General features: G+C 46.4%; 3 protein-coding genes across 7 annotated transcripts in view; 2 read left to right on the top strand and 1 right to left on the bottom strand.

The window, feature by feature from the left end:
* schip1 (schwannomin interacting protein 1) overlaps positions 1-1,904 on the top strand; it is a 258,448-nt gene extending 256,544 nt beyond the window's left edge. For all 4 annotated transcript variants that reach the window (XM_085990426.1, XM_085990425.1, XM_085990427.1 and 1 more), the window contains one exon: positions 1,217-1,904. In XM_085990426.1, the coding sequence (XP_085846552.1) occupies positions 1,217-1,268 (52 nt within the window). In that variant the 3' untranslated portion in view covers positions 1,269-1,904. The remainder of the gene's footprint in view (positions 1-1,216) is intronic.
* Positions 1,905-103,667: 101,763 nt separating this feature from the next.
* Positions 103,668-111,624, top strand: il12a (interleukin 12a). Its single transcript, XM_085989450.1, has 6 exons — positions 103,668-103,692; positions 103,875-104,041; positions 104,324-104,425; positions 104,532-104,585; positions 104,678-104,782; positions 111,397-111,624. Exons 1-6 carry the CDS (start codon positions 103,668-103,670, stop codon positions 111,583-111,585), a joined length of 642 nt encoding a protein of 213 aa, XP_085845576.1. The 3' UTR covers positions 111,586-111,624.
* Positions 111,625-151,162: 39,538 nt separating this feature from the next.
* On the bottom strand, positions 151,163-275,553 carry LOC147115828 (uncharacterized). Of its 2 annotated transcripts, none has more exons than XM_085990423.1 (16): positions 275,377-275,553; positions 241,943-241,974; positions 230,126-230,161; positions 229,225-229,269; positions 228,768-228,803; positions 228,507-228,554; positions 195,099-195,142; positions 194,877-194,929; positions 194,559-194,776; positions 193,751-194,004; positions 193,440-193,565; positions 184,166-184,304; positions 180,544-180,597; positions 168,383-168,460; positions 154,675-154,956; positions 151,163-151,677 (listed from the first exon to the last, which is right to left on the bottom strand). In XM_085990423.1, the coding sequence occupies exons 1-16, from the start codon at positions 275,412-275,414 to the stop codon at positions 151,613-151,615; spliced, it is 1,548 nt and encodes a 515-aa protein (XP_085846549.1). In that variant the 5' UTR covers positions 275,415-275,553; the 3' UTR covers positions 151,163-151,612. The 2 variants fall into 2 exon arrangements, with proteins under 2 accessions (XP_085846549.1, XP_085846548.1); XM_085990422.1 differs by having other exon boundaries at positions 154,675-154,959; positions 275,377-275,549.
* Between the last annotated feature and the right edge of the window lie 12,805 nt (positions 275,554-288,358).

Genomic DNA, 288,358 nt, shown 5'->3' with positions numbered 1-288,358 from the left:
ATGCATTTCTCTGCCAGTTCAAGAGCAGGACAACAGTTTTTCTGCTTCTCCTTGGCCTCATCCTGGTGCACTCTCTCCTCCTTACAACCTTTCATATTAGTGCTGTTTGTCATTCTTGGATTTATGTTGTGTCTGCTCTTTTTCTTATCTGCATTGGTTCAACTGTAGTACAAACTCAAGTTTGGACTTTTATGATTTGGAGATTTTGAATTTTCAGTGTTGCTGTGCAGTTCATTTTTAAAGTTTTAATTCCACTTCATCACCAGTATATATCTGTACCCCATGTAGCAGCCACTAATTGTTACTAACTTCAGGTCTACTCCAGATATTCTCTTCGGTTCATTGTCACTGACTTCGCCCATAAGAGGATCTCTCATCCATGACTGTCAGGAATTTACCTTTACTGTGAAATATCTAATCATATGATAGTGTGACAATAAGACTTCCTTGTTATGTGAGTTAGATATGGTACATGGTTCCACATGCTTTCTCCAATCTTCCGAAAGACGAACTGATTCGGCCAGATTTTGCTGTTAAAATAACAGTGAGACTAATGACGTTCGCTGTTATTTATGTGTAAATGGTATAGAAACTTGAGGCAAAGGGCAGATACGTGGTTAAATGCTAATATCCAAAAGTTGCTGTCTGAGTTGCACCATTAGCTTTGCGAAAATGGCATTACGCTGTCTGCCTCACCAACACGCTTTGAATGTCATGAAGTAAACACCTCCACTGACTCAGACCAAGGCTTACTCTGAAGCTGATTGGATTTGACTGGCCCAGATCTTACCAACCGTTCTCAAACGTGTGCTTCCACATTCTTTTGTCATGTTTCAGACCAGGAAGTTGGTAGTTTGACCGCTGAGCTTCTCCTTGTCCAAGGATTGGCAAGTGGAACTGTCAATTAAACCAGCTACTGCCCCCGCTGGATGGAGCCTGCTAGAAACTAACTCTCTTTTTTGAATTGAATATAATGAGCCTGAACGTCTTTCTTTTGTCTGATCTGAAGACTGGCAGCACGCGACAGGCTGGCCTGTCGGGCTTTGTTGAATACACAACTCCCTCAGCCCCAAACCCCTAAACTCTAGATATAAATTTTAAACCTCTGTGAGCTCAATTAATTTTTTTTTTTTAAGTGACACTTCAAAATGGTCAAGCTTCCCAAAATGTGACATTACCTCGGGGAGACTTTTGACTTCTCTTCTCCTTTCTCCAGACATGCTGAAAGTCAGCAGAAGCACATGGCAGAGAAAACAACAGCCAAGTGAAACTGAAATGCCTCCAACAAGCCACGAGACTGGAGAGAAAAAAAAAGCTAGATTTTACTTTGCTTCTGTGGTTGTAAAATGCTGATGCTCAAGATGGTGCACTTCAAGAAAATCAGTGTTAGTCATTGGTACTGTTTGAAGCTTTATGTCCAGTGATTGGCCTATGCTTCTTTTATAATTTATTTTAATATGATTACAGTTGTCACTGAGTTGTATCGGGCATTTCAGTAAAATGTTGGTAACTGATATGCAATTCTAGTAAAACTGAGAAATGTGCAGGATTGGAAGATATATAAAGTAGTTAAGAGAAGCTAACTTCTGACTGCTTGGATTTTAGTTAAACAGTATTTTACCATGGGCCTCTTTTTATTCTTCAGAGATGGTAGTTTTAAACAAATAAACTTTATTTAAAGGTGCTATTAAAGTCAAAGAATACATGCCTGCCTTGTAGTGAAGTTGTAGCTATTGGTGATTAGGTCACTTGAATAAGTTTTCAACATTTTGTAAATGTTGATTACCTGACTCAACCATTTTAAAGTGTGTTAATATAATTTCAGTCAATTGGATTCAGAAATGTTATCTGGAAATGTTATGTACAAATATGTAAAATAAAAAAATAAAATTTGTTTCCTATGATATACTTATATTAATCTTGCTCCACCATGTGTTAGGATCTAATGCTAATTTGTGAAAATAATTTAGGGTGAAGGACATGGAGGAGAAGAGGATCAAAAGGGGAGAGAGAAAATCGGAAGGGGTAGGTGGTCAGGAACTGGGGGTGGGGGGTGGGAAGAGAAGGTCAGGAACTGGGGGGCAGAGAAAGTCAAGAACTGGGGGGTGGGGGGTGGTGGAGAATGTCCAGAACTCAGGTGGGGGGGGAGGTCTGGATGTGGGGGGGGGAGAGAAGGGTCAGGAACTGGGGGAGAGAGGTCTGGAACTGGGGAGGCAGAGAAGGTCAGGAACTTGGGAGAAAGGTCAGGAAGTGGGGGAGAGAGGTCAGGAACTGGGGGAGAGAGGTCAGGAACTGGGGGGGGCAGAGAAGGTCAGGAACTGGGGGGAGAGGTCAGGAACTGGGGGGGCAGAGAAGGTCAGGAACTGGGGGAGAGAGGTCAGGAACTGGGGGGGGCAGAGAAGGTCAGGAACTGGGGGAGGGAGGTCAGGAACTGGGGGGAGCAGAGAAGGTCAGGAACTGGGGGAGAGAGGTCAGGAACTGGGGGGAGCAGAGAAGGTCAGGAACTGGGGGAGAGAGGTCAGGAACTGGGGGAGAGAGGTCAGGAACTGGGGGAAAGCGATGATCAGGAACTGGGGAGGGTGAGGGGGTTCGGTTGTAAGGAGCATGGAGAGCACGGTGGGGATAGGGGAAGAACGTGATCTACGTCTAAAGTGGGGGGGGAAGGTAATGAGAGCGAGATATTAATCCAGATGGTAAGACGGATCACGTTCTTCCAACCCCACCCCTTTATACCCACACCATGTTCTCTCCCTCTTCCCCCTAGACCTGGTTGATTTCTCGGAAAGCTTGGTGCATGTGTGGCAAGTGACATCATTGGACTGGACAAAATCTGGAAGTCATAATACTGTCAACTATTCACTTTATACCCAAGAAGCCTGTTAACAATCAGTGCCCCATCTATGGAAGGTGGGGGGGGAAGCTGAGGTCAGGAACCCAGGGGGTGGGATGAGGAACTTGGGCAGGGGGAAAAGATCAGGAACCTTGGGGGGGAGGGGGCGGGGAGGGGAGAGGAGGTCAGAAACCTGGCGGGGGGCGGTGAAGAGATGTCACGAACATGGGCGAGGTTGGGGGAGGGCCGAGGTCAGGAACTCGGTTATGGGTGGGGGAGGTCAGGAACTCGGTTATGGGGGGAAGAGGTCAGGAACTTGGGCGGGGGGTGGCAGAAGGTCTTAACCCGTGAGGGTGAGCTCTGTTGTGTCTGGAGCCTGGCAGTCAGAATGGCTCAAATTACACTTTGCCAAGTAACTGATTACGTAGGCAGGCAAGACCTAATTACACGTTCCAGAGAAACTGCTGGGTGTGTCTTGTTCTCCAAGGGGACCAATCAGAAATCAGATCTTGTCATTCAAGGTGGCCAAGCAGAACTTTGGTGTTGCGAATAGACATGTCTCTATCCGCTCCACTCTGACCTCGGCCTCCTACACTGTTCCGGGCTCAACATTGCATTCAACAATTTCAAATCATAACCACTGCCCCCATTTTTTCAGATGGCAGCTGTTGCTGATGATTCTGATACTCCTATTTACACCTCCTATAGACCCATCTTTTGTTTCTTGTCCCATTTCCATCTCCTTTTGCCTTGCACCAGCAGCCCTTTTGTCATTTAATTTCTCCTACCTTCCACCCTAACACAGACCTTCCCTTTTGTTTGTTTTTTAACCTCACCCCCCCTTTCCCTACCTCTGTACTTGCTTAGAACCTGTTACATCTTTAACTTTTTCCAGTTCTGACAAAAGGTCATCGACCTGAAACGTTAACTGATTTCTCTCTCCATAGATGCTGTCTGACCTGTTGAGTATTTCTAGCACCCGCAGTACTTTTCTTTTGCAACACTGGAGACTTCACTGCTGACAGGTTGACAGGATTGCTTTTTGAGTGCATTTTTGCTTTTTTCAAATTGTTACATTAACAATTGTATGACCGATACTTAAGGTTTAGTACAATGATAAATATAATTATTTCCACTTCCATCCTAAAGATCTGTGGATTTATAAACCCTGAATTAAGAGATCTCCTTTCTCCAATTAGAATTTAAGTGAAAATAACAAGGGGTCTTCCAGATGCAATAAAGGGAAACGGTGATCTGCTTTTAAACTGAAGTCTCTTAAAAGGACAAACTCCTCTCAATTTTACCTTGCCTGACCCATTGCATGCAAAGTCCACATAATTTTTTTAGAGCCAGAATTATATTTGACATGGAATTTGTTTATACTGTATCTCAAAATACACCAAATATGCAAACTGACTTGAGGACAAATGTTCTGTAAAACAAATCAATCAAATCATCACAGAATACTGTCTTGAATATTGCACCATTCTCTCCACATAACAATCCAACTTTAGTAAACCAGAGCAACTGGAAATATTTGTGATAATCATAATTCTGAGGAGTTGTGTATGGTAAATTAACGGAATAAATGGAATTAAACTAATGTACAAAAATATATGCCATAGACGTAAAGGACTAATGGCTGAGGTTCACCACATGCAACTTCCTGACTTCATCTATAGGTATCTAGGTGAGGCCTGGTCTAGGACTTTGCATTCGCAAGGCAAAGCGGGAATACAAGCAATTGAGCATCATTGCTTATGAACACTTACTGGTTATTTACATGGAAAAATGTGAAATTTGGTGACCAGCTAACCTTTGGTTGTTGGTGGCTATATGATGGAAGCAAGAGAAGAACCAAATCAGGCTTTTGATAGAAACAGCACCACTGGAAGAGAGCCTATAGACCTGTTTGGTTTTGCCGTGATCAAGATTAGGTCCCTATCACTTGCTGATAATGGGATCTTACAGCTAACATTTTGGTGAGTTTTGTCAATTTTCAACCAGCCTGTAAGATGAAATTACTTGTAGAAATGAATCATGTGGATGAAAACTTACGATCCATTTCAATCTTATGGCAAGTGAGTTAACTCTACATATCATTAATGAGTCTTGCACAGCTGCAAACTGACAATATTACACATCTTGTGACAAAGATGAAGGCCGTGATTTCGCCAACTGAGGTGAACTCAGTGCGGCTGAGGTAGGTGCCAGTTGCAACCCCGCTCCCGGCTTCATCCCGCTCTGCGAGAAGAATTTTCCATTGATGGGGCTTGTTAAGCCCGCCCTGCGAGGTTCCCAGCCAATTAAAGGAAGCAGGTCTGATGACGTCATTTGATGACGCATCATCAGCCGGTTTCCTTAAAGGGGCCATGTCCAAATTGATTTTGACATTTGTGCTGTCAGTGTTCTGCAGCATTGAGGTGCTGCAGAACACTGATAATGACTACAAAATGCACAGGGCTGCACCCAGGTTCTCCCATGACTCCCTCCATATGCGTATGGAGGGAGGTTCTCTTCCCTTCCCATGGGTAGAAGAGACCTTCCCAGGAGATCAACGCAGCCTGGTTGCACATTGCACAGGAGGACACAAGCAGGGATGTCATCAGGAGGACCAGGCAGCAGTGGTGCAAACCTTTCAATGATCACAGAAGATCACGAAATATTACTGCAAAGCCACACTCAAACTCAAGTTCTGACGAAAGCTCATCGACCTGAAACGTTAACTCTGTTTCTCTCTCCACGGATGCTGCCCTGGCCTGCTGAGTTTTTCCAGTGTTTTCTGTTGTTATTTCACACTCAAACTCATCCTGTGTCACTCATCACATCCCCATCACTCTGCCTTCCCTACCCTACTCCTGCACATCCTTACTCACACCAACTTACCTTGCACCTCCACCCATCCCTCTATATCTACATTATCACTTCCCCATCTCACTAACCACCCCTCACTCGCAACCTCATCCTACTGCAAGCATACCAACTAACAATACACAGAGTAGGCACTTGGGTGCTTTAGCCAATGCTGGTGTAAACTTTCTGTTAATGTGTTGCTAAGCATTGAAATCCTTATTGTCACCACTTTGCCTTCTTGGACAGATTTGTGTGCACCTTTGAAAGTGTCTTACTGAATTCCAGTGAATGGTGAGGCATAACGTCCCGTCCCCCCGCCGCCAATGGTGATGAGTGTGAAAGGAATGGCTTGGACATTGTAGGGATGCTTTATGGTGCTGGTGTGGGGTGGTGCCAACCTGGTGCATCATGTGGCAGACAGGGCATACAGCATCAAGTGAAGCAAATCTGGACATGGTGAGGCCATCGCAGGCAGCAATGTGCAGGGGTGATGATGCGCAGTGTCCTGTGCCCGGTGATGCTGGCGTTGGGGCTGATCATGTTGGGATTCTGAGGACCAAGGTGAGATTTTTTTTTAAAGGGCACCGATGCTGATGGAATAGATGGCAGGTGAGGTTGAGATGACAGAAGTAATCTGTCAATGTTGAGCTAGGTTGTTCCAAGGAGGTGACAGTGGATAGAGAGATTAGCCCAAACACTTCAAAAGTACATAAAGCTCAAAAGTGGTTTCCAAATTATTAATGCTCCAGCTTCTAATATTGGGAAGTGAACAGCTGCAAAATGGTAGGTTTTAGACCACTTTTGCAGCTTTCACCTATTCACAACAATCCACAGTCATTGAGAACTCGACACACCTGACGTGATAGCCGCTCTCTGGGAACCTCGTTGAAAACCTGGTACAAAGGTAAGTACATGGGAAAATGGTTCTTAACTACCTTTTAATAAACTTTTAACTATCTAAATTGGCTGACCCGCCGCTTGGTGTCGGGTCTGTTCAGGGATGACAGACCCGACACTTGTGAAACTGACAAGGAGGCAGGTTTACAGAGGGATACCGACCTACTGTCAATTTTTGTGATTTTGACAGCGAACTCACCTCCAAACCCGCACTCTGAGCGCCGGCAAACTTCAGCCCAAAGTTTCTGCTTACAGTTGTAGCGATCATTCATGAAATCGGACAGCTGAAACGGGAAGTAAAACTATCTAAAGCGGAACAAGAATAGGACTAGATTATACCACAAATGCATCGAGACTAAGCTAACTCCGAACTAAAGTATTTCTAAAACCAAAGATAAAAATATTGAGCAAATCTTTTATTAAGAAATTTTCATCAGCTCTATATACTTTTCTATTTGTATTACATTCACGCCAGTAGTTTAAGGACAATCATCTTTGCAGACACAAGACAAACTTCTTTTGCTTCTTTATTATGCTCAACTTACCATGAAATAAACAGATAGCTCAACATAGAAACTCATTAATGAAAAGAGATTTTTATACTGCACCATCTGACTTCCCTGAGACACTGGGGCAGAACTTCGGGTCTCCACGGGTGAGTACGCACGGGGTACTCACCCTTAGGCCCAATGGAAGTGCCGGTTTCCTGCATGCACTGCGCATGCGCGGGAAACCAGCACTTCCGTTCCCCTGAAAGCAGGGGTTCAGAGTTCGAACGCGTGCGCAGGAGAGGCTGCGCGAGCGCATCAGATTTACGTTCTTTTTACAGGTTTTCCCGGGAGGGTAAGTCTCCAGAAGTTACACATTTAAAAAGCAGGCTTAAGGCCTGCTTTTTACAAGGTAAGTGGTGAATTAATTAAAATTAAAACATTTTTTCCACAGGTTTATTATTTTTAAATACTTTAAAGAAAGGCAAGTTTATTTTTAGCCCCGTTAGAAAATAAAATTATTTTTTTCAAAAATTTAAATTATTGTTTAAAATAGTTATTTCATGTAATTTATAGTTTATTTTAAAAATGTGATTTAAAAAAAAATGTATTTGAAGATTTAGTGATGTTTTGGGGCCGTTGTATTTCTAAGTTTTGACAGCACTTCCTGTCAAACTTATGAATGAAGCATTCCCTGCTACCATTGGCTCTCCATGGCCCACATGATCCCAGGGGACGCATCGAACTAACTGCGCCCCTGGGATACGCAAGCACTGCGCACCGGCAGCTGGAGCAGGCCCAGGATCGCAATTCCACGTGGGCCCACAGCTCAAAGGCCGGCACGCAAGGTAAGTGTAGATTGGGGGCTTACACCCGCGGGAAGCCCCCGACCCAAATTTCTGGGCCTATATCTTGTGTCCTTATGTGGTCCAATTCATTCTTTTTCCTCACATAAGTGTCAGTTCCATTTGCATTGTCTCTATGAATCCGAAAGCAAATTCTAATAGCTCAATTTCCAATTTTTAACTGGTCAGATTAAGGTTGATTTTAATCCCATTTTCAGTGGGCAGGTTTATATGCATTTATATAGCACATTAAAGGTATATAATTGCAAGTCCTTCCTGGGCATGTCAGAAGAGATCCCTGGTACTAGAGTATAGAGCAATCTCAAACATATTATTGTGATTCAATGGAGGGAATTTTAACCCCCAAAAATGGGTGCGTTTCAATCAGGTGGGAAGTAAAAATGTAAAAAAAATCTTAAACCCAACAAAACCTGCCTTGAACCCGCACACTTCCTGTTTTAATGGTGGCGGGACTGGGGGGCAGGCAACCAACCCGCTTCCAGGAGGTGGGTCGCTCATTTAAATATTTTAATGAGGCTACGTGCTTCGGACTTTTTTCTCTATTCCAGCTGGTGGGCTGGGTTTCCCGGGCCTTGGGAAATCCGGCAGCTAAAGGGAGGTGAGGACTGCTGCATGGAACAGGTAAGTGCTTTTCCAGCACTGCTTGTGGGCCAGGAGGAGCAGGTGTGCTCCCCCCAAGCAAACCTGTTAACCTCCCCAGCAATCGGACCCCACCCCCACCCCGCGATCCGATGCCCTACCGATGTTTTCTTGGGGCCGCAAATTCCTCCCAACCACCCCCCATATCCTCCATGGCCCAACCCCAATCTTCTCTCCTCCCTGATCTTTCCGGCCCCTTCCTGAATCTTCTTTCCCCCAAAGCCCAATCTCTCCAGGCCCTCATTGAAGTCACCCCCAATCTCTCCGCGCCCCCCCCCCACCAATCGATGCCACCCTGATCCCAAATCTTTCTGCACCGCCCCCCCCTCCACCATCGATGTCTCACCATCACCCACCCACCCCCCCCCCCCCGATCTTTCTATCCCTCCTCTCCACTCCCTGGCTATGGCCTGGTGCCGAAGGCCTACCCGCCTGACATCCAGCCAGCCTCTCAATCTGGTTGGTTGCAGCCGGGAAACAGAAAGAAAAATGGTAATGGACCTGCCATTTATTTCGGCAAAACCTGCGGGAAACCCGTACTTCCTGACCACAAAACTGCCCCCACCCCCCGCTCCCTCCCCGCTAATATCAGGGCCAATATATCTATTTACTTAAAAATCTTGAATGCTTGAACATCCCTCTGTTGGTTTCAGTGAGCCTTCTACGAATACTCCCGATTCATATCCTGGGAAGAAACATAAATAAGGGAAAAGTAAAAAGAAAGACTTGCATTATATAGCGCCTTTCATTACCACTGGACATCCTAACGTGCTTTACAGCCAATGAAGTACTTTTTAAAGTGTAGTCACTGTTGTAATGTGAGAAACACGGCAGCCAATTTGTGCACAGCAAGCTCCCACAAACAGCAATTTGATAATGACCAGAGAATCTGTTTTTGTGATGTTGATTGAGGGATAAACATTGGCCAGGATACCGGGGATAACTCACCTGCCCTTCTTCAAAATAGAGCTAAGGGATCTTTTAGATCTACCTGGGCAGGCAGACGGGGCCTCGGTTTAAAGTCTCAGCCGAAAGATGACACCTGCAACAGTGCAGCTCTCCCTCAGCACTGGAGTGTCAGCCTAGATTTTTGTGTTCAAGTTTCTGGAGTGGGACTTGAACCCACATCCTTCTGACGTGAAGGCAAGGGTGCTACCCACTGAGCCACTGGCTGATACTGGAAATAAGAAACAAAAATGATCAAATTTAAAAATGATATTTAGTGCAAATTAAAATAGTCAAAAAATTAAAATGATATTAACATTGCAAACACTGCTTCAAATACAGCATTAGGCAATACTGATGTGTGTGGTTGCTGAGTACAATGCCTAGTTTTCAGTCATTGCCAATAAAGTCTGCAGGGGGATCTCATAGGATCGTTTTCTGGCTCAGGCTGTTTCATTACAAACACAGGCAAACCCATTATTCTAATGCCAAACAGAACTGTTACTACCATCAAGGCAGCTGATGTATGGTTTTCATAGGGAAAAGGATGGTGTCACTGAAAACAATCCCCAAAACGCCAGTAACAATCCTAGAAAATCCTGTAATCCTGCTTAAAAAAACCAGAATTTGACTTAATCAGTCACCATAAACCATTAGTCCTAATTATAAAAAAATCAATTGTGGATCCAATCCTCAAAACACCAGTAAAAATCTCAGTATTCCAGGCCATGAAAATTACATTTCATTTATTCAGTCACCATAAATCGGTACCCTGACCATAATGTCTCCAGCCTATTCACATTCATCAATTTGCATCTGCAGGCCATCGCAGTTTTGAAACCTCTTAATTCACTATTTGTCCTGTACTTGATTCCATCTACATAGTTAGAATATGGAAACAGGCCATTTGGCCCAACCAGTCTTTGTCAGTATTTACCTTCCACGCAAGCAAATAATCCTAATGACATTTCCCCTCCCTATTCCCATATTCCTTTATTCCTTTTTCCTTCATCCACTTATCCAATCTAATCTTGAATGTTGACATAGTTTCTGCCTCAACTACTGAGCCTGGAAGTGAATTCCACAGCCTCACAATTCACTTCATTAAAAATAAGTTTCACTTGCTCTCTAGTCTAAATTTCTTACACATAATCGCTACCATTATTCCTGTGCCAAAGCAAACGGCTGTGACGTGTCTGAACGACTATCGACCTGTCGCACTCACACCCATCATAATGAAGTGTTTCGAGAGACTGGTCCTGGCTCACATCAAAGCCAGTGTTCCAGCCTCTCTTGACCAACACCAGTTTGCCTATCGTGCAAACAGATCAACGGAGGATGCAATCACAACTGCTCTACACTCTGCATTGAATCACTTAGACGGTAAAGAGACCTACATCAGAATGCTGTTCATAGACTACAGCTCAGCATTCAACACTATCGTCCCCAACAAGCTGGCCACCAAACTCCACACTCTTGGCCTGAACACTTCCCTCTGCAACTGGACCCTGGACTTCCTAACAAACAGACCCCAGTCTGTCAAATTAGGTAACCACACCTCCCCCCCCCGACCCTGAACACGGGGGCCCCACAAGGATGTGTGCTGAGCCCCCTCCTCTACTCCCTCTTCACCCACGACTGTGTGGCTGTTCATGGTTCCAACACCATCATCAAGTTTGCGGACGATACCACGGTGGTAGGCCAGATCACCAACAACGATGAGTCAGCCTACAGGGAGGAGGTCCAGCATCTCGTGAAGTGGTGCGCCGATAACAACCTGGCCCTTAACATCAAGAAAACCAAAGAAATCATTGTGGACTTCAGGAAGTCTAAAGGCGGAAGTCACACCCCCATCCACATCAATGGGGCTGCGGTGGAAAGGGTGGACAGCTTTAAGTTCCTCGGAGTCCACATCACGGAAGACCTCTCCTGGTCCCTCAACACCTCCTCTCTGGTGAAGAAGGCCCAGCAGCGCCTATATTTCCTAAGGAGGCTGAAGGGATGTAACCTGTCACCCCTGATCCTCTCTAACTTTTACCGCTGCACAATAGAGAGCATCCTGACGAACTGTATCACAGTATGGTATGGCAGCTGTAGCTACTATGACCGGAAAGCCCTGCAGCGGGTAGTCAAAACTGCCCAACGCATTACCGGCACCCGGCTACCGACCATAGAGCACATATACCAGAAACGCTGTTTACGGAGGTCACGGACCATCATCAAAGACCCTACCCACCCCAGCCACAGTCTGTTCGCCATCTGGGAGATGCTACAGATGCATTCGCACCCGAACGACCAGATTTAGGAACAGCTTCTTTCCCAGGGCTGTCATCCTACTGAACTCCACAAATAAAGCCTGCACATCTGCCAATGCACTTTATTATGTTTATGTTAATATATTACAAGCCAAATGAATGTTGAATGTTTAAATGTCTTAATCTAAATGTACACTCTCGGGAGCCGCAAGCCTACATTTCGTTGTACTGCACTTGTGCACTAACAATGACAATAAAGTTGATTATTATTATTATTATTATATCTATGGCCCCTCATTATAGTATCCTCAACTATTGGAAACAGCATGCTTCTATCTACTCTGTCCCATCTCTCATAATTTTAAACACACATAATATCGCTCCATAACCTGTGTTGTCCTGATGAATCATAGAATCTTACAGCACAGGATGCCATTCGGCCCATCATGTCTGTGCCGGCTCTTTGAAAGAGCTGTCCAATTAGTCCCACTACCCTGCTCTTCCCCATAGCCCTGCAACATTTTCCTTTTCAAGTATACATCCAATTCCATTTTGAAAGTTGCTATTGAATCTGCTTCCACCACCCATTAAGGTAATGCATTCCAGATCATAACAACTCGCTGCATCAATTATTTTTAACCCCCAGATTATTTTGCCAATTATCTTAAATCTGTGTCCTCTGGTTACAGACCCTCCTGCCAGTAGAAACAGTTTTTCCCTATCTACTCTGTCAGATCCCTTCATAATTTTGAACACCTCTATTAAATCTCCCCTTATCCTTCTCTGATCCAAGAACAATCTCAGCTTCTCCAGTCTCTCCACATAACTGAAGTCCCTCATCCCTGGTGCCATTCTAGTAAATCTCTTCTGCACCATCTCCAAGGCCTTGACATCCTTTCTAAAAGGTGTGGTGCCCAGAATTGGACACAATACTCCACCTGGAGGCCTAACCAGTAATTTATAAAGGTTTAGCATAACTTCCTTGCTTTTGTACTCTATGCCTCTATTTATAAAGCCCATGATTCCTATGCTTTTTAACAGTCTTATTAACTTGTCCTACCACCTTCAAAGATTTGTGTATGTGAATCTCTGTTCCTGCACCCCCTTTAAAATTGTACCCTTTTGTTTATAATGCCTCTCCTCATTCTTCCTTCCAAAATGCATCACTTCACATTTCTCTGCATTAAATTTTATCTGCCATGTGTCTGCCCATTTCACCAGTCTATGTACTCATGAAGTCTGCTACCATTCTCCTCGCTGTTTACCACATGAAAAAAGCCTTAATTTTTCAAATCTCTCTTTGTATTTGTATTTCCTCAGGCAGCATTCTGGTGAATCTGTGCTGTCCCCCTTTCTAAAGCTTTTAAAATCCTTCCTGTGGTGTGGAGCCCAATACTGAACACAGTACTCTAACTCACTCTCACCATCATTCACATCCCGACGATGTGTTCGGCGAGTCGGGCGGAGGCAGCGCAGCGCAACGAGCAGCAGCAGCAGCCACAACGACCCGCTGCAGCACGTCGGCCAGCAGCTCCATGGCGAGAAGCTCGCAGGCCAGAGGTCAGATCGTGAGCGGGAGAAGCAGGCCACCACTTGGAGCCGGCAACAGTGAGGAGGAGGCCGCGGTGATGAGGAGGACGGAGCGGCTGAGGGTCATCGTGCTCCCACTGCCACTGGAAGCCATTGTATTGACTTTCTGAACACGGCGCTGTAAGAATAACTGACGTGCCCCTACGGGGAGTAAGCATTCCATTGTAATTGTACTTGTACTGGTTACATATGGCAAATAAAATTGAATTGAATTGAATTGAATTGAAATTTGACCCCAACATGAGATTACTGTCCTCGTCAGTGGTTTTCTGTTTCCACTCTACTTGTTTACTAGCATTAGCAGCCAGGATGCCCAATGCAGTTAAATTGTGACAATGTGTTCCCTGAGGGGTCAACAACTGTGAAATACTAACTGTAAATTTATCAAATGATGATCTGCCATTAATTACCAGACTAGCCTATATATAAGGGGTAATTTTCCTACTTTGCACTCCCAACATGGACTTCACGCTCATGACGGCACCCTATTTTCTGACCAGCTACTGTTAATGAAATGGGTGTAGGTTTCATCCATAATGAATCATTCTACCAAACTAATTCATGATAGTTATTGGCATGGCACCAAAACTTTTCATGGGTGCTTCGAGTGTTTTTTTTTAAACTGTTCTTGTTTTACAAGTTTAGACAGGGTTTTTTAAAATTTGTTTATGGGATCTGGGCGTCGCTGGTAAGGCCAGCATTTATTGCCCATCCCTAGTTGCCCTTGAGAAGGTGGTAGTGAGCCACCTTCTTGAACCGCTGCAGTCCATGTGGTGGTGGTCCTTAACCACGACTCTGTCTTCGACACGAGTGTCCTCAACTCCATCCCACAGCATGCTACCCGCCACCATCTCAGCACAACCTCAGCCCGGCATGAGGTTGAAAAGGCCATCCGACAACTGAAGAACAACAAGGCCTCAGGAGCAGATGGAATCCCCGCCGAGGCACTAAAGCATGGTGGAGAAGCACTACTGGCGCGAATCCATGAACTCATTTCTCTTATCTGGAAGGAGGAGAGCATGCCAGGGGATCTCAGAGACGCCATAATTGTGACCATCTTCAAGAAAGGTGACAAGTCCGATTGCGGTAATTACAGAGGAGTTTCCCTGCTATCTGCCACAGGGAAAGTCATCGCAAGAATCCTCCTCAATCGCCTTCTCCCAGTGGCTGAAGAGCTCCTCCCAGAGTCGCAATGCGGATTTCGCCCACTAAGAGGCACAATGGACATGATCTTCACCGCACGTCAATTACAAGAGAAATGCAGGGAACAGCACCAACCACTGTACATGGCCTTCTTTGATCTCACAAAGGCCTTCGACACTGTCAACCGTGAGGAATTATGGAGTGTCCTCATCAAGTTCGGCTGCCCTCAAAAGTTTGTCACTATCCTCCGCCTGCTTCACGACGACATGCAAGCTGTGATCCTGACCAACGGTTCCACCACAGACCCAATTCACTTATGAACCGGGGTCAAGCAAGGCTGTGTCATCGCACCAACGCTCTTCTCAATCTTCCTTGCTGCAATGCTCCATCTCACCCTCAGTAAGCTCCCCACTGGAGTGGAGCTAATTTACAGAACAAACAGGAAACTGTTCAACCTCCGTCGCCTCCAGTCCAGATCCAAGGTCATCCCATCCTCTGTCGTCGAATTACAGTGTGCAGACGATGCTTGCGTCTGCGCTCACTCGGAGGTCAAACTCCAAACCATCGTAAACACCTTCACCGAAGCATATGAGAGCATGGGCCTTACACTAAACATCCATAAGACAAAGGCCTAGAAATTCATTGTAGCCACTTTTGGGGCGTTAAAGTCGGGCGGCCGCTAAAGTTTGCACCCGCCGCCAAATTGAGGCCACTTCTCCGATATTCATTAGCTTCGCCCTAAGAGTTTGCTCGAGCGCTAAAACTGGCGCTGGACGCCTCTCTTTAGGCGCTAAGCCGGAGGTGCTGAGCGAGAGCGCCCAGGCCAGGCGCAGCGCAGGTGCGGCCATCTCGTGATTGACAGCAGACACCCTGGCGCCGGCCAGCTCTTAAGGGGGAAGGGTCGACTTTGTCTGCTGCCACGCCCTGGATAGTGGAGCCCTCCAGCTAGGCCTGAACACTGCTGCTGGACCCAAATAGTGCCTGAAGCCATGCAGAGGGTCCGTGAACGAGCGCAGCGCTTCTCAGAGCGTGATCTGAGTTTGCTGGTTGGTGGTGTGGAGAAGAGGCGCCATATTTTGTACCCGGACAATGGCAGGAAGGCGCCAGTCCATGCCTACCGGAGAGCCTGGAGGCATGTCGCCAGCAAGGTGTCAGCCAACAGCGAGGTCCCCAGGACCGGTGTCCAATGCCGCAAAAAGTTTAATGACCTCACGCGGATTGTCAGGGTGAGTACCCTTTCCAGTGACCTCCTCATCCTTGCATGTGCACCTCACATTATGGGCAAAGGGACCTGAAAGCCCTAATGGCCAGCCCTCATCCAGCAGCTATGGAACAGGCATGAACATCAATTGCACATTCTGCACTTAACACACTGGCCAAGCTATTCCACCATGGGAGGCAGTGCACACAAGATCAGGGCAACACACTGGCCAGGCTATTCCACCATGGGAGGCAGTGCACACAAGATCAGGGCGACACACTGGCCAGGCTATTCCACCATGGGAGGCAGTGCACACAAGATCAGGGCTACACACTGTACTTAGAGGCCGTCCTTTCTCTTGCAGGCCAAGCTGGCCAATAACAAGAAGAGCTGGACTGCGACCGGGGGAGGCCGACCCCAGATCCAGCTGCTCACCGAGCTGCAACATCGCGTGGAGCGCATCATGGGTGGCCAGGTGATTGGCCCCGTTGCATGTGGAGATGCCGACCCTGTTCTGGGCACCAATGGTAAGGACATCAATGTTAGGACCTCTCTCGTCCCACTTGCGCATCAGATCTACATCCTTTGCCACTGTCCGACCAATGCGCTGAATGCCACCACTCATGCATCCCTCGCTGACGCCCTCTCCTCACTCTAAAGCTACTCTTGTGCCTTCCTGCTTTCAGATGGTGAGGAGGAGGTCCCTGAACTTGCCAGTGACAGCCCCTCAGAGGAGGAGGAGGAGGAGGAGCAAGAGGAAGGCGGCCCATCAGGGGAACCCTCAGCCATGGCAACCCATGCCAATGTAGGGGACACGTCTTCCCTGGAGGGGAGCGTCGCAGAAGTGTCAGAGGGGAGGGGAGCTCATGGGACCTGCGGCCTGCAGAAACGCGGGAGGGGGGTGCCAGCTCGGCGGCCTTCTCCCCAGAGGGGGGAAGGGTCGGAGGGGAGTCCAATTGCTGGGCCCAGCGGCGTCCAGCAATGCAGGAAGGGTCGGCCAGCTCGGCGGCCTTCTCCCTAGAGGGCGAGTCCGGCCTCCAGTCTGGAGATGGTCTTCGCCGAGGAGATGGAACGCCTCGAGGACTTGTCCGCGGACTCAGAGCGCCGGCACACGGAGCTCACGGGGGTAGTGGCACGGTTGCCTGAGGCCATCGAGTCCCTCTCTCGGCGTGTCACTGATGTCGGGGCCTCACAGGCCATCAGTTTGGCGGAATTCGGGGCAGAGCAGGCAGCGAGTCGGGCGGCATTTGGGGCAGATCAGGCAGCGAGTCGGGCGGCATTCGGGGCAGCTCAGGCAGCGAGTGGGCAGCTGATCAGTGGTGCCATGCAGTCACTGGGTGCTCTGATGAGGTCACTGAACAGGTCAACACGGGCACTCACTGCTGCCACACTCGTTGTGTCAGCCAGGCATCGCCAGGGCACCCGGCGCGCTGCAGCAGCACAGCGGTCTGTCCCTCGGCAGATTGGTGCGCATGCTGCAGTGCTGGCCCGGGCGAGTGCCAGTGTCTCAGGCGACCAGCGAGCGCTTGCCATCCGCCAGCTTGCCCCCATTCCTCCAGCCGCCACTGCCACTCCCCCAGTGGAGCTGCCAGGAGCTGCTGCAGCGACTGATGCTGGCCAGCCACAGCTGCAGCATTCAACAGCCGCCCGCTCGACGGCCAGACCTCGACTAGGCCGACCCCCAAGGGCATCTGCCGTCACGACATGTGCCCCTCTGGAGCCTGCCCCCAGCCTTGCAGCAGCCAATGGCCTTATTTTGAGGAGGAGCAGCAGGGCGGGCAGGGGCCACACAAAGATGGCCAAGGCATCGCCCTAGCGGGCCAAAAAGTCGAATGTGTGGCCAGTTGTGTTTGTTTTTTGAGGCCGAGAATTGGATGTTTGTTTTTTGAGGCCGAGAATTGGATATTTGTTTTTTGAAGGCCGAGGATGTGATGTTTGTATTTTACGAAGTCCGAGGATGACGGCCATTTTAGTTGCACTGTTTTGTTAATCCTCTCCAGGTTGTGGGAGCGAGTAATGTGTTTGAGTGTTTTTTGGGGGTTTCGTCTGTTTTTGGTTTTCATGTGGGAAGGGCCCTGAGTTTGTACAATAAAGCATTTTATTTATTAACATTGTCCATGTTTGATCTTTGAAGTGTTTGTTGCCTTAACCGGCTGAGGGCTTGCGGAGCGGCTGCAATCATGTTCTTTCATTGGCACAAGCCATTCCCTGACAGGGTGCCTAGAAGTGACGTTCAATAAGCCGCCGACGGGCGGCCCTTGGACCTTGTGCCTCCCTCCTGGGCTGGTACTCCTCATCCTCCTCCTCCTCATGCTCCTCCTCCTGAGGTGGGGGCCCAACGTGAGGTGGCAGTGCCTGAGTCCTGCGGATAGCCAGGTTGTGCAGCATGCAGCAAACGACGACGAATTGGGAGACTCGCTCCTGCGAATACTGGAGGGCTCCCCCGGAGCGATCGAGACAGCGGAACCATTGCTTGAGGACGCCGATTGTTTGTTCTATGATGTTCCTAGTCGCTTGATGGCTCTTGTTGTATGCCTCTTCAGCAGGGGTCGTGGGCGCGCGGAGCGGGGTCATGAGCCAGGTACACAAAGGATAGCCTTTGTCCCCGATAAGCCATCCTCTTGGGGGAGGCTGTGCCTGGAACATGTCAGCCACAGTTGTCTGTCGCAGGATAAAGGCATCGTGGCTGCTGCCTGGAAAGCGGGCATTGACAGCTAGGATGCGCTGCCTGTGGTCACACACCAGCTGTACGTTGAGGGAATGGTAGCCCTTCTGGTTGCGGTAATCCTCGGCATGCTCCAGAGGTGCCCGCAAAGCCACATGCATGCAGTCAATGGCGCCCTGCACCATGGGGAAGCCCGCTATTCTTGCAAATCCCACTGCACGCTGCTGCTGCTTGTCCAGGGTCATGGGGAAGGAGATGAATTGATGTCTCCTTCTGAAAAGGGCTTCGGCCACCTGGCGGATGCAGCAATGCACGGTGAACTGGGAGATGTTAGCGATGTCCCCAGCAGCGGATTGGAAGGAGCCGGTGGCATAGAAGTTGAGAGCCACCGTCACCTTCACTGCCACCGACAGAGACGTCCTGCGCATCAGCTGTGGCTGCAGATCTCTCTGAAGCAGCTGGCAGATGTCTGCAACCACCTCCCTTCTGAATTGCAGCCTCCTTACACACATCGCGGCAGACATGGTCAGATAGGAGGACTGCTGGCGGTATATCCTGGGTGGGTAAGGCCTCAGTTGGCGACGCCTGTTGCCCCCTCTGCGTCTAGCCAGGGCTGCCACTCTCTCACGGCGTCTGTAAGCCCTTCTGGCATAAGGCTGAAAGTCAGCGTTGGCACCCAATGCAGCCCCCATTATATGCTGGCAAACAATGAGCTCTCAATGAAGGCAAAGATAATTGCTAAGCTCTGGCCTGAGCCAAAAATACCTGTCCTAGTGTTGGTCCAAACCAGTAAGCTCTCCTGCTTGGTCTCTCTCCAAAAAACCGTTGCACAAGAGTGAATGCTGCAAAATGGCTGCCCTTTATAGTGCAGGGTAAGTGCCCTTTAATTAGCGCTCCCCGCGGCCCGCCTCGGCTGTGTACCATTCCACTTCACAGTCGTTAGGGCTGCCCGGCGCACAATGGCCCGGCGCGAGTGAAGTTCCGGTTCGGGGCGGACAAAGGGCGTTGCACTAGTAAATGACGTCATGATCTGCGCGCGCAGCAGGGCGCGCGCTAAGACTTTGCGCCGGCGCTAAATGTGTACTGAAGTTGGGGCGAGGCGCAGACCGCGCTGCGCCCGGGCGCTAAGCGCCTAGCGCTCGAGATCTACTCCTCCTAAGGCGCTAACGGCTGGCGCGCCCAACTGAATTTCTAGGCCAAAGGTCCTTGTAATGAAATCTGCTTGTCTTGCCTGTATTCGTTTTGCACTCATGTATATTACCCTCCCCCACACGGTGTATAGTTTCACTTCCTCTTCCCTGACTTCTCTGACTCATTCCTGTGAGCCAGTCAGTGTGTTGAGATGTTAGCTCTGATCTTAGTGATTAAAAGCCAACTTGTTAAAGTCTATAACTTCTAGTTTTGTGGTTATTGAAGGCACATCAATTTTAATCACTAAAGAATACTAGGATGGATCGACTCCTAAAACCAGAGCGTCTGGACTTGGATCCACATTCTGCTGAAGCATCAAATCAACTTGGACACTGGCTCAAATGCTTCGAACTCTTCGCGAGGGCCTCATCCGCTAGCGAGGTAGATAAACTGAGTCTACTGACTACTCGCGTTAATCATCGGATTTATTCGTTCATCCGGGACGCCACCTCTTACACGGAAGCCATCACTATCCTGAAGGCCCAATACCAGAGGCCAGTAAACGAAGTGTACGCCAGACATCTGCTGGCTACACGCAGGCAGCGACCTGAGGAATCAATGGACGATTTCTTACAGGGCCTAAAGGACTTGGTCCGGGACTGTAACTGCAAGGCCGTGACGGCCAACGTGTACTCTGACGAATTGGTCCGCGATTCCTTCATCACGGGCCTCAAATCGAATTATATCCGGCAGAGACTGCTGGAGAAGGAGGTCCTGGACTTAAAAAAGGCACTCTGACTCTTATTCTTCCGGCCATGCGGCCCTCACCGCCTCATGTGCACCGAGCAGGCCGCCATCTTGGAATCAGCCATCTTCCCCATCCAGGTCTCAGACCAGCTCTACACCGCCGGAGTCCCCACACAGAAGTTCACCCAGGAGTCCTACTACAGCGGCAATGTCTCGAGGCCTGAAATGCTACTTCTGCGGCCAGGCCAAGCACCCCAGACAACGATGCCCAGCGAAGGACGCTACATGCTTCAAATGTAAGAAAAAGGGGCATTTTAGCAAAGTCTGCAGGGGGAATCCGATTTCCAACTCCATCACCGCCTCGTGCGTGCCGTGCGGGCCGCCATCTTGGGATCCGCCATCTTTTCCCGACTCAACGGCCGCCCAGGGCCCAACAGTGGCTTCGATCACGATGGATCAATCCAGGCCACACCCGTTGACAAAATCTATGATGGACATACAGGTAAACGGGAATTTAACGAAATGTTTAATTGACTGTGGGAGTACCGAGAGTTTTATCCACCCTAGCCTGGTACGGCGGCACTCATTAACGGTAACCCCTACACGGAGCAGAATTGCTATGGCTGCTAAGCCCCACACTTCGGACATTTTGGGCTATTGTGTGGTCACACTGACTGTAAAAGGCACGGACTACAAGGATTTTAAACTCCTCGTGATGCCAGAACTCTGTGTTAATGTAATCTTGGGCCTGGACTTCCAGTGCCACCACGAAAGTGTCACGCTAGCATATGGCGGGTCCCAGCCGCCACTCACAGTCTGTGGCCTATCAACCTTAAAAATCAGCCCGCCCTCTTTATTCGCTAATCTCACTCCGAACTGTAGGCCCATAGCGACCAAAAGTAGACGGTACAGTCTGGAAGACAGACACTTTATCAAGGCGGAAGTGGACAGACTCCTGCGGGAAGGCATTATTGAATGCAGTACCAGTCCGTGGCGTGCCCAAGTAGTCATAGTTAAAAATAGCGAAAAGAAACGGATGGTAATTGACTACAGCCAGACTGTTAATATTTATACCCAGCTGGACGCCTACCCTTTACCTCGCATATCAGAAATGGTCAACCAGATTGCGCAATACCGAGTCTTCTCGACTATCGACCTCAAATCCGCGTATCACCAGCTCCCCATTAGAACGGAGGACCGCCCATACACCGCCTTTGAGGCGAACGGACGCCTCTACCATTTTCTCAGAGTGCCCTTCGGGGTAACAAATGGGGTCTCGGTCTTCCAAAGTGAGATGGACCGCATGGTTGACGAGAATAAACTACAAGCTACCTACCCCTATCTGGACAATGTCACTATCTGCGGGCACAACCAGCAAGACCACGATCTAAATCTTGCGAGATTTTTAAAAACTGCCCTAAAGCTGAATCTAACCTACAACGAAGACAAATGTGTCTTCAACACAACCCGTCTCTGTATCCTCGGCTGTGTGGTGGAAGATGGGGTAATTGCACTGGACCCTGACCGATTACGCCCCCTAAAGGAACTGCCCCTGCCACACAATCCCAAAGCTTTAAAAAGGTGCCTGGGATTTTTTTCGTATTATGCCCAATGGGTGCCCAATTACTCTGATAAGGCCCGACCCCTCATTAAATCGACGTCCTTCCCACTATCAGCTGAAGCTCGGGAGGCTTTCACCAGTATCAAACAGGACATTGAAAGGGCTGCACTGTGTGCAGTGGACGAAAGCATTCCCTTTCAAGTCAAAAGCGATGCGTCAGACTTTGCCTTAGCTGCGACCCTCAATCAGGCTGGGAGACCTGTGGCCTTCTTCTCCCGAACCCTTCAGGGACCTGAAATCAGGCACTCTTCTGTCGAGAAGGAGGCACAGGCTATAGTGGAGGCAGTGCGGCACTGGAGACACTACCTAGCCGGCAAACGTTTCACCCTGCTCACCGACCAGCGGTCGGTGGCTTTCATGTTTAATAACAAACAAAGGGGGAAAATCAAGAATGACAAAATACTCAGGTGGAGGATCGAACTATCCACGTTCGACTATGATATTATGTACAGGCCGGGAGCCCTTAATGAACCCCCAGACGCCCTATCGTGGGGAATGTGTGCCAGCATTCATACGGACAAATTACAGGGTCTCCACAACGACCTCTGTCACCCAGGGGTCACCCGACTATACCATTTTATAAAGTCCCGCAATCTGCCCCACTCCATCGAGGAGGTCAGGGCAATGACCAGAGCCTGCCGCATCTGTGCGGAATGCAAGCCTCGTTTCTACAGGCCTGACCGTGCACACCTTATCAAAGCCACACGGCCATTCGAGCGCCTAAGTCTGGACTTCAAGGGACCCCTTCCCTCTGCCGACCGTAACGTATACTTCCTCAATATCATCGATGAATATTCCCGCTTCCCCTTCACCATTCTCTGCCCAGACATGACCAGTGCCACGGTCATCAAGTGTCTCTGTAATCTATTCTGCATGTTTGGCATGCCGAACTACATACACAGCGATAGGGGGACGTCATTTATGAGTGACGAACTGCGCCAGTTCTTGCTCTCAAAGGGGATAGCCACTAGCAGAACCACTAGCTACAACCCCCGGGGTAATGGGCAAGTGGAAAGGGAGAATGCTACTGTTTGGAAGGCTGTCACGTTAGCCTTAAAGTCAAAAGGCCTTCCGACCTCCCGCTGGCAGGAAGTCCTCCCAGACGTGCTCCACTCCATAAGGTCTCTGTTATGTACAGCCACTAACGCTACCCCTCACGAAAAGATGTTCGTTTTCCCCCGGAAATCCACCTCGGGCATATCTCTACCCGCGTGGCTGACGTCTCCGGGGACAGTACTATTGCGGAAGCACGTGAGAGGCCATAAAACGGACCTCCTTGTGGAAAAGGTACAGCTCCTCCATGCAAACCCTCAGTACACCTATATCGAATATTCTGACGGGCAAGAGGACACTGTTTCCATAAAAGACCTCGCTCCCTCGGGGAGCGGAGAGAACGATGAGAGACTACCCGAGGAAGACCTACACCAAAAAGAGACAGGACACCCAGAGGTATCAATACCCAACTTTAACCTGGAGGACACTGCAGATAACCTGGAAGACACTGCGGAGGCCCGGACAGCAGAGGAACCAGAACCCACTCCCCTAGAGGCTCCCCAACCGGCTTTGCGCCGATCACTGAGAACCGCAAAACCTCCTGACAGACTCACTTATACCAACTTTTAAGAAACATCACCCCGATGGACTAAATCTAAAGAAGGGGTGAATGTAATGAAATCTGTTTGTCTTGCCTGTATTCGTTTTGCACTCATGTATATTACCCTCCCCCACACGGTGTATAGTTTCACTTCCTCTTCCCTGACTTCTCTGACTCATTCCTGTGAGCCAGTCAGTGTGTTGAGATGTTAGCTCTGATCTTAGTGATTAAAAGCCAACTTGTTAAAGTCTATAACTTCTAGTTTTGTGGTTATTGAAGGCACATCAGTCCTCTACCAACCTGCCCCTGCCATACAGTGCTGCCCCCCGATTATCAAAATCCATGACAAGGCCTTGGCGAACGTGGACACTTTCCATACCTCGGGAGCCTACTGTCAACAAGGGCAGACGTCGACGACGAAGTCCAACACCGCCTTCAATGTGCCAGTGCAGCCTTCGGTCACCTGAGGAAGAGAGTGTTTGAAGACCAGGACCTCAAACCCGGCACTAAGCTCATGGTCTACAGGACGGCAGTGATACCTGCCCTGCTCTATGCCTCAGAGACATGGACCATGTACAGCAGGCACCTCAAAGCACTGGAGAGGTACCAGCAACGCTGCCTCCGCAAGATCCTGCAAATCCATTGGCAGGATAGGCGCACCAACGTCAGTGTTCTTGCTCAGGCCAACATCCCCAGCATCGAAGCTCTGACCACGCTCAATCAGCTCCGATGGACGGGTCACATTGTCCGCATGCCCGATACGAGACTCCCAAAACAGGCGCTCTACTCGGAGCTCCGGCACAGCAAGAGAGCCCCAGGTGGGCAGAGGAAATGCTTCAAGGACACCCTCAAAGCCTCCTTGAAAAAGTGTAACATCCCCACCGACACCTGGGAATCCCTGGCCCAAGACCGCACAAAGTGGAGGAGGAGAAGCATCCAGGAAGGCGCCGAACACCTTGAATCTCTTCGCAAGGAGTGCACGTCAACCCAAGCACCCCACCCACCCGCCCCTTCAACCACCGTCTGCCCCACCTGTGACAGAGACTGTAGGTCCCGCATTGGACTAATCAGTCACCTGTGAGCTCATCCTCGGTTCCGAGGGACTGCCTAAGAAGATGCTACTCCCACAGTGCTGTTAGGTAGGGAGTTCCAGGATTTTGACCCAGCGACAATGAAGGATCGGCGATATACTTCTAAGTCAGGATGGTGTGTGACTTGGAGGGGAACTTTGAGGTGGTGGTATTCCCATGCGCCTGCTGCCCTTGTCCTTCTAGGTGGAAGAGGTCGCGGGTTTGGGAGGTGCTGCCGAAGAAGCCTTGGCAAGTTGCTGCAGTGCATCTTGTAGATGGTACACTCTGCAGCCACGGTACGCTGGTGGTGGAGGGAGTGAATGTTTAAGGTGGTGAATGGGGTGCCAATCAAGTGGGCTGCTTTGTCCTGGATGGTGTCGAGCTTCTTGAGGGTAGATGCTGAGAGGCTGTTTCCCCTGGCTGGAGAGTCTAGAACTAGGGGTCATAGTCTCAGGATAAGGGGTCGACCATTTAGGACTGAGATGAGGAGAACTTTCTTCTCTCAGTGGGTTGTGAATCTTTGACATTCTCTACCCCAAAGGGCTGAGGATGCTCAGTTGAGTATGTTCAAGGCTGGGTTCGACAGATTTTTGGGCACTAAGGAAATCAAGGGATATGGTGATAGTGCAGAAAAGTGGAGTTGATGTAGAAGATCAGCCATGATCTTATTGAATGGCGGAGCAGGCTCGATGGGCCATATGGCCTACTCCTGCTCCTACTTATGTTCTTATGTTTCTGATTTTAACAATTTAAATTCAGCAAATAGCTTTGGTTTTGAATCCTCTCAATGGAATTTCCTTTGTTTGGTGTTTTTATTCTCTTATTTGCCCTAGTTAGATTTAAAATCTTTTACCACAGCTGAGCTATGCTGTTTCTATATTTGGTGCGGGAGTTTCTTTTGCTCCTATTTAAAGAATTGGAGAAGATTCCGGTAAAGTCTTAAACTGGCTGTATTTCCTCTGCTACAAGTACTTCACATTTTCTGTTTTACAATGGTGCAATAATCCACTGAGCCTGTGCTGTTTCAGCTGATTTAAAGATGAACTCACAGGCCTACGCTCACTGTACATGTACAACTGCATTGCTATAGCCCTCCGAAGTCCCATTCTGTTTCCGACACAATTTCAGTGTACAATCGGGGCAAGTTTTTTTTTTGGCAGCAAAATGGAGCAGAAGCCATTTCCAGTGGTTTTCCATGGCAAAGTCGACCCCCTCCCCCACCTCCATTCTATGAATTCCCTGGTGCTTTTTGGCCCTTCCCATGATATATCCACTGATTCCAGAGTGAGCTCATTCCCACATGTATATTGTAATGAGGCCAGTGATGCTGCAGCTCTCGAGTTTCCTTTTTTTACACTCGCAATGCACCCGGGTAGTTAGAATGAGAATTATACGACACACTTGCTGCCAGAATCAGCTGAGAGATGCAAAAGTGAGGAGTTTGTGAGGCTGAACAACGTAGAGAGTTTTAACAGTTAATTCTGTAGCTGGAAATAACATTTAGTGCCGATTTGTTTGGGTTTTTTTGCCTTTCAACCTACACAGATCTGGATTTGCTTCAAAACGTGTGAAGCCACTGGAAGATTTCCAACCCAAACACTCCCCACCCACAGTGAGTGTTTCTCAGGAGCAGGTGTGGCATTCCCACAAAGATACCCATTATCATGAATGAGGAAGAGGAGCACAGGATGAAGCGGAGGAGAGTCAGACAGCATTTCATGACGATAGAGCCCACAAGATATTAACCGCCCCCAAATAGAATATATAGACAGCACAGGTCAAATGAAGATCTTGCTAAGGATTGTACAAGAAGAGTCATAGGCCTAGAAATTGGGTTGAGGCGCCAAAGTGGCGCCAAGTTCGCCTGGGCGCTGATTTTTGCGCAGCGTTCGGAGCATTAACGAACGTCAGAAATTCAGTTTCAGCACCCCTAGAGGGAGACGGGGCGAGGCTCGAGGCGCTCCGCGTCCCTCTTAGGGCACTGAAACTGAATATCGCAGCGCAACGTGCCGCAGCGCCACACGCTGCGGTACTGCAGGCCTTCCTCCCATTGTTAAGGGGGAGGGGCCTGCAACAGCACGATCCCCGATCGCGAGTGCCAGCAAAAGAGCCCGACACCGAGGAGAAGTGCCGGGCTCTTGGGAAACAGCCGGCAATGCCGCGGGGGGGGGTGGTCAGGAGGCCGGGGACGGAGGTGCTGGCAGGCGGCCGCCTCTTTCGGCGGCCGCCCCGCACCTCCACCTTAACTTGCGCCACTGCCAGCACAGCAAGGACCGTGAACCGGGCGCGGGTAGCGAACGGCGCTACAGCGGCGTTCGCTACCAATTATCGCAATCGAGACGCTAATGGGGCGCTGCGCACACCGAAGACGTCATTGGTGGCGGCGCAGCGCAGCAGGCTAACGCCACCATTAGCGGCCCCGCTGAATATCGCGGGAGGCGCGGCCAGTGGCACTACAGCCACTGACTGCCCTCTTTATGCGCTAATAGGTGGCGCAACATACCCAATTTCTCCCCCATAGAGTTACACAGCACAGAAAGAGTCCCTTCGGCCGATCGTGTCCGCACCGGCCATCAAGCCCTGTCTATTCTAATCCCATTTTCCAGCACTTGGTCCGTAGCCTTGTATGCTATGCCGTTTCAAGTGCTCATCTAAAATGCTTCTTGAATGTTGTGAGGGTTCCTGCCTCTACCACCCTTTCAGGCAGTGAGTTCCAGATTCCAACCACCCTCTGGGTGAAAAAGTTTTTCCTCAAATCCCCTCTAAACCTCCTACCCCTTACCCTGAAACTATGCCCCCTGGTTATTGACCCCTCTACTAAGGGGAAAAGTTCCTTTCTATCTACCCTATCTAAGCCCCTCATAATTTTGTACACCTCAATCAGGTCCCCTCTCAGCCTTTTCTGCTCTAAGGAAAACAACCCCAGCCTGTCCAGTCTCTCTTCATAGCTGAAGTGCTCCAGCCCAGGTAACATTCTGGTAAATCTCCTCTGCACCCTCTCCAATGCAATCACATCCTTCCTATAGTGTGGCGACCAGAACTGCACACAGTATTCCAGCTGTGGCCTAACTAACGCTTTGTACAGCTCCATCATAACCTCCCTGCTCTTATATTCTATGCCTCGGCTAATGAAGGCAAGTATCCCATATGCCTTTTTAACCACCTTATCTACCTGTCCTGCTGCCTTCAGGGATCTATGTACATGTACACCAAGGTTCCTCTGTCCTTCTTAGGGTCCTACCATTCATTGTGTATTCCCTTGCCTTGTTAGTCCTCCCAAAATGCATCACCTCACACTTTTCAGGGTTAAATTCCATTTGCCACTGTTCTGCCCATCTAACCAACCCGTCTATATCATCCTGTAGCCTGAGGCTTCCCTCCTCGCTATTTACCACTCCATCAATTTTTGTGTCATCTGTGAACTTACTGATCATACCTCCTACATTCATATCTAAATCATTAATGTACACTACAAACAGCAAAGGACTCAGCACCGATCCCTGCGGTACACCACTGGACACAGGCTTCCAGTCACAAAAACAACCTTCGACCATCACCCTCTGCCTCCTGCCACTAAGCCAATTTTAGATCCAATGTGCCAAATTGCCCTGGATCCCATGGGCTCTTACCTTCTTGACCAGTCTCCCATGCGGGACTTGGTCAAAAGCCTTACTGAAGTCCATGTAGACTACATCAACTGCACTACCCTCATCCACACACCCAGTCACCCCCTCGAAAAATTCAATCAAATTGGTTAGACATGATCTCCCCCTGACAAAGCTGACTATCCTTGATTAATCCTTGCCTCTCCAAGTGGAGACTAATTCTGTCCCTCAGAATTTTTTCCAATAATTTCCCTACCACTGATGTTAGGCTCACTGGCCTGTAATTCCCTGGTTTATCCCCACTACCCTTCTATAATAATGGTACTACGTTAGCTGTTCTTTAGTCCTCTGGCACCTTCCCTGTGGCCAGAGAGGTTCTGAAAATGTGTGTCAGAGCCCCTGCAATCTGCTCCCTTGCCTCACACTGCAGCCTGGGATACATCTCGTCTGGGCCTGGGGATTTATCCACTTTTAAGCCCGCTAATACCTCCTCTCTCTCAATACTAATTTGTTCAAGTATATCACAATCCCCCTGCCTGATTTCTATGCCTACATCATCCTTCTCCATAGTGAACACGGATGCAAAATATTCATTTAAAACCTCACCTACATCTTCCGGCTCTACACACAGATTGCCACTTTGGTCCCTAATGGGCCCTACTCTTTCCCTGGTTATCCTTTTGCCCTTAATATACTTATAAAACACCTTGGGATTTTCCTTTATTTTACCCACCAGTGTTTTTTCATGCCCCCTCATGGCTCTCCTAATTTCTTTTTTAAGTACCCCCCTGCACTTTCTATACTCCTCTAGGGCTTCCACTGTTTTTAGTCCTTTGTATCTGCCAAAAGCCTCCCTTTTTTTCCTAATCCATTCTTGTATATCCCTTGACATCCAGGCTTGTTGGTCCCACCCTTGACCTTTATGGGAACATGTTGGCGTTGTACTCTCTCTATTTCCTTTCTGAAAGACTCCCACTGCTCTGATGTGGATTTTCCTACAAGTAGCTGATCCCAGTCCACTTTGGCCAGATCCTGCCTTATCATATTAAAATCGGCCTTCCCCCAATTTAGAACCTTTATTTCCGGTCCATCTTTGTCCTTTTCCATGACTACCTTAAATCTCACCGAATTATGGTCACTGTCACCAAAATGCTCTCCTATTGACACTTCTACCACTTGCCCGGCTACATTCCCTAGAATTAGGTCCAGTACCGCCCCCTCTCTTGTAGGACTTTCTACATGCTGGCTCAAAAAGCTCTCCTAGATGCACTTTAAGAATTCCGCATCTTCTAAGCCTTTCACACTCTGACTATCCCAGTTAATATTGGGGAAGTTGAAATCCCCTACTATTATTACCCTATTATTTCTACACTTCTCTGAGATTTGCCTACATATCTGTTCCTCTATCTCCCCCTGACTATTTGGGGGCCTATAGTACACTCCCAGCAAAGTGCTTGCCCCCTTTTTGTTTTTAAGTTCTACCCATATGGCCTCATTAGAGGAACCTGCTAAGATATCATCCCTCCTTACAGCAGTAATTGACTCCTTGATTAATATTGCGACACCCCCTCCTCTTTTACACCCCCCTCTGTCTCGCCTGAAGATTCTATACCCCGGAATATTGAGCTGCCAGTCCTGCCCCTCCCTGAACCATGTCTCTGTGATAGCAACAATATCATACTCCCATGTGTTCATCAACATCTTCAATTCATCTGCCTTACTCGCAAGACTCCTTGCATTAAAATAAATGCCATCCAGCCTTGCCATACTCCCTTGTGCCGTTACATATTTGCTCTGCCTTCCAGGCTGACTTGTTTTTTCCTCTATATTTGGCTGTGCATCACCCCCTACTATAGCTCCACTCCGAGTGCCTCATCAAAGAGGGAATAGGGTAGCACTGGCACCTAGTGCATGAGGACCTGCAGCCATGGTTATCTGTGCTCACTATTCTCTCTGTGGCTATGAAGGTGATGGGCGCACGCAACTTTTATGACAAGATCATTTCAGCCAACTATGGGGAAGTATGTGTATGCAGTTATCAAGTTAGTGATAGACTTTACAGGAGAGCCCAGGAATGAGCTAGAGACATGGTATGTCATCACATGACAGCAAGGCAGTGCAAGATAGGGCTACCCAGTTTCATGGGGTTGCTAGCTTCCCCAAGGTCCAGGGTGCAATAGATGGCACCCACATTGCTTTGTCAGCTTCATCCGGATGCCCCACACCTTCAACTACCTTAGGAAGGGCTTCCACTCCCTGAATTAATAGATTGTGAGTAGTAACATGTAATGGATCCTACACGACAATGTGAGAGAGGCTGGAAGGCTTCACAATGCATTCATCCCTGCAACAGTATTCATCCAGTGAGCCATTGATGTCTTAAAGGAGGAGTTCACTGCCTAGACAGGCCAGGAGAGGCAGTGCAGTATGCCACAGCTTGTGTGTCCTGCATAGTTGTAGCCCGCCGTGCCCTGCACAACTTAGGCATAGCTGGGGATGTGACCACAGCAGGTTCGGAGGCAGTACATGGAGGAGAGCTTTAGGATAACCTCCTCAGTGGCTGCTGCAAGCGGCATCAGAACACATCTCATCACTGAAGTCTTTTTTATTTAAAGTCTGCCTTTGACACCTGTAACTTCCCTTCTTCCCCCACCTTCAAATAATGGATCAATCAATTCAGTACCCATCCTAGAACATGAAGGCTTTCGATAAGGTCCCGCATAAGAGATTAGCGTGCAAAATTAAGGCACATGGGATTGGGGGCAAGGTATTGACTTGGATAGAGAACTGGTTGGCAGATAGAAAGCAAAGAGTTGGAATAAACGGGTCATTTTCCGAGTGGCAGGCAGTGACTAGTGGGGTACCGCAGGGATCGGTCCTAGGACCCCAGCTGTTCACGATATATATTAATGATCTGGACAAGGGAATTGGATGTAATATCTCCAAATTTGCAGACAACACAAAGCTGGGTGGGAGGGTGTGCTGTGAGGAGGATGTCGTGAAACTCCAGTATGATTTGGACAGGTTGGGTGATTGGGCAGAAACATGGCAAATGCACTATAATGTGGATAAATGTGAGGTTATCCACTTTGGTGGCAAAAACAGGAAGGCAGATTATTATTTGAATGGCAATAGATTGGGAAAAGGGGAAGTGCAAAGAGACCTGGGTGTTCTTGTGCACCAGTCGCTGAAGGTAAGCATGCAGGTGCAGCAGGCGGTTAAGAAGGCAAATGGTATGCTGGCCTTCGTAGTGAGAGGGTTCGAGTACAGGAACAAGGATGTCTTGCTGCAGTTGTACAGGGCCTTGGTGAGACCGCACCTTGAGTATTGTGTGCAGTTTTGATCACCTTATCTGAGGAAGGATGTTCTTGCCATGGAAGGAGTGCAGCGAAGATTCACCAAGCTGATACCTGGGATGGCAGGAATGACGTATGAGGAGAGACTGTGTCGATTGGGCTTATACTCACTGGAGTTTAGAAGATTGAGAGGGGATCTCATCAAAACCTATAAAATTCTGTCAGGCCTGGACAGACTAGATGCAGGAAGGATGTTCCCGATGGCCGGGGAGTCCAGAACCAGGGGTCATAATCTAAGGATAAGGGGTAAGCCATTTAGGACTGAGATGAGGAGGAATTTCTTCACCCAGAGAGTGGTGAACCTGTGGAATTCTCTGTCACAGAGGGCAGTGCAGGCCAGTTCATTAAATATATTCAAGAAGGAGTTGGATATATTTCTTAAGGCTAAAGGGATCAAGGGATATGGGGAGAAGGCAGGGACAGGGTACTGAATTTGGATGATCAGTCATGATCTCATTGAATGGCGGAGCAGGCTCGAGGGGCCGAATGGCCTACTCCTGCTCCTATCTTCTATGTTTCTATGACAGTCCCTCTTGCCCCTACATTACTATGCTAATACAGGTGGTAACCTGACTAAGTTAGTACCAAATAACTACATCTTTTCCTATAGGTCTCTAATCTCTAACAAAGCGTCATGTCAGCGCACAGTCTTTTTTAATACAATAATTGCAAGTGCGCACCATCACCCTACTCTTTCATATCACAATGCTGCCCCGGGTGCCTACATGTGACTTTTCTATCACCTATATAGTGCTCCTTCCATGTGCCACCTGAGGTTGGTTCCTCATGCTGTACAGAAGACTCTGGGATGGAGATAACCCTCATCTCACATCAGCTTGCTCCTGGGCAGTTAGGTGTTGCACCGAGAAGTATGGCCAGAGGCCTGGCATATACTGCTGTCCTGAGAAATGGCAGTATCATGCAGCTGTGACTCCTGGGTAGTTTGTTCCTCAATCATCTTCACCATCATCTTCCCCCTTCTGTGCCACCCATTACCATGGTGGATCCACAGGAGAGAAGGTTTGAAGCTAAGAATTAGTGAGCATCACCTCCTTGGGATTAAAAAGACTTGCATTTATATCATGCCTTTCATGAACACCGGACGTCCCAAAGTGCTTTACAGCCAATTAAGACAGAGGGGGAAGATTGTGGCTACGTGGTGCTTCACAGGGATGCCAGGGCAACAATGTAGGAGCTCAGTTGGTAACCTGGCACTAGCGAGATGTCGCCAAACTTCCCATCTTCCACGGCACGAGCCACATGCCTCCCTATGAAGATCATGATCTTCTCCTCAATGGGGTTATGTGTCTAATTTTGAGTAATCCCCAGCAGTGCCCTGCCTTCAGCCGGCATTGTGTGCCAGTTTGTCCTACAAGAAGAGGGTAAAGCTAGCATTTGAGGATGTATGCCAAGTGGCATGGGAGCAACTGAATAAGAGATGTAGGGGTATGAAGCAGTCAAAGAGGAGGAAGGGGTTTTAGGGTTGTGCATGTGAGAACATAAGAACATAATAAATAGGAGCAGGAGTAGGCCACTTGGCCCCTCGAGCCTGCTCCGCCATTTAATGAGATCATGGCTGATCTGATCTTGGGCTCAGCTCCATTTCCCTGCCCGCTCCCCATAACCCATCACTCCCTTATTGTTCAAAAATCTGTCTATCTCCACCTTAAATATATTCAATGGCCCAGCCTCCACAGCTCTCTGGGGGCAGAGAATTCCACAGATTTATGACCCTCTGAGAGAAGAAATTCCTCCTCATCTCAGTTTTAAATGGGCAACCCCTTATTCTGAAACTAAGCCCCCTAGTTCAAGATTCCCCCACGAAGGGAAACATCTTCTCTGCATCTGTCCTGTCAAGCCCCCTCAGTATCTTACATGTTTCAATAAGATCACCTCTCATTCTTCTAAACTCCAATGAGTATAGGCCCAACCTGCTCAGCCTTTCTTCATAAGGCAACCCTTCTATCTCAGGAATCAGCCTCGTGAACCTTCTCTGAACTGCCTCCAATGCAAGTATATCCCTCCTTAAATAAGGAGACCAAAACTGTACGCAGTACTCCAGGTGTGGTCTCACACACCTGGAGTATTGGGGAGCTGGGTAGCCACATTGCAAAATCCCAGGTTAGAAACCCCCTTAACCAGAGAGCATTGTGAAGGATTAGTTGTGCAGGTGTTGCTTTAAGAAGGTGAAGAGTGTGCTGTTGCCCAAGGGAGAAAGGTGTGCAGTGCGTTACCTTGCCTGTCCCACTGAGGATGTGGAACTATTGGTAGCACTGTTCTGCAGTCCTGGGTGTGAGGGAGTTAGCAGTCAGTGCCAGTGCAACCTCCCTCCAGGCAGCAAGAGTGATATTTCTGGGTGGCTTGGTGGCACCCAGACCCGGGAGTGTGTAATTCCTGCCTTCAATCCTCTCCTGGAGAGCTTGGAAGTCTAACAGAGTGAAGTTCTGCACTCTTCAGTGGAGTTCTGTGTTCTTCTTCGCTGGCTTGGTGCCATGCCCTACTGCCTTCTTGGTGCTAATGTCATACTTCTTGAAAAGTATGATAAACATGCAGTGAAGTTCTGTGAGAGCAAAGCGGTTGTCCTCCAGTCAGCTGCTAAAGTGTGCAGGCTGAAGTATTTTTAAAAGGCTGCATGTGAGTTTCCATCCGGTTCAGCTACACTAGACAAATTTTATGCCAATGCCTATTCCAATGCATATGCAAATAAGCAGACCCAGGACACTTCTGGACACAACACTTTAAAAAAATGTGCAACAGTGTTGTAACTCACTTTGAGGAAATTCTCCTAACTTTACTGCAGGTCAAGCCCCAGTAGATGGCATTAATCTGTCAAGCAGAGATGGCCAAAGCAGATTGCCTTAGATATCACCAAGTTGGTGTGCCAGGTACTGAAAACATGCATAAGCAACAACAATTTGACAAGTAAAAAGAACAGCAACAAAAAAACAAACATCAGAAACCAGTTAATTCCAACTCTAAGAATGCAAATAGCATGGCAGGTGCCCAGGGCCAGCACACATTGTGCACAGATTAGATGATGCTTTGTAATGCAAAGGTGGAGTGAATTGCAAGAACCTAAGAGAGATGAAGTGCTGCAACATACTTCTGCCTTAACTACATAAACCTCCCTGGTTACCCACTTAGACTAAGTGCACTAATTTGACATTCTGCTTGAGGTTATTTTTTTTTAAATCACAAAGTCACTTTTTTTACTTTTCAAAAATTGCTTGCTTAATTCCTCATCACTGCTGAAACCCTTATCCATGCCACTATCACCTTCAGGATTTACTTCTGAAAAGTGATCTCTTTGCCTGCCTCCACCCGTCACATACTTCAGCTAATCCAGAATCTTCTGCCCAGATCCTCGCCTGCACAAATTTCCAAACACCCATCACTCTTGTGCTTGCCAAGCCCGATTAACTTTCTGTGGCCTAGCGAATTGACTTCAAAATAATGTACTTAGAAGAACGTAAGAAATAGGAGCAGGAGTAGGCCACATGGCCCCTCGAGCCTGCTCCGCCATTCAATAAGATCATGGCTGAACTTATGCATCAGCTCCACTTTCCCGCCCTATCCCCATATCCCTTGATTCCCTTAGTGCCCAAGAATCTATCGATATCTGTCTTGAATATACTCAACAACTGAGCATTCACAGCCCTCTGAGGTAGAGAATTCCAAAGATTCACAACCCTCTGAGTGAAGAAATTTCTCATCTCAGTCCTAAATGGCTGACCTCTTATCCTGAGACTATGACCCTGAGTTCTAGACTCTCTAGCCAGGGGAAGCAGCCTCTCAGGATCTACCCTGTCAAACCCTCTAAGAATTTTATACATTTCAATGAGATCACCTGTCATTCTTCCAAACTCCAGAGAATATAGGCCTATTCTACTCAGTCTCTCCTCATAGGACAGCCCTCTCATCCCAGGGATCAATCTAATGAACCTTCATTGCAAACCCTCCAAGGCAAGTAGATCCTCCCTTAGGTAAAGAGACCAAAACTGTACACGGTACTCCAGGTATGGTCTCACCAAAGCCCTAGAAAATTGCAGCAAGACTTCCTTACTCTTATAATCCAACCCCCTTGCAATAAAGGCTAACATACCATTTGCTTTCCTAATTGCTTGCTGTACCTGCATGTTACCTTTCAGTGATTCGTGTAAAAGGACACCCCAAATTCCTTTGAATACCACCATTTACTAGTCTCTCACCTTTTAAAACCTATTCTGCTTTCCATTCTTACTACCAAAGTGGATGATTTCACACTTCTCCATATTATACTCCATCTGCCACATTTTTGCCCAATCTCTGGTCTGTATCCCCTTGCAGCCTCTTTGCGTCCTCCTCACAGCTTACTTTCACACCTAGATTTGTATTGTCCGCAAACTTGGATATATTACACTCAGTCTCTTCATCTAAATCATTGATATAGATTGTAAATAGCTGAGGCCCAAGCACTAATCATTGTAGCACTCCAGTAGTTATACGCTGCCACCCGAAAATGACTCGTTTTTTCCCACTCTCTGTTTTTTGTCCATTAACCAATCCTCAATCCATGCCAATATATTACCCCAATTCCATGAGTCTTAATCTTGTGTAACAACCTTTTGTGTGGCACCTTATCAAATTCCTTCCTAAAATCCAAATATACTACATCCACTGGTTCCCCCTTATCTACCTTGCTAGTTACACCCTCAAAAAACTCCATAGATTTGTCTAAATCAAATTTCCTTTCATAAAACCATGTTGACTCTACCCAATCATAGTGATTTTTTAAGTGCCCTGTTACCACATCGCTAATAATAGATTCTAGCATTTTCCCTACTGATGTCATTCCACATTGTCAGGCTAACTGGCCTATAGTTCCCTGTTTTCTCTCTCCCTCCTTTCCTGAATGGTGGGGTTACATTTGCTACCTTCCAGTCTTCAAATCTCTCCATAGAATCACTCCAGTGATCTTCTTCTGCCCTTCTTCCACAACACCATCAGAGACCAATCTTTCAGTCACTGCACCTTCTGCCCTTGGGAGTTCTCTTCCAAAACCACTTCAGTCTGCTACCTCTCTCTTGGCCTCCAAAAGCTTCTTGAAAACCCTCCTGTCTGATCTTCGCCAATAAAATTCACACCATTTCAAGCACTTTGAGACTGGTGGTAATTTTCATTTTTGGCAGGGCAGGAAACTGTCAGTAGCAGATTGGCCACTTGTTATACATCCTTTACAATGGAAAGGAAATCGGGCAGGGTGTATAACAGATCCACTAGTGCCAATTTTTCGTCCCCACCAAAAGTGAAAATTACTCTGCATTTCCTTCATGTGAGGATTACTTTATAAATGCACACTGTAGTAATTGTTATTTTATCAGTCTCACCACAGCTCAGCTAATTAGTAAGGAATGGAGAAGCAGTTTTTCTGTATTTATTTTCCTACCTCATACTGAATGCTCCGAGCATATACACTACAGCCCTGCTTTAATTTAGCAAAAGCACTAATATCATCATTGTAAGATCCTGCACAAGCCACATATCATTTTTATCAGAGATATCACACACTAGTAATGCACGGACATGTTTTAAAGCAGGTTACATCATCACTGTGTGTTTTCCAAATACTGAAATCAACACCACACTCCTTTAATATTGAGGTTAAAACAAGTCTCTATGAACTCCCTGATCATACAGGTGCCAAATACACTGGTATTAAAACATACAGATCAGGAAATTCCCAAGCTGAATTTTTGCTGTGTTGAGCCTGTTGAACTCAGACAGGACGGTGGTGGGTGTTACAATTGGCTTCAGTGGGACTAGGCTAGAAATGGAGAAGGGAGGGGAGTATCACTCAGGAAAGGTATAAAGGGCTGCTACTGGCACACCTCAGCATTAATGAATCATGCACACAAAAGAAGGGAAAAAACAAAGTTTGTAATCTCGAGATTACTACCTGAGCCACATGTTAATTAGCATAGGGATAGACAGATCACGAGGGTGAATGCATGGCTGAAAGACTGGTGTGGAAAGGAGGGATTCAATTTCACAGAAATCACAGAAATCACAGAAACCCCACAGTGCAGATAGAGGCCATTTCGGCCCATCAAGCCTGCACCGACACATATCCCACCCGATCCCCGTAACCCCTACACCAACACATATCCCACCCTATCCCCGTAACCCCACGTATTTAATCCCCCTAACACTAAGGGTCAATTTATCATAGCCAATCAACCTAACCCGCACATCTTTGGACTGTGGGAGGAAACCGGAGCACCAGGAGGAAACCCACGCAAACACGGGGAGAATGTACAAACTCCACACAGTCACCCGAGGCCGGATTCGAACCCGGGTCCCTGGCGCTGTGAGGCAACAGTGCTAACCACTGGCACTAGTACTGGGACGGGAAGGAGCTATACCACTGGGACGGGCGCCACCTGAACCAGAATGGGACCAGTGTCCAACAGAAAGGATAAATAGGGCTGTGGATAGGACTTTAAACTAGTAAGATGGGAATCTGGTGAAAATAACGTAAGCCTGAAGATGAGAGAAATAGGAGATGAGAGTAAAGGTCAAATCAAGGGAAAGAATAAGGGTAACCTAAACGGTCAGAGAACAGATACAGTTATATTAAGTATAAAATGACTTAAAAATGAGCAGAACAATTAATAAAAACAAATTAAATTGCCTATACAGCAAAATGCACAACATCCAAACCAAAATGGGGAAATTGGAAGCAATAATTCATAGCAGGGAGCCAGGTGTAGTAGGGATAGCTGAAGCATGGCTTAATAAAGAATAGGACTGCAAGTTAAATATTGTAGGATAATAATGTATTTAGAAAGGATAGGGAGGAAAGAAGGGGGGGTAGATGTACTAATTAGAGATAACTGCAGTAGAAAAAGGAACATAACTAACATTAAGATTGAAACAGAATCCATATGGATTGAGACAAAGGATAAGGATAAGGATAATCACGTTAATAGGGGTATTCTACAGACCACCAAATATTGAAAGGGAAGCAGAGGAAGAAAGAAGTTAGGGAAGACATAGCAGAGTCACTATTACATATATATAAAAATTGATTGGCAAAGGGAATAGTGCCCGAGGACTGGCGGGCAGCTAATGTTATTCCTATATTTAAAGAAGGAGATAGGACAAGTCCAGGGAACTATAGACCAGTTAGCTTAACTGGTGGCAGGTGATAGAAAAGATAATAGAATCTTTACTCAAAGATGTAATAAAAAAACACCTAGATACCGAAAATATAATAAAGAATAGTCAACACAGATTTGAAAAGGGAAAATCATGCTTGACCAATCTTATTGAACTCTTTGTAGAAGTAATTAAAAGAATAATCAAGGGTAATGCAGTAGATGTAATATATTTGGATTTTCAAAAGGCCTTTGATAAGGTATCATAGTAGACTCATGATTAAGGTCAGAGCATGTGGAGTCAGGAGACAGGTAGCAGAATGGATAGCAAGCTGGCTACAAAACAGAAAACAAAGAGTAGAAGTTAAGGGTAGCTACTCAGACTGGCAAAAGGTGGGAAGTGGTGTTCCACAGGGATCGGGTGCTGGGATCACTGTTGTTCACAATTTACATTAATGATTTGGATTTTGGAATTGGAACTACAATTTCAAAATTTGCGGACACCAAATTGGGAGGTGCAGTTATACAAAGGAAGAATATGACAAAATACAGGAAGACATTAATAAACTTGCAGAATTGGCGTGTAATTGGCAAATTAATTTCAATATAGATAAGTGTGAGGAGGTGCATTTTGATAGGAAGAATAAAGAGGCCACACCCTGCTTGGCTGATAAGGGTCTAAATGGGGTAGAGGAGCAAAGGGATCAAGGGGTACAGATACACAGATCACTAAAAGTAGCGACATAGCTTAATAAGGCCAAAAAAGGCAAACCAAGCAATGGGGTTCATTTCTAGAGGGATAGAATTGAAAAGCAGAGAAGTTATTTTAAACTTGTATAGAACCTTGGTTAGACCACACTTGGGAGTACTGTGCACAGGTCTGGTCTCCATATTATAAAAAAGGATATAGGCATTGGAGAAGGTGCAAAAAAAAAAGATTCACAAGGATAATACCAGAACTGAAAGGATATAATTATCAGGAAAGGCTGAACAGGCTGGGGCTCTTTGCTCTAAAAAAGAAAAGGCCGAGGGGTGTCTTGATAATGAAAGGGTTTGATAGGGTAGACGTAGAGGAAATGTTTCCACTTGTGGGAGTGTCCAAAACTAGAGATCATAAATATAAGATAAGAACATAAGAAGTAGGAGCAGGAGTAGGCCATTCGGCCCCTCGAGCCTGCTCCGCCATTCAATAAGATCATGGCTGATTTTCTACCTCAACTCCACTTACCTGCACTATCCCCATATCCCTTGATTCCCTTAATATCCCAAAATCTATTGATCTCTGTCTTAAATATATTCAACGACTGAGCCTGCACAGCACTCTGGGGTAGAGAATTCCAAAGATTCACCACCCTCGGTGAAGAAATTTTGCCTCATCTCAGCCCTAAATGGCTGACCATTTATTCTGAGACTTGTGATCCCTGGTTCAAGACTCCCCAGCCAGGGGAAACATCCTCCGTGCATCTACCCTGTCAAGTCCTGTAAAAATGTTGTATGTTTCGATGAGATCACCTCTCATTCTTCTAAACACTAGAGAATATAGGCCTAGTCTATGCAATCTCTCCTCATAGGACAATCCCCCATCCCAGGAATCAGTCTGACGAACCTTTGTTGCACTCTCTCTATGGCAAGTGTCTCCTTCCTTAGGTAAGGAGACCAAAACTGTATACAATACTCCAGGTGAAGTCTCACCAGGGCCCGATATAATTTGTACTCAACTCCTCTTGTAATAAAGGCCAACATACCATTTGCTTTCCTAATTGCTTGCTGTACCTACATGATAACTTTCAGTGATTCATATACAAGGACACCCAGGTCCCTCTGAACACCAACATTTCCCAATCTCTCACCATTTGAAAAATACTTTGCTTTTCTATTTTTCCTACCAAAGTGGATAACTTCACATTTCTCCACATTATATTCCATTTGCCATGTTCTTGCCCACTCACTTAGCCTGTTTATATCCCCTTGAAGCCTCCTTGCATCCTCCTCACAACTTACATTCCCACCCAGCTTTGTATCATCAAACGTGGATTCTTTACATTTGGTCCCCTCATCCAAATCATTGATCTAGATTGTGAATAGCTGAGGCCCAAGCACTGATCCTTGCGGTACCCCACTAGTTACAGCCTGCCAATCCGAAAATTACCCGTTTATTTCTACTCTCTGTTTTCTGTCCGTTAACCAATCCTCAATCCATGCTAATATATTACCCCCAATCCCATGAGCCCTAATTTTTTTTAATAACCTCTTGCGTTGCACCTTATCGAATGCCTTCTGAAAATCCAAATACACCACATCCACTGGTTCCCCCTTATCTATTCTGATAGTTACAATCTCAAAAAACTGTAACAGATTTGTCAAACACGATTTCCCTTTCATAAATCCGTGTTGACTCTGCCCAATCCTATTACTGTATTATGTTCTAAGTGCCCTGTTACCACCTCCTTAATAATAGATTCTAGCACTTTCCCTACTACTGATGTCAGGCTAACTGGTCTGTAGTTCCCTGTTTTCTCTCTCCCTCCAAATAGTGGGGTTACATTTGCTACCTTTCAGTCCGCGGGAACCGTTCTAGAATCTATGGAATTTATGGAAGAGGACAACCAATGCATCCACTATCTCTATAGCCACCTCTTTTAAAACTCTAGTATGTAGGCCATCAGGTCTCGGGTATTATTGTCTTTCAGTCCCATTAATTTCTCCAGTACTATTTTTTTTTACTAATACTAATTTCTTTCAGTTCCTCAATCTCGCAAGACCCTTGGTTCTCCACTGTTTCCGGGAAGTTTTTTGCGTCTTCTTCCATGAAGACAGACACAAGATATTTGTTTAATTTCTCTGCCATTTCCTCATTCCCATTATAATTTCTCCTGTCTCAGCCTGTAAGGGACTCACGCTTACTTTTACTAACCTTTTCCTTTTTACATACCTATAGAAGCTTTTACAGTCTGTTTTTATGTCTCTCGCTAGTTTACTTTCATATTCTATTTTCCCTTTTTTTAATCAATTTCTTGGTCCTCCTTTGCTGAATTCTAAAATCCTCCCAATCCTCAGGCTTACTACTCTTTTTGGCAACATTATAGGCCTCTTCCTGTGATCTAATACTATCTTTAACTTCTCTTGTTAGCCACGGTTGGACCACTTTTCCTGTGGGGGTTTTTGTGCCTTAAATAAATGTATTTTTGTTGCAAATTATGTATTAATTCTTTAAATGCTAGCCATTGCTTGTCTACCGTCATACCGTTTAATGTAGTTTCCCAATCTGCCTTAGCCAACTCGCCCCTCATACCTATGTAGTTTGCTTTGTTCAGATTTAAGACCCTAGTTTCAGATTTAACTAAATCACTTTCAAACTCAATATAAAATTCTATCATATTATGGTCACTCTTCCCTAAAGGTCCCTTTACTGCAAGGTTATTAATTAACCCTTTCTCATTGCACAATACTAGATCTAAAATAGCCTGTTCCCTAGTTGGTTCCTCAACATACTGATCTAGAAAACTATCTTGTATACATTCCATGAATTAGTCCTCCACACTAATACTGCAAATTTGGTTTGCCCAGTCTATATGTAGATTAAAGTCCCCCATGATTACTGTATTACCCTTGTTACATGCGCCTCTAATTTCCTGATTTATACTCTGCCCTACATTACAATTACCGTTTGGGGGCCTATAAACAACTCCCACCAATGTTTTCTGCCCCTTGCTGTTTCTTAGCTCCACCCAAACTGATTCTACTTCTTGATTTTTGAAGCTAAGATCCTTTCTCTCTACTGTCTTTATCCCATCCTTTATTATCAGGGCTACCCCTCCTCCTTTTCCATTTTGCCTATCTCTTCTAAAAGTTAAGTATCCTGAAATATTTAGTTCCCAACCTTGGCCACTTTGCAACCACGTCTCCGCAATGGCTGTTAGATCAAACCTATTAATTTCTATCTGCACTATTAATTCATCTATTTTGTTGTGAATACTTCACGCATTCAGATATAGTGGCCTAGAAATTGGGTTCTGGTCTTGCCAGGGCTGTAGCGCCAGAAAGTTTGCGCCAGCGGTAATGCGGCAGCGCCCGACGAAAATTCGGGTGCGCCGGGCCCAGACGGCGGCGGGCGCTAAAACCCTCCTTTAGCGCCTCAAAACGGGCGTGAACTTGGGTTTCCCGGCGCTAATCCCCCGCTGCGGCACCCGATGCGATGCGGCAGGCGGGGGAACTGCAGGCCTCCTCCTCCTGTTAAGGAGGAGCTGCCTGCAGCCGACAACTGTCCGGCGGATTGACCCGACATCTGAGCCCGGCACCTCGGGGAAGTGCCGGGCTCGCATGAGACACTGATCAGGGCCGCGGGGGGGGAATGCAGGAGTCCGGGAAGGGAGGTGCGGGCAGGCGGCCGCCGGGAACGCGGCCGGCCGCCGCTCCACCTTTATGCGCTGGCGCACACTGGGGGAAGACTCTGTTGCCAGAGTCTTAGTTACGCCTGCCACGGGCGAGGCGGGCGCAACTGAATTTCGGCTTGGGGCCGGGTTACCACGGCAACCGGGACGCTGCGCACACCGATGACGTCATCAGTGCCGGCGCAGCGCTACCGGTCTACCGCCGCGGAAGGGCCCCAGGCAATTTAGGAACCGGCGCCAATTGCAGCGCTAGGCCCTCTAGCACCGCAAAATCGGCGCTAAGGGCACTGAATTTCTAGGCCAGTGTCTTTAGCTTTGACTTTTTTCTATTTTTCCCTGATGTCACCTTATTCACTGATGCGCTATTTCCTTTGTTACTCTCTCTGTCCCTTCCTGACCCACTCTGCTTATTTTTACCCAAAATTCTACTCTGCTCTAGAGCCTTGACATTTCCCTTGCTGCTTTTAAATTTACTCTTTCCTGAATCCTCCCAGATAGTTATGAATAAATCCAATAGGGAATTCAGAAGAAACTTCTTTACCCAAAAAGTGGTAAGAATGTGGAACTCGCTACCACAGAGAGTAGTTGAGGCAAATAGCACAGATGCATTTAAGGAGAAGCTAGATAAGCACATGAGGGAGAAAGGAATAGAAGTATATGCTGATAGAATTAGATGAAGAGGGATAAGAGGAGGCTCGTGTGGCCTGTTTCTGTGCTGTATACTCTATGTAATACTGAAATTTCTCCCTGATGATGAGAGTGTATTTAATATCACAATCCATGTTATTCAAAGACACCTCTATTCTCTCAAGAATACTGAACTATTATGCTGGGAATTTGCATTAACCGCTGAGAGGATATTGGTTTCTTGGACCGTGGTCTACTGTTCCAAATGTTTTCTTTAAAGGCAGTTTTCAAATAGGCTCCTTTTTCATCAAAGGAAAAGATACTTTTAAAACCGACAGTCTTCAGTTCTCTACTGCATTGTGTCCCTATTTTTAATAGGTCCACGAGAAAGCGTCTCCAACATAACTTGCCAGAGACAGTTATTCAGGAGTTGCTGAAAGGAACAATAAGGGATTTCAAAATTCTATTCTTAGTTTAAAACAGTTTATATATTGTGCAAGTCTGATTATTGAACTTTATTATCTTGCTGTGTCTTGTGCTGCTATGTATTTTATCAACTGTTCATATATTTGACCGAGCAGTCTTCGCCTATATGCATTGGTCTGGTCTTTGAAAGTGATGAGAGAATATGGTGAGCATCCCAAGGATTACCCAGTGAGAAATCACAGAATCACAGAAACCCCACAGTGCAGATAGAGGCCATTTCGGCCCATCGAGCCTGCACCGACACATATCCCACCCGATCCCCATCACCAACACATATCCCACCCTATCCCCGTGTATTTAATCCCCCTAACACTAATGGTCAATTTATCATAGCCAATCAACCTAACCCGCACATCTTTGGACTGTGGGAGGAAACCGGAGCACCCGGAGGAAACCCACGCAAACACGGGGAGAATGTGCAAACTCCACGCAGACAGTCGCCCGAGGCCAGATTCGAACCCAGGTCCCTGGCGCTGTGAGGCAACAGTGCTAACCACTATGCCACTGTGCTGAAATATATCACAATTGTTAAACCAGGACTCAACTTACACATTTACTACACAAATAAGAATACAGAATTTGGTTCACAGGAAACTCAGTGGGGGAGAAATTCATTATAGCCCAGCAATGGGCAGTAACTTTAGAAAAGTTTGAGATTTAGCACCAGGCGCTAATGAATCATGCTGCATGCAAAATTGAGTCTCATTGCACAAAGAAAGGATTGGAGTGGTAATGGCCTAGTTCAGTGGCGTTACACGCAAAGCGCTAACCAATATCAGGTGCAGTCTAATCACAAGTCATCATTGCCACAGGCTGCAGAACCTCATTCTCAGCATTGCTGGCTGTGAAGCTGTGTCAGCAAGCAGGAGCAGGCCAAGCCCAAGGAGCCAGACGACTCAACCACGTGTCATGATTGCAGATCCACGTCCCAGGGAGAGAGCCCGCATATTTTCGGACCAAGCATTGGAGGCCTTGGTCTTCGCTGTGGAGAGACGGAGGGCGGTGCTGTAAGCATCAGCGCAGGCCCCAAGGATTTTTTTGTATCGGACATTTTGTATGATTGTTACTGCTGATTGACCAACAGCCTGTTTGGAGAAGATGGGAGGGGCCCAGGTGTTCGTAATGGACAGGAGATTCCAGCCAGGCCTACAAATTGATTACGGAAGAATGTCTGAGCAGACAGAGTTCTCTAGGAAACAATGGGTCTGGGTAACAGGCAGAAGATGGAGGGCCATTGTAAATTAATGGGAAACCACTTAACCCAGGATCGGATGAGAAGTGCGGCCCATCATCTGCCATTAACACCAGCACCTAGATGGGATAGTCCCGAAAGGCGGGAAACCAGACAAAGAAGGGTGATTAAAAAGACACAGACCTTAATGAACTTTTAGGATATGAGGGAAGGCAGCTTTGGCCATTCTCGCTCTCTCTCGCTTGCTCTTGCCTTCGCGTGCCCTCATCTCTGAACCAAGACAGAGAGAATAAACCACCACGACCGACAAGAGTCCCGCCTTGCCCTTCGACTGTAGAAATGAACCTCGAAGCTGGGACTTGGATACTGGATACTGCATCGGCGATATGGAACCAGGAGACACGCTCTACAGAGGGAAGCAGCGAGCAAGAAAACGGACAATCGGGGTGAGCATTGTCCAAGCCCACGCATCCTTAAGACCACCGGTACTGTGTGAGGGGGGTGTTGTGTGTCCCAATCTATCCAGAGAGGCTTAGTGGGGAGGTTCTGTGTGTATTATATAGTGTGTGTTCCGGGGTTTGTGGGACAAGTCCATGTTATACTCTGTATAGCAACACAGTGTGATTTTAGGCATCTTAATACGAGACAGGGGCCTGTTCGATGGGCCAAGTTGTATTGTTGTACTGTTTGTTTTATGCCACCAGGCATTTTACGTACTGGAGGCGGGTGTGTGTGTTAACCTTATTAAACACTGTACGGTTGAGTCCGAAAAGCTTGTCTCTGTTCCAATCCTGTTCACCGTAATTCCTGTCGTATAGAACTAAGTAGGAGAGGTGATTCAAACCACCAAGGCAAACCACCTACAGAATTGGCAACCGCTGGCAGGACGATAGGTTGTGTGAACAGGATCATGGAAAGTTTAGAGGGCAAGACATCTGCGATGGGGGACAGAATTTCCTCCTATGTGTTTGGTAAAGTTAATGGCCCAGAAATTAGGTTCGGGGGCTTGCCGCGCGTGCAAGCCCCCGATGTGCACTCACCTGGCGCGCCGACATCTGAAGCCTGGGCCTGCTTGGAATCCCTGTCACTGGCCCGGTTCAGATGTCGGCGCGCTGTGCTTGCCTGATCCAGCGGCGTAGTTAGTGCGATGTGCCGGCTGGGATCAGGTGAGCACTGTGCAGCCAATCAGGGGAGGGGAAACTTCATTCATGAGTTTGATAGTAAGAACTGTCAAACTCATGAAAAGTACGGGCGCCCAAAAGATTAGTTCAACTTTAAATAAAAATTTTTAAAAATCCCAATAATTAAATAAACTATAAATAACTTTAAAAAACTATTTTAAACAATTAATCACATTTTTGAAAAAAATAATTTTTTTTTAAATCGGGTCTAAAACTACACTTACCTTACTGTAAAGTCCTTAAAAACAATAAAGCTATGGAAAAAATGTTATAATTTTAAGTAATAGACCACTTACCTTAAAGAATGAAGTCCTTACGAAAGGAGAGGCCCTTACACACGCGCAAACCTGTGGAAAAAAAGGAATTTCAGCGCGCATGCGCAGACTCCTGTGCACACGCGTTCGTCCTCTGAACCCCTTAGTTCAGAGGACAGGAAATGCCGGTTTCCCGCGCATGCGCTGTGCATGCTGAAATCCGGCACTTCCAACGGGCCCACGCGTGAGTACCCCGTCCGTACTCACGCGTTGGGACCAGAATTACTGCCCCAATGTGTCTCAGCAGTGGGTGCTGGAGATGTTGCGTTCTGACAGTCCTCAGGATAGGGCTGCGGAATGGAGCAAGGAGCATAAAAAGTCTAAGGAAAAAACGATTTGGCTCCTGTGCCTGCAGAAACAGGTCCAACTGCTCAGGGAGCAGGTTGGAAAGCTGCAGGCCGAGCTCAGGGAATCAGAAGAAAAGTCAGATGCAAGGGGGATAGTGGGTAATAGATTAATGGAGGAGCTGCGCGAGGAAAGACAGGAGAAACGCGCACAGGAGGAAACCTCCCATAACACCGGGGCGTATATGCAGTGCCAGGTTACTGAGGCCAGGCTCAACGAGCAGGCTGTAAGGGAGGAGAACACCCGCTTAACGGGTAAAGTTGATGGGCTAGAGGGGCAGCTTAGAGACATAAAGGCAGCCTACAGGGTAGCCAGGAGCAGGGGGTACGAGGATTTAAACCACGGGCATGCAAGGAAAGGATAAAAAGTCTGACCCAAGCCCTGTCCAAAGCCAGAGGGATGGTTTGCTTAACAACCCCGGGGAAAGCTCAGGTGCACTGGAAAGAGGAAAGACAGGGGTCTGAGGATCGGGTCTAGGATAGGGAAGCCCGACCGGCATCGGAAACGCCACCAGGACCGACGTGTCCTCTGCGGCAGCAGAAGTACAGTCCGCCCGCACAAAATGGTACTCAGGGCCTGCTGCAGAGCGATTACGTGGTCCCGTCTACCACCCCACAACTGCAAGCTATGATAGCAAGCATGCCCAAATTAAGAAGGGGAGCCCTCCGTTCACTTCATGGAAGTGGAGCAAATTGGGGGGATCAATGGGTGTAGTGAGGGCGAAACTCACAGGCTATTACTATTTTCCCTGGATGGAAAATTGTACCAGGCCCTGTCCGCAGCCACCAAGCTGGGGCAGAGAACCACGGCAGATTTAAAGGAAGAAATCCTGAGAGCCATGGGTAGTCCGTTCTCCCGATAAAGGCAAGGTACATGAGATAAAGGCCAGTGAGGGTAGCAAGAAGGAATGGCGTCAGGAAGGGGTTAGTGCAGAAAAGGCAAGGACATGTTTCGGGTGTGGGAAGACGGGACACTGGAGGCAAGAGTGCCGGACCCAGAAAAAGGGGCAAGGCCGAGGGGATCCTCCGTTGCAAAAGGCACAGACTGTCGAAGCGAAGGGCGCGACCGGGGAACCGTTTGACGTTCTGGTGGCTGCCCTTCGGACGGTTTTTGTGCAGGAGAAACGGAGGGTAGACGCTGCCGCGAGCAGTGTGATCCCCACCGCTCCCATATGTCCAACATCCTGACTAGAACGCGCCCAGCCTGAGTACCTTTGTCCGCGCACGTACGATGAGTGGGGCAGACCTTGTGTGAAGATGGGGGTGGAGACGGTACACGGGAAGTACTTGGTGGACACCGGGGCCTCGAGCACGGTGATCCATTCAAGGGACCAACCAACTTACCCTGGTCTAGTAGGATCCCATTCAGTCTTGTGGGGTTCACAGGGAACGAGCAGGCGGGGGCAATGTCCAAACCTTTGGCCACAGATTTAGGATCCCTCCACACCACGTGGGAGTACATCCTAATAAAGTGGGAACAGCCAGGGTCAGGAGTCCAAGGGGCCGACTTTATGTTAGCCCATCATATAATAGTGGATTTGAGGAATCACTGCCTTTGGGGAGCAGTGAGTTCCGATAAGGAGGGAGAAGTTATAGTAATCCCTAAGGACAGGGAAGAAAGGGGTAGCGTGTGCATGATGAAGCCTAAGGGGAGTTACGACCTGGAGCAATTGGTCAATAATACACCAGCCAAGCATCAGGCCAACGTGAGAGACAATCTCGCATCGTTCGCCACGCACAAGCACGACTGTGGCCGGGTGACGGGGGTAGAAGTCCGAATACATGGGGACCCCATGTCACGGCCACAAAAGCAGTATAATTTACCCAGAGAGGCTGAAGCCGACTTGGAAATGGCACTGGGATTCCTGGTAGAATAGGTGGTGTTGAGGCAGATAGCCACCCACGTGAACTCACCACTCTGGCCAGTTAGGAAATCCAACCAGTCGTGGAGAGCCACCGTGGACTATCGGTTGCTCAATAAAAACATCCCAGCCTGCGCGCCCACATACGCGGCTGTTGCCGATCTGATAGGGAACATTCCAGCAACCGCAACCACTTTTACAGTGCTGGATATCTCCAATGGGTTTTGGTCAATTCCTCTAAAAAGGGAAGACCAATACAAGTTTGCCTTTACTTTTAAAGGGCAACAGAACACCTGGACATGCCTTCCCCAGGGTTTTCATAACAGCCCTTCCATATTCCACCAGTGTATGGTGGGCGCCTTAAAGGGTTTTAGCCGACCTCAGCAGCTAGTACAGTATGTGGACGACTTGCTTTTGTTCTCCGCCGAGGGGGAGGAGCATGGGCCACTGCTGGCCGATCTGCCCAAGCTGCTGAAGGAGGCCGGGTTTAAAGTAAACCCGAAGAAAGCCCAGATCGGCCGTGAGGAAGTCAAATTCTTCGGGTTGACAGTAAGGGCAGGGGAAAGGGCCGTAGATGAAGCGAAAAGAAAGGCAATACAGGAGTTACCAGTCCCCAAGGTTGTAACAGGGGTAAGACCCTTCCTGGGACCACCAGGGTACTGCAGGGATTTTATTGAGGGTTACGCAGCCACGGCAGCCCCTCTGCTTCGGCTCCTCCGCAAGGGAGTCGGGTGGGAGTGGAACCAGAACTGCCAGGAAGCATTCACACGTCTCAAGGAGGATTTGCAGGCAGCTCCCACACTGGGGGACCATCAACGGTGGGGAGGAATTCTTTTTAGAGGTAGCAGCCAGCGGGGATAGATTGAGCGCAGTGTTGCTCCAGGAGCAACACGGCAAACTACGGCCCATGGTCTACTTATCTAGGGTTCTCACCGAGGTAGAACGGGGATATTCCAACTGCGAGAGACATCTCCTGGCCACGCATTGGGCCGTAAAGCGCTCACAGCACTTTACGGGATCATCCCTGATAGTTCTACTCACCCACCATACCCCCACTAAGATGTTGTTGGACGGGAGAATAAAGGACAGGACAGTGAGCAGTGCTCGCTGGACTTTATTGCTCTCGCAGATGAATCTGAGAGTGCAGGGGTTGACCGAGCCCAAGTTGGCAGTGAATTTGATTTACCCAGGTATGGCCCACACGTGTGCAGTAGAAGGGGTATGCAATGTGGATGTCGGGTTCCGGGCCAGGACATTTACGTGGACGGGTCCAGTTCGGTAGCAAAGGGGGAGCGCTTCACCGGATGCGGGATTTATGACCCCCATGGCTAAGATAGCTAAGGCCCTTAAACTCCCCAGCGCCCTGAGCGCTCAGCACGCCAAACTGGCGGCGGTGGTGTATGTGGTCACCCACCCCGACGAGTTCCCCACCCCCTACACCATCTGCTCGGATTCCATGTTTATATGTAATTCGTGCACCGAGTACCTGGCCGTCTGGGCTCGGCGCAGCTTTAAATCTGCGGATGGGAAGCCCCTAGCAACAGCACCGCTGCTAGGGAGGATTTTGGAGGTCACGGGCACCCGGGGAGATCATTATATGCATAAGGTCAAGGCCCACTCTAAGACAGAGCCCAGAGGGGAAGGTAACCAAAGGGCCGATGAGTTGGCCAAGCAGGGGAACAGGGAAGGAGAGTTCTGGGATCCCTATGAAGTAGGCCCGGTGGCAGCAATCTGGGACAAGGGAGGAACACTGGGGGTAACTTTGGCCCCGGACTTAAAACAAGACCAAGCCCAGGATCCTGTCCTTAAGACTATCCTGGGGAAGAGGAAAAGGGCGAACAGGTAGAGGGTCCGTTCGGAGCAGCGGACATTACCGTTAAAGAGGGGATGCTATTTAAAGGGGATCAGTGAATAGTTCCCAAGCGGTACCAGAGGGGATTCCTCCAGTTGGCCCACGGGGGCCCAGGAGCGGGACACCCAGGGCCGGAAACTACCTGGCAGAGGGTAGAACAGGCAGGGTGGTGGCTGCAAGTCAGGGAGGATGTCCGCGACTTTTGCGCGGACTGCCTGGTGTGCACAGCAAACAACCCCGATTCTCAGCATAGGAAAGTCTCCATAGGACACACAAGGACAGTAGAGGGACCATGGCAGTCCCTCCAGGTTAATTACATCAGACCACTACCCACCACACAAGCAGGTAACAAATACTGACTAGTCCTGGTGGACGTGTTCTCCAAGTGGGTGGAAGCCTTCCATTGCCGAGCAGCCACAGCTTTGGGGATGGCAAGGATTCTGGTAAAGGAAGTGTTCTCCCGGTGGGGACTGCCACAGGTCGTGGAGTCCGACCAAGGGAGTCATTTCACGGGGCAAGTAATGCAGGCCACCTTGAAGCTTTTAGGGATTGAGGGGAAGTGGCATGTGGCTCACAACCCACAGTCATCGGGGGTTGTGGAGCGCCTTAACCGGACGATTAAAGAAAGGCTAAGGAAAGTGACAGGGTCGTCCCCGAAAAAGTGGGATGAGGTTCTGCCGTTAGTTTTAATGGGGGTCCGGGCCAGCCTCTCCAGAAGCACAGGGTATTCCCCGCATGAGCTCATGACCGGGAGGGTCATGTGCACCCCCACCCATGTTTTGGCACCAGTCCTAATGGAAGCCCAAGTCCAGGAAGTGAACCGGGACAAGTTTGCTCAGAATCTGTATGATAAATTAAAACAGATTCACTCTTCTCTTCTTAGGCAGTCCCTCGGAACCGAGGATGACTTGCTTCCACATTAAAAATGAGTTCGCAGGTGACTGATGAGTCCAATGTGGGACTCTACAGTCTCTGTCACAGGTGGGGCAGACAATGGTTGAAGAGGCGGGTGGGTGGGGTGCTTGGGTTGACGTGCGCTCCTTGCGCTGCCTGTGCTTGGCTTCTGCTTGCTCCCGGCGAAGAGACTCAAGGTGTTTGGCGCCTTCCTAGATGCTTCTCCTCCACTTTGTGCGGTCTTGGGCCAGGGATTCCCAGGTGTCAGTGCGGATGTTACACTTTTTCAAGGAGGCTTTGAGGGTGTCCTTGAAGCGTTTCCTCTGCCCACCTGGGTGACTCTTGCCGTGCCGAAGCTCCGAGTAGAGCGCTTGTTTTGGGAGTCTCGTATCGGGCATGCGGACAATGTGACCCATCTATTGGAGCTGATTGAGCGTGGTCAAAGCTTCGATGCTGGGGATGTTGGCCTGAGCAAGAACACTGACGTTGGTGCGCCTATCCTGCCAATGGATTTGCAGGATCTTGCGGAGGCAGCATTGGTGGTACCTCTCCAGTGCTTTGAGGTGCCTGCTGTACATGGTCCATGTCTCTGAGGCATACAGCAAGGCGGGTATCACTGCTGCTATGTAGACCATGAGCTTAGTGCCGGGTTTGAGGTCCTGGTCTTCAAACACTCTCTTCCTCAGGCGACCGAAGGCTGCACTGGCACACTGAAGGCGGTGTTGGACTTTGTCGTCAACGTCTGCCCTTGTTGACAGTAGGCTCCCGAGGTATGGAAAGTGGTCCACGTTATCCTGGTGCACGTTGTCCAAGGCCTTGTCGTGGATTTTGATAATCGGGGGGCAGTACTGTGTGGCAGGGGCAGGTTGTCTTACGGATGTTTAGTATAAGGCCCATGCTCTCATACGCTTCGGTGAAGGTGTTGACGATGGTTTGGAGTTCGACCTCCGAGTGAGCACAGAAGCAAGCATCGTCTGCATACTGTAATTCGACGACAGAGGATGGGACAACCTTGGATCTGGACTGGAGGTGACGGAGGTTGAACAGTTTCCCGTTTGTTCTGTAAATTAGCTCCACTCCAGTGGGGAGCTTACTGAGGGTGAGATGGAGCATTGCAGCAAGGAAGATCGAGAAGAGCGTTGGTGCAACGACACAGCCTTGCTTGACCCTGGTTTATACGTGAATTGGGTCTGTGGTGGAACCGTTGGTCAGGATCACTTCAAGGAAAGTGACAGGGTCATTCCCGAAGCACAAGGTATTCCCCGCATGAGCTCATGACTGGGAGGGTCATGCGCACCCCCACCCATGTTTTGGCACTGGTCCTGACAGAAGCCCAAGTCCGGGAAGTGAACCGGGACAAGTTTGTACAGAATCTGTATGATAAATTAAAACAGATTCACTGGCAGGCAGCCAGTAACATGGGGAACCAACACCGGAAAAATCAGCTGCTGTTCGAGCCTCAGAAAACCCACGAGTGGAAGGTGGGAGACCAGGTAATGGTACGGAACTATGCCCGGCTAGCGGCATTTGAGCCACTATACATGGGGCTGTATAGCATAGTGGACAAGGGTGGTGTACGTGGTTAAACTCCCAAAATACACAAAGTGGTTCCATATTAACCAGTGCAAGCAGTTTAACCCAGGGGAGAGCACAACAAAAGTAAAATGACACCAAGACCCAATAATGAGCATGGTGGACGTGGGTCTTCCTCCCATGATTTGGGGCGATGATGACCCGGTGGTCGGGGCAGTAAGGAGGAGCAGTAAGGTCCCACATCCGAGGACGCCGTGGACACCTCCTTACACGCCGACCGTGAACCACGAAATGCCCCAGCGAGAAGAACATGGATTTACAAAAGGTAAATCGTGCTTGACTAATCTACTGGAATTTTTTGAGGATGTAACTGGTAAAATAGATAAGGGAGAACCAGTGGATGTGGTGTATTTGGACTTTCAGAAGGCTTTTGATAAGGTCCCGCATAAGAGATTAGCATGTAAAGTTAAGGCACATGGGATTGGGGGCAAGGTATTGACTTGGATCGAGAACTGGTTGGCAGACAGAAAGCAAAGAGTTGGAATAAACGGGTCTTTTTCCGAGTGGCAGGCAGTGACTAGTGGGGTACCACAGGGATCGGTCCTTGGACCCCAGCTATTCACAATATATATTAATGATCTAGACAAGGGAACTCGATGTAATATCTCCAAATTTGCAGATGACACAAAGCTGGGTGGGCATGTGTGCTGTGAGGAGGATGCCGAGAAACTCCAGGATGATTTGGACAGGTTGGGTGATTGGGCAAAAGTATGGCAGATGCAATATAACGTGGATAAATGTGAGGTTATCCACTTTGGTGGCAAAAACAGGAAGGCAGATTATTATCTGAATGGCAATAGATTGGGAGAAGGGGAAGTGCAACGAGACCTGGGTGTTCTTGTGCACCAGTCGCTGAAGGTAAGCATGCAGGTGCAGCAGGCGGTTAAGAAGGCAAATGGTATGTTGGCCTTCGTAGCAAGAGGGTTTGAGTACAGGAACAAGGATGTCTTGCTGCAGTTGTACAGAGCCTTGGTGAGACCACATCTTGAGTATTGTATGCAGTTTTGGTCGCCTTATCTGAGGAAGGATGTTCTTGCCATGGAAGGAGTTCAGCGAAGATTCACCAGGCTGATACCTGGGATGGCAGGAATGACGTATGAGGAGAGATTGGGACGATTGGGCTTGTACTCACTGGAGTTTAGAAGAATGAGAGGGGATCTCATTGAAACTTATAAAATTCTGACAGGACTGGACAGACTAGATGCAGGAAGGATGTTCCCGATGGTCGGGGAGTCCAGAACCAGGGGTCACAGTCTAGGGATAAGGGGTAGGCCATTTAGGACAGAAATGAGGAGGAATTTCTTCACCCAGTGAGTGGTGAACCTGTGGACTTCTCTACCACAGAAGGCAGTAGAGGCCAATTCATTAAATATAATGGCCCAGTAAATCCTCTCCCAACGCGTGAGTACGGATGGGGTACTGATGCGTGTGCCCGGAGGAATTGCCGGTTTTCAGCATGCACAGCGCATGCGGGGAAAACCGGCATTTCCTCTCCTCTTACCCAAGGGGTTAAGAGGCTGAACGCGTGCGCGCAGGAGTCTGCGCGTGCGACTTGGATTTCCTTTATTTTTAGAGAGTTGCGCATGTGTAAAGGCCTCCGGTTTTTATGCATTGAAAAACCACACGTAAGTACTTAGTTTTACAGGTAAGTGGTCTATTAATACAATTTATAAAACATTTTTCCACAGGTTTATTATTTTTAAAGAATTTACAGTAAGGTAAGTTTAGTTTAAGCCCCGATTTTTTATATAATAATTTTTTTCAAATTTTAAAATTATTGTTTAAAATAGTTTTTTACAGTTATTTATGGTTCATTTAAGTAGTGCAATGTTTTTTTTAATTTTCTTTCAAGTTTAAGTAGTGTTTTGGGGCCAGGAGTTTTCATGAGTTTGACAGCTCTTACTGTCAAACTCATGAATGAACTTTTGCAACCTCCCATTGGTTGCCCTGTGCTCACGTGATCCCAGCTGGCTCATCGCACTAAGTACGCCGCTGGGTCACGCACGCACAGCGCGGCAGGACCTTAAGCGGGCCAGTGAGAGGAAATGCAATGCGGGCCATGATTCAAATGTCAGCGCGCCGGGCAAGTACACATCGGGGGCTTGCACGCGCGGCAAGCTCCCGATCCTAATTTCAGGGCCATTCAAGGAGTTGGATATATTTCTTAAGGCTAAAGGGATCAAGGGGTATGGGGAGAAAGCAGGGACCGGGTACTGAAATTGGATGATCTACTCCTGCTCCTATCTTCTATGTTTAGCGGGGACACCCGGCAACACGGGTAGTGATGTACATGGTCTTAATGTACATAGTTCTTGTATATAACAAAGCCAGACCTGTGGAGGTAAACCCTCTCACAAAAAGGCATGTTGCTTTTTGTTTCATAGGAAGCCGAGGACGGAATGGAGACAGCCCTGAGACTGAGCGTGATCTTGATGTTGGCCGGAATGGGGCACAGCAGGAGAGGGGACACCGAGTCGTCCCTCCTCTACAGCTGTACTGGGGGGTGGGGGGGGACCCACTGTGACTAAGCAGGGTAGATGGGGGGACACAGACAGGATGGCAGCCTACTTCCACAAGGGAAGATGGCCAGGGTGGCTGGGGTCCAATTCGATGAAATACTCCAGCCACACCGGGTTCACGTACAGGGAGGCTTCCCTACCATATCCCCAACTGAAGATCACAGCCACACGAGTTAGGGTGACCGAGGGCAAGCGCGTGTGCTTAAGATGTAAGGGACACATTCCCCTGGGACGGTGTTGGTGGCTTAGGAAGTTGAGTCAGGACAAGGGGAACAGGTCAGCGGACTGGGAAAGACTAGGGAACAACACGTACCGACAGATCACGGGGACGAAGGGGGGAGTGGACGTGTGCTGGAACAAGTGGCAGAAGGAGGAACAGGGGATTTATGTGTGTGTGTGGGGGTCAGAATGGATCTGCCCAGCGGGTGTGTCGATTGCTTTCATACGGCAATGGCAGGATTCCGGGGCCGGTATGGGATGGGATCAGAGTTTGGATGCTTGCGTAGTCCCAGACCCTCCCAAAACAATAAATTCCACAGAACTGGTACTGCACGATAGGAAGCCCCTGCCCACAGCCCTACTGGTACAGGAGATAGAAGTTAGGTGTCCCGCCACCACACCAGGCCCAGGGAATGGTTTAGTCCTAGTCCCGACTGGGAAGATTTTATTCCAGGATGTATATTACGCGGCCGCGTCTGTCATCTTAAATTTAACCTGGGTGCAGCTGCCTGAGTGGTGTCCGAAGGAGACTGAGTAGTTTTACGAAGCCCTTATTAAAGAAATGTTCCGCCAATTTTTTGAGCTCAGCTACGGAGATGAGAGTTGGGAGAAACTATATGGCATGGATGCGTACGATAGAGGCAATCTGGGTAGATAAAGGCAAGGGACGGTTAATGACATGGCCACGGCTTTTAGCACGGGCACGTCCCTCGTCAATAGATACATAGATACATAGATACATAGAGATAGGAACAGGAGTAGGCCATTCGGCCCTTCGAGCCTGCTCCGCCATTCAATGAGATCATGGCTGATCTTACCAGTTCAGTACCCCGTCCCCGCCTTTTCTCCGTAACCCTTAATCCCCTTAGCCTTCAGAAATATATCCAATTCTCTCTTGAAAATATTTATTGAATTAGCCTTCACAGCCCTCTGTGGCAGGGAATTCCACAGGCTCACCACTCTTTGAGTGAAGAAATTCTTCCTCATCTCTGTTTTAAATGATTTGCCCGCTATTTTTAGACTGTGGCCCCTGGTTCTGTGCTCCCCGGCCATTGGAAACATTCTCTCTGAATTCAGCCTGTCCAGGCCTGCCATAATTTTATATGTTTCGATGAGATCCCCTCTCAATCTTCTAAACTCCAGTGAGTACAAGCCCAAACTATTTAATCTCTCTTCGTAGGTCATTCCCGCCATTCCAGGTATCAGCCTGGTGAATCGCCGTTGCACTCTTTCCATGGCAAGAACATCCTTCCGCAGATGGGGCGACCAAAACTGTACACAATACTCCAGATGCGGTCTCACCAGCACCTTGTACAGCTGTAGTAAGGTATCCCTATTCCTATACTCGAACCCCCTTGATATGAAGGCCAACATACCATTTGCCTTCTTAATCGCCTGTTGCACCTGCATGCTCTCCTTCAGTGACTGGTGCACAAGAACACCCAGGTCCCTCTGCACTTCCCCATCTCCCAATCTATTGCCATTTAGATAATAATCTACCCTCCTGTTTTTACCCCCAAAGTGGATAACCTCGCATTTATCCACATTATAGTGCATCTGCCACGTATCCGCCCATTCCCCCAACCTGTCCAAATCGCACTGTAGCCTCCTGACATCCTCATCAGAGCCCACCCCTCCTCCTAGTTTAGTGTCGTCACTGGATATCATCATAGTATGGATGATATCCAGCTGCAGATGCAGATTAATAGTTTAAAGCACCAGCTGCGAAAGATACTGGGGGAAGGGAACGAGGTGGAAGGTTTGGAGCTAAAAGAAGACCAGGCGATGACTATTCATATAAAGGAGGTCATCGCTGAGCTGGAGACACACGCCAAGACCATCAACGATTTGATATGGGAGGACAGAAATGCCTTGGCACAGGAAGCCAGAAGTGATGCGTGTGTGTTGTATGGTGCATGGTTGCGAAACGAGGGACGCAGTAATCTGGAGCACTTACAACGAGGTTGCGTCCCGTCGTGGGTTAGCAGCTGGCACCTCACAGTGCTTAGCACGTATCATCATTCGATGAGCCCATGTCAGCTCCGATTAGCTTTCGAAGCCTACCCAGTCCCTGTTGATTGCGGACGGTCCAACCACACGGTTATGGGGATTGTACTGCGGATGCCGGTAATGGGCGGGTCAACGAAGCCAGTGCCGGTATACCGGGTCTATAACATTGGCGTCTTGAGGGACGGGGTGCATGTGCGGTATCATGGGCCCCACCGTTTGTTATAAAGTGGGAGCACGCCATGACCGGCACTGACCTCAAGGGGTGCCAGGGGCACACACGTGATATTGTGTCCCCAGCACCTGAACGCGTTCGATCGACCAGTGTGTGGGTTTGAATCGGAAAGTGCAGAGCCCATTAATTGCACCATGGAGGTGATGGCCCAGATCCACGTTCCACCTCAGGTAGCATACACGGGTGACGGGACATACTGCAACTTTTTGCTTTAAACCCCACACAGAAGTTCAGGTGGCGCAAGAGCGCATCCTTCCCATTTCAGAGCCATCCACAGCACACCTCGTGGTAAACAACACGGTACAGAATCTGCAGCAGTACGTTACACGGTTCGGGTACGGGGTACAGACTCTGCCCAAACACCTCACAAAATTAATAAAAGCCGTTGAGCTGTCACAAAAACATGTTTACACGCTCGATCAGCAAAACCGGGACACGGGAGGAAATTAAAGGGATGATTTCCCCGCCCTGGTGGGACACTGGGTTAAATGTCAAGATCCCTCCGTGGATCCAGATATGTTCGCACGCTCTTGTAATTATACAGAGTTTGGTGGTATTGTACTTGTTACAGCTCTCCTGTAAAAAGCGAAGCAAGGCACTCTGGAGTCGTTGGCAGGCCCTGATTAAAGGGTAACCAGGAGTTTTGTTCTCTGTAAAAAGTTGTATAAGTATGTATTTATGATTAAAGAACAGAACCTGGAGATTTTAAAGGTAATGAACAGCTTGGTTGGGGCTCACGATGCTTCTACACAGTGGAAGACAAGGATGCTTGATATTCCAGTGGGAACATTGAAATATCAAAGGGGGGTCTGTAAGCATCAGCGCAAGCCCCAAGGATTTTTTTTGTATCAGGCATTTTGTATGATTGTTACTGCTGATTGACCAGCAGCCTGTTTGGAGAAGATGGGAGGGGCCCAGGTGTTCGTGATGGACAGGAGATTCCAGCCAGGCCTACAAACTGATTACGGGAGAATGTCTGAGCAGACAGAGTTCTCTGGGAAACAATGGGTCCGGGTAACAGGCAGAAGATGGAGGGCCATTGTAAATTAATGGGAAACCACTTAACCCAGGATTGGGTGAGAAGTGTGGCCCATCATCTGCCATTAACACCAGCACCTAGATGGGATAGCCCCGAAAGGCGGGAAACCAGACAAAGAAGGGTGATTAAAAAGACACAGACCTTAATGAACTTTTAGGGTATAAGAGAAGGCAGCTTTGGCCATTCTCGTTCTCTCTCGCTTGCTCTTGCCTTCGCGTGCCCTCATCTCTGAACCAAGAACCGAGCACTCCGTCCGAGACGGAGAAAAGAAATCACCACAAGCGACAAGAACCTCACCTTGCTCTTCGACTGTATGAACAAACCTCGAAAATGGGCTTGGATACTGCATCGGCGATACGGAACCAGGAGACACGCTCTACACAGGGGAGCAGCAAGCAAGAAAACAGACAATCGGGGGTGAGCATTGTCCAAGCCCACACATCCTTAAGACCACCAGTACTGTGTGAGGGGGTGTTGTGTGTCCCAACCAATCCAGAGGGGCTTAGTGGGGAGGTTCTGTGTGTATTATATAGTGTGTGTTCCGGGGTTTGTGAGACAAGTCCATGTTATACTCTGTATAGCAACACAGTGTGATTTTAGGCATCTTAATACGAGACAGGGGCATGTTCGACGGGCCAAGTTGTATTGTTGCACTGTTTGTTTTACGCCACCAGGCATTTTACGTACTGGAGGCGGGTGTGTGTGTTAACCTTATTAAACACTGTATGGTTGAGTCCGAACAGCTTGTCTCTGTTCCAATCCTGTTCACCGTAATTCTTGTCGTATAGAACTAAGTAGGAGAGGTGATTCAAACCACCAAGGCAAACCACCTACAGTGCTGTACCTAGCAAGCGGCAGGAGACCTTCGCCGCAAGTCTTCCGCGTCATATGCAGGGAGGTAGCCCAGCACGTCTCGGGCAGCACTGTGGTCCCCAGGACCCACACACAGTGCAGGAAGAAATTTAAGGACCTCACTCGGGCGGTCAGGGTGAGTCAATGCCTCAACAAATGCTACATACCACCACCTGAACCACAGTCTGCACACACTGGCCAAAGCACCACACCCCCAGCACTCACCCACCAACAATCTCTACCTACCAACACTCACACCCACATCTCACACCTTGCACTCAATGACAGCTATTCAACTATGGCAGGCACATCACCCAAACACATTGCTCCACACTGACTCACACACTTTCCTTTCTCTTGCAGGCCAAGGTGGCACACAACAGGAGGGAGCAGGAGCACACAGGTGAGGGACAAGCCGACACCCAACCACTGTCTGTGCTGGAAAATAGATTGCTGCAGATAATTGGGCGCCAGGTGGTGGGCACCATGACCACCGGCGACGTTGACCCCCTTGGGGACAACAACGGTATGTTCATCCCTACTCCTTCTTCTCACATCCCACTTCCCCATCACCCCACAAGCGTTTTGCACTTTCCAGCTAATCATTCTGTCTCCATGCATTTCTCCCTTCCTGCTCCCCTCCCCTCACCTTAACCCGACTCTTGTGCCTTTATGCTTTCAGATAATCAGCAAGCACCTGAGCAGCCTGTTCCTGAGAGCATCGTTGTGAGCAAGGCGGGAGAAGAGGAGGAAGAAGAACACACCGTGTTACTGCATGTCTCACCCGCAGGCACCAGCTCAGATACTGGCACTATGTGTTCTTTAGAGGCTAGTATAGTAGCGAGATCTGCACAGGGTGGTGCACTGGGAACAAGCGGGCTGCAACAAGGCCAGGGGGAAAAGGTAGCTCAGGGGCCAGCTCCCCGGAGGGCAAGTTCTGCTGCACAGGACTCAGATGAGGACCTCAATGGGGAGGCCTTTAGAAGAAGGGTGATGGGCATGCACACGGAGATGTTAGGTGCAATGGCAAGGGTGCCCGAGAGCCACTTGGCAATGGTAAGGAGTGTGGAGGAGTCCACCTCCAACATTGCACAAAGCTCTGCGCATCATAGAGCCCATCATTCCCAGCCTGGAAAGGATGGTAGACTCCCAGAGAGACCGTGGCAACCCAGACCTGATGCCGCATGTGATGGGCGATCTAGCAGCTTCCATTGCAGCACAAGCAGAAGCGACGCAACGTCTTAGTGCTGTAATGCAGGCTATGGTTAGTGCCATTCAATCTCAGACTGCTCTCATGCAGTCTCAGCTTGATGCCACGCAAGCTCTGACTGCTGCCATCATGGCTGGGTCTACCACCGTCAAACGGTGTCACAGCAGGCCAGCAATCTGTGCTGCAACAGATTGCTAAGGATGCTGAGGTGCTTCCCCGAGGGAGTGGCAGTGGGTCAGTGGAGCAGGAACCTGCTGTCATCTCTCAGGATGACAGCATTCCTATTCCCACCGCTGGCACTCTGCCATTGCCCTTGTCATTGCCTGTCATCCAGCCAGCCCAGACTGTTGCCGCCCATGCTGAGGTGGTGCAATCTGCAGCCGGGCCTTCCAGGCCCAGAGCTGGTCAAGGGCATCCTGCAAGGCCATCTGAAGTCTCCCGCACGGACACTCAGCAGCTTTCCACCAGCCGTGCTGCAGCCACTGGGCCAACACTTCGTAGGAGCACTAGAGTAGGCAAAGGCACAGTAACGAGAGGCACTAAGGGATTGCACAAGGGTGAGTAGTTAATATTGTTGTAAATGTGTGTTAACTGATTATTGATAAATTTATTAAGTCAGTTTATTTTGTGGTGTGTCACATTTCAGCTTTGCACTGTGATATAGCCTGCAACAGGGATGGGATGATGGGGATGTGGTGAGCAAAGGGGATCTGGGGTTTAATTTATTGGAACCGCAGTCAGATGAGGCGGTCACAGACTGCCATTCCGGTAGGCCGATTGAGTGGCTGCCTCCTCCCTCGCTCCTGTTCCTGCTCCTCCTCCTCTCCCTCCTCCTGAGGTGGTCGGGCCCTCACGATGGCCAAATTGTGGAGCATGCAGCAGACGATGACGACGAAATGAGACACCCGCTCAGACGTGTACTGGAGGGCTCCTCCTGAGCGGTCAAGACAGCGGAACCATTGCTTGAGCACCCCGATGGTCTGCTCGATGATGTTCCTGGTGGCAGCATGGCTCTTATTATATGAGTGCTGGGCAGTAGTGTTGGGGTTGTGGAGGGGAGTCATGAACCATGTGGAGAGTGGATAGCCCTTGTCTCCGACCAGCCAGCCGCAAGCTTGACGTGGTGGCATGAAGAGTGCTGGCCCACCGGTCTGGCGCAGGATGAAGGCATCGTGGCTGCTGCTAGAATAGCAGGCATTTGCTGTCTGTGGTCGCACACCAACTGCACATTAAGTGAGTGGTAGCCTTTGTGGTTATGGAAGATCTCAGGATTGTTATGTGGTGCCCACAAAGCCATGTGGGTGCAGTCAATGGCGCCCTGCGCCATGGGGAATCCCGCTATCCTGGCATAGCCACATGCACGCTTGTCCTGCTTATCTCTGGTGATGGGGAAGGAAATGTAATCCCTTCTCCTACTGTAGAGAGCCTCTGTGACCTTCTGGATGCAGTGATGGACGGCGATCTGCGAGATGTTAGCTATGTCTCCTGTTGCAGACTGGAAGGATCCGTTGGCGAAGAAATTGAGGGCGACGATGACCTTGACTGCCACTGCAGAGAGCCGTGGTCATCCTGCTCTGAGGCTCGGGGTCTGGTTGCAGGAGGTGGCAGAGTTCTGTGACCACCTCCTTGGTGAAGCAGTGCCTTCTAATACACTGCTTCTCGCTTAATTAAAGGTAGTCGAAGTGCTGTCAGAATACCCTCGGAGGGTAAGGCCTGCTGTTGTGAGTCCTCATGGCCCTCCTCCTCCCTCTGGCCACATGTTCCAATCTTTCTCACTGCCTTCGCTCCCTCCTCAGTACATTCTGGAGGGCAAGATCGACTGTCAGTACAGCCCCCATTAATGTAACCAAGTGTAGCACTTTGATATGTTGTGAAAATAAATGTAACTAATTTTTAGTAGCCACAACACTCCGGAGACTAAACAACCTTTAAATGACTGATTTAAACTGTTGCACAATGTCAAACTGACAAGGGAGCAGTGAAACAGTACTAACCTCAGAGCTGCAACTCATTACTCATGATCCCTTTAAGTAGCGCCCCTGGAGCCGGCTACCAACTGTGTCATGCCTCCTCTCCCTGTCGCTGTCGGGGTCAGGCGCTAAGGTAGGGGGCGATAATCAATTTCGCAGATCGGGCGCCCAGTGAGTGTTGCACGCTCACTGACATCACGTTCTGCCTGGCGCTGAAGCCCCCGGCACTAACTTGTATTGGCGGCACTACAGCGGGTCTGGATTTGGCGTGTGATGCACTATCAATTGCTACAAAAGACTGGAAGTTGAGAAAGTAACAAATAGGCTTTTATTACCAAAGAACAGAGCATGCCTCTTGTGGTTGCCTGGTATCCAAAAGGGCCGGGGGCTGCCGAGCAGCCACCTTTACACCCAGCCATGAGGGTGGAGCCAGGGGCGGAGTCAGCTGAGGCATGCACAGACAAGTACAACAATATGCAAGAGTGAACAACAGTACTAACAGTGAACAACAGTACTAACAACAGTGGTGAACAACAATACTAACAACAGTGGTTTACCACATTCACCCCTTGTTTAGAATTGAGTCCGGCGGGGTGAAGTGCACTAAAAATTCGTGTACTGAAGTCTATCAGGAGGCCTTGTAAGCCGTCCTGAGCGTCGCAGCAGCGACGGTGAAGGTGCAGCATCCAACGTTGAACCCGGTGTCTCGTTCAGAGGAGGTGTAGCAGGTGGCGAACCCTGGGGCTGCTGCATGCTGTCTACAGGGGTCAGAGCATGGGTAATGGGAGGTAGCGATGGTGGTCTCTCAGAGGCACCCGAAGGTGCGAGGTCTCGTGCGGGGACTGTGTCCTGGGGGTAGGCAGGAGTAGCGGTGGGTGGCGAAGAGGGTGTTTCAGGAGCACCCGCAGGTGCAAGGTCTCGAATGGAGACTGTGTCCTCCCGCCCGTCCGGGTACACCACGTAAGCATACTGCGGGTTGGCGTGGAGGAGGCTCACCCTCTCGACCAGGGGGTCCACCTTATGGGTCCTCACGTGCTTCCGCAGTAGGACGGGTCCTGGAGAAGTTGGTAACGAAATCCCCGACATGGACTTCCTGGGGAAGGAGAACATTCTCTCGTGAGGAGTGGCATTGGTGGGTGTACAGAGCAGCGACCGAATGGAATGGAGCGCTGCAGGGAGGACCTCCTGCCAGCGGGAGGTCGGAAGGCCCTTAGATTTTAAGTTTAAAAGGACTGCCTTCCAGGCTGTCGCATTCTCCCTTTCCACCTGGCCGTTACCCCGGGGGTTGTAGCTGGTGGTCCTGCTTGTAGCAATGCCTCTCGCGAGCAGGTACTGCCGAAGTTCGTCGCTCATAAAAGATGAGCCCCTGTCGCTATGGATATAGCTAGGGAAACCGAACAATGCGAAGAGGTCATTCAGACATTTAATGACCGTGGTACTGGTCATGTCCGAGCAAGGGATGGCAAACGGGAAACGGGAGTACTCATCAATTATATTGAGGAAGTACACATTGCGGTCAGAGGAGGGGAGGGGCCCTTTAAAATCGATGCTCAGCCGCTCGAAGGGGCGCGTGGCTTTGATCAGGCTCGCTCTGTCTGGCCTATAAAAATGCGGCTTGCACTCGGCACAGATCTGGCACTTCCTGGTCATGGTCCTGACCTCCTCGATGGAGTAGGGCAGGTTACGAGATTTGATAAAATGGAAGAACCTGGTGACCCCCGGGTGGCAGAGGTCATTGTGGAGGGTCTGTAATCTATCAACCTGCGCGTTGGCGCACGTACCACGCGATAGGGCATCTGGGGGCTCATTGAGTTTCCCGGGCCGGTACAAGATATCGTAATTGTAGGTGGAGAGTTCGATTCTCCACCTTAATATCTTGTCATTCTTGATTTTGCCCCGCTGCTTATTATGAAACATAAAAGCTACTGAACGCTGGTCAGTGAGCAGGGTAAATCGTTTTCCGGCCAGGTAATGCCGCCAATGTCGCACGGCTTCCACAATGGCCTGGGCCTCCTTTTCGACAGAGGAGTGTCGAATCTCAGGGCCCTGGAGGGTCCTTGAGAAAAAGGCCACGGGTCTCCCCGCCTGGTTAAGGGTTGCAGCTAGGGCAAAGTCGGATGCGTCGCTCTCCACTTGAAAAGGGAGGGACTCATCCACAGCGTGCATTGTGGCCTTCGCAATATCGCTTTTTATGAGAGTGAAGGCTGCACAGGCCTCTGCTGTCAGGGGGAAGGAGGCGGACTTGATGAGGGGTCGGGCTTTATCCGCATAGTTGGGCACCCACTGAGCATAGTAAGAGGAAAACCCCAGGCATCTCTTCAGTGCTTTCTGGCAGTGGGGGAGGGGGAGCTCCATAAGAGGGCGCATTCTATCGGGGTCTGGGCCGATGACTCCGTTCTCCACTACGCAGCCAAGAATAGCAAGGCGCTTAGTACGAAACATACATTTGTCTTTGTTGTATGTGAGATTCAGCCGCTGGGCCGTCCGGAGGAATTTCCCTAGATTAACGTCGTGGTCCTGCTGGTCGTGGCCGCAGATGGTGACGTTGTCTAGATATGGGAAAGTGGCCTGGAGCGCGTTCTGGTCAACCATCCGGTCCATCTCCCGTTGGAAGACAGAAACTCCGTTGGTGACGCCGAAGGGAACTCTGAGAAAGTGATAGAGCCGACCGTCAGCTTCAAAAGCTGTGTACTGGCGGTCCTCAGCCCTGATGGGGAGCTGGTGGTATGCCGACTTCAGATCAATCGTCGAGAACACCTGGTATTGTGCTATCTGATTGACCATGTCAGATATGCGGGGGAGTGGGTATGCATCCAACTGGGTGTAGCGATTGATCGTCTGGCTGTAGTCAATAACTAGGCGTTGTTTTCCGCCAGTCTTCACCACCACCACTTGTGCTCGCCATGAGCTATTGCTGCTCTCGATAATCCCTTCCTTCAGGAGTCTCGCTACCTCGGATTTAATGAAACCCCTATCCCCGGCACTGTAACGCCTACTTTTGGTAGCGATGGGCTTACAGTCGCGGGTGAGGTTAGCGAACAAGGAGGGGGGGGGAGACTTTAAGGGTGGAGAGGCTGCAAATGGCGCGCGGCGGGCGATTTAAAAACTGCTGGCTGCAGACCGTGAGAGGGGGGAGGGGTCCACCGTACGCTAAAGTGACACTCTTAAGGTGGCACTGAAAATCCAACCCCAGTAGGACGGCAGCGCAGAGATCGGGCAGGACCAGAAGTTTAAAATTTTTGTATTCAGTACCCCGCACTGAAAGAGTCACCATACAGTAGCCACCGACTTCCGCTGACTGGGCTTTGGAAGCCATAGAGATGCGATGATGCGTCGGCAGGACCGGGAGAGAGTAACTGCGCACCGTGTCGGGGTGTATAAAACTCTCCGTGCTCCCGCTGTCAAAAAGGCAGGTAGTGGCGCGGCCGTTTACCGTAATGTCCATCATGGACCTGGACAGTTGATGCGGGAGAGATTGATCCAGCGTCACGGAAGCCAGCGTATGTTCAAGCGCGTCGATGCGGTCGTCCGATGAGGCGGTGGTGGAGTCCGGGTCCCCCGTAACCGAAGTCGGAGGCGTCCAAGATGGCGGACAAAATGTCGGCGCCCACGGTCCCGATCCCCACACGGCTGGGGGAGCCCAAGATGGCGGGCAAGATGGCTGCGCCCACGGTTCGCACGCGGCGCTGCTGGCGTTAGCGGTCTTCCCTTTGCAGGCGCTAACGTAGTGACCTTTCTTCCCGCAGCCGGAGCAGGTAGCATTCTTCGCGGGGCAGCGTGCTCTAGGGTGTTTAGCTTGGCCACAAAAATAGCATTTTTGTGCCTTGGACATCGCTGCAGCAGTCGGAGGTGGCGGTCCCATGGCCCAAGATTGCGGCGTCCACGGCGCGGGGCGATTAGGGGAGAAAGCGTCCATATTTCTGTGGGCCGCGTTGAGCGAGAGCGCGAGGGACACTGCCTTTGTCAGGTCTATTTCACCCTTCTCCAGCAGCCTCTGCCGGGAGTAGTCGGACCTTAGACCCGCAACGAAAGCGTCTCGTATCAGTCCCTCCGCATGTGCCGCGGCCGATACTTCCTTGCAGTCGCAGCCGCGTCCGAGTACCCGCAGTGCCCGTAGGAAGGCCTCCACCGATTCCCCGGGCTGCTGTCTGCGAGATCTTAAAAGGTGCCTGGCATAGACCGTGTTAACCGGGCGTGCATACTGCCCTTTCAGTAGGTCGATAGCCGCCGCGTAGGTCGTCGCATCTTGGATTAAAGTATAGACTTGGTGGCTCACCTTCGAGGCCAGGATTTTCAGTTTATTTTCATCAAGAGTCACGGTCGAGGCTTCCAGATACGCCTCAAAGCAACGCAGCCATTGTGCGAATTTAGTCGACGAACCCGCTTCTTGGGGGTCTAGGTCCAGGCATGTTGGTCTGAGGGTTCGCAGCAGCGCCTGCTGCCCAGCGTTTTGCGCCATCGGTTGATCAGCATTCGCAGCCAACATTTAACTTTGGTAATAAAATTGATGCACTATCAATTGCTACAAAAGACTGGAAGTTGAGAAAGTAACAAACAGGCTTTTATTACCAAAGAACAGAGCATGCCTCTTGTGGTTGCCTGGTATCCAAAAGGGCCGGGGGCTGCCGAGCAGCCACCTTTATACCCAGCCATGAGGGTGGAGCCAGGGGCGGAGTCAGCTGAGGCATGCACAGACAAGTACAACAATATGCAAGAGTGAACAACAGTACTAACAGTGAACAACAGTACTAACAACAGTGGTGAACAACAATACTAACAACAGTGGTTTACCACAGCGTGCGGCGCTGGATTCGCCTCGCCGCAGTGCTACTGCCTCAGCGCCCCATTAGCGCCCCCACCAGGAGCTAACTGGAGGCGCTAAGGTACCGGATTTCTCCCCCAGTCTGTTTATGGAAACTGCTATCTAGCAGTGAATACAACAGCAGGTATTGTGCAAAAGAGAGCTTGTATTTATATTACGCTTTTCAAACTCTCAAACCATCCCAAAGGGCTTCAGAGTCAAAGATTTTGAAGTGTACTCATTGTTGTTATGTAGGCAAAAAAGGATAAATTGTTGCACATGAATTCAAACTGTGACAATACAATGGTGGAAGTGAAAGTTACAAGAAAATGATCTGCTATTTTTAATGCCATGATTGGAAGATTTATTCTAAAACACATTCAAAATATAACAACCCTACCTTTCAGTAATTTTCCATTTTAAACTCATACATTGCGGTTTTCCTTTTTCTATTATTCTGTGCTATATCAGCTCTTGTTTGCAACATCAGTCTTGCAGGACTTAGTCATAGTCAGAGTCATAACAACACAGAAGGAGGCCATTCGGCCCATCGAGTCCATGCCAGCTCTCTGTACAGCAATCCAGTCAGTCTAATTCCCCTGCTCTATCCCCATAGCTCTACAAGTTGATTTCCCTCAAGTGCCTATCCAGTCTCCCCTTGAAAACATTGAGTGTCTCTGCTTCCACTTCCGTCGGCAGCGAATTCCAGGTCCTCACCACTCGCTGCGTAAAAATGTTTTTCCTCACATCCCCCCTGTATCTCTTGCCCAAAACCTTAAATCGGTGTCCCCTAGTCCTTGTACCATTAACTAGTGGGAACAGCCTTTCCCCGTCTAGCCTATCCAAACCTGTCATAATCTTGTACACCTCTATCAAATCACCACTCAACCTCCTTTGCTCTAATGAAAACAAATCCAGCTTCTCCAACCTGTCCTTGTAGCTAAGATCCCCATTCCCGGAACCATTCTGGTAATTCTCCTCTGCACCCTCTCAAGGGCCTTCACATCCTTCCTAAAGTGTGGTGACCAGAACTGGATACAATACTCCAGTTGTGGCCTAACCAGCACTTTATAAAGATTCAGCATAACTTCTCTACTTTTGTACTCAATACCTCTATTTATGAAGCCCAACATCCCATATGCTTTGCTAACCACTCTCTCAATATGTCCTGCCACCTTCAGGGACCTATGCACATTAACTCCCAGGTCCCTCTGTCCCTGCACACTCTTTAAAACTGTGCCATTAAGTATATATTGCCTTTCCCTGTTCCTTCTGCCAAAATGCATCACCTCACACTTCTCTGTATTAAATTCCATCTGCCACTTGTCTGCCCATTCTGCTAGCCTTTCTATGTCCTGTTGCAGTCAATTGGTATCATTCTCACTGTTTGCCACACCCCCAAGTTTGGTGTCATTGGCAAATTTAGAAATTCTACTTTGTATTCCAATATCCAGGTCATTTATATATATCAAAAAAAGCACTGGCCCCAGCACTGATCCTTGGGAAACAGCACAATCTACCATCCTCCAGTCTGAAAAGCAGCCATTTACCACAACTTGCTGTTTTCTGTCCTTAAGCCAATCCAAGCTGCCACTGACCCACCTATTCCATGAGCCTCAATTTTGTTAACCAGCCTTCTATGTGGTACTTTGTCAAATGCCTTCCAAAAATCCATGTAGACAAAATCTATTGCATTCCCTTCATTGATTCTCCCTGTTACTTCATCAAAAAATTCAATTAGATTAGTCAAACATGATCTGCCTTTTACAAATCCGTGTTGGCTCTCCAGATGTCCATTAATTTTTTCCTTGATTATTGATTCTAAAACTTTACCCACCACTGATGTTAAACTGACCGGCCTGTAGTTACTAGGATTGTCCTTACACACTTTCTTGATCAATGGTGTCACATTTGCCACTTTCCAATCCTCAGGCACCTCCCCTGCATCTAGGGAAGATTGGAAAATTATGGGAAACCCTTCCGCTATCTCCTCCCCCAATTCCCTAAGTAATCTGGGATGCAAACCATCTGGACCAGGTGACTTATTCACTCTAAGCATACCCAGCCTTTCTAGTACATCCTCTTTATCAATTTTCACCCCTTCCATTGCTTCTACCTTTTCCACTGCTACCGATATTTTGTCAGCATCCACCTCCTTAGTAAACACCGATACAAAGTACTCATTGAGTATTCTAGCCTTGCCCTGCGCCTCTAAGCATATATCACCTTTTGTCGCTAATAGGCCCCACCCCGCCTCTTACTACCCGCTTATTGTTTACATGCCGGTAGAAGATTTTTGGGTTCCCTTTTATGTTCACCACCTTTCTACTCTCATATTCTCTCTTTGTCAATCTTATTTTCATCTTCACTTCCCCTCTCAACTTATTGTATTTGTTCTGGTTCTCCCTTGAAGAATTCACCTGACATGCATCATACACCCTATTTTTTTGTTCCATCATCTTCTCTATCTCCCTCGTCATCCAAGGAACCCTTGCTTTGGTCCCCTTACCCTTCCCTCTTGTTGGAATGTACCTAGCCTGTATTTAGAACATCTCCTCCTTAAAGATCACCCATTGTTCCATTACAGTCTTTGGTTCCATTTTACCCAGGCTAGATCCTTTAGCATCCCAATTGAAGTTAGCCCTATTCCAGTTTAGAAGGTTCACTCTCGATTGTTCCTTTTCTCCTCTGTCTTGCTGCAGTTGTACAGGGCCTTGGTGAGACCACGCCTTGAGTATTGTGTGCAGTTTTGGTCACCTTATCTGAGGAAGGATGCTCTTGACATGGAGGGAGTGCAGCGAAGATTCACCAGACTGATACCTGGGATGGCAGGAATGACGTATGAAGAAAGATTGGGTCGATTAGGCTTATATTTGCTCGAGTTTAGAAGAATGAGAGGGGATCTCATTGAAACTTATAAAATTCTAACAGGACTAGACAGACTAGATGCAGGAAGGATGTTCCCGGTGGCAGGGGAGTCCAGAACCAGGGGTCACAGTCTAAGGATAAGGGGTAAGCCATTTAGGACTGAGATGAGGAGGAATTTCTTCACCCAGAGAGTGGTGAACCTGTGGAATTCTCTACCACAGAAGGCAGTTGAGGCCAACTTATTAAATATATTCAAGAAGGAGTTAGATATATTTCTTAAGGCTAAAGGGATCAAGGGATATGGGGAGAAAGCAGGGACAGGGTACTGAATTTGGATGATCAGCCATGATCTCATTAAATGGTGGAACTTGCTCCTTGCTCCTGTACTCGAATCCTCTCGCTATGAAGGCCAACATACCATTTGCCTTCTTAACCGCCTGCTGCACCTGTATGCTTACCTTCAGCTGGTGCACAAAGAGACCCAGGTCTCGTTGCACTTCCCCTTTTCCCAATCTATTGCCGTTCAGATAATAATCTGCCTTCCTGTTTTTGCCACCAAAGTGGATAACCTCGCATTTATCCACATTATACTGCATTTGCCATGCATCTGCCCATTCATCCAACCAGTCCAAAAATCATACTGAAGTTTCTCTGCATCCTCCTCACAGCACACATGCCCACCCAGCTTTGTGTCATCTGCAAACTTGAAGATATTACATCTAGTTCCCTCGTCTAGATCATTAATATGTATTGTGAATAGCTAGAGTCCTAGCACCAATCCCTGTGGTACCCCACTAGTCACTGCCTGCCACTCGGAAAAAGACCCGTTTATTCCAACTCTGCTTCCTGTCTGCCAACCAGTTCTCTATCCAAGTCAGTACCTTACCCCCAATCCCATGTGCCTTAACTTTACATGCTAATCTCTTAAGCGGGACCTTATCAAAAGCCTTCTGAAAGTCCAAATACACCACATCCACTGGTTCTCCCTTATCTATTCTACCAGTTACATCCTCAAAAAATTCCAGTAGATTAGTCAAGCATGATTTACCTTTTGTAAATCCATGTTGACTTTGTCCGATCCTGTCATTGTTTTCCAAGTGTTCTGCTATTACATCTTTTATAATGGACTCTAGCATTTTCTCCACTACCGATGTCAGGCTTACCCCATTTTCTTGCTACCACCTTTTTTAAATAGTGGGGTAAAATTAGCTACCCTCCAATCCATGGGAACTGTTCCAGAGTCTATAGAATTTTGGAAGATGACCAGCAATGCATCTACTATTTCTAGGGCCACTTCCTTAAGTACCCTAGGATGTAGATTATAAGGCCCTGGGGATTTATCGGCCTTCAATCCCGTCAATTTCCCTAACACCATCGTGCTTTGATGGTTAGGTTGGATGATACTCTTTAGTCAGTAGTGCAATTTTCAGACGACTATATAAATGTTTATATTATCAATTCAAATAATAAATGTGGGCGTTATGTGTAGACTGAGCCTAACTTAATTTATTACTGATGCAAGAACTAATATATCATTATCTCTCAATAGTGTTCACTTGATTAATAGATATTTCAGTACCTATGGCAAGAAATTCCAGAATTGTTCTCCCAGCAGTCTGGAAATAAGACATGTTTGAATTCCAAAGCCTGCTTAGTAATGATGTGCTTGTAATGCTCATGGCCAAAACCCCTAACACTTGCTGCACTACGTCTCAAAACTGAAACAGGTAGTATCACTGTGCAGTTTCAGTATCTAATTACCATTTTCAATTTTAAAAAAATCATTTATTAAACCAGGTTTCCTTGAAACTATTAATCAGCTTTCAAGATGATTGTCAAATTCAGCCACTATGAAAAAGCAAGTGTGTACAACTGAGTTCTGTTGTGTATTTTGGCAATAGTATGACATTTAATGGAGCTTGCTAAGATCATACATGATATGACTTGCTAGACTTGATGCTGTCAGTAACTTCGCCTCTGAAGGAAGCGGTCTTCTCTGATCAAGCTTGCCTTTTACCTCCTGGTGATCAACAGGCATTTTATCCTTTACTTCATTGATTCAAACCTTCAATAACAAATTCTGGTCCAATCTCCCTACTTTCTGTTTTCATAACAACTGGTGATATCTCAACAATTCAAGTACAGATTGATGGACACAAGGTGATTGAAACTCAGCATTGGGAATCCAGCCATTTTGGTAGTATCAGTTTACTATATGGAGTGATTTCATTTCTGCGCTGTGTAATGAAATCGTAAATTTGTTTCTAACACATAGAAGAAATCTTTCCTCCTGCTGTATGCTTGGTTCAGTTAGTAGCACTTTTGTCTGAGCCAGAGGTTGTGGGATTCAGTCTCACTCTAGAACTTGAGTGCATGATCTAGGCAGACACACGCTCTACCTCACCACCAGCTCTCTCGACCCCTCCACTGCCTCTAAATTGTCAGATTGCTTGTCCGACATCCAGTACTGGATGAGCAGAAATTTCCAACTAAATATTAGAAAGGCCGAGGCCATTGCCTTCGATCCCCGCCACAAACTCTGTTCCCTAGCCACCAACTCCATCCATCTCCCTGGTAACCTTGGTGTCATATTTGACCCCGAGATGAGCTGCCAACCACATATCTGCACCATCACTAAGGCCGCCTATTTCCACCTCCATAACATCATCCAACTCTGACCCTGCCTCAGCTCATCTGCTGATGAAACCCTCATCCATGCCTTTGTTACCTCTAGACTTGACTATTCCAACGCACTTCTGGCTGGTCTCCCACGTTCTACCCTCTGTAAACTTGAGGTCATCCAAAACTCTGCTGCCTGTGTCCTAACTCGCACCAACTCCCGTTCACACATCACCCCTGTGCTCAATGACCAACATTGGCTCCTTCATTTTAAAATTCTCATCCCTTTTTTTTAAAATCCCTCCATGGCTTCACCCCTCCCTATCTCTGTAATCTCCTCCAGCCCTACAACCGTCCAAGATATCTGCACACCTCCAATTCTGGCCGCTTGAGCATCCGCAATTTTAATCGCTCCACCATTGGCAGCCATGCCTTCAGATGCCAAGGCCCTAAGCTCTGGAATTCCCTCCCTAAACCTCTCCGCCTCTCTACCTCCTTTAAGATGCTCCTTAAAACCTACCTCTTTCTGCCCTAATATCTCCTGATGTGGCTCGGTATCAAATTTTGTTTGATAACGCTCCTGTGAAGCACCTTGGGATGTTTTACTAGGTTAAAGGCGCTATCTAAATACAAGTTGTTGTTGTTGTTGTTGACACCACAGTGCAGTACTGTAGGAATACTGCATTGTTGGGGGTCCCGGTTTTCAGACAAGACATTCAACTAAAGCCATTTCAACCTGTTCAAGTGGCTGTATTTTGAAAAAAATACAGGTAGTTCTCCCCATGCCCTGGTCATCATTCCTGCCTCACCCAACACAACATTTGTTGATTCACTGTTCGTGAGACCTTGATGTATGCAAATTGGTAGCTGGGTTTGTCGACACAACAATGGTTCTAAAGCCCTTTTGGGACATCTTGATGATGTAATAAGGAGCTTTATCTTATCATATGGTTCTTCCGTTACCTGCCTGTGGTGACATTCTAACTTCCACCTTCAATGTTAACTCTATGCTGCATGAGGAAAATAATGGCAATTGTTTCATGGTTGATACTATGGACAACACTGATGCAGGTAATAGGTGGAACAAGCCAGCACTCCTGTGCGACGACTTTATAAATATCATCATTTTAACTGGAGAGGCACTGAATTTGGATTAGACATTTTGAGAAATGCGTAGCCAAACATTAGCATCACCTTGAAGAAATTTATCTCAAATCTTCAGCAATTGATACACCTATATCTATAAATCTGACTTTATTTTACACATTACTACATCTTTTATTATTTACATAATCTCAGTTATACATTGAGTTTCAGCACATAATGCAGAGTAATTTTGGTTTCTTTACCCGTCACTGAGTGCTTTGGTTACAAGCCAGCATGGGAGCCATGAGATCGCACGGTTCCACGTGTGTAGAAGAAATTTGTGCCACGCTCTGGGGCGACTTCAAGGGAGAGCTCACGCAGTGCTGCATGTCTAAATCCCACGCTGATTTTTGTCAGTAAATTCTGACAAGCAGGCAGAAGCCTAGAAACTGTGTGGGGGAAATTCAATGTCAGCGAGAGCACAATACAGGCGATAGCAGATTGGACACCCGTTACACACCCCGCCCAATTTTCCATTGGGTGGGATGTATAACAGCGGCCAATCTGCTACCGACCGTTTTGCACCCCCACCAAAGTAGAAGTTCACCCCCTCTGACTTTCAGCATGAAACAGTGATGGTTAACATATACTGTATATGGCAAAGAATAACTCTGCCTCAGGAAACACGGCAGCCTCAATATTTCTCTGCAGAAGCTTAGCTTCTATTACCCAATCCTTATGACTGGGTACTTGTGACTTAGCTGGCTGTCCCCCGAGAGACAGTGTTCCGCTGCTGCAAAGCACAACATTTATGCTTCTCTGTGGGTTTGAGATAATTTCTCATATGTCTGGTAAAATGAGGTGGCAAGGCCACCCTCTGCCTGGATGCAAATTAAGGAACCGGCCCATGTGTGACTGTAAGTTTGCTATTTTGACCTCTAAATGGCCCAGTACTGTTATTGCATATCAGCTGCCCTCATAGTAGGGAGCACGTTGTCTAAGAGGAACCAAGTACAGTACAAAGAAGTATAATGTTCTTCTTCTCTAGATAATGTATCACAAGGCAGCCAGAATGTGCGACATGGATCGAGAAGTCACAGATAAAATCCCCTAAAATCTTAAATGTAAACATGACCCAGCTGAGTAATGTGAAAAGTATTACTTATTTCCTTATGAATTACATCCTTCAAGATGCCAAAGGACTATGTTCCATGACCATTAATACCAATGAAAAAAAATTAAAATGGAGATCTGATATTTTAGATGCACAATAAAATATATGCTGACACCTTCTCTGGGTAAATATTGACTGGCCTTTGAGTAACAGCATCCTGACTGCAGCCTTGAAATGCTTTTTTACTCTTTGGATTCTTTCTGTGCTGCATACTGTTCTCCGACTGAGAGGGCAAACAGGCAACCAAATCATAAGCCTTTGCCAATGCTGCTCTCTAGGAAGTGTGGAATCCTACCTCCCTGTGGAGAAGCAACCCCTACAGATGGCCAAGGAAAGATACAAAATTCACTTTTTGGGAAATCATTGCTGCTAAACTGCGTGCTGACACCTTGGTGGCAAAGTGCTTGAGTAAAAACCCACTAGACTGACCATGACAGGATTTTTTAACATTGTTTCTGTATTTTGAAGAAGTGACCGTGTAGATAAAGGAAATGCAGTAGGTGCAGTGCATGTGGATTTTTAGAAGATGTTCAACAAGGTGTTTCACAGGAGGTCTTGTTGCAAAAATTCAGGTGTGTGGTGTAAGAGCAAACATAGCAGCATGGACAGAAAGTTCACTGATGGACAGGAAACAAAGGATTAGTGTTAATGGGTGTTTTTTCAGATTGGAGAAGGGTTGGTACTCCAGTGTTCGGTGCTGGGTCCATTTGTGCTCTCAGTAGATAGATGATTTGAACTTGAGCACAGGCAGCAGAGTACAATATTGAAATTTACCTATAACATAAAAATAGGGGGTTTGTCAAACATTGAGAAGACTGTTCTAGACACGTTAATGGAATGGGTAGACAGTTGGGAAATGCAATTTAATCTGGAGAAGTGTGAGGCAATACTTTTTGGGAAGAAGAATAGGAATGGGAGTATACAGCCAATAAAAAAATGCTTCAGGGTGTATAGGAACAGAAAGACCGAGGCATACAAATACATAACTTCTTAAAAGTGCAAGTTCAGGTAGGCAAAGTGATAAAAAAAAGGCCAATAGCATTTTGATTTTATAAGTACAAATACAATGAACAAAACTATAAATAAATTTGTAAATGGCAATGGTTATGCAATATATGCAACTTTGGATACCTCATTATGGAAAGGATATTAAAGTCATGATATTTCAATAAATTTTAAGTTTAACAAGCGTGCTAAGCTTGAATAAAGGAGACTATGAAGGTATGAGAGCGGAATTGAGTAGAGTGGATCGGGAAAATAGATTAAAGGGTAAGACGATACATGATCAGTGATGTACATTTAAGGAGTTATTTTACAACTTCCAAAAAATATATATTCCACTGAGAAGAAAAGGGTGTAAAAGAAAAGACAGCCATCCGTGGCTAAGTAAAGAAATTAAGGATAGTATTCGACTAAAAACAAGGGCATATAAGGTAGCCAAATCTAGTGGGAGGATAGAGGATTGGAAAAACTTTAAAAGACAGCAAAAAATAACAAAAAGATTGATTAAGAAAGGGAAGATAGATTATGAAAGTAAATTAGCAAAAAATATAAAAACAGATAGTAAGAGGTTTTATAGTTATATAAAAAGAAAAAGGGTGGCTAAAGTAAATGTTGGTCCCTTAGAGGATGAGACCGGGAAATTAATGGTGGGAAATATGAAGATGGCAAAAACACTGAATGAATATTTTACATCAGTCTTTGCAGTAGAAGACACTAAGAATATCCCAACACTGGACAAACAGGGGGCTAAAGGGGGGGAGGAGCTAAACACGATCAAAATCACTAAGGAAGTGGTACTCGGTAAAATAATGGGACTCAAGGCGGATAAATCACCTGGACCTGATGGCTTACATCCTAGGGTCTTGAGGGAAGTGGCGGTAGGGATTGTGGATGCATTGGTAATAATTTTCCAAAACTCCCTGGACTCGGCAATGGTCCCGGCAGACTGGAAAACTGCTAATGTAACACCATTATTTAAAAAGGGCAGTAGACAGAAGGCTGGAAACTATAGACCGGTTAGCCTAACATCTGTAGTAGGTAAAATTTTGGAGTCCATTATTAAGGAGACAGTAACAGGACATTTGGATAATCATAATTTAATAGGACAAAGTCAGCATGGTTTTATGAAGGGGAAGTCATGTTTGACAAATTTGCTGGAGTTCTTTGAGGAAGTAACGTATAGGGTGGATAAAGGGGAACCAGTGGACATAGTGTATTTAGACTTCCAAAAGGCATTTGACAAGGTGCCACACAAAAGATTATTGCTTAAGATAAAAAATCACGGGATTGGGGGTAATATTCTGGCACGGATAGAGGATTGGCTATCTAACAGAAGGCAGAGAGTTGGGATAAATGGTTCATTCTCAGACTGGCAATCAGTAACTAGTGGTGTTCCGCAGGGGTCAGTGCTGGGTCCCCAACTCTTTACAATCTATATTAACGATTTGGAGGAGGGGACCGAGTGTAACATATCAAAGTTTGCAGATGATACTAAGATGGGGGGGAAAGTAGTGAGTGAGGAGGACATAAAAAACCTTCAAGGGGACATAGACAGGCTAAGTAAGTGGGCAGAGATTTGGCAGATGGAATACAATACTGGAAAGTGTGAGGTTATGCACTTTGGCAGGAAAAATCGTAGAGCAAGTTATTATCTTAATGGCAAGAAACTGGAAAGTACTGAAGTACAAAGGGATCTGGGGGTCCTGGTGCACGAAACTCAAAAGGTTAGTATGCAGGTGCAGCAAGTGATTAAGAAGGCCAATGGAATGTTGGCTTTCATTGCTAGGGGGATAGAATATAAAAATAGGGAGGTATTGCTTCTGTTGTACAAGGTATTGGTGAGACCGCACCTGGAATACTGCGTACAGTTTTGGTGTCCATACTTAAGAAAGGACATACTTGCTCTTGAGTCAGTACAAAGAAGGTTCACTCGGTTAATCCCGGGGATGAGGGGATGGACATATGAGGAGAGGTTGAGTAGATTGGGCCTCTACTCATTGGAGTTCAGAAGGATGAGAGGCGATCTTATTGAAACATATAAGATTGTGAAGGGGTTGGATCGGGTGGCTGCAGGGAAGATGTTCCCGATGATGGGTGAAACTAGAACTAGGGGCATAGTCTTAGAATAAGGGGCTGCTCTTTCAAAACTGAGATGAGGAGGAACTACTTCACTCAGAGGGTGGTAGGTCCATGGAATATGCTGCCCCAAAAAGCTTTAGAAGCTACATCATTACATAAATTTAAAACAGAATTAGACAGTTTCCTAGAAGTAAAGGGAATTAAGGGTTATGGGGAGCGGGCAGGAATTTGGACATGAGTCTAGGTTCGGATCGGTCATGGCCCTGTGGGTAGCGGAGCGGGCCCAGGGGCCGTGTAGCCTGATCCTGCTCCTATTTCGTGTGTCTAATTCTGTTAGATTCAGGAGATGGTTCTGTGATAGTGGATTGGCGGTTAGGATCAGATCAGCCATGATCTTATTGAATGGCGGAGCAGGCTCGAGGGGCCGATTGGCCTACTCCTGCTCCTATTTCTTATGTTCTTATGTTAACAAACATATGGGTCTTGAAGTTAGTCCATGTGAATATTAGTTATAAATGTTTGATGCATTCTTTGGTATTGAATTTTCTTTGGTATTTTTAAAAGGAGGTAACTCATTATTTTAAATATTGCATGGTAAACATATGTCTATTGTTTTGCACAGTGTAATTTCTATTAGGTTTTCTACGAGGAAAATTAACGGTTTGTGCCAGAGCTCCATGTTTAGAGAAACATCAGACAATCTATTTGTGTGTGGAAACATGGTGAATAGAATTTTTTAATAGCAACATTGAGCCAGATAATGTCTCTCAGAGTCAAACAACTTTCAAATCCAAAAAAATAAGAATGTTTGGAAAGGGCCAGTGAACAACTCCTTCTTCACCTCTGCCTTGTGTCAAGCATTTCGTCTGATTGAAATAAACAAATCCATAATTTGCCCTAAATGTGCAAACTGCCCGAGCCTCTAAATCTGGGCAGTCTTCCTTGGCATGATTCTTCAGTGCTAAAAAGTCAGACACACATTCTGGCCATGTACAGTGGAAGATACATCAACTTCCTCACACACAGATCAGAGGAATTTTTGGCAGTTCTGAAACACTGGGTGTACCATAAGAAAAATTATCTTTTTGAGGACCAAAGAAAGAAACAAAAAAAAACTTGCCTTTATAAAGCACCTTTCACGACCTTCGGATGTTCTAAAGCTCTTCACACCCAATGAATTATTTTTTAAGTGTAGTTACTTCTTGTTGGGAAATTAGTATCCCTTAATCAAACAAGGCAGAAGGGAGTATCCAGAAGATGTTTAGAAACTCTCCAGATCCTACAGATACCCTGGTGCCAACTTGAAAAATACTTAGGTAATAACCATAAAGAATAGAATCAGTAGAAGATGTTTAACTGGCCCGCTTACAGTTTATAGAGATAATGTATACTGCCATGTATATTTCCTTGCAGGTTTAGTGGCTGGAGTCATATTATGGGGATTTATTGTTCCATAGAAGCAGTTTGTTTTAATTTTATTGCAATTTAATAAAATCCATGGTAATTCAATAAAATGTAATTTGAATTTCAATATTTTATTCACAAAGGAAAATTATATTAGATCCTATTGTTGCTGACATACTATGCTCACAGCATACATAGAATAGAATGATAGAAGTATACAGCACAAAAGAAGCCCTTTTGGCCCATCACACCTGAGCTAGGGCTCCCTTTCCTTTCCTTCCCCTCCCTCCCTTCCCTGCCCTTTCCCATACTGTACTTTTTTCCCCCTGTTATTTATCCATTTTCATTTTTAAAGCTATTATAGATTCTGCTTCCACTGTTGCTTCTATGTCCTAACAACCCTCTACATAGAAAGATTTCTCCTAAACTCTCTCTTCATTCATTTCATGATCATCTTAAATTTATGCCCTCTACTTACTAACTCAGCAACCATTGGAAATGTATTCCTACAACCAAAGCAAAATACTGCAGATGCTGGAACGCTGAAATAAAAACAGAAAATGCTGGAAATACTCAGCAGGTCAGGCAGCATCTGTGGAGAGAGAAACAGAGTTAACGTTTCAGGTCGATGACCCTTCATCTGACAAAGGGTCATTGACCTGAAATGTTAACTCTATTTTTCTCTCCACAGATGCTGCCTGAAATGTATTCCTACTTACCTTATCAAAACCTCTCATAATGTCAGATCTTCTCTGTGCTAGTGAAAATAACCTTATTTTTTCTAGTCTCTCCTCATAATTAATACTTCCCATTTCTAGTATCCTCTTAGTAAATGTCTTCTGTACCCTCTCCATAGCCTTGACAGCTTTCTTAAATTGAGGCATCTAAAACTGGACACAATGTTCTAATTGCAACCTAACCAATGATTTGTATAGGTTGAGCAGTGTCTGTTTCCTTTTGTACTCTTTGCCCCTACTTATAAAACTTAGGATCCCATATGTGTGTGTTTTTTTTAAAATCGAGGTCCTCCCATTTTGAAAGATTTGTATATCTGACCCCGTAATTCTCTCTGCTCTTCTATTCCTTTAAAGTTTTCCCAATTAGTGTGTATTTCCTCTCCGTATTCGTCTTCCCAAACCCGAGAGCCATTTCCAGTTTCTCACTGGACTACAAAGATAGAAACAAGATTTTTATCATCTGTGGTTAGTATCAATATTTCCACACGTCCCTATCCCTGTCAGTGTGACTTGTTCCCATATTCTCCTGTTTAATACTCAAAATTGATACGGTTCTGCTGTTGATTCTAAATGTAGCCTCTAATAATACTACATTTATGGACTAATATTGGGGATGAAAATCATATAAGAACAAGAGATCTTTTCTATCTGTCAATCACCATTTATTCAGCAAATAAAAATATATTGATACTAATACATGATCTTTCTCTTCACATACAATATACTTGTATCCTATAAAATGAAACATTTTTATATTTAATATTTTTCCTACCTTTCACCATGCTGGTGACTTCTATCAGTGAGACAGAAGGGTGGACAGAGCAGGCCATTGATGTCTCCATTTTCACCAATAATGCTTTTCTCCCACAGGTGGAATGATGCTTGTAGGGGGTTTTGCACAGGCGTGTTCGGGTCAGTCAGCTTTGCCTCTGACTACCTTCCTTGAGCGGTTCGAATCGCTCGCCCCCTGGGTTCTAGATACCGGACTTAGATACAGGCAGCGATACAGAGAAGACTCGAGTAGACAGGTGGTTGGATGCAAACAAAACCAAGATTTTGTTTGAGAGGAAAATTTGATACAATCTACACTTCTACAGGCAAAAATTACAAGAGAGTCATAATAATACTATATACTTATACAGGGAATGGGGAACACACGGCACATCGAGGGAAAACAACTATCTTAACAATCCCCTTATCCTTATCCCACCCCCTATACCTAACTAGGTTAATCTATGAGGGGTCAGAATTCATGCTCACTAATAAAAAGGGTTTGCTAGACTCAAAACAGCGGTTGGGTTCGGGGTTCGCTCTTGGTGCTCTCCGGAGCCTGCCGTCATCATGTGGGCTCTGGGTGCTGCAAGGGCATTGTCCAGGTTCGAGTACCCCAAAGTTACAGTCTCTGCTTGGGTACTTTACTTTGCAGGGATGATTCTTCGCCGACAGCTTGAGTTTGCCTGAAGATACTCGCAGGTCGACTGAGGCTGAAGGCCTGATAATTCGAAGCCTACCCTCAGTTGGCCTTCCCCGGGTGGTCTTCCTCCTCCTCCCCTCGTCGCGTCCCGCTTCGCCTGGCCTGAATTGCCCGTGTTCGCCCGACCCAGTGTCGGGGCGAGTCTAGATGGAGTTGGAGAGGGCACGGGCAAAGGCCAGGGAGTAAGCGCGGGACGGGGGAAAGGGCAGCAGCCACAAGGGCGAGGGGCCGAAGGACTGGGGAGCGGTGATACCGACAGCAGTTGAGCAGCAGTCTTCTTCTTCTTCGTCCAACGACTACCCCCACTTGCTACCTGGGGGCCTTCAATTATACCTTCGTCGAAAAACCTTATCTGCCTGCCAAATCAGGTTAGTTCTTTGTTTTATTTTTGGCGGGCTAGTTAAAATAATGGTAGCAATCTATACTGATGGGTTTTTAGATGGCCGGTAATTGCTTCTACCGGCCCGATAATGGACTCGTATTGCCCTGAAAGTCCTTGATGGGCTTGTCCAACCTCGATGGATGTGTTTAATCTGTTTCCGATTATGTATGTAGACTGTTTGATGGCTTTAACTGTAGGCCTCATTGAATTCAGATCTGCCTCTGATTCGGCCTAATACATAATTCACAGTTTGTCTGGGTCCCAAATCACAAAGTGCTGTTCACAGGAAACCTGCAGCCTTCGTTTCGATTTACCTCAAACAGCCTGGGTTGCAGAATCCATTTTGGAGACCCGCAGGCTTTCTGCCACGAGGCACGGACGCCATTTTGGGCACCCTTTTTAATTTCAAAGAAATGTCCACACAGGGTCACTTTTATCGATAATAACCTTTGGGGAAATGCACAAATTTTGCGAATCTTACATGCTGCATTAACCAATGTGTTACACAGTGTAGTAACCATGGAATGGGGCTTGGCATTGAGTGAGAGGTGGGGTAAATTAGGGGCCAAAATAAAAAAGGGTGGAGTGACCATTGATGACTGTATAACACTAAAGATTATAATTATAATAATTGGGACTTATCACAGAGTAGATTGTGCCTGCATTCTTCATGTTTGCATCACTGGAACTCTCTGCTGACCATCCTCCACCACTTTTGCATTTCATTTACTAAATATTAGGACATCATTTGCTAGCTTTCAGCACCAATATAAAATTGGGCTTAGTTTGTCTACAAGTTCAAATTGGACACATTTGACCAGCAGCCTGAGTCTGGACCTGCGACAAAAGTGTCTCCAATATGATATTGACATTTTTTAAAGTGTGATGAGGACAAAGAATCAATTGGATAATCTGGCACTGTAGAAAGCACTGCCTGTTTATACATTACCTCAATTCCACTGCAGAAGAAATTCTTATCCACATTTTTGTTGCTGCTTGATTCAATTTCTCCAGTGAATTCTTTTCTGGCTTCCTATCCTACACACTTCCTAAATTCCAACTTGTCCACAACTCAGCTGTTCATTCCCAGTCTCTCACTAAGACCCATATGCCCATCACTCTTGTGCTAACTGACCTATACTGCTTCCTTCGTCCTGTCCTCCAACTTCAAAGTCTTTGTACTCATCTTCGAAACGCTCCATGGCCTAGCCCCACTCTATCTCAGCAATCTTCTCCAGTGTTGTGCCCGCTCATACCTTTCAGCCCTCTGACTCGCCTTCTGTTCCTTTCCTTCTCTTCGCCTTACCACTGGGGGCAGAGCCTTTGGCCCACCTTGGTCCTACTCTGCAAAACTCCCTCCCGAAACCTCTCTCACCTCTACTTCTCTCCTCTTCTATAAAAACATTCTTAAAACCGTTTTTCACCCAAGCTGCCTTTTCTTCTAACTCCTCCACAATGGCTCAGCATCCATTCTAGAGACAAGAGTGCTGCCACTGAGCCAAGTCACATTTTACTCTTCTCTCCCTTTCCCTGCCCATTCTCTCTTTCCATTCCCTTTCTTTTTCTCTAGTTTATTCTTTCTCACTCTTCCCTTTCCTTATCGCTCGATTTCCCCTTTGCTTTCGCTCTTTCCCCTTTTTGCTCTATCCCTCTTCCTTTCTCTCTATCCCTCTCCCTTTCTCCTTCCCCTCTCTTTCCCGTTCTCTTTTCATTTCCTTTTTCTTTCTATCCTCCTTCATTTTTCTCTTTTAAATTCTCCACCCCTTCCCTCTTTCCTTCCCGGTCTCATCCTTCCTCTCTCTTTCTTTTCCATTACATTTTTCACTCCTCTAGTCCCTTTCTCTTCCCCTTTCCTTTATCTCTTTCACATCTCTTGTTTCTATCCCCTTTCTCTTTCTCCTTCGTTTTATCTCACCCTTCCACTTCGCTTTCTCTTTCCCCTTTGCTTTCATTTTCTGAATCTTTTGCCCACCCTTTCTCTTTTCACTCTTTCATGCCCTTTCTCTTTACTGTGCCCCCTTCTTCTCTCTCAAATGGTATGATTAAACGCATTTCCTGTGCCATCTCTTACATCACACTTTGGACGTCACATTTTGGTGCCACTGTCTGATTGGAAAACATTTTCTCCAGGACTCCACCCTGCTCTGGCAGCCCGGAAACCATTAAGACTAATCGGCTGCAGCTTTTATTATTTATCTGGACTCCTGTCTGATTTTCTGCTTCCATGAAGTGTCTAGACTTATGTTTGCGTCATCTGGGTCTCGGGTGACCTGCGCATCCCTGGTATTTTACACAAACTTTAATTATTGAATTCCTTCAATTTTCTATTCAGATATTTTTGTGTTTCCTGTACTTTATTTTCCTTTAAAAGTGACCCACGATTATGTATCCGTGACACTCAACCCAAACTGGAAGTTGAGTCATAAATCCGCAATGTTTGATTTGGACTTAAAAATTTAGTTCAAATAAAGAATTTTACTTTGTTGCAAGCACGTTAGAAATCATTCCAATCAGTTGTCATTTTGCTTTTTCTTTACATTGGATGTGATCGCGCACGCATGACCTGGAAGTTGGATCGTAAATGCAAAATGATACCAGATTAGTGCCATGTCTTTTTAAATACCATGGAGGAGCAGAGCGTATCTATATATATAAAAGGATATGTCTGTCTGTCTGTCTCTCTGTCTGTCTCTCTGTCTGTCTCTCTGTCCGGCTATACAATCAAAAGTTATAGAGCGTACCTACACATATGTTATATCAATAGAAAGCTCATCATTAAAGGACTCTTGTAGGCATATTTACTTTTTGCTCAGACAAAAATTGTGCCGATGGTCGGACAAAAATTGTGCCGACGGTATCCAAAAAACATTCAAAATTCCTCTCATTATCCGCTCATTTGCATCGAGTGGGGGCGGGTTCATTGTGTGAGCGGGCGGGCCATCCTACAGTTGAGTGACGTGATGATTGACCAATCCTACAGTTCAGTGACCTGACGGCTGATCAATTGGTGCGTGTGTGGGCGGGCCTTATCATTCTGAACCGAGGTGAGTCGCCGCCATCTTGATTCCAAACTTTTCATTTCTTTTCCCGCTTTCTGCGTCTTTAAAAAAAAAGTTGCTTTTAAAACACATATTGTTTTAAAAAAAAGTTAATTACTTTCTAAATCTTTTATCTAATCTCATTAATTTTCCTACCTTTCCCCGTTTTTGCTGGTAGGCCTCGAAGCCTGGGCGTCTGTTGCCAGCCATGTTGGACCCTAGGCAATTGTTTTGTGGCAAGCTCCTCCCACCCCTCACCACCCACCGCCCCCCCTGCCCCCGCCCCGCTGGGCCCGATTCCGAACCAGCGGCCAGCCATCTTGGTAAAGGCTGGCTGGGCTCACTGCAAGCTCCTCGCGCTTCATTCACGCTCGCGCTGCACGGCGCACGTGCACCTCCACACAGAGCGCGGCCAGAGGGAAGCGAGCAGGTTAGCGGGGGGGGGGCGGGGCTCGGGAGGGGAGGGGAGGGGGAGCGGAGAAGGTTACCCCGGCAACCGGGCTCGCCAGCCGCAATCGGCCATCTCAAGCCGCTCAGGCCCAGGCCCGGTCCCGGAGATCGGGAGGCGGAGAGGGGAGGAGGGTTACCAAGGCAACCGGGCCCGGCCAGCCGCAATCGGCCGTCTCAAGCCGCCTCAGGCCTGGCCTCGGGAGGGTGGGGCTCGGGCTGACCGGGGCGCTGCGCTCGGCATGTCAGTGCGTGGGGCGGCACGGAGCTCAGCGGAGCCATTGCCGGCAGAGGGGAGAGGGTCTGCTGGCTCCCCCCCTCCCTTTCTCCCCCCCTCCTTCCACCACCTCCTCCACCCCTCCCCTCTCTCCCCCTCCCCTCCCCCTCTCTCCCCCTCCCCTCCCCCACCCCTCCCCCCTGCTCCCCCTCCCCTCCCCCTCCCCTCTCCCCCTCCCTCCCTCCCCCGTCCCCCCCCTCCCCCCTCCCCCTCCCCCCTCCCTCTCCCCCTTCTCCCCCTCCCCCCTCCCCCCCGCTCTCCCCTCCCCTTCCCTTCCCCCTCCCCCTCTCCCCCTCCCCCCTTCCTCCCCCCTCCCCCTCCCCTTCCTCCCCCCTCCCCTTCCTCCCCCTTCCTCCCCCTCCCCCCTTCCTCCCCCTCCCCCCCTTTCTCCCCTCCCCTCCCCCTCCCCCCTTCCCTCCCCTCCCCTTTCCCCTCCCCCTTCCCCCCTCCCCTCCCCTCCTCCCCTTCCCCCCTCCCCTCCCCCCTCCCCTCCCCTTTCCCCCCCTCCCCTTTCCCCCCTCCCCTCCCCCCCTCCCCATCCCTTTTCCCCGCTCCCCTCCCCTTCCCCCTCCCCTCCCCTCCCCTTCCCCCCTCCCCTTTCCCCCTTCCCTCCCCTTCCCCCCTTTCCCCCTCCCCTTTCCCCCCTCCCCTTTCGCCCCCTCCCCTTTCCCCCCCTCCCCTTTCCCCCCCTCCCCTCCCCTTTCCCCCTCCCCTCCCCTTTCTCCCCTCCCCTTTCCCCCCTCCCCTTTCCCCCCCACTCCCCTTCCACCTCCCCTTCCCCCCTCCCCTCCCCCCTTCCACCCTCCCCTTTCCCCTTCCCCCCCTCCCCTTTCCCCCCCTTTCTCCCCCACTCCCCTTTCTCCCCCCTCCCCTTCCCCCCTCCCCTCCCCTTTCCCCCCCACTCCCCTTCCCCCCCTCCCCTCCCCCCCTCCCCCTCCCCTTTCCCCCCTCCCCCCTCCCCTTTCCCCCCCTCCCCCCTCCCCCTCCCCTTTCCACCCCCTCCCCCTCCCCTTTCCCCCCTCCCCCCTCCCCTTTCCCCATCCCCTTTCCCCCCTCCCCCCTCCCCTTTCCCCATCCCCTTTCCCCCCTCCACTTCCCCCCTCCCCTTCCCCCCCTTCCCCCCAGTCGCTCTCTCTCCTCCCCACAGTCGCCCTCTCTCTTCCCCCCAGTTGCTCTCTCTCTTCCCCCCCAGTCGCTCTCTCTCCCCCCCAGTCGCTCTCTCTCTTCCCCCCAGTCGCTCTCTCTCTTCCCCCCAGTCGCTCTCTCTCTTCCCCCCAGTCGCTCTCTCTCTTCCCCCAGTCGCACTCTCTTCCCCCAGTCGCTCTCTCTTCCCCCCGTCGCTCTCTCTCTTCCCCCCGTCACTCTCTCTCTTCCCCCCAGTCGCTCTCTCTCTTCCCCCCAGTCTCTCGCTCTCTCTCTTCCCCCCAGTCACTCTCTCTCTTCCCCCCCAGTCGCTCTCTCTCTTCCCCCCAGTCGCTCTCTCTCTTCCCCCCAGTCGCTCTCTCTCTCTTCCCCCCAGTCGCTCTCTCTCCCTCTTCCAACAACAACATGCCCTCAAAAGACCCTCGGCACCGTCGGGCACTTCAGCTAGTAACATATATAATAGAGGAGGAACTCCAGCTTGGACGGAGTAGAACGAACTCGGGCTTCAGGACTCTTAGTAACACTTTTCTATCTTCCGTTAGAGCGCTTCAATTATGAAAATAACACTCCATAATTTACATCCTTTAATGCCAAATTTCATTTGGCCTCTTCTCTGCTATCCCTTTTCCCAGAATTTTGCTACTCCTCTCCTGCCCTCTTAATGTGTTGTCCTCGCCTCCATTTGCTGAAGTTCTGTCACTGTTCTCTCCCATTCCCTGATTTCATGCTCCTTTCTCACCCATTATCCAATATTAAACTGGTCCTTTCCCACCCCCATTCCCAAATGATTTTTTTGTTTCTTTTGCTACTCACACAGTTCTGCACTTCCTCTCCCACCTCTAATGCTCGACATTCTGCTCTTCTACTTTTCCTCTCCTCCATTCCTCAATGTTCTGCTACTCTTCTCCTTTCCATTTTCCGACTTCGAAGTGCCTGCCTAAATTGTAATATTTATTTGGAGGCTTGTCTGCCTTGCACACCATTTCCCACAGTTCTAATGTGCAGATGCCTGACATAAAGAACTATCATTTGAAATTGGTATCCACAGTTTCTTGGTGGTACTAGGTGTCCTGGAGATCATAGAAAGTTGACAGTAACATAAAAGTAATTGTATTTTGACCAGTTCTATTCATTTTTTTCTCCCATTGACACCTAGTGCCAATTGATGTAAATTATTTATTTATTACCCCAGTATCACTGGGGTCCCAGTGGAAATCTCTGACATATCTGGAAGAGAACCTATGGAGGGATGCCCAGTAGGGCAGGCTATAAAAAAGGTGCTCTGTGTCCATTCACCAATATCTACTGACAGAGGTGAACACTGGTAAAGGAAGCTAAGACAGAAGAATCCCAATGTCATCACCAAGATATGCCAAGTGTTTTCTTTTTAAATCTTCTGCCCATTTGGCCCCCAGGAGGATTCCAGTCCACTTTAGAAGGACAGGTAGACTCGGAATAAAAACAGGAAATGCTGGAAATACTCAGCAGCTCAGGCAGCATCTGTGGAGAGAGAAACTAAGTTAACGTTTCAGGTCAATGACCTGTCCTCAGAATTGGAAAAAGTTAAGAGATGTAACAGATTTTAAGTAAGTACAGAGGCTGGGAAAGGGGAGAGGTGAGGAAAGAACAAAAGAGAATGTCTGTGATAGGGTGGAAGGCAGCAGAGATTAAATGACAAAAGGGGGATGGCAATGGGACAACTAAAGAAACAAAGGATACGTCTAGAGGAGGTGTAAATGGCAATAGCATAATCATTACCCACAGCTGCTGTCCGAAAAAATGGGAGCAGTGGTTATGATCTGAAATTGTTGAACTCAATGTTGAGTCCGGAAGGCTGCAAAGTGCCTAATCGAGAAATGAGGTGCTGTTCCTCGAGCTTCCGTTGATTCATTAGAACAGTATAGGAGGCCAAGGGCAGAGAGGTCAGAGTGGGAGTGGGGCAGAGAGTTAAAATGACAGGTGTCTGCAAGCTCAGAGTCCTGCTTGTGCACTCAACAGAGGTGTTCCGCAAAGCAATTACCCATTTGTGCTTGGTCTCTCCAATGTAGAGGAGACTGCATCATGAGCAGCGAATACAGTATATTAAATTGCAAGAAGTACAAGTTAATTGTGTAATGATATCAGCAAATAGTGATGATATTTGTCTGTGTTTGATTACTTATGCCTTACAGCATATTTGTCTGTGTTTTTGATTACTTGTGCCTGACCAGCAGAGGTCATGTGAGAGACAAGCAGTCCAGAGGAGTTTTACTTTCAGTTTCATTCTAGATGCATCACAGCATAGTGTGTTCTGTAAAAAGCTGTAGAAAGTCTTGAACAAGACTTTAGATTAAACAACATTCTCTTTCAGAAATGAGTCTTTATTGAACCCAAAAAGAAATCAAAACATGATGTCAGAAGTGGCTGAAAGAGAAAAAATCTGAAGTTAGCAACTTGATGGGACAGTGAAAGCAGTTGTGGCAAGTAAGCGAAATCAGCTCTCCACATATTAGCAAGCCAGAAGAGAACATCGTTGCTTACCATTAGAGAATAGCTAACGAAGTGAAAAAATGGAAGGTTTACTCCCACCGGCGACGCTTCAATTGACAGGTAATGTGTCTGAAAATTGGAGAAGGTTCAAACAACGTTTCGAGTTGTATTTAGCGGCAATCGGAGCTGACGAGAAAAGTGATAAACAAAAATCATCCGTGTTCTTACATGTCGTGGGTGATGCAGCGCTGGAGGTATATAATAATTTCATATTTGCTGTTGATGGAGACAAAATGAAGCTAGATAAAATAATGGAACAGTTTGAGGCCTACTGCATACCTAAATGCAACGTGACCTTTGAGAGGCACAAATTTTTCACATGTGTACAGAAAATCGGCGAGACTATTGATCAGTATGTGACTGAACTGAGAAACTGGAGCAAATCGTGTGAATTTGGGGGACTCACAGACTCGCTGATAAAAGACAGACTGGTGTGTGGTATTCCAGATAATGGTCTAAGGGAAAGGCTGCTAGGAGAGCAAGATCTAGACCTGGGAAAAGCCATAGCATTGTGTAGGGCTACAGAGACTGTGAAGTTGCAGGCAAAGGAGCTGTTCCGTGACAGTAGCTGCAACGTGGATGCAGTGAGAAAGAACGGATACAAACCATTTAACAAAGAGAGCGCCAATGTGAAAAAAGAGACGTGGCCAGCAAACGAAAATGAAAGAGACAATCGGAAGTCATGTAGTCGATGCGGTACACAGCATCCACCAAGAAAGTGTCCAGCATATGGTAAAACATGCAATAGATGCAACAAAAACAACCATTATGCCCGTTGCTGTAAGAACCAAGCGCAACAAAGCAAGGTCCATACAGTAGATGAAAGCGAGATAGAGGAATTCAATGTAGATGTTGTGTCTGAAAACAAAAAAGAAAGAGACTGGATGTTGACACTAAAAGTGAATGACATACACATTCCATTTAAATTGGATACTGGAGCACAAGTTAATGTGATATCAGAGACCGATTTTAAGAGAATTAGACCCAGACCAAAGTTACATGGAATACAAGTGAAAGTGACCGGATACTCAGGTACTGATATACCAGTGAAAGGAAAATGCATTGTCAAAGTAACACACAAGGACAGAGAGCACACGTTAGCATTAATCGTGGTGCCAAAGGATGTGCAAGCCATACTAGGGTTAAAAGCCTGTGAGAGACTGAACCTGGTAAAGAGAGTCCTCGTTGTGGAAAACGAAGGAGAGACAGTCTATGATGAACTCATGAAAGAGTACAAAGACCTATTTAAGGGTCTAGGCTGCATTCCAGGAGAACACACGATCAGAGTAGATAAAAGTATGACACCAGTCATACATCCATGCAGAAAAGTTCCGTTTGCTCTTCAAAAGCAACTGAAGGCAGAGTTGGACAGGATGGAAAGCCTGAACGTGATTCAGAAGATAGATGAGCCAACTGAGTGGGTGAGTTCCCTCGTCATAGTGGACAAAAAGAATGGAAAGCTCAGAATTTGCCTGGATCCAAGAGATCTAAACAGAGCAATAAAGAGAGAGAGCACTTCAAGCTTCCTACACGTGAGGAAATCATGGCACAGTTTGCAAATGCAAAATATTTCAGCAAGTTAGGTGCGTCCTCAGGATTTTGGCAGATGAAGCTGGACGAAGCAAGTTCAAGACTGTGCACGTTCAACATTCCATTTGGCAGATACAGATTCCTAAGGTTACCATTTGGCATTGCCTCAGCTCCTGAAGTGTATCACAAGACTATCCATATGATCTATGAGCACCTGGAGGGAGTTGATACATCAATGGATGACATCATAGTATGGGGAACCACGAGAACTGAGCATGACGAGAGACTGAAAAAAGTGCTGGAAGCAACAAGGAAATCAAACCTGAAGCTGAATAGAGAGAAATGCCAGCTCGGGGTGACAGAACTGACATTCGTGGGAGATATCCTTAGCAGTGAGGGCATCAGACCAGATCCCAGAAAGGTGTCCGCCATTGAGAATATGCCAAGGCCACAATGCAAAAAGGACGTGCAGAGGTTTAATGGAATGATCAACTACATGGGTAAATTCATATCCAACCTCTCAGAAAAAATAGCGCCACTGAGAAGACTAACTGAAAAGAACATAGAATGGGAATGGAATCATGAGCATGAGAAGTCATGGAGCGATCTAAAGAAACTGTTCACAGAGGAACCAGTTCTGAGGTTTTATGACCCAGCGAGACCCATCAAGATATCATCAGATGCATCACAGAGTGGGCTCGGTGCCATTCTTCTGCAACAATATGACTACTGGCAACCTATTGCATATGCATCGTGCTCAATGACAGACGCGGAGACGCGATATGCTCAAATAGAAAAGGAGCTGCTCAGCATCACATACGTCTGTGAAAGATTTCACCAGTTTGTGGCAGGACAAGCAATCAGTGTAGAGACTGACCATAAGCCCTTGATTGCATTGTTCCAAAAGCCACTGAATAGCTGTCCGCTTAGAATACAAAGAATGATGATCAGGCTGCAACGCTATACACTGAATGTTGCATACACACCGGGTAAGCTGATGTATACAGCAGACACGTTGTCCAGAGCTGTTGACCCAAGTGAGCCTGCAAACACCACAATGGATGAAAAAGTGAACGCCTACGTGGACATGATCACAAGTGCACTGCCCATAGCAGATGCAAAAATGGAGATCATAAAGACTGAGACAAACAAAGATGAAACAATGAGATGACTGAGAAAAAGCATCTTGGATGGATGGCCCAACATGAAGCAAGACTGCTCACCTGATATAGCAGAGTACTGGAACTGCAGGGCGGAACTATCAGTGGTCGAAGACATCATCTACAAAGGAAGTAAAATAGTTATCCCAAAGAGTCTGAGAAGAGAGATGCTAAAAAAGATCCATGGAGGACATCTGGGAATCGAAAAGTGTAAGAAAAGAGCACGAGAGTTGATGTATTGGCCACGAATCAACCAAGATGTGACAAATGAGGTGTCAAACTGCACAATATGCCTGAAATATCGAGCAAGCAATCCGGTAGAACCACTAAAGCCACACCCAGCACCAGACAGACCTTACCAGAAGGTAGGCGCTGACCTATTCGTATGTCAAGGGAAGGACTATCTTGTCGTCACAGACTATTACTCCCTGTATCCAGAGGTTTTGTAGACTGTACACCACCACTGCAGAAGCTGTGATAAGAAGTATGAAAGCCATATTCTCCAGACATGGCGTGGCAAGCGAGGTCTTCACAGACAACGGACCCCAGTTTAACAATGCAAATTTCCGACACTTTGCCAAAGAGTGGGACTTTGTCCACACAACGTCAAGTCCTCACTATCCACAGTCCAATGGACTAGTGGAAAAATCGGTCCAGACAGTGAAAAGACTGATGTACAAGGCAAAAGACAGTGGAACTGACTTCTACCAAAGCATGCTTGTATACCGCACAACGCCGCTCGAGTGTGGTATGTCACCAGCCCAACTCCTGATGGGACGTCGGCTAAGGTCAAACCTACCCATCCCGGAGAACCTCCTGAAAACAAAAGAGGGGGAGAAAGTGAGGAAGTTCAAAGAGCAACAGAAAGAAAAGCAAAAGTACTACTATGACAGAGGAACACAAAACCTACCTGAACTCCACACTGGTGACCAAGTAAGGTTGAAAGACAAAACAAACACATGGACTCAGAAGGGAACTGTCCTGAGTGAAGTTCAACCAAGATCATACACCATTCAGACAGATGAGGGTGCTGTTCTGAGAAGAAATCGTCGAGATCTTCTCATGGGACCAGCCACAGCAGGTCAAGAGACTGATACTGGTGAACAACCTGATCACACAGCTGAGAACCAATCATCTGAGGCAACAACTCAGATTCAAGGACAATCAATCAGAAAATCCTCAAGACACGTGAAGCCTCCTGAGAGACTCATTGAGCAAATTTAAGGACTATTGTTAAAGAAGGAAGTAATGTTATCTTATTCTTTCTTCAAGTTCTAGTGTATTGACATATTTCATGTGAACACACAAAGCAAGGGTAAAAAACCTTGATCATGATAATGATAATGTAAGTTCATTAAATGTTGTTAGTTAAAAGTAAAATACTTTTGTTTTAAGAAAGGGAGATGTAATGATATCAGCAAATAGTGATGATATTTGTCTGTGTTTGATTACTTATGCCTTACAGCATATTTGTCTGTGTTTTTGATTACTTGTGCCTGACCAGCAAAGGTCATGTGAGAGACAAGCAGTCCAGAGGAGTTTTACTTTCAGTTTCATTCTAGATGCATCACAGCATAGTGTGTTCTGTAAAAAGCTGTAGAAAGTCTTGAACAAGACTTTAGATTAAACAACATTCTCTTTCAGAAATGAGTCTTTATTGAACCCAAAAAGAAATCAAAACAAATTGCTGTTTCACCTGAGGAAAGTTTGAAGCTCTGGACTATGGGAAGGGAGGAGATAAAATGGCAAGTGCTCACCGGCCTACATTGGCTCCCGGTTTAAGCAGCGCCTCGATTTCAAAATTCTCATCCTTGTTTTCAAATCTTTCCATGGCCTCAACCCTTCCTATCTCTGTGATCTCCTTCAGCCCTACAACCCCCCGAGATATCTGCGCTCCTCTAATTCTGCCCTCTTGAGCATCCTGATTATAACTGCTCAACCTTTGGTGGCCGGGCCTTCTGTGCCTAGGCCCTAAGCTCTGGAATTCCCTGCCTAAACCTCTCCGCCTCGCTACCTCTCTTTCCTCCTTTAAGACACTCCTTAAAACCTACCTCTTTGACCAAGCTTTTAGTCACCTGCCCTAATATATCCTTTTGTGGCTCGGTGTCAAATTTTTGTCTTACAATACTCCTGTGTGGCGTCTTGGGACGTTTTACTACGTTAAAGGCGCTATATAAATACAAGTTGTTGTTGTGTTGCATCTCCTGTGCCTGCACAGGAACAGGAGGGAGTGTTGGGGGTGATTGAGGAGTGAACCAGGGTGTCGCAGAGGGAACGGTCCCTTCGGAATGCTGAAGGATAGGTGAGGGAAGATGTGTTTGGTGGTGGCATCAAGCTGGAGGTGGCGGAAATGGCGGAAGAAGATCCATTGAATGTGAAGGCTGGTGGGGTGGAAGGTGAGGCTAAGGGGAACCCTGTTGTGGTTCTGGGAGGGAAGCAATGGGGTAATAGCAGAAGTGTGGGAAATGGAACAGACATGGTTGAGGTCAACATGGTGGAGAGGAATCCTCAGTTGAGGAAAAAGGAAATCATGGGCCAGGGTGGCTACTCCTGATTTACATTTACAAGCACCAGCAGCCTGCCACTGCTATGCAAATCTCCAAATCCCTAGACTTTGAGATGGGATCTCCAGCCTTGAGCAAAGAAGGGCGGGGTTCCATTCTGTTGCAATAAACCAGTAGGACGGACCCTGGAATTTCCAGGTGAGCATCTTAACATGTATCATCTGGAATTTCCACAGGAGATTTGCTATTAAACAAACACTTTTCACATCCTCAGGAGGTCCCAAAATGTTTCAAGGCCAATCGATTACTTTAAGTGTAGTCACTGTTGTTATGTAGGCAAACATGCAGCCAATTTGTGCACAGCAAGGTCCCACAAACAGCAAAGAGATAAATGATGAGTTAATCTGTTCTTACTGGTTTGGTTGATGGATGAATGTTAACCAGGAAATCGGAGAACTGGCAGCTCTTTGAATTTTTTACATTCACTTGAACAGAAAGACAGGGCCTCAGTTTAACATCTCACCTTATAGATGACACCTCCAACAATGCAGCACTCCTTAAATACTACACTGAAATATCAATGCCTGCCTGTTGAGTACTTCCAGCATTTTTGTTTTTGCTTCAGACTTCCAGCGTCTGCAGTAGAATATTATATTTTTTGTTCAGGGTAGAAATGACTGTTATCATTATTAGCAGACCAATACTTAACAGATTGGTATGACATTCCCCAGTCATGATGCAGTGGAAGCTATGGCTGCAAATTTAATGGAGGAGGTGGGATGGAGTCGGGTTGTCTGGTGGCGGGGTCCGGACCCACTGCCTGCAGCATCCGATCCCCAGGTGAGATTTTAGTTTAATTGGCCCCTTAAGTTGAGTGGTGCATGCTGGCCGGTCCAATGACTGGGATCGGGTCTGTTAGTCGCCTCTGATGATGTCATTAGTGCGGATGTTTTTAAAGGTTCCATGCAGCCTCAGCCTTTCAGTTCTTGATTCTGTTGGAGTCTGGAATTGGCAAGGCCACAGTGAGTGCATCGAACCTAAGGCAGCACCACGCTTCGCTGAAGACTCCCTCCAAGCTCTTGTGGAGGGAGTTAGAGGGCGCAGGGAGATTCTGTTCCCTCCTGATGACAAAGCGGCCAGAGGGTCTTCCAAGAAGGCCACACAGCAGATGGATTTCAGCCTCAACACTCACAAGATTAGTTGAGCTGCTAAATGTCTCCCAAGCCTCAAAGCACTAAGTTGTGGCATGTGAAAGAATGAGAGATTGCAGGACCACTTTTAAGCTGCTCGAGCAGCTGGAAACAATTCAGGTCCTAGGTCAACCTGGCTCGATTCACCAGACGTGTTTTTATGAAGGCGGGCAGCATGTTGAAAAACCTAAAAAAATCTGATCAGCCCTTTAAAATAGGATTATCCTGCCAGTTAAACTATCTGTTAACTGGCTTAGTAACCTGTCCCGCTGTTTGGTGATGGGTCAGTTCGGGAGCGGCTGACCCGACACTTCCCAAAGTTGCATGGAGGTGGGTTCACAGCCCGCCTCCAATTTCTCCAATTTTTGCAACAGATCCGCCTCCAAATCCGCCCCCTCATATGAATAAAATTGCGGCTTTAGTATCATCGAATGATTAATAATATTTTGTACCATCTTTTTCTGGCAAAAGAAAATGGTCCAGAATTTGCAGTCCGGATGACGGCGAACTGGCAACGTACGCCGTCATTCTGCCTTTGAAACTGACCGCAACTTTGGGATTTGGTGCATGCACAGGTGTATGTGGAAATCCTGGCGTTGCGGTCTCTCATTCTCTGCTCCTCCACAGGCTGCCCCCCGCCCCACCCACCCCCACTCAACCCCGCCCCCCTCCCCCCCACCGACCCCGCCCCCCTCCCCCCACCCATCCCCGCCCCCTCCCTCCACCCAACCCCCGCCCCCACACACACACACAGCCATCAATCACTCAAATCACTCAAATCAGGGAAACTGACGAAACTTTGGCTCTTCCGCAGTAATTACACTGTTAAATTCCTCACTGAAAGTTTGAAGCAAAGGAATTAGGTGTAACTGGGTTTTAAGACTGCTAAACAAACGTGATGGGCCTGAAAAACTCATTTTAATTTTGTGCAGTATTAAATTAATCCATTTTAATAAAAATTAAAAATTTTAAGAAACTTTTAAAGAAAAATAAGTTGATTATTTTTAAAGTTTGTTCATCTTTGTTTCAAGTTTGCCTTTTCCCCATGTGAGAGCCCCAATCTTTGTTTTGCTCTCTCTAACATTTTTACAAAGTTAGAATTTTAAGAGCTTACTCACTTCTTGGTTCGCTGTCTGTGAGAATTCTGCGTTTAGATTGGCTGCTTCGACAGCTTGTTGATGATACAGCAGCTTGCACGAGGGGATCCCCACTATACTCTGTTGATTTGAATTATGTGTAGGAAAACTCGAACTTCACGACACAGAGATTGCGAGGTCTCTGTGGAAGCTTATTTCGGGGCCAGCGATGAATGCCTTTGCTTTGCCGCTGACCGTAAATTACAGACCAATATATTCTACACTAGCTGGAGTGCCCGGCGGTGCTGAGGGTTTTTGAGGCATGTTGTTGTTGGAAGAGAGGGAGAGAGAGACTGGGGGAGTAGAGAGAGATGGGAGGAGGGGGGAGAGAGAGAGAGACTGGGGGGGAGAGAGAGACTGGGGGGGAGAGAGAGAGACTGGGGGGAGAGAGAGAGAGAGAGAGACTGGGGGGGAGAGAGAGAGAGAGACTGGGGGGAAGAGAGAGAGAGAGACTGGGGGAGAGAGAGAGAGAGACTGGGGGGAAGAGAGGGAGAGAGAGAGAGAGAGAGACTGGGGGAGAGAGAGAGAGAGACTGGGGGGAGAGAGAGAGAGAGAGACTGGGGGAAGAGAGAGAGAGACAGGGGGGAAGAGAGACTGGGGGGAAGAGAGAGAGAGAGACTGGGGGAAGAGAGAGAGAGAGACTGGGGGGAAGAGAGAGAGAGACTGGGGGGAAGAGAGAGAGAGAGACTGGGGGGAAGCGAGAGAGAGAGACTGGGGGGAAGAGAGAGAGAGAGACTGGGGGGGAGAGAGAGAGAGACTGGGGGGGGAGAGAGAGAGAGACTGGGGGGGAGAGAGAGAGAGACTGGGGGGGATGAGAGAGAGAGAGACACTGGGGGAGAGAGAGAGAGACTGGGGGGGAGAGAGAGAGACTGGGGGGGAGAGAGAGAGAGAGAGACTGGGGGGGAGAGAGAGAGAGACGGGGGAGTGAAAGAGAGAGAGACTGGGGGAGAGAGAGAGACTGGGGGAGAGAGAGAGAGAGACTGGGGGGAGAGAGAGAGAGAGAGAGACGGGGGGAGAAGAGAGAGACGGGGGAAGAGAGAGAGAGAGAGACTGGGGGGAGAGAGAGAGAGAGAGAGACTGGGGGGAGAAGAGAGAGACGGGGGGAAGAGAGAGAGAGAGCGAGAGACTGGGGGAGAAGAGAGAGATGGGAGGGAAGGGAGAGAGACTGCTGGATTTAGTTTGGGATTAGCCTGGAGAGAGGGGGGAAGGAGTGCCTCAGGCCTGGCCCGATGGACCCCTGCGAAGGAAGGAAGGAAGGAAGAAGGCGAGCTCTCCCTCCCTCTCCCACCCCCTCACTCTTTCCCTCCCTTTCCACTCTCTCTCTCCCTCCCCCTCTCTCTCCCTGCCCCCCTCTCTCTCCCCTATCTCTCTCCGCCCGCCGTCTCTCCCCTCTCTCTCTCCCCCTCCCTCCCCTCTCTCTCTCCCCCTCCCTCCCATCTCTCTCTCTCCCCCTCCCTCCCCTCTCCCTCTCTCTCCCTCTCCCCCTTCTCCACTCCCTCACCCCCCCTTTCTCTCTCCCTCCCCGTCTCTCCCTGCTCTCCTCTCTGTCCCTCCCTCCCCCTCTCCCTCCCTCCCCTCTCCCTCCCCAGTGCCTCAGGCCCAGACACCGAGCCGAGCCCCGGGACTGGGCCGAGGGGGGGAAAGGCCGAGTCCCCGGCCCGCGGGCGCAAACGGAGCCGAGCCCTGGGACCGGGGTCGAGGGGGGGAAAGGCCGAGTTCCCGGCCGCAACGGAGCCGAGCCCCGGGACCGGGCCGAGGGGGGGAATGGCTGAGTCCCCGGCCCGCAGGCACAAACAGAGCCGAGCCCCGGGACCGGGCCGAGGGGGGGAAAGGCCGAGTCCCCGGCCCGCAGGCGCAAATGGAGCCGAGCCCCGGACTGGGCTGAGGGGGGGAAAGCCCAGTCCTTCCCGCCCGCAGCCTTTACCAAGATGGCGGCGATGGCTATGCTGGGCTCCGTCCACCCTGCCAGCCTTTACCAAGACGGCGACGATCGCGGGCCACAGGTTTGGAATCGGCCCAGCGGGACGGGCGGTGCCTAGCTCGGGCGTGGCTGGCGAGGAGAGGCCGAGGCTTCGAGGCCTGAGGAAAAAGAGCTTACCTACAGGGTTCAGCTGTGTATCTGTTATCTTAAAATGCCTCATAAAACGTTAAACGCGAACTTAGTGTATCATGCACTCCTTTGCAAATGGATTTTTTTTTCTTTTAAAAACCAACTGTTTTGTGTCAATACTAATGAATCAACAATTTCCTCACCTCCATTACCATTTTTTGAGCTTGAGGCCCGGCAGGTGTTTAATGGCCGCCACTCACCTCAGCTCAGCTCCCGCTCAGCAGTTTGAACGATTAGGCCCCGCCACAAACGCCATGAAACGCCCCCCAATTGGTCAACCATCACATCACTCAACGCTAATGAGCGGTAGGATTGGTCAACGTTCACGTCACTCAACGCTAATGAGCGGTAGGATTGGTCAACCGCTAATGAGCGGATTTTGTCCTTTTTTTGAACGTTTTTTGTATACTGTCCAAACAATTTTTGTCTGACCAAAATGTAAATATGCCTATTAGACTCCCCTAATGATAAGCTTTCTTTTGATACAACATATGTGTAGGTACGCTCTATAACTTTTGATTGTATAGCCGGATAGACAGACAGACAAACCAACTCTTTTATTATATAATAACTAGCTGGAGTGCCCGGCAGTGCCAAGGGTTTTTTGAGGGCATGTTGTGTTGGAAGAGAGAGAGAGAGAGAGACTGGGGGGAGAAGAGAGAGACTGGGGGGGAGAGAGTGACTGGGGGGAAAAGAGGGAAAGAGAGAGAGACTATGGGGAAGAGAGAGAAAGAGAGAGAGACTGGGGGGAAGAGAGAGAGAGAGAGACTGGGGGGAAGAGAGAGAGAGAGAGAGACTGGGGGGAAGAGAGAGAGAGAGACGGGGGAGTGAGAGAGAGACTGGGGGGAGAAGAGAGAGACGGGGAGAAGAGAGAGACAGGGGGAAGAGAGAGACGGGGGTGAAGAGAGAGAGAGGGACTGCTGAATTTAGTTCAGGATTAGCCTGGAGAGAGGGGGGAAGGAGCGCCTCAGGCCTGGCCCGATGGACCCCTGCGAAGGAAGGAAGAAGGCGAGCTCTCCCTCCCTGTCCCACCCCCTCACTCTTTCCCTCCCTCACCCTCTCTCTCTCCCTCCCCCTGTCTGTCCCTGCTTACTCTCTCTCCCTCCATCCCCTCTCCTCTCTCCTCTCCCTGCCCCTCTCCTCACCCTCCCTCCCCCCTCTCCTCTCCCTCCCTCCCCTCTCCTCTCCCTCCCTCCCCTCTCCTCTCCCTCCCCCTCTCCTCTCCCTCCCTCCCCTCTCCTCTCCCTCCCCCTCTCCTCTCCCTCCCTCCCCCTCTCCTCTCCCTCCCCCTCTCCCTCCCCCCTCTCTCCCTCTCTCTCCCTCCCCGCTCTCTCTCCCTCCCCCTGCTTTACTCTCTCCCTCCCTCCCTCCCCTCTCCCTCCCTCCCTCCCTCTCCTCTCCCTCCCCCTCCTCTCCCTCCCCCTCTCCTCTCCCTCCCCCCTCCTCTCGCTCCCCCCCTCGCCTCTCGCTACCCCCCTCCTCTCCCTCCCCCTGTCCCTTCTGATTTCCTCTCTGTCCCTCCCTCCCCCTCTCTGTCTGCCTTTCCTGAGAGCCCGGCCATGGTGAGCCGAAGCCCCCATGTGTGGATCAGCACCTCAGGCTGGCCGGTGCGCGGCCTAGCGCGTGAGGCCCGCCGGACTCACCTTAGCTGAGGTCACGCTCCGGGCCACCGCCGACGTTGATGCGCGCGCTGACTCCCGCCCCGCCAGCCTTTACTAAGATGGTGGCGATGGCTATGCTCGGCTCAGTCCCGCGCCGCCAGCCTTTACCAAGATGGCGGCGATCGCGGGGCGGGCCTAGCGGGACGGGCGTTGCCTAGCTCGGGCATGGCTGGCAAGGAGAGGCCGAGGCTTCGAGGCCTGCAGGTGGGGTAACCCTCCAAGGCTGCGGCGCCCGGTGGAGGCAGCGAGTCAAGAGGGAAAAAAAGGGTGAAAGGTAGGAAAATTAATCAGCTTAGAAAAAATATTTACAAATTAATTTACTTTTTTTATAAACAATTTCCCCTCCACACACACAGAAAGTGGGAAAAATAAATCAGTCGTTAGAAATCAAGATGGCGGCCACTCACCTCAGCTCAGAAGGATTAGGCCCGCCCACACACACAATGAACCCCCCCCCCCCCCCCCGCCGTGATGCACCGATTGGTCAACCATCACGTCACTCAACGCTAATGAGCAGAATTTTGCCGTTTTTTGAACCTTTTTTGTATACTGTCGGAACAATTTTTGTTTGACAAAAAGTAAATACACCTATTAGACTCCCCTAATGATAAGCTTTCTTTTGATATAACATGCGTGTAGGTACGCTCTATAACTTTTGAGTGTATAGCGGATAGACAGACAGAGAGACAGAGAGACAAGCAGAGAGACAAACCGCTTTTATTTTATATATATAGATAGATAAATATATAGATAGATAGAGAAGATACAGCTTAGATGATAGCTTGAGCTATTATTATGGAATATAAATGACTTAAGGTCTCTGTTAAAATAGCAGGTAACCTCTTAAGGAACTTCTAGGCTTGTTTACGAATGTCAACTTTCTCATCAGAAAAAATACACACACAGCATTTACTTAAAACGGGTTTAAGATCCAAAAGGTACTTTTCCTGTTACATTTAATTAAAAGTAATACAGTCTCTAGAATGGACAAGGTTTTTATTCGAAACGTGCACATTTCTGGTAAAGAGTCGCGTTTCTTTTCCTTATCGGCCCGATGGAATTTGGAAATCTATTTTTGTTTTATTTTCTTTGAAAATCCTCAAAGGGAAACTCTACCTTTAAAAAGGACCGTTTCCCCATTGATGAGCAGTTTTAACTTGACTGTGAAACTTGCTTTTGGGGAGATTCGTTTGCGATATCAATGAAACTTACTTGATGCGTATTTAAAAGAAAACTTCGAAATAAGCATCGAGAGAGCTTTTCTGAGAAAGTGTCACGGATTCTCCTGTGCGTTGTCCTATGTGTGCTGTGGCTTGGGAAACTCTGACCCGCCTGGCACTTCAATCACACAGGCGAGCTGTCCCCTTCTGCCCCGAAACTCGGCGGGGATTTTTTTTTCTTTCTTTCTGTGAGATAGGATGAGGAAAATCAAACGAAATAAAGGACGATACAAAGGAAGAAATTGGGCACACACTAAAAAATGAAGATGAAAGCGGGAAAGTTGAAGAAATACAAATAGAAAATAAAATAAATATCGAAGCAAAATAGAAAATAAGAAAGAAAAGCCGAGGGCGAATAGAGTCAAAGCAAAGGGCGATTAAAAAGAAAGCGAAAAACCACTTACAGAAACATTTAACAACATGAAACGTAACCAAGATGGGATGTGTTTCCGCTCCACTCCCCACACACACACACTCAAGGAATTTTTGCTTCGTTGCGTGTCCCAGATTTATTCCACTTTCTGAAGTGACTGGGGGAATCCCGCCAATGCACCACCTACACTGTGTGCCGAGAGAGCAGTGCATATATTTACAGGCGGCACTCGATCTCTCGGCACACAGGCACACAGGCCCAACTAAACAACCCAACTTCATCTCGGACATCTCGCTCAGACACCATGATGCTCTCATTAGAAGCCGCTGGTAAGTTTGGACACTTTGCGAATGATTGCTATCTTTATCTGCTTTATATCAGTATTATCAAACCCCATATCATCTCAGTATATGTCAAAGGGAAGGTATAAGGAAGGCTGATTTATACCATTAAACCCATGGAGTGGACAAGTGTCACCACAGATCTTTGAAGCTTTCTTTTGTAATTGCAGGTTTGGCTCCAAGACTGTGGAACGCTGTCATCTTTTTAACGATTTCCACTCACCTCTCCTGTTTCTCTGTTGGGACCCGGATTGATAACCACCATAAAATAGATGTTGAAAACTGCCTGAATATTTCAAAGCGCCTTCTTAAAGAGGTGAAAGAGAGTCTAACGCACGTAAGTACTGTGTAATTCATTCTTGCACTGTGTGCGGTCCAAGCAGGGAAACCGGGCGAATTGTAAAGAGAATCAATATTCTTTATACATCTCTACAAATTAATGCTGACAGGGCTGGGTCATTAATTCATCTTTTATTGGTGTTCCTAGCCAGCACCCGTGCCCTGCAATAATGTTCTGTTTTATCCCTGGCTCGTTAACTTCAACTGGAAAAAATGAAATGTTTTCTACACATTTGTCTGTGCGTTTTTGAAGGTGTTACATGCTATTGTTCTTTATTAGCCCGACGTGACTGGAGGGTTTAACTGCACCGACTCTGTGATTGTACTGGAAGACATCACCGAGAATCACACCAGCACCGCTTGGACCTGTTCCCCTGCCCAGGTGAGGGCAGAGACAATTTCTGGCAATATTTGTCAGATAAGAACAATTCTTTCTCGGTTAATGCATTTCAAACTGACTGCTTATGTAAATCTCTATGAATCTGTAGGAGAGATGCAAGGAAAGTGGAGACCCCCAGGGATGCCGTCTCTCATCCAGCCAGGTATATAACTGCAAATACTCCATTCAATTCTCAGCTCAGTCACTGGAGTGAAATTGCATCTAACATTATACCGTATCCATTTTTGTCCACAGTGCTATCAAAATATTACTACCGATCTACAAATCTACCAAGCCAAGCTACAGAATTTCACCCATATCACCAGTAACGTGTGCAAGAACATCGCGCACCTCTTAAAGGTAAACTTAAAAACCAAAGTTTAATTCTATGATAAGGATAAGAAGGGGTGAATGCTGGAATTCCGAGATACACACGGAATATGTAGGGCTGGTCGATGGCATGCCAAAGAGAAATCCTGCCGTTGTATCATCACATTTCTGTCAGTATGGGGCGGTTTCCACTTCACACCGAAGCAAAAATGATGATTATCTGAGTCATCTGCATATTACAAGGTGCAACCATCCGCAAGTGGCTCCTGCCCCATTTCTATCTCCTGCTCCCTTGACCCCATTCCCACCAAACCCATCACTTAACTTCTCTTCCCCCCTGGACTCTCAATTTACCCAATGTTGTAAATAGTTCCCTTTATTCAGGCAGCTTTCCAAACTACCACCATCACCTACCCACTTCAAACAACCCATCCTCAACTCTCCAACCTCGCTAACTACGATCCCATCTCCAAATTCACAATCCTTTCCAAGGTCGTTGAATATGTTGCCGCCTTCAAAATTTGTGCCCGCCTCTCCCACAACTCCGTGTTTCAATCTCTCCAATTGGGTTTCTGCCTCTCCTACAGCAATGAAATAGCCCTGTCCAAAGTCATGAATGACATTCTCTATCATACCATCCTCCTCCAACACCTCTCTGTTCTTTGTTTGTTTTCCCTCTTACCTATTTAATGATAGCTGGAGCATCCCTACCAATGGCTTCTCTTCCCACCCCCCACACTGTCATCTCCAGAGTCCCTTAAGGAATTATCTTTTCCCCCCGACCACCCCACTTCTTTGTCATTTACATACTGCCCCTTGGCACCATCATTCAAAGACATGGAGCCAGCTTCCACATGTACAATGATGACACACAGCTCTACCTATCCACCACACCTCTCAACCCCTCCATTGACTGTGCTGTCAAACTGTTAGTCTGGCATTCAGTCTTGGAATAGATGTAACTTCCTCCAGCTAAACATTGCGAAGACCAAAGCAATTGTCTTCAGCTCCACCACAAACTCTGTACCCTCATCACTGACTCCAACCCCCCTCACTTAAACTCCCAATGTGCTATGTCAGTCTGAACCAGACTGTCTGCAACCTTGGGGTCCTTTTCAACCCTGATCTAAGCTTCTGGCCTCATAATTGTCTCCATTACGCAGACTACCAAATTACACCTCTGTAACTCGCACCAAGTCCTGTTCACCCATCATCCCTGTGCTCGCTGATCTAAATAGGCTCCCAGTTAAGCAATGCCTTGATTTTAAACTTCTCATCATGTTTGCAAATCCGTCCATGACCTCGCCCCTCCCTTTCTCTGTAATCTCCTCCAGCCCCACAACCCTCCGAGATATCTGCTCCTCTAATTCTGGCCTCTTGAGTATCCCCGATTTTAATCGCTCAACCACTGCTGGCTGTGCATTCAGCTGCCAAGACCCTAAGCTCTGAAATTCCCTCCCTAAACCTCTCTACTGCTCGATCTCTCTTCCCTCCTTTAAGACAATCTTTAAAGCCTGTCTCTTGGACCAAGCTGGGGGTCATCTGCCCTAATAGCTCCTTATGTGGCTGGGGATCAAATTTTGTTTTATAACACTCCTGTGAAGTGCCTTGGGACGTTTTACAATGTTAAAGGTGCTAGATAAATACAAGTTGTTGTTGTAACATCAGCCGCCTCTGCTCCCACCTCAGCCCATCCACCGCTGAAAGCCTCATTCATGCCTTTTTTCATCTCCAGGCACAATTACTTCAATGCTCTTCTAGCCAGCCTCCCATCCTCCATTCACCATAAACATCAACTCATCCATATCTTACTCCACACCAAATTTGGCTCACCAATCCTCACTGAGCTACATTGTCTCCCAGTCCCCCAATGATTTAAATTTAAAATTCTCATCTGTGTTTAAATCCCTCCACAGCCTCACCCCTCCCTAATTCTGTAACCTCCGCTAGCCTTACAACTCCCTCTCCATTTCTCACTGCTCCTCTGACTCCAATCTCTTGTGCATCCCTCGTCCTCCTTTCACCCCAACATTGCTGGCCATGTCTTCAGCCATCTATGCTCCACTCTCTGGAATTATTTCCCTAAACTGTATCACCTCTGCACCTCCCTCCTTAAAACCCATCTCTTTGACCAAGCTTTTGGTTACCGCTCCTAATCGCTCCCTCTTTGGTGTGATGTCCATTTTCCTTACGCCTCTGTGAAGCACCTTGGAACATTTTTCTATGTTAAACATTTTCTATGTTTCTATATATAAATGCAAGTAATTGTTGTTGGTAGCTGCAGTTCAGGTTTAAGCCAGACAGTACCCCATTTACAATACCCGACTGAGACTTAAGTTCTGCTGCCCAGACTTATTTTTTATTCATTCATGGGATGTGGGTGTCGCTGGCAAGTCCAGCATTTATTGCCCATCCATAATTGCCCTTGAGAAGGTGATGGTGACCTGCCTTCTTGAACCGCTGTAGTTCATGTGGTGAAGGTACTCCCATAGTGCTGTTAGGGAGGGAGTTTCAGGATTTTGACCCAGCGACGATGAAGGATCGGCAATATACTTCCAAGTCAGGTGTGTGACTTGGAGGGGAACTTGGAGGCGGTGGTGTTCCCATACGTCTGCTGCCCTTGTTCTTCTAGGTGGAAGAGTTTGCAGGTTTGGGAGGTGCTGTCGAAGGAGCCTTGATGAGTTGCTGCAATGCATCTTGCAGATGGCACACACCGCAGCCACGGTATGCCAGCGGTGGAGGGAATGAATGTTTAAGGTGGTGGATGGGGTGCCAATCAAGTGGGCTGCTTTGTCCTGGATGTGTCGAGCTTCTTGAGTGTTGTTGGAGCTGCACTCATCCAGGCAAGTGGAGAGTATTCCATCACACTCCTTAATTGTGCCTTGTAAATGGTGGAAAGGCTTTGGGGAGTCAGGAGGTGAGACACTCGCCGCAGAATACTTAGCCTCTGACCTGCTCTTGTTGCCACAGTGTTTATGTGGCTGGTCCAGTTAAGTTTCTGGTCAATGGTGACCCTCAGGATGTTGATGGTGGGGGTTTCGGTGATGGTAATGCCGTTGAATGTCAAGGGAAGGTGGTTAGACTCTCGCTTGTTGGAGATAGTCATTGCCTGGCACATGTCACTTGTATGCGTGCGCAGACCTCCTCTCCCAGCTGTTAAGATTTAAATGTCTAGACAGTATTGGCAGCAGTGTAGGCGGTAGTGTCTGCATTGTGCAAACATTTGAATGAATTCCAGTTAAATTAAAAAAGTTTCCAGGAGCTCCAAAGGATTCCCAGAAACTTTTTATGTCCAGTTTAAGAGTAATTACACTGCTTCTGGTGTCAAACCAGTGTTTCAAAGTCCTGACTTCAGATTTACACAACAACAACAACAACTTGTATTTATATAGTGCCTTTAACATAGTAAAATGTCCCAAGGTGCTGCACAGGAGTATTTTAAGACAAAAAAAATGGACACTGATCCACATAAGGATAAATTAGGGCAGGTGACCAAAAGCTTGGTCAAAGAGGTAGGTTTTAAGGAGCATCTTAAAGGAGGAAAGAGAGGTAGCGAGACAGACAGGTTTAGGCAGGGAATTCCAGAGCATAGGGCTGAGGCAACAGAAGGCCTGGCCACCAAAGGTTGAGCGATTGTAATCAGGGATGCTCCAGAGGACAGAATTAGAGGAGCGCAGATATCTCGGAGGGTTGTGGGGCTGAAGGAGATTACAGAGATAGGAAGGGTTGAGGCCATGGAGGGATTTGAAAACAAAGGATGAGAATTTTGAAATCGAGGCACTGCTTAACCGAGAGCCAATGTAGGTCAGCGAGCACAGGGGTGATGGACGAACGGGACTTGATGCAAGTTAGGACACGGGCAGCCGAGTTTTGAATGACCTCAAGTTTACCTAGGGTGGAATGTGGAAGGCCAGCCAGGAGTGCGTTAGAATAGTCAAGTCTAGAGGTAACAAAGGCATGAGGGTTTCAGCAGCGAATGAGCTGAGGCAAGGGCAGAGACGGGCAATGTTAAGGAGGTGGAAGTAGGTGGTCTTTGTTATGCTGCGGATTACACCACAACCTTAGTGTCACTGTGTTATAAACTTCAGATCTACTTTAAATATTCTCTCGGATTCAGTGGCACTTGTCCCTCCCTATGTCTCACGTTCATGAGTTCTCCTATACTGCTCAATAACCCAATGGTGTAACAATAGTACTCTTTGTGATCTGAACTAGATATAGTGTCTTTCTCACAATCTTTCTGTAGGAAGACTGAAAACACTTTAATGGGATAAGGCCAGATACTAATCATTTTACATTACAAACATCAATGAACATACAGAGTAACGGTTATAATCAAAACTCACATTATTTAACTGCAAATTCCCCTTCACGGATAAGAAAAATAAGCTATGCTGCTCTGTTAAGGTTAATGCTCTAAATACACTTGCTTTTATACTGTCTTAGCATGGAAACAGACACGGGCTTGTTCGGCATGAGCCTTACAATAAACTGCCTAGGCTGCTCTTGCCTTTCTCTCTGCATGTCATTATCACGGACCCACCTTCCACATGGGTTTTTCGCTTCTTTTTTAATTACTTCTGACCACAAGAAATGTGTGTGTGTGTGTGTGTGTGTGGGCGGGGGCGGGGGGGGGGTGGCGGGCTGGTGGGAGTGGGTGGGGGTGAGGGGGAAGACTGTCCCTCTTCCCCATTCCTTAATTTATCAGTAGACTTGTTAACCAAACAACCTCTTCCCCTCCCCACCCAAAGAGTGAATTCTCGGCAGGGCTGAAATTAAAGGATCATTGCAATGATAATAGGTGTGGATGTTCTTGGAAGCTTGAAATTAGAGCGAATTAACTAATGTCCTTGGTTGTTGTGCAAACACATCTTCAATGCCTGGCTTAATAACAATATAAACTCTTCTTAGTCACGGCAGTTTTAGTTTATGCTGTAAAGGAAAATTCTAAACCTGGGTGTAATTCACTTCCAAATCCTTTTTATGGAAAAATGATCAAAAATTCCCAAAATGTGGCACTCTGTGTAGTGGAATCAGTTTCACAATTGTGCTGAAGTTGTATGACAGGAATCTGCTCGGGGCAGAGGTTCACCCGATCAACTACCGTAAATTCAGTGGAAGATCATCGGAAACCCCAGATAAATCACGTAAATGGGGTTTCCACCAATCTTCTGCCGAAGTTATGCCAGCCAATCCGGAGAACTCCCAAGAATATTCCCGGCTGTAGCGTAAGAGCATCCAATGGGGAGGAGTACAATCATCTCCTGTATGTGATTTCACATCCCTTCTGCCTTCTGCTGGGGTCTGCCTGAATTTGAATACAGACCAGCACATTGCAGGACTGTGGAAAAAAAGACTTGGATTTATATAGCGCCTTTCACGACCCCCAGACTTCGTAAAGCGTTTTACAGCCAATGAAGTACTTTTGGAGTGTAGTCACTGTTGTAATGTAGGAAACGCGGCAGCCAATTTGCACACAGCAAGTTCCCACAAACACCAATGTGATAATGATCAGATAATCTGTTTTTGTTATGTTGATTGAGGGATAAATATTGGCCAGGCTACCGGGGATAACTGCCCTGCTCTTCCATGGGATCTTTTACGTCCACTTGAGAGAACAGACGGGCCTCAGTTTAACGTCTCATCTGAAAGACGGCACCTCCGACAATGTAGCACTCCCTCAGCACTGCACTGGAGTGTCAGCCTAGATTTTTGTGTTTTTAGTTCCTGGAGTGGGACTTGAACCCACTCCAGGGACTTGTGCCATGTCATGACTCCATGAATTGCATAAGCAATGCTCCTCGCAGGAGAGTTTCTTTCCCCAAAGTGTTCAGTACTTTTACTGTGAAATGTTGCTTTTATCAACTCCATTTTGCTTCACATTTCTGAAAGTTTTCTTTAATATCAATTGCTGATGTCAATCATATACATATGTCCAGGAAGGCAGCAATAAATTCACTTGAGCAGACGAACAGTGTAACAACTCTGGTCCAACTGATTAGTGTGCTCCTGAGAACATACCAGTGTAAGATTCAAAGAAAAGTTAATGATTGGGATGTAAGCCTTCATCAGGACTCGGGAAACTTTAATCTTTCACATACTGATCCACCCGCTGTATGTTTCCAGCACTGTCTGTTTAATTCATTTGTTGTTTACAGTTCATACCTTTATTGCAACCCCATCCAATCCCATTTTACTGTATGTTCCATGCACTGTTGGCTGTGCACCTTTCTATCCCTGTTTCTGTGTTTTCTTTCTATTTTTTCTGTGGTTGCTCTTCCACCTCTTTCCATTTATTTCTATTTCCTATTTCATTTTTCTGTTGTCTGTCTATTTTCTTTGAATTTGCTTCTATTTTTACAATCACTCTTTTTTATATCCTCTCTGGGGTATGTTTATACCCATTAGATAACCCGTTAAGTTCTGTTTAATTAAATATATAAATATTCATTCCTTATTATGCATATCTTGAATTTTATTGCCTACCTATTTGAATTTCTAAAAGCAAAACCTTCTAAGCTGTTACTCATTTCAGATTTAATTTCAGTTTAAATAAATAATTTGCTAATTTATTCATAAACAATTATCTGTTTATAATACAAAATCAGTTTCCTAATTATAGTTAGTTTATGTTTTTTTCATAGGCTCTTAATGCTGATTCAACCTATGAAGATGCATATTTCGAAGGTGGCTCAACAACAGACGATGAAGAGAAACCTGTCATCGACTTTCCCCAGAGGATGGTTCTGTGCAAAATCCTGCAGGCCTTCAGGTTGCGTACTATCACAATCAACAGAGTGATGAACTATCTGAACAATGACAGCAAACAGTAACTGTGTAAAATGTAAATATTCTCCACACAGCGGAGTCATTTGTGGTCCCTCAACTTTACATTTTTTGCACTATTTTTCTATTTATATCAAATTTTATCCACGATAATACAACACTCCTCTCAGAACAATTTATTTATTTAAGTATTTATTTATTATTTATCTCTCTTTTTCTGTGGGAAAGGTATTGGGGGAAAAATTGTGTATAGCCCATTTTGGGGTGTTAATATCGGCTGGGTGCAAAGTTTAGCGCCCGGCACTAATTATCGCCTCCGACTGCAAAATTCGCCTCCAGCGAATATAGGAGGTGATTTGAGTGATAAATCAGGCGCTACACACCTCTCTTAGGCGCAAACATCGGGGAGCGAGGCGCTACCTCAGAACGCTACCGAAGCTCAGGCGATGTCAGTTACCATGGATGCCAGACAGACTGGCGCCGTCCAGTTCTTAAAGGGGAGGGGCCATCTTGCTGGCCAGCCACACCCTACTCATTGCAGCCTTGAATCTCAGCCTGGAGAGACCTCTAAAGCAATTATGTTGGAAGCACTAATGGATATGCCCAGGGAAAGAGCTCGGCGCTTAGGAACCTCAAAAGTGGTGCTGAGGATCAAAATTCCTTAGGACAGTGTTAAATCTCTCCAAACGTCTCTCTCCCTCTCAACCTGCGTGTACCAAAAATGTTGCCGACAAGAAAAGGCAGGAAGCGCCCGCCTTTAAATAGCGCTCCCCCAGCCCCTTCCCGACTTGAAAACATTCCTTTCTACCTGTCGTTCCTAGCAGCAGGCACTAAGGCAGGGGGCGCGATTCAATTTCTGGTCCGGGGCATTACCAGGGCGTTGCACGCTTGACTGATGCCACGATCTGCGGGCGCAGGAGATCGTGGCGGTAGTGATTAGCGCCGCCGCAAAATGACTGGTCAATTTCACGAGTGGCGCTAAAATCACCACGCTCAGGTGCTAAGTTCCTAGCGCCCCTCGGAGGCGCTAACAGGAGGTGCTAACCAACCAAATTTTTCCCGCATTATATCTTATCAGGAAACTAGGCCAGAAAGTTCATTAACATGAAAAAGGAAAGTCAATTTTTTAAAACTATTTTTACTGAGAATATATAGCTATCTTAAATAAATTTATATTCTTCTACTAATGATTTTCCTTTAAAATTTGTGATTTTAACATTGATCCGTGCTGAATTTTTACAGAAATATTTATTAAAATATATTATCTCAAGTAAATTGTCTCAGTATTGCCCACGGTCAACTGATGAATATAAGTTTTCTTTTATATATAAGATGGAGATGAAGTTTGGAGAGACACTTCAGAATCTCTCTATAGAGCCACCTAGTGGCCAGACCGTGCAACTACATAGCAAAATTGAATGTGAAATATTAACATAGAAATTTACAATGGTAAACACTGAGACAAAAGCATGACCAAAAAGTTGTGACAACAGGGAGCAAGGTTGGTGCACAGGAAGGTGTACCCTATGCAAGATTTTAAATAGCACATCGATATGTTCATATATGCTAAAACAGTGCCTTTTTTTCATTTATTATGCATTTCTACCTTGTAGAGAAAATGTCACAATTTATATTTTTATGTAAAGAAAATGTTTGTTGTAATATTTTAGAGATAAATGGAAATATAGTTATTAAAATTTGGATCATGGGCCATTGAAAACTTAAAGTTATGCAATCATTTTGGATCCATTATGCATTTATTCAGAAATACTATATGATTTTTGTACCATACATTTGTCGAAATAACACGAGCACATAGAAATATCTATGCTGCATGAGTTTATGTATTCAATTAAGCAACCTTTCACATATCTAAGCAATTAATCTGTAATCAAGCAGTTGGAGAAAGTTGTGAGCCAGCAACACAATCAAGTGCTTTTCAGATAATGTTATAAATAGCACAACTCCAATGCTTTAGGAATATCAAGAGGCCTCAAAGAACGCCCTTCATGGCATCTGTTTCATATACAATAGCTTTGATTTTGAATTGCAAAATTAAATAGTTAACAGATACCAATAAAACTGTGGTGCCAAGGGGGGCTGCTAATTACAGCTTCAAGCAGAACATAAGTACATAATAAATAGGAGCTGGAGTAGGCCATTTGGCCCTTTGAGCCTGCTCCACCATTCAACAAGATCATGGCTGATCTTCTACCCCAACTCCACCTTCCTGCACTAGCCCCAGATCCCTTAATTCCCTTAGTTCCCAAAAATTTATCGGCCTCTGTCTTGAATATACTCAATGACTGAGCCTCCACAGTCCTCTGGGGTAGCGAATTCCAAAGATTCATAACCCTTTGAGTGAAGAAATTTCTCACCTCATCTCAAGCCTAGATGGCCGACCCCTTATTCTGAGACTGTGACCCCGTGTTCTAGATTCCCCAGCAAGGAGAACATTTTTCTCAGCATTAACCCTGTCAAGCCCCTTAAGAATTTTATATGTTTCAATGAGATCACCTCTCATTCTTCTAAACTCTAGGGAATATAGGCCTAGTCTACTCAATCTCTCCTCATAGGGCAATCCCCCCATCCCAGGAACCAGTCTGGTGAACCTTCGTTGCAAGTATGTCTTTCCTTAGAAGTCAAGTGGGAGGGCCTGAAAGCAAGATTATAAAATCACAGGAAGATGCCACGTCTTCAAAAAATATCTGCTGGCTAATTGTGTAGTTAATTACATCATTTAAAAAAAAATGTTGATGCATTTTTGTGCTCAAAGGCTGTTAGGGCTGGAATGGAACATCTTTTACCATCTTGATAGCCCAGCATCAATAGAAGACATTTCAGCACAATGCAATTCTATCTAGTTTGTCCTAAACATTGTGCTCCATACCTAACTTTGAAATATTTATTCCACTGCACTAGTGTGCATTTTTCCACTTGTGACAGTAGAAACATCTTTACAATATAAAGACAGTAGTACAGGTAGCAGTGAGAAGAGGCTTTCATTCCAACAATCTGTGATCTTTCAAGTTCAGGGGAAAAGAGACTGTATCAGAAAGTACAGCAGTTTTTTTTCCCTCTCTAATGTACCAGATTGTTTTCACTGTTTAATAGTTATCTATAAACTTATACTAGTCTTCATTGAATATAGTCACACCCAGCTTTTAAAGAAAATAATACTTTATATAGCACATTGTCATCTCAAAGTACATCACATAGTGAGTTATTTTGGCATGCAGTGACTGTTATAGAATCATAGAATGATAGAGCACAGAACGCGGCCATTTGACCCATCGTCTGTGCCGTGTGCCAGCTCTTTGAAAGAGCTATCCAATTAATCCCACTCCCCGGCTCTGTCAAGAAATTTCTTTCAAGTATTTATCCAATTCCATTTTGACAGTTACTATTGAATCTGCTTCCACCACCCTTTCAGGCAGTGCATTCCAGATCATAACAACTAACTGTGTAAAAAAAAGTCTTCATATCACCTCTAGTTCTTTTGCCTAGCACCTTAAAAATGTGTCCTCTGATTACAGACCCTTCTGCCACAGGAAACAGTTTCTCATCATTTACTCTATTAAAACCATTTATGATTTTGTTAAATAGTTAAAAGGAAATTGGATTGTGCATTGAAAAGTGTGATTATAGCTGTCTTTGCTAAGCAGACCTTTTCATCTCAACTGACCTACAGAACACTGTCTCCTTTTAACTCACTAAAAACAAGTGTCTGCTTCATGTAGAGCATTAGTTGCTCCATGTCAGTATGTGACTGAAAGTGTAAAGGCACATCAGTACTATTTGATTTGAGATACTGTAGAATTAAATTAAGCTCCATTGTACATTGGTGCTTCATTACAGATCTCAGTACAGATGAGAGACTGATTATAGGGCTGTTACAGTCAGAGCACTACTTTACATCACAAAGGAATTAAAATTTGAAAACTGCGAAAATATTTTTTCTATTATACAACACAGGAAGAAGGGTTTGGGAAGCAGTTTTGCTTGCTACACTCACACTGTCAGGCTTGTAAATAGTTAAATATGTAAACAAAATCTAACATTAAAATATGAAATAACAATCATTAATGATGCCGCCGATTATAGCGTGTACGGCAATGCAAATTTTCCCATTTAAACTGAGTCATCAGAATAGTCTATCCTTCCAGTAACATCTTGCTGAGAAACTCCCCAATGTAACAGCATTTTTAATATTTAGCAATCCACTGATTAAACAATGGACAACAAACTAGGTATACAGATAAATAAAAATTTGAAAAATATGCACAAATTCATTTGTAAGTTTGCACAACTTATGAATTTAAATATACAGTAGTTGATACATAAGAAGCTTAATGTTGTTTAATGTACAGGAAACTCTTTTTTATCCGGCACCGACGGGACTGGCGTGGTGCCGGTTTATCAAAAAGTCTGGATTACAGCGAGGTATAGTTAAAAGCTACGAGAGCTCCGTACACAGCAACAAATCCAGGCTTCCCTGTTGCTTAGCAACAGCTGCAGGAACCCCGGCCACAGACCAAGTATCCCTGTTGCTTAGCAACAAGTGCAGAAACCCCGATTACACAGCCACAGGTCCAGGAATGGCCACTAATATGAAGTAAAACTTACCTGAACCTACTCCTGAATTTTGCCGGTTAACAGAGATTTCCAGTGCCGGTAAATCAAGAGTTTCCTGTAGTTGTATTGCAGTGCTCATTACAAGTGTGTAGGAGCCAGCCAAAACCACATTAGAAAAATGGCATGTTATATCCAAGACTGATTATTAGCAATATCAACATTCTTCGATAAAATTGAAAGTTGTAATTTTTGAGATTGATTCCTGGCATTTGCTTTGCGCACAGGATAAAGTTAAAATGTGACAAAATAATGCATTGGTATTTGTACATTTGACACTGTAAAAACAATGTTTACAGCATCCACATTTAGGAAGTCAACAAATTGTCTACAACAGGGAAGGGGAAAGCTGTATGTATTTACTCTGTTAGTCCCATTCCCCTACCATTTTTCATATCCTTTTAAATGTAAAGCTTCAAAACACACCAAGGACTGTCTACTCCTCTACTTCATTTAAAATCTTATTTAAAGTGCTTTTTCTTTCCCCATTCTTGTTGATCTGCATCTGTCACATATCTGCCCATCCTATCTACAGTCTTTGAGAACCTTCATCACAATTTGTCATTATTAGAGTGGGCTGCACAGTGTGATCCTAGACAGAGTGTTAAATTGGGAATTTGGAGAGAGTGGGAAGTCGGAGCAGAGGGGGAAGGAGGAGCGAGCGAGAGGAGCAGTTGGAGATAAAGGTAGGTCCGAAAACCCGGAGTGAGAGCAAACATCAGGGAGCGAGGTAAGTGACATTAGCACAAAGGAGCTGAAGCGAAAAAAAACAAATTGGTGAGTAGCTGGTGATTGTTCTTTTTTAAGTCTTGAGTTCATTTCTGTTAAGTTAGTTAATAATCTATTAAGTAGAGGCATGGCAGTGCACCGCAATCCCATGGAATGCACATACTGTGCCATGTGGGAACTCCAGGATGCTTCCAGTGTCCTGGACAACCATGTGTGCAGGAACTGACATCAGCTGGAGGAGCTCAAGCTCCAGGTTTTGGAGCTTGAGCAGCAGCTGGCATCACTGTGGTGCATCTGTGAGGCTGAGAGCTACGTGGATAGCATGTATCAGGAGGTGGTCACCCTGCCGTGTAAGGGTGTGCAGGCAGAGAGGAAATGGGTGACCGCCAGACAGATAAGGAGGACCAGGCAGGTAGTGCAGGAGTCCCCTGCGTGCATCTCGCTCTCCAACCGGTATTCACTGGTGAGGGCAAAGGTTTCTCTGGGGAGTACAGCCAGAGCCAAGTCCATGGCACCACGAGTGGCTCAGCTGTAGAGGGGAAGAGGAGGAAGAGGGGGAAAGCAAAAGTGGTAGCGTTTTCAATAGTTAGGGGAACAGACAGGCGTTTCTGCGGCTGCAAACGTGATTCCAGGATGGTATGTTGCCTCCCTGGTGCCAGGGTCAAGGATGTCACTGAGCAGCTGCAGAACATTCTGAGGTGGGAGGGCGAACAGCCAGAAGTCGTATATTGGTACCAACGACATAGGTTGAAGGAGGGATGAGATCCTGCAGGCAAATTGTAGGGAACTAGGAAAGTGAGTATAGAAATAGGAGGATAGAGCAGATGCGTGGCTGGAGAGATGGTGCAGGAGAAAGGGCTTCAGATTCCTGGGACATTGGGACTGGTTCTGGGGGAGGTAGGACCTGTACAGGCCGGATGGGTTGCACCGCAACAGAGCCGGAACCAATGTCCTCGCGGTGGCGGGGGAGTGGGGGGTGCGGTGGCAGGGAGGGGATTGCTTGTGCTTTGGGGAGGGTTTAATCTAATTTGGCAGGAAGATGGGCAACAGGATGTAATATTAGAAAGGAGAAACAAAGTGCACAAAGGATTGGGAGAGACAGATAGCACTAGAGTAAGAAATAGTAAGGTATTAGGTGTGGTCAAACTCAGAGAAAATACAAGAAGGTCTAAGGTAGGTTTAGAGTGCACATGCATGAAGCGTGGTAAATAAGGTTGGTGCGCTGCAGGCGCAAATAGCCACATGGGAATACAGGAAACTCTTTATTATCTGGCACCGACAGGACCGGCGTGGTGCCGGTTCATCAAAAAGTCCGGATTACAGAGAGGTATAGTTAAAAGGTACGAGAGCTCCGTACAACATGTGCAGGAACTCTGGCCACAGACCAAGCATCCCTGTTGCTTAGCAACAAGTGCAGGAACCCCAGTTACACAGCCACAGATCCAGGAACTGCCACTAATATGAAGTAAAACATACCTGAACCTACTCCTGAATTTTGCCGGTTAACAGAGATTTCCGGTTATTTAGGTACTGGTAAATCGAGAGTTTCCTGTTGTGGCAATAACGGAGACCTGGCTCAAAATAGGGCAGGATTGGGTTTTAAATATTCATGAATATAAGGTGTTCAGGAAAGATAGGAATTAAAGAAAGAAGGTGGGGTGGCAGTATTGGTTAAGGAGAATGTTACAGGGCTGGAGAGAGAGGATGTCCTGGAGGGGCCAAGGATAGAATCGATTTGGTTAGAATTAAGAAATAATAAAGGTGCCATTACACTACTAGGTGTATTCTATAGGCCACTGACTAGTGGGAAAGATATAGAGGAGCAAATTTGCAGGGAAATTATAGAGAGGTGCAAGAATTATATAGTGATAATGGGGGACTTCAATTAACCTAATATAGACTGGGATAGTAATAGTGTAAAGGACAGAGAGGGGGAAGAATTTATGAAATGTGTTCAGGAGAACTTTCTTGATCAGTACGTTTCTGGCCCAACGAGGAAGGAGGCATTGCTGGATCTGGTTCCGGGGAATGAGGTGGGTCAAGTGGAGTAAGTGTCAGTAGAGGAACATTTAGGGAACAGTGATCAAGGTATCATAAGATTTAGATTAGTTATGGAAAAGGACAGGAAGCAATCTAGAGTAAAAATATTTAATTGGCAGAAGGCAAATTTCAGTGGGCTGAGAACAGGTCTGGCCCAGGTAAATTGGAATCAAAGATTGGCAGGCAAAACTGTAATCGAACAATGGGCTGCCTCTAAAAAGGAGATGGTTTGGGTACAGTCGAGGTACATTCCCATGAGGGAGAAAAGTAGAGCAATTAAAGCCAGAGCTCCCTGGATGACAAAAGAGATAGAGAGTAAGATGAAGCAGAAAAAGGGGGCATATGACAGATGTCAGGTTGCGAATACAACTGAGAATCAGGCTGACAATAGAAAGTTCAGAGGGGAAGTGAAAAAGAAAATAAGAGGGACAAAGAGAGAGTATGAGAATAGATTGGCAGCTAACGTAAAAGGGAATTCAAAAGTCTTCTATAGGCATATAAATAGTAAACGGGTAGTAAGAGGAGGTGTGGGGCCAATTAGGGACCAAAAAAGAGACTTACACATCGAGGCAGAGGGCATGGCTGAGGTACTAAATGAGTACTTTGCCTCTGTCTTCACCAAGGAAGAAGATGCTGTCAAAGTCACAGTAAAGGAGGGGGTAGTGCAGATACTGGATGAGATAAAAATTGATAAAGGGAGGTACTAGAAAAGCTGGCTGTACTTAAAGATGATAGGTCACTAGGACCGGATGGGATGCATCCTCGGATGCTGAGGGAAGTTAAGGAGGAAATTGTGGAGATACTGGCCATAATCTTCCAATCCTCGTTAGATACAGGGGTGGTGCCAGAGGACTGGAGAATTGCAAATGTTACACCCTTGTTTAGAAAAGGGTGTAAGGATAAACCCAGCAACTACAGGCCAGGCAGTTTAATCTCGGTAGTGGGGAAGCTTTTAGAAACGATAATCAGGGACAAAGTTAACAGTCACTTGGACAAGTGTGGATTAATTAAGGAAGGCCAGCACAGATTTGTTAAAGGCAAATCGTGTTTAAACAACTTAATTGAGTTTTTTGATGAGGTAACAGAGAGGGTTGATGAGGCAATGCGGTTGATGTGGTGTATTTGGATTTCCAAAAGACATTTGATAAAGTGCCACATAATAGGCTTGCCAGCAAAGTTGAAGCCCATGGAATAAAAGGGACAGTGGCAGCATGGATACAAAATTGGCTAAGTGACAGGAAACAGAGAGTAGTGGTGAACGGTTGTTTTTCAGACTGGAGGAAGGTATACAGTGGTGTTCCCCAGGGGTTGGTACTAGGACCACTGCTTTTCTTGATCTATATTAACGACTTGGATGTGGGTGTACAGGGCACAATTTCAAAATTTGCAGATGACACAAACTTGGAAGTATAGTGAACAGTGAGCAGGGTAGTGATAGACTTCAGGAACTAGGCTGGTTGAATGGGCAGACACGTGGCAGATGAAATTTATCGCAGAAAAGTATGAAGTGATACATTTTGGTAGGAAGAATTAGGAGAGGCAATATAAGCTAAAGGGTATAATCTTAAAGGGGGTGCATGAACAGAGAGTCCTGGGGGGTATATGTGCACAAATCGTTGAAGGTGGCAGGGCAGGTTGAGAAAACGGTTAAAAAATCAATACGGGATCCTGGGCTTCATAAATATAAGCATAGAGTACAAAAGCAAGGAAGTTATGATGAACATTTATAAAGCACTGGTTCGGCCTCAACTTGTGCCCAATTCTGGGCACCGAACTTTAGGAAGGATGTGAAGGCCTTAGAGAGGGTGCAGAAAAGATTTACGAGAATGATTCCAGGGATGAGGGACTTCAGTTATATGGATAGACTAGAGAAGCTGGGGTTGTTCTCCTGAGAGCAGAGAAAGTTGAGAGGAGATTTAACAGAGGTGTTCAAAATCATGAGGGGTCTAGACAGAGCAGATAGAGAGAATCTGTTCCCATTAGCAGAAGGGTTGAGAACCAGAGGACACAGATTTAAGGTGATTGGCAGAAGAACCAAAGGCGACATGAAAAAAACTTTTTTACACAGCGAGTGGTTAGGACCTGGAATGCCCTGCCTGAGAGGGTGGTGGAGGCAGACTCAATCGTGGCTTTCTAAATGATATTGGATAAGTGCCTGAAGGAAAAAAAATTGCAGGGCTACGGGGAAAGGGCGGGGCAGTGGGATTAGCTGAAGTGCTCTTGCAGAGAGCCAGCACAGGCTCGACGGGCTGAATGGCCTCCTTCTGTGCTGTAACTATTCTATGATTCTATCATTCACTTGCCAAAATTTGGTTTCATAACCAAATTTCAATATTGTTCCGTCAACCCTTAAGTATATCTCACCGAAACCTCCAGCATCAGAGTGTGCAGCAGCAAGGAAAGCTAACCAGATCCTGGGATGTATAGCAAAAGGATAGAGCACAAATCCTATGGGTAATAAAAAGTCTTGTATAAGGCATTGGTAGAGCTAGACCTGCAGCACTGTGTACAACAGCAAGGATAGCTAGGCATTGGAGGTGGTGCAGCAGCAAGAATATCCAGGCATTGGAGGCAGTGCAGTATAGAAAGTGCATAAAAGGGCAAACAAACTGCTGAAGGCTTCTGAAATATGAGTAGAGGTTGAAGAGCCTTAGGTTGTTTACTCTGAGGAAGCAACGGCTCAGGTGAGATATTGGGCCTTGGTGAGACCACGCCTAGAGTATTTTGTACAGTTTTGGTCTCCTTACCCAAGCAAGGATATACTTGCCATAGAGGGAGTGCAACAAAGGTTCACCAGACTGATTTCTGGGCTGGGGGGATTATCCTATGAGGGCAGATTGAGTAGACTAGGCCTATATTCCCCAGAATTTAGAAGAATGAGAGGTGATCTCATTGAAACATATAAAATATTTACAGGGCTTGACAGGGTAGATGCTGGGAGGATGTTTCTCCTGGCTGGGGCGTCTAGAACTAGGAGTCACAGTCTCAGAATAAAAGGTCTACCATTTAGGACAGAGCTGAGGAGGAATTTCTCAAAGGGTTGTGAAGCTTTGGAGTTCTCTACCCCAGAGGACTATGAATGCTCAGTCATAAGAGTATATTCAAGACAGAGATTGATAGATTTTTAGACTCTAGGGGGAATCAAGGGATATGGGGATCGGGTGAGAAAGTGGAGTTGAAGTTGAAGATCAGCCATGATCTTATTGAATGGCGGAGCAGGCTCGAAAGGCTGAAATACCTAATTCTTATGTTCATATCACTGAAGTCTTCAAGATCCCTAAGCAAACAGATAAATTGAACCATGACATTTGTTGGGTGAAAATAAATTCACATCTAATCTGTGGTAAAGTAAAAGGTGCAGTTTATTGAAAACAGAGCTCTGGGAGAAGCGTCTCAGACCCCGCGGTCTGTGCGAGCACCTTCTCCCCGATCAACAAAATTCACAAGCTTATATACAGTACAAGACTGGAGCACATCGATAGCCTTGATTACATTACTTATTCCTTGGCCAGTCTGGCTTCGTGGCAACAGCCGCCCCCCTCCCCAATTATATTCCTTCAAAAACAACCTAATTATAACTTTACATCGTTAGCTAAGCCCCTTCTTTTAGTTCTGTCTTTTATCTAAGTTTGTCCAGTTATCTGGACAGCAGGGTCCTTTCTTACTTCATTGTGGCTTTGGCCGATCAGTGACTCGTGATTGGACATGGCTAACCTTGTTATTGCAGCTTCTCATATCTCCACATGCTTAATCACTTTTGTCGTTCAGTCCATTGTGTTTTTAAACTAGTCTCGACTGAAACTAGGTTGTCCTGCTGTGTCGCTCGACTGCAACATTCAACTGGTTCAAATCCCAATCCTTCAACAATTCAGTGTAGTACTGAGGAGATGCTATAGCTTTGAAGATGTCGGGCTGGATTTTGCTATGGGGGCGGGTTGGAGGTGGGAAACCCACATTCGGGCTTGTTGTCCCGCCTCCATGGAGATGTGGCCAACCCACTGGATTTTCCTCTGATTGACCTTGTTGAGCCCGCCCTGTGGGCTCAGCAGGCCAATTAAGGGCCACCCGGCAACAGGTGACGTCAGAGATTGACATTTCATCTGTCAAAAGCTTTTGGCAGATGAAATATCAGTGTTTAACAGCTATTTGAAGCTGTCAAGCACTGAAAAACTGCTAATTCAGCCTCAGTCCTTTCTCAGGATAACTTTAAAATCATTTTGCTGCAGAAACCAAGAAGCTGATTTTTTTTTTAAATCGGAGCTTCTGTGGTTCTTGCAGCCGACTCCCGACACCGGAATGCAGGACTCCTGTAAAGGTAAGTAAAAGTAAGTTAAACTTATTTAAACACTTTAAACACTTGCAAAACACTTACCTTTGCACTCCTGCACCCCTCACTCACCTGAACACTGGGCATCTCGACCCCTCCAAGACCTCAGACCCACGTCCCACCTCGAAAACTTTTCGTGGTTTGGAGCTGTCGGGAAGCCCACAAACCAGCAATAAAAATCGCGAATAGGCAAAAAACTACCTGTTAACTACCTGTTAACAGGCAGTTTAATTGCCTTTAATCCCTTCCCGCCTCTGGGAGTCGGGTTCCAGCACTTGTCGGCAACCCGACTCCTATGAAATTGACATGGAGGCGGGTTGGAGGCGGGATGGGGTCGGGACCCCCGGATCTCCGATTTTTATCGCCCGCACGCCTCCAACCCGACTCCAGGGGCTTAGGAAAATCCAGCCCGTCATCTTTCTTGGGATGCTCCATTTGCCTATTCAGGTAAAAGCTACCATGGCACTATTCAAACAACAGAAAGTTCCCAGTGTCCTGGCCAACATTCCTCCCTTAACCACCAGCTCCAAAAACAGATTTTATAATCATTCATTCATTTGCTTTTGGTGGAACCCTGCTATGTGCAAATTCGTTCCATAATTATATTTAAGAAGGGGGATAGAACATGTCCAGGGATCACTAAAAGTCAGCTTAACGCGGTGGTAGAAAAAATAATGGAATCCCTACTAAAGGAGAGACTGAACATCTAGAAACGAAAAGTATAATAATGAATAGTCAGCATGGATTTCAAAAGGGAAAATCTTGCTTGATCAACCTTATTGAATATTTTGAAGAGGTAAGAGAGAAAGTAGACAATGGTAATGCAGTAGATGTAATTTATCTAGATTTTCAAAAGGCCTTCGAGAAGGTACCCCATAATAAATAAGATCAGAGAATGCAGAGTTGGGGACAAGTAACAGAATGGATTGCTAGCTGGCTTCAAGAAAGAAAGCAGCGAGTGGGAGTAAAGGGTAGCTATTCACGGTGGCAGAAGATGGGGAGTGGTGTTCCACAAGGATCAGTGCTGGGACCACTACTGTTCACAATTTATATTAACGATTTAGACTGTGGAATCAAAAACACAATTTCTAAATTTGCGGATGATACCAAATTGGGGGAGATAATCAATACTGAGGAGGACTGCAACAAATTACAGGAAGACATTAATAAACTTGAAGAATGGGCAAATAATTGGCAAATGAAGTTCAACACAGACAAATGTGAGGTATTACATTTTGGTAGGAAGAATAGGGAGGTCACTTATCACTTGGAGGGTGCGAGTCTAGGTGCGGTATAGGAACAAAGGGATCTTGGAGTACAAATACACAAATCATTAAAAGTTGTGACGACAGGTTAGCAAGGCCATTAAAAATGCAAACCAAGCACTATGGTTTATTTCTAGAGGTATAGAATTGAAAAGTAAGGAAGCTATGCTAAACCTGTATCGAACCTTGATTAGACCACACTTGGAGTACTGCGTGCAGTTCTGGTCGCCATATTATAAAAAGGATATAGAGGCACTGGAGAGGTTGCAGAGAAGATTTACAAGGATGATACCAGAAATGTGAGGGTATACATATCAGGAAAGGATGAACAGGCTGGGTCTCTTTTCTCTTGAAAAGAGAAGGCTGAGGGGTGACCTAATAGAGGTCTCTAAAATTATGAAAGGTTTTGATAGAATGGATACAGAGAGAATGTTTCCACTTGTGGGGAAGAGTATAACTAGAGGCCATCAATATAAGATAGTCACCAAGAAATCCAATAGGGAATTCAGAAGAAACTTCTTTACCCAAAGAGTGGTGAGAATGTGGAACTCGCTACCACAGGGAGTGGTTGAAGCGAATAGTATAGATGCACTTAAGGGGAGGCTGGACAAACATATGAGGGAGAAGGGAATAGAGGGTTATGCTGATAGATTCAGATGAGGAAAGACAGGAGGAGGCTCGAGTGGAGCATAAACACCAGCATGGACTGGTTGGGCCGAATGGCCTGTTTCTGTGCCGTATATCCTATGTAATCCTATTTAATAATTGCCCACATAACTTGTATTTATATAGCGCCTTTAACATAGTAAAACGTCCCAAGGCGCTTCACAGGATTATTATAAGACAAAAAATTTGACACTGAGCCACATAAGGAGAAATGAAGGCAGGTGATCAAAAGCTTGGTCAAAGAGGTAGGTTTTAAAGAGCGTCTTAAAGGAAGAAAGAGAGGTAGAGAGGCAGAGAGGTTTAGGCAGGGAATTCCAGAGCTTAGGGCTTAGGCAACAGAAGGCACGGCCACCAATGGTTGAGCGATTATAATCAGGGATGCTCAAGAGGGCAGAATTAGAGGAGTGCAGATATCTCGGGGGGTTGTGGGGCTGGAGGAGATTAAAGAGATAGGGAGGGGCAAGGCCATGGAAGGATTTGAAAATAAGGATGAGAATTTTGAAATCGAGGCATTGCTTAACCGGGAGCCAATGTAGGTCAGCGAGCACAGGGGTGATGGGTGAACAGGACTTGGTGCAAGTTAGGACATGGACAGCCGAGTTTTGGATGACTTCAAGTTTACGTAGGGTAGAATGTGGGAGACCAGCCAGGAGTGCATTGGAATAGTCAAGTTTAGAGGTAACAACGGCATGGATAACATAATAACAGTAACTGCACTTGAAAAGTAATCCATTGCTTGAAAAGCACTTTGGGATGTCCTGAGGACAAGAAAGGAGCTGTGTAAAAACAAATTATTTCTTTCTTCACCTTTATCCCTTGAGATTGCCATCAAGACTAGAACAAGGAAAATGGGCTCAAGCTTAGAAGAGGGAAGGTGGACAGACAGTTTAAATTTAACTACTTTACATAGGTGGTCATGAACATGTGGAACAGGCTGCCTGATAAATCAGTGGAAACAGATAGTTGGAAAAAATTGAGAAAGAATCAGATAGATATTTGAGAGAGTCGGCGATTGAGTTTTTGGCATTGGCCAGATGGACTGCACAGTCTTGTTATGGTCCTTTTCTACGTATTGGAGGGCACCCAGCAAGCATGGAACCATACCCCATCAAGAGTCAAATGGGGGGGGTGGAATTTAAACCCCAAAAAACAGATGGGTTGGGGTTGGGTAGGAGGTTAAAGTGTTAAAAACCTGAATTCCAACCAGAACCCGCCTCCAACCAGCCGGGATGGGGGGGGGCATCCAACCCGCTCCAAGGAGGTGGGTCGTTCATTTAAATATTATAATGAGGCTGACACACCTCAGATTTAACCACCAGGCCTCATGAAACCCGCCGAAACACTTAGCTCCTGAATCAAGTGTCCCTGCCTAACCCACACCCCACGATCGGAGACCCCTCCACCAGGCCTCCGATTCCCCCCCCCCGCGCTCCTCCGGCCTCCCCAATGTCATCTACCTCCAACTCCCCTATGAGCTCCCGATGCCCCCCACCCACCCACTCCTCCAGCCCTCCGATCTGCACCGGACCACCCCGCCACCCCTCCACTCCTCTGATGAGCTCGACCCCCCCACCCCCCTCCTCTGGCCCCCTCCCTCCCCCGTAACCACCCCCTGACCCGCACAGGATCCCTCCCTCCCTGTGGCCTAGCGCCGCATGCCTACCTGCCCGCAGCCATCCAGCCATCTGGCTGGCTGCGGCTGGGAAACAGGTTTTCAATGCAAATCAGGCCCTGCCATTAAATTCAGCAGGGTCTGCATGAAACCCATTCCCCTGGGTTTCCAGATCACTTCCGAGCCCACCCCCCTGCACCCCCTCCCCCGCCAGCTCCCTACCCACCAAAATATTAAAATTCAGGCCAATGTCTTTAGGACAGGAGGGAGGAGTTGGGACTAGGGAATGAGGGTACCTTCATTCTGGGGCAACCACAGGCTGAAACGTTTTTCTTGAATTTGCTGCATCAACAAACATCTACAAAAAATAAACTACAGAAGCAAAATAACATTTGAGTGGAAGGGAATTCCCCCTTGCTCTTGGGTTATCATACAAAGCTCTGTTGATAAGGGGGCTAGATCTTGACTTTGTGCGATAGTGTAAAGTGGGTGATAGCGAGCCGGCAGCCTGTTTTACATCTCTTGCATTTCCATTGACTTCATGCAAAATGAGTGGCCGATCCGATCCTGTCAGTTTCCCACTGGGCAGGTAAGGTTAAAATTACCCCCATTGAGTCAGAGTGGGAGACGGTGAGAAGACTTGATTTCAATACAGTGAGGATTCAGAGAGGAGGATGAGCGTGAAGGATGCCATTTTTGCAGGTGAAAAAGGCAGAAGAACTATTGGAGCATAAATAAGGAAAGTATGGGAGTAGAGTTTAGCAGTTAAAGGTGAGAGATAGATTACCTATTATGCAACAAGCTTTTGTTTTGTGTCATGTTCATTGTGAGAAGAATATGTCTGAAGAATTCCGAGTTAACTTTGGATGTCCAAAGCAATGACAAATAGAGTACTAAAAGCACAATTCAAGCAGTACAGAAAAGAAGATCACCAGTGCAATGACCTTGCAAAAACCATAATAGTGATCATGGATAAGGTCAGAACTTTCAAGTTGGGGTGTTCTGAGATCTAATGGCAGCTTCCATAACTTTATAGCACAGATTCAAGGGGAATTAGCAGTAGTTGGGGTGGTAAGAGGCATTGGGGGAAAAATTGAGTCGCGCCCCCTTTGGGGCGCTAACTTCACCAGGGTAGCGCCCCAAAAAATTAGCGCCCCCACGGCTGATTTTCCCAGGTAGCACCCCAAGAGGGAGGAGGGGCGCTAATGGAAGCGCCTGCGTCCTTCTTGGGGTGCTGCGAGGCAATATCGCGGCGCTACATGCTGCACCGCGGTACTGCAGGCCTTCCTCCCCTTATTAAAGGGGAAGGGTCTGGTGCAGTGCGTCCCAGTGACCAGCTGGGCCACCAGGGATCGGGAGTGCCGGCAAACAAGCCCGGCACTCCACTTGGGGGGGGCTTCATGAGAGCCGGGGACAGCAATGGGGGCAGGTGCTGGCAAGCGGCCAGCAACAAAAATGGCCGCCCGCCACCTCCCCTTTAACTAGCGCCGCCCCGGCCACAGGTAGACTCCCCTGACCCTGTCAGACATAGTGTCCGGCGGTAAGTCAGGGGGCGCTACCTAAGATCGTGGCCGGGGCGCGAGCAGGGCGCTGTGCATGCCGATGATGTCATCACCGGCAGCGCAACGCCACAGGGCGCTAACGGTTACCGCTGCTAACCTCCCGCTGAACTTCGGAATGCTTCAGACTGATCAAGATGTCAGGAACTTTTATAAATGATGCCAGAATGATGGGCATGACTGAATGTAGTTCTAGATTTGACAAATGGGCAAAATTGACGTACAACAGCTTCTGTACCAGCTTGTATAATATCAGTTATTTCACTTGCACAAAAGGATCAACTGGAGTAGGAAAAAGCAGCAAATAATTCTTGAAAACCCTCCATGTTTGCTCATTTCTAATGCCAAAGACAAATTTAATTTAGAGTGTAATTTACTGTAGGGTATTCTGCAAAAGTAAAATATGACAGATTTAGCAGCCTCCTTCCAACTCATGATAAGTTCTGTCTATTTAAACTTGAAACTGCAGATCGGAGGATCCCTTTAAAATAACCCATTACCAATGTGTTAAAAAGAATCATTCCAAAATTAAGGGAATCCCCTCTGAAAATTAACTAGACTGCATAATTGTTATGCATAATTTTCTAAAAATTCCAGGGGAGTATATCTCTACAATTGGTTTTGTTCTACCCCCTTTGCAGATCGTATATTTGCATTCAGTTAGCAGGCATGCAGGCACAATAGACTGGTGCTTTGGAATGTTTGGCTGAATCCTTAGCTGGGACTAATGCCTGACCACGATTACACCTAGTTTATGAACAGAATACATTAGGATGCCAGACATTAAGGTTCTAGGCATTAAATGGTTTACCACAGATACCCACTACAATATACCAGTGGCAATTTAAAAGTGTTCAAAGGATTCAATCTTACCTCAGATTGGTCTCCGTTGCAGCTTGGAACTTTAGCAGCACTGCTTTTTCCATTCCATCCCCTGGATTTTGCGGGCACCCAAGATGCTGCACGCTGCCGTGGACTTGGACTGAAGATCCTCCAGGATTGTCCTGGAGTCTCCAGGAATTAAAGGCTAATCTCCAGGACGCTGCTGCCAGCAACCCAGGAGAAAAATCACCGGGGCCGTAAAAAATTGTGTTTTTAAAATAATCCTTTGAACACTTTTGCTTATTAGTTATAAAAATATCAGACATGGGAATAAAGGCGGTTGACTGACAGTGACGAATCATCCAATCGAGTAACAGAGACTCTATTCACTTTCCAATTGGCAGGAGAAGGTGGTGCACTGTGAGGTGGACATGTCAGACTAGCAATGGCAAGAGTTGGGGACGGGCCAGTTGGAGGTCATGTGATGAAACCTCCAAGAATATGTTCGACCAGAGCTGGCAACCCTCCTGAAGACACTTTAATGAGCTGGCCTTGCCCTAACCCCAGCTAATGGAATATAATGTGGAGAAATGTGAAGTTATCCACTTTGGTAGGAAAAATAGAAAAGCAGAGTATGTTTTAAAGGTTGAAAAATTGGGAAATGTTGGTGTTCAGGGGGACCTGGGTGTCCTTGTACACGAATCACTGAAAGTTAACATGCAGGCACAGCAAGCAATTAGGAAAGCAGATGGCATGCTGGCCTTTATTACAAGAAGATTTGAGTACAAGAGTAAAGACATCTTACTGCAATTATATAGGGCCCTGTTCTTATGTACTCCCGCAGGTTCGGGGCAGAGCTTAGCGGTACCCATTCTGCCACACTTGTCCTGGATTTTGGAGCCCTGTATGTATTTTTTTGTCAGCTGGGAAACCCAATCACCATTTTTAAGAATCAAGCAGTGACCTCGTAAACTATGTATGGAAATGTACACTTAAATAGACATTGACCTCATAAAGTGAATATACGATTAATCATAAAATGGCTTCAGAAAATGTATATGAATGCATACCTATGTGTATAGTAGCTCCATAACAAGTTAGTGTCTTTCTCGTAAGGACCCATTAAAAGAGTCGTGAGAAATCTGTACGTTAAAGTTGATTTCTAAAATAATGGTGTCTGTTTTTTCTTGCCGCATTATCTCACATTTAACTTGTGGATTATTAACAAATGTAGCCCCAAAACACACAGACACTCCCTGTACACTGCAAAACACACAGACACTCCCTGTACACTGCAAAACTCACAGACACTCCCTGTACACTGCAAAACACACAGACACTCCCTGTACACTGCAAAACACACAGACACTCCCTGTACACTGCAAAACTCACAGACACTCCCTGTACACCCCAAAACACACAGACACTCCCTGTACACCCCAAAACACACAGACACTCCCTGTACACTGCAAAACACACAGACACTCCCTGTACACTGCAAAACACAGACACTCCCTGTACACTGCAAAACACACAGACACTCCCTGTACACTGCAAAACACACAGACACTCCCTGTACACTGCAAAACACACACTCCCTGTACACTGCAAAACACACAGACACTCCCTGTACACTGCAAAACACACAGACACTCCCTGTACATTGCAAAACACACAGACACTCCCTGTACACTGCAAAACACACAGACACTCCCTGTACACCGCAAAACACACAGACACTCCCTGTACACTGCAAAACACACAGACACTCCCTGTACACTGCAAAACACAGACACTCCCTGTACACTGCAAAACACACAGGCACTCCCTGTACACTGCAAAACACACAGACACTCCCTGTACACTGCAAAACACACAGACACTCCCTGTGTGATGAAATATATTCCATTCATCACTGCCTGTTTTCTGTGTCTTGTAACTGCCTGCTTTCTGTGTCTTTTCCCTTCCCCCAGTCCTCATGTATTATGTATTGGAATGTGCTGGAACTGGTTGTGTGCAGGGCTCCGCCCATACCTGGCTCCTTTGTAATCTAAGTTCAGTCGGGCATCAGCCTCCTGAAGGAAGACATCTCTCTATTTTACGTGTTGTGTTCTGAGTTAATAAAAGCCTTACTTTTGTTCTGCTAACTTCGAGTCTCGGAATAATTGAGGCACATCAATTTTATTAACTCAATTTTCAACACTATGGATCAACTCCTGAAACCCGAACGTTTGGATTTGGATCAACATGCTCCGGACGCATCAGCACGCTTCGGACACTGGTTTGACTGTATGGAATTCTTCCTGGACAATTCCGCAGCCGTCAAAGACGCTACGGACACTGCGAAGATGAGACTCGGAATGCTACGGAATTGGGTAAGCCACCGGGTTTACCCCCTCATCCAAGACGCCGATACGTACCTGGCCGCCTGCAACACCTTAAAGGCGCATTACCAGCAGCCTACGAATGAGGTGTATGCTAGGCATCTACTCGCTACTCGCGCACAGCGACCTGGGGAATCGGTGGAGGAGTTCCTAAGCATCCTGAAAAAGCTTGGCAAGGACTGTAAGTGCCGAGATGTAAAAGCCGCAGTGTACACCGACGAGCTTGTTCGCAATGCCTTTATCACAGGCCTCAGCTCCACTCACATCCGGCAAAGACTGCTGGAAAAAACGGAGTTGGACCTGAAACAGGCTGCGGACACCGCGCGGTCCCTGGAGATGGCCCAGAGAAACTCGGACGCCTACTCTTCAGCCCGCGCCGCCCACGCCGCCACGTGTGCGCCGAGGGCGCCGCCATCTTGGAAGGCATCTTCCCCGCCCGGCAGCCCGACACCGGCGGGGCCCAGCTCTCCCCCCAGAAGCCCTACGACAGCCGCAATGCGTCAAGGACCCAACTGCTACTTCTGCGGGCAGCCAAAGCACACCAAAAACCTGTGCCCGGCGAAAGGCACCACCTGCTTTAAGTGCGGTAAGAAGGGGCACTTCGGGAAGGTGTGCAGAGGGAACCCCGCCAGAAAACCAACCGCCGGAAAACCTGCCACCGCCGCGTGTGCGCCGTGGGAGTGGCCATCTTGGACGCCATCTTGCCCGACCTCGTGGGGTCCGCCATCTTATGAGCAGACAGCGTGGACGCCATCTTGTCTCGATCAGGGCCCTACAGTGGCATCGGTCACAGTGGACCAGACCAGGCCGCATCCGCTATCCAAATCAATGGTGGACATCGAGGTAAACGGGTGCCGGGTTAAATGCTTAATTGACAGTGGAAGCACGGAGAGTTTTATCCACCCTGAACTGGCACAACAACTCTCCCTAAAGGTGGTCCCTGCTCAGGGTACCATCTCTATGGCCGATAAAACCCAGACATCGACCATTCTGGGTTACTGCACGGTACAATTGTGCGTTAACGGAACTGTGTATGATAATTTTAAAGTATTAATCATGAAGAATCTATGTGCGAGCGTGATCTTGGGTTTGGATTTCCAGTGCAACCACCAAAGCGTCACGCTCAAGTACGGTGGGTCCCAGCCGCCCCTCACAGTGTGCGGTCTGGCTACCCTGAAGGTAAAGCCGCCTTCGCTATTTGCGAACCTTACCCCTAACTGCCGGCCAATAGCGACCAAAAGCAGGAGGTACAGCTGGGAGGACAGGCGGTTTATCGCGACCGAGGTAGACAGGCTCCTGAAAGAGCGCATTATTGAACACAGCAACAGCCCGTGGCGCGCCCAAGTGGTAGTGGTAAGGGGTAGCGAGAAGAAACGGATGGTGATCGACTATAGTCAAACGATCAACAGGTACACCCTACTAGACGCCTACCCGCTACCCCGCATATCAGAAATGGTGAACCAAATCGCCCAATACCGGGTGTTCTCCACCATCGACCTCAAGTCAGCGTACCACCAGCTCCCTATCAGACCAGAGGACCGCCCGTACACCGCCTTCGAGGCGAACGGACGCCTCTACCAATTCCTCAGAGTCCCCTTTGGGGTGACGAACGGGGTCTCGGTCTTTCAGAGGGAGATGGATCGCATGGTCGATGACCACCACTTGCAGGCAACCTTCCCCTACCTCGACAACGTCACCATCTGCGGTCACAACCAGCAGGATCACGACTCGAACCTCGAGAGGTTCCTGAAAACCGCACAAAAACTCAACCTCACCTATAACGAGGATAAGTGCGTTTTCAACACCACGCGCCTCTGCATACTGGGCAGCGTGGTGGAGAATGGGGAAATCGGACCAGACCCCGACCGATTGCGCCCCCTACGGGAGCTGCCCCTGCCCAACACTCCCAAAGCCCTGAAAAGGGGTTATTTTCTTACTATTCCCAATGGGTCCCCAACTACTCCGACAAAGCCCGCCCCCTCTTGAAAGCATCCTCTTTTCCGCTCTCTGCTGAGGCCCACGCCGCCTTCAAAAGCATTAAGCAGGATATTGAGCGGGCCACGCTACAGGCAGTGGACGAGAACACTCCATTTCAAGTGGAAAGTGATGCGTCCGACTTCGCCTTGGCGGCCACCCTCAACCAGGCGGGGCGGCCCGTAGCTTTCTTCTCGAGGACCCTCCAAGGCCCCGAGATCAGACACTCCTCCGTGGAAAAGGAGGCCCAAGCCATCGTGGAGGCAGTGCGCCACTGGCGCCACTACCTAGCCGGCAAACGCTTCACCCTACTTACCGACCAGCGGTCGGTAGCGTTTATGTTCAACAATAAACAGAGGGGGAAGATTAAAAATGATAAGATTCTTAGGTGGCGGATCGAGCTCTCCACTTTCGAGTACGACATAATTTACCGGCCAGGGGCCCTTAACGAATCCCCTGACGCCCTCTCACGAGGGATGTGTGCCAGCGCCACCGAGGATCGGCTACAGACCCTCCACAACGACCTCTGCCACCCAGGGGTCACGCGGCTGTTCCACTTCATAAAGTCCCGTAACTTACCCTACTCGATTGAGGAAGTTCGGTCTCTGACCAGGAACTGCCGCACTTGCGCTGAGTGCAAGCCTCGGTTCTACCGCCCAGATAGAGCCCACTTAATCAAAGCTACACGGCCCTTCGAGCGGCTCAGCTTAGATTTCAAGGGCCCCCTCCCGTCCGTCGACCGCAATGTTTACTTCCTGAACATTGTGGACGAATACTCCCGTTTCCCATTCGCCTTCCCCTGCCCAGACATGACCAGCGCCACGGTCATTAAATGCCTCAACAGCCTGTTCTGCCTGTTCGGTATGCCGAGCTATATCCACACGGATAGGGGGGCGTCCTTCATGAGTGAAGAGCTACGCCAGTACATGCTGTCCAAGGGGATCGCCACGAGCCGTACCACCAGCTACAACCCCCGGGGTAACGGCCAGGTGGAGCGAGAGAACGGGACAGTGTGGAAAGCAGTCACTCTAGCTCTAAGGACCAAGGGCCTCCCTATCTCCCGCTGGCAGGAAGTCCTCTCGGATGTGCTCCATTCGATACGGTCGCTATTGTGTACGGCCACTAATGCCACGCCTCATGAACGAATGTTTGTCTTTCCTCGGAAATCCACCTCAGGCGTATCCATGCCGTCATGGCTCTCCACCCCAGGTCCGGTACTCGTGCGAAGGCATGTGAGGGGCCACAAGACGGACCCTCTCGTGGAGCCAGTACACCTACTCCACGCCAACCCCCAATACGCATATGTCCGGCACGCCGACGGAAGGGAGGACACCGTGTCCATAAAAGACGTCGCCCCAGCCGGCATCGACAACAACCACGGCAATAGCAGCGACGACGATCACAGCAACCCTTACCCACCCACTATTCTTTCATCACCCCCGGAAGAACATCGACCAACGGCACCCCCACCAACTACCCCTTGAACAACCCCGGCGGCACCCCCGGCAGAGACCCAGGAGGCTACCGGGGACACCCAGCCGACACCCGCGGCACCACAACAGCCACGTCGGTCGCAGAGGGCTATCAAACCCCCGAACAGACTAAATCTATAGAAGGGGTGAATGTGATGAAATATATTCCATTCATCACTGCCTGTTTTCTGTGTCTTGTAACTGCCTGCTTTCTGTGTCTTTTCCCTTCCCCCAGTCCTCATGTATTATGTATTGGAATGTGCTGGAACTGGTTGTGTGCAGGGCTCCGCCCATACCTGGCTCCTTTGTAATCTAAGTTCAGTCGGGCATCAGCCTCCTGAAGGAAGACATCTCTCTATTTTACGTGTTATGTTCTGAGTTAATAAAAGCCTTACTTTTGTTCTGCTAACTCCGAGTCTCGGAATAATTGAGGCACATCACCCTGTACACTGCAAAACACACACTCCCTGTACACCGCAAAACACACAGACACTCCCTGTACACTGCAAAACACACAGACACTCCCTGTACACTGCAAAACACACAGACACTCCCTGTACACTGCAAAACACACACTCCCTGTACACCGCAAAACACACAGACACTCCCTGTACACTGCAAAACACACAGACACTCCCTGTACACTGCAAAACACACACTCCCTGTACACTGCAAAACACACAGACACTCCCTGTACACTGCAAAACACACAGACACTCCCTGTACACTGCAAAACACACAGACACTCCCTGTACACTGCAAAACACACACTCCCTGTACACTGCAAAACACACACTCCCTGTACACTGCAAAACACACAGACACTCCCTGTACACTGCAAAACACACACTCCCTGTACACCGCAAAACACACAGACACTCCCTGTACACCGCAAAACACACACTCCCTGTACACTGCAAAACACACAGACACTCCCTGTACACCGCAAAACACACACTCCCTGTACACCGCAAAACACACAGACACTCCCTGTACACTGCAAAACACACAGACACTCCCTGTACACTGCAAAACACACAGACACTCCCTGTACACTGCAAAACACACAGACACTCCCTGTACACTGCAAAACACACAGACACTCCCTGTACACTGCAAAACACACAGACACTCCCTGTACACCGCAAAACACACAGACACTCCCTGTACACTGCAAAACACACAGACACTCCCTGTACACCGCAAAACACACAGACACTCCCTGTACACTGCAAAACACACAGACACTCCCTGTACACTGCAAAACACACAGACACTCCCTGTACACTGCAAAACTCGAGAGCAATTGCAGAGAAGGAAAATTCCCTGTGTGCTATTTGTAACGAAATGGCAAATATTATTTTAAATAGTTTAGTACACAGAGAGAGCATCTTTCGGCACAGCGTCTGAAGTTTCATTGAAGCAGGGGGAGGAAGAATTCGAATGAAATTATCCGAAATCTCATGCTGGTGAAGTTCAGTTTCTGTGACAGAAAACACAACCCTGGTAAACGGGGGATTCGTAGCTTTCAGTAAAACCCGGACAGCGAAAATTACCATCTTTAAATTTCAGCTTTCAAATTCGAAACGGCACTTTCAGTCTGAGCGGCTGGAAAATCACAACTGAGGAAACGGGGGCTATTCATGGAAGCAGAATAGAGAGCGTTCCGGGAGTGCAGTGAGCCGGTACCAGTGGGTGGATTCAGCTGTTGAAGTATATTGAACAATAAAATCGCAAACGTGTGTGTTGCATTCAGATCTCAGTGCCTGCTGCACTGGAGCATTTCTCTGGAAAAAGGCAGTGTGTAAAACATTGGAACAATGTTCAGATTTTCCGCAGTATTCTGCTTTTGTTATAGTAACAATGATTGTTTAAGTGTACACACATTGATTTCACAAAAATAGTGAAATTGCAGCCTGTAATTGCTCATCCATCAACCACTCAAAAAACCCAACACATAACTAAAGTGGCCGAAAGAGGAGTTATTTGTTCCCATCTCATTTGGTAGCTGCAACTTCTAATCAGAAAGTGGAAATGGCTAATATTGTGGCAGAGCTCCTAAACATTCGCCAATTAAAATGATTAAATATTAATTAAAGGACACCGTTTCCCACAAACTGTTTAGAAAGCCTCTTTTTCATTTGTCTGCATATCAGGCAGTAATGTCAAAACCCATCATCCTGTCATTCACATATAAGGTCCGATTTTATGAATGCGTGCTTCTGTCTCTAGAATGAATGAACGTAGAATCCCGATGGTTTTCTGAAATGCATGGCCGCTGGGTGAGAGCAGCGCGCATAATTAACCCCTCACCCCTATCCCCACCCTCCCATTTTCCATCTGGCTCTGTACTTGCTTATAAACTGTTAACTCTCAAACTTCTTTCAGTTCTGATGAAAGGTCATCAACCTGAAACATTGACCCGAATTTTGCGGTGGTAATGATGGCAAAACTGTCAATGTTCGCCGTCATTACTGTAATGTATGTACCTTTAAGGGGAGAACTACTTTTTACAGCTCCTGTATACTGTAGTACCGGCAGTGACCACACCTGTATATAAACCCTGAATAGTGATCTGTACATTTAGTTCTAGAGTAACCCTCATTCAGTAAACACCTGTTGAATCGTTCCCTGCAGTCTGTTGTCTGATTATTGAAGGACACAACATTAAGATACACAGATCTAACAGTGGCGACGAGCAAGTTCGAACCTACCTGCAACTCTGCATCACCTCCCAGGGATTTGCTCCTGGAGAACTGTGGAAGAAGGTCGAGTCCAGAAGCACGGGCGTTGACCACGGGCAACCGCCCAGTCATCCAGCGGAGATTTGAGCATCGCAGGGGAGGCTGTCGAGAGCCAGGCTTGGCTTTCCAGTCACGGTGGTCCAGCGAAACGGGCTGGCAACAGGTACTGCGCAGACCCTTCCCGGACAGCGACGGGCTAGAGCCCGACCGAGCGGCACAGAAAAAGGCCGAGCAGCATCGACGGGGGAGAGAGAGAGGGCAGAGCGCACAGGGCACAGCCGGTGTTCAGGACCGATCGGCGTCAATGGGGGAGAGAGACGAGAGAGAGCAGAGCGCAGCCGGTGTTCAAGGGCCGAGCAGCGTCAACGAGGGAGAGAGACGAGAGAGAGCAGAGCGCAGCCGGTGTTCAAGGGCCGAGCAGCATCAACGGAGGAGAGAGGGCGCTGCCATTTGCCACGAGGACCGCCAAGAGCGGCGATGGCAGCAGCGCAGGAGATGCCATTTTAAGCCGCAGCGGGGAAGAAAGGAAAGCGCGGGAGACGCCATTTTAAACCGCAGCGGGGAAGAAAGGAAAGCGCGGGAGACGCCATTTTAAGCCAGTCTAACCACACCCAAAAATGCCGAAGAGTGGCAGTATCACAGCGTTCGACAATGAAGTCGAAGATTGAACGACATATGTCGAACGCATAGAAGTATACTGCAAGGCGAATGAAGTGCCAGATGACAAGAAAGCGCTGGTATTGTTGAATTCAATGGGTGCAAAAATGTATGGCTTACTATGAAACCTAGTAACCCCAGAGAAGCCAGTAGAAAAGGATTTTGAAAACATAGTGTCAATCCTACAGGACCACTTAAACCCCACACCGCTGCTGATAGCAGAAAGATTTAAGTTTCACAAAAGGAACCAGCATAAAGATGAAAGTAATGCTGAGTATTTAATGGAACTGCGCAAGCTATCGAAACACTGCCAGTTTGGAACGGGACTAGCAAATACTTTAAGGGACAAGTTTGTGTGTGGGCTTCAAAGTGAAGGAACCCAGAAATGGCTTCTATCAGAAAAGGATCTTACGCTGGACAAGGCTTTCAGCATTGCAGTATCACACGAAGCAGCAGCACGGGCGCTGCAGAGATACAATGGAGACCGCAAGAATATGGCACAAATGAAATGTCATACGGAACAGTGAAGTGCTATCGCTGCGGCAGAACAACACATGACCATAATGATTGCTGGTTCAAGGACAAAGTGTACAGACAGTGTGGAAAAGTAGGACACATAGCAAGAGTCTGCAGGTCGGGAAAGAAAACCAGCAGCAAGAAATCTCCACAGGAGAAGTACAAGAAGGTACATAAGGTGATGGAGAGTAGTTCAGACGAACAGAAGAGTGATAGAGACTCCGGAAGCAAGGAGCTGGGTTGTCTGAAACTACATAATGTGATCAAAATGGAGGATCACCAAACTATCTGGGTCACGCTCAAGATAGCAGGAGTCCAAGTGAAAATGGAATTGGACACAGGATCAGCCCTAACAGTCATAAACTGAAGGGACTACAAGTGGCTATTCTCACATATACCCTTGAGAGATACAAAGATTGTCTTGAAGACGTACACGGGGCAAAAAGTCTACCCCAAAGGAAAAATAAGGGTGAACGTTATATATAATGGCAAGGAAACACCAAAAATGGACCTATATGTATTGCCAGATGGAGGACCACCACTACTAGGACGTGAATGGATCCGGAAGATACAGCTAGATTGGCATTCCATACAGGCACTGACTGTGGCTGACAAAAAGGATGACGACGTCACACCTGGGCGACTGTCAAAGTTCCTAACTGACGCGAAAGAAGTGTTCCAGCAAGGACTCGGAACACTAAAAGGCATGACAGCGATGATTAAAATTGAAGAAAATGCAAGCCCAAAATTTTTTAAGGCCAGACCGGTACCTTATGCGATCCGCCCAGCCGTCGAAGCAGAGCTGGAGAGTCTGGAACGTTCAGATGTACTGTCCAAGGTAGACTGGAGCGAGTGGGCTACACCCATCATCCCTGTGATGAAAAAGTCGTTGAGCAGCACGCCTGGGGAACCAAGGAAGGTTCGCATCTGTGGGGACTTTAAGGTAACAGTGAACCCGGTCCTTCACACCGTACAATATCCACTTCCGCGGATTGAAGATATTTTCGCCTCGCTATCTGGAGGGAAACGCTTCACTAAGATTGATCTGGCCCAGGCGTATCTGCAAATGGAGGTAGAAGAAGCATCAAAAAAAAAACCTCACAATCAACACCCATAAAGGTCTCTACCAATACAACCGGCTGGTATTCAGGGTAGCATCAGCTCCGGCTATTTGGCAGAGGGCAATGGAACAAGTCCTGCAAGGGATCCCAGGGACCCAGTGTTATTTGGATGACATCCTGGTCACAGGCGAAAATGACAGTGATCACCTTGCCAACCTGGAGCAGGTGCTCACTAGATTACAGGAATATGGGCTCCGAGCTAACCGCCCCAAATGCGAGTTTTTTGGAAAACAGATCTCGTATTGTGGCCACGTTATCGATAAAGAGGGGTTACATAAGTCCCCAGAGAAGATTGAGGCAGTAGTCAAGGCTCCAGCACCGGAAAATGTGTCACAACTGAGGTCGTTCCTTGGGCTGGTAAACTACTACCATAAGTTCTTGCCAAATTTGTCTACAATACTACACCCACTGAACACCCTACTGCAAACTGGGGTGCCATGGAAGTGGAGTGACGAATGTAGACGAGCTTGCCAGAAGAGCAAAACACTAATCACATCGAAAGAGGTATTGGCCCATTACAACCCGCCATTACCAATTCGGTTGGCATGTGATGCGTCACCCTACGGCATTGGAGCGATGCTGTCGCACAAATTCTCGGACGGCTCAGAGAGGCCAATAGCCTTTGCGTCACGATCACTAACCTCAGCCGAGCATAACTATGCCCAGATTGACAGGGAGGCCCTCAGCCTAGTGTGGGGAGTGAAAAAGTTCAATCACTATCTGCACGGGCAGAAGTTCACCTTGCTGACTGACCACCAACCACTTGTCTCCATCTTTAATCCAAAGAAGGGCGTTCCGGTGATGACTGCGCAACGGCTACAAAGATGGTCCCTTTTTCTAGGGGCGCACCAATATGAAATCGAGTATACGGGCACGAAACAGCATGGAAACGCTGATGGGCTATCACGCCTGCCACTGTCTACTGCGGAGGAAGCACCAGCAGTGGATCCTGTCGAAATATTTCATTCGACTATAATTGAATGCTTGCCAGTAACTAACGCTGGTATAGGAGAAGGAGACCCGAAATGACCCGACACTGTCTCGGGTATATGATTTGACGGTGAAGGAATGGCCAGCGCATGGCGACTCACTGTTGCCAGCATTCTCATCCAGAAGAGAACAGCTGTCAGTATGCCAGGGGACATTGATGTGTGGATCCCGAGTGGTAATTCCACCCAAGTTAAGGGAGAGAGTGCTCAATGAGCTACATAAAGGTCATCTGGGGGGAGTGAAAATGAAAAGCCTTGCTAGGGCTTATGTGTGGTGGCCGGGGATCGATCAGCAAATCGAGGACCTGACAAAGAGCTGCTCAGGATGCCAGAAGGTCCAAAATGCACCACCACATGCCCCTCTACACCCATGGGAGTGGCCCTCATCTCCATGGCAACGGGTGCATATTGATTTTGCTGGTCCATTCATGGACTCAATGTTTTTAATAGCCGTGGATGCGCACTCGAAATGGCCTGATGTGATCAAAATGTCCTCCACCACCACGGAGAAAACTATTGCAGTCCTACGGCCCATTTTTGCCAGGAACGGCTTGCCAGAGCAGATTTGCTCTGATAACGGACTACAGTTTGTGTCCGAAGAGTTTCGAAGATTTATGAAAAGGAATGGGGTAAGGCATTACACATCCGCCCCGTATCATCCAGCCACAAATGGATTGGCTGAGAGGTTCATACAAACCTTTAAGAAAGCAATAAAGGCTATGTACAATGACAACATTCCGCTGCAGCACAAGGTGGACAATTTCCTGTTCGCCTACCGGAATGCGACACATGCAGTCACCAACCAGGCCCCAGCCATGACGTTCTTTAACCGAAGGTTAAGATCTCGCCTGGATTTGCTCAGATGTTGAGAGTAAGCAATTCCAGCACATCCATGAGAAGCCAACAAGGAGCTTCAATGTAGGGCAACCAGTCTTGGCCCGCGACTACCGAACAGAAAAATGGCAGCCAGGAACGATATGCACACGGCAGGGCCCACTAATGTACACAGTGGACGTTGGGGAGAGCATCGTGAGACGCCATGCTGACCAGATCCTAGATTCACAGGAACAAGTCAACCCCATGCCTCGCCCATACGTACCTGGTGATGAACCCGACGTACAGGTAGCATCTACCCCAGAAACAGTAGCATCGGAAGCTGATGAACCAACCGACGACAGGGGGCCAGAATCGCCTCCGCACCAAGAGCAAGACACTCGGGAAAGGCGCTATCCAGAAAGGATCAGGAAGCCTCCCCAAAGACTGAATTTATAAATAGACTATTTTCAGCTAATGTTGCATGTTAAAAGTGTTAATTGTAATTAGTTTGATATTTAATTGTTAAATGAGTGTTATGGTACTGTTAATCTAAAAGGGGAGGAATTGTAATGTATGTACCTTTAAGGGGAGAACTACTTTTTACAGCTCCTGTATACTGTAGTACCGGCAGTGACCACACCTGTATATAAACCCTGAGTAGTGGTCTGTACACTTAGTTCTAGAGTAACCCTCATTCAGTAAACACCTGTTGAATCGTTCCCTGCAGTCTGTTGTCTGATTATTGAAGGACACAACATTAAGATACACGGATCTAACAATTACCCCTTTGGAACCGACTGTAACTTCAGGATATAACGCATGCGCAGATAAACGCGGAAATCCTGAAGTTGCGGTCAGTCGTTCCCTGCTCTGCCACAGGCTGCGCTGTGGAACTCCCCATAGCCGGCAATCAGTGAAATCAATTGAAATGACCAACACTTCCCCTTTTCTGCTCTAATATCACTGTTAAACCTCCCCATAAAAAGATAAGCCTTGTTGAAAGAGGTGTAACTGGGGCTTTAACTGCTGAACAGCTGTTCTGGCACTGAAAAACTAATTTTATATTTGTGGAATGTCACATTTCTCCATTATGAATAAAAACAATTACTAGATTTTTAAAATTATTTAAAACATTTAAATGTATTTAAAGTTTGCTTCTACCTTAACCCCATGTGTGTGTCCCAATCTTCATTTCATCCTTTGTAAAAAATTTTTTAAAAGTGAATGATAAAAGGTGCTTTTTATTTCCTTGTTTGCTGTCTGTGAGAATTCTTCAATGTAATTGGCTGCTTAGACAGCTTGATGTCATCACTGCTGCTGTATGGTGGAGATCCCTTTTTGACAACACTACAATCAAATTAAGGTCGAGAAAGCTAAAGTTTTTACCACAGAGATCACAAGATCTTTGTGGCAGTTTTCTTCGTTGCTTCGCTGCTGACCACAGAAACGGGCCATTAACTATATTTCTCTCTCTTCACAGATGCTGCTGGACCTGTTGAATGTTTCCAGCATTTTCTGTTTTAATTTTGTAACATCAGCCCTATAATGTCATCAGGAATGTAATGAGACACTTGTTTCTTCTTCGGGAAACATAAAAATACTTCCAAACACCCTTTTTCATGATGACAGTGAACTTCTAAACAAAATTCAAGTAGTATAGCACTCCTGCTCCCTTGCCAAGACTGCTCATTAGAAAACTGGGCAAACAGTTGCCCACTCCCACTCACCACCCATTCCCTGTTCCCTAAGCAGTAACTGGCACAATGGCAGGTATGATAATCCTTGTTGACCTGCTCTCCCTCTCCTACCTCCCTTTGTATGAGTTAAAAATTCAGATAGCTATGGCTAAACAAAATAGTTTATTTGTGTTTGTGAAAGAGGATAGCCAATACACAAAACTGCCCAGAGATATCCACAGCTTCAGTGAGAAGCAACCAGCCTTTGTCACTAGTGCCATTGTCTGTACTCAGGAAATGATTAGGCCAATGTAAACAAACAAGAGCTGAGTTTTCCAAATGATTGCTACAGGTTGGGAAACTTATTCACTGGGAATGCATATTGGAAAATCACTAGCACTTTTCTTTCCATGGGGAGCACACCTGCAATGTCCTATTGTATGCTCCCGGCGGGTGATGCTTCTCGTCGGGTGTCATGCATCTCTAGTGGCTGACCCATTGCCCTGGGAACCAGAACATTGACGCAGATGCTCTGTCTCGTCGCCCACACTACCAGAAACCAGAGTGGAAAGATGTTGCTTCAGCAGATGTGAAAGTAATGTGTCAGATGTCCGTGGTATCTGGACCAAAGAATTCATTTCATGCCCGAGAGATTGACCACTTGGGAGCGTCAATGCATGCTGTTCCCCAGGCATTTTGCAACCTTTCCAGTTTGGATGTACAAAACTTACCCATGTTGTGTTCATCTGAAATATCCAAAGCACAACAGGAGGATCCCTGTATTCATGAGGTGTTTTCAGCTCTCCGTCTGGGTGATATTACACAGATCGACAAATCAAAACATCCTGACTGTCATCTGCTCCTAAGAGAATGGGACCACTTGGAAATTAAAGAGGGAGTGTTGTGTAGAATCACTCACCCACCCACTAAACCATGTCATTCACAGTTGGTCCTGCCTGAAAAGTACAGGGAAATAGCGATGAAGTCTTTGCATGATGACGCAGGTCATCTGGGAGTAGATAAGACCTATGGGTTGGTCAAGGACAGATTCTATTGGCCGCGTATGAAGTCTGCGGTTGAGGAGTTCTGCAAGTCCTGTGCACGCTGTGTCCAGAGAAAGACTTTACCTAAAAGAGTTGCTCCTCTGTTTCACATGCAAAGTGATGGACCTCTAGACCTTGTCTGTATGGATTTTCTGTCCATCGAACCCGATTCCAGCAATACCGCAACTGTCTTGGTCATTACAGATCATTATACTCGCTATGCCCAAGCTTTTCCCACAAAGGATCAGAAAGCATCCACCGTTGCCAAAGTGTTGTGGGAGAAATACTTCATCCACTATGGACTGCCAAAGCGAATACACAGTGATCAAGGTAGAGACTTTGAAAGTAGACTTATACATGAGTTGTTGTCCATGCTCGGGATTGAGAAGTCAAGAACAACTCCATACCATCCTCAGGGAGATCCTCAACCTGAGCGGTTTAACCGTACTTTGTTAGACATGCTTGGAACGCTGGATTCAAAGCGAAAGAACAAGTGGAGTCGGCACATTGGACATCTTGTTCATTCTTATAATTGTACCCGAAATGGCGCTACTGGTTTTTCACCGTACTACTTCATGTTTGGACGTGAAGCGAGGATGCCGGTGGATTTGTGTTTCGGAGTATCCAGTGATGGCACATTACAGAGAATTTACCTCAAGTATGTGTCTGACATGAGAAAGGAATTGCAAGCTGCTTATGAACTTGCTGAGTCTGTTTCTGCCAAACAGAATAAAGGAAATAAGCAGAGGTATGACCAGAAGATCCGTTTTTCCCAACTCATGCCTGGTGACTGAGTTCTCATACGGAACCTAGGACTTCAAGGGAAACATAAGTTAGCAGACCGCTGGGCTTCTACACCTTACATTGTTGAAAGTCAAATGTCACAACTACCTGTGTTTCGGCTAAAACCTGCAGGTGGGAATGGACCCATAAAAATACTGCACCGGAATCATATCCTGCCATTGGGACAGCAAGTGCGTCTGGATCCGCCAGCGGATAATGAGCCGACACCTTGTAGGAGAACCCTGCAGAGAAGAAGAAGGAAAAAAACGAGAAACCAGGAAAACTTTGTTCCAGAAGACAGAAAAGCCATGACACAGTGTGTGGATCATGAGGAACCTGATGAGTCGGAAGATGAAGAATGGGATCTATGGTACGACCTCCCAGAAAGACGCAAAGGACAGAATCTGGATGAATTGTCTGAACCATTTAGCTCAGACTTGGGCATGGTCTGGGAAGAACCAGATGCTTCCGAGAAGGAGATAAAAGAGACTGAAAGGCATGATAACAAAGGAACCAACGCCTCCAACGTAGTTGAAGGAACTGAAGACCGGGTATCTGAAATAAGGAGCTCACAGCGAGTTAAGAAGGTTCCTGAAAGATTGGCATACAGTACACTAGGAGTGCCAAGTGTAATGATAGCCCCTACGGTTCGATATGTTACCTCCCTTTATACATGGTTGGGAAGCATGCAACCACTTATGTGTAAAATTCATTAGTCATGGGGACATGCCTATATTTGGTTGGGGGGGAGTGTAATACCCACTGGAAATGTTATGTACGCTAAGTATGGTTATCAATCTTTAACTTAGACACTGTATTATCATTGTTATAAATCCCTGGGTTAAAGTTGCCCATGTGAAGGTACGGCAAGAGCTTTTAAGGACACAATGGCCTCGAAATTCAGTAAGGCGCCGCCAGCTTTGCGGCCAGTTACCGCCTAAAGAGGGCTTCTGCGCCAATACAGGAGTTTGCGCTGATATTCAGCGCAGCGGTAATGGCGGCGGTAGCCGTTAGCGCTGCGCCGGCACCGATGACGTCATCGGTGTGCGCAGTGCCCCGGTTCCGCCCCGATACTGGCCCGGTCCCCATATTTAGTTGCGGCCGCCTCTTCCGCAGCGGCCGCAAACAGCGTTCTGAAAACGGGGCCGTACTGTAGCCTTAGTGGGGAGCTTTAAGGTGGAGGTGCGGCCGGCCGCTTTTTCGGCGGCTGCCTGCCCGCACCTCCTTCCCCGGCCTCCTCCACCCCCCCCCCCGCGGCATTGCCGGCTGCTTTCCGTGAACCCGGCACTTCTCCTTGGTGCCGGGCTCATTTGCCGGCACTATCCAGCGGCGATCTCCCCATTGCAGGCACCTCCCCCTTAAGAGGAGGAGGCCTGCAGTACCGTAGCCTGCTGCTCCGCAGCGGGTGGAGCAGCGGCGCCTAGAGCGCGGAAATTCAGTTTCAGCGCCCCAAGCGGGGGCGGGCACACCCTGGAATAGCGCCCGGTTCCGACTTGGGGCGCAAAAAGTGAATATCTGACGGTCCCAAATGGCTCCGCGCCCAGCGCTAACTTTTGGGCGCTAGCCAGCTGGCGGGGCCATAGTGAATTTCTAGGCCAATGTGACTAAGAGCAGACTTTCCATAATTCTGCACCAGTATCAACTGTTGCAGACAGTGAGGCTGCGCAGTCTCCAGGCAGAAACCCCAGGAGGAAGGGGTGGAGTCGGGTTTTTCGAGCGGGAAAAAAGGAGCGACTGGATGAAAAGAGGGCAGGAGCTCTGAAAAGAGGGCTCAGGAGGCAAGTGGCTGCCGCATCCCGTCCCGGGCTTCCAAACTCGTCCGCCGCCCTTCGTATTAGTAGATCTGCATCCAGGACTCAAAGTGGGATTCAGTGATCGTGAAGAGAATTCAACGAAGGGGTTCGGAGTCGTAAGTCTTGAGAAGAGCATATTAATGGCCAACAGTACAATCACCGACAGTTCTTAGTGAAATTGTAGCCTGAAATTGCTCATCCATCAACTTGAGAAGCACATACAATGATCAAAAATTCACAAACCAAGAACTGGGTGGAACAGAGGCGAAGTAATATTCATCCTGGATCACCATTTACTGGCACAATATAAACTGTCTCTAAAGTGTCCAAAGTGAACCAGATTGGATACATAGAACAAAGCTGTCCATAATTTGAGCACTAATTGGCATACACACTCAGAGATGTCAAAAGAATGGTCAATGGAAAATAGAAAGGCAAACCTTATGGTTAAGGCACGTTGTTGGGGCAGAGTAGCGGAGCTCTTTCCTATATCTAGCCACACTATATATGACCTGGAAGTGTATGAGGTTGACACGGGGGCCCAAAGTCCATTCCTAACACTGATATGCTTCATTTTGATTAGCACAAAAATGAAAAGAAAAGTGCTAAAGCTTTTTAAAAAAGTGAAACAAATGCATACCACTTCTTTAACAACTACACAGCTCAATGTGATGGCGGAACTGCAGGGAGACAGAAAGAAGATCAGCTTGAAAGTTTCCCAATTTAATTTATGCTTGAAATGGCACATGATGAGAACATTTAATATGGTGACATTGCCTCATAAGCCAGTACAGTGAGGGAATGCCACCACATGCTCCAAACCTGGTTTCAGTGCCTGAAAAATCTTTATTAGCATAAAATGTACCAACAAAGAGGAATTACTGTTAAAGGCCCAGTTGAGGGGTTGGGGGGAATACAGGGATAAATCTGCTATAGAAACATCTCAGGATAGGCTAAAATATTTCCATACCAACATCAGAAGTGACAGACTTGGTGCTCAGTAATATCAAAGATAGAAATGGAAAATACAAACTCATTAGGGAATTTCTGCCAGGATTAAGTCTTCACCCAAACATTTTATTGAAACTAAACAAACAATTAGTAATAGCTAACATAATTTGTACCACAATGGTGTTCTTGCTTTATGAATCGTGGGTCTCTTTATTTAGAAACTCCTTCACAATCCTGATACCCTAAATAATAAAGACATTCTTGTACTGAGTAATGACACAAAAAGTATTTTTTGAAATATATTATTAATGTAAAATAAACTATGTCTCAACACTGCAACATTAACCAAATTAATAAAATGAAATTGTTTTTCGATGCACCAAGATGTGAAATCTGTAAACGCAGCAATGCACAACAACAGAAGGGAGGCACACTAACTGGCTGCTATGCAAGTCATTCTCTGCCGTGCGTGTGACCCCACAGGCATACATCTTACCCCACTATCTTGCATGCTGCCATGCAGATCATTATGCAAACAAACACACCACTGCCATTCATACTCATGGAGGAGTTCTACAGGCATGAGCAGAAGCAGGTTCCCTCAACAGTGCCTACTCCTCCTGGGCAGTCCCTCAGCATGTCCTGAAACCTATCTGGGACAAACCACAGAGCTGCAATGAGGTCATCGAAGCCCCACGTCAGGGTGCTGTCCAGAAAATTTCCCCATGTAGTGAATCCAGATGGAATAGACTCAACGGCAATGGAGCCCATGATCCCTATGGCATCAATTATGACATTCCTGAGAGGACCAACAGCTGTGCGTAGGATCTCTGTTAAGGGGAGAGCTCCACCGCAGATTATGCTGGAGGTGCTTCATGTTGCAGAGTGGACTATAGTTATGTGAAGCACGGCACAGATGTGAGTATTGTCAGCCTTGGCTCAGTGGTAGCACTCACCTCTCAGTCAGAGGATTGTGGATTCAAGCCCCACTCCAGAGACACAAGCACATAATATCGGCTGACATTTCATTGCAGGAATGAGGGAGTGTTGCACTGTTGGAGGTGCTGCCTTTCAGATGTGGCATTACACTGAGGCTCCATCTGCCCTCTCAGATGAACGAAAAAGATCCCATGGCACTATGAGAAGAGCAGACAAATTGTTCTGGCCAACATTTATCCCTCAACTAATGCCATCAAAAACAGATTATCTGATCATTTATCTTATTAATGGGACCTTGCTGTGTGCAAATTGACTGTTGTGTTACCTGCATTCAATCCAGTGATGCCAACCGTACTCTGTTTCACTTCTGGCAACATTACCTCCATGGACTTTGTCTGTAAAGAGAACAGTCCTCCCGCCTCCCTAGGCATCTGCACTCTTCTCTGCCATCTTTAAAACATTCACAAAAACAATATGGAAACACTATACTTTCAAAGTACAGATCGTGCAGTTGCCATTTTAAGGCACAACAGCTGCTCTTTTCCACTGCTGCACTGGATATCCCACGCATCCCAGGCCACCGTGCTCCCAATGCCTGGATCAATCTGCGCCAATAGTGCTGCATAATTATTGAAGTGAGAGAGCGTGGAAAAACCCAGGAGACTCTCCCCATTGCCTGTGGCACAAGATGCACTCGCACTTTCAGGTGCATCACAAGTAGAAAATTATCTCTTAGATTCTCACTTACTCAATCTTTAAGAGTTGAGCTTCAAGCAATTCTTCACTGTCAGTGTTGGACCCCAACAACTGTTTTCCTACAACCCTCCTGCACGCCTCATAAAATTACAGAGATTTTAATTGGCTGAGACTGGTATTGAGGTCCAGTTTTTGCCTAATCAAAAGATTATTTATTGAGTTTTCACCATCATGAAAACAACAGGTCAAACTGTGATGTAATTGTCTACCAGCAACAGACTTAGCACTCGGCCAGATTCCCTAATGGTTACCATTTACAATTTATCTTGGGATAACTCTTGGATACATTCCATGTGGCTGTGGGGGTTTGTGAAAATCACATTACTCCAGTTTCTTAAGAGCCTGAAATTCCACTCCTGATACACCACCAGTGCCGAGGCATTTTGTGCAGTACACTTTGCATAGCCAACCCACTGAGGGGAACTCTTTGGATTTTATGCTGTCTTGTTAGCTTATGAGTGCTACGCTGCCAACACAGTTTAATTGGCTGATTGGGAGCAAAGAGATAAGTGGGTGTGTAATTTCTGAAGAAGTGTTTTGAAAGTGGACCTTAAAGCACATTATGGGGTACAAAAAGGGTGGTTTAGGGAAACATCTTCTAGTTTATGAATCATAGTTAAAAAGGATCTGTTTGTTTTCTATTTATCTAACCATGCTCTTCCTTAAACAGTTCCATTTGTTCTTAATACTTTGCTTACCATGAATGTACCCAAAGAATCTCTTTTAATTTCCTTAATGTCAATTATATTTTCCATATCCAATTTTCTTCCCCCATATTAGTTTTACAAAAACAACTTGCATTTATAAAGCATTTTTAACTTGGAAAAACATCCCAAGACACTTCACAGAGGCATAATAAGAGCAAAATGGTTGCCATGCCAAAGAAGAAAATATTAAGAAGGGTGATCAAAAGTTTGGTCAAAGAGGGAGGTTTTAAGTAGTGTCTTAAAGGAGGAGAGGCCAACAATTTAAGCAATGCCACCCTTATCTAATGTCTCCTTCTAAACATAATCTTAAAGCTCCTCACGTTCTTTATGTTGGTATAAACACACAGTGTAAAAGCAGATATTTTTATTTTGAAACAGTTATATGGTATTTACTAAAAAGTCAAAATTAAATGCATTGTGCAAATGATCAGATATTATAATTTATCAATGTTGTAATGATCCAACTCTCAGATACATGAATATTGTTTCTACTTTCTGGTTTCTTAATGCTTTGTCTCTCATCATGGGTGCTTTCTTTGTGGGTATGTTTGTTTCTCATTTAACCCTTGCCATGCCAGGGATTCAATTGTATCATTTTAATAGGTGAGTAATCACTTCTAATTTGATTAGAAGAAAATAAACCGTACTGACTCATATAAAACTGGTTTTTATTTTAATTTTTCAAAAAATGTGGTGACTGCAATTAAAATTGTAAACATCCATTTCAAAGTTAGCCTTCTCGCCACTCAAAACAGGTCTCTGTACATTTGCTGCCACCTTTTGTAATCACATTTTACATCAGGGTTTTGTCTTAGTGTCTAAAAAAACTTTACATTATATACAAATGAAGTACGTAGCTCACTGCTTGTAAGAGATTAACAAAGGTGTACTTTTTTAAAGGAATATATATATACATACCAATTTATTTACTTTTTTGTAAAAGTAACATCTCTATGGTACTCCTCGGTTCAAACAATCATGTACAAAAATTAAATTCTGATTTGAATTTCCCGCTTTTTTACAAAATTGACAATATAGAAAAATGTAACCCATAAATAGGCAAACTGCGAATGAATGTGGCAGAGGTTACATAATGGATCTTCAAGACTTCTCCCCACATAGTCTACTCATGAGTTCATCATGCTGCTTCACTTGAGTACAGAAACCTATGAAAAGACAAAAAAAGATTAAAACAAAATGGAGATAAATGTAATTAATAAAGATTCAGAGAAGGCTGTGGATCTGACAATGGAAAGTCATGGGCAAACTCATCCATAAGTAGCTCCACATCAGATTTAAACCCAATCAGTGGCTCAAACTGGTGGTATGGAGCTTCCAAAGATTCTGGCATAATGTCGCTCAAAATTATAGCCACAGTTCTGTCCGGCGATGTTTTCAAAAGACAGTTAGAACACAATGGCTCTGAATTTCTGTCCAAGTTCACCCAAATTCCTACTGTAACTGGCAGGAGATAAACAGAAGCCCTGGAGAAATGGAGTAAATGGCTGAAAGCAGCCATTATCTGAGGGTCTCACCAGTCTCCTGCTGAAGTTATGCCAGGAAATTGGGACAATCCCCATGGAAGTTCAGGGCCAATACTTCTGTTCAAGAATCATTCAACTTAACTACAGAAAATTGCAGTGTATTGTTAAATCTCTTGTTAATTTGATTACTTTGAAGTCAGTAAACATAAAGTGATCTTATTAATTTTGTATTTAGACTATTTTACATTAGAATTATTTTAGATTACTGCAACTCAACAAACCAAAGTTTAATAAATGTGTTTGCATAATTCATACATAAAAGTTTTAAAAAGAAAATTTACTTTATGTGACATATTTATCATTGGGTAGAGTTTCTGCTTTGGGCGCAAGCAGCGATCCAGGCGCAAATTGCGCTAGTTTTGAGAAGTGTTTTTTTTTCTCAAGTTTCCACTCAAATCCATTTACATATCGCTGAATATAAAATCTTCCATGAACCAGCGCAAGTTGCCAGAGTTTTAGAACAGTAAAAAAAAAATTTGCATTAAAAAAATTCCTTGATTATATTTAAGAGTGGTAACTTGATGCAGTTTGATTAATACAGCTGAAAATGGGTTTATCACAAAAAATAAGCATTTTAGTCAGTGTCTTGTCCACCACCTGTGAGCAATGTTCCCTTTAAGCTATGTGGCCGCTTTGCACTTGGCAGCTCCCGCGCAGCCAGCTCACCGGCTTTTAAACAGGGAAAACCGTGCATGCACAGTATTTTGAATGGGCCGCACGGCCCCTTATTGCCTGTGAGTAACCTGATTTTACACAATTGAAAATGACTTTTAAAAAAATATACAGAACCATTTGCTACTTATATTGGGGTACAGCAGTAATTATAATCAAAAGCTTTTAAAACGTGCCCATTAGTGTTCTTGCTCCCAAAAGAACCAGCTTAAATTTTAGAGCCTCCTCGAAGGCCTGCAAACGGGAACGATTAGCAGAAACTCCCAATGGTGATTAATTCACCTGGGTGGGGCGGGGGGGGTGCTGGCCAGTTTTGTGGGTGAGGCCTGCTTCTAACATGATTTTTTTTTAAACTAGTGCAAAAGATCACGGGAACGCGAGTTGCGTTGAACACAATTTTCACTTAAAGTTCCTCGAAATTTTCGCTGATTTCGCCGATATCGGGCAAATTGTGCCAGAAAAACGCAAACGAGCAGAAACTCCAGGCCCAGATCGTTACGTCCATTACTGTTAACTCATATTCTGTCCTCCTGGACACAGTTTTACTGACTTCAATCACCATTCCAGACAATCATATGAAAGAGGTATATGTAGATTGTTGGAGAAATGCACTCTTCCAGATTTGTGTGTGGTATGTCTAATACAGTGACTGGGTGCATAGGTCATGAATCCTGCAATCTCCAACACACTATCATTCTGCCTTCATGCAACATGTCCCCAATAAAAATGCCCAATGTTATTGTCTCTTTGGGAGATGTTTTCTATTTTTAGAACAAAGGGTTTTAATTTCTCCATTCATTTTTTATTTTTAGGGTAGTGAATAGAAATTCAGATTACTTTGGTTTTCCACTGGTGAGTTAGCTCTGTAGGCATTTGTTAGTCGTATCAGCAGAATCCTGGCTAATCACAACTTGCCTGCTATAATGCTGATTTCATGTCACATCCACTTAACTGGTCAAGTAGTGATCAAGGACAGTAATAGAGCTCTGTACAGTGGGGAACTAGAAAATTATGCTGAGCAGCAAATTTGTACAGTTTGATTAATTGACTTGGCCATTTCTGGATTTTGAAAGACTGATTTAAAGATCCTTCAATCAGAACCAAAGTACTTGCTTTTAGTTATATAATCAACTTCTGAGTTTTGAAATTAGAAACAGAGTCAACGACAATTCAAGTTTTAAAAATAGTCTACATTATCTACTTGTGTACATTGTATTGTAAATGCTTGTATATCAATTTCTTGGTCAGGTCTGCCTCTCTTTGTATTTGTAATGATCAATATAAACCACTGAGATTTTTGATTTTCCATGAAGGAGAGTGAAATGTAGAAATACACAATTCCCTCTGGCTTTTCAACAGTCTAGTGCTCAGCTGTTTAACCTGCTCCTGAGTTCGTGTTGCTCGGCTGATTAGCGTGCCTGTGAGCAGCGTAGTTTAGAAGCTCCACAGTAGTTAGTAGGGACTTAGCCCACAGGGAGACCCTCCCCTGCAGACAGCCTTCTCCCACGAATGGCAACACTGAGCCCGATGATGTAACAATGGCTGCGACATCATATTGACACTCTGCCAGCGAGTTTAGCTGTTTCATTGTTGAATTAACTCCAACTGAGAGAATGAGGAAACTGCTACATGACTGCAGGGGAAAATTCAAACAAAAAATTGCCGCATGCTTGCCCGCAAACTCATTAATAAGGGCGTGACAAGCAACAGTAGATTTTTTTAATGAACCTTAATGTGCCATTTTCAGGACAGCAAATAAGGACCAGTGCAGTAAAGGATAAAACTGGCAATTGTAGCAGAGCTCCTAGTTTTTTTTGCCAGTTCTATTGCCCGCTGCTGCCATTTTTTTACCATGAGCAACAGTGGAAAGAGTCCCCCTACGTTTGTACAATTGTATTTTTTCTAGAACATTTCAAGGAATTCACTAAAATACACCTTCCTATGTACCTTTTAGGATATTCCAGGCTTCATATTCAATATTAGCATCTGTGAGTTTATTACGAAGATTGGAAGGAGTTGCATTGTCCAGTTCCTTATTTTTCCATTTTTGCAACATGTTAAATATTTGTACTGTAGTTATTTCATTTTCCTCCTTAATTTTCTCAATATCTTGGGACTGCAGATCAAGACAGCTAATGGCAAAGACTTGCCAATTACTCCCCAGTTTTTCAGCAAATTGCATTAACTGCTTCTCAGTGATAATATTATTCTTTTTGCATGTTGGTCCATCTGCTGCGAAATAAAATGTACATTAAAATGAATTAGCAACAATAGAGCCACTTGTAAAGCTTCAGTGAATTGCTAAAAATCTTTATAATTGCACGGCAAATCAAATGTTACTTGCTGGCATTTCACTTCAGGATTAATGTGTTAGAGATTTGAGTCCATTATTAAACTAAAGCCAAGCACTTCGATACCATACTGTGGAAAAAATATAAAATGTGTCCTCTCACTGAATCACCGTGGTCAAATATTGCATGTTGCTTCCAACTTTTTCTTCAAAGCAAATATACTCCAAACCTGTTTCTACTTTACAAAACATTGGGGCAAATTTCAAGTCTATGGGTGTTTACAAGGCGTTCGTTTAATTATGGAGTTCAGAAAAAAGTAATAAACCTTGAAAGAGAATCTTGACTGTATTCTGAGATTAGGTGAAAGTCTACAGTGACTCCCTTCCATCTATTATTATTTAAAATTATGCAGGGCATTTATATATATTTACTATAAAATATATACTACATATAAGTCACAGCCCTATGTCCTGGTTGCATTTTTAGTTAAAACCTTTTATGTATCACAGTACTATAATCAGAAAAGAAAGAACTTGCATTTATATAGCGCCTTTCTCAACTTCAAGACATTCCAAAGTGCTTTACAACCAATGAAGAACTTTTGAAGTGTAGTTACTGTTGTAATGTAGGAAATGCGGCAGCCAATTTGTGCACAGCAAGATTCCACAAATGACCACTCCTCTGCTCTTCAAATAGCGCCCTGCAATCTTCACAGAACCACAGAAACCCCACAGTGCAGATAGAGGCCATTTTGGCCCATCGAGCCTGCACCGACACATATCCCACCCGATCCCTGTAACCCCTACACCAACACATATCCCACCCTATCCCCGTAACCCCACGCATCCAATCCCCCTAACACTAAGGGTCAATTTATCATAGCCAATCAACCTAACCAGCACATCTTTGGACTGTGGGAGGAAACCGGAGCACCCGGAGGAAGGTAGATCTTTGACATCTACCTGAGAGGGCAGATGGGGACTCGGTTTAATGTCTCATCCGAAAGATGGTATCTCTGACAGTGCAGCACTCCCTCAATGCAGCATCGAAGTGCCAGCTAGATAATGTGCTCAGGTGTCTGGAATGGGTCTTGAACCCACTAACTTTTGATGCAGAAGTGAGGTTGCTACCAACTGAGCCACGGTGCTGAGTATAAAACATACACAGAAGGCACAACTTTACAACAAGGCTTGATTGTCACTGATTCCATTCGTTATTTCTACTGGCTTTCCCCATGACTTTGTGGCTGGAAACCTTGAGAACCAGGAAGTTGTGATTAGGGGCTGGATATTGACTCGGAGGTGGGGGTGCTGCTTTGAGGTTGGGAAACGTAGAAGAACGGGTTTCCCGCAGGACCTGCCAAATTTAACGGCAGGACCTGATTAGCATTTTATATCTCCGTTTCCCGGCCGCAGCCAGCCAGGTTGAGAGGCTGTCTGGCTGTCGGATGGGTAGGCCTTCGGCACCAGGCCACAGCTGGGGAGCGGAGAGGAGGGAGGGATTGGAAATGCTTTCGGGGTAGGGGGGTGGTGGGGGAGATCGGAAGCCAGAGGAAAGATTGGGGTCTGGAGCACAGATGATTTGGAGGTCAGAGGGAAGATCGGAGGCCGGTGTCGGGAGAGATCAGAAGGGTCGGGGGAAGAGATCAGAGGCCTCATGGGGGAGATTGTAAGAGTTGGGTGGGGGGTTGGGGGGGGATGTCGGGAAAGATCGTAAGGGTTGGGAGGAGAGATCAGAAGAGTCGGGGGGAGATCAGAGGCCTCGTGGGGGAGATCAGAAGAGTTGGTGGGGGAGATCAGAAGAGTCGGGGGGGGGGGAAGGGAGAGATCGGAAAGGTCGGGGGGTGGATTGGAAGGGTCGGGGTGGGGTATCCGATTGCGGGGGGGGGGGGGTTGGTGAAGCAGGTAAACTAGATCCAGCAGGTAAGCGGAAAGGCACTTGCCTCCTCAGTCCGGCAGTCCTCGCCTCCCTTTAGCTGTCGAGTTTCCCGAGGCCAGCCAGGGTTAAATTTAAAATGATGGTTAAATATGAGGCACGCAGCCTCATTATAATATTTAAATTGCCAACCTGCCTCCTGGGAGCAGGTTGGTTGCCCGCTCCCCGTCCCGCCCCCGTTAAAATCGGAAGTGGGCGGCTTGGAGGCGGGATTCAGATTTTTAACATTTTAACATCCCAACCGACCCCAACCCGCCCGTTTTTGGGGGTTAAAGTCCCCCCTAAGATTCAGGATGGACGCTGTCGGTTACTTTTTTTTTCATTGTGTTGCCTTCCTTGTTCTCATTTTTGAAGATACACATTTCCTCATCAGTTAAAGTGATCGAGAGATTTGCAGGGTTTTAGTTTTCCAATTTTCTCCCCTCCTTTACTGAATGTGTGGACTCATGTTAAGGAATGGTTCCGCAGGCATCAGTCACTCTCCAGCATCTGGCCCAAGTAGCCAGTCTTCATGTGGAAACTGATGCTGTAAATGTCAGCAGGCAATTCAACTATTCATCAAATCCAACCCCTCTGCTGTCCTCCACTGACATTCACACACACACACTTTTCAGCAGAGGCCACTGCATAATTATCAAGAGAGGGAAGTCTGACTGATTTGTTTTCCCTTCTCTAGCCCAACGACACTTAATCCAATTGTAGCACACCTACCCCACCCAACTAAGATCAAATGGTTCAGCACTGAGCAGGGCAACGATCCAGGGACCTTCTTGATCTGTTTGGCTCATGCTGGCAATTTATCTTTGATGATCTGCTTTTTGAGGAACTGCTTTAAGTCTATTGTGGATTTATGAGGTAAACAGGCAGCTGCAGGAAGTGCAGAAGGGCATTCACAGCAGGGTATCAACTTTCAGCATGCTACAAATAGATTTCTGCTATGTATTCAAATGGGTTTTCAGAGGATTAAAGGTCTGTGGCATTATTGCCAGAGGCTAACAGATAAATCAAATCCAATTGATTACAAAACTGGAAAAGAGTACATCCAGTGCACAACATAGTAAAACAGGTGGTTTTCTATGTTTGACCACTCCATCACAGGTTCCAGATTGTTGCTTCAGGTCCTTTGAACAAATCATATTGTTTCACTAAGAGTTCCCTTTGTTTCCCAATATCACTTTCTGCCATTTTCCTTTCCCCTGTCTCTTCACTCCTAGGCCCTGATTTTAGCCCCTATGCTGCCCTGCTTTTCGTGGGCACCCGAGGTCTGCCTGCTGCAAATTTTAAGCGGGCTTCATATTAGGTGTCCAGCGTCTCGCCTGAAACAGGCGGAAGTCTCATTATGCCACATATGTTGAGGTCCCATGATGTAGTTAGAACCCCAGTGCCATATTGGTAAGGACAGTAGAGTGACCGTGGAGTGCGGGACCTGCCCATCATACAGAGCAGAAAATGGCCAGAACCAGCATCTCTTAAAGGGCACACTGGAAGCAAGAAGAAAAAACGCTCTGTTTGGCACTTTCTGGGCTTCAGAATGAGCTAAATTGCTCTCCCTGCTCCTCACTGACAATCCTCTCCCCCTTCAATAATACTCTCCACCGGCCCAGCCCTCAGCTTTAATATGGTGTTGTTGAACTGTGCTCTGTGGCTGACCCGAAGATTCCCCGCCCTCTCAAAATTGCGGGCTGTCTATCAGTGCTCAAATCGTGCATGTAGCTCGCCAATTAAATTTAGGCAGAATTCGCCATCAACATCAGACAGGCTTTGTGACCATCAATATCGGGCAGGCTTTGTGAATGCTCTGCCCATCACCCTTCCAATATACACTGAGGTCCAAAGTTGGGGCTCTAGTCATAGACAGTGCTGTTAGATGACAGCACTTTTCCTGCATGTTACAGTTTTAATAAAGCAAATTATACTATAATGTAACTCATTCTTTATATCAGTGCTGATAATGAATTCAAAACTTCAATCGTAAACACCAGGATAACCAAGAAAGCTCAGCAAGAACACAAAAAGAAGGGGAAAAAACGACATTGCTCAACAAATAAAAAGAAAACTACAAAGACTGGAAATCTGAAACAAAAACAGAGAATGCTGGTCACTCAGCATCTGTAAAGTGAAAAGACTGGTTAAAATTTTGGGTACCATCAAAGCTCCGATGAAGGGTTAAGCCTAAAAGATTAACTTTTTCACCACACAGAGGCTGACTGGCCTGATGTGTATTTCTAGCATTTCGTATTACATTACTCAAAAGGTTTAAAGGCTAATTTTCCAACTTCACACAGGAGAGCTCCAGCTACTGGAAGCACATATTGGGCGTGTGCTTTTTAAAGTCAGTAACTCATGCATAGCATATGCCCAGATTTCCCAATATATGCCCAGATTTCCCAATATATGCCCAAATTTCCCAATATATGCCCCGATTTCCCAATATATGCTCCCAGCAGGCGAGGCTCCGGCCATAAGCATAAGGTCAAAAAGTTACCCCTTCAACCCCTTGTTGAGGAATGTCAATGTTTGCCCACATAACAATCTTGACTGCACTTCAAAAGTAATTAATTGCCCTGTAAAGTGCTTTTAGAAGTCCTGTGACTTAAAAGTTGCCATATAAATGCAAAGTTTTTTCTTTCCTAGTGTGAGTTTAGTGTTCCTTATCATAATATGTTATTTTACAACTTTTGCTGCCAAACACTTATAGGTTGGATCCGAGGATGAAGTTCCACACTGTCAAGATAAAAATACCAAACAACAAAATCCTTCTTCGGCCGACAACTGCCAATGCGAGTGTGTTCTTGTTGCACAGATTAATGACATGTTGCCCCCTACTGCATATTGCTTTAATTGCACCCTATATCATAATAGCCTAGAATTTGTTGGGAAAATAATGGTGAGTAAAAAAACCCAGCAATTTGTGGCGAGAAGGGAATATGCCATGAGTTGCGAATCACCACAAGGTGCTGGCTGTTAGCCTCACACAAATGGGAGCACGTCCTCAACCTCCTTCGTGACTTTTGAGAAATTGCTGGATTTGCGTTGTAAATACGAATTAAACTCACCGCAGAAAGTTAGGACTGGTATTTAAGGACGTAAGGTCTCTTTTAATGACAAGATTTATGTTCCTGCAATCGATGTTCCCCTTAAGCTGCATGGCTGCGTGGCGCTCCTGGGGTCCCGCGCAGCCGGCTTTTATTGCGAGGGGAACTGAATACAAAAGTAGAGAGGTTATGCTTCAGTTATACAGGGCATTGGAGTACTATGTACAGTATTGGTCTCCTTATTTAAGGAAGGATGTAAATGCGTTGGAAGCAGTTCAGAGAAGGTTTATTAGACTAATACCTGGATTGGGCAGGTTGTCTTATGAGGAAAGGTTGGACAGGCTAGGCTTGTATCCGCTGGACTTTAGAAGAGTAAGAGGTGACTTGATTGAAACATATTAGATCCTGAGGGGTCTGGACAGGGTGGATGTGGAGAGGATGTTTCCTTTTGTGGGAGAATCTAGAACTAGGGGTTACTGTTTAAAAATAAGGGGTCACCCATTTAAGACAGAAATGAGGAGACGTTTTTTCTCACAGAGGGTCGTGAGTCTTTGGAACTCTCTTCCTCAGAGGGCGGTGGAAGCAGAGTCTTTGAATATTTTTAAGGCAGAGGTAGATAGATTCTTGGTAAGCAAGGGGGTGAAAAGTTATCGGGGGTAGGCGGGAATGTGGAGTAATCGGATCAGCCATGATCTTATTGAATGGCGGAGCAGGCTCGAAGGGCCGAGTGGCCTACTCCTGCTCCTAATTTGTATGTTCGTATGCATCTATGTTCGTATGTATGGATTTTAAATTACAGGGAAAATTGCCTGTAATGCCATTCAACCTTGGAGGCCCAAAAAGGGAACAATTGAAACTGTGGAGTCTTATTCATACAGGTAGTAAATTGTTCTTAGAGCTTTTTAACAATGAACATTTAACATTTTTTTCTTAATTTTCCTTTCTATCTCTTTTTCTCTCTGTTAATTCAATCTTTCGTTCCCTCTCTTTATTTCCCCTTCTGTATCTAATTTGACTTTAATTCACCCTATTTCCTTCTCCGTCATTTGCTATGTATCTATACCCTAAAATTTTATTGGTTAAGGAGATAGACTGTTGTCCTCACCACACCGTTACCAGCTCGCACTTCCAGCAATTTGCGGTGCAAAAAATCTTCGAGCTAAAGGGTGAGGAAACAAATCCAGCTCACGGGACACACCGCGAATTTTGGGCCAATATTCTGCCTTGTCTCTTGTGCATCAGAGCTAATTAAGCAGAATTGAAGCAATAGATTTCGGTGGTAGAATTTCTGTGGCTCCCGAACTCCCGCTGTAGCTTCAGCAGCAACCCCGGAGAGCCCCGGATTACCGCCAAAGTTAGGGGAAGAGACCAGAAGAACCCCCGTGGAAATTCCAGGTGTTAATCTTTTGTGGAAAAGTAACAAAACATCAAATTTGACAACAGCAAGAGCGGCCAGACTTATTTCGAAAGGTCTTCCGTAAATAAGTTTCAGAATCTATTGACAAACAGCAAAAATTAAAAGCAAAATATTCAGAAACATCAAGAACCTGGATATAAAATGAGAACTTTAAAAAACAGAGATTGTTGGGTCAGTGTCAACGTTCTTCCAATATATTACTCATTTTAAAAAATAAATCTGAATAATTAATTAATTTACAATAATTCAAGTGCACCTGCACACAAAATTGGATCAGTTTCAAGACTCTATAGAATTAGAATACCAGTTTTCCAAGGCTACGCCAGTGGCATGGTACCTTGTTGGTAATGGGCGCAAGTTGAAAAATATCGAGCTCTTGATTTAAATGCCCGATTCATGGCGCAATTAGCTGCCCAGTGGATGTTTTCGAGGTAAGCAAAGATGCTGTGTTACAGGCATGCACCAGCCTCCTTTAATTGGTATATTTAGAGAGATGAGGTGCAAAGCTGAATTTCACAACTTCAGACAAAATACCAATGCACACCTCACCCACATAAAATGAGCACATGACAGGGAAACAGGCCTGTCCTGCTTTGCAATGTCTCTTAACGCTAGCTTGCTATTGTTACAATGAGTTTTTTGAAGTCCTTTTTTTGGCAGTGAGCATTTCTCTGCTTGTGCATGTAACAGCCTGCATAATTCTTTTCCTGGCACAATGTTGCCTTTTTGATCAAAGCTTACATTTGTCTGAGATATATTTTTCTGGAGTCTGGGTAATTACAGCTGCAGGACCAAGTTACAGATAACAAGTTGGGAAGATATAAATCCCTTTGGCTGCTCTCACAGTGCTGCATGGACTGGATGAGGAGGGCCAATTTATGAAGGTGTGGCAGAGCCACTGAGGGACTTTGAGCAACTGTACATAATTCCCTTTAACGAGCTTTTACTCCAACCTAAGCCTGTACCAGTCTGTTAGTGATTTCTGTGTTTGTACATACTGTTTGCATGCACGGGGCGCGGTCCCTTTAAGACTGCGGCAAAGCGCGGTTAAACGCGATGACGTCATGCCACTAATCACGTGACCACCCAAGCGCAGGAGAAACGTGATGACATCATGACGCCATCCACGGGACCGCCCTGGCAGTCCTCGTGGAGCCTCCGACCAGCAAAGACCTGTTTTCGTGGTTCTCCTGTACAAACTGTTTAAACTCGTTAGTTCTGCATTAAAACTCATTTGTTTGAACGCCTGAGTTGAACTCGGTTCTTAGATAGGAATTAGAGATAATTCCTACATTGGTGACCCCGTCTTTTGCAAACGTTTTCGCAAAATGAACACGACATGGAGGCCAACGCCGTTTCTTTGAAGCTGCCACAGTTCTGGGAGCAGCAGGCATCCTCGTGGCTCATCCAGGTCGAAGCACAATTCGCCCTGAGAGGCATATTGGCAGATCAAACTAGATACCTCTACGTGGTCTCGGCACTCGAAAGCTCCACCGCCTCGCGGATCATCAGCCTCCTCGAGAACCCTCCAACGGAGCGCAAGTATGACACCATCAAAGCGCGGTTGCTGCTGGTCTTCAGGCTCACTAAATCAGAGCGCGCATGTCGATTGCTCGCCATGCCCGGCCTGGGGGACTCCAAGCCTTCGGAATTGATGAGCCAAATGCTCACACTCCTGGGCTCCGAACCGGAATGCTTCCTTTTCAGGGAATTATTCCTCAGCCAGCTACCTGAACAGGTGCAAGCTGCCCTGGCCAGATCTGAGGTGGAAGACTGTGCGGCACTCGCGGCAGAGGCGGACAAAATATTTGCGGTTACGCAGCAGTACTGCACCGCCACGAGGCGCCCATCCCCCACGGAAGCCGCCACGACGCTCCCCTCCCTCACAGACGCCGCCACAGCTCGTCAGTCAACAAGGCTGTGTTTCTATCACGCACAGTTTGGCGCGAAGGCGCGACGGTGCTGCCCTCCCTGCAGCTTTCCCCAACAAAAAAAACAGCTGCGAATAATGAAGAACGGGTCTAACGGGCGTCCTGCGTCCGCCATGGTGATCGGCAACGCAGGCAAGTTGCTTTTCATTACCAACTCGCTCTCCGGCCGTCGTTTTCTGTGCGACACCGGAACGCAGTGCAGCATATTGCCAGCGTCCCCCCTCGATGTTCAGGCGGGAAGGCACGGCCTCGCCCTTGAAGCGGCTAATGGCGGCGCGATTCGGACTTTCGGCAGACGGCGGGTGGAGGTTTGTTTCAGGGGGGCAACGGTTTCACTGGGAGATTGTTACGGCCAAGGTTTCTCAACCCATTCTCGGTGCGGATTTCCTGTGCGCCAACAGCCTCCTGGTCGACGTGAAAAACCGGCGGTTGATCAACGAGGCAACCTTCCATTCCATTCCTTGTTACCGCAGTAACACTACGTCTCACACCGTGGCCTGTGCTTTCCCAACTCCTGACGAGTTCGCCTGTCTGCTCGCGGAATTTCCCGACCTGACAAGACCCACGTTCTCCTCCACAGCCACGAAACACGGTGTGGAACATCATATCACCACCAACGGCCCCCCAGTCTACGCGCGCACCCGGCGCCTGGATCCTGGCAAGCTGGCGGTTGCAAAGGCGGAGTTCGCCACCATGGAACGTCTAGGGATTATTCGCCGGTCGAATAGTCCCTGGTCTTCACCCCTTCACATTGTTCCGAAGCCTGGCGGCGGATGGCGACCATGTGGCGACTATCGACGCCTGAACGATGCCACCACTCCGGATCGGTACCCGATCCCCCACATCCAGGATTTCTCTGCCCATTTGGTAGGAAACAACTTCTTCTCCAAAGTCGACCTCGTCTGAGGCTATCACCAGGTTCCAGTGCACCCACAGGACGTCCAGAAGACCGCAGTCATCACCCACTTCGGCCTCTTCGAATTTCTGCGCATGCCTTTTGGTTTAAAGAACGCCGCCCAGGCTTTCCAACGCCTGATGGATTCCGTGCTGCGGGACCTCAAGTTCATCTTCATCTATCTGGACGACATTTTGATCGCCAGCCCCACCAAAGAGGAACATCTTTGTCATCTACGCACCCTTTTTCGATGCCTCAGCCAACATGGCCTGATTATCAACCCAGCTAAGTGCCAGTTTGGCCTGCAACAGATCGATTTCCTGGGGCATCGCATCACCGCAGAGGGAGCGGTTCCTTTGCAAGTGAAGGTAGAGGCGGTGTCGTCCTTTCCACGCCCGCAGAACATCAAGGCTCTGCAAGAGTTCCTAGGGATGGTAAACTTCTACCACCGTTTCGTGCCTAAGGCAGCACTGCTAATGCAGCCCCTGTTCGAGGCCCTCAAGGGCAGGACTGGCAAGGACCCGGTGGACTGGATGGATGGCATGGACTGAGCGTTCTCCGACACCAAAACCGCCCTCGCCAACGCGACCATGCTGGCACACCCATTACCAGGGGCCACCATCGCCCTCACCACCGACGCGTCAGACTACGCAATCGGTGCCATTCAGGAGCAGTGGGTGAACGGGACGTGGCAGCCGTTGGTGTTCTTCAGCCGACAACTTAAGACGGAGCGAAAGATCCTATAGCACTTTCGACCGGGAGTTGCTAGCTCTTTTTCTGGCCGTCCGCCATTTCTGGTTCCTGCTGGAAGGACATCCTTTCACTGCTTTTGTGGACCATAAGCCACTCACCTTTGCCATGGCCAAGACCGCCGAGCCGTGGTCAGCCCAACAGCAACGTCAGCTGACTTACATATCCGAATTTACTACGGATATCCAGCACGTGGCCGGTAAGGACAACCTGGTGGCAGACTGCCTCTCCCGCACGACTGTCAATGCAGTCCATCTGGGTATCGACTACGCCCTCATGGCAGCGGACCAAGTCTCAGACCCAGAGGTGCAGGCTTACCGAACCAACATCACTAGTCTCCAGTTGGCCGACGTCGTGTTCCATTCGGCAGGTACCACGCTGCTGTGCGACGTCTCCGTACAGGACCCTCGCCTGGTCGTGCCGGCTGCCTGGCGCCACAAGGTTTTCGACGCCATTCATGGGTTGTCGCACCCAGGAATGAAGGCATCTCAGAAGCTCATGTCAGCTAAATTCGTTTGGCACAGCATGCGTAAGGACGTCCGTGACTGGGCCAACACCTGCGTCGTCTGTCAAAGGGCCAAGGTGCAGCGCCACATCAAGGCCCCATTGGCCACCTTCACAGTTCCGGAGCGGCGTTTCGACCACGTCAATGTGGACCTGGTAGGACCACATCCACCTTCCCATGGTTTTTCTCACCTTCTGACCATGGTAGACTGCACCACCTGATGGCCTGAAGCGGTGCCCCTGTCATCCACTACTTCGGCGGATGTGGCCAGGGCGTTCATTTCTTCCTGGGTCGCCCGTTTTGGAGTGCCCACTGACATTTCTTTGGATCGAGGACCGCAGTTTTCCTCCGAACTCTGGAATGCAGCGGCTCAGGGACTCAGTGTCAAATTGCACTGCACTACAGCCTACCGCCCTCAAGCAAATGGCCTCTGTGAACGTTTTCACAGATCGCTGAAAGCCTCCCTGAGGGCCAGCCTCCAGGACGCTGGATGGGCGGACAAGCTACCGTGCATTCTGTTGGGCCTTCGCACGGCCCCCAAAGAAGACCTTCACTCTTCCTCTGCAGAGTTGGCTTACGGTCAGCTGCTGCGAGTTCCAGGAGATTTCCTACTAACGCCGACGGAGCCATGGTCCGCATCAGGTCAGCTTCACAGTCATCAGGAGGCGGCCAGATGTTTCGCGCCAGTCCCCACATCGCACCACGGGCTTCAGAAATTGCACGTGCCCACAGAGCTAAAAAGGGCTAAATACGTTTTCATCCGCCATGATGCACACCGGGATCCGCTCAAGGCCCCGTATACTGGTCCTTTCTGGGTGTTAGAGGCAGGAGACAAAACCTTCAAGGTCGATGTCGGTGGTAAGCCGGACCACATTTCAGTCGACCATTTAAAGCCAGCATACTTGGACCTCGACCGCCCCGTCGAGACAACACAGCCGCCAAGACGAGGTCGGCCACCCATCGTCGTCACACCGGATCAAGTGCAATCGCCCGCTCGACCGCCAGCCATCCAGCAGCCTCCGCTTCGGGAGTACAGGAGTCGTTCTGACAGGCTTGTTAGACCCCCTCACTGTTTGACTTTTTCCGTTAAAGAAAATTCTGGGGGGGGCGCATGTGGCAGAGCCACTGAGGGACTTTGAGCAACTGTACATAATTCCCTTTAATGAGGTTTTACTCCAACCTAAGCCTGTACCAGTCTGTTAGTGATTTCTGTGTTTGTACATACTGTTTGCATGCACGGGGCGTGGTCCCTTTAAGACTGCGGCAAAGCGCGGGTAAATGCGATGACGTCATGCCGCTAATCACGTGACCACCCAAGCGCGGGAGAAACGTGATGACGTAATGACGCCATCCATGGGACCGCCCTGGCAGTCCTCATGGAGCCTCCGACCAGCAAAGACCTGTTTTCGTGGTTCTCCTGTACAAACTGTTTAAACTCGTTAGTTCTGCATTAAAACTCGTTTGTTTGAACGCCTGAGTCAAACTCGGTTTTTAGATAGGAATTAGAGATAATTCCTACAAAGGCACATTTTCAGGCCCAGCGAGGCATCAGGGGCATATGTTCGTTACTGTCAAATCACATGATCCCATGTTTACAGACTCTAATACTTCTGTGTGGGTATGTTATTGTGACTTGTCTTTGGCACTTCTGGCTCACTGCAGAGACAGTGATCAAGCAATGCCACCTCCTGTGGGAGATTTACAGACAAAATGAAGTACTGGTATGGTTCCTCCCATAGCTGTGAAGGTTACAGTGCTATTCAGCTGCATAGGGAGAAGATTCTAATTAAGCAGAGGGACTTACCTTACAAATTTCAGTGAGACCAACCCTCTCCACTGCCAGCATGCATCTGTGCCTTGGGTGATGCAGCCCCCAATTTTACTAGTGTCGGAAAATTGGGCTTAAATATATCAGAAACAGTAAATCTCAGTTAGCTAGCCGGCCTTGAAATAACATTCCAGCTTTCAGGCACATGGTATTGAAACAAACAACACCATTCAATCCCCTTGTATGGGCAAATGGAGGCTAACAGATGTGTAATATCAGCCTCAACAGCCTGTCAATTTACACAGCAAGATATAAGAAAAAAGAAAGACTTGCATTTCTATAGCACTTTTCATGACCACCGGATGTCCCAAAGCGCTTTTACAGCCAATTAAGGACTTTTGAAGTGTAGTCACTGTTGTAATGTAGGAAATGCGGCAGCCAATTTGCACACAGCAAGCTCCCACAAACAACAATGTGATTTTGTTTTCGTTTTTCTTATGTTGATTGAGGGATAAATATTGGCCAGGACATCGGGAATAACTCCCCTGTTCTTCTTCAAAATAGCGACATGGGATCTTTTACATCCTCCTGAGAGAGTAGAATGGACCTTGGTTTAACATCTCATCTGAAAGACAACACCTCCAACTGTGCAGTACTCCCTCAGCACTGCATTGGAGTGTCAGCCTAGATTTTTGTGCTCAAGTCTCTGGAGTGGGACTTGAAACCCACAACCTTCTGACTCAGGGACTTGAACCCACAACCTTCTGACTCAGGGACTTGAACCCACAACCTTCTGACTCAGGGACTTGAACCCACAACCTTCTGACTCAGGGACTTGAACCCACAACCTTCTGCCTCAGAGTCAAGGGTACTACCAACTGTGCCACTGGCTGACAGTCAAGCACAATCACTGAAACGGTGCATGAAAGTGCATTACAGGTTTAACGTAATCTTTGGGGTTCTGATGACTTGAGAAGCAAAGCTCTTGTAGTTTAGAATGTCATCTAAATTACCCGATATCATTATGGTTGTCTATCCCACTCCAATTAGCTATTACACTACATATTATCTTCGTGCATACATTCTGTTTAACTATTTAATTCCATTGAATAATTAGAAGTACCGTACTTGTATCATTCCATCGTGGTTTTTTGGAACTGGTCTCTTCCGCATAGCTGTCATTGATTGATTTTCTTCTCCTGTTTTCTGAAGAACAAAGAATTATTCACTAACACTTGATTGACAAGTTTATTTATCACAAAACACAACAACTTGCATTTATATAGCGCCTTTAACATAGTAAAACATCCCAAGGTGCTTCACAGGAGTGTTATCAAACAAAATTTGATACAAGATAAATATGAATGAGGCCTGCCTTAGGTTATTCATCTCACAAGACCCTACAGTTCGCTCTCAAAGCATTCAACTCTTTTAAAAATAATTCCAGGGTATTTGCCTCCAATACATTACCCAGAAGTCCACTCTATGCATTGATTGTTCTTTGTGTGCACATCTGGCCCATTGTCCTGCTCCCACAGTTTAGTTTAAAGTTGTATTTCAAATTTACCTTTCCTATACCATGTACTATCTTATACACCTCAGTAAGATCTTCAATTAGTTGCCCCAAGATGTGGTCTGACCACAGTTTGAGCAGGACATCTTCTGACTGGCACCCTACTGCTTTGGCTATATAGTTCAGCATTCTATTTACTTGGTTGATTTCTGCTTCAGTAATTGGATCTGTTGTCTACTAAAACAATAGATTTCTTTCAACTTCATCCTTAACCATTTCAACGCTGTTCATAGAGTACTTAAGTCAGCCATTTTCTTCCTGTTTGGGGTACTTTACAATTTTATCTACCATTCTTCTGCCCATTTACACATTTTGTCCCACTCATTCTTTATTACTCCTCCTAGTTTGGTATCATCTATGAAACCCACTACTTTGCATTGAGCTTCTGAATTCAAGTCGCTAAATTAGAAAGAGTGGGGATCCAGCAAATGGTCTCTAGGATACTCCATGAGGCATCCCACTAAGTGTTTCTTCCACCCCAACATAATTACTCTAACAAGTATCTTAACTTCCTATGCTTCAGTCAATTTCTTATCCATTCTCAGGTTTTTAAGCTTAAATGACATCCCTTTCTAACAACAGTAAAGCATTGGGAAATAACAAACTCAGTATTAAGCATCAGCAAAGCCCACTTAAATCTGTGTGACCCCCCTCCAACTGTACTTTAGTTACTTCAGGAACATTCATTAAAATGATGAGCTAGAAAATGGATTTTGGAAAATAGTGAGTTTATTTGGAATTTAATTTTACATCAGACCCAGTGTGATCGACTTAGTGACATGGCAGAAGTAATTCTTTATTTGTATTTTGTTATTACAGAGCATAAACTTCTCCAGTTCCAAATTATTTTTTCTAGGTTCTGCTCTGCATACCACACCTGTTGCTCAGCGACTAGGAGGGCAGATAACCCTCTCCAAGTTATTCCGTAAAAGGAATTATGTTGGAGCATCCAGCCGGCTAATTTTCCTTCAATTTGGTAATCAGTACAGATTAGTTTACCATACATTTTCTGTTAGCTTCTTAACCAAAGAAACATTTTTTGACGATGCTTTAACATCTTTCCTCTTGTCTCTTCCCCTCTTTTAAAGGAAATTGTAATGATCAGTAACATGTCATTCTAGAATGGTACACTAGGTGGAGCTGTATGTTTAGTAGTGGGCTACCCACAAGGCAGTAGTCAAGACGGATGCCTGTACACTAGTCCACATGGCTGAATAAATGACTAGCTCAAGCTAGCTGTTCATAATGAAAACATCTATTTATTTATGAACATAACAAGGTACCAAAAGTGGTAATATCTGCTGAATATTGTGAAACGTGACATGGAGAATTTGAAGCCACTGGAGGGTTTGAAACTCACGGGGAATGTCGACTGCAATTGGTGGACTTTCAAACAACAATTCAAACTCTACATTGCCGGGTTCGGTACGATGCCAGGCGCAAGGAAAATAGTGTTGCTGCTCATGGTTGCAGGCCCGCAGGCGATAGAGGTATTTAATACATTTGTATTTGATCAAGAGGAGGAGAGAGAAAAAATGGACGATGTGCTAAAGAAGTTTGATACACATTGTTCTCCCAAAAAGAACGAGACCTATGAGAGGTACGTGTTCCATTCATGGACACAGCAGCAAAATGAGACTTTTGATAGCTTTGTGACCGATCTGAAACTGAAAGCACAGACATGTAATTTCTCTGAACTGAAATCATCCATGATTCGTGACCAGATTGTGTTTGGTATTCATGATAATAAAGGCAGGGAACGTTTGTTGAGAGAAACCGAATTAACATTGGAGGATGCTGTGAAAATATGCCATGCCAGTGAGCTAGCTCAACAGCACGCAAAGACTTTCAGTGAAATTAATAATAATGCGACTGTAGTGAATGACTGTGCTGCTGTCGGTGCTGTGTCCTATAAAGGGAAGAAATGTGGGAAGAACAGAAATGCAAAGCAATTGGAGGATGGAATTTTTAACTGTAAACGCTGTGGTTACCAGCACCAGTCAAGACAATGCCCAGCGTTTGGGAAAATGTGCACAAAATGTAATGGAAAGAATCACTTTGCCAAACAATGCTTTTCAAAAGTAAAAACAAAGAAAGGGCAACAAGTCAATGTGATTGAGGACACTGATTTAAGTGAGACTTTTTTGTAGGAATGGTGTCATGTGACAATATAGAAAAGGATACAGAAAATGTGCAGCCCTCAGGAATGGACAATGCTGAACATAAAGTTAATGCAGTAAAAGAGGACAAATGGATAATGCCACTGCAGGTAAATGGAGCATTAGTTACATTGAAACTAGACACTGGGGCAAAAGCAAACTTAATCAGTATGAGTGACATTAAAAATATGAAAGAAAAGCCCAAAATACAGAAAAGGTCAGTACTACTGAAGAACTATAATGGACAGAAAATAGATAGCTTAGGTGTATGCAGACTTAAAGTGACAGTCAAAGACAAAGTGCATCATCTCATGTTTTCTGTTGTGGCTGAAGGACTTGATTCACTACTAGGTGACAAAGCTTGTGAGGACTTAGAACTGGTCAAGAGAGTCTACCGTATAAACTGTGCCATAAGCAGACCAGATGAATCGGTGGATTCTGTAGTGAGTAATTTCCAGGATGTGTTCAAAGGATTTGGAGTTCTACCATTCACTTACAAGATCCAGCTAAAGGAGGATGCTCAGCCAGTGGTACATGCTCCACGGAGAGTTCCAGCACCCCTGCGTGACCGGCTCAAGAAAGAACTGGACAGAATGACCACACTAGGAGTCATCAGGAAAGTCGAAGAGCCAACAGACTGGGTTAACTCCATGGTATGTGTAAAGAAAAAGAACAATGATCTAAGAGTATGCATGGATCCAAAGGACTTAAATGCAAACATAAAACGTGAACACTACCAGATTCCCAAGCGAGAAAAAATCACCAGTGAAATGTCAGGTGCCAGATACTTCACAAAGCTCGATGCCTCACAAGGATTTTGGCAACTAAAACTGGATGAAGAGAGCACCAAATACTGTACCTTCAACACACCATTTGGCAGGTATTGTTTCCTCAGAATGCCTTTCGGGATAATATCTGCATCTGAAATCTTTCATAGCGCAATGCAACACATAATTGAAGGTCTGGAAGGAGTTCGGGTCTATGTTGATGACATCATCATCTGGGGCGCCACACTGAAAGAACACAATGAGAGACTGACTAAAGTGCTACAGAGCATATGCCAGAATGGACTGAAGCTCAACAAAGCCAAGTGTCAGTTTGGCGTCCAGGAAGTCACTTTCCTAGGAGATAATCTATCTGGTAAAGGAATAGAGCCTGTACTGGCCGCGCTAGGCGTGCTCCTATCTAGTTATCCAGCAAGTTAAACACTTATTCAAAATAATTCTTCGTGAAGCCGGTTGCTGTTTGAAGCCTTTACTTGAACAAATTTGTGAAACTGTAAACAAAGACAAAGTATGTTTTGTACATAAACTGAGTACCATACATTCGATATTACATAAGATATAAACATATTTACAACAGTAGAATAGACTAATTGTATAACTAACTAACATTTGGACTCACTTCTGTAACTATCAAATATTAACCTTTTATAAACATAGTGTTATCAAAATACTACTCTGACAATATTGCTATTATGCTAAGAAACAAAGATACTCACAGATATTGCGCTTGGCCTAACATATGAAATAAGATTACATTGGATTGTGAAACTCTTATGGAATCCTCCATTACTGCCAGGTTCTTCCTGGAATTCTACTTCCTGGGATTCTACTTCCTGGGTTACACACGAAGAAAGGTACGAAGGTCAAATGACCTCTCACAGGAAGAAAGGAACCAAGGTCAAATGACCTCACACAGGAAGAAAGGAACAAAGGTCAAATGACCTCTGTTTCACACAAACACACTGCTAACACATAACCACCACCAGAGGGTGCTATGTGCACACATAAAATAGTCCATCGGTCCAGAACACTCCCCGTCTGGGGTCGTTAACGACTCCACATAGTCCGAACTCTACTTGTCACTGGAGTCCTCTGGCGACAAAAGAAGAACCACCTCAGAGACAGTCCGTCAGTGTCGATGATAGGATGCAGCTTCATTAGACTGCTGTGAGGGGGTAGGTTGCGTTCTGCTACGCACAGTTCCAATCTGGGTATGGTGAGGTCTGGCTGGGGCGCCAACTTGCCTCTATCAAAGACGAAGCCGATTTTGCTTTGTCCTTCTTGAGTGGTGACCTTCAGATAAGCCACACTTGCAATGGCCTTAGCGGATGCGTCTGCAAAGACACAAAGCTCTTTGCATTGGGCATTTAAGAGAGAGAAAGATGAATAGCAGCGAGGTATTCGGATCTCCTGTAAGTCTTGGAGTGAGTCTCTCCATCTGTCCCACTCTGCTTCCATCTCTTCAGGGAGAGGTGAATCCCACTCTTCAGCGCGTGTGGAGAGTTCCCTGAGGAGCAGCCTGCCTTGTATGGTGACAGGGGCTAAGAAGCCGAGAGGGTCGTATAAGCTGTTGACTGTAGAGAGCACTCCTCTACGTGTGAAGGGTTTCTTGGCGTCTAAGACTTGGAACGTGAACGTGTCTGTTGCTATGTTCCATGACACACCTAGGCTACGCTGTAGGGGGAGGTCATCAGTGAAGAGGTCTAGGTCTTTGACGTCCTTAGCACGATCTTCAGGGGGGAATGCCTCCATCACTGCTGGTCTGTTAGAGGCTATCTTGTGCAGCCTGAGGTTGGATAGTGCAAGTAGTTCCTAGGTTCGTCCGAGGGTACTGATGGCCTCTGCTTCGGTCGGGAATGACTTCAGTGCGTCGTCGACATAGAACTCTCGTTCAATGAACCCTCTCACATCACTGCCAAAGTCGTCGTCTTCTTCCTTGGCAGCCCTCCTTAGTCCGTATATGGCAACAGCAGGGGATGGGCTATTCCCAAAGACATGGACACGCATTCTGTAGTCCACAATGTCTCTATTGGGGTCATTGTCCCGATACCACAGGAAGCAGAGGAAGTCTCTGTGGTCTTCTCTCACCACGAAGCAATGAAACATGTGCTGGATATCGGCAGTGATGGCGACGGGCTCTTTCCCGAATCTCATGAGTACTCCCAAGAGGCTGTTGTTAAGATCGGGCCCTGTGAGGAGTACGTCGTTGAGAGAGACTCCCTGATATGGTGCACTGGAGTCAAACACCACGCGGATCTGTTCCGGCTTTTTGGGGTGATAGACTCCGAAGGAAGGGAGGTACCAACACTCTTGGCCTTCCTGGAGTGGAGGAGCTATCTCTGCATGATCGTTGACAAGCATTTTCTTGACAAATTCTAGGAAGTGTGCTTTCATCTCTGGCTTCTTCTCTAGTGTGCGACGGAGTGAGTTAAGACGATTATAGGCATACTCCCTGTTGTTCAGCAGCCATCGTCTGGGGTTCCGGAAGGGTAAGGGTGCAACCCAGCTGTTAGAGCTGTCACGAGAGACCTCATTGTCCATAATCTGCAGGAACCTCATGTCGTCGATCGATGGAGCAAGTTTGTGGTCGTTGGCGGTGCGACAGAAGACTGACTGACCCGGGTTCTCTCCAGTGAGCATCATCTGTGTGCTGTCTGTGGAGATCAGCGCTGGGGTTTTCTGAGGCTGAGCCGTATGACTGAACTTCTCTGTCACTCGGATCTGACCACTGCATGGGGTAAGGTAGCTTGGACGACCATTCTCCAAGATGGAAGTCTTGAGTGTGCTCACCTGAGATGGCTTGTGAGCGCCCTTGAGGCACACATCTCCAACAATGACCCAGCCGAGGTCTAGCCTTTGGGCGAAAGGGGCGTCATGTGGACCGTTGATCTGCTCCCTTATCTTATGTACCCTCAGGATGTCTCTTCCCAACAACAGAAGTATGCTTGCATCTGGATCAAGAGGTGGGATCTCGTCTGCAATGCATCTCAGATGACGGTGATGACGAGCTGCATTCGGAGTGGGAATCTCAGAACGGTTGTCGGGGACTTGATTACATTCGATGAGTGTAGGAAGGGGGAGACTAATCTTCCCGTCAGCTGACTCAACAACGTAACCGCAGGCCCTCCTGCCGGCTGTTTCTGAAAGTCCAGCACACGTCTTCAGCGTGTAAGGCGACGGACTTCCTTTGACCTTGAAGGTGTTGAAGAACTCGGATCTTTCTAGAGAACGATTGCTTTGTTCATCTAGTATGGCATACATCTTTTCAGATTCCTGGTGACATCCTACAGGGTACACATTAACGAGGCATATCTTGGAGCATGCTCTTGCGCTCACTCCTTCTCCACACACCTCGGTGCACCTGGATGTAATCTCTGGACCAGCAGCTCCCTCTCTCTCCCCGCCATGCTCTGAAGTGGGAGGAGGTGTCTCTGACTTCCAAGGAGCTGGGCCTGGGTGTAGTGCTGAAACGTGCCTATCACTTTCACATTCTGTGCATTTTGCATCTACCTTGCAGTTCTTGGCGAGATGGCTCGTGGAAGAGCAGCGCTTGAAACATATAGAGCTCTCTTTAAGATATTGTTTCCGATCTTCCAGGGACATCTCCCTGAAGCCTCTGCACTTCTTTAAATGATGGGGCTTGTTGTGGATAGGGCATTGTTTGCTCATATCCTCAGGTTTCTTCTGAATCTTTGTGTGCTCAATTGAGGACACTTGCATTTTGTGGACAGATATTGGTGTCTTTCCATGTCTGTCGAACTTGTCTCTTCTGGCAAGTGCTGGGTGGGCGGAGAAGAAGTTGAAGCTGGGGTCGTTCCTGGCTTTGGCTTCTTTACGGATGAATTTAACGAACGCAGAGAATGGTGGGAATGCCACGTTGTGCTTTAGCTTGAACTTTGATCCAAACGTTATCCACTTCTCCTGCAGGTTAAATGGAAGCTTCTCAATGATGGGACTTACCCCTCTGGAAGTGTCTAAGTACGATAGACTGGGTAGGTAGCCGTCCTGCTTTGCGGCTTCGAGTTCCGACAGCAGATCTCCAAGGTCGCGGAGCTTCCGGGGTTCCTTACTCGTCAACCTCAGAAAGTTCTCCAACCTGTCAAAGAGAGCCCTTTCAACGGCTTCGGGCGAGCCGTAGCTTTCTTCCAGCCTCGCCCAAGCCTCCTTCAACCCCTCTGGCAGCTGTCCCACATTGGCCGCTTTTATCCTGCAGGCCTGTCCGGCGGACTCTGGGCCGAACCATTTGATAAGGAGGCCGAGCTCTTCTCCTGCCGACAGGTCTAAGCCCGATATGGCATCGTGGAAGCAAGACTTCCAAGCCCGATAATTCTCCGGTCTGTCATCAAACTTGATTAACCCCGAAGTCACCAGCTGGGTGTGTGCAAGGTAGTTGGCGAGGTCGTAGGTGCTGGGACCTGTGCCAGGGTTGCCTTGGCTGGGGGCTCTGTTGGGGGTCTCAAGGAACCGAGAGGGGATTTGCCTCTGACTTTCTCTATTCGGCGTCCTATTCCTCTGCACCGCTTCTTCCGTTCTGCTGGCGGAGACTCTGCGGCTTGAGGCACACCATCTGCTTTGACCTTGGTTGGCAACTTGTGGCATGTTATACGAAGTGCTTGCATCTGTAGAGATGTGCGGACCTCCATCCCTTTCTCCTGTAAACTGTATGTCGGCATGGTCGCTCACGTAATCTATGGTGCGCTGTCGTGGACTCTGCCACGAAACGGGAATTAAAGATTTGTAAGCTGTCTCGGGATCAGCTCCCTCCAAAATTGCCTCGAATACTTGTGTCTCGGCTAATGCAGCATCTATCTCTTTTTGTTGCTGCAGAGCGTCTAATGTGGCTTGGAGACGGGCCTGTTCAGCTTGTCGTTCAACCTGGTGACGGGCCAGGTCAGCTTGGTGTCGGGCCTGTTCGGCTTGGGATCGGGCCTGTTCGGCTTGTGATTCAGCTTGGAGACAGGCCTGTCTTACTTTTATTTCTATTTCACTGTCCGCATGCGCAGCTCTGGCTTGAGCTGCTACTAGCTTAGCCCGTGCTTTGGCGATGGCTATGCTTACTCTAGAACCACCCGATGACCGTGAACCAACTTGTGATCTGTAGTAACCGGAGCTTATAGACCGATTGTCACGTTCTACAGTTTTGTCTGCCTGTTTAAGGTCTTCTACTTGCTGCAAAGCATTTTCGTTATTATCTTCTGACATGTTGATGTGAGGTAGATGTGCTCTATGAGGTTAAGGCTTACTCTGGGTTCCTCCTGCTCCACTCTTCACAGCTAGCCGTATTGCTATCTTTTCACTGATATCTTTTCACTGATATCTTTTCACTGATATCTTTTCACTGCTAGCCGTATTGCTATCTTTTCACTGTACTGGCCGCGCTAGACGTGCTCCTATCTAGTTATCCAGCAAGTTAAACACTTATTCAAAATAATTCCTCGTGAAGCCGTTTGCTGTTTGAAGCCTTTACTTGAAGAAATTTGTGAAACTGTAAACAAAGACAAAGTATGTTTTGTACATAAACTGAGTACCATACATTCGATATTACATAAGATATAAACATATTTACAACAGTAGAATAGAGTAATTGTATAACTAACTAACATTTGGACTCACTTCTGTAACTATCAAATATTAACCTTTTATAAACATAGTGTTATCAAAATACTACTCTGACAATGTTGCTATTATGCTAAGAAACAAAGATACTCACAGATATTGCGCTTGGCCTAACATATGAAATAAGATTACATTGGATTGTGAAACCCTTATGGAATCCTCCATTACTGCCAGGTTCTTCCTGGAATTCTACTTCCTGGGATTCTACTTCCTGGGTTACACAGGAAGAAAGGAACAAAGGTCAAATGACCTCACACAGGAAGAAAGGAACAAAGTTCAAATGACCTCACACAGGAAGAAAGGAACAAAGGTCAAATGACCTCTGTTTCATACAAACACACTGCTAACACATAACCACCACCAGAGGGTGCTATCTGCACATATAAAATAGTCTATCGGTCCAGAACAGAGCCAGATATGGAAAAAGTAAACGCCATACTCAAAATGCCCCAACCCACTGACAAAAAAGGAGTGCTACGCATCATGGGGATGATAAACTTCATTGGAAAGTTCATTCCTAACTTGTCAGCCAAGACAGCCTGTCTGCGAGACCTGCTACATAAAACAAATGAGTTCGCATGGACAGAAAGACATGAACAAGAGTGGATGAACCTCAAAACAGTGCTGACAACCATACCTCTACTCACCTTCTTTGAGACAACAAAGAGAATCAAAGTGTCAACGGATGCATCAAAAGATGGCCTAGGCGCGGTCTTGCTACAAGCAAAGGGTGAAGATTGGAAGCCTGTTGCCTATGCCTCCAGGTCTATGACTGATTCTGAGTGTCGATACGCCCAGATTGAAAAGGAATGTCTAGGCTTGGTAGTTGGACTAGAAAAGTTCCATGGCTACATATATGGACTTCCCACCTTCACAGTTGCGACAGACCACTGCCCACTGGTTGCCATCATTAAAAAAAACCTGAATGAGATGTCTCCAAGGATTCAACGACTCATGATGAAGCTGCAAAGATATGACTTTGAACTGATCTACATACCAGGCAAACACATAGTGTTAGCAGATGCACTATCCCGAGCACCCACAATGAGTCATGTGAGTTCTACTGAGGAAGACGTGGATGTTCATGTGAGTATGGTCACTGCTGCGCTGCCTGTGTCAGACACAAAATCAAAGCAAATAGCAGAAGAAACAGTAAAAGATACAGTGTTACAAACAGTAATAGAGAACATTCATCATGGTTGGCCAAAAGGTTCCTGTCCAAAGTACTATCACATCAGGTCAGAGTTGAGTGTCGCAAGTGGACTATTACTAAAACAGAACAGAATAGTCATTCCACAGGCTCTACGTCGAGACATGCTCAAAAGGATTCATGAGGGACACCTCGGAATTGAAAAATGCAAAAGGAGAGCAAGAGACACTGTTTATTGGCCTGGCATAAATAAGGACATTGAGAACATGATAGGCAAATGTGAGGCATGTCAGAAACACCAAAACAAACAAGCTAAGGAACCAATGATAGTAGCTGACTTACCAACAGCACCATGGCAAAAGGTTGGTATGGACCTTTTTCATTTGAATGGTAAAGACTATCTAATAGTGATTGACTACTATTCTAACTGTCCTGAGATGGCGCTGCTCTCAAGCACATCAGCAAGCAGTGTCATAATGCATGTTAAATCCATCTTCGCCAGACATGGAATTCCCAGGATTGCCGTTAGCGACAATGGTCCATGCTTCAACTGTAAGGAGTGCAACAGTTTGCAGCACATTATGACTTTCAACACATCACATCCAGTCCTCTGTATGCTCAGTCGAATGGTAAGGCAGAGAAAGGTGTTCAAGTTCTCAAACAGCTACTGAAGAAAGCAACAGAAAGCAAGTCTGATCCTTATCTCGCCCTGCTGAGCTACCAAGCCTCCCCTTTAGACTGTGGTTCTTCACCTGCTGAACTCCTAATGGGTCGCAAGTTGCACACCACGCTACCCTGCTGTGCAAAAGAAAAGCAGAGTAAGGAACTGAGACAGAGACTTCAACTGTTAAAGCTGAAACAGAAATCACACTATGACAAGTCATCCAAAACTCTGAAACCGTTGACAAGGGATGATGTTGTCAGGATTGAGGATCCAAATGCATGGAACAGGAAAGCTACAGTTCTTGAGGAAGTAGGACCAAGGTCATACACTGTTAGAACTGAGGAAGGACAGATTCTCAGGAGGAACGGCCGTTCCCTCCTGAAAACACAAGAAACTATCCAAGAGCAAATCCATGACAATGCCGCAACTGAATCTTGTCACTCACCACCAGAACAATCTAACACAAACACACATACAGGCTCTCATGCAAACACATCAGACTTACCTGTGCTGAGAAGATCCACACGTGAAGTAAAAAAGCCTGATAGACTTAATCTTTGAGTACAAAGAAAACTATAATAAAAGAATGAAAAGCTTAGAGTTCATAAAGTAAAGCTTTGAAAATGTGTTGACTGTTGTGAAGATGTTTATGTCGTTATGATTGATTGATATTGATTTTGTTTAACCTCTAAGGAAGGGAGATGTAATGATCAGTAACATGTCATTCTAGAATGGTACACTAGGTGGAGCTGTATGTTTAATAGTGGGATACCCACAAGGCAGTAGTCAAGATGGATGCCTGTAAACTAGTCCACATGGCTGAATAAATGACTAGCTCAAGCTAGCTGTTCATAATGAAAATGTCTATTTATTTATGAACATAACAGAAATGACTCTTACTGAGGTACAATTCTATAGCTACCAACAGCCTTGCAGTATCTCACCCAAGTCACCATATTCTTGCATAGGCATAGACAAAGAGTGTTGGTATTATATATAAGCAGGGCCCCTCCTGTTTTTACCAAGCAGGGAATCAGGCTGATGTCGGGACCCTTTGTAGCACCCTTATCGCTGTCCCCGGCTGAGACAAATATTTCAGCATTTCAAGAATTCTTCCCTTTGAATGATTTAAAATCTTCACTTGGAGGCAAGTCTTTTAGATTCACATCTTCTCAATATCCTGATTCCATTACAACAATCTATATTCAGCCTCTTATGTAGATGTGCACCTTTTTTGTGCAGCAGAACCAAAGAACTCCATTGTGCTTATAATTATGATTTTTTTTTAAAAGGACTTAAAGAACCTTTACCAAATAAATAGCCTTTTAAAGTTAAAACTTACTGTTAATGGCTCTTTGTTTTCCTTGTTCATTCTGGTTATGGTTTGCCCAGTCACCTGTAATGTTATTTCATCATACAAAGATATTCTTCAGATTAAAAGGGAGAGGTTATATCTCAAGTAAGATGGCTGAATTAGCAAATTAAAAAAAAACACCCTAAAACTTGAAATATGAAAAATGCTAATTATACAAGAACGGCAAGAATAATTTTACATCAGAATTCAATCTGTTCACTTTATAAAATTCAATGATACACTGCTTGTGTGAACATTAGTCCTGAATCCCAGTAAATCTGTTCCAGGAACTCTACTGTAAGGTCCTCCTACACTATGTATTATGGTTAAAATCTCAGACTTGAAGGATGCCGTTCTAATGTTCTTTTTTATTGAGACATTTAGGGAAAGGGCTCAGACCCATAGTGCAGAACATCATAAAAGAGATGAGATAAATCAAGCAATAGTGATTTAGTAACACTAGGCTTGGTTTAAACAAAAACTAGATTTGCTGAGGATTGAAGGATGTAAACTTTTGCATAATGTTGAGGTTCTTGGAAAGAATGAGTTGCATTAGGAGACAGTGCAATGAGTGTTGATTTCAAACCAGTGAGGATCCAGGGTGGAAGAAGAATGTTTAGGAGGAATAGAGAAAAGAACATAAGAACATAAGAAATAGGAGCAGGAGTAGGCCAATCGGCCCCTCGAGCCTGCTCCGCCATTCAATAAGATCATGGCTGATCTGATCCTAACCGCCAATCCACTATCACAGAACCATCTCCTGAATCTAACAGAATTAGACACACGAAATAGGAGCAGGATCAGGCTACACAGCCCCTGGGCCCGCTCCGCTACCCACAGGGCCATGACCGATCCGAACCTAGACTCATGTCCAAATTCCTGCCCGCTCCCCATAACCCTTAATTCCCTTTACTTCTAGGAAACTGTCTATTTCTGTTTTAAATTTATGTAATGATGTAGCTTCTACAGCTTTTTGGGGCAGCATATTCCGTGGACCTACCACCCTCTGAGTGAAGTAGTTCCTCCTCATCTCAGTCTTGAAAGAGCAGCCCCTTATTCTAAGACTATGCCCCCTAGTTCTAGTTTCACCCATCATCGGGAACATCCTCCCCGCATCCACCCGATCCAACCCCTTCACAATCTTATATGTTTCAATAAGATCGCCTCTCATTCTTCTGAACTCCAATGAGTAGAGTCCCAATCTACTCAACCTCTCCTCATATGTCCATCCCCTCATCCCCGGGATTAACCGAGTGAACCTTCTTTGTACTGACTCGAGAGCAAGTATGTCCTTTCTTAAGTATGGACACCAAAACTGTACGCAGTATTCCAGGTGCGGTCTCACCAATACCTTGTACAACAGAAGCAATACCTCCCTATTTTTATATTCTATCCCCCTAGCAATGAAAGCCAACATTCCATTGGCCTTCTTAATCACTTGCTGCACCTGCATACTAACCTTTTGAGTTTCGTGCACCAGGACACCCAGATCCCTTTGTACTTCAGTACTTTCCAGTTTCTTGCCATTAAGATAATAACTTGCTCTACGATTTTTCCTGCCAAAGTGCATAACCTCACACTTTCCAGTATTGTATTCCAGCTGCCAAATCTCTGCCCACTTACTTAGCCTGTCTATGTCCCCTTGCAGGTTTTTTATGTCCTCCTCACTCACTACTTTCCCTCCCATCTTAGTATCATCTGCAAACTTTGATATGTTACACTCGGTCCCCTCCTCCAAATCGTTAATATAGATTGTAAAGAGTTGGGGACCCAGCACTGACCCCTGCGGAACACCACTAGTTACTGATTGCCAGTCTGAGAATGAACCATTTATCCCAACTCTCTGCCTTCTGTTAGATAGCCAATCCTCTATCCATGCCAGAATATTACCCCCAATCCCGTGATTTTTTATCTTAAGCAATAATCTTCTGTGTGGCACCTTGTCAAATGCCTTTTGGAAGTCTAAATACACTACGTCCACTGGTTCCCCTTTATCCACCCTATATGTTACTTCCTCAAAGAACTCCAGCAAATTTGTCAAACATGACTTCCCCTTCATAAAACCATGCTGACTTTGTCCTATTAAATTATGATTATCCAAATGTCCTGTTACTGTCTCCTTAATAATGGACTCCAATATTTTACCTACCACAGATGTTAGGCTAACCGGTCTATAGTTTCCAGCCTTCTGTCTACTGCCCTTTTAAAATAAGGGCATTACATTAGCAGTTTTCCAGTCTGCCGGGACCTTTGCTGAGTCCAGGGAGTTTTGGAAAATTATTACCAATGCATCCACAATCCCTACCGCCACTTCCCTCAAGACCCTAGGATGTAAGCCATCAGGTCCAGGTGATTTATCCGCCTTGAGTCCCATTAATTTACCGAGTACCACTTCCTTAGTGATTTTGATCGTGTTTAGCTCCTCCCCCCCTATAGCCCCCTGCTTGTCCAGTGTTGGGATATTCTTAGTGTCTTCTACTGTAAAGACTGATACAAAATATTCATTCAGTGTTTTTGCCATCTCCATATTTCCCACCATTAATTTCCCGGTCTCATCCTCTAAGGGACCAACATTTACTTTAGCCACCCTTTTTCTTTTTATATAACTATAAAAACTCTTACTATCTGTTTTTATATTTTTTGCTAATTTACTTTCATAATCTATCTTCCCTTTCTTAATCAATCTTTTTGTTATTTTTTGCTGCCTTTTAAAGTTTTCCCAATCCTCTATCCTCCCACTAGATTTGGCTACCTTATATGCCCTTGTTTTTAGTCGAATACTATCCTTAATTTCTTTACTTAGCCACGGATGGCTGTCTTTTCTTTTACACCCTTTTCTTCTCAGTGGAATATATATTTTTTGGAAGTTGTAAAATAACTCCTTAAATGTACACCACTGATCATGTATTGTCTTACCCTTTAATCTATTTTCCCAATCCACTCTACTCAATTCCGCTGTCAAGAGTTGAGAGGAGAATGACTATAATAGCATTGATAAAATAGGTGGAGACAAAAAAGTTTGCAAAGCAACAAAGGTTGGAAATTAGAAGGGAAACATATGTGTGGCATAGTAATCACAATCCAGATGTCAAAAGTCTTATTGGTGGATTTCATGATCCAGCATAATTGTGAGAGGTTTCCTGGCTGGGTTGATACATAGGGCACACTACAGTAGATCAGCTTTCTGCTTCAGTGAAAAGGAAAACTGACAGTGCCCGTCATGCCCAATACAAATACAGAACTCTCCAGATGATCATAGAAATTTAAGTTTGGGCAGTAGATATGGAGAAGAATGCGACATGTCCTGTTTCTGTCTGTTACATAGGGGAAAACATATCCAAACAGAACCAATGATAATTCAAAATAATTAGGAAAACTAGAATGTTAGATATCATTCACCCTTGTAAAAATGAAACATACAAGCCTGCAACATTCAGGTAGTAAAAATTGAATAACTGTGACAGACTCTCTGATACTTCAGATATCACTAACAATTACTGCACACAGAAAATTAAATCAGCCCATGAAATAGATGCAAATTAAACCCTTCTTGCAAACAAGCTCAGTTTAAAAGTATCTAACTATGTGTGTGCATTTTGGAGCTACTTACACTCCCGCAGTTTTGAGGTCCACATTGTTTCACCCGACTCTATGTCCATTAGCGTTAGTTGAAGATCTTCCGGTTGTTCCAAATATACTTCAAAGTAACTTTTACATTTAAGACATGCCATATCTATGAATGCAATTTCCTAATAAAACAAAACAAACTTTAATGTTCCACTCAATGGAAAAATAACATTGCAACATTTAATAGTTAAAGAGCACATGCACTTCTAACTGAATACACACGATTTCCATGGTACAAAGTCCGCATTTAACCAGTGGGGGAGACAAGTATTTCCCCACAAAATTGTAAACATATTCTTTATAAACAGATTAATGATTTCATTACACAGGACACAAAGGAAATCTTGCCCCAAGATTAGAAATGTTGGACCTTGGTTGGAATTCCCAAGTCTTGAACATTCCACCTATATGGGAAGAAAAGCGATTCTTGCCACGCCCGTTGATTAAGACGAGCACTAACATAGCTACATTACATGGGACTTATTTTCATTCTGCCTCCAAAAGCTAATGAAATGAAACTAAATGTTCATGTTCCTAAACACATAAACCCCTCACCCTGCTATAATTTCCATAGTCAAACTATTAAGATATTTCAGGCAAGCTCCAGGCATCAGAAACGCCTCTAATTGGAAGCTTGCCTGTTGGAGGGTGAGAAATGACATGCTGCTGCAGGATTTAAAAGCTTGAAGTTGCTTAAAGGGCTAGGCATCATCAGATTTTTATTTTGTTGCTGCAGCTAAGCAAGTTATTTTGATAGAGATGTCTTTGAGATTAGCTGCAGGGCAGAAAGCCCCCTGCATCTTTGATGTAGCTGGAGAAGTGCTGCTGAAGAAGGCCAGATGAGCAAAAGGTTTATTAGAACAGAGTGATGAAGGCCCCCAAAGAGAGCTGCTTAGTGACAGTAGAAGGAGGTGGCGAGGTGGCAACTGCAACACCCCACGCCTAGACACAGTGCCAGAAAGAGATTAATGGCCCTACCAGGTCAAACAGGGTAAGAGGAACATGTTCTAATAATGCAATATACTAATGATATCTGCCTTTTACAAAGATCTCTTTCCCTCAAGCTCTTAAAGTGTTGGAATTGCTTATAATCAATATCCAGAAGAAGCAGTGCCCTCTACACATCCAGCCTTCACCTGTAAATGTTCCATCACTCTCTTCCTTACACACTTTCATCCCAAAAATAGCCTCCTGTAGTATTAACTGCCTGTTGCATGCGTCTGTCATCATACCCATTATGGGCTGCAGTCTGAGAAACGTGTACTGTCATGGTAACCGAAGGAAATTTGGCCCGTTTTTCTTTCTTTTTTCAAGAATGAGCTAGCACATTGTTAGGGGAGCTTTGCTCTGAATCTGGTCCTGCTATACCCGACCTGGAAATGCTTGATGCTGACATTGATATGGAAAAGATTCCATTCCTCTGCACTAACTGCCTCCTCATGCCAATTCAGAAGTCGGCAGGGCCGCCACCAATTCAGAAGTCGGCAGGGCCGCCACCAATTCAGAAGTCGGCAGGGCCGCCACCAATTCAGAAGTCGGCAGGGCCGCCACCAATTCAGAAGTCGGCAGGGCCGCCACCAATTCAGAAGTCGGCAGGGCCGCCACCAATTCAGAAGTCGGCAGGGCCGCCACCAATCCAGTTTGTCTCTCTGTGGCTGTGTACAGCTGTCTTCTTTTTAAAAAACAGGCAAAAGACAGTTTTCAGCATTTGGAAGAACATAGAGGAGCACCCCCGACCCAGTCAACATTTGACATTGTGGGAATGGATGACTAAGTAGCACGCAATAGATTCAGATGTCCTTCTGACTTGGTGCCACAACATGCAAGTTATTTTAGCTTTAGAAGCATTCTTAAGTGCCTGTCACAAAGTTCATGCTGAAGCATTATAGAAATGGAAGTGCAGGTGTGAGAAGTTCTGCTTTTACTTCCCTCATTCAGGGCACAGTGCTTGTGGGGTGCAAATTATGGGCATAGGCATAATTTAAGGTGTCAAACTGTGGGCAGCCTGATGTTGGCATTCTTCCTCATCTGCTCCCATAACCTGTGGACATGGGAGATAACATTCACTCTTTTAGCCGCCTCCTGCCACGTTTGCTCCTCACTGTAATATAGAACTGAGTTCACCTTGGCCCTAAATCTGGCTATCCTCCTTTGTTTACTCATTGCAGAAGAACACCAAAACTATCATTGTCGAAGGGGGCTGTCCTGCCAACGTTCCATGGCTGCCCATCATTGGAGGCAAAACAAGCAGCTAAGTTAAAGTTAAAGTGGAGCAGCAGCCCTTTAAGAGCTGTTGCTCTCATGACTTTGCACCTTTCCATTTATGCATTACCTGTACTTGTGGAAAATGTGCAGGGAGCACATTCAAATTATGATAATGATCTGATCTTGCTCAATTCAATTCCCCTGGCCACTTGCACGATAGAATGCAGGAGCACAGCAATCCCAATTGCACAGTGATTGTCTCCTTTTTTTATTTTTAAATCTTTTTCTCATTCATTTTTCTCTATCAATTTTTCCCCTGCCTTCCTCGTAAAGTTATTGGCTCAATGCTTGATACAGTTACACATCAAGGTGACCATTAAATATACCTGGAAAATAAAGGGCAAGTCAGTGATCCTGCATTGCCATCACAGTTCATTGATAGAATGGTGTGCAGGTCAGAGATTCATTGCAGTGGCGAATCTTAAACCCACTCTCCATTAAGTGAGTGTGTGGTGTGGAAGCCATGTATAAACCAATATAACTGAGTCTGAGCCTATCATCATCCAATATCCACGTCTATCATGTGGTGCTGGATACCAATCAGGAAGTGGAACTTTGGCTAATTCTTTCCTCCATAACTCGTAATTTATGGTGTAACTACTGCCATTCAAGCTGAAATCAGTCAACAGACTGGGGATTTTTAATTTTATTTGTTGTCAGAATGTGAGTGATGCTGGCAAGATCAAAAGAAAAGAAAGACTTGCATTTATATAGCGCCTTTCATGACCACCAGACATCTCAAAGCAGTTTACAGCCAATGACGTGCTTTTTTGGAGTGTAGTCACTGTTGTAATGTGGGAAGCACAGCAGCCAATTTGCACACAGCAAGCTCCCATGTGATAATGGCCAGATAATCTGTTTTTTGTTATGTTGATTGAGGGATAAATATTGGCCAGGACACCAGGGATAACTCCCCTGCTCTTCTTCGAAATAGTGCCATGGGATCGTTTACATCGGTTTAACATCTCAGCACTCCCTCAGCAGTGTACTGGAGTGTCAGCCTAGCTTTATGTGCTTAAGTTCCTTGGAGTGGGACTATGAACCCACAACCTTCTGACTCAGAGGCAAGTGTGTTACCCACTGAGCCACAGCTGAAACAGTTATTACTCATTCTTAATTGCCCTGAGAGGGTGGTGGTGGTGAGATCGCGGTTGTTTTTACAATTGAGTGGCTTGTTAGGTCATTTCAGAAGGTGCTAAGTGTCAACCACACAGGCTGCAGTCATGGGTAGGCTAAACTGGGCAGGAGCGTCAGGTTCCCAATAGGTTTTTAAAACAATTCAGCAGTTTTTAATGGGAATTTTTTCTGATGCCAGCCCACAGATTGCCAAACAAAAAAGGTTTCAGGTTAAAAGATAAGAACAACTTGTCGATAGCAAAATACTGCAGATGCTGGAAATCCGAAATAACAACAGAAAACGCTAGAAAAACTCAGCAGGCCAGGCAACATCCATGGAGAGAGAAACAGAGTTAACGTTTCAGATCAAAGAACCTTCGTCAGAACTGAGAAAAAAGCAGGAAATGAAACAGATTAAAAAGCAAGTTTTGGGGGCTGGGAAATGGGGGAGGGGATGAAAGAACAAAAGGGAAGGTCTGTGGGGGGTGAAGAGACATTAAGAGATATTCAAGGTGAGATGAGATGGTAATAGGGCAGGTAAAGAAACAAAGGATGGCTCCAGATGAAGTGTGAAATACGTTGGCAGAATGAGAGACAGCTGCCATGTGGGAGAGAAAAAAAAGGAAAAGGCACAAACCAAAAGTGTGGATAAAAAATATATAAAAATATGATAGGGGCCGAGGTTATAATCTGAAATTGTTAAACTCGATATTGAGTCCGGAAGGCTGTAAAGTGCCCCATCGGAAGATGAGGTGCTGTTCCTCAAGCTTACGCTGAGCTTCCATGGAACAATGCAAGAGGCCGAGGATGGTGAGGTCTGAGTGGGAATGGAGCGGTGAATTAAAGTGACAGGCGACCGGAAGCTCAGAGTCACCCTTACGGACTGAACAGAGGTGTTCCGCAAAGCAGTCACCCAATCTGCGTTTGGTCTCCCCAATGTAGAGGAGACCACATCATGAGCAGCAAAAACAGTATACTAGATTGCAAGAAGTACAAGTAAATCACTGTTTCACCTGGAAGGGGTGTTTGGGGCCCTGGACAGTGGGAAAGGGGGAGGTATAAGGGCAGGTGTTCCATCTCCTGCGCTTGTACAGGAAGGTGCCGGGCGAAGGGGAAGGGGTGCTGGGGGTGATAGAGCAGTGGACTAGGGTGTCTCGGAGGGAGCGATCCCTACAGAATGCTGAAAGGAGAGGGGAGGGGAAGATGCGTTTGGTGGTGGGATCATGTTGGAGGTGGCGGAAATGGCGGAGGATGATCCGTTGAATATGGAGGCTGGTGGGGTGAAAGCTGAGGACAAGGGGAACTCTATCGTGGTTCCGGGAGGGAGGGGCAGGGGTGAGGGCAGAAGTGCGGGAGATACAACAGACACAGTCAGCCATGATCTCATTGAATGGCGGAGCAGGCTCGAGGGGCCGAATGGCCTACTTCTGCTCCTATCTTCTATGTTTCTATGGTCGAGGGCCGTGTCAACCACGATAGAGGGGAATCCTCGGCTGAGGAAAAAGGAAGACATGTCGGAAGCACTGGTATGGAAGGTGGCATCGTCAGAACAGATGCGGCGGAGATGGAGAAACTGGGAGAATGGAATAGAGTCCTTACAGGAGGTGGGGTGGGAGGTAGTGTAGTCCAGGTAGCTGTGGGAGTCAGTGGGCTTGTAGTGAATGTTGGTCAATAACCTATCCCCAGAGATGGAGACAGAGAAGTCGAGGAAGGGAAGGGAAGAGTCGGAGATGGACCATGTGAAAGTGAGGGAAGGGTGGAAATTGGAGGCAAAGTGAATGAAATTGTCTAGTTCTGGGTGAGAGCAGGAAACGGTACCGATACAGTCATCAATGTACCGGAAAAAGGGGTGAGGGAGGGGACCCGAGTAGGACTGGAACAAAGAGTGTTCCACATATCCCACGAAAAGGCAGGCATAGCTAGGACCCATGCGAGTACCCATAGCAACACCTTTAATTTGGAGGAAATGAGTGGAGTCAAAGGAGAAGTTGTTCAATGTGAGAACAAGTTCAGCCAGGCGGAGGAGGGTGGTGGTGGATGTGGACTGGTTGGGCCTCTGTTCAAGGAAGAAGCGGAGCAACCTCAGGCCATCCTGGTGGGGGATGGAGGTGTAGCGGGATTGTACGTCCATGGTGAAAAGGAGGCGGTTGGACCAGGAAACTGGAAACTATTAAAGTGGCGGAAAGCGTCAGAAGAGGCGCGGATGTAGGTGGGAAGAGACTGGACAAGAGGAGAAAAGATAGTCGAGATAGGAAGGGATAAGTTCCGTGGGGCAAGAACAGGCTGAAACGATGGGTCTACCAGGGCAGTCCTGTTTGTGGATCTTGGGAAGGAGGTAGAAGCGGGCTGTGCGGGGTTGGGGAACTATGAGGTTGGCGGCCATGGGGGGACGATCTCCAGAGGAGATGAGGTCAGTGACAGTGTTGGAAACGGTGGTTTGATGTTCGGTAGTGGGGTCATGGTCCAGGTGGAGGTAGGAGGAGGTGTCGGAGAGTTGGAAACTTGAACAACTTGTCCCTTGGGCAAAAGAAATACATAATAAGAAAACTCTCTACAGATAAAGTCAGAGATACTCTTAAGATCTTGATTATAGAGACTTTCTCCCGGGTTTCCCGAACGCTTCCGAGCCCCCACCCTGCTCCCAACCCGCCTACCGATTAAAATTCTGGCCATAGACACTTGAAACATTCAGGGCTAGAAATTTGTTATAGCCAAGAAATGGGCAGTGTTTAGACTAGAAATGGTTAAGTAGCGCCACCTGAAAATGATCTAGGCTGCATGCAAAATTCTTCCTCATTAAAATGATTGCAGTCATGATTCTAGTCTAAAAGCTCAAGCTCATTGGCGTTACACTGAAAAGATCAATATCGGGGGCAGTCTAAATGCAAGTAATGATTGCCACAGGCTTTTTTCACTACTTAAAGGGAGGTTCATTGATGCTGCAGCACCTCATTCTCAGCATTGTTAGGGGTGCAGCTGCCTCAACAACCATAAGAAGAAGGACAAGGAGAAGGAGCACTTATTTACAAATCTTGATGGCAGATCTCCAGGGAGAAAGCCCGGAGGTTTTCCAAGGAAGCTTTAGAGGCATTGGTTTTAGCGGTGGAGAGAAGGCGGGCAGTCCTGTACCCCACAACTGGCAGGAGACTCTCGCCTCAAGTCTGCCGGACTATGTGGAGGGAGGTGGCACACCACATCATGGGCAGCACTGTGCTCCCCAGGACCCACAAACAGTGCAGGAGGAAGTTTAATGAGCACACACGGGTGGGCAAAGTGAGTGAAGGCTTCAACAAATGCTACATACCACCATCTTTACACAAGCTTCACACACTGCTCAATGTACACACCCCCAGCACTCACCCACCAACAATCTCTATCTAGCAACACTAACACCCACATTTCACACCTTGCACACAATGACAGCTATTCAACTATGGCAGGCACAAGGGCGATTAGTTATTAGAATTCATGTGATATGTGTGATATGTTTATAGGTAAACTGGGCATCAGTGAGCAGGTTATTGGTGAGTAAGTGCTGCTTGATAGCACTGTTGATGACACCTTCCATCACTTTGCTGATGATTGAGAATAGACTGATGGGATGGTAATTTGCCGGGTTGGATTTGTCCTGCTTTTTGTGGACAGGACATACCTGGGCAGTTTTCCACATTGTCGGATACATGCCAGTATTAGAGCTGTGCTGGAACAGCTTGGCTAGAGGCGTGGCTAGTTCTGGAGCACAAGTCTTCAACATGACAGCCGGGATGTTGTCGGGGCCCACAGCCTTTGTTCTATCCAGTGTGCTCAGTCGTTTCTTGATATCACATGGATTGAATCGAATTGGCTGAAGACTGGCTTCTGTGGTGGTGGGGACGTCAGGAGGAGGCCGATATGGATCATCGACTCAGCACTTCTGACTGAAGATGGTTGCAATCACTTGAGGAAGTGTTGTGAGCAGAAGCCTTTAACAAATAATGAGTGACTTCTGCACTTAAACCAACACTCCCTGTCACCAAAAAAACTTGAAATAACTAAAGAAAGCTGTTTCAGTTGCAGGAGGTAGCAAACAGGCACTGAAACTGCAGAACCATGTTAGCTGGAGCTGATTGGGGATGGCGCCTTTAAATATCGCTGCAGCAGCCTGCTTCCTGCTTGTAGACACCAGCTCTCCCTGTCATTTTCTGCTCTGCAATTAAGGTAAGTGGTTATAATGAAGTTGGGAGATCAGATGTCCAGTGAGTGTTGCACACTCACTGACATCACGATCTCCATGATGGCGAGGTCCCTGACGATCGAGGTTACCGGCAGCGCTACTGGCAACTTTGATATGGTGTGCGGCACTGGAATCGGCATTAGCTGTCGTTACAGCTGTCAACGGCATTTGTGACGCTAACGTGTGGCGCAAACCACAAAAAAAATTTCCCCCTAAGATTCTGAAGGGGATTGGCAGGATAAATGCTGAGAGATTGTTTCCCCTGGCTGGAGAGTCTAGAACTAGGGGGCATAGTCTTAAGATAAGGGGTAGGCCATTTAAGACTGAGATGAGGAGGAATTTCTTCACTCAGAAGGTTGTGAATCTTTGGCATTCTCTACCCCAAAGGGCTGTGGATGCTCAGTCGTTGAGTATATTCAATGGATATGGGGATAGGGCAGGAAAGTGGAGTTGAGGTCGAAGATCAGCCATGATCTTATTGAATGGCGGAGCAGACTCGAGGGGCCATATGGCCTACTCCTGCTCCTAATTCTTATGTTCGTATGAAGGAAGGTTGAAATGGGAATAAGTAAGCAAACTAAATTAACACAAGAACAATCCAACAAGGAAGAAGAAAGATAAACACTTGAGTGAGTTTTAAATACAAGATCTGAACAAAAGCATGCATGTTAGTACTCGCAACAAGCTCCAAATAACCAGATGACTCATTCTTAAAATGTAGGCCGATTTATGAGCAGCACACATCTAATTATAGAGAAAAAAGTGGTGATTTTTATAACCTGCAAAAAATGTAGTATATCTTTGCTTGTACAGTGCCAAATAATAAAATCTCTAATGTACATAATGCTGATGGATTATCTGTAATCAGCCATGGATCAGTGGTAGCACTCTCACCTCTGAGTCAAATGTTTGTGAGTCCTGGACCTGAGCACATAATATAGGCTGACACTTCAGTTCAATACCGAGGGAGTGCTGTACTATCGGAGGTGCCGAGGTCCTGTCTACCCTCTCATGTGGACGTTAAAGATTCCGCGGCACTATTCAAAGAAGAGCAGGCCAGTTCTCTTGGTGTCCTGGCCAATATGATCCCTCAACCAACAGCACTAAAATAGTTTAATTGGTCATTTATCTCACTGCTGTTTGTGGGGCCTTGCTATTTGCAAATTAGCTACTGTGTTTCTCTACATTACAACAGTGACCACATGTCAAAAGTAATACATTTCCTGTGAAGAGCTTTGGGATGTCCTGAGGACATGAAAAGCGCTATATAAATGCAAGTTCTTTCTTTCTTCTAATCTTCTCCATCTCTCTTGCCAAAACAAGATAGTATTTTTCTAAAACTGCAGCACTAGCGATTAACAAATTAGTACGGTTACAACCACTGCAGACGCTTTATTGCAGTGTAAATTTAAATTGCTAAATGTCGCTCCAGGTCCCACCATATTAAGTAGATTCCAAGATTTTATGATAGCCCATCAGATCGAAGAGGATTTTTTAGGACAATGGAAAGTGGCTTGGATTCAGGTATCATTTTTTAGATCCTAGCTCTGGAAAACGTCATCACCTCAAAATGGTTTGTTGAGTTTATTTGTATAATAAATATATCAGAACACTTTGTATGTAAGCAGCTGGCATCATTCTATAATTGTTTACTACAACATACCCCAGGAATTATCTCAGCCATTGGGTCACTCAGGAGTCGATATGTTTTGCCAATAATCAGCTTTTTGTGGCATGGAGTAGATTTATCAATTTTTACAGATTTCTGTTTTTCAGCCTTTATGATATCCTGAAAATGAACAAGCACATTCATGCTGAAATCTGTCCTTTTAATTAACATTTTGTTTGCACTGAGCATTAACTAAACAATCCACTCAAACATGAACAAAATAATATTGTAACTTAACACAAGGTGCAACTATAACAAAAAGCCATAATTATAATCTTAATTAGTACAGCTGGAATAGTTCATACCTTAATAACAGAGTCATTGTTTGCTGCCATATACACATGAAATAATAAGGACTGGTGGTTGTTAATGACTTTGTAAATCAGCACAACACCGTGATGTTGAACATCTTCAGAAGCGGTCTGAAAGATTGGCCCAACAGGTGACAAGGAGCTCACATTCCATTGAACGTGTGTTGTTGAGTGATCAGTAGTTGGCTCTATTTCAGGTTTTGTGTCCTTTATGTGTAAAATTCCAAATTGTAAATCAGGCGAGTGTTCTGTAAAGGATGGGACACAAATTTGTAAAGGTAAAACAATTGGTTCAAACATTTTAGATATCATTTTGTGAATACAGTACTGAGATCGGCCATAATAAAGCAACTCCGTGCCAGCTCCTGGTGTTAACTGGGCCATTTAGGAGAAACACCAAGTTAAGACACTTCCCAGAAAAATGGGTTGAAAATTGGAGGGGGCGGTCAATCCATGCTAATGTACCCGGTAAGCACTCCTCATCAGTGAACAGTATAGGGAACATAAAGGAGAGGAAAAAAATGAAATTATCTTTTTTGTGGGGTGAGGAAAGAAAGAAAAAGTAAAGTTGTTTTAAAATTCTACGGTCTTTACCAGTCCAACTGACAATAACAAAAAAACCAGTGAGGACTATGATCACACTCACGGGTACGTGACTGCTGTCTGATCTGCAGAATATTGACGCTGCAAACTGAGTATGCCACCTAGTGGAGGATGGTGTGAAGGTCAGCAGCAAAGTGTGGAAGCATAAAGGCCAAGAAAACTACAAAATTTCAATTATCTGCAAAAGAAAGACCCTTACCTGCCAAGCAGAGGGAATGAGGGAAGTAAATGCTCTTTAATAAGGCTGGATCACTCTTCACATCAAACAGTGGGCCACAAAGTTTCCAGCTGCCTTGCAGAAATGTGTCATATTTATACCACGACAGCACTGAGTAAATTATGTCAACTTTTTCTGTCACTTCAAATACTAGACCAGTAGCAACACACTGATAGCTTCCTTCATGATCCAACTTCAGACTGTGTATTAAAAAAGATAAAGAAATGTGCTATTAATTAAAATTGATTTGAGACAAACACTGCACTAATTATATTTACAAAGTACTGGGAAAATACCTACCAGAAACGCTCCTTTGAGATTTGTCTAGGTGTTACTTGTTCAAAATTTTGATTCTGTTATTTATAAAAAAAGGTCTTAATGGAAATGCTTACAACATTGCAGATTTTTTGCCTGTCTATATTACATTTATACTACAATTTTCCTTGTGCATATTAGTTCTTACCTCTTAAATCACCTAAAACATTTTTATAATAGAAATTATTAAAAAATAAAGCTACTCACAATTTGACATTGACAGCTTGGACATGATGGCTTGACGTATAAGTCTATGAGAGAAAGATTTGTTTAAAAAAAAATTAAATGTGGTAGTTTCTACAGATTTGAACAAAAGGATTGTGAAACAGTGCTAACCAAAATTTAGGGTTAAACTCTACTTCTCTTTTATGTTACTATGGTAATGTCTCAGGCAGAAGAGCATTGGTCCATCTGATCTCCCCTTACAAACCTCCCACCAGGTTATTTATTGTGATTCTAGTACTAATAGCCCTCTTCCCTAATAGGAGTTCATCCAGTCCTTTATTAAGACCTGCCATGGTTTTCTGTTCCTACTAGTAATCTGTTCCACAATTCTATCATGCTCTTACTAAAGAAATGTTACCTAAATTTCTCATTTTCCTTTGATAAGCTTAACTTTAATCTGTGTTACCTAGTTTCCACTTGCCTGGATGATTGCAGCTCCAACAACACTCAAGAAGCTGGACAAAGCAGCCCACTTGATTGGCACCTTAAACATTCACTCCCTCCACCACCGGCGTACCATGGCTGCAGTGTGTACCATCTACATGATTCACTGCAGCAACTCGCCAAGGCTTCTTCGGCAGCACCTCCCAAACCCGCGACCTCTACCACCTAGAAGGACAAGGGCAGCAGGCGCATGGGAACACCATCACCTCCAAGTTCATCTCCAAGTTCCCCTCCAATGACAGTGTCAGCTGTGGCTCAGTTGGTAGCACACTTGCCTCCTGAGTCAGAAGGTTGTGGGTTCAAATCTCACTCCAGGGACTTGAACACATAAAGCTAAGCTGACACTCCAATACAGTGCTGAGTGAGTGTTGCACTGTTGGAGGTGCCGTCTTTCGGATGAGACATTAAACCTCTCAGGTGGATGTAAAAATCCCATGGCACTATTTCGAAGAAGAGTAGGGGAGTTATCCCCGGTGTCCTGGTCAATAGTTATCCCTCAACCAACATAACAAAAAACAGATTATCTGGTCACTATCACATTGCTGTTTGTGGGACCTTGCTGTGTGCAAATTGACTGCTGCATTTCCCACATTCCAACAGTGACTCTACTTCATTGGCTGTAAAGTGCTTTTAGATGTCTGGTGGTCATGAAAGGCACTATATAAATGCAAGTCTTTCTTTCTTTTTCCAAGTCACACATCCTGAAACTCCCTCCCTAACAGCACTGTGGGAGTACCTTCACCATACGGACTGCAGCAGTTGAAGAAGGCGGCTCACCACCACCTTCTCAAGGGCAATTAGGGATGGGCAATAAATGCTGGCCTTGCCAGCGACGCCCACATCCCAGGAACGAATTTAAAAAAATCCTGTACCCAACAGAAAAATGTTCCTAGATGCAAGTTCTCTATACCCGTGAAAGTCTTAAAAGACTTCTATCAAGAACCCCTTCATCCTGGTATGAGTGCTTGAAGTGGGGTTGGGTGTCAGTATGGTATATGGGAAGTTTTACAATTCAACTGACACCATGGGGTCAATAATGTAACCCACTATATGCTCCTGCACACAAATGGGCTAATCTTGTTAGATAATGCGTAGTCTTCCCAATTACATAATTTACTGGCACTGCAGATACATCTCTTATGACTTGCCACAAGCAGTACAGCCTTATTGTCAAGAGCCAGCAGCCAGTGAAGGCATCTTGAGTCCTTGGTGCATTCCTTGCTTGGCGTTGGGGGCACTAGGCAGAGGAGCATGGTGCCAAAGGTATGGGGGACACTGGTGCCAGGGGTTATGGGTGCTAAGGGTGTACAATTTTTTAAATGTTGATAATAGCCTCTCCTTTGACACTTCTTCCAAATGAGCGCTGTATGACTGGACCACTAATCAGCTTCCCTTTTCTGCATGCCACAAGTTTCTCATGCAACTACTTTTTATTTCCTCTTGAGCATTCTATTATTGCAGAACATACAAAAACAGAAGTTTTAAAACCAGAGATGTCAGGGGAGCTTGTTTGAAAAAGAAAATCAAATAACAAGTAAATGTCAAACAAAATATAACATCTGTCAGTGAGTACTGGACAAGCTTTCTAGTGAACACAGTTTGGACAGTGAGGTTGTATCATTTAGTGCAGTTTGGAATTCTTCCACCCCTTTAAAGGATGAGCCCTTTGATACATTTCTGACATAGCAGCATCTCTCTGGTCATGGTCAACAGGTTATTAGCTTCTTCACTTAAATTGCTGTAAGGTTATTATTGTCTTATTTTTGGCATGCACACAGCCATCTGCAAACCAGTGAAAGCCATTATCAAACTACAGAAAGATGCCAGTCAAACTCAAACTGTCTGCGCATTCTTATTAAGTGTACAGTGGAAATTTCAGACTAGGATCTGGGCCTGGAGTTGAGCTGCATGACACAACATACTCACAATATAAACATGTGCAGATAGTAGCAGGGAAAGAAACAGGTTTTACCAGCTTTTTGGTAGTTTTCTGCTGTAAATGTCAGTCCACTATTTCCTCTATAGACTCTTAACAGCTAGTAAAATGGAGATACCATTCATCTATGATCATTATGAAAGCAGATATTTGATTTTAATCAATGTTTAAATTGTTATGTCATACTGCCAACTACAGCATCCAGCTCGACTGTGAATGTTCCTGTAGAACAGACCGTTGACACTCAGGCTGTGATTTTGCCGGCGCTCATTGGGCGGGTTTGGAGGCGGGTCCCAAATTAAACTTAAGATGATTGACGGCGGGTTGCAAACCCGCCGCGAACCCGCCTCCATGCGACTTTCCAAGGTGTCAGGTCTGCGACTCCTGATCAGACCCGAAACCAAGCGGCAGGAGAGGCAGCTGAGGACCTGTTTAATGATATTTTGATAGGGGTTTTCAATTTTGCAACATTTTCAGCGTGTTCCACGGCATTCCAGGAACACGCCAGCTGATTGAGTCGGGTGTTCCAACAAGCTGAATACTTCACAGCTGCAAAAGCAGCATTAAAGCTAACCTGCCACTTTAGTTGAATTTCAAAAGCCTGAACTTTCTGATTGCAGGATGTTGAAGACATTGTTCAGGTGTTTTGAGGTTGTAAGTGTGTGTTGTGAGATCCATATACACTGTGACCTCCTTGGAATAACCTCTCTTCACTTTACTGAACGCTTATAACATTCCATCCTCAAGTGACATTTTCACCAGCATAATGGGAACCAATTATACTCTCTCATCCTGGTCCTCAGATTCTGAGGATGAGCAGCGGCAGCAGCAGCAGAACCAGGCACACCAGCAGCACCGACAACAAGAGCGCCAACCTTCTCCTGAGCCACTTGATGCTGCACAGAGCAGAGGCCGTCAGCGCAGGGCTGCACCGTGCCGCAGGAGATACCCCCAACACAGGGGTTACAGGCAGAGGATGAGCTTCCTCAACATGACTGAGCAGCAGTGCCAAAGGAGGCTGAGACTTTCGCGACAGATAGTCGCAGACATCTGCACAATGCTGCACCAAGACCTGGAGCCCAGAGGAGTGGGTGGACTGCCTTACCAGAGGCTGTCAAAGTCACCACCGCCCTCAACTTCTTTGCGTCAGGCTCCTTCCAGGGGTCAGCAGCATCTCCCAGTCGGCCGCACACCGATGCATCACGCAGGTAACCGATGCCCTGTTTGGCAAGTCGGCTGAAGCAAGTGTTACCGTGGGGGTGGTTGGGTTTGCCAATCTGGCTGGCTTCCCACGGGTGCAGGGCATCATCAACTGCACACATGTGGCCATCAGGGCACCCCATCACAACCCAGCAGCATTTGTAAACCACAAGGGCTTCCACTCCCTTAACATGCAGCTGGTGAGTAACCACAGGAAGAACATTATGCATGTTTGCGCCAAATTCCCTGGCAGCTGCCATGACTCGTACATCCTGTGGCAGTCCACTGTGCCTCAGCTCTTCAATCCGCCAACCCAACTTTCCAGATGGCTACTTGGAGACAAGGGCTATCCCCTGAAGACATGGCTAATATCACCGATGAGGAGGCCATCAAACGAAGCTGAGGAGAGCTACAATGACAGCCACATTTCCACCAGAAGCATCATAGAGCAAACCATCGGCTTGCTCAAAATGTGATTCAGATGCCTCGACAGATCTGGTGGAGCCCTACAGTACTCACCAGCCAGGGTGTCCAGAATCATCGTGGTCTGCTGTGCCCTGCACAACATCGCACTGCAGCGTGGTTTACCGCTGCCTGAGGAACAAGTGGCAGAGCGCACAGCCTCCTCAGAGGAGCAGGAGGAAGAGGAGGAAGAGGCGAATGATGCTGCAGATGAGGAACACCTGGCGGACGTGGCTGTCCCAATGCTACCAGCACGCGATCTCATTGCTGGCCGTCAGGTAAGGGATGGACTAATGCATGCCAGATTCGCCTAACTTTACGCTGTACATACACATGGCTGGCACATGCACATAAGGGGTGGCAAGACCTCCATTCCACACAATACAGAATCTAAACAATGAACTATGCATTCCTATCACTCTCCCCACCATCACTGCAGGTGAAAGGTGCCCTCAACCCTCAATGTGACACTTCCAATTCTGAGCACAGCGCATTGAATCACATCACATAACTTTAATACACTAGAAATAAACATGACAAACGTAAAATGCTATACTATTAAATCACCCAAGTGACTACCCTTGTGACCATTTGTGATTTAACTTTCTCTTATGCGTGCTTCTACTGTGAAGGAATAGCCATGATTTAGAGAAATACACGATACTATGAACATATTTCTAATATTATTAATAAAAGAAATACTGGGTTTAAAAGACACAAGTCTCAGCAGACAGGCTGTAAACAGAAATACAGGCTTCTGAGAAATGATCAGTTGATAACAAAGTTGTAAACAAGCTACGAAATGGGAATTAGTTACATATTCTAAAACAATGAAAGATTGAAGCAAACCATTGGTGGTTCCGAAAGGTCTACGGTTTGCAACGAACACAATGAGAGACACAGTTTAAAGTGTGAAAAACCAACACGATTGAAACAGAAATACAAACATTAAAAGAGGCATGTGCCTTTGAAAACATGACATCAAGTAAAGAAACCTGCTGGTCAAATAGTTTTGTTAAACTTGGATGACAGGAAACATGATTAAATATGCAACCAATTGAGATAGATAGAAAACAAGTAAACACACAGTTAAAGTGGTTTTGATTTACATATAGTAAAAACCATACTAACAAGACTTTGAAGATATAACTTCAATAGATGACACCAAGCAATTGCATTGTGTTTGTATTAAACTTGAAGCAGAACGGAGTCAAAATGTCTGCTAAAAAGCAGTTAAGCCAATATTAAGAATCTTCGGTAAGAATGACATCAAACAAAAACCATAGCTGTCTTTGTTTTTATGATAGTTTTTGGAACACCTAAAAGTAGAGAAATAATTATGTATGCAATAGTTGAATTGATAGTAACATAGAAAGCATTCAAACAGAGGGATCAATAAAGACAATTAGCTGACATCAGCAGAGAACATCAAAGAAGAAACCAATGCCAAAAGGGTATAAAAATAAAACCTTTTTAACAGAAAGTCAGAACACGCTGAACAGGCAAAGCGTTTCTCAACTCTTCAGAGGCATCTCTGTAAGTTTTTAACTATGAGTCTTGGGTATATCAAAGTGATTGATTTTTGGTGCATGTTCTGGATTTAGAAATAAGAAATGTTCTGGATTTAGAAATAAATAAGAAATAAGAAATATAAAGAGGTAAAGATTTGAGAATAAGGATCTCTGAGAAATAAGAAATGTAAGCTAATTGTACTTTGAATTGTTAATGTTGCGACTGATTCAACAGATGTTAACTGAATGCCAGCTCTTAAATAAAACTATATGGCCTAGAAATTCAGGTGGCTGCGCCACCCGTTAGCACCTTAAGAGGGCGCTAAGTGGGTCGCAAGCCACTGGCCACGCCTCCCGCCAAATTCAGCGGGACGCTAATGGTGGCGCTAGCCGTTAGCGCTGCGCCGCTACCGATGATGTCGTCGGTGTGCACAACGCCCCGCTGACACCCCGGCCACGATATTAGGAAGCGCCCCCTGCTTTACCACCGGACGCTATGTGCGACCGGTTCAGGGGGGCCTACCTGCGGCGGTAGAGGCGCAAATTAAAGGAGAGGTGCGGGGCGGCCATCTTTGTTGTTGGCCGTCTGCCAGTACCTCTCTGCGCTCCTGTCCCCTGCCTCCTAACCCCCCCCTCCCCCGCGGAGTGCTGGCTGCGTTGCAAGAGCCCGGCACTTCTCCTCGGTGCCGGGCTCTTTTGCCGGCACTCGCGATCCTCGGTGGCCCAGCTGGGCCCCAGATCGTGCAGAACAAGGCCCCTCCCCTTTAAGAAGAGGAGGAAGGCCTGCAGTACCGCTGCGCGATGTGCCGCAGCGTGTGGCGCTGTGGCACGTTGCGCAACGATATTCAGTTGCAGCGCCCCAAGAGGGATGCGGGGCGCCTCCAGTAGCGCCGCGCTTCCCTTTGGGGCGCTCCAACTGAATTTCCGGCGGGTGGCCGCAAATGCTTCCGGGGCGCTACTTTTAGCGCCCTGGCGAGGCTGGCGCCCCAAACGGGGCGCTACTGAATTTCTAGGCCTATATTTTTAGAATTGTCTCAAAGAGTGAATCTGTGTAGACTCACGAACCCACAAATTCTGTACACTCTTTTGTAAGGAGTTGCAGAAATCTGGGGGATATTCCGGACCCTCATAATATCCGGAAGGTTACAGTCTAGTTCAACTTATTAAAAGTACTATCCGGAGGACGGTTACATCTTTAGTCATTCCTTTCCTTTAGGGAGAGATAGCCTGAACCTTTAGACCCATTTAAGCATCTTATGGAATTCAGCTATCTCTAACTTAAGTTGAGAGTGAACGTCTGGGGAATACGCCTGATCTGGAATAGCCCAAAAGGGCTAGGACTGTAATTAACCCTTCACTACGTGGTGCTTCCCCTGTGGCTTCAGCAGATGTAGAAGCAGTGTGCTCACTTCTCTGCTGCACCTGCTTAGATGCCTTTGGCAGGCATCCTCTAGTTTTGGAAGCTTTGGAGGGCTCCGCAACACTCTGCTCCTCCTGCGGCTGTGCAGAGACGGCCATATCAGTTGGGTGAGGCATCTGGGGCTATGACCGAGGGTTCCGTAGTGGCATGGGAGTTTGACCGCTTGGAGAGGAGCCCCCACTTCCTTGTTGTCAACCACCACCATCCCTCTCATGGGTCACCCGCACTTCACTGCTAGCAAGTAGCTGGAGAGTACCTTGCTGCACATCAGTGGGGCCATGAGGACCCATTTCTGTGCTGACATTCCTCATAACAAGGGCGTCCATGAACCTCTGGTTTTGCTTCTCAAAAGATGCCCATCTATCCTCCATAGATGACCATCTATTTAGAAGTGTTATCATGTTCTCCTGAGTCTGGCGATTTATGTCCTCTATGGAGGTTGCCATCCTTTCCATGGCAGTACTTACATTTGCCATTGTGTGCACCATGGCATTGCTCATGTTTGACATGGTCTCCTCCATTTGCTGTACACTTGCAGTTACCATGGATGCAAACCCAATCAGAGCCTCCTGAACTTGTTCCTGAAGCTCCAGCACCACTCTCTTTCTGGATGGCCCCAGAGGCACAGCATCTACATGCAGCTGAGCCGAGCTAGGAGTGCCCTACTGTCTCCAACAAGGACTCCCCACTGCTGTCCATGTCTCCACCATCTGCTCATGCTCACTTGTGAGCTGTGATATACCAGGTGACAACACTACTCTATGTCGCGAATGACCCACCGAGGTGGGCGTCTCTGCGCTGGTGCTGGGCACGCTCATTTCTGCTGACGCTGCTCCCTCAGAGGCTGCAGGTTCCTCTGAGGAGTTCTCCGGCTCTTCCTCCTGGACAGTGGGGAGGGGGGCTCTCGATGGTCCTGTGGGGGAGTAAAGGCATGAGTTAGCCATGTTATATGTAGGTAGCAGACAAATCCCATTGTGCAGATGATCATAACTATATTTTTACGAGCATCAGATGCCTTATCAGTCACTCATGAAAACAAAATGATAGGTTTGCAAATCAATCCTGTCACCAGCTTGCTGTACTGTGCCCATCTTTCCGTCCCCCACTTCCAGCTCCTCTGCACCTCCCACGATCTCGATAGCAGCCTCCTCAGCGTTCGTTAGATGCGCCACGGATGGTGCGCCTCCTCCTGTCCTCCCCCTCTCCCTCTTATTGTGGGCTCTCTTTTCCTGCAATGAGGGACACAAGTGGAATTTCAGTGAGATTGATGGAGTCAGTGTTAAGAATGAATAACATAAATGTTTAGAGGGAGACAAAGATGGAGTGAGGTGCCAATACCAAGGTCGCTCCCTGTGCATTGTTAGTTGTTGTCATTGCATAAGAGATCGAGTGTGAAGGGTGCATAGTAGGATGGTGACGTGATACTGTACATCGAGAGAGAGGGATGGGTGAGGGTGTAAGGGATGTTAGGGTCAGTTGAGATGTGCAGGAGTAGGTTGCCAATGCAGAGTGATGGGGATGAGAAGAGATGGGAAGCAGATTGAAGTTAAGTGTACTGTTATACTCACTTTTGCTGATCGCATCAGGTCATTGAACCTTTTCCTGCACTGCACCCAGGTGTGCACACAGACCGAGCACTTATCTCCTCAGCAATTTGCAGCCAGGCTACCTTTGTGTGCTGAGGAGGCTTCCTCCGTCCATTGGAGGGGAAGAGGACCTCCTTTCATCCTCTTACTCCCTCCACAAGAGCATTGAGGGTGTCATCATTGAAACATGGAGCAGCCTTGGAGCGTTGTGCGGCCATTCCTGCAGCAACCAGCATTCAAATACAGAAGAAAGAAAGTGAAAAGCAAAGGGGACATGGCCCTTTTAAATATCCAGGCTGCTAGTGCGCCATCAAGCGCGGGGAGCCAACGCGCACCCACCGATTGGACCAACTAGCGCGAACGTCGGCCCTAATGAGGCCGATTTATGGAAAATCGTTAATGGAGGGCGGCTGCAACAGGGAGCGGGACCGGAACCCGCTGGAGATGGAACCTGCCACCATCCCACATCTGGCCAGAAAATCCAGCCCTCATTGTCCAAGCTCCCCCATGAAAAATGACCACATAGGATAAGGTATGAGAAGGATATGTGGAACTGTACCTAATCATGTTACACAATGCTCAAGAAGAAATAAAAATATCTCACACCTTCTAAAGAGATAAGGGGAAAAATTGGATGGAAAATGAATTATGAAATGAATCTGCCAATTTTTTTATTCATGCATGGGATGTGGGTGTCACTGGCAAGGCCAGCATTTATTGCCCATCCCTAATTGCCCTCAAAGGTGGTGGTGAGCCGCCTTTTTGAACTCCTGCAATCTGTGTGGTAACTGAGTGGCTTGCTAGGCCATTTCAGAGGGCAGTTAAAGGTAAACCACATTGCTGTGGGACTGGAGTCATATATAGGCCAGATCAGGTAAGGATGGCAGATTTCCTTCCCTAAAGGACATTAGTGAACCAGATGGAGTTTTTACAACAATTTGGTAGCTTCTTATTCCAGATTTTTTATTTAATTGAATTTAAATTCCCCAGCTGCTGTGGTGGAATTTGAACTGATGTCTCTGCAATCATTAGTCAGGGCCATCGTGGATTACTAGTCAAGTGACATAACCACTATGCTACCGTACCCAAATAATTCCAGGTCATTGATTAGAATCAGAGGTGAAAGGATGGTGTTCTAATACACTGTGCTATCCAGTCTTCCACTGCTGAATATTATAAAATAGAGCTGGAAAAAAGGCAATGGCCCGGATGTGGCCTGAGATGTGCACGCGCGAAAATCCGGAACTTGCGATCTGTCAAGTTTCTCCTTGACAGATTGTGCACATCCGCTGGAAATTGACGTTCGCTGGTGCAGGATTGGGCTATTTCTCCAACTACTGCCCAGCGAACACCCATGAAACATAGAAGATAGGAGCAGGAGTAGGCCATTCGAGCCTGCTCCGCCATTCAACGAGATCATGGCTGATCATCCAAACCCTAGCACCCGGTCCCTACACCGACAGCCATCCCACCCAAGCCCTATCCCCGTAACCCCACGTATTTAATCCCCCCTAACACTAAGGGTCAATTTTTATCATGGCCAATCAACCTAACCCGCACATCTTTGGACTGTGGGAGGAAACCGGAGCACCCGGAGAAAACCCACGCAAACACGGGGAGAATGTGCAAACTCCACACAGTCACCCGAGGCCGGATTTGAACCCGGGTCCCTGGCGCTGTGAGGCAACAGTGCTAACCACTATGCCACCGTGCTGCCCTTCTTTTACCAGCATAAGGGTTAAAATAAATGTTAATATAATTTTTTTTAAATGATTAAACATTCACTTACTTTTAAAATTAGTTTAGGTTATATTTGTCCCATTTAAAAATGTTTAAATTTATTTTTCAAAAAATTAAACTTTTATTTTAAATGTTTAATTAAAGGGTATTTTAATTAATTTTGAACCTGTGATTTTTTTTTTATTTCAGTGTTGTGAAATTGTATTTTTTAGGTGATTTCTATTATGCTTATGGGGATTCCGTACGTAAATGGAATCCCCATAAGTATAATAGGAATCCCCTTTTGTCATTGGTTGGCCTGGCCCATGTGATCCCAGGGATGCTTGCGAACCGCATGCGCCTTTGGGATGAGTGGGTCTTTACACAGGCGAACACCTGCAGGCCCAGGATCGCGAGAGTCCGAAGCCCCAGAGACACAAGGTAAGTACGTAGTTTTCTTGTAGTTCAGAGGCATACGCGGGCGGCAAGCCTCCGACCACAATTTCCAGGCTAACGTGTTTCAAATCCATTGATGAGATTACTTACTTGTGGTTACCCTCACTCATCCAATATTCTTGGTGTAAGAAACCTTAGCACAACATGTCCAAATGAGAGCACAGTAAATCCGTAGGTAACGCTCACATACCTCACCACCTGCCCACCACACACACACACACACAAAAGGGATGCCCTTCAAGAAGACAGTGAAAATGATTCAAACTGTAGTCTGCATGTAGCAAAAAGAAAACTATAAATTTGCTACTTTTTTAACCTTTTAAAATATAAGTGCACCAATGTTACAGTACTTTGCCTATTATAAGAGGCATGATTTTATTATAGGTATAAAGGGAAGTATTTTAAAATCTAAATAGCATACTTGGTTAATGGCCTGGATTTTGTGGTCAGCGGCGAAGGAACGGCACTCGCCCTTCACTACGCTGACAGCTGCCCACAGAGATTTTGCAGGCTTTTGAGTGTAGACTTGCTGTCATCGGATGTCTGATCCAGCACGGCGCCCTCTACAGGGATCTGTGGCGCAACAGCGAGGCTCTTCAACCAATCAAATTGAAGAATTCTAACTGAGACAAGAGTCTAAACCAGGAAGTATAAATTAGATTTAAATCATGTACAGAAAGCGAAATAAAGAAAGGGAACGAAAGATGGGATTAAGAGAGAGATGAAAGAGACAGTCAGAAAAAGTAAAAACAAAATTATTTTACTTTTTTTAAAAATCTCCAACACTAACTAAATTCTGATGGAATGAGACTCCACACTTGTAAAATTTAATTTTCTGTGCCAGAAAGGTTGTTTGACAGTAATTATGACTTATCACGCCGTTAAAAATTCACTTACACCTGAATGCACTCACCCTAACATTTTTCTGCCCTGTTTAGTGCGTAAATAGTGGGTAAGTACTGCAACTTCACACCCTTACATGGATTTCAATGCCGAGTCTATCGGTGAAGTACTGTTATAGCGCAGCCTGTGGAGGAGCAGGGTAACTTGGACCGCAGCTTCCAGATTTCCATGTTTAACTGCGCATGTGCGTACTCTGGAAGTTGCTGTCTGACTTATTACATAATAAGGGAGTGCACTGTTAGTCTCACCATTATTCTCAACCCAAAATCTGGGCCAATATGTTCTCTCTTTTAGTATAATAAATAAATAACTTATATTTACAATTAATCAATTTATTTTCAATACATCTAAAAGATCACATTACAATGTGGTACTTCTGATCCCCACCGCCACCAACTAGAAACAGTTTTCTGAAGAGAATTTCAAAAATGTTCTAGCCATCATTATTTGTGAATCAATCTGAAAATAAAGTGACCTGAGTCTGGTGGATTTATTGTTGTTGTATCTTCAGTGCTGCAGTCTCCTGGAAAATAGATTGTAGCTTTTAATAATATTTTGTGCTTATAAAGGGAAGAATGAGAATAAAACATTGAACAGCATAAAATTTCCACTTTGCAGCTCTTGAAATCAACAATCAGCCCCAGGCTCGGTAAGTTGCAAAGCTCAATTCTCTCCATTCTGTTCTGACATGATGATAACTGTCATGCCAGAGGGTACTTCCCTACTACAGTGGTGGTACCCAGGTACTTGTGCAAGAGATATTCATCTGAGTCCTTGTTGGTCCTTTAACAAAGCCCTTTTAACTATGTGGTCCTGAGAAAGCTGCTGCAAGTCCCTTCTGCGACACTGTCATTTAGAGTTCTTCGACTAACACCAGTGCCCATTCATTGATGTGCTGCTCCCTTCTATACAATCAGAAAGAAACTCTAGACAGTACAAGTACAGCACAGTCAATCATTAAACTACTTTGTTCCCTGTGTAAGTGATGTTAATTTTCCCCCACTGTTCTTTCCCTTAGTGCTGATGTATTGTGTGTGATTTCTAAACTCTAACCTGATTCTCCTAGGGAAGGAGTAAGTGTGCTGGCTGCTGCTGTGTTTCAGTGGGAGTCACTTGGGATTCAGTTGACCCTTTACCTCCTTGTGCTGAATCCTGAGAAGGTCCTGTTGCATATTGGAAGCTTTTATAGCAACAGTCTGAGCATTCATGAGTGATATTCCAGCTGGGCTTAGGACTAGCTGCCGATAGTGCTAGAGTTGCTATATGCTCCATGATAGAGTGCTGTGAATCATAGAATCACAGAATGATACACAGAAGGAGGCCATTCAGACCATCGTGTCTGTGCTGGCTCTTTGGTAGAGCTATCCAATTAATCCCACGCCCCTGCTCGTTCATTATAGCCCTGTAGATGTTTTCAAGTATTTATGCAATTCTCTTTTGAATGTTACTATTGGATCTGCTTCCACCACCCTTTTAGGCTGTGCATTCCAGATCACAACAACTCACTGTGTAATGTCACCTCTGGTTCTTTTGACAATCAATTTAAATCTGTGTCCTCTGTTGTGTCGGTACCTTTCTACCTAGACACAATTTAGGACTCAGAACTCAGAGATTCAAACATGAAGTGCTTTATTGGAAGGAAAGGAAGTTCTGTCAAGTTCCGAACAAAGAGAGCTAAACTTAACTGAGAGAATACCCAACCATTTATCTCCTGTGACAGCGCCACCACAGGTGGGAGGAGAACACACAATACATAACATTTCCTCCCCTCTTAAATGGAAGGTCCACATTATTCCTCAATAGGTAAGTTACTTTCAATACACTCAACTAACCTAGGGTAGAGGTAGACTGCCTCAAACCCTGACTTTACCCTGGGGTTTATTCTGCCCCAGTCTTGTGGGTAAGTCACTAAACCTACAGATCCAAGCGTCTTGGAGGCCGCCGCTCTCTGACAGGATAGCGGCGGTCATCGCTGGCTTCCACAGCAGTAGGCATTGACACAGGCCTGGATGGAGAAGGTGCCTGTGTCAGTTGAAAGTCAGGAGTTTGCACAGGTGGAACAGTCTCTTTGACTTCCTGTGTTGGAGAAGAGCACTGTGGCAAAGGATGCTGGTTTGCGGTATCATTCGGAAACAGTTCAGGCCAACCAGCCGTTGGAGCCTCTGTGGCTGTCTCTGCTCCTAGCAACATTTGATCTGTGTGTCTTCTCCAGACGACGTCCTCAGCAGTCTCAACTGTGTAAGACACAGGGCCCGTCTGTGCGATCACCGTAGCAGGAACCCATTTCGGTCCAGTGTTGTAGTTTCAAGCTAGGACGTGCTCTCCCGGATGAAACCATCTCTCCTTGGCTCTTTTCTCTCTCTTTTCAACTTGAGCTTGTTGTTGACGATGGACAACCTGCTCTGCCCTTGGAGGTTTGAGTAAGTCAAAACTTGTCCGCAACTGCCTCTTCATCATGAGCGAAGCGGGGGAAGTTTTGGTTGTGGCATGCGGCTTGTTCCTGTAGGACAACAGGAAGCTGTTCAGACGTTGGTGGATTGAGCCCTGACCTTGCGATGCCTTCAAGGCGTGCTTCAAAGTTTGCACGAACCTTTCTGCCTGGCCGTTAGTAGAGGGATGATAGGGCACAGACCTGATGTGTTGGACACCATTCACATGCAGGAAGGTTGCAAACTCCTGTGATACAAATTGTGGACCATTGTCACTTACGAGTTGTTCCGGTGAGCCATAACGGCTGAACGTCTCACCAAGTTTCTCAATTGTTTTCTCTGCCGCGGTAGACCTCATCACAGCGACCTCCGGCCACTTGCTACGAGCGTCCACAACCACCATAAACATCTTCCCTTCGAAAGGACCGGCGAAGTCCACATGTACTCGCTGCCACACTTCTGCAGGCCAATCCCAGGGGTGTAAGGTTGCCAGCTGTGGAACATTCCGGACCCTTTGACATGGGAAACATGTTTTGGCTTTCTCCTCAATATTCCCATCGAGACCTGGCCACCAAAAGTAGCTTCTTGCCATTTCCTTCATCCGAACCATCCCACTGTGGCCTGTATGAAGTTGTTGCAGTATAGGTTCCCTCAGAGGTGGCGGAATGATGACACAGCGTCCCCAAAGAAGACAACCTGCCTGGACGGAGAGCTCATTTCTTTTTGAAACGTAAGGTTTCAAACTAGGAGAATCTCCTATCGCTCTCCCTCGAATGACATCATCCATTACCTCAGACAGGACTGGATCGTTGTGGGTGTACCTTCGCACCTGAACTGCAGTGACAGGTGCTCCCTCCACTTGTCTAAAGTAGAAGATGTCTATCTGACGAGGCTCTGGGGGAGTAACAGGCAAGGGTAGCCTCAAGAGACCGTCTGCGTTGCCGTGCAAGTCTGATTTGCGATATTTGATGTCGTATGTGTGTCCTGACAACAGTAAAGCCCACCTTTGCATCCTGCTTGCAGCGAGAGATGGAATTCCAGTGTGGGGCCCGAAGATTGAAGTCAATGGACGGTGGTCTGTCAGGAGTGTGAACCTTCTCCCAAACAGGTACTGATGAAATTTTCGAATTCCAAAAACGATTCCCAAGGCCTCGCGCTCGATCTGCGCATAGTTACTCTCGGCCTTGTTCAAGGTGCGTGATGCGAAGGCGATAGGTTTCTCTTCACCCGAAGGCATGATGTGGGATATGACTGCTCCCACACCATATGGTGATGCATCACATGCTAGCTGCACGGGTAGCTTTGGGTCGAAGTGTGTCAGGACCTCCGAATTCAGCAATGCTTTCTTTGCTTGGGCGAAAGCTTCGTTGCACAGTTCAGTCCATTTCCATGTTTTGCCTTGACATAGCAACTGATGTAACGGCTTCAGCAATGTTGCTAAGTCTGGAATAAACTTCCCATAGTAGTTAAGTAGCCCCAGAAATGAATGTAACTGGCTCACATTCTGGGGTGCTGGGGCCTCCACGATCGCCTTGACCTTTGGCGGCGCCTTATGCAGGCCAGTAGCGTCAATCACATGCCCCAGGTACTCAACTGAAGACTGAAAGAATTCACATTTGTCTTTACGAACTCTGAGTCTGTACTCTTTCAGTCGTTGTAGTGTCGCATCCAAGTTCAGAAGATGATCCTCCTCATTTGTCCCAGTGACAAGGATGTCGTCCAGGTAGCACTGGACTCCTGGCAGTCCACTCAAAATCTGATCCATTGCCCTTTGGAATAGAGCAGGGGCCGACGTAATTCCAAACGGAAGGCGGCAGTACCTGTATAGCCCCTTGTGTGTCACAATTGTCAGCAGCTCCTTTGATTTGTCATCGACATGCATTTGTAGATAAGCCTGGCATAAGTCTATTTTGCTGAACTTTTGCCCTCCGGCCAGGCCTGTAAAAAGATCATCAATGAGGGGAAGAGGGTACTGTTCCACAGACAGCACCGGGTTAATAGTCACTTTAAAATCCCCGCAGATTCGAACAGATCCATCCCTTTTCAGGACAGGAACAATGGGTGTGGCCCATTTGCTCACGCTCACAGGCTCCAGGACTCCATTCTCGACTAAGGCCTCCAAGTTAGCCTCAACTTTTGGCCTAATTGCATAGGGTACAGGTCGGGCTTTGTGCATTGAGTGCTGTTGGAGTTTTGCTAAGTGGGAGAAAAATCATTTAAGTGTATTTTGTGAATTTTAGTGTGTTAAGAAGTCAATTATTTGAAGTAAGTTTAATTTTTTAAGGGTTTTTTAAACTCTTGGGCAGTTTAAACAGGAAGTAGAATCCGGGTATAAAAGGGGAGGGGCTAGTGCAGTGCACGGAGTGCTTTGTGCATTGAGTGCTGTTGGAGTTTTGCTAAGTGGGAGAAAAATCATTTAAGTGTATTTTGTGAATTTTAGTGTGTTAAGAAGTCAATTATTTGAAGTAAGTTTAATTTTTTAAGGGTTTTTTAAACTCTTGGGCAGTTTAAACAGGAAGTAGAATCCGGGTATAAAAGGGGAGGGGCTAGTGCAGTGCACAGAGTGCTTTGTGCATTGAGTGCTGTTGGAGTTTTGCTAAGTGGGAGAAAAATCATTTAAGTGTATTTTGTGAATTTTAGTGTGTCAAGAAGTCAATTATTTGAAGTAAGTTTAATTTTTTAAGGGTTTTTTAAACTCTTGGGCAGTTTAAACAGGAAGTAGAATCCGGGTATAAAAGGGGAGGGGCTAGTGCAGTGCACGGAGTGCTTTGTGCATTGAGTGCTGTTGGAGTTTTGCTAAGTGGGAGAAAAATCATTTAAGTGTATTTTGTGAATTTTAGTGTGTCAAGAAGTCAATTATTTGAAGTAAGTTTAATTTTTTAAGGGTTTTTTAAACTCTTGGGCAGTTTAAACAGGAAGTAGAATCCGGGTATAAAAGGGGAGGGGCTAGTGCAGTGCACAGAGTGCTTTGTGCATTGAGTGCTGTTGGAGTTTTGCTAAGTGGGAGAAAAATCATTTAAGTGTATTTTGTGAATTTTAGTGTGTTAAGAAGTCAATTATTTGAAGTAAGTTTAATTTTTTAAGGGTTTTTTAAACTCTTGGGCAGTTTAAACAGGAAGTAGAATCCGGGTATAAAAGGGGAGGGGCTAGTGCAGTGCACGGAGTGCTTTGTGCATTGAGTGCTGTTGGAGTTTTGCTAAGTGGGAGAAAAATAATTTAAGTGTATTTTGTGAATTTTAGTGTGTCAAGAAGTCAATTATTTGAAGTAAGTTTAATTTTTTAGGGGTTTTTTAAACTCTTGGGCAGTTCAAACAGGAAGTAGAATCCGGGTATAAAAGGGGAGGGGCTAGTGCAGTGCACGGAGTGCTTTGTGCATTGAGTGCTGTTGGAGTTTTGCTAAGTGGGAGAAAAATCATTTAAGTGTATTTTGTGAATTTTAGTGTGTCAAGAAGTCAATTATTTGAAGTAAGTTTAATTTTTTAAGGGTTTTTTAAACTCTTGGGCAGTTTAAACAGGAAGTAGAATCCGGGTATAAAAGGGGAGGGGCTAGTGCAGTGCACGGAGTGCTTTGTGCATTGAGTGCTGTTGGAGTTTTGCTAAGTGGGAGAATTCGGATAAGTGGGAGGTGAGGGTGTGTTTTTTGCTCTGTTTTATTCCCCACTCCCAGGCTTAGACAGCACTGCGGAGGCGGAGCAGCGAGACGAGTCAACCAAACAGGCTCCACAGACAGTATTCAAGGAGGAGGTTGGTGATCAGCTGGTTGGTTGGTTTTCTTCCTTCTCTTCTCTTTCATACCTTTAAGTTGGTAAGTCCTATTGAATAGTGGTGTGATATTATCATATATATCCGGGCAGGGTCTTCATAACTAATAATAAGAAATTTAATTAATTATATAGAATGGAGCAGGTGATGTGTTACTGTTGCGAGATGTGGGAGCCGGTGAACCCCATTGAGGCTAACGGTGATTACATCTGCGACAAGTGTTTGCTGCTAGAGGAACTCAAGTTCCATGTTATGGAGCTTGAGACCGAGCTTCGGACACTGCGACACATCAGGGAGGGGGAGAAGTTCCTGGACTCTATGTTTCAGGAGATGGTCACACCTATGAAGTTAATTACTGCAGATGTAGTCCGTGGTCAGGGACAGGATGGTGTGACTACGAGTGAGGAAGGTACAGGGATCCAGGATGTAGTGTTGAAGGAGACGCAGCCCTTGTTCTTGTCCAGCAGGATCGAGGTTCTTACTCCCTGTGAGGACGGGAGCGGGGACTGCAGGGAGGATGAGCAACCTGGCCACAGCACCGTGGTACAGGGGGCCATTCAAGTGGAGGGAGTAAAAAGAAATGTTGTAGTGGTAGGGGATAGTATCATTAGGGGGATAGATAGGGTTCTCTGCAGTCAAGAGCGGGAGTCCCGAAGGCTGTGTTGCCTGCCTGGTGCCAGGGTTAAGGACATCTCTTCTGGGCTGGAAAGAAACTTGCAGTGGGAGGGGGAGGATCCAGTTGTCGTGGTCCATGTTGGTACAAATGACGTAGATAGGACAAGGAAGACGGTTCTGTTAAAGGAGTATGAGCAGCTAGGGGTCAAATTAAAAAACAGAACCTCAAGGGTAATAATCTCTGGGTTATTACCTGAGCCACGAGCGAATTTGGCTAGGATAAATAAAATTAAAGAGTTAAATGCGTGGCTCAAAGACTGGTGTGGGAGAAATGGGTTTTGCTTCTTGGGACACTGGCACCAGTACTGGGACAGGAGGGAGCTGTTCTGTTGGGACGGACTCCACTTGGCCAGTGCTGGGACTAGAGTCCTGGCGAATCATATAACAAGGGCTGCAGAGAGGGCTTTAAACTAATTAGTGGGGGGGAGGTTTCTAGAGAGCAAATAATAGAAATGACAACAGAGAAGGTCATAGACGTAGGTAGCAGTGGGGGAATTAAAAAACAGAATGTGTCAGGAAGGGACAGAAGGTATGGAGTAAAAAGTAAAGTACTAAAAAGGGAAAAAACAGGAACTAAGTGTTACAAAACATATTTGAAAGTTCTTTATCTGAATGCACGTAGCATTCGTAACAAAATGAATGAGTTAACGGCACAAATAATGACATATGGGTATGATCTTGTGGCCATTACAGAAACATGGCTGCAGGGTGACCATGACTGGGAATTAAACATACCAGGTTATTTAACAATCAGGAAGGACAGGCAGGAAGGGAGAGGAGGTGGGGTGGCTATGTTAATAAAGGAAGGAATCACTATAATACAGAGAAATGATATTGGGTCAAAGGAGCAGGATAGTGAAACAGTTTGGGTGGAGGTAAGGAATAATAAGGGGAAAAAAACACTAGTGGGTGTAGTCTATAGGCCTCCGAACAGTTGCAACTCTGTTGGACGGAGTATTAATCAGGAAATAGTTGAGGCTTGTAATAAGGGAACAGCTATAATTATGGGGGATTTTAATTATCATATTAACTGGACAAATCAAATTGGGCAGAGCAGCCTTGAGGAAGAGTTCATTGAGTGTATTAGGGATGGGTTTCTTGAGCAGTATGTAACTGAACCGACCAGGGGGCAAGCAACCTTAGATTTGGTCCTGTGTAATGAGACAGGATTAATTAAAAATGTCCTAGTAAAGGATCCCCTTGGAATGAGTGACCATAACATGGTTGAGTTCCATATTCAATTAGAGGGTGAGAAGGTTGGATCTCAAACAAGCGTGCTGAGCTTGAATAAAGGAGACTATGAAGGTATGAGAGTGGAATTAATTAGAGTGGACTGGGAAAATAGATTAAAGGGTAAGACGGTACATGACCAGTGGTGTACATTTAAGGAGTTATTTTACAACTTCCAAAAAAAATATATTCCACTGAGGAAAAAAGGGTGTAAAAGAAAAGATAGCCATCCGTGGCTAAGTAAAGTAATTAAGGATAGTATCCGACTAAAAACAAGGGCATATAAGGTAGCCAAATCTAGTGGGAGGATGGAAGATTGGGAAGTCTTTAAAGGACAGCAAAAATAACAAAAAGATTGATTAAGAAAGGGAAGATAGATTATGAAAGTAAATTAGCAAAAAATATAAAAACAGACAGTAAAAGTTTCTATAGTTATATAAAAAGAAAAAGGGTGGCTAAAGTAAATGTTGGTCCCTTAGAGGATGAGACCGGGAAATTAATGGTGGGAAACATGGAGATGGCAAAAACACTGAACAATTATTTTGTATCAGTCTTTACAGTAGAGGACACTAAGAATATCCCAACACTGGACAAACAGGGGGCTCTAGGGGGGGAGGAACTAAATACAATTAAAATCACTAAGGAAGTGGTACTTGGTAAAATAATGGGACTCAAGGCGGATAAATCCCCTGGACCTGATGGCTTGCATCCTAGGGTCTTGAGGGAAGTAGCGGTAGGGATTGTGGATGCATTGGTAATAATTTTCCAAAACTCACTGGACTCAGCAAAGGTCCCGGCAGATTGGAAAACTGCTAATGTAACACCCTTATTTAAAAAGGGTAGTAGGCAGAAGGCTGGAAACTATAGACCTGTTAGCCTAACATCTGTGGTTGGTAAAATGTTAGAGTCCATTATTAAGGAGACAGTAACGGGACATTTGGATAAACATAATTTAATAGGGCAAACTCAGCATGGTTTCATGAAGGGGAAGTCATGTTTAACAAATTTGCTTGAGTTTTTTGAGGAAGTAACATACAGGGTGGATAAAGGGGAACCAGTGGACGTAGTGTATTTAGACTTCCAAAAGGCATTTGACAAGGTGCCACACAAAAGATTATTGCTCAAGATAAAAAATCACGGGATTGGGGGTAATATTCTGGCGTGGGTGGAGGATTGGCTCTCTAACAGAAAGCAGAGAGTTGGGATAAATGGTTCGTTCTCAGATTGGCAACCAGTAACTAGTGGTGTTCCGCAGGGGTCAGTGCTGGGTCCCCAACTCTTTACAATCTATATTAATGATTTGGAGGAGGGGACCGAGTGTAACATATCAAAGTTTGCAGATGATACAAAGATGGGACGGCAAGTAGTGAGTGAGGAGGACATAAAAAACCTGCAAAGGGACATAGACAGGCTAAGTAAGTGGGCAGAGATTTGGCAGATGGAATACAATACCGGAAAGTGTGAGGTTATGCACTTTGGCAGGAAAAATCATAGAGCAAGTTATTATCTTAATGGCAAGAAACTGGAAAGTACTGTAGTACAAAGGGATCTGGGGGTCCTGGTGCACGAAACTCAAAAAGTTAGTATGCAGGTGCAGCAAGTGATTAAGAAGGCCAATGGAATGTTGGCTTTTATTGCTAGGGGGTTGGAATATAAAAACAGGGAGGTATTGCTGCAGTTGTACAAGGTATTGGTGAGACCGCACCTGGAATACTGCATACAGTTTTGGTGTCCATACTTAAGAAAAGACATACTTGCTCTCGAGTCAGTACAAAGAAGGTTCACTCGGTTAATCCCGGGGATGAGGGGGTGGTCATATGAGGAGAGGTTGAGTAGATTGGGACTCTACTCATTGGAGTTCAGAAGAATGAGAGACGATCTTATTGAAACATATAAGATTGTGAAGGGGCTTGATCGGGTGGATGCGGTGAGGATGTTCCCAATGATGGGTGAAACTAGAACTAGGGGGCATAATCTTAAAATAAGGGGCTGCTCATTCAAAACTGAGATGAGGAGAAACTTCTTCACTCAGAGGGTGGTAGGTTTGTGGAATTTGCTGCCCCAGAAAGCTGTGGAAGCTACATCATTAAATAAATTTAAAACAGAAATAGATAGTTTCCTAGAAGTAAAGGGAATTAAGGGTTACGGGGAGCGGGCAGGAAATTGGACATGAGTCTAGGTTCGGAATGGTCATGGCCCTGTGGGTAGTGGAGTGGGCCCAGGGGCCGTGTAGCCTTGTTCTGCTCCTACTGTGTTCTAATTCTGTTAGATTTCAGGAGATGGTTTTATTCCTGTTCCTGGCTGGGGTGGAGATCGCCTTTACAGAAGGTAAGTACTGTAGAAAATATAGGGACAGAGTGATCTCCTGGAAGAATTTCGATCGCCTAGATGGGTCGGAGAGGAATTTCCCAGATTTTTTTCTCCCAAATTGGCCATTGGGTCTTTATCTGGTTTTTCGCCTCTCCCGGGAGATCACATGGGTTCGGGTGGATGCAGAGTGATAGAAGATTTGAGGTTAGGATCAGATCAGCCATGATCTTATTGAATGGTGGAGCAGGCTCGAGGGGCCGATTGGCCTACTCCTGCTCCTATTTCATATGTTCATATGTTCATATACTTCGGCTTGCTGTCAGGTTTAATGTCCAGTCTCACGCTGATCTTTTTCATGCTCCCAAGTTCCCCATTGAAGAGTTCTGCATGTTTGTTTAACACTGCAGTCAGACCTGACTCCCCTTTTGACATCATGCGGACTGCAGGCCAGTCCAGCATGATTTTCTCTAGCCACGCACGTCCCAATAGCGATGGGTAATTTCCCTTTACCACATATAGTGGCAGTTTTGCAGTCTGTCCGTTCAATTTAACTGTCACCTCAATGACGCCTCTCATGGCCACAGGTTCGCCGGTATACGTCTTTAGCACAATGTTTGTTGGCTGAAGGGTAAGATGCTTTAGCATTTTGTTGTAGACAGTGTCTGAAACAAGGGACACAGCCGCGCCTGTGTCCACCTCCATCCGCACTGATTGTCCCTCCACCAGTGGTAACACCCAGTAGCCATTTGAACCACCTGCAACCGTCAGTATATGCACCTCTTCCTCCTCAGAGGTGTCGCTCCCCTCTGTTTTGCTTGTTCCATCATACTGCACTGAATGAACACTCTTTTTCCTCTCTTGTCCAAATACAGACATTTTGCTTCCATGCTTCCCAGCTCTGTCTGTTCTTTTTTTTACCTCTACAGGCGCGTTCAATGTGACCCTTTTTGCCACAATCTCGGCATTCCAGCTCCGTACACCAGCAGTCATTAGTGTGATGGCCCGTTTTCCCACAACGGTAACATGTGCCATTCCGCGCACCTTTAGGCTCAGACGACACCTTGTGAACTCTCCCTGTTGAACTCAACTGGTGAGCCTCCTTTTCCGCCATCTCCATGGAGACACTAACTTCAATGGCCTTTTCAAGAGTAAGGTTGTCCTCAGTAAGAAGGCGCTTCAGTGTGGCTGCATTTTGCAGACCACACACAAGTCTGTCTCTAATGGTGTCATTCAGCACCTCCTTGAACTGGCAGTGTTCTGACAACCTTTTTAAAGCAGCAATAAACATTGTCACTGATTCCCCCTCCTCTTGATTCCGTTTGTGAAATCTAAATCTCTCAGCAATAACCAGAGGTTTTGGTGAAAAATGTGCTCCAAGAATTTCCACTAGTTGCTTATATGTTTTAGTTCCTGGCTTATCTGGCTGTACGAGGCTGCGAAGTAAATTGAAAATCTTCGGCCCGATTACACTCAAAAAGGTAGGCACGACCTTTTCATTTGCCACCGCATTCGCCAATACAAAATAGTCAATACGTTCCGTATATGCACTCCATTGCCCCACATTTTCATCAAAATCACCGATGTTTCCTAATATAGTAGCCATCTCACGTTTCAAATTAAATTTTCTGTTTACTCACTGCACCCGTAACGTACGCAGATTCATCCGCTCCTCGTTGCCACTTGTTGTGTCGGTACCTTTCTACCTAGACACAATTTAGGACTCAAAACTCAGAGATTCAAACATGAAGTGCTTTATTGGAAGGAAAGGAAGTTCTGGCAAGTTCCGAACAAAGAGAGCTAAACTTAACCGAGAGAATACCCAACCATTTATCTCCTGTGACAGCGCCACCACAGGTGGGAGGAGAACACACAATACATAACATCCTCTGGTTACTGACCCTTCTGCCACTGGAAAGTTTCTCCTTATTTACTATATCAAAACCATTCATGATTTTGAACACCTCTATCAAATCTCCCCTTAACCTTATCTGCTCTAAGGAGAACAACCCCAGCTTCTCCAGTCTCTCCACATAACTGAAGTCCCTCATCCCTGGTACCATTCTAGTAAATCTCTTCTGCACTCGCTCTAAGGCCTTTCCATCCTTCCTAAAGTGTGGTGCCCAGAATTAAACACAATAATCCAGCTGAGGCCCTAACCGGTGTTTTATAAAGGTTTAGCATAACTTCCTTGCTTTTTTACTCTATACCTCTATAAAGCCAAGGATCCCATATGCCTTTTTAAACAGCCTGCTCAACTTGTCCTGCCAACTTCAAAGATTTGTGTATGGGCACCCCCACGTCTCTCTGTTCCTGCACCCCCTTTAAAATTGTGCCATTTAGTTCATATTACTTCTCCTTATTCTTCCTACCAAAATGTATCACTTCGCATTTTGCTGCATTAAATTTCATCTGCCATGTGTTTGCCCATTTCACCAGTTTGTCTATGTCCTCCTGAAGTCTGTTACTATCCTCTTCACTGTTTACTACATTTACAAGTATCGTCTGCAGACTTTGAAATTATGCTCTATATACCCAAGTCCAGGTCATTAATACATATCAAAAAGAGCCCTGGGGAACACCACTGTATACTTCCCTCCAGTCTGAAAAACAATCATTCACCACTACTCTGCTTTCTGTCACTTAGCTAGGTTTGCATTCATGCTGCCACTGTCTTTTTAATCCCATGGGCTTTAATTTTGCTAACAAGTCTATTATGTGGTACTTTGTCAAATGCCTTTTGAAAGTCCATCTACACAACATCAACTGCACTACCCTCATCAACCCTCTCCGTTACTTCATCAACAAACTCGATCAAGTTAGTCAATCACGATTTGCCTTTAACAAATCCATGCTGACTTTCATTAATTAGCCCATACTTTTTCCAAATGCCAATAAATTTTGTCCTGGATTACTGTCTCTAAAAGTTTCCTCACCACCGACGTTAGGCTGACTGGCCTGTAGTTGCCGAGTTTATCACTTCGTTTACAGATGTTTAAAATTTGCAATCCCCTAGTCCTCTGGCACTACCCCCATATCCAAGGAGGATGGGAAGATTGTGACCAGAGCCTTTGCAATTTCCACCCTTACTTCCCATCTGGACTGGGTGACTTTTCTACTTTGAGGACTGACAACCTTTTAAATATATCAATTTTATCTATTTTTATCCTATCCAATATCACTACTGTCTCCTCCTTTTCTATTACATTGGCAGCATCCGCTTTTCTAGTGAAGACTCATTTAGTACCTCAGTCATGCCCTCTGCCTCCATGAGATCTCTTTTATTGGCCCCTAATCGGCCCCATCCTTCTTTTGACTACCTTTTTACTATTTATGTGTTTATAAAAGACTTTTGGGTTTCCTTTTATGTTAGCCACTAATCTATTCTCATACTCCCTCTTTGCCCTTTCTTATTCCCTTTTTTTAGATCTCCTCTGTATTTTCTATATTCAGCTTGGTTCTATACTGTATCATTAACCTTACAATTGTCATAAGCCTCATTTTTCTGTCTTGTTGTAAACCTCTAAATCTTTAGTGCTTTAATACAATTTAGAGACAATAATCTGGGACAAATTGGTACCGCCTGAAGTTCACTTTCCAAATGTTCTTAAGTGAGTGTAGCTATCTGGTCAAGGAAAGTAGTCTACAGATGTTAAATAACAACAGAAAGTGCTGGAAACACTCAGCAGGTCAGGCAGCATCGAGGAGAGAGAAACAGAGTTAACGTTTCGGGTCGAACCCTTCGTCAGAACTATTGTATTAGAGTTTACAGATGTTAAAAGATTAAAGAGCACATTTAGGATGTGTGCTTATTATACACCCCATCCTGTGTCAGTAAATGAACATGCATCATATAGCTAGGTTGTGCTTTAAGAATTTTCTGTACGAAGCTCCTTCTTCTTCCTCCTCTTTCATTAAATCCAATGAGAGAAGCCCTGAAATCAATCCCCTAAGCTTACAAATGTGTGGCAGTAAAAATAAATTAACAGTACAACTTTAATGGATCTGTTGCTGATATGCAAGAACTTGTCATGCCTATTTAAAAGGAACAAACCTAGCGCACTGCCTGCGCAGTGCTGAAGCCAAGAAAATCAAAAGGTTTCCCCATTATGTATTATTTAGAATCCTTCTTTGCAATCGAGAGCACCACCAGCAGAAAACCAAGTCAGGAATGTTCTGCACAAATGAACATTTATGTGTGCAGATAGCACCCTCTGGTGGTGGTTATTGTGTTAACAGTTTGTATGCTGGAAAGGTCATCTGATCTTTCTTCCTGTGTGAGGTCATTTGACCTTTGTTCCTTACTTCCTGTGAGAGGTCATTTGACCTTCCTACCTTTCTTCCTGTTGACCCCAGGAAGCAGTTTTGCTAGGAAGAACCTGACTTGAGCAATGGAGAATCTGCCATGAGAGGTTCCATTTACAATCCAATGTAATCTGATTTCATATGTTAGGCCAAGCGCAATATCTGTGAGTATCTTTGTTCCTTAGCATAATAGCAACGTTGTCAGAGTAATATTTTGATAATACTATGTTTATAAAAGGTTAATATTTGATAGTTATAGAAGTTAGTCCAAATGTTAGTTAGTTATACAATTAGTCTATTCTACTGTTGTAAATATGTTTATATCTTATGTAATATCGAATGTATAGTACTCAGTTTATGTACAAAACATACTTTGTCTTTGTTTACAGTTTCACAAATGTGTTCAAGTAAAGGCTTCAAACAGCAAACAGCTTCACGAAGAATTATTTTGAATAGCGTGTTTAACTTGCTGGATAACTAGATAGGAGCACGTCTAGCGCGGCCAGTACAGTGAAAAGATATCAGTGAAAAGATAGCAATACGGCTAGCTGTGAAGAGCGGAGCAGGAGGAACCCAGAGTAAGCCTTAACCTCGTAGAGCACACCTACCTCACATCAACATGTCAGAAGATAATAACGAAAATGCTTTGCAGCAAGTAGAAGACCTTAAACAGGCAGACGAAACTGTAGAACGTGACAATCGGTCTATAAGCACCGGTTACTACAGATCGCAAGTTGGTTCACGGTCATCGGGTGGTTCTAGAGTAAGCATAGCCATCGCCAAAGCACGGGCTAAACTAGTAGCAGCTCAAGCCAGAGCTGCGCATACGGACAGTGAAATAGAAATAAAAGTAAGACAGGCACGTCTCCAAGCTGAACACCAAGCAGAACAGGCCCGGCACCAAGCAGAACAGGCCCGGCACCAAGCAGAACAGGCCCGACACCAAGCAGAACAGGCCCGACTCCAAGCTGAATTCCAAGCGGAACAGGCCCATCACCAAGTGGAACGCCAGGCTGAACAGGCCCGTCTCCAAGCCACATTAGACGCTCTGCAGCAACAAAAAGAGATAGATGCTGCATTAGCCGAGACACAAGTATTCGAGGCAATTTTGGAGGGAGCTGATCCCGAGACAGCTTACAAACCTTTAATTCCCATTCCATGGCAGAGTCCACGACAGCGCACCATAGATTACGTGAGCGACCATGCCGACATACAGTTTACAGGAGAAAGGGATGGAGGCCCGCACATCTCTACAGATGCAAACACTTCGTATAACATGCCACAAGTTGCCAACCAAGGTCAAAGCAGACGGCGTGCCTCAAGCCGCAGAGTCTCCGCCAGCAGAACGGAAGACACGGTGCAAAGGAATAGGACGCCGAATAGAGAAAGACAGAGGCAAATCCCCTCTCAGTCCCTTGAGACCCCCAACAGAGCCCCCAGCCAAGGCAACCCTGGCACAGGTCCCAGCACCTACGACCTCGCCAAATACCTTGCACGCACCCAGCTGGTGACTTCGGGGTTAATCAAGTTTGATGACAGGCCGGAGAATTATCAGGCTTGGAAGTCCTGCTTCCACGATGCCATATCGGGCTTAGACCTGTCGGCAGGAGAAGAGCTCGGCCTCCTTATCAAATGGCTCGGCCCAGAGTCCGCCGGACAGGCCTGCAGGATAAAAGCGGCCAATGTGGGGCAGCTGCCAGAGGGGTTGAAGAAGGCTTGGGTGAGGCTGGAAGAAAGCTACGGCTCGCCCAAAGCCATTGAAAGGGCTCTCTTTGACAGGTTGGAGAACTTTCCGAGGTTGACGAGTAAGGAACCCCAGAAGCTCCGCGACCTTGGAGATCTGCTGTCGGAACTTGAAGCCGCAAAGCAGGATGGCTACCTACCCGGTCTATCGTACTTAGACACTGCCAGAGGGGTAAGTCCCATCATTGAGAAGCTTCCATTTAACCTGCAGGAGAAGTGGATAACGTTTGGATCAAAGTTCAAGTTAAAGCACAACGTGGCGTTCCCACCATTCTCTGCGTTCGTTAAATTCATCCGTAAAGAAGCCAAAGCCAGGAACGACCCCAGCTTCAACTTCTTCTCCTCCCACCCAGCACTTGCCAGAAGAGACAAGTTCGACAGACATGGAAAGACACCAATATCTGTCCACAAAATGCAAGTGTCCTCAACTGAGCACACAAAGATTCAGAAGAAACCTGAGGATATGAGCAAACAATGCCCTATCCACAACAAGCCCCATCCTTTAAAGAAGTGCAGAGGCTTCAGGGAGATGTCCCTGGAAGATTGGAAACAATATCTTAAAGAGAACTCTATATGTTTCAGGTGCTGCCTTTCCACGAGCCATCTCGCCAAGAACTGCAAGGTAGATGCAAAATGCACTGAATGTGAAAGTGATCGGCACGTTTCAGCACTACACCCAGGCCCAGCTCCTTGGGAGTCAGAGTCGCCTCCTCCCGCTTCAGAGCACGGCGGGGAGAGAGAGGGAGCTGCTGGTCCAGAGATTACATCCAGGTGCACCGAGGTGTGTGGAGAAGGAGTGAGTGCAAGAGCATGCTCCAGGATATGCCTCGTTAATGTGTACCCTGTAGGACGTCGCACACTAGAGAACAAGCCATCTCAGGTGAGCACACTCAAGACTTCCATCTTGGGGAATGGTCGTCCAAGCTACCTTACCCCATGCAGTAGACCGATCCGCATGGTGTTTGACTCCAGTGCACCATATCAGTGCGTCTGTCTCAACGACGTACTCCTCACAGGGCCCGATCTTAACAACAGCCTCTTGGGAGTGCTCATGAGATTCAGGAAAGAGCCCGTCGCCATCACTGCCGATATCCAGCACATGTTTCATTGCTTCGTGGTGAGAGAAGACCACAGAGACTTCCTCCGCTTCCTGTGGTATCGGGACAATGACCCTAATAGAGACATTGTGGACTACAGAATGCATGTCCATGTCTTTGGGAATAGCCCATCCCCTGCTATTGCCATATACGGACTAAGGAGGGCTGCCAAGGAAGAAGACGACGACTTTGGCAGTGATGTGAGAGGGTTCATCGAACGAGAGTTCTACGTCGACGACGCACTGAAGTCATTCCCGACCGAAGCAGAGGCCATCAGTACCCTCGGACGAGCCCAGGAACTACTTGCACTATCCAACCTCAGGCTGCATAAGATAGCCTCTAACAGACCAGCAGTGATGGAGGCATTCCCCCCTGGATATCGTGCTAAGGACGTCAAGGACCTAGACCTCTTCACTGATGACCTCCCCCTACAGCGTAGCCTAGGGGTGTCGTGGAACATAGCAACAGACACGTTCACGTTCCAAGTCCGAGACGCCAAGAAACCTTTCACACGTAGAGGAGTGCTCTCTACAGTCAACAGCCTATACGACCCTCTTGGCTTCTTAGCCCCTGTCACCATACAAGGCAGGCTGCTCCTCAGGGAACTCTCCACACGCGAAGAGTGGGATTCACCTCTCGCTGAAGAGATGGCAGCAGAGTGGGACAGATGGAGAGACTCACTCCAAGACTTACAGGAGATCCGAATACCTCGCTGCTATTCGTCTTTCTCTCCCTTAAATGCCCAATTCAAAGAGCTTTGTGTCTTTGCAGACGCATCCGCTAAGGCCATTGCAAGTGTGGCTTATCTGAAGGTCATCACTCAAGAAGGACAAAGCAAAATCGGCTTCGTCTTTGATAGAGGCAAGTTGGCACCCCAGCCAGACCTCACCATACCCAGATTGGAACTGTGTGTAGCAGAACGCAACCTACCCCCTCACAGCAGTCTACGGAAGCTGCATCCTATCATCGACACCGACGGCCCGCCTCTGAGGTGGTTCTTCTTTTGTCGCCAGAGGACTCCAGTGACAAGTAGAGTTCAGACTATGTGGAGTCGTTAACGACCCCAGACAGGGAGTGTTCTGGACCAATGAACATTTATGTGTGCAGATAGCACCCTCTGGTGGTGGTTATTGTGTTAACAGTTTGTATGCTGGAAAGGTCATCTGATCTTTCTTCCTGTGTGAGGTCATTTGACCTTTGTTCCTTTCTTCCTGTGAGAGGTCATTTGACCTTCCTACCTTTCTTCCTGTTGACCCCGGGAAGCAGTTTTGCTAGGAAGAACCTGACTTGAGTAATGGAGAATCTGCCATGAGAGGTTCCATTTACAAGCCAATGTAATCTGATTTCATATGTTAGGCCAAGCGCAATATCTGAGTATCTTTGTTCCTTAGCATAATAGCAACGTTGTCAGAGTAATATTTTGATAATACTATGTTTATAAAAGGTTAATATTTAATAGTTATAGAAGTTAGTCCAAATGTTAGTTAGTTATACAATTAGTCTATTCTACTGTTGTAAATATGTTTATATCTTATGTAATATCGAATGTATAGTACTCAGTTTATGTACAAAACATACTTTGTCTTTGTTTACAGTTTCACAAATTTGTTCAAGTAAAGGCTTCAAACAGCAAACAGCTTCACGAAGAATTATTTTGAATAGCGTGTTTAACTTGCTGGATAACTAGATAGGAGCACGTCTAGCGCGGCCAGTACAAGGAATTTAAATTACAGAGCAAGCAGAAAGTAAATGAGTTGAGCAGCTTGCGATTTTCCAGCCTCCACATGCACAATTCTATGCATCAAATGTACTTTCCCTATCATGAATTTCCACGTTCAAAAGAGAGGAGGTAATAAACTAAAAATGGGTGTGGTTAAGGTTATTTAGCTTATAAATAGCTTACCATTAGCCAAAGTATTTGGCTGCCAAATACTTCTGTTATAAAATGACAAGATTGTGGGTAAATGCAAAAACAAGTTCACATGCAGCCACATATTCCATAAAAGCTGTAATTTCAAGCAATTTAATGACAGGCCTTTATAGGTATGTATATTTCTCATATTTAACTTGTAGGCTTCAATGCAGGTAAATGAAATCTGCAATTACCTGGTGCTAGACTTAGCACATGGGGGCTTACTGCGGCTTGTTCTGTAGTTGAAACATTATTAGAAAGGCTGATTTCAGTAGCACATTCATTAAATTTGATAGCATAAGCTGCTACAACTCCAGTGACTAATTAATATTTCCTGGCCAACAAAATTAGCATGTGACTTGTTTAATTAATGCAAAAATTGTTTTCTAGAGAGGCAAAGTTTTATAGGCTCATTTTCTTTTTGACAATTCTCCAATATTTGTGCTTATCAATATTTAATTTACTTCTGTTCTTCAAGCTCATTGTCATGCAGCAGCCATAGAATAATCAGCTGAAGTTAGTTAAGAAAGTGAATAACAGCACTGGGGTTGAATTTCCACAGCAGTTCTCCCTTTCGTCTGCTGTAACTTTGGTGGAAGATCCATGGGCACCCCAGAGAACCAGCAAGCACAGTGATTACATGGTTTCTCCAGAGTTTCCGTGGAACGTCGACCAGAGTTACGGCGGATGATCAGGAGAACCCCTGTGGAGATTCAACCCCAGTGTATTTTGCCCTTTGGTGTAGCACTGATATCACACTGGGCACTATAGAGAGGACAAAGGTGTGCCAATACCTTACTAAGGACATTTAAACAGCCAACACAGCACAGTGCCAACATCTAACAAGACATTAAACAAAGAATTGAAAGATGTGCATTTGTATAGCGTTTTATCACATCTCTCAGTAATGTCTGAAAGTGCTTTACATAGAATGAACTTTGAAGGGCTGTGGCTGTAGACATATGTAGCAGCTGTTCCCTGCACAAAAAAGAGCAGTGGCATAAATGTCCGATTAATCTGTATTTGATGTTGTGGGTTGTGGGAAGAGTGTTAGCTAGAGTTCAGGAGAACAGAGCCGCAACCACATATAAAAATTTGCAGAGGGGAAACATCGGGGCAATCTGGGATTTGGAGTGGAGGCAAGACAAACCCATGCAAAACAAACTGGGGAGGGTGTTGGGGGGCGGGGCACAGCTCTTTCATTCTCCCAGTGCAGAGAACACCCTACTCTTCTTCACCTAGTGCCATGGGATCTTTAATGGCCCAGAACTTGGTGTCAGGGGCTTGCCGCGCGTGCAAGCCCCCGATGTGCACTCACCCTGCGCGCCGACATCTGAAACCTGGCCCGCAGTGGATTTCCTTTCAGTGGCCAGGTTCTGATGTTGGCGCGCTGTGCTAACCTGACCCAGCGGCGTAGTTAGTGCAATGTGCCGGCTGGGATCAGGTGAGCACTGTTCAGCCAATCAGGGGAGGGGAAACTTCATTCATAAGTTTGAGAGTAAGAACTGTCAAACTCATGGGAAGTACTGCACCCCAAAACACTACTTAAACTTTAAATAAAATTTAAAAAATACATCCCAATCATTAAATTAAGTATAAATGAGTTTAAAAAATAATTTAAACAATAATTTTTTTTTTTGAAAAAAATAAATTTTTAATAAAAAGGGTCTAAAACTAAACTTACCTTATTGTAGATTCTTTAAAATAATAAACCTGTGGGAAAAAAAATTCTAAATTGCACTAAAACACCACTTACCTGTAAAAATAAATACTTACGTGTGCTTTTTACAAGCGTAAAGACCGGAGGCCTTTACACATGCGCAAATCCCCCAAAACCAGAGGAAATCCAAGACGCACGCGCTGCCCCCTACAGCGCACGCGCTAGCCTCTTCAACTCTTGGGTGAGAGGAGAGGAAATGCCGGTTTTCAGCGCATGCGCTGTGCATGCTGAAAACCGGCATTTCCTCCGGCCAGACGCGTGAGTACCCCTTCCGTACTCACGCGTTTGGGGAGGAATTACTGCCCCAATGTCCGCCTTAACCAACAGAATAGGCAGGCGAGGCCTAGGCTTAGTATCTCATCTGAAGGATGGGAGCTTTACAGCCATTGAGTAAATGTTTGGTACTATACTACTGCTATCAAAGTAGTCAATATTTATGTAATATGTGTGAAATAATCATTTTACGATTAATACTCAGATGCTTTGGTGGAAATGATCCTTAATGGTGCAATTCTTCTTGCCTTACAGAAATATTGTAATAAATGAAAGATATAATTTTTATATAATTAATACCTGGATTATCATTTGGCTGGCCATCCCCAGCAGTTGTTTCAGCAACGTCTAAACAACAAAGATATTTCATGTTAATGCTTAACTTTTACGATCAATAAAAAATAACATACAACACTCACAGGATCTTACAAGGAAAGATTAGTTTAAAGAATCACACAATCACAATTAAATATAAGCAATACTTCTGGGAATTGTTATAGTTTAATTCATTGAAATAAATTATGTACAAAATTATGGAGCAATGTAAAGCAAATATATTACCTAATTCTCCCTCAGATGAGTCTGAACCTCCATGTTCTTATCCAGTGACATTTAGAATGTTATGTAGAAATGAAACAAAAAATAAAATTTCTATCATGGAACAGGATAATATTAGCCGCAAAATACATCCTCAAATTAAAAACTGTATTATTTGAAGGATTACTTAAACTGTTGGTAGTGCTAATAAAGCTAACTCAGTTAAGAAATTCCAGTAGTTTTTTGAGGAACGGTTGGTTGTTATGAGCAAGTCTGTGTCTGTTTTCTTCCAGTGTCATAAAACAAGTGTTATAAATATTAATTAGTAACCAGTCTATCTTAACATTATCTGATCAGATTTTTATGCTGCAATAAATATAACTGTTTTTATACAGAGTACCACTAAGTTCACTAACTTGAATATTGAACACTATTGATAAGGGCATGTAGTACATGAAACAAAGGAAGAATCTCAGCTTACCAGACTCACTCTTTTCTGATACTGTCGAACCTTCATCATCAGAACCTTTAACATAAAAAAAGGAAATGATAAAATATCCATAAAACTCCTCTTCCGGTCAAGAGCTCAAAACTCTGATTGGTGCAAGTACAGCAGAGTGGGCCCTAAGTCAGTCAATGTCCAAAGCCAAGACACCTTCCAAATTGTCGGGCGGGATTATTTTCATTGTCAGGGTGGGTGGGCCATGTGTGTAAGGGCACAGCAGTGACATCTGTCTTGACAGCAGCCAAGAAAATCAGTGGTGCCATGCTGCTCCAATAGTAGACGAGCTCTCTGGGAAGGGCCAAATATAATAAGGCCAAATACTTAAAGATTACTCCTAAAATTGCTCCGGGATCAATTACCTTTGGCTCCAAGAGGTCTTGGCCTTCTTTTGGGGTCTCAGCAGGACTTATACCTAAGAACACCCCCCCCCCCCCGTCGCCCCCCTGCCCCCCACCGACATGCCCCCTTGATGTAAGGGCATGGGCATATGATTCACCCTCTTCCCCACTCTCCCAGAATGTTGTCATGGTTGCTGGTCTTGGTTAACGGGGTGGAAGCCTGTCAGACATTCCACCCAATTTCCACAAATTTTGGGCACCAAGGTTTTAGAGGCCGATAAACACATGGTAAAACTTGAGGAATGTGTGGAGGGTATTACAAGATGAGCAATTCAAAGAATTAGCATTGTCAGATATCAAATAAAGAAGAGAATAAAAATTCAAGAAAAAATTGTGTCACAGCATGCAAAATGAAAACATCCGTCAATGAAGCTTACACCAGTGAATGCACACATAAGTTTATTTCTGTGTAGTATGAGTGGGAAGTGATGATGTTCAACTGATGACAGCAAGAATGTTAAAAATGGAAAATCACTGACCTGGCTCTGAGTTTTCAACATTATCTGGATTTTCTTCTGTGAAATGGGAAGAAAAAAACAAAAGTGATGGGTGACACAGCAAAACAATTAAGAGAATACACTATGACAGACTTTCATATGTAAGGTTCCCAGAGCCATAACAATAAAAGGGTCTATTAACCTATGTAAGTATCAACAAATCACACATTGGCACTCCTCTGGTATTTCTCCTTTGAGCACCTCACCTTGTTTAATCCCTCTCAACTCTCTTAAAATCCTCTTTGCCTGTCACCACCCAAGTTTCACACCGAGATATTTGCCCTCCTGCACTTCCTAAACCTCTCCCTCCATATAATCTACCTATTTTCATGGCTACCCCCTCGACCTTGCCAGCTCCTATGGCCTCTCTACTCCTGTTCTCTTTTTCACAGACAAGGCCATCTCCGACCATGTCCCTGTATCCCACGTCATTCTACCCCTTCCAGCCCCACTTCCTTCTCTGTCCAAAATGGGAACAAATTCTCCCCAAGTCACTGACTGAATCCCAACTGTCTGGTCTATGTCCCTCAATTTGCCACGATACTTCTGTAGCCATTGATCCACTCAGCCACTCCCTTACATCCACATTTGATACACTAGGCCCTGCAAAAACGCTATTCTTTTCCATCCCAGTCGATCCCCCTGGTATGGCCCCCATCTTCTTCATTATCAACCATCACCTTAAACCCCTCTCCCCAGCCCCCTCCACCCACACCTCCAACAAAAAGTGCAAGGAGCTCATGGGCTTCTTTATCGCTACGCTTGAGACCATCTGCTTAACTGCCTCTAATGCCCCACCTTCCCCTTGCCCACTAAGCCAAACCTTCCCCACGCCCTAGAGGAAGGCAGCAGCAGCCAACTTCCCGGCACCAGGGGTGCTTCTGCTGCTCAGGAAGGGAGGAAAAAGAGTGGGAGAGCAATACTGGTAGGGGATTCTATCGTAAGGGGAACAGATAGGCGTTTCTGTGGCCGTAGACGTGACTCCAGGATGGTTTGTTGCCTCCCTGGTGCCAGGTCAAGGATGTCACTGAACGGCTGCAGGGCATTCTGAAGGGGGAGGGTGAACAGTCAGAGGTCGTGGTTCACATTGGGACCAATGACATGGGTAGGAAGAGGGATGAGGTCCTGCAGCAAGAATTTAGGGAGCTAGGATAATAAAGAGCAGGACCTCAAAGGTTGTAATCTCTGGATTACTCCCGGTGCCACGTGCTAGTGAGTATAGGAATAGGAGGATAGAGCAGATGAATGCGTGGCTAAAGAGTTGGTGCAGGAGGGAGGGCTTTAGTTTCCTGGATCACTGGGCCTGCTTCTGGGGAAGGTGGGACTTGTACAAGTCGGACGGGTTGCACCTGAACCAGAGCGGGACAAATATCCTTGCGGGGAGGTTTGCTAGCACTGTTCGGGGGGGTTTAAACTAAAACGGCAGGGGGTTGGGAACCTGAGCAGGGAGACAGAGGAAAGGGAAACAGGGATAAAAGCAAAAGATAGGAAGGAGAAAAACAAAAGTGGCAGTCAGAGAAATCAACAGTTTAAATCAAACGTGGCCACAGTAAATAATAATTCTAATAGGTCTAAGAGCGTTAAAAAAACAAGCCTGAAGGCTTTGTGTCTTAATGCGAGGAGCATTTGTAATAAGGTGGACGAATTGGCTGTGCAAATAGAGGTAAACGAATATGATTTGGTTGGGATTACGGAAACGTGGCTCTAGGATGGCCAAGACTGGGAACTCAACATCCAGGGGTATTCGATATTCAGGAAAGATAGGCAAAAAGGAAAGGGAGATGGGGTAGCATTACTGGTTAAAGAAGGGATTAATACAATTGTAATGAAGGATATTAGCTCTGATGATGTGGAATCTGTATGGGTAGAATCGAGAAGTACTAAGGGGAAAAAAACATTAGTGGGAGTGGTATATAGACCTCCCAACAGTAAGACGGAGGTTGGGAATGGCATTAAAAGGAAAATTAAAGAAGCGTGCAATAAGGGCACAGCAGTCATCATGGGTGACTTTAATCTACATATAGATTGGGCCAACCAAATTAGTAACAACACTGTGGAGGAGGAATTCCTGGAGTGTGTACGGGATGGTTTCCTGGACCAATATGTCGAGGAACCAACCAGAGATCAGGCCATCTTAGACTGGGTATTATGTAACAAGAAAGGATTAATTAGCAATCTTGTTGTACGAGGCCCCTTGGGTCTGAGCGATCATAATATGATCGAATTCTTCATTAAGATGGAGAATGAAGTAGTTGACTCAGAGACTAGGGTCCTCAATTTAAATAAAGGAAACTACGATGGTCTGAGGAGCGAGTTGGGTAGGATTGATTGGGGAATGGCACTCAAAGGGTTGACGGTGGATAGGCAATGGCAAACATTCAAAGACCGAATGGATGAGCTGCAGAATTTGTTTATCCCAGTTTGGCATAAAAATAAAACAAAAAAGGTGACTCAACCGTGGCTAACAAAGGGAAATTAGGGATAGCATAAGATCCAAGGAGACGACATATAAATTGGCCAGAAAAAGCAATAATCCTGAGGATTGGGAGCAGTTTAGGATTCAACAAAGGAGGACAAAGGGATTAATTAAGAAAGGGAAAATAGAATATGAGAGTAAGCTTGCAGGGAACATAAAAGCTGACTGTAAAAGCTTTTATAGATATGTGAAGAGAAAAAGATTGGTGAAGTCAAGCGTAGGTCCCTTACAGTCAGAATCAGGGGAATTTATAATGGGAAACAAAGAAATGGCAGACCAACTAAATTCATACTTTGGTTCTGTCTTCACAAAGGAGGACACAAATAACCTCCAAGAGATGCCGGGGAACATAGGGCCTGATGAAAGGGTGGAACTCAAAGAAATCAGTATTTGTAGGGAAATGGTGTTAGGAAAATTGACGGAACTGAAGGGCGATAAATCCCCAGAGCCTGATAATCTACATCCCAGGGTACTTAAGGAAGTGGCCCTAGAAATAGTAGATGCATTGCTGGTCATCTTCCAGAACTCGATAGACTCTGGAACAGTACCCATGGATTGGAGGGTAGCTAATGTTACCCCACTATTCAAAAAAGGTGGTAGAGAAAAAGTGGGGAATTATAGACCGGTAAACCTGACATCGGTAGTGGGGAAAATGCTAGAATCTATTATAAAAGATGTAATAGCAGAGCACTTGGTAAGCAGTGACAGGATCGGACAAAGTCAACATGGATTTACTAAAGGTAAATCATGCTTGACTAATCTACTGGAATTTTTTGAGGATGTAACTGGTAAAATAGATAAGGGAGAACCAGTGGATGTGGTGTATTTGGACTTTCAGAAGGCTTTCGATAAGGTCCCACATAAGAGATTAGCGTGCAAAATTAAGGCACATGGGATTGGGGGCAAGGTATTGACTTGGATAGAGAACTGGTTGGCGGACAGAAAGCAAAGAGTTGGAATAAACGGGTCGTTTTCTGAGCGGCAGGCAGTGACTAGTGGGGTACCGCAAGGATCGGTCCTAGGACCCCAGCTGTTCACAATATATATTAATGATCTGGACAAGGGAATTGGATGTAATATCTCCAAATTTGCAGATGATACAAAGCTGGGTGGGAGGGTAAGCTGTGAGGAGGATGTCGTGAAACTCCAGTACGATTTGGGCAGATTGGGTGATTGGGCAGAAACATGGCAAATGCACTATAATGTGGATAAATGTGAGGTTATCCACTTTGGTGGCAAAAACAGGAAGGCAGATTATTATTTGAATGGCAGTAGATTGGGAGAAGGGGAAGCGCAAAGAGACCTGGGTGTTCTTGTGCACCAGTCGCTGAAGGTAAGCATGCAGGTGCAGCAGGCGGTTAAGAAGGCAAATGGTATGTTGGCCTTCGTAGCAAGAGGGTTCGAGTACAGGAACAAGGATGTCTTGCTACAGTTGTACAGGGCCTTGGTGAGACCGCACCTTGGGTATTGTGTGCAGTTGTGGTCACCTTACCTGAGGAAGGACGTTCTTGCCATGGAAGGAGTGCAGCGAAGATTCACCAGGCTGATACCTGGGATGGCAGGAATGACGTATGAGGAGAGATTGTGTCGATTGGGATTATACTCACTGGAGTTTAGAAGATTGAGAGGGAATCTCATCGAAACCTATAAAATTCTGTCAGGCCTGGACAGACTAGATGCAGGAAGGATGTTTCTGATGGCCGGGGAGTCCAGAACCAGGGGTCATAGTCTAAGGATAAGGGGTAAGCCATTTAGGACTGAAATGAGGAGGAATTTCTTCACCCAGAGAGTGGTGAACCTGTGGAATTCTCTGCCACAGAGGGCGGTGGAGGCCAGTTCATTAAATATATTCAAAAAAGAGTTGGATATATTTCTTAAGGCTAAAGGGATCAAGGGATATGGGGAGAAGGCAGGGACAGGGTACTGAATTTGGATGATCAGCCATGATTTCATTGAATGGCGGAGCAGGCTCGAAGGGCTGAATGGCCTACTCCTGCTCCTATCTTCTATGTTTCTATGTTTCTATCCCCAAACCTGTGCCTTTCTCTAGTTTCTCTCCCATCGCCCATCATGCACTCTCCAATTGGGTTTCTGTCCCTGCCAGAGCACTGAAACGATCCTAACCGATGTTACATATGACATCTTCTGTAAAAATGACTGTGACCATGGTGCATTATCCCTACTCGTCCTCCTTGACCTCTCTGCACTCTTTGACACAGTTGACCCTCTTGCTGCCTTGACTTTTGTTGTATCCGTGTGTTAATGGAGACACGGAATGCAGGAGTTGGTTTAACAGGTGTTTACTGAACAAAGTCTGGAGGTGAACTAAAAGATACAAGACGCTATACAGGCTTATATACCCGAGTGGTCACTACTGGTATTACAGTACACAGGGGCTCTTAAAGGTACATACACTACAATTCCTCCCCTTTTAGATAATTAGTACATAACATTTTAAGTAATCATTAATTAACATGTTTACAAGAACAATAATCTACACATTTGCTGCAGTTAATCAATTATAAGTCAGTCTCTCTGGAGGCTTCCTGACTCGGTCCGGATAACGCCTCGGTGGTGTAGTAGTTTTCGGTGGTGTAGTAGGTTCTTTTGGCAAGGTCGATTCGGCTTGAATGCCAGTGTTGGGTTCATCTGGTTCCAGTATCACCGGATCGGAGGTAGATACTATGGGTATCTCTGCTTCATCATTAGGCGTATAGAGTTGTGGTGTAGGTTGTCCCTTTTCGGATGACTCTATGATCTGGTCAGCATGGCGCCTTATTATGCTTTCTCCAATGTCCACAGTATACATCAGCGGTCCTAGTCGTGTGCAAATAGTTCCAGGCTGCCATTTCTCGGTACGGTAGTCCCGGGCCAAAACTTGTTGACCTATCTGGAAGGTTCTAGTTGGCCTTTCATTCATGCCTTGAAATTGCCGGTTCTCTACGTCCCTTCTGATATTTGGCTTGATCAAATCCAGCCGGCATCTTAGTCTTCTGTTGAAAAACATCATGGCGGGAGTTTGGTTTGTAACCACATGTGTTGCATTCCTGTACGCAAACAAGAAGTTATCTACCTTATGTTGTAGATTTATGTCTTCATTACCCATGGCCTTTATGGCCTTCTTGAAGGTCTGGACAAACCTTTCAGCTAATCCATTGGTGGCGGGATGGTATGGGGCGGACGTGTAGTGCTTAACCCCATTGTTTTTTAAGAACTACCTGAATTCTTCGGACACAAATTGCGGTCCATTATCAGAACAGATCTGTTCAGGCAGCCCATTCCTGGCAAATATGGTCCTTAATACTGTGATGTTTTTTTCCGTGGTGGTGGAGGACATCTTTATTACCTCTGGCCACTTGGAGTGTGCATCAACCGCGATTAAGAACATTGAGTCCATAAATGGACCAGCAAAGTCGCTATGTACCCTTTGCCATGGAGATGAGGGCCACTCCCATGGATGTAGAGGGGCTTGTGGTGGGGCGTTTTGGACCTTCTCGCATCCTAGACAGCTCTTGGTCATTTCTTCGATGTCTCCATCGATACCTGGCCACCACACAAACGCTCTGGCTAGGTTCTTCATTTTCACTCCACCCAGATGCCCCTCGTGAAGCTCCTTTAGCACTTTATCCTGGAGTTTGGGTGGAATCACCACTCTGGATCCACACATCAAGGTTCCTCGGCACACTGACAGCTGTTCTCTTCTTTGCGAGAATGCTGGCAACAGTGGTTTGCCATGTGCTGGCCATCCCTTCACCATTAAATCGTAGACTCGTGAGAGAGTCGGGTCATTTCTCGTTTCCTTTTCAATGGTAGAATTTGTTACTGGTAGACATTCCACTATGGTTGAGTGGAACATCTCCATTGGGTCCACTGTAGGTGCCTCTTCTACCCTGTCGATCTGGGCATAGTTACGCTCAGCTGAGTTCAATGAGCGTGACGCAAAAGCTATCGGCCGCTCCGAGCCATCAGGGAATCTATGCGATAATATCACTCCTACGCCGTAAGGGGGTGCATCGCACGCCAGTCTGATTGGCAGTGATGGGTTGTAATGAGCCAACACTTCCTTGGACGTGATCAAGCCTTTGCATTTATGGAAGGCACGTTTACAGTCTTCATTCCATTTCCAAATTACTCCCGTTTGTAGCAGTGCGTTAAGAGGGTGCAGAACAGTTGACAAGTTCGGTAAAAATTTATGATAGTAATTTATCAATCCCAGGAACGACCTTAATTGTGAGACATTTTCAGGTGCTGGGGCTTTTATGACTGCTTCAATTTTTTCAGGTGACTTATGCAACCCTTCTTCGTTAATTATATGGCCACAATATGATACTTGTTTCTGGAAAAATTCGCACTTGGGGCGATTTGCTCGTAGGCCCCATTCTCTCAGCCTAGTGAGCACCTGCTCCAAATTGGCAAGGTGCTCATTGTCGTTTTCTCCTGTTACGAGGATGTTGTCTAGGTAGCATTGAGTCCCCGGAATCCCTTGCAGGACTTGCTCCATAGCTCTTTGCCAGATAGCTGGAGCTGATGCTATTCCGAAAACCAGTCGATTGTACTGGTACAGGCCTTTGTGTGTGTTTATCATGAGATACTTTATAGAGGCCTCCTCAACCTCCATCTGTAGATATGCCTGTGCCAAGTCAATTTTGGTGAAACGTTTCCCTCCGGATAGTGAGGCGAAAATATCTTCTATCCTCGGAAGAGGATACTGTACCGTGTGAAGGATCGGGTTTACAGTCACCTTGAAGTCCCCACAGATGCGAATTTTTCTCTGTTCTTCAGATTTATCATTATTCAACGTTTTCTTCATGACCGGGACGATGGGCGTTGCCCACTCGCTCCAATCTACCTTGGATAACACGCCTGCCTTTTCCAAATTCCCCAGCTCTGCCTCGACTGCTGGACGAATTGCGTATGGCACTGGCCTTGCCTTAAAAAACTTGGGAATTGCCGCATCTTCCACTTTTATTGAGGCGGTGACGCCTTTCAAGGTTCCTAGTTCCTGTTGAAACACTTCTTTGGCGTTGGCCAAGATGTCTTTTAATCGTTCAGGTATGACGTCATCATCATTTTTTTTCTTACTGGTCACCGTCAGTGCCTGAATGGAGTGCCAGTCTAAACTTATCTTCCTGATCCATTCACGTCCCAACAGCGGTGGACCACCATCTTGCAGAACGTATAAATACAACTTCTGTATTTCCTTGCCGTCGTATACAACAGGCACCCTTATTTTCCCTCTGGGGTATACTTTCTGCCCCGTATATGTCTTCAAGATAATGGGTGTGTCTTTCAAAGGTATATGCGGAAATAGCCGCTCGTAATCCTGTCGACTTATGACAGTCAGAGCGGATCCTGTATCTAGCTCCATTTTACCTGGGGACCCCGCTATCGTGAGGGTAACCCAAATGGTCTGGTAATCTTCTTTGGCAATTACATTATGTAATTTGAGGCAGCTTAGTCTCTTGTTTCCGGAGTCGCTATCGCTCTTCTGGTCTTCGGAGCTACTGTCTGTCATCATTTGTACCTTTCTGTACTTTTCCTTATTGATTTTTTTTTTGTCAGTGGATTTTTTGACACGTGCAATGTGTCCCATCTTTCCGCATTGCCTGCATGCTTTGTCCTTGAACCAGCAGTCCCTCTGGTCATGGGTGGATCTGCCGCAGCGATAACATCTCTCAAAACCCCGTGTCATTTCATGGGTGCCGAAGTCCTGTGGCTTTTGCTGTATCTCTGCAGCTCCTCTTGCTGCTGCTTCGTATGATACAGCCACACTGAAAGCCTTGTCCAGTGTCAAATCTTTCTCAGAAAGTAGCCTTTTCTGTGTTCCTTCACTTAGGAGACCGCAGACAAATTTGTCTCGTAGAGAATCTGCCAGTCCTGCCGCGAATTGGCAGTGCTTTGACAGCTTTCTTAATTCGGTGAGGTAATCAGCATTACTTTCATTCTTGTGCTGATTCCTCCTGAAGAATTTGAATCGTTCCGCTATCAGCAGCGGTGTTGGGTTTAAGTGCTCCTGTAGGGTATCAACAATCTCCTTAAAATTCTTGTCCATCGGTTTGGCTGGAGTAATTAAGTTTCGTAACAGCCCATATGTCCTTGCGCCCATCAGATTTAGAAGTACCGATGCCTTTTTATCATCCTCTACTTCATTCGCTGTGCAATATACCTCCACACTTTCCACATATGTGGTCCAATCCTCTATATTACTATCGAAAGCAGTAATATTGCCAGTCTTAGGCATCCTGAAAATCAAAAATGGCGCCTCCCGCGCTTTCCTTTCTTCCCTGCCGAGAAAAAATGGCGCCTCATGCGCTTTCCCGCCGCTGCCGCTGCTGACAACGCTGTTCTCCGCGGTTTTTATTTACACAGATATTTTTAATAGTTGGAGACGCGTTCCCGCCGGACTCTCTGGGACTTTTCCCTCCCTCTGCTTGGTCCGAGCGCTGGCCTGCTTTGCAGCGCCGGCCGTCTCCCGAGTGCTCCACCCTCCGTCTCTGTTTGCCTCCGCCTTCCAACTCGCTGCTTGGCCCCGCTGCAGAGCCACCCGATTGAGCCCCAGCCCGCCGCCCAGGAAGGATTAGTGCAGTACCTGCCACCAGCCCGGCTAGCTGGTGAAACCACAGTTTTTTTTTTCGTTTTTTTTTCTTCGACCTTCGTCTGAGGAATCGATCTCCTTGAGGTGCTGCCGAATTGCAGGTAAGTCTGTTTCCAATTCGTCGCCACTGTTGTATCCATGTGTTAATGGAGACACGGAATGCAGGAGTTGGTTTAACAGGTGTTTACTGAACGGAGGTGAACTAAAAGATACAAGACGCTATACAGGCTTATATACCCGAGTGGTCACTACCGGTATTACAGTACACAGGGGCTCTTAAAGGTACATACACTACAACTTTCCTCCATTGTCCAGCTCAGTGGGATAGTCCTTGCTTGGTTCCATACTTACGTATCTGACCATAGCCAGAGCATCACCAGCAATGGCTTGTCTTCCCAGCCTTGCAGAGTCACCCATGGATCTGTTCTTGGTCCCTTCTCTTCCTCGTCTACATGCTTGTCCTTCGGCGACATGGGGCCATCTTCCACCTGTATGCAGGTGATGCAAAGCTCTACCTCTCCACTGCATCTCACAATCCCTCCACTACCTCTATGCTGTTGGACTGCTTATCCGATATCCAGTCATGGATGTGCCTCAATTTCCTCCAGTTAAATATTGGGAAGACTTAAGCCATCTTCTTGGGCCTCCATCACAAACTCCGTACTCTTGCCACAGATTCCATCCCCTTCTCCAGCCACTGTCTCAAGCTGAACTAGACTGTTCATAATTTTGGGGTACCATTCAGCCCCGAGCTGAGCTTCTGATCCCATATACTTTTCATCATAAACACCATCTACTTCCATCTCCGTAATATTGCCCATCTCCACCAGCCTGCCTCTGAAACCCTCATCCATGCCTTTGTCACCTTCAGACTTGAGTGTTCCAATGTTATCCTGTCTGGTCTCCCATCTTCTACCCTACATTGGCTCCTGGTCCCTCAATGTCTACAATTTAATATATTGGCCCAGAAATTCAGGTTGGGGGCTTCCCGCGGGTGCAAGCCCCCGACCTGCACTTAGCTTGCGCGCCGGCCGTTGAGCAGTAGGGCCCCGTGGAATTCCGATCCGGGGCCTGGTCCAGCTGCCAGCACGCAGTGCTTGCGTATCCCAGGGGCACAGTTAGTTCGAAGTGTCCCCTGGGATCACGTGGGCCATGGGCAGACAATCGGAGCAGGGAATGCTCCATTCATAATTCTTGACAGGAAGTGCTGTCAAGACTTATAAATGCTACGGCCCCAAAATAGCACTAAAACTTCAAATAATTTTTTTTTAAATCACATTTTTTAAATAAACTATAAATTACATGAAATAACTATTTGAAAAAAATAATGTTATATTCTAACGGGGCTAAAAATAAACTTACCTTGCTTTAAAGTATTTAAAAATAATAAACCTGTGGAAAAAATATTTTAATTTTAATTAATTCACCACTTACCTTGTAAAAAGCAGGCCTTACGCCTGCTTTTTATATGGGTAAATTCTGCAGACTTACCCTCACGGAAAAACCTGTAAAAAAAAACTACGTTTGATGCGCACGCGCAGCCTCTCCCGTGCACGCGTTCGACCTCTGAACCCCTGCTTTCAGAGGAACGGAAGTGCTGGTTTCCCGCGCCTGCGCAGTGCATGCAGGAAACCGGCACTTCCATCGGGCCTACGGGTGAGTACCCTGTGCGTACTCACCCATGGAGACCCGAAGTTCTGGGCCATTGTGTTTAAATACATTCATGTCCTTGCCCTTCCCTATCTCTATAATCTCCTGCAGTCCTACAACCCCCTAGAACTCTCCATTCCTCTGACTCTGGCCTCATGTGCATTTCACCTCCCACCCCGCTCCACCATTGCTGGATGTGCCTACAGCGATCTAGCAACTATGCTCTGGAAGTCCCACCCTAACCTACTCCTTCTTTAAGACAAAGCTTTAGTCACGGTTCAATATCTCCTTCTTTGGTTCAGCATCCACTTTTGTCTGATTACATCTCAGTGACATGCCTTGGGACATTTCCCTACATCACAGGCACTACATAAATGCAAGTTGTTGCTGTTGAAGTGCCTACTACTGCAGCAGTTTGATATCCTGTCAGTTAAAAACAAAAAGCTGTACATCTCACCAGCTAACAGCAACAATGTGCATTTATATAGCACCTCTAATTGATGGCAGGAGTTGTAAAAATGACATGGATTTGCCTATTTAGACCACTTTCCCACAGGAAATATTTCAGCAGTGGTACTTACAGGGACAAAACAATTTAACCACAGCTTCATCTTCATAGCTAAACATCAAACATGCTCCAGAATCTAGATGACCTGTGAGCAATGCCATGGGATGTCCAGTTCTACATTGGTCCACAGACTGGCCCAGAGTGCCCGCTCCCACTGATTTCAATAGTACCACTCTGGGATGCCTGCAGGTCACTCCGAAAACTTATGTCACCATAGAAGCTTGGGAAGGCAGACCCAAAATGATGGACTCCATATGACCACAAATGCTGTCCAAGGTGAGGATTTGTCCTAATAGGGATAAAGTACTGTGATCTCCTTTTAAGAGAATGACACAAGAGTAATTTGCACAGAAAGTACTGTCCCTGGCCTTACCTATTTTCAACATTTCCATATTAACATATTTTGCAAGGCCTTAATTTGTTGCAGTCCTTCCAGACTACACACAAAATGTACAACAGTTTCAAGTATACATAAAAAAGCCAGAAATAGCAGTAATACCATGGAGTTACCTTTTAAGTCCCTTTGTGGAGCTCTCTCTTCACTGTAAGAAAATTAAAAACCAGTTACAGATCAGTTATGGTTCTTGTGGCTAAAGTTTTGAGTCAGCATTTGACATACTTCCGTTATGTTTAACAAAACAGTGAAACAGTTGCAGATTGATGTGCCTCAATAATTCCGAGACTCGATGTTAGCGAAACAAAACAAGGCTTTTATTAACTTAGAAGGTAACACGTAGTGGAGAGAGGTATCTTCCATCCGGAGGGCTGCAGTACTGGATATGAGGCCAGACTGAGCTTGCTTACATAGGGGCCAGGTATGGGCGGAGCCCTACACACAACACATTCCAATATACAATACAATGGTGAGGAAACGGAACTGGGGGAAGGGAAATGAAACTGAAACCGACCACAGTCACAGGCAGTGATGAATGGAATATTTCATCACATTCACCCCTTCTATAGATTTAGTCTGTTCGGGGGTTTGATAGTCCTCTGCGACCGACGTGGCTGTTGTGGTGCCGCGGGTGTCGGCTGGGTGTCCCCGGTAGCCTCCTGGGTCTCTGCCGGGGGTGCCGCCAGGGTTGTTGAAGGGGTAGTTGGTGGGGGTGCCGTTGGTCGATGTTCTTCCGGGGGTGATGAAAGAGTAGTGGGTGGGTAAGAGTTGCTGCGATCGTTGTCGCTGCTATCGCCGTGGTTGTTGTCGTTACCGGCTGGGGCAACGTCTTTTATGGACACGGTGTCCTCCCTTCCGTCGGCGTGCCGGACATATGCGTATTGGGGGTTGGCGTGGAGTAGGTACACTGGCTCCACGAGAGGGTCCGTCTTGTGGCCCCTCACATGCCTTCGCACGAATACCGGACCTGGGGTGGAGAGCCATGACGGCATGGATACGCCTGAGGTGGATTTCCGGGGAAATACAAACATTCGTTCATGAGGCGTGGTATTAGTGGCAGTACACAATAGCGACCGTATCGAATGGAGCACATCCGAGAGGACTTCCTGCCAGCGGGAGATAGGGAGGCCCTTGGTCCTTAGAGCTAGAGTGACTGCTTTCCATACTGTCCCGTTCTCTCGCTCCACTTGGCCGTTACCCCGGGGGTTGTAGCTGGTGGTACGGCTCGTGGCGATCCCCTTGGACAGCATGTACTGGCGTAGCTCTTCACTCATGAAGGACGCCCCCCTATCCGTATGGATGTAGCTCGGCATACCGAACAGGCAGAACAGGCTGTTGAGGCATTTAATGACCGTGGCGCTGGTCATGTCTGGGCAGGGGAAGGCGAATGGGAACCGGGAGTATTCGTCCACAATGTTCAGGAAGTAAACATTGCGGTCGACTGACGGGAGGGGGCCCTTGAAATCTAAGCTGAGCCGCTCAAAGGGCCGTGTAGCTTTGATTAAGTGGGCTCTATCTGGGCGGTAGAACCGAGGCTTGCACTCAGCGCAAGTGCGGCAGTTCCTGGTCAGAGACCGAACTTCCTCAATCGAGTAGGGTAAGTTACGGGACTTTATGAAGTGGAACAGCCGCGTGACCCCTGGGTGGCAGAGGTCGTTGTGGAGGGTCTGTAGCCGATCCCCGGTGGCGCTGGCACACATCCCTCGTGAGAGGGCGTCATGGGATTGGTTAAGGGCCCCTGGCCGGTAAATGATGTCATACTCGAAGGTGGAGAGCTCGATCCGCCACCTAAGAATCTTATCATTTTTGATCTTCCCCCTCTGTTTATTATTGAACATAAACGCTACCGACCGCTGGTCGGTAAGTAGGGTGAAGCGTTTGCCGGCTAGGTAGTGGCGCCAGTGGCGCACTGCCTCCACGATGGCTTGGGCCTCCTTTTCCACGGAGGAGTGTCTGATCTCGGGCCCTTGGAGGGTCCTCGAGAAGAAAGCTACGGGCCGCCCCGCCTGGTTGAGGGTGGCCGCCAAGGCGAAGTCAGACGCATCACTTTCCACTTGAAATGGAGTGTTCTCGTCCACTGCCTGTAGCGTGGCCCGCTCAATATCCTGCTTAATGCTTTTGAAGGCGGCGTGGGCCTCAGCAGAGAGCGGAAGAAAGGATGCTTTCAAGAGGGGGCGGGCTTTGTCGGAGTAGTTGGGGACCCATTGGGAATAATAAGAAAATAACCCCAGGCACCTTTTCAGGGCTTTGGGAGTGTTGGGCAGGGGCAGCTCCCATAGGGGGCGCAATCGGTCGGGGTCTGGTCCGATTTCCCCATTCTCCACCACGCTGCCTAGTATGCAGAGGCGCGTGGTGTTGAAAACACACTTGTCCTCGTTGTAGGTGAGGTTGAGTTTTTGTGCGGTTTCCAGGAACCTCTCGAGGTTCGAGTCGTGATCCTGCTGGTTGTGACCGCAGATGGTGACGTTGTCGAGGTAGGGGAAGGTTGCCTGCAAGTGGTGGTCATCGACCATGCGATCCATCTCCCTCTGGAAGACCGAGACCCCATTCGTCACCCCAAAGGGGACTCTGAGGAATTGGTAGAGGCGTCCGTTCGCCTCGAAGGCGGTGTACGGGCGGTCCTCTGGTCTGATAGGGAGCTGGTGGTACGCTGACTTAAGGTCGATGGTGGAGAACACCCGGTATTGGGTGATTTGGTTCACCATTTCTGATATGCGGGGTAGCGGGTAGGCGTCTAGTTGGGTGTACCTGTTGATCGTTTGGCTATAGTCGATCACCATCCGTTTCTTCTCGCTACCCCTTACCACTACCACTTGGGCGCGCCACGGGCTGTTGCTGCGTTCAATAATGCGCTCTTTCAGGAGCCTGTCTACCTCGGTCGCGATAAACCGCCTGTCCTCCCAGCTGTACCTCCTGCTTTTGGTCGCTATTGGCCGGCAGTTAGGGGTAAGGTTCGCGAATAGCGAAGGTGGCTTTACCTTCAGGGTAGCCAGACCGCACACTGTGAGGGGCGGCTGGGACCCACCGTACTTGAGCGTGATGCTTTGGTGGTTGCACTGGAAATCCAGGCCCAAGATCACGCTCGCACATACATTCTTCATGATTAATACTTTAAAATTATCATATACAGTTCCGTTAACAGACAATTGTACCGTGCAGTAACCCAGAATGGTCGATGTCTGGGTTTTATCAGCCATAGAGATGGTACCCTGAGTAGGGACCACCTTTAGGGAGAGTTGTTGTGCCAGTTCAGGGTGGATAAAACTCTCCGTGCTTCCACTGTCAATTAAACATTTAACCCGGCACCCGTTTACCTCGATGTCCACCATTGATTTGGATAGCGGGTGCGGCCTGGTCTGGTCCACTGTGACCGATGCCACTGTAGGGCCCTGATCGAGACAAGATGGCGTCCACGCTGTCTGCTCATAAGATGGCGGACCCCACGAGGTCGGGCAAGATGGCGTCCAAGATGGCTGCTCCCACGGCGCGCACGCGGCGGTGGCGGGTTTTCCGGCGGTTGGTTTTCCGGCGGGGTTCCCTCTGCACACCTTCCCGAAGTGCCCCTTCTTACCGCACTTAAAGCAGGTGGTGCCTTTCGCCGGGCACAGGTTTCTGGTGTGCTTTGGCTGCCCGCAGAAGTAGCAGTTGGGTCCCCGACGCGTCGCGGCTGTCGTAGGGCTTCTGGGGGGAGAGCGGGGCCCCGACGGTGTCGGGCTGCCGGGCGGGGAAGATGCCTTCCAAGATGGCAGCGCCCTTGGTGCACACGTGGCGGTGTGGATGGCGCGGGCTGAAGAGTAGGCGTCCGAGTTTCTCTGGGCCACATCCAGGGATCGCGCGGTGTCCGCAGCCTGTTTCAGGTCCAATCCCGTTTTTTCCAGCAGTCTTTGCCAGATGTAAGTGGAGCTGAGGCCTGTGATAAAGGCATCGCGAACAACCTCGTCAGTGTACACTGCGGCTTTTACATCTCGGCACTTGCAGTCTTTGCCAAGCATTTTCAGGGTGCCTAGGAACTCCTCCACCGATTCCCCAGGTCGCTGTGCGCGAGTAGCGAGCAGATGCCTAGCATACACCTCATTCGTAGGCTGCTGGTAATGCGCCTTTAAGATGTCGCAGGCGGCCAGGTACGTGTCGGCGTCTTGGATGAGGGGGTAAACCCGGTGGCTTACCCAATTCCGCAGAATTCCGAGTTTCATACTCGCAGCGTCCATAGCGTCTTTGACGGCTGCAGAATTGTCCAGGAAGAATTCCATACACATAAACCAGTGTCCGAAGCGTGCTGATGCGTCCGGAGCATGCTGATCCAAATCCAAACGTTCGGGTTTCAGGAGTTGATCCATTGTGTTGCAAAATAAGTTAATAAAATTGATGTGCCTCAATAATTCCGAGACTCGATGTTAGCGAAACAAAACAAGGCTTTTATTAACTTAGAAGGTAACACGTAGTGGAGAGAGGTATCTTCCATCCGGAGGGCTGCAGTACTGGATATGAGGCCAGACTGAGCTTGCTTACATAGGGGCCAGGTATGGGCGGAGCCCTACACACAACACATTCCAATATACAATACAATGGTGAGGAAACGGAACTGGGGGAAGGGAAATGAAACTGAAACCGACCACAGTCACAGGCAGTGATGAATGGAATATTTCATCACACAGGTCAGCTTTCATAACAGAAGTAATACTAAAAAGAAACTAAAACCACCGCAAATCAGAAGACTATATATAACATTCTACATGTACGCTGATGACACCCAGCTCTATCTCACCACCACCTCTCTCGACCCTTCCACTGTTTCTAAATTGTCAGACTGCTTGTCCGACATCCAGTACTGGGTGAGCAGAAATTTCCTCCAACTAAATATTGGGAAGACCGAAGCCATTGGGCTCGATTTTCATTGAGCTGTGGAGCCGGGCTTGGAGACGTGTGGGGGGTTAAAATCGCAAAAACTGGTGGGCGGGACCACCCCCGCCTGGTTCCCGACTCCGAGCAATTTTAACTCAGGCGTGTCTGATGGTCCCGACTCCGTCCCGCATCCAAAAGGCGGGACTGGTCTTTAAGGCACTTAATAACCACTAAATGACCTCTATAATCCTATTTTAACAGGCCCTTGCAAATTTAACCCTTTTCCCACGTAAAACACGCCTGGTGGGAAACATGAATGTGAAACCTGGCAGGAGCACTATTGGATTGCTGACTGTCAACTGCAAATCAACCATTAAAGAGGAGATTTGATCAGCCATCATTTGCAGGTAGCAGTACTTAGTGGTCTCAGGTCTGGGGCAACTTTTAGAAGGCTTAACCACACCTCTGGAAGGTTGGAGCCTCACACCCATCTCCAGTGTGGCCTCCTGGGAAACCGCTCTCGCCACCTTCACTCAGCGTTTCCTCAACAGAGGCATATATCAGAAGCAGGGGAGCCATTTATTTCCTTCCCATCTGGGCATTAGAGAAGCTCGAGCTCTAGCCGCGGCAGCAGTAGAACCAGGAACAACAGCAGTACCAGCAACATCAGCAGCAGCAGGAGCGCCAGGCTGCTGCTCACCCACCTGAAGCTGCACAGGCCAGAAGGGGCCAGCGCCTGGAAGTGGCTGGAGAGCACCTTGCTGCACATCAGGGGGGCCATGGGGACCCATATCGGCAATGGCAGTCCTACTCAGAAGGACTTCCATGAAGGTCTGATTTCTCTGTTCAATAGATGCCCATCACTCCTCAAGAGACGTCATTCTATTCTGAACAATGACCATGTTTTCCATACCCTGGCGACTAAGCTCCTCCGCGGCCGTAGCCCTCCTCTCCTCTACTGTAGCCATCCTCTCCTGTACGGTAGCCAGCCTTACCATGGAGGTAGCAATCGTTTCCACGGAGGTAGCCATCCTTTCTGTGGTGATGCGTTCATGCGCTAATGACTCCACAAAGGCTCTGCTCATGTTTGCTATGGACTCCTCCATTCGCTCCACACTCGCAGTGACCCTAGAGCCAAAACCTGCCAGAGACTCCTGCATTTGTGCCTGGAGTTCCATCACCTCTGATCTTATGGATGGGCCCAGAGGCAGAGGGTCGACATGCTGCTGAGCCAAACTGGCAGAGTCCTGCGCCCTCCGACTAGGACTCTCCACTGCTGTCCCTGTCTCCACAATCTGCTGATGCTCACTTGTGAGCTGTGATACACCAGGTGACAACACTACTCTATGTCCCGAAAGCCCCACCGAGGTGTGAGTGTCTGAGCTGGTGCTGGGTGTGCTGAATTCTGCTGATGCTGCGCCCTCAGAGGTTGCAGCTTCCCCTTCTTCCTGGCTAGGGGGGACGGATGCTTGTGATGGTCCTGTGGGGGAGTAAAGGAAAGAGTCAGAGATGTGATGCAAAGGCTACATGCACACAGCTTTTTGCAGATGCTCATAAGTCCATCTGTTACAGCTTCACAATCATTATCAGCGACTCATGCAATGTCAAAGAGAGAGATGGGAAACTTTTCTGTCACCAGCTTGCTGTGTTGCACCCGTCTGTCCGTCCCCCACGCGCGAATCATCCTCAATGCCCATAATTTCCAGGACGGCCTCCTCCCAGGGGGTCAGGTGGGCTATTGAAGCTGTCCCTCCTCCTTTCCTGGCTCGCTCTCTTTTGTTGTGAGCTCTCTTTCCTGCAATGAGGGAGACAAGTGGAGGTTGAGTGAGAATGAAGGCATGAGTGTAGAGATTGCATAGCATAGATACTTAGAAGGAGACAAAGATGGAGTGAGGTTGCAAGACCAAGGGCCCTCCCTGTGTGTTGTCAGTTGTGTTCAAAGCATCAGAGTGATAGGGAGTGTGAGGGCTGCATGGTGGAATAGTTATGTGAATGTGAGCATAGAGAGAGAGGGAATGGGTAAGGGTGCATGGATGTCAGTGTCAAGTGGGATGTGGAGGAAGAGATTGCTAAAGCTGAGTGCTGGTGAGGAAAGGCAATGGGGATCAGATTGAGGGTGATGGGAAATCAATACTCACTTTTCCAGTGCGCTGAAGGTCATGAAATCTTTTCCTGCACTGTATCCAGGTTCTGCGGGTGACTCCAAGGAGTTGACCTCCTCAGCCACCTGCATCCACACTGCCTTGGTCTGAGTGGGAGGCCTCTTCCTCCCTGATGAAGGAAGAGCACCTCCCTGTTGGCCCTAGCCCCATCCACTAATGCCTGCAGTGCCACCTTGTCAAAGCGAGGAGCTGACCTGGCCCTCCTGCTTGTCATATTTGCTGCATCTCCCTCACACTGCACAGTCAAGAAGCTTGGCAGTCTGCAGAAGAAGCAAGGTTTGCTGTGGACCTTAAATGCAGCAGCAATGATGATGTCATCAGAGGGGACTTTCAGTCATGAAAAACCCATTTGTAAAGGCTTCCCACACGTTGGAAATCAATTGGCCAATTCAGTTAAAACTGCGTCAATCTCCCACATCCATTTAGATTCGTGTGGGAAACACGAAATTCGGATAACACACCATCCCGCACCTGAGTTAAAATCCCCCCCATTGTCTTCGGGCCCCGCCACCAATTCCGTTCCCTAGTTACTGACTCCATCCCTCTCCCTGACAACTGTCAAAGGCTGAACCAGACTATTCACAACCTTGGTGTCATATTTGACCCCGAAATGAGCTTCCGGCCACATATCCGTGCCATCATTAAGACCACCTATTTCCATCTCCGGAACATCGCCTGACTCCGCCCCTGCCTCAGCTCATCTGCTGCTGAAACCCTCATCCATGCCTTTGTTACCTCTAGACTTGACTATTCCAATGCACTTCTGGCCGACCTCCCACTTTCATCCCTCTGTAAACTTGAGGTCAACCAAAACTCAGATGCCCGTTCACCCATCAGCCCTGTGCTTGCTGACGTACATTGGCTCCCGGTTAAGCAACACCTCAATTTTATCATTCTCATCCTTGTTTTCAAATCCCTCCATGGCCTCGCCCCTTCCTATCTCTGTAATCTCCTCCAACCCCACAACCCACCGAGATATCTGCGCTCCTCTAATTCTGGCCTCTTGAGCATCCCTGATTATAATCGCTCAACATTTGGTGGCCGTGCCTTCAGCTGCCAAGGCCCTAAGCTCTGGAATTCCTTCCCTAAACCTTTCCGCCTCTCTACCTCTCTTTCTTCCTTTAAGATGCTCCTTAAAACCTACCTCCACCTGCCCTAATATCTCCTTATGTGGCTCGATGTCAAGTTTTGTTTGATAACGCTCCTGTGAAGCACCTTAGGACGTTTTACTATGTTGAAGGTGCTATATAAATACACTTTTATTTGTTGTTATTAGTGCTTTGTACTGTACAGAATAAAAGTATATGTGAAAATTCAAACTGACTCTATGGCCAAGATTTTAACTCCCCTACGCCCCACCCCCTCCCCCATTAAAACTTGTGTCACTGTAACATCAACAACCAATACAGATATTTGACATACTGCAGCCATTCAGCAAATTGTTGCTGTGTGAGTTATTTTTCCAAAGAATCAATATATGTAACTAAAAATATGACTGAATCTGTGACTCCAAATAGCTGGGAGCCAGAATAAAGAAAGGAATTCACTGCAGCAAATGAATGTTATTTACAACAGCATGAAATCGCAAAGTGACACACAGTGAAAATAATAGTTTCATCTTGAGGAGACATTGGAGTCTGAAAACATAGAGCAGCTCACAATTTCTCTCTACAAAGACAAAAAAAGCAAGCAGGCAATAATTATATTGACATCAAGCAATATAATGAGAAACAGAATTTGAATGAATTTCATTATACGACTCAACTCAGTCTGGAGCTGCCAAATCCATGGCCAAAAAGGAGAACATCACTCCGTGTAACAAGAAAAAGACAATTGTGATCTTGTGCACATAAGCAAAAGGTAACAAAAACTGGAGTAGATGCATTGCTCAAAATGCACGTTATTTAATAAAGACACTCTTAACAGGAGTAATTTGACATTAGCTAAGTGAAGCTAGTGACTAACTGCTTTGCTAACAAGGGCCTAGAAATTCATCCACGCAGTGCCCATTTTTCAGGCACTAACTGGCTTACTAAGCTCCCAATATGGTGGGCAGGAAGCACGCGCACACATCCAGCTGGAAGTGACACCCGCCATATTGGCTAAGGTAGATGCGCTGGTGGCAGGAGCCCACATCAGGAACATTCAAAGTGCAGAATAATTTATTTAAATTAGGGTCCTGCACCTTTTGCAGGACCCGTTTTCCATTGCCCCAGCATTTAACTCGCCAGGTACTGAACTCGCACAACACAATGTGGCTCTAACCAGCATGAATGCCCCCATACTCGTCTGAACCCTTCCCGGCTACCTCTCCTTCCCACCCTCTCCCCCCCCGTCCACCGCTCCCTCCACCACTGCCCCCACCCGTCGCCGCCCCCGTCCACCGCTACCTCCCAGCCCAATCGGCCACCTTTCCTGGCCTGCTTGCCCACCCTCCCTCACTTACCTGAGGTGTTGCAGTAGCCCAATCTTCAATTACGATTCGCTGGTTCCATGGAAATGAGGCCCGAGGCCCAATATCGGAGGAGCCTTGGGCCTCACCATTCAGATGCAGGCATGGTACCCTGCGCCTCCTGGGCATTCAAAAATCGGCACACACAAGTTTCTAGGCCAAGTTTTGTAGATTGAAATACAGAACAATTAGCAAATTGATCATTACACAACAGATTGTAGTTACAGCTCTGAAGATTTGACTTCAGACGTTCCCGGACTGTGCATCTTATACGTATCTGATATAAGGTTATGAGATATAATACCCAAAAAGCTACAGCTAAATTGCTCAAAAACAAGATGTAGTGCAGAGTGCAAGTGTGTTTGTGGGATGGGGAAGGTTAAAGTGACTGGGAGGGTTAAAGGGAAAGAGAAGCTCTCTGCTTCTCAAGACTCTCTTGAAGCACAAAAAACTCTTCACTCCCAGTTGTTTACATATGCCGAACTATACATCAGTTAAGTACCTTTCAGCAGTCTTTAAGCTAAGTCTAGCAAAAAAGGATGGTTCCCCATGGCGAGGTGATGGAATCAGGTCATAGTAATTTTGTTTGTTGTTGATAGTAGTCATGGCAACTCACACAATTGGTGCCACGTCACGCATGCCGCCAGTGAAGTTAATCAATTAGCATCCATTGTCTCTCAATCCTAGATAATGCCAATATAGAGATTAGCCTTGAACTCTAACCTCATTATGTTGCCATACTCAGCTATGTACAAGACTTCAGAGACTGGATGGCCTTTCTGGGCATGTGGACTCCCTATAGCACATCTGTGAGCATACCAGATGGTCAACAAGTGTCTGTTATCCTAAATTTACACTAAAGGAGACACAAACATTTCTCAATTACTTGAACATATTCCTGAATTGAACTGTGATAGATCAATAGTCCCTGCTAAGATCCACCAGTGTAATTTTGTTGGATTCAATTAGGGTTTGGCTCTTGATACCACACATCTGAACAGTAATAGAATTCCAACTCCAGGAAGAATGCTTGAAGCAGAACATCTGTGTGTGAATGTGTTTGTGAGTGTGAGCATGAGTGTGACTTCAGGGGAAGGGGAAATTACTTTAAAGAAAGTCTAGAAAAATAAATTGCCCAAGCTATTTCCTTCCAAGAGGAGATATTCCTATTTATTTGTGTCACCCTGTTGCAAACCCACATTGAGATTCCCCTGAATGAAAAAAAAACATTTGATGACATCTCCACTGGATCTGCCTTTGGCTGGCTTCCATTATAGTGAACAGTTTAAGTCACATAACTTCTCTCCTACAAGAAACAGGAGAGAAACGGTTTGGTGAAGGAGAGAAATGGCTCAGAGTCTTGCTCAGGTAAGCTGTCTAGAACAATGCTGACAAGTTGCTCCAGCTGGAGAACTCTATGGGACGCGTATACATGCCTCCCTGGCACCAACCACTCTTGCACATTTTGCATGTGATGGTTTCAACACAATTCAACAAGGTGCTTGTCTGGCATCATATTGCTCGAGTTTCCTTTGGTCAAACTGCCTCGCATAAGCAAGTCTGCCTGATGCAAAGGTTTGTGTGGCCTGCTCTTCCTTCCTGTACAGCCACGATGTAGCTGAAGCAACCTCTCTGTGTGACTGCACTGGTATAGATTCACAGCGTTCAGGCTGATCATCTGGTTTGGTGAGTAAGCCGCTGGTTAGTTGGTGTGGGATCTCTGCCTTCCCACCCACTTGTCAGCTCCTAAGAACTCAACCGCAAAATGATCCAATTACACAGCTATCTGACATGGGGTTTTATGTGATAAAGAAAGAATTGTCTATGGATGTAGTTTATATGGACTTCCAGATGGCATTTGACAAGGTTCCATTTAAGAGACTGTGAGCTAAATTTAAAGCTCATGGAATTGAAGGCAAATTGTTGACCTGGTTAGGAAATTGGCTGAGCAGCAGGAGACAAGAGAGTAGGGATAATAAGCAGGTACTCTAATTGGCAGGATGTGACTAGTGTGTCCCACAGGGATCTGATTTGGGGCCTCATCTATTCACTGTATTTATTAACGACTTAGATGATGGAATAGAGAGCCACATATCTAAGTCTGTCAATGGCACAAAGATAGGCGGCATTGTAAGCAGTGTAGATGGAAGCATAAAATTACAAGAGATATTAATAGATTAAGTGAATGGGCAAAACTGTGGCAAATCAATTTCAACATAGGCAAGTGTGAGGTCATCCACTTTGCACCTAAAAAGGATAGATCGTTAAAATGTCATGGAGAGGTACAGAAAATAATGAAAAAGGCGAATGGAATGCTGGCCTTTATATCTAGTGGACTAGAATACAAGGGGGTAGAAGTTATGCTACAGCTATATAAAGCCATAGTTAGACCACACCCAGAGTACTGTGTTCAGTTCTGGGCACCACACCGTAGGAAGGATATATTGGCTTTGGAGAGAGTGCAGCGTAGATGACCAGAATGATACCTGAACTCCAAGGGTTAAATTACGAGGAGAGATTACACAAACTAGGGTTGTATTCCCTGGAATATAGAAGGCTGAAGGGTGATTTGATTGAGGTTTTTAGAATTTTGAAAGGAATTGATAGGGTTGATAGAGAGAAACGTTATCTGCTGGTGGGGGAGTCAAGGACAAGGGGACATCACCTTAAAATCAGAGCCAGGCCATTCAGGAGAGAAGTTAGGAAACACTTCTTCATGCAGAGGGTGGTAGAAGTGTGGAACTGTCTCAATTAATAACTATAAATCGGAAATAGATTTTTATTAGTCAAGGGTTAGTAAGGGATATAGAGCCCAGACGGGTAAATGGAGTTAGGATACAGATCAGCCATGATCTCATTGAATGGCAGAATAGGCTTGAGGGGCTGAATGGCCTACTCCTGTTTTATGTTCCTATGAAACTGTTTGAAATATACACAAGTTAAATTTATTGGAAGAATTAAATTAACAAGAAACCAGAGGCACTTATACTTAAAAAACAACAAAGTCAGATCAGTCTAAAGAGTATTTTCCCCAGAGATATTTTTCTATACAGGCTTTATTTCCTATGCACGCAGGAATCCTTGTGGTATCTGGCAATGCCGATAATGTTTTATCTTTGAATGACCGTTAGGCCAGTTCTCCGTTGCTCTCTTTTCCACTGGGACTTAGTGCTTTAAAGATATTTAGCAAAAAGCCAGAAGTGCAATCCCACACCAGCAGCTTGTTATATTCTAAAACAGCACAAATAGAATTTTTAAAAAGCACTATAGAAGAGAACATTCATAGCTACACAGCTGACCAGGAGTTACATATCTGAAAATATTAAAATGCAGAATCAGCAACAACAAAAAAAAATTTTAATTGCAGATGTTGGAAATCTGAAAAACAGAAAATGTTCAAAGTATACAGCAGATCCGTCAACATCTGTAAAGAGAAAAGACAGATTAATGTTTCAGCTATAACCTTTTGTCAACACTGAAAACTGAAAGGAAGCATTGTAGTAGGGCACAGAAGAAAAGGGGGCAAGAAGAGATACTTTAATCATAGGGAAGAAGTTTATAGGTTGTAGGACCAGCAAATTCTTAATGTAAAAGCAGGGAATAGTTGGCTATAAAATGTCGTCTCAGTGGGCAATGAAAAGACATTAAAAAAGAACAAAAAACATGCAGAAAGCTAAGGAAGTGAAAAGCCATGGCAAAGGCCCACATGCGGAAAAATGTGCAGAGGACCGGAAGTAAAAACAGAAAATGTTGGCAGCCCCAAAAAGAGAAAAAAAGGGCATTTGATTAAAATACACCATTTTGTCCAACAAGTCAGCAAATGGACTCCTCTCCCCTGTAAAACAGAAGCCTAAAAGTGATGGAGGAAATAATGTGAAAGATCGGTGAGGATGGCACTCTTTCTGGTTCATCTGTGACTGCGCTAACAGCTCTGGTTCTGTTTCCTCCTTATTTACTTACAAGTGCCAGCAGGTGCTGGAGGGGAAAAATAGAACTCATGTACTTATATGTAACACATTTGCATGATATTTGTGACAAATCTTCCCCCATGTGTTGAGGCTGTTTATCAGGGTGTGTACATACCAGGGAGTATATTTTGCTCCTAGTGTTAATGGAATTGAAAAAGTAGATGTTACTGAACTCATGAGTAAAAGCTGAAATAGGCTTTTCTTCCGTTACTATCACTACTCTAATTTTTAGTCACATCACAGCCAAGAAAAAAGCTTGTAAGGGCTTCTTAATCACTTGAAAGACTTGTAAAAGACTATGCTGAGAAGCAGTTTTCCTTGTAAGATAATGAAAAGAAAGCTAGTACTTCTCTGGAACCTGGATTCATTTTTGATATATATATAAGTTTACCATGGTTCCGCTGCAACTTAAATGCACCCACTGCTGCAATACGGCTCACATGACTGATTCAAGATAAAAATTAGTGTTGATTTTCCTGGGTCCTGGCAGCGCTAGAGAGGGGAGCAGACCGGAAGAAAGGTGCAGCACACAAATCCCCTGACCCCACTAGCTGGCATGGTGGGGGTGTTGCTGAAGCGGTGCTGATGTAGCTGATTGGCTACCAGTTCCTGATGAGCAGGAAATACATGGGCAGGTTCAGGCCTTAAACACTGGGTCAAAGGATGGAGCATTGTTTGCGTGATTAACTGGAATAACGGTTGTGGTGAGTTCTGTACAGCTGGAAACTTCAGGAAAAGAATTTTGAAGAATGAGTGCACACTTGACCTCACGCAACCGAACCTCCTTCTTTGATGACGAGAGTATGGTGCCCCTGCTTTGAAAAAAGGAGGGAGGTCCTGTTCCCCTCCTCCAGCAAAAAAAGTCAGAGTGTGGGCGGGAAGGCTTGGCAGGAGGAAGTCGAGTCTACAAGTGTTGACAGCATGAGTATTAACCCCAAATGGTTGACAAGAACTGACTTGATGCACTTGTCATTGTGGAAGAAGACTGCACCCAATAAGAGGCAGAGGTTGGCAACTATTGGTATCACAGCAACAATTCACAAGGTTATATTTATGACGAATGGATTCCAACAATCTAGAGGTGATATCTATAGGGGGAAGCTGGAGATGAAGAAGCAGGAGGAATACCCCCAGCGGATTTGTGTACCTCAGCACCCTCAATGAATGTTCATGATCTAAAGTGGCATCAATGCAAGAGACAAAATAAAGCAATCACCGCCAGCAATCATTCTTCTAATGTCTTCTCCCTTTTATTCCTTCTCAGATGTTGTGAACCAATCAAGGTTGGACATTTCCCCCACCAGAAGATAAAGAATCTCGCTACCTACCTCATCACACCCTCCTGAACTCCCATCTCATGTCTATCCACCCCAGGGGAATTAGATAACAATGTCCAGAGAAATACAAGTGAACAGTGAAGCACAGGAGCTGAGGGACGAGGAAGAGGGCACCCCTCGTTGGAACATGTACAGAGCCCCCCACACCCCCCACCCCCCCCGTCACCAGCCCCCCACTCCCCGCCACCACCACATGAATTCTGATAGTGGAAGATATAGATCTATTATTTTATATACCTACCATTTAGCGAACTTGCTTAGATTGCAGGTAACTCTGCTCCTCCCTCCCCAAAATCCATCACTTGCAATTATTCACATTACAAAACACTTTGGCCGCAAAATTTGGCTCCTTTGCGCCAGCTGTTAGTGCTGGCGCAAAGATGGGGGGGGCGCTAATGGGGCACAAAGGGCTTATTACCTGGGTGGGGGCACCTCCCGAGAAATTCAGCGGGGTGCTACTGAGGCGCTAGCCGATAGCGCCGCGACCCCGCCAGTAGCGCCCCGGGCCGTTGCGCGTCGGCGATGACATCATCGCTGAGCGCCGTGACCCCTTAGTGCCCCACTGTGACCCCTTACCGCCCCATGGCAGAAATTCAGCTATGCCCCCAGAGGTTGTCACGGGTGGTGTCAGCGCCAGCCTCGCATGTCGCGAGCCGGGCTGACCACTGCTCACGAGGTGCTAATTAAAGGGAGGTGCGGCAGCGATGCGCGCCGCCATTTAATTTTGTTTGGACAAGCTCCAGGTCGGCCCTCCATGGCAGCCCTTGGTGTGGTCCGTGGCCGCCATCGCGCAACCCAGCACCGCATCTCGGTGCCAGGCTGTAGCCACGGCACAATGCCGCCCTGGTGGGCTAGTGTGGGTCATCGGAGGCCCTGCAGAGCTTGCAGCATCCCTCCCCTTTAACAGAAGGGAGGGGTGCTGAAACGTGTCTGTGCTACGCGTAGCGCTACCGCGCTTTGCGCCCCCGACATTGTCCCAAGAGGAAGTGGAGCGCCCGAGACAGCGTTTCGCTTCCTCGCCGGGACAGTAAGCCAAATTTAACGGCCGGGATGGTACTTCTGCACCAGGCGCTAAATCTCTGGTGATAATTCGGTTACTGCCCCCAAACGGGGAGTAACCGAATTTCGCCCCCTTTATTTTTTTGCTCTACTTCTGACAGTTTATTTATCGCGTTTGCTTATGCTTAAAGTAGGTTTTAAATATTTTACTCCTCCATGTGATTATAATGTCTGAGATTAGAATTAAATTGCCTCATATAATCCTCTGGCTCAGAACAATTAGCCACCCTCAACAACACAACAAGAAATCCTAATCCCAGCCAGTTATGAAATAGAAACTTAGAAACATAGAAGATAGGAGCAGGAGTAGGCCATTTGGCCCCTCGAGCCTGCTCCGCCATTCAATGAGATCATGGCTGATCATCCAATTTCAGTACCCTGTCCCTGCCTTCTCCCCCTATCCCTTGATCCCTTTAGCCTTAAGAAATATATCCAACTCCTTCTTGAATATATTTAACTAGCTGTAGTGCCCGGCGGTGCCGAGGGATTTTTGAGGGCATGTTGTTGTTGGAAGAGAGAGAGAGAGCGACTGGGGGGAAGAGAGAGCGCGACTGGGGGGGAAGAGAGAGAGCGACTGGGGGGAAGAGAGAGAGCGACTGGGGGGAAGAGAGAGAGCGACTGGGGGGAAGAGAGAGAGCGACTGGGGGGAAGAGAGAGAACGACTGGGGGGGAAGAGAGAGAGCGACTGGGGGGAAGAGAGAGAGCGACTGGGGGGAAGAGAGAGAGCGACTGGGGGGAAGGGGAGGAAGGGGAAGGGGAGGAAGGGGAGGAAATTGTTGTGCCGCCAGGATCAAATATGGCGCTGTTGCTTCCCCACATTGAAGTGCTGCCATGATCAAAGATGGCGGCAAGCAATCTGGTTGGTGCTGACTGGGAGTGTGTGAGAGAGAGAGAGTGAGAGAGAGTGGGCCGCTACGGACCGCCGCGGCCGGTCACCTGGTGGCTTTGGGTCGGGCTCTGGGGCGGGGTTGTTCACGCCGCGGGGAAGTTTTGCGCGCGGCGGCTCCCGGCACGGACCGCCGCAGCTGCTCACTTGGTGGCTTTGGGTCGGGCTCTCGGGCTGCGGGGGGGAAAGGAGAGAGAGAGCCGCCGCTCCTCCGGTCGATGTGTTGCGGGCCGACCCCTGATGAGCGCCCAATCAGCTGAGCCCGAGCCCCACGGTGACCGCAACTCTCCGAGCCCCGGCCGCCCCGCCCCGCTCTCCGAGCCCCAGCCGCCCCGCACTCCCGAGAGCCCCGCTCTCTGAGCCCCGCCCCCCAGCCCGAGCAGCTTCAAGACCGCCGAGCGGGGAAGAGAGAGAGACGCCGCATCTCAGCTGCTGGCTTCCCACGCTCTGTGCGTCACCTGCTGCGCGCGCACCCTGTGCATGTCCCGTGACCCTCGCGGCCGACGCCGTTGCCCCGGGAAACGTGATGGGGGGGACTGGGTGGGGAGGAGCTTACCAGAAGCCGTGGGACAATTACCTAGCTTGGGCGTGGCTGGGCAGGAGAGGCCCAGGCTTTGAGGCCTTACAAAAACGGGGAAAGGTAGGAAAAAGAATCATCAGGTTAGAGAAAATATTTACAAATGAATGAACTTTTTTTTTAAACAATTTAATAAAAGCAATTTTTTTTGCTGGAAATGTAGATTTGAAAAGAAACACGCAGAAAGCGGGAAAAAGAATGGAAGCAAGATGGCAGCCACTCACCTCAGTTCAGAACGATAAGGCCCGCCCACACACACACCGATTGGTCAATCGTCCTGTCACTCGACTCTAGGAGGGCCCGCCTGCATGCGTGACGAACCCACCCCTGCCACGCAGCGATTGGTGGACCGTCGGGTTGCTCGACCGTACGATTGGTCGACCTTAATGTCACTCTATGATAATGAGCGGGTAATGAGCGGAATTTTGAACGTTTTTTGGATACCGCGGATGCAATTTTTGTCTCGCCGAAACGTAAATACACTTATGACTGTTCTGGAATCGTAAGCTTTCTTTTCATGTAACGCACGTGTAGGTACGCTCTATAACTTTAGAGTGTATAGCCGGACAGACAGACAGACGGAAGGATAGACAGACAGATCGACCGCTTTATATATACTAGCTGGAGTGCCCGGCGGTGCCGAGGCTTTTTTGAGGGTATGTTGTTGTTGGAAGAGAGAGAGAGAGTGACTGGGGGGGAAGAGAGAGAGAGAGCGACTGGGGGGGAAGAGAGAGAGAGAGCGACTGGGGGGGAAGAGAGAGAGCGACTGGGGGGGGGAAGAGAGAGAGCGACTGGGGGGGAAGAGAGAGAGCGACTGGGGGGGAAGAGAGAGAGTGACGGGGGGGACGAGAGAGTGACTGGGGGGGAAGAGAGAGAGCAACTGGGGGGGAAGAGAGAGAGCGACTGGGGGGGAAGAGAGAGAGCGACTGGGGGGGAAGAGAGAGAGCGACTGGGGGGGAAGAGAGAGAGCGACGGGGGGGAAGAGAGAGAGCGACTGGGGGGGAAGAGAGAGAGCGACTGGGGGGGGAGCTGATATAGAGAAGGAGACCCGAAATGACCTGACACTGTCTCGGGTATATGACTTGACGGTGAAGGGATGGCCAAAACATGGCGACTCACTGTTGCCAGCATTCTCATCCAGAAGAGAACAGCTGTCAGTATGCCAGGGAACCTTGATGTGTGGATCCCGAGTGGTAATTCCACCCAAGTTAAGGGAGAGAGTGCTCAATGAGCTTCACAAAGGCCATCTGGGAGGGGTGAAAATGAAAAGCCTTGCTAGGGCTTATGTGTGGTGGCAGGGGATCGATCAGCAAATCGAGGACATGACAAAGAGCTGCTCAGGATGCCAGAAGGTCCAAAATGCACCACCACATGCCCCTCTACACCCATGGGAGTGGCCCTCATCTCCATGGCAACGGGTGCATATTGATTTTGCTGGTCCATTCATGGACTCAATGTTTCTAATAGCCGTGGATGCGCACTCGAAATGGCCTGAGGTGATCAAAATGTCGTCCACCACCACGGAGAAAACTATTGCAGTCCTACGGACCATATTTGCCAGGAACGGCTTGCCAGAGCAGATTTGCTCTGATAACGGACCACAGTTTGTGTCCGAAGAGTTTCGAAGATTCATGAAAAGGAATGGGGTAAGGCATTACACATCCGCCCCGTATCATCCAGCCACAAATGGATTGGCTGAGAGGTTCGTACAAACCTTTAAGAAAGCAGTAAGGGCCATGTGCGATGACGACATTCCACTGCAGCATAAGGTGGACAATTTCCTGTTAGCCTACAGAAATGTGACACATGCAGTCACCAACCAGACCCCGGCCATGATGTTCTTTAACTGAAGGTTGAGATCTCGTCTGGATTTGCTCAGACCAAATGTACGAAGAGATGTTGAGAATAAGCAATTCCAGCACATCAATGAGAAGCCGACAAGGAGCTTCAATGTAGGGCAACCAGTCTTGGCCCGCGACTACCGAACAGAGAAATGGCAACCAGGAACGATATGCACACGGCAGGGGCCGCTAATGTACACAGTGGATGTTGGGGAGAACATTGTGAGACGCCATGTCGACCAGATCCTAGAGTCACAGGAACGAGTCAACCCCATGCCTCGCGCACCTGATGATGAACCCGACATACAGTTAGCATCTACCCCAGAAACAGTAGCATCGGAAGCTGATGAACCAACTGACGACAGGGGGCCTCCGCACCAAGAACAAGACACTCAGGAAAGGCGCTATCCAGAAAGGATCAGGAAGCCGCCCGAAAGACTGAATTTATAAATGGACTATTTTCAGTTAATGTGCATGTTAAAAGTGTTAATTGTTAAATGAATGCTATGGTACTGTCAATCTAAAAGGGGAGGAATTGTAGTGTATGTACCTTTAAGGGGAGAACTACTTTTTACAGCTCCTGTATACTGTAGTACCGGCAGCGACCACACCTGTATATAAACCCTGAGTAGGGATCTGTACATTTAGTTTTAGAGTAACCCTCATCCAGTAAATACCTGTTGATTGTTCCCTGCAGTCTTGTGTCTAGTTATTTAAGGACACACAACATCAAAATACACGGATCTAACATCGGGAATTCTGTTGCCCCCTCCCAAGAGTCAAATTGCTGCTGCTGCTCAAAATTGCTAAAGTGACCAAGCCACTGAGCCTTTTCAGTAGCACAGAATCCATACAACTCATGAACAAAAACTATAAAAGGATACACTCATAAACAAATTCCTTGCAAATTCCTGAAATGCAAACTCACAAAAGCCAGTTTTCAGTATATAAAACCTAGGATTGTAAGTGGCACTCTAAGCATTAAAAAAAGTACTGTGCAGCTCCATTTCTGACATTTAGCGGTAGAGACCTTTCAGCTTTAATAAGACAAATATGTACAAGGCACTTAATGGTAACCAGCGCCGATATTAAATTTGTACAGTGTGTATGCTGATAGGTTTGGCAGTTTTCCAATCCAGTATTATGTCCATATGAAACCTGAATCACCCAAGTTCAAATATAATTTTTGAAGTCAAACACTTGTCTTTTACTAAACGTAGCAGAGGCTTTACATAATAGAAAGAAAGTTTGCTCATGTCTATCTTCAGTCTACTTGTTAAAGACACAAGCATTAAGTGCTGTGAGAACACAATTATTGCTTTTGATGGCAGCCATTTTTTATTCATTTGTAGCAAAACTGAAAATTTGTTAATTGAGGAATATACTTTGCTTGAAGCACTGCATATACATAAATAAAAAATCCTTCAATTTTGTGGTTTCACGCAGCAGAATTCAAAACAAAAGTTTAGAGAGGGTAAGTGCTCAGCTGCAATTTTATTTCTACAAGTTAATGGACACATTATTGGCAGAGTCTTAACTTCCTGCATGGTCATATATTCTTTTTCATTGAAAGCTGTTTGCATCCCTTCCTCTAAATGATAGACTGTGTGAAAGTTGGGTTCAGAGCCATACTGATCAGGAAGCTGAAGCAGTCAACTTGGCAGAGGTGGTCGTGGTGGGGAGCACTTCAATTTGCCTCAGCAGCGAGTGTTTATAGAGCCCTTGAACCATAGGCGTTTACAACACAGTGGAAGACCATTTGGCCCATCATTTATGTGCCGAATCTTTGTTAGAGCAATCTGGAATTAATCTCACTCTCTCCCCATACTTTTGAAACCGGCGGAAAATGGCAGCTGGCGAAAATGGAATGTCAGGTGCAGGAGGCCTCCAGGGTCCTCGGCAATTAGTTAAGTGGTTGAGAGGGGCTTCGGGTAAACCACTTGGTTGGAGGGGGAAAGCCCAAAGCAGGGCAACCGCTTCCTCATGCAAGCCTCCTGTTAAAAGTGCAGTCAGGCCATAATGACATCATTAGAGTCCGATTGGCATATTTCAAGAAGGAACCCGTTGGTTTCTGATGGATTGCCCCACTCACCTGCTCAGCAGAGCAGGTTAAAATCGTAACCCATGGGAAGACAGCGGGACCTCAGCGGTTAAGTCCCACGGGCAATTTTAACTTCCCCTCAGCCCGGTTTTTGCCATGTGGGCAGTTACAAGTCCACAATTCTTAATGCTGACAAAAGTGTCCTTTTTACAAGGCTCACCAAACCAGAAGACCAGCTTTCAGCAATGAAAAATCCTCAGATGGGAAAAATGCCAAGTGATTTATCATCATAGTTTGTGCTACCGTAAGTAAAAGCCTGCTGGTGATTGGGCATGTAACCTACAGAAACAGCAAAAAGGTACGAATGACTGATGACTCCTTTTGAGAAGTGGCTGTGTCATTTTGACCAAAGGCATCCGAAGGCAGAAAAGTTGCCTTCGCAAAATTATTTTTTTATTTATTCTCAGCATATGGTTGCACTGGCAAGGCTCCATTTATTGCCCAGCATTAGTTGCCCTGAGGAGATGTTGGTAGGCCGATATAACAACAGAAAATGCTGGAAAAACTCAGCAGGCCAGGCAACATTCGTGGAGAGAGAAATAGAGTCAACGGGGTCGATTTTAACTCGGGTGCGGGGAATTGTCGGTTCCCCGAATTTGGTGTTTCCCACATGAATCTAAATGGGTGTGTGAGATTGATGCAATTTTAACTCAATTGGCCAACTGATTTCCAACGTGTAGGAACCCTTGGCAAATGAGTATTTCCAGTCAGAAAGTCGCATAATATGACGTCATTATTGCTGCTGCTTTTAGGGTCTGCAACAAGCCTTGCTTCTTCTGCAGGCTGCCAACCTTTTGGCATTTGCTGATACACTGAGCTGGAAGCAGAATGGCAAGAGAAAGACCGAGGTTTGCACCCCGTTTTGACGACATTGCCCTGCAGGCTTTAGTGGAGGGAGCAAGAGCTCACAAGGAGGTGCTCTTCCCTTCATCAGCGAGGAAGATGCCTCCCCAGCAGACAAAGGCTGCGTGGCTGCAAGTGGCAGAGGAGGTCAACTCTTTATCGGCTAACCGCAGAACCTGGATACACTGCAGGAAGAGATTTCATGACCTTCAGCACACTGGAAAAGTGAGTATGAAGTTCCCATCACTCTCAATCTGATCTCCATTGCCTCTCCTCACCAGCACTCAGCTTTAGCAATCTCTTCCTCCACATCCCACTTGACACTGACATCCATGCACCCTTACCCATTCCCTCTCTCTCTATGCTCACATTCACCTAACTATTCGACTATGCAGCCCTCACACTCCCTATCACTGTGATGCTGTGAAAACAACTGACAACACACAGGGAGGGCCCTTGGTCTTGCCACCTCACTCCATCTTTGTCTCCTTCTAAGCATCTATGCTATGGATTCTCTACACTCACTCCTTCATTCTCACTCAAACTCCACTTGTCTCCCTCATTGCAGGAAAAGAGAGCTCACAATAAAAGAGAACGAGCGAGAACAGGAGGAGGGACACCATCAGTAGCCCACCTCACCCCCTGGGAGGAGGCGGTACTGGAGATCGTAGGATTGGAGGATGAGGCGCAAGTGGGGGACGGACAGATGGGTGCATCACAGCAAGCTGGTGACAGAATAGTTTTCCATCTCTCTCATTGACATTGCATAAGTCGTTGATAATGATTCTGAAGCTATAACAGATGAACCTATAATCATCTGCAATATGCAATGTGCATGTAACCTTGACCTCACATCTCTAACTCTTTCCTTTACTCCCCCAAAGGACCATCGAGAGCCCCCATCCCCACTGTCCAGGAGGAAGAGCCTGAGCAGCCAGACTCCTCAGAGGAATCTGCAACTTCTGAGGGCGCAGCATCAGCAGAATTCAGCGCACCTAGCACCAGCGCAGACACTCACAGCTTGGTGGGACCTTCGGGACATAGAGTAGTGTTGTCACCTGGTGTATCACAGCTCACAAGTGAGCATCAGCAGATTGTGGAGACAGGGACAGCAGGGGAGAGTTCTCGTCGGCGGGCGCAGGACTCTGCCAGCTCAGCTCAGCTGCATGTCAACCCTCTGCCTCTGGGTCTATCCATAAGATCAGCGGGGCTGGAACTCCAGGAACAGATGCAGGAGTCTCTGGCAGGTTTTGTCTCCAGGGTCGATGTGAGTGTGGAGTGAATTGAGGAGTCCATAGCGAACATGAGCAGAGCCTTTGTGGAGTCATTGGCGCATGAACGCATCACCATGGAAAGGATGGCAACCTCCATGGAGGAGAAAAGTCGCCAGGGTATGGAAAACATGGTGAGTGTTCATAATAGAATGACATCTCTTGAGGAGCGATGGGCATCTATTGAACAGAGAAACCAGACCTTCATGGAAGTCCTTCTGAGTAGGACTGCCAGTGCAGATACAGGTCCCCATGGTCCCCTGATATGCAGCAAGGTGCTCTCAAGCCACTTCCAAGCACTGGCCCCTTCTGGCCTGTGCAGCTTCAGGTGGGTGAGCAGCAGCCTGGCGCTCCTGTTGCTGCTGATGTTGTTCCTGGTTCTGCTGGTGCCGCGGCTGGTGTTCGAGCTCATCTAATGCCCAGAAGGGAAGGAAATAAATGGCTCCCATGTTTCTGGTATATGCCTCCGTTGAGGAAGCGCTGAGTGAAGGTGGCGAGCGGGGTTTCACAGGAGGTCACACTGGAGATGTGTGTGAGGTTCCAACCTTCCACAGGTGTGGTTAAGCCTGGTAAAAGTTGCCCCAGGACTGAAACAACAAAGTCCTGCCACCTACAAATGATGACTGATCAAATCTCCTCTTTAATGGTTGACCTGCAGCTGATAGTCAGCAAGCCAATAGTGTTCATGCCAGGTTTCACATGCGTGATCCCCACCAGGCGTGTTTTACGTGGGAAAAGGGTTAAAAATGCAAGGGCCTGTTAAAATGGGATTATTAAGGCCAATTATTGCTGATTAAGGGCCTTAAAGACCAGTCCCGCCTGTTGGAGGCGGGACTGATTCGGGACCATCAGACACGCCTGGGTTAAAATGGCTCGGGGTCGGGTTCCAGGCGGGGGGGGGGGGGGGTCCCGACCCCCAGGTTTTGCGATTTTAACCCCCCACATGCTTCAAAGCCCGCTGCACGGCTGAGTTAAAATCCTGCCCAACGTTTCAGGTCGAAACCCTTTGTCAGGACTGAAAAAACAGAGGAAATGAAACAGATTAAAAGGCCGCTGTCTCTCATTCTGCCGCGCATTTCACACATAATCTAGGGCCGTCTTTTGTCTCTTTGCTAGTCCTATCATTATCTCGTCTCGTTTTGAATACCTCTTAATGGCCTTGATTTTCATTGGGCCGTGAGGCGGGCTTTTAGGCGTGCGGGGGGTTAAAATCGCAAAACCTAGGGGTTGCAACGCCCCCCCGCCTGGTTCCCGCCTCCACGCCATTTTAACCTAGGTGTGCCTGATTGAGCCGAATCAGTCCCGCCTGCAACTGACGGGACTGGTCTTTAGGGCCCTTAAACAGCACTGATTGGCCTTTATAATCCCATAGGCCCTTGCCTGTTTAACCCTTTTCCCACGCAAAACGCGCCTGGTGGGGATGACGCCTGTGAAACCTGGCATGAACACTGTTGGCTTGCTGACTATCAGCTGCAGGTCCAACATTAAAGAGGATATTTGATCAGTCATCATTTGCACGTGGCAGGACTTTGTTGTCTCAGGTCTGGGGGAACTTTTAGAAGGCATAACCACAGCTGTGGAAGTTTGGAGCCTGACACCCATCTCCAGTATGACCTCCTGCGAGACCCCTCTCGCCACCTTCACTCAGCGTTTCCTCAACTGAGGCACCTACCAGAAGCATGGGAGGCCTTTTTTTCCTTCCCCTCTTGGCATTAGAGGATCTCCAGCCCCATTCGCGAAATGACACACGCCACAACTGCAGAAGTTGCCATCAGAAATTTTATTTACAATAACCAACTGATGGCATTTTAAAAATAAACACATTTCACCAAATGACTATCCTTGTGACTATTAGTGCTTTATTTTCCTCTTACGCGTGCTCCTACGTAGTGGTTCCCCTGTGACTTCAGCAGATGTGGAGGCCCCTTGCTCACTTTCCTGTTGCTCCTGTCTCGACACCTTTGGCGGGCATCCTCTGGGATGGCGAGTGCTCCTGCGGCTGTGCAGGGGTTGGGACCTCTATCTCCGTTGGGTGCGTACTCCGGCGGGGCTCTGACCGAGGGCTCAGCAGTGGCATGGAAGTGTGAGCACTTGGAGAGGAGCCCCCACTTCCTTGAGGGCTGCCACCAACCTCCCTCTCATGGGTCAGGTCCCCCTCAGTGCCTTCAAGTGGCTTGAGAGCACCTTGCTGCACATCAGGGGGGCCATGGGGACATGTATCTGCAATGGCAGTCCTACTCAGAAGGACTTCCATGAAGGTCTGGTTTCTCTGTTCAATAGATGCCCATCGCTCCTCAAGAGATGTCATTCTATTCTGAACACTCACCATGTTTTCCATACCCTGGTGACTAACCTCCTCCATGGCCGTAGCCCTCCTCTCCTCTACTGTAGCCAGCCTTACCACGGAGGCAGCAATCATTTCCACGTAGGTAGCCATCCTTTCCGTGTTGATGCGTTCATGCACCAATGACTCCACAAAGGCTCTGCTCATGTTCGCAACGGGCTCCTCCATTCGCTCCACACTCGCAGCGACCCTAGAGTCAAAACCTGCCAGAGACTCCTGCATCTGTGCCTGGAGTTCCATCACCTCTGATCTTACGGATGGACCCAGAGGCAGAGGGTCGACATGCAGCTGAGCCGAGCTGGCAGAGTCCTGCGCCCTCCAACGAGGACTCTCCACTGCTGTCCCTGTCTCCACAATCTGCTGATGCTCACTTGTGAGCTGTGATACACCAGGTGACAACTCTACTCTATGTCCCGAAGGTCCCACCGAGGTGTGAGTGTCTGCGCTGGTGCTGGGTGCGCTTATTTCTGATGACGCTGCACCCTCAGAGGTTGCAGATTCCTCTGAGGAGTGCAGCTGCTCAGGCTCTTCCTCCTGCACCGTGGGGACAGGGGCTCTCAATGGTCCTGTGGGGGAGTCAAGGAAAAAGTTAGAGATGTGATGGCAAGGTTACATGCACATTGCATTTTGCAGATGATCATAAGTCCATATGATGTAGCTTCAGAATCATTATCAGCGACTCATGCAATGCCAATGAGAGAGATGGAAAACTATTCTGTCACCAGCTTGCGGGGATGCCCCTGCCTGTCCTTCCCCAACGTCCACACCTCAGTCAGCCCCGGCAATCTCCAGCACGCCTTCCTCCCAGGGGGTGAGCTGGGCTAATGAGGGCGGCCCTCCTCCTGTCTTGGCTCGCTCTCTCCTGTTGTGAGCTCTCTTTTCCTGCAATGAGGGAGACAAGTGGAGGTTGAGTGAGAATGAAGGAGTGAGTGCAGAGATTGCATAGCATAGATACTTAGAAGGAGGCAAAGATGGAGTGAGGTTGCAATACCAAGGGTCCTCCCTGTGTGTTGTCAGTTGTGTTCAAAGAATCAGAGTGAGAGGGAGTGTGAGGGCTGCATGGTGGCATCGTTCTGTGAATGTGAGCATAGAGAGAGAGTGAATGGGTAAGGGTGCATGGATGTGAGTGTCTAGTGGGATGTGCAGGAAGAGATTGCTAAAGCTGAGTGCTGGTGAGGAAAGGCAATGGGGATCAGATTGAGGGTGATGGAAACATCATACAGTACTTACTTTTCCAGTGCGAAGAAGGTCATGGAATCTTTTCCTGCACTGCAACCACGTTCTTCGTGTTAACCCCAAGGAGTTGACTTGACCTGCCACCTGTAGCCACACAGCCTTGGTCTGGCTGGGAGACCTCTTCCTCCCTGAAGAAGGGAAGAGGACCTCCCTGTGGGCCCTAGCACCATCCAATAATGCCTGTAGTGAAGCCTCATCAAATTTGGGCGCAGATCTGGCCCTCCCGCTGGCCGTTCCTCCTGCAGGCTCCTGTGCCATCTTAATGTTGAAGGTTGGAAGCCTGCAGAGGAAGCAAGGCTTGCTGTGGACCTTAAAAGCAGCAGCAATGATGATGTCATATTCTGCAACTTTCTGACTGGAAATACTCAATTGCCAAGGCTTCCCACACGCTGGAAATCAATTGGCCAATTGAGTTAAAATTGCATCAATCTCACAGACCCATTTACAATCGTGTCGGAATCACTAAATTCGGGGAAACCGCCAATTCCCCGCACCTGAACTAAAATCGAGCCCAATGTCTCTTCACTTCTCTTTTGTTCTTTCATCCCCATTTCCCAGCCCCCAAACTGGCCTTTTAATGTTTCATTTCCTGTGTTTTTTCAGTCCTGATGAAGGGTTCGACCTGAAATGTTGACTCTATTTCTCTTTCCACGGATGTTGCCTGGCCTGCTGAGTTTTTCCAGCATTTTCTGTTGTTATTTCAGATTTCCAGCATCCGCAGTATTTTGCTATCATACTAGATGTTGGTAGGCCTTCTGCTTCAACCTCTAGTCCTTGTAATGACAATGCTCCCACAATAGTGTTAGCTACAGAATTCCAGCATATTGACCCAGCAACGATGAAGTAAGAGCGTCAAAGTCAGGATGGTGTGTGAGTTGGAGGTAATGCTGTTCCCACGACATTGTTGCTTTTATCCTCCTCAGTGGTAGACAGTACAGGAGAGCAAGGTGCTGTTCAAATAACCTGGTCAAATTGCTGTGGTGTACAAACTCCAGCCACATGTCAGCGGTGCTGAAGGGGGTGGATATTCAGTCTAATAGTGGGGTACCAATTAAGTGATTGTCCTGGATGGTATCAAGCTTCTTGAGTGTTGATGCAGCAGCACCCATCCAGGCAAGTGGTGAGTATTCTATCACAATCCTGACTTGAGCTTCGAAGATGGTGGGGAGGCTTTGTGGGGTCAGAAGCTGAGCGACACCTTGCAGATTACCCAGCCTCTGCACTGCTCTTGACACCACGGTGTTGATATAGTGGTCCAGTTCAGCTTCTGGTTGTTAGTGACCTGGGGTATTAATAATAGGGGATTCTATGATGGTGGTACCATTGAAGATCGGAAGGAGATGCCTGGGCTTTCTCTTATTCGGGATGGTTATTACCTGGCACTTAGGTGGCATAAATATTATCTGTCATTGGATGTTGTTCAGGTCTTGCTATAGGCTGGCATGAGCTGCTTCATTATCAGAGGAGCTGTGAATGGAGCTGTACAGTGTAGAATAGTCAGCAAACAGCCCCACTCCTGACCTTATGGAGGGAAGTTCATTGATGAAGCAGCAGAAGATGGTTGGGCCATGCAGAGTTCCCCAAGGAACTCCTGCATTGAAACTTATAAAATTCTGACAGGACTGGACAGACTAGATGCAGGAAAGATGTTCCCAATGGTCGGGGAGTCCAGAACCAGGGGTCACAGTCTAAGGATAAGGGGTAGGCCATTTAGGACAGAAATGAGGAGGAATTTCTTCACCCAGAGAGTGGTGAACCTGTGGAATTCTCTACCACAGAAGGCAGTTGAGGCCAATTCATTAAATATATTCAAGAAGGAGTTGGATATATTTCTTAAGGCTAAAGGGATCAAAGGGTATGGGGAGAAAGCAGGGACCGGGTACTGAATTTGGATGATCAGCCATGATCGCATTGAATGGCGGAGCAGGCTCAAGGGGCCGAATGGCCTACTCCTGCTCCTATCTTCTATGTTTCTATATTCTGGGCCTGTGATAGGTGGCCTCTGACAACCACAGCCATCTTCCATCACATCTGGTGTGACTCCAGCCACTGGAGGGACACCCATTAACTTCAATTTTGCTCGGACACCTTGGTGCCATACTCAGTCAAATGCTGCCTTGATGTTGAGGGCAGCTACTCTCATCTTTGCTGCCTATTCAGCTCTGGCCTTCTTTTCTGGAACAAGGCTGTGATGAGGTCTGGAGCCAAGTGCTACTGACGGATCCCAAATTGAGTGTCACTGAGCAGGTTATTGTTGAGTAGGTGTCATTTGATGGCACTATTGATAATTCCTTTCATCACTTTACTGATCATTGGAAGGAGGCGGATAGGGTGGTTATTGGCCATGTTACTTTTATCTTGTTTTTTGTGGTTATCTGGCCAATCTTCCACATTGTCAGGTAGATGCCAATGTCATCGTTGTATTGGAACAGCTTGGCTCGGGGAACAGCTAGCTCTAGTGCAGAGGTCTTCATCACTACATACGAGTTGTTGTTAGGGCCTACAGCCTTTGCTGTGTCCAGTGCACTCAGCCACTTCTTAATGTCATGTGGAGTGAACCAAATTGGCTGGACACTGGTATCTATGCTATCTGCAGAGACCTTAGGAGGATGCCAATTAGAATCATCCACTCAATACTTTTGACTAAAACCACTTGCAAAGATTTCAACCTTGTCATATGCTGGGCTCCATCATGATTGAGGATAGGGATGTTCATCAAGCCTCCACTTCCTGTTAGTTGCCTGGCTGTCCACCACCATTCTCGACTGGATGTGGTAGGGCTACAGAGTTTTGCTCTGATCTGTTGGTTGTGGGACTGATTAACTTTGTCTATAGGCTGTTACTTTTGGTGTTTAGCATGCAGGTAGCCCTGTGCAATCACTTCACTCGGTTAATTCCTAACTCTAAGGTATGCCTGGTGCTGCTTCTGGCATGCTTAACTATATTCCGTTTTAAACCAGGGTTGGTCTCCTGGCTTAATGGTGATCAAAAAGTGAGGCATGTGCCAGACCATGAAGTTACAGATTGTGGTAGTATACAATTCTGGTGCTACTGATAGCCCACGCTGCCTCAAGGATGCCCAGTTTTGGGTTGCTAGATCTTTCCTTAGTCTGTTCCACTTATCACAGTGGTAGTGCCAAACTAAACGATGCAAGATGTCTCATTGTGGAGACAAGACTCTGTCTTCACAAGGACTGTGCAGTGGTTGCGTATATCAATATTATCATGGGCAAGCCTGTCTGTGACATGTAGGTTGGTGAGGAGAAGGTCAAGTAAGTTACTTCCTCGTTTTGGTTCCCGTACCACCTGACACAGGTCCAGTCTTGTAGCTATATCCTTCAGGACTCGACCAGATCGGTCAGTGCTGGTATTACCAAGCCACTGTGGGGCTCATCTAAATGCAATGGACTTAATATTTCTGCCATCAAACACCGCCTCTGTGATACAGTCAATGGAGGCTGGAGTGATTTATGTTATGAAACAGTACTATAAGAAATGTGATGTGTAAAATGATGGCATGCATGATGCTGGCATGTCATTTACAGCAGATGGTCTGCAGGCAATTTATATAATCCTTCATTGTGTGAGGAGCTGAAAGCAGAACCCATTGCCAACTTATTTTGGCACTGCAAATTCTTCCCACTAGCAGAGGAAGCAACCTAATCTGATACAGCCAAGGATCCACACAGGGACCAACAGCCCACTCTAAAGCAGTGAACCTCTTTCCGCAAATATGTTCTCTGTTGCAACTGCCATAGACATGAGCTTTGAATCCATTGTCATCAACAACAACTTGCATATATATAACACCTTTAACTTAATTCCAATGCACTTCACAGGAGCGTAATGAGATAAAAATTGAGATCAAGGCAAAGGAGGAGGCACTGGATGGGTGATTAAATGCTTGGTCAAAGAAGTAGGTTTAAAAGAGTGTCTTAAAGAAGGTGAGGTTGAGAGGTGGCAAGGTTTAAGGAGGGAATTCCAAAGCTTAGGGCCTAGACGGCTGAAGGCATGGCCACCAATGGTGGGGTGAAAGAAGTGGGGGATTCACAAGAGGCCAGAATTTGGAGCAATGCAGAGTTCTCGGATGGTTGTATTCCTGGTGTTGATAAGGAAGTGCTGGCATCCAGATTGCTGGCCAACACAAAATTGCTGACATTGTGATGGAAGCTGCTAATGGGAATGAGAGTGAGGAAGACGCTCACACAAGTATTTCTAGTGAGCAAACGGAGGTAAAGGATCCAGGCACCACCTTGGTGTCTAATTCTCTGCAATTGCTGATGAAGTAGCTGACAACTAAGCAGATGCCCAGATTGAAATTTTCCCTGCACTAAAGAGAATAGAAAATCTTATGGAAAATATGCTATCAGCAAGAAGCAAACCTCACTAAATAATTTACAAAATGACTGAGCTTTACATTGCACAGTTTGTACAGCGCATTTTAAAAATTGCTCTGATGTTTGTCAGTGTTCCTGTAATAGGAACATATGAAAACAACAAACAAGAAAGGATCTGCTGGTCTGTCAAGCCTGCCCCATACTTTCATGGTGGAACTTCTGCAAACCATGACTGCCATCCACCCTCACCCTCACCCTCACCAGCCAACCACACAATCGCCTGAGATGCAAAAATGCAGAGAAAGAAAAAACTTGGAAATTCTTCTCTGACCCCCAAAGGCAATCAAACGATTTCCAGGAGATGCCAGTGACTGGGGATACATCCAGCAATATCTCACCTACATTTTATACATAGTGATGTAGTCCACAGTTAGGAACTACACCAGCTCCCTTTTAAATGTGTGCAGCAAATCCGCACTCACTGCATGAGCCGGCAACTCTGTGGAAAGTACAGTACCTCCTGACATCTCGCCTAGTTCTTTGCTTATGTAATTTATACTCACTCCCTCTGGTTCTCCCTAACCTATCTAAATCAACTAGCCTATCCACATGGACCAAAGCTAATCCTTTCATTATTTGAAAGACCTCAATCAAATCTTCTCCAAGTCTCCTTTTCTAGAGTAAGAAGCTCCAGCTCTCTCAGTCTCGTGGTAACTAAGGACCTTCAAACTAGGTATCGATCTCGTGCCCCTCCTGAGGGTATTATATGAGCATATTTGTTTATTATTATTATTGAAAGCACTGTCGTCGTTTCTTATAATTTCCAGAACTGAAATGCAGTATCATTCATGGTAAATAAGCACCAACTGGCGAACTCACTACTCTGGAAGGTGCGGTTCCAGTACAGAAAATCAAAAACACCAGCGATAAGCACCCCAGCTACTCTGGTTATGGGCCAGTTCACAGAATCACAGAAACCCCACAGTGCAGATAGAGGCCATTTCGGCCCATCGAGCCTGCACCGACACATATCCCACCCGATCCCCGTAACCCCTACACCAACACATATCCCACCCTATCCCCGTAACCCCACGTATTTAATCCCCCTAACACTAAGGGTTAATTTATCATAGCCAATCAACCTAACCTGCACATCTTTGGACTGTGGGAGGAAACCGGAGCACCCGGAGTAAACCCACGCAAACATTTGTTTCTGTACTATCACTTTCGATTGAATAAAACTTATACTCTTGCTGCAATGTGTTTTATTTGTAAATTGAGATTTGCAGTGGCGTGTTCTTCAGTCGTTCGTTACTGACTTCAACGTTGAAAAGCAGCAAGTCTGCAATCTGCAGGATTCCCTTCGCAGCACCCTGAAATCAACCCCTGGCAGGTAATGTAAAGGGAAAACTAACAACTGCTTCAATTACAGGTACGTCATTGGCCAGGTTTAAACATGTACAGTATCTTTGATTATTTCTATGGTGATCTATTGGCACCTGTCCATCTGTGCAAATGAGTATTCCTGCCAATCGTTGATCTAACTACAACTCACAAAATACTTGTTTTCCCAGGTAGAGAGGGAATTTCGCGAATACCAAATATTTGCAGCACGTTCTAAAATGTAGCTATTAATTTGCATTCACGGGATTCCGGGAGCCGGAGTTACATTTCTCCAGATGTATCCAGGTGAGAGAAACACGCGCCCTGTGTCCAGGCACAGATGGGGCGCTGCAGCCTCTGCCCACCGTGTGGCTCAGCCGCCAGTCTCCACTGTTTGCTGTAAATAAAAAGCACATCACCTGTTCCACAGGTGAGCTTCCGAACAATACACACAACGGACCTTTTTCCTGGGAGACCCGGAGGTGTTTTCGCAGAAAGAAATGCAGATACTCTGATTGTAAAATTCACAAGGGTTGCTTTAAGTGTGGAGTTTGCTGGTTACGACCTCCGATTGTTGCATTAATAATAAGTCTTTGTTCCAAAAACATGGCGCCAAGGACAGTGCACAGCACCACGTTACTCGTTCAATCTCCAAAACAATAACAATGGGACCCGGCTTCCACAGCTACAGGAACTTAGCCACGCAAACAAAGAGGAAAACACTTCTGCAACCCCCCTAAAATATCCACATTTACAACAGCCTTTATGAATATTTTACTGTAATCAGGCATGTGCTGTTATAATTGTAAACCCAACTATATTCAACGGCTTGTTATGATCATCGCATTATACACACACACAAGCACCTGGAATTTCTCTTGTAGTATATGTTAAACTAAGTCTCCACTGACCTGGCTTGCATTTCTTCAACTGAGCAGTCTGCAACCATTTCTATCCATTAAATGCATAAGATAGCACTCGGTGCTTATGATTTTAAAAGGGGGTGGCGGGAACGAAGACTCCTCCTCCAGTGAGGACAATTGAAACCGCAGAAAGTGATGCGGAGGGGACAGAGAAAGCAATACAGGCAATGAGAGCTTTTCTTGAATGGACAGGAAGCAGGGTTAATGAACGGCGAACTGGAACTCAGCCAGCGTTCCGAGTGAATACAAGGAAACGGCTGTGAGTACAATGAGAGCGGAGAGTGAATACTGAGCTGTGAGAAGAATGAGACTTGTGAGTGCAGTGCTTTAGGTGTAGAACAAGTTTAACTACTGTAAATGTAAGTTGTGTTCTGTGCCGGCAGTCACCAAAGACCCAGCTGGTGAAGAGCTACTGACACTGTCTTCATAAAATGTCTTTTTGCGAATCTTTTTTTTTGCGAAGGGAGAGGAGCCAAGTTTTGTTTTTACCACAATTACACCACAACCGAGTGTTTCAACATGAAGGTTTTCCAGATGCTTTTCCACGAAGATTGGATATCACTTTATATAATAAGCTAATTAAAAACAAAACAAATGCTGCCGCTACATCTTTTTAAACGGGAACGGTTACAATGGACTTTGTAATGGACAGTAATTATTTTCCAGAGCATTTGTAAAAGCCCGCCTGCCAACACTTTTAATTCAAATTAGGACAGGATGACCTGCGATGGCGTCTATCGTTGTTTCCAGAGGTGCAGTAACAGGGACACACACCAGGTCAACATCTCTCCCTTTTACTGCCCGAATTGTGTGCGGTGGAGGCACCGAAAAACTTCAACACACAGGCCACTAAATAGATCAAAATAAAAAGTGTGACGTAATATGAGGTCGGAATCATCGTGGGAAAGCCATATAAAGTTTATAAAAGGGCTCTTCGATTATTACGATAGCAAAATACTGCAGATGCTGGAAATGCGAAATAACAACAGAAAATGCTGGAAAAACTCAGCAGGCCAGGCAACATCCGTGGAGAGAAATTAGAGTTGACGTTTCTGGTCGAAACCCTTTTTCTTCGATTATTAGTTTCCTTTAAGTAACCTACTTGTATTGATCAGTAATGTTTTTTGTTAGAAGATGAATGACAAAGCATTGCCACCTTGTCAACACTTCTCCTCAAATTCCCATACCTAAAAATGTTAAACAAAGGAAGTAAACTGGAAAGGAGGAGAAACTGATGCTCAGAAACTTGGAACAAACTCAAAATTATATAATTGGGAAAATAAATGATTCTTCCTCTGTTCTACTGTTGCTTTGCAGTCTCAGATTTACAGATTGTAACAAAGGGCCAGGGAATAGCAAAAATCAGTTGTGCAATCCCCCTCTACACGTCTCAGACTGAAGAAGGCCATCAGTGATATAATGCTTCCTCTGTATGCTCACTAGAACAGCAGACTTTGATATAATAATTGACATGCCTTTTCACCTGGTGCATTTAATAATAGATAGAAATACAACAATGCAATCAAAGTTACAACATAGAAATAGGCAATTTGGCCCAACCAGTCCACATCAGCGTTTACCCTCCATGCAAGCAAATTGTCCTAATCATACTTACATGCATTGTTCCCATATCTTTCCTTCATCCGCCTATGCAATCTAATCTTGAATGTTGATATAGTTTTTGCCTCAGACGTTAGAACTGGAAATGAATTCCACATCCTCATAACACTCTGTGTAAATAATTTTCTCCAGTTCTTTGTTCTAAATCTTGTATCTAGTGCCCCTAGTTCTAAATTCCTCAAATACTGGAAGTCAGTCTGCTTCAATCCACCCTGTGTCATCCTTTCATAATTTAAACATTTCTATCATATCACCTCATGAAAGAAAAAAATATTTTCCAAGTCTTTCTTCATCTTTGTATTTCCTCATACTGGGCAGCATCCTAGAGAAGCTGTTGTACCCTCCCTAAAGCCTCAATATCCTTCCTCTAGTGTGGAGCCCAATACTGCACACAGTATTCTAACTCAGGTCAGCGTTCTTTTATGACCTTATTAGCCTAAGGTGCTGCCTTTTTTTAAATTCATATATGGGATCTGGGTGTCGCTGGCAAGGTCAGCATTTATTGCCCATCCCTTTAATGTGCAGTGAACCTCTACTCCTCAAATCTCTCTGTTCTTTCCACATCACCGAGCCTACTCCCATTCAGAGTATAATTACAGTTTTTTTTTTACCCTTTAAGGAGCTGCGCGACCCATTCAAAATACCACACATGCGCAGTCTATACCCATTTAAAAGCCGGTGAGCTGGCTGCGTGGCCTCGCAGCTTAAAGAGAACATTGCCGATAACCCTCCGAGATTTCTGCACTCCTCCAATTCTGGCATCTTGAGCATCCTGACTTCCTTTGCCCCTCCATTGGCAGCCGTGCCTTCAGCTGTCTCGGCCCTAAGCTCCGGAACTCACCCCAAACCTCTCTGCCTCTCTGTCCTCCTTTTGACAGTGGATAGGCAATGGCAAACATTCAAAGACCGAATGGATGAACTACAGAATTTGGCATAAAAATAAAACAAAAAAGGTGACCCAACCGTGGCTAACAAGGGAAATTAGGGACAGCATAAGGTCCAAGGAAAGGGCATATAAATTGGCCAGAAAAAGGAATAATCCTGAGGATTGGGAGCAGTTTAGGATTCAACAAAGGAGGACAAAGGGATTAATTAAGAAAGGGAAAATAGAATGAGAGTAAGCTTGCAGAGAACATAAAAACTGACTGTAAAAGCTTTTATAGATATGTGAAGAGAAAAAGATTGGTGAAGTCAAGCGTAGGTCCCTTGCAGTCAGAATCGGGGGAATTTATAATGGGGAACAAAGAAATGGCAGACCAACTAAATACATATTTTGGTTCTGTCTTCACAAAGGAGGACACAAATAACCTCCCAGAGATGCTGGGGAACATAGGGTCTGATGAAAGGGTGGAACTGAAAGAAATCAGTATTTGTAGGGAAATGGTGTTAGGAAAATTGATGGGACTGAAGGCTGATAAATCCCCAGGGCCTGATAATCTACATCCCAGGGTACTTAAGGAAGTGCCCTAGAAATAGTAGATGCATTGCTGGTCATCTTCCAGAACTCGATAGACTCTGGAACGGTACCCATGGATTGGCGGGTAGCTAATGTTACCCCACTATTCAAAAAAGGTGGTAGAGAAAAGGCGGGGAATTATAGACCGGTAAGCTTGACATCGGTAGTGGGGAAAATGCTAGAGTCCATTATAAAAGATGTAATAGCAGAGCACTTGGAAAGCAGTGACTTTTTCGGACAAAGTCAACATGGATTTAGAAAAGGTAAATCATGCTTGACTAATCTACTGGAATTTTTTGAGGATGTAACTGGTAAAATAGATAAGGGAGAACCAGTGGATGTGGTGTATTTGGACTTTCAGAAGGCTTTCGATAAGGTCCCGCATAAGAGATTAGCGTGCAAAATTAAGGCACATGGGACTGGGGACAAGGTATTGACTTGGATAGAGAACTGGTTGGCGGACAGAAAGCAAAGAGTTGGAATAAACGGGTCATTTTCCGAGTGGCAGGCAGTGACTAGTGGGGTACCGCAAGGATCGGTCCTAGGACCCCAGCTGTTCACAATATATATTAATGATCTGGACGAGGGAATTGGATGTAATATCTCCAAATTTGCAGACGACACAAAGCTGGGTGGGAGGGTATGCTGTGAGGAGGATGTCGTGAAACTCCAGCACGATTTGGACAGGTTGGATGATTGGGCAGAAACATGGCAAATGCACTATAATGTGGATAAATGTAAGGTTATCCACTTTGGTGGCAAAAACAGGAAGGCAGATTATTATTTGAATGGTAATAGATTGGGAGAAGGGGAAGTGCAAAGAGACTTGGGTGTTCTTGTACACCAGTCACTGAAGGTAAGCATGCAGGTGCAGCAGGCGGTTAAGAAGGCAAATGGTATGTTGGCCTTCGTAGCAAGAGGGTTCGAGTACAAGAACAAGGATGTCTTGCTGCAGTTGTACAGGGCCTTGGTGAGACCACACCTTGAGTATTGTGTGCAGTTTTGGTCGCCTTACCTGAGGAAGGATGTTCTTGCCATGGAAGGAGTGCAGCGAAGATTCACCAGGCTGATACCTGGGATGGCAGGAATGACGTATGAGGAGAGATTGTGTCGATTGGGCTTATACTCACTGGAGTTTAGAAGATTGAGAGGGGATCTCATCGAAACCTATAAAATTCTGTCAGGCCTGGACAGACTAGATGCAGGAAGGATGTTTCTGATGGCTGGGGAGTCCAGAACCAGGGGTCATAGTCTAAGGATAAGGGGTAAGCCATTTAGGACTGAAATGAGGAGGAATTTCTTCACCCAGAGAGTGGTGAACCTGTGGAATTTTCTGCCACAGAGGGCGGTGGAGGCCAGTTCATTAAGTATATTCAAGAAAGAGTTGGATATATTTCTTAAGGCTAAAGGATCAAGGGATATGGGGAGAAGGCAGGGACCGGGTACTGAATTTGGATGATCAGCCATGATCTCATTGAATGGCGGAGCAGGCTCGAAGGGCCGAATGACCTACTCCTGCTCCTATCTTCTATGTTTCTATGTTTAAGATGCTCATGAAAAGCTACCTCTTTGACCTGTCCTAATGGCCCAGAAATTCAGGTCAGGGGCTTCCTGCGGGTGCAAGCCCCCGACCTGCACTTAACTTGCACGCCGGCAGTTGAGCTTTAGAGCCCCGTGGAATTCCGATCCGGAGCCTGGCCCAGCTGCCGGCGTGCAGTGCTTGCATGTCCCAGGGGCGCAGTTAGTTCGATGCATCCCCTGGGATCACGTGGGCCATGGGCAGCCAATCGGAGGAGGGAAAAGCCCATTCACAAGTCTTGACAGGAAGAGCTGTCTAAACTTATAAATACTACGGCCCCAAAATAGCAGTAAACCTTCAAATAATTTTTTTTTTTAATCACATTTTTTAAATAAACTATAAATTACATTAAATAACTATTTTAAACAATAATTTAAATTTTTGAAAAAAGTAATTTTATATTCTAACGGGGCTAAAAATAAACTTACCTTGCTTTAAAGTATTTAAAAATAATAAACCTGTGGAAAAAATGTTTTAATTTTAATTAATTGACCACTTACCTTGTAAAAACCTGTAAAAAAAAACGTAGGTTCAAAGCGCACACGCAGACTCCCCTGCGCACGCGTTCGACCTCTGAACCCCTTCGTTCAGAGGAACGGAAGTGCCGGTTTCCCGCGCATGCGCAGTGCATGCACGAAACCGGCACTTCCATCGGGCTTACGGGTGACTACCCAGCGCATACTCACCCGTGGAGACCCGAATTTCTGGGCCATTATCTCCTTATGTGGCTCGGTGCCAAATTTTGTCTGATAACACTGCTGTGCAGCACCTTGGGATGTTTTACTATGTTAAAGGCGCTATATAAATACAAGTTGTTGTTGTTAAAATGTGATTAATTAAACTGAACTCGAATGATGCTGGTACTGTGGGTGGAGTTGCTTGTGTTCTTTCCTGGCTGCCATCGCAAGCCTTTCCTCTTCACTCAGTCCTGTGTATCCAATTTTTTCTTTTAGGTTTCTGCATAATTCAGTCCCAGCCAGATGCGTCATGCACCTCCTGCGGTTGTAGCTGCATTGTACACTTCTTCCTGTTCTTCGGCCCTTTAGTATCTCGCTCTCACTGTGCTTTCTGGTCAGCGACCCTGGCCTGCACCTATCAGCTCTCATTTTATTTCCATCCTGCAGTCTCCGCATGCAGAAATGAACAGGATAGAAAAGGTAAAAAAAAAGACAGAAATGTGGAACAGGAGACAAAGGGCTGGATTTTAATTTCGGGACGCGCTGGGAGTTGAGGGTCCGGTAGTGCGCGGAAAACCCGGAAGTCAGTGCAATGCATCTGTCAGTGGCTTTTTAACCCAGCCACTGCATTACCATATGATTTCTGGGTTTCCTGACCAATTAGAGAGGTCAGGAACCAAATGGAGAGAGACTACAGAATGCAGCGGTACGGAGGGACCTGGGGGTCCTCATACATGAAACACAAAAAGTTAGCATGCAGGTACAACAAGTAATTAGGAAGGCAAATGGAATGTTGGCCTTTATTGCAAGGGGGATGGAGTATAAAAGTAGGGAAGTCTTGCTACAACTGTACAGGGCACTGATGAGACCACCCCTGGAGTACTGCATGCAGTTTTGGTCTCCTTATTTAAGGAAGGATATACTTGCATTGGAGGCAGTTCAGAGAAGGTTCACTAGGTTAATTCCTGGGATGAAAGGGTTGTCTTATGAAGAAAGGTTGAGCAGGTTGGGGCCTATACTCATTGGAGTTTAGAAGAATGAGAGGTGATCTTATTGAAACATATAAGATTCTGAGAGGGCTTGACACGGTAGATGCAGAGAGGATGTTTCCCCTCGTGGGGGAACCTAGAACTAGTTTCAGGATAAGGGGTTGCCTGTTTAAAACGGAGATGAGGAGGAATTCCTTCTCTCAGAGGGTCATGAATCTTTGGAATTCTCTACCCCAGAGAGCTGTGGATGCTGAGTCATTGAATATATTCAAGGCGGAGATAGACAGATTTTTGAGCTACAAGGGGAGTCAAGGGTTATGGGGAGCGGGCGGGAAAGTGGCGTCGAGGCCAAGATCAGATCAGCCACGATCTTATTGAATGGTGGGGCAGGCTCGAGGGGCCGAATGGCCTACTCCTGCTCCTATTTCTTATGTTTTTTTGTATGTTCTTAGCATCAGCGGGCGTGGTGATGACCTGCATGACGTGTTTTCAACTCCAGTATTTAAAGGGACACTCCAAACCTGCAATTTGAAGGAGTTTGGAGTTGGGAGCCAAAAAGAAGGAAGTGGCAGAATGGAGTCCAGAAGGTCAAAAGCTGCAGCTCGGTTCAGTGATGCCTCCCTGGATGTGCTGCTGGGAGCTGGGAGGCCCTGGAAGGATATTCTGTTTCCTAGCGACGGGAGGAAGAAGCCGGCTGGGGACACCAAGAAGGTGTGATTGGAGGTGGCACAAGAGGTCAGCAGCAGGAGCTGGATACAATGCAGGAAGCGGTTCAATGACCTAAGCAGAGCAGGAAAGGTGTGAGCCGGAGGTGGCCCTTCACAGATCTCACAGCTAACAAGTGCAGAGGAGGAGGCACTGGAAATCAGTGGAGTCTCGGTGTGCCTGGCCATTGGAAATGGGTCGATGGGAGAATCCCAGCTACCTGGTGGCAGAATTAAATATCAAACCGCCACATGGCATACACTCATGCTGACTTGATGTCAACAGTGAGCGAAATATGATTATGTACATAATGATAACGTCAAACCTTCTTACTTTGACAGTACTCATTTATGTATTTATCTCCCACAGGGCCTTCATGCATCCCGCAGGAGGTGCTCCAGATCGCCGCTGCCACCGCCAACTCCTCAGAGGATGTCACACACTCTGAGGGTGCATCGTCACAAGGCTCATGCAGACCATGCACCAGCTCAGATATTCACACTTCGCTGGCACCAGTAAGGTAGTTGGGTTTTCACCTGGTGACTCACACATCACAAGTGACCATGAGCAAATGGTGGAGACGGACAACAGTGGAGAATCCGTGTTGGAGGGCGCAGGACACTCTAAGTTCTTCTCAGCTGGACACAGATGCTGTACCTCGGGGGCATCGATGAACAGGATATTTCAGGAGCAGCAGCAGAGAATGTGCGATGTACTGGCAGGTGTTCCAGCCGCACTGTGCACACTTGCAGAAAGATTGGAGGAGTCCATCTCAAGCATGAGTGGCATGATGCAGGCCCTTGCAATGATATATTCGTCCACGGAAAGAGTGGCCACCTACATGGAGCATCAAACATGGCAATGTCACGAGTGCATGTAGGCATTCACCAATGGCTTGCAAACTGTGCTCCGTGCTTTATTCCTCCTACAGGTCCAAACCTCGCTGCTGCGCAATGTTGTGCAGAGCGTAGCACACCACGACCATTCTGGAGACCCTGGCTGGTGCGTACTGAAGGGCGCCTCCAGATCTGTCTAGGCACATGAAGCGCATCTTGAGCATGCCAATGGCTTGTTCGATGACACATCTGGTAATCATATGGCATTCATTGTATCGCTCCTCTGCCTCATTTCTCAGGTTTCTGAGAGGTGTTGTCAGCCACGTTTTAAGTGGATATCCCATGTCTCCGAGCAGCCAGACAGTAACTCTGCTTCCAGGTGTGAAGAGCTTAGGGGGGTGGACTGCCGCAGGATGAAAGCATCATGGCAGCTGCCCGGGAATTTTGCGCACACCTGCATAAAGATCTTTTTGTGATTGCACACCAGCTGCATATTGATGGAGTGGAAGCCCCTGTGGTTGACAAACACTCTTGGATGCTCTATGGGTGCCTTAATTGCCACGTGTGTGCAGTTGATGATGCCCTGCACCTGTGGGAAACCAGCCAGAGCCGCAAAGCTGAAAGCCTGCTCATTCTGACTGGTACCATCGCAGGCAAAGTTGGCATAATTGCTGGCCCTGGCAAAGGAGCAATTGGTGACTTGTCTTATGCATTTGTGTGCTGCCGACTGCGAGGTCCTGCAATATCTCCGGATGAGCCCTGGAAGGATCCAGAGGCAAAAAAGTTGAGGGTGGTGGTGACTTTGACAGCCACTGCTAAAGTGTGGCCACCATGTCTGTTTTGATTTCTTTTTGGGTTCAATAAAGACTCATTTCTGAAAGAGAATGTTGTTTAATCTAAAGTCTTGTTCAAGACTTTCTACAGCTTTTTACAGAACACACTATGCTGTGATGCATCTAGAATGAAACTGAAAGTAAAACTCCTCTGGACTGCTTGTCTCTCACATGACCTCTGCTGGTCAGGCACAAGTAATCAAAAACGCAGACAAATATGCTGTAAGGCATAAGTAATCAAACACAGACAAATATCATCACTATTTGCTGATATCATTACATCTCCCTTTCTTAAAACAAAAGTATTTTACTTTTAACTAACAACATTTAATGAACTTACATTATCATTATCATGATCAAGGTTTTTTACCCTTGCTTTGTGTGTTCACATGAAATATGTCAATACACTAGAACTTGAAGAAAGAATAAGATAACATTACTTCCTTCTTTAACAATAGTCCTTAAATTTGCTCAATGAGTCTCTCAGGAGGCTTCACATGTCTTGAGGATTTTCTGATTGATTGTCCTTGAATCTGAGTTGTTGCCTCAGATGATTGGTTCTCAGCTGTGTGATCAGGTTGTTCACCAGTATCAGTCTCTTGACCTGCTGTGGCTGGTCCCATGAGAAGATCTCGACGATTTCTTCTCAGAACAGCACCCTCATCTGTCTGAATGGTGTATGATCTTGGTTGAACTTCACTCAGGACAGTTCCCTTCTGAGTCCATGTGTTTGTTTTGTCTTTCAACCTTACTTGGTCACCAGTGTGGAGTTCAGGTAGGTTTTGTGTTCCTCTGTCATAGTAGTACTTTTGCTTTTCTTTCTGTTGCTCTTTGAACTTCCTCACTTTCTCCCCCTCTTTTGTTTTCAGGAGGTTCTCCGGGATGGGTAGGTTTGACCTTAGCCGACGTCCCATCAGGAGTTGGGCTGGTGACATACCACACTCGAGCGGCGTTGTGCGGTATACAAGCATGCTTTGGTAGAAGTCAGTTCCACTGTCTTTTGCCTTGTACTTCAGTCTTTTCACTGTGTTTGCGGGCTCTCCTGGGTCAACAGCTCTGGACAACGTGTCTGCTGTATACATCAGCTTACCCGGTGTGTACGCAACATTCAGTTCATCATAGACTGTCTCTCTTTCACTTTCCACAACGAGGACTCTCTACCAGGTTCAGTCTCTCACAGGCTTTTAAACCTAGTATGGCTTGCACATCCTTTGGCACCACGATTAATGCTAGCGTGTGCTCTCTGTCCTTGTGTGTTACTTTGACAATGCATTTTCCTTTCACTGGTATATCAGTACCTGAGTATCCGGTCACTTTCACTTGTATTCCATGTAACTTTGGTCTGGGTCTAATTCTCTTAAAATCGGTCTCTGATATCACATTAACTTGTGCTCCAGTATCCAATTTAAATGGAATGTGTATGTCATTCACTTTTAGTGTCAACATCCAGTCTCTTTCTTTTTTGTTTTCAGACACAACATCTACATTGAATTCCTCTATCTCGCTTTCATCTACTGTATGGACCTTGCTTTGTTACGCTTGGTTCTTACAGCAACGGGCATAATGGTTGTTTTTGTTGCATCTATTGCATGTTTTACCATATGCTGGACACTTTCTTGGTGGATGCTGTGTACCGCATCGACTACATGACTTCCGATTGTCTCTTTCATTTTCGTTTGCTGGCCACGTCTCTTTTTTCACATTGGCGCTCTCTTTGTTAAACGGTTTGTATCCGTTCTTTCTCACTGCATCCACGTTGCAGCTACTGTCACTGAACAGCTCCTTTGCCTGCAACTTCACAGTCTCTGTAACCCTACACAGTGCTATGGCTTTTCCCAGGTCTAGATCTTGCTCTCTTAGCAGTCTTTCCCTTAGACCATTATCTCGAATACCACACACCAGTCTGTCTTTTATCAGCGAGTCTGTGAGTCCCCCAAATTCACATGATTTGCTCCAGTTTCTCAGTTCAGTCACATACTGATCAACAGTCTCACCGATTTTCTGTACACATGTGAAAAATTTGTGCCTCTCAAAGGTCACGTTGCGTTTAGGTATGCAGTAGGCCTCAAACTGTTCCATTATTTTATCTAGCTTCATTTTGTCTCCATCAACAGCGAATGTGAAGTTATTATACACCTCCAGCGCTTCATCACCCACGACATGCAAGAACAGTGACGATTTCTGTTTATTACTTTTCTTGTCAGCTCCGATTGCCGCTAAATACAACTCTAAACGTTGTTTGAACCTTCTCCAATTTTCAGCCACATTACCTGTTAATTGAAGCGTCGCCGGTGGGAGTAAACCTTCCATTTTTTCACTTCGTTAGCTATTCTCTAATGGTAAGCAACGATGTTCTCTTCTGGCTTGCTAATATGTGGAGAGCTGATTTCGCTTACTTGCCACAACTGCTTTCACTGTCCCATCAAGTTGCTAACTTCAGATTTTTTCTCTTTCAGCCACTTCTGACATCATGTTTTGATTTCTTTTTGGGTTCAATAAAGACTCATTTCTGAAAGAGAATGTTGTTTAATCTAAAGTCTTGTTCAAGACTTTCTACAGCTTTTTACAGAACACACTATGCTGTGATGCATCTAGAATGAAACTGAAAGTAAAACTCCTCTGGACTGCTTGTCTCTCACATGACCTCTGCTGGTCAGGCACAAGTAATCAAAAACACAGACAAATATGCTGTAAGGCGTAAGTAATCAAACACAGACAAATATCATCACTATTTGCTGATATCATTACACAATTAACTTGTACTTCTTGCAATTTAATATACTGTATTCGCTGCTCATGATGCAGTCTCCTCTACATTGGAGAGACCAAGCACAAATGGGTGATTGCTTTGCGGAACACCTCTGTTGAGTGCACAAGCAGGACTCTGAGCTTGCAGACACCTGTCATTTTAACTCTCTGCCCCACTCCCACTCTGACCTCTCTGCCCTTGGCCTCCTATACTGTTCTAATGAATCAACGGAAGCTCGAGGAACAGCACCTCATTTCTCGATTAGGCACTTTGCAGCCTTCCGGACTCAACATTGAGTTCAACAATTTCAGATCATAACCACTGCTCCCATTTTTTCGGACAGCAGCTGTGGGTAATGATTATGCTATTGCCATTTACACCTCCTCTAGACGTATCCTTTGTTTCTTTAGTTGTCCCATTGCCATCCCCCTTTTGTCATTTAATCTCTGCTGCCTTCCACCCTATCACAGACATTCTCTTTTGTTCTTTCCTCACCTCTCCCCTTTCCCAGCCTCTGTACTTACTTAAAATCTGTTACATCTCTTAACTTTTTCCAATTCTGAGGACAGGTCATTGACCTGAAACGTTAACTTAGTTTCTCTCTCCACAGATGCTGCCTGAGCTGCTGAGTATTTCCAGCGTTTCCTGTTTTTATTCCGAGTCTACCTGTCCTTCTAAAGTGGACTGGAATCCTCCTGGGGGCCAAATGGGCAGAAGATTTAAAAAGAAAACACTTGGCATATCTTGGTGATGACATTGGGATTCTTCTGTCTTAGCTTCCTTTACCAGTGTTCACCTCTGTCAGTAGATATTGGTGAATGGACACAGAGCACCTTTTTTATAGCCTGCCCTACTGGGCATCCCTCCATAGGTTCTCTTCCAGATATGTCAGAGATTTCCACTGGGACCCCAGTGATACTGGGGTAATAAATAAATAATTTACATCAATTGGCACTAGGTGTCAATGGGAGAAAAAAATGAATAGAACTGGTCAAAATACAATTACTTTTATGTTACTGTCAACTTTCTATGATCTCCAGGATACCTAGTACCACCAAGAAACTGTGGATACCAATTTCAAATGATAGTTCTTTATGTCAGGCATCTGCACATTAGAACTGTGGGAAATGGTGTGCAAGGCAGACAAGCCTCCAAATAAATATTACAATTTAGGCAGGCACTTCGAAGTCGGAAAATGGAAAGGAGAAGAGTAGCAGAACATTGAGGAATGGAGGAGAGGAAAAGTAGAAGAGCAGAATGTCGAGCATTAGAGGTGGGAGAGGAAGTGCAGAACTGTGTGAGTAGCAAAAGAAACAAAAAAATCATTTGGGAATGGGGGTGGGAAAGGACCAGTTTAATATTGGATAATGGGTGAGGAAGGAGCATGAAATCAGGGAATGGGAGAGAACAGTGACAGAACTTCAGCAAATGGAGGCGAGGACAACACATTAAGAGGACAGGAGAGGAGTAGCAAAATTCTGGGAAAAGGGATAGCAGAGAAGAGGCCAAATGAAATTCGGCATTAA

The sequence above is a fragment of the Somniosus microcephalus genome, chromosome 6 (genome assembly GCF_052327205.1).
Source record: "Somniosus microcephalus isolate GS21.2 chromosome 6, FLI_Smic_1.0, whole genome shotgun sequence".
Taxonomy (NCBI): domain Eukaryota; kingdom Metazoa; phylum Chordata; class Chondrichthyes; order Squaliformes; family Somniosidae; genus Somniosus; species Somniosus microcephalus.
Note: the sequence above shows the minus strand (reverse complement) of the source record. Positions and strands in the feature narration are given on the sequence as shown.

Bases quoted from the DNA above. Each gene is read 5' to 3' on its own strand.
- il12a (XM_085989450.1), top strand. From the start codon at position 103,668: ATGATGCTCTCATTAGAAGCCGCTG. The intron at 104,426-104,531 runs GTGAGGGCAGAG...ATGAATCTGTAG, and splicing joins GGACCTGTTCCCCTGCCCAG to GAGAGATGCAAGGAAAGTGG. The intron at 104,783-111,396 runs GTAAACTTAAAA...TTTTTTTCATAG, and splicing joins ACATCGCGCACCTCTTAAAG to GCTCTTAATGCTGATTCAAC.
- LOC147115828 (XM_085990422.1), bottom strand. From the start codon at position 275,414: ATGGTTGCAGACTGCTCAGTTGAAGAAATGCAAGCCAG. The intron at 194,777-194,876 runs GTAGGTATTTTC...TTTAATACACAG, and splicing joins ATCTCAAAGGAGCGTTTCTG to TCTGAAGTTGGATCATGAAG. The intron at 184,305-193,439 runs GTATGTTGTAGT...TTGTTTTATTAG, and splicing joins TGGCTGAGATAATTCCTGGG to GAAATTGCATTCATAGATAT.